We start from the raw sequence: 288,358 nt of genomic DNA, 5'->3' as shown, positions 1-288,358 counted from the left end.
GAGAAACAGGTCAAATGACTCCTCTGTTGGGTAAGTGGATCAGGCTGAGCTCACAGGAAGTGAGAATGGCTCCTCCTTAGCCATAGTTGCACAAACCAGTGCCCATTTGAGTCACAGACAAGATCCTCTCAGGGAGATGTGCCCTGAAGGCCCCAGCTCTGCACAGAACTCCAATAGCCCCAGGGGACAGAGCTCAGCAGGGTGGAGACTCTGGGAGTTAGAGGAACAGATCAAATGAGTCTCCCACTGGGTCAGTGGCATGGGTTGAGCTCACAGGGGTACGTGCCCCTCCAGCAGCCTTAATCACAGAACCCAGTATGAGTCTGAGTCTCAGACAAGAGCCTCCCAGGGAGATGAGCTCCTAAGGTCCCAGCTCTACATAGCACTCTTATCTTCCTGTGGGACTGAGCTTAGCAGGGCAAGGCCACTGAGTTGAAGAATAGGCCAAGTTAATCAACAGGTTCTTTGGGAAAGCACTGGCTGTGCACATAAGAGTGGAAAAGAGTGGCCCCTCTTCCAAAGCTACATGGCTCAATTATTGTCTGAGTCTCTGCCAAGAGCTTCTCCAGATAAAGAGTGCACCAGTGCTTCCTGTTGGGTGCAGTCTGCCGACCTTTCTGTGGTACAGTGCCAACAGTGTTGACATATAATTCACATGCCATATGAGTCAACCTTTTAAAGTGTACAATTCAATGGTTTTTGTGAAATCACAGATATATGTGCAACCATTACCAAAATCAATTTTAGAACATTTTCATCACCTCAAAAAAAAACCAAAACCAACTCATTGCTGAGTTATCACCCCCCTAACCATTCATATCCCCATCCCTAAGCCACCACTAATCTACTTCCAGTGTCTATAGATTTTCCTGTTTTGAAATTTTATATAAATGGCATCATGTAACGTGCAGTCTATCACAAAGGCTGTCTTCTTTCCTTTAGCTTGATGTGTTTTCAAGGGTCATTCATGTTGTAGCTTATATAGGTACTTCATTCTTTTTTTGAGTAAATAATATCTCATTGTGCACTATGAATATCACATTTTATTTTTCCATTCTTCAGTTGATAGACATTTGGGTTGTTTCCACCTTTTTTATTATAAATAATGCTGATGTAAGCATTTGTGTAAAAGTTTTTATACACATTGTTTTCATTTCTCTTGGATAGACACCACCGAGTGGGATTTCTGAGTTATATTCTAAATCTGTGTTTAACTAATTAAAGAACTGACCATACTGTTTTCCAAAGTAGCTGCTCCATTTTACATTTGCATCAACCATTTAGGGAGTTTCTGATTTCTCCACATCTTTATTAGTACTTGTTATTATCTGAATTTTTGTGATTCTTGTGGGTGCGATGTAGTGTCTCCTTGGGGTTTTGATTTACATTTCCCTGATGACCAGTGGCATTCAGCATCTTTACATGTGTTTATGGCCATTTGTATATTTTCTTTGGAGAAATGCCTATTCACATACTTTGCCCATTTTTTAATTGGATTGTCTTCTTATTATTATTGAGTTACAAGAGTTTCTAAAAATATATTCTAGGTACTAGTCCCTTATTAAATATGTGATTTGAAAATATTTTCCCCCATCGTGTGTGTCAAATTTCCACCTTCTTTTTTAAATATATTTTATTGATTATACCATTACAGTTGTTCTATCCCCCCCTTCATTCCCCTCCACCCGCACCCTCCCTCCCCCACCATTCTCCCCCCCCTTAGTTTATAACCACGTGTCTCAAGTTCTTTGGATTCTATATTTCCCCCACTATTCTCGCCCTCCCCCCTATCTATTTTCTACCTACCATCTATGCTATTTTCTGTGCCTTCTCCCCCCTTCTCCCCCTCCCACCCCCCTGTTTCTAACCCTCCATGTGTTCTTCATTTCTATGGTTCCACTCCTGATCTAGCTGTCCTCTTGGTTTGCTTTTGTTTTAGGTGTGGTTGTTAATAACTGTGTGTTTGCTGTCCTTTCACTGTTCATATTTTTCATCTTCTTTTTCTTATATAAGTCCCTTTAGCATTTCATATAATAAGGGCTTGGTGATGATGAACTCCTTGAACTTGACCTTATCTGAGAAGCACTTTATCTGTCCTTCCATTCTAAATGAAAGTTTTGCTGGATAAAGCAATCTTGGCTGTAGGTCTTTGGATTTCATGACTTGGAATACTTCTTTCCAGCCCCTTCTTGCCTGTAAGGTCTCTTTTGAGAAATCCGCTGACAGTCTGATGGGTACTCCTTTGTAGGTGACTGTCCCCTTATCCCTTGCTGCTTCTAGGATTCTCTCCTTCATTTTGGTCTTGGCTAATGTAATTATGATGTGCCTTGGTGTGTTCCTTCTTGGGTCCAACTTCTTTGGCACTCTCTGAGCTTCCTGGATTTCCTGGAAGTCTATTTCCTTTGCCAGACTGGGGAAGTTCTCCTTTATTATTTGTTCAAATAAGTTTTCCACTCGTGGCTGTTTCTTTCCCCCTTCTGGTACCCCTATAATCCGGATGTTGGAACGTTTAAAGATGTCCTGGAGGTTCCTAAGCCTCTCCTCATTTTTTTGAATTCTCATTTCTTCATTCCTTTCTGGTGGGATGTTTTGTTCTTCCTTCTGGTCCATTCCATTGATTTGAGTCCCAGTTTCCTTTCCATCACTATTGGTTTCCTGTGCATCTCCCTTCATTTCAATTAGTTTAGCCTTCATATGTTCCTCTAATTTGTGACTATATTCCTCTAATTTGTGACTATAATCTACCAGTTCTGTGAGCATCCTGATAAATAGTGTCTTGAATTGTGCTTCTGAGAGGCTGGCAGTTTCTCGGTCGCTTAGAGTTATTGGCTCTGGGACTTTGAGTTCTTCTTGCACCATCTTTTGGGCTGTTCGTGCCTGTTCTGTAGCAGGATCAGAGCCCTAAAGTGTTCACTAGAACAGGGCAACTCAGTCGCTGGGTTGTGACATTGTATGTGGGGGTAGGGTCAAAGAGAGACAATGACTCTCGCTGTCGCCTGCCGCCGTGTTCCCCACCGGTGCTGCAGCCACCACCGTCACCAGGCCCACTCGTGCAGTGTGCCACCACCGTCAGCCCTCCACCACTGGGCTCGCCCCCTGGGGCCTGTGTGGTCCATCTCACTGTGCGTGAATGTGCAACCGCAGTCAGTCTGCCCCACAGCTGCCTGTGTGCCTGGGTCGGGGGATCTGTCCTGCCCGACCCAGCTCCGCTGCTGGCTCCACCTCTCTTACTGTCCCGGTTGAACGGTTCATAGTTGTCGGACTTCTGTATAATTCCGTTTTCTGGTCTTTGGGTGTGTCCTAGTTCTCCAAACCTTTGTTGTGTTCAAACTTGGTTGTGGGAGAAGGCACAGTGTTTCCACCTATGCCTCCATCTTGGCGGAAGTCCTCCACCTTCTTGATGATGTCTTCTGAAGTGTCTGATTTTGATGAAGTCCTGTTCGCCTTTTTTTTTCTTTTGTTGCTTGTGATCTTGGTGCCTACCTAAGAACAATTGCCTAATTCAAGGTCATGAATATTGATGCTTATGCTTTCCTCTAAGAGTTTTATAGTTTTAGTTCCGATTGTACATTTAGGTCTTTGATTCATTTCGAGTTAGTATTTTTATGTAGTGTGAGGTAAGGGTCCAACCTCATTCTTTTGCATGTGGAAATCCAGATGTCCTGGTACAATTTGTTGAAAAAACTAGGGTTTTTTTTGTTTTTTATTTTTTTTTTGTATTGAATTGTCTTGGAATGCTTTTCAAAATCAACTAACCTTAAGTATAAGGGGTTATTTCTGGACTCTATTCCGTTCAATAGATCTCTATATATGATCTTATGCCAGTACTACAGACTTGATTTCTGCAGCTTTTTAATAATTTTTGGAATCAGGAAATATTAGTCTTTCAACTTTCTTATTCTTTTCAAGCTTGCTTGACTCTTTTGGGTCCCACAAAATTCCATGTGAACTTTAGGACCAGTCTGTCTATTTTTGCAGAAAACTCAGCTGTAATTTTAATAAGATTGCATTCAATCTGTAAATAATTTGAGGAGTATTTCTATTTTACCAATATTACATTTTCCAATTCTTGAACACAGGTGTTTTTCCATGAGTTTAGGTCTTTTTAATTTTTTTCAACAATGTTTTGTACTTTTTAGTGTACAAGTATTGTACTTCTTTTTTTAAAGTTTCTATTTTTTATTCTTAGAGATAGGGGAAGGGGGGAACAAAGAGAGGGAGTGAAACATTGATGTGTGAGAGAAACAACCATCAGTTGCCTCTCCCAAGTGCCCCAACTGGGTACTGGCCTACAACCCAGGCATGTGTCCTGACCAGGAATCAAACAGGCGACCTTTTGCTTTGTGGGACAACACCCTACCAACTGAGTTACACTGGTCAGAGGAAGTTTTATACTTCTTTAGTTAAATTTATTCCTAAGTATTTTATTCTTTGTTATTTAAAAAAATATTTCTTAATTATGCTGTTACAGTTGTCCTGATTTTCCTCCTTTACCTCCTCACTTCCTCAGACAATCTCCATACCATTGTTCATGTCCATGGATCATGTATGTAAGTTCTTTGACTACTCATTTCCTATACTGAACTTTACATCCCCATGGCTATTCTGTAACTACCTACTTGTACTTCTTAATCCCCTCACCTCTTGACCCATTCCCCTATAGGCCCCTCTGATCTGGTAACCATCAAAATGCCCTCCACATCCATGATTCTGTTGTCTGTGTTCATCTTGTTGCTTAGTTTGTTTCTTAGATTCAATTGTTGATAGGTATGTGTTTATTTCCATTTTATTATTCATAGTTTTGATCTTCTTTTTCTTAAATAAGTCTCTTTAACAGTTCATATAATAATAGTTGCTGGTGATGAACTCCTTTAGTTTTGTTTTTTTTTTTCTTCTCTTGGAAGCTCTTTATCTGCCCTTTGATTCTAAATGATACCTTTGCTATGTACAGCAATCAATCTTGGCTGTAGGTCCCTGATTTTGATGACTTCAAATATTTCTTGCCAATCTCTTTTAGCCTGCAAAGGTTCTTTTGAGAAATCAGCTGACAGTTTTATGGGAACTCCCCTGTAGGTAACTAACTGCTTTTCCCTACTGCTTATAAGAGTCTCTTTTTATCTTTAACTTTTGGCATTTTAATTATGATGTGTCTTAGAGTGGGCCTTTTTAAAAAGATTTTATTTATTTATATTTAGAGGGGAAGCAAAGAAGAGAGGGAGAGAAATATCAATGTATGGTTGCTTCTCATGAATCCCCTGCTGGGAACTGGCCTGCAACCCAGGCATGTGCCCTGACTGGGAATCGAACCATGATCCTTTGGTTCACAGGCCCATGCTCAATCTACTGAGCTACACCAGCCAGAGCTTAGAGTGGGCCTTTTTGCATTTATCTTGTTTGGGACTGTCCGTGCTTCCTGGACCTACATGGCTATTTCCTTCACCAAATCAGGGGAGGTTTATTTCATTATTCCTTCAAATAGATTTCCAATGTCTTTCTCTTTCTCTTCTTTTAGCACCCCTATGATGTGAATGTTAGACCACTTGAAACTGTCCCATAAAGTCCTTACACTGTCCTCACTTTTTTAGATTCTTTTTTCTTCTTATTGCTCTGCTTGGTTGTTTTTTGTTTCCTTATGTTCCAAATCATTGATTTAATTTGGGTTTCATCCACTCTACTGTTGATTCCCTGTAAATTGTTCATTTTCATTAGTATATCTCTTTTATGTTGTTGAAATACTCACCGAGTTCGTTGAACATCCTTTTAACCAGTGTTTTGAGTTCTGCATCCAGTAAATTACTTATTTTTATTTTGTTTAGTTCTTTTTCTGGAGTTTGGATCTGTTCTTTCACTGGGCCATGTTTCTTTGTCTCCTCATTTTGATAGCCTCTTCATGTTTGCTTCTGTGTATTAGGTGGAGTTGCTTTGACTCCATTTCTTGGTAGTGTGGCCGAATGTAGTAGGTATCCTGTAGGGTCCACTGGCACAGCTTCCCCTGTCACCCAAGCTGGGTACTCAAGTTTCACCTTCCATGTGAGCTGAGTACACCCACTTCTTGTAGTTGAAACTTATTTACTGTTGGCATGTCTATGGGAGGGATTTACCCAGGCTACTCAGCCTCAAGGACTGGCTGTGACTACTGACCACCAACCTGCACCCTCAGCTGTGCCAAGGCAGGGTGGTGGTGCTCTCACGTAGTCTGTAGCTGTCCACTGGGTATGCAGGCTCTGGGATTTCCTGGGTAGTGTATATCAGGGTCAGTCACTACCTGTGTTCCACCCAGGGCCACCAAACATGAGCTACAAAGCAATTTGCAGATAGCTGCTGCTTGTGTTGGGCTTGGAGGTTCCAAGACAGAGCCAAACTGATCCAAAGATGGCTGCTGCTAGTACCAGGCCTAGAGCCACTTAGCCAGAAATACAGAACTGGGGGCTGGCCCATAAGTTGGGTGTGGCGGAGACTAGGGTAAACTCCAGAGCAGGAAAAATAGTGTAAGCCATGTTGATGGGGTCTCAGTTCTAGGTTCTGCCTGCCCATTCTGTGGCTCTGTGAATGAAGGGCTCAAAAAAGACGTAGTGGTCTGAGCCCACCTTTCTGTCTGTGAGAAAGCTATCCACTGGCTCTTGCTTGATGCCAGACATCTCAGTTCCTACTGATGGAACTGGTGGAACTGTTTGCTACTGGTGCCTTTCAAGCTGATACCTTGGTGGTGCTGGTGCTCAGAAGGAGTGCCTCTGAGTAAGTTTGGCATGGTCACTTTAAGAGGAACTTCCAGGAAGTCCAGTAGTTTGTTGTTGTTTTTTTCACTGACTCTAATTTCACTGGTTTTTGCACCAGAACTTATGGGGGCTTATTTTCCTGGCAGTGGTACCTTGTGTTGGGGAACCTAATGTAGGGCTGGGACCACTCGCTCTTGAAATGTCCCTTCTGAATTTTTATGGGTGAGGGACCCACCTGTTCCTTATCTCTGGGTCTCTGAATCTCCTATGCTTCTGGGTTGATGTGGTTTCTTTAGTTCCATAGTTGTCAGATTTTCATTCAACTCAATTTCTGACAGTTCTGAGTGACCTTGGTCTATAGTTTAGTTATAATTTTGATGTGGTTGTGTGAGGAGGTGACCCGTGTTTACCTATACCTTCATCTTCTAGTTTATTCTTTTAAAATTTTTAAATTTATTTTTAGAGAGAGAGGAAGAGAGGGATAAAAACAGGGGGCCAAATAATGCAAGAGAGAAACATCTGTTGGTTGCCTCTAGTATGCACCCAACTGAGGACTGAACCTGCAACCTAGGCATGTGCCCTGAATGGGAATCAAACCAGAGTTCTTTTGCTTTGCTGAATGACACTCAACCAAGACACACTCATCAGGACCTAAGTATTTTATTCTTTTTATTATATTGTAAATGTAATCATTTACTTAATTTTAGTTTCAATTGTTCTTTGCCAGTGTATGAAAATATGATTCTTTTTTGTATATTGATCATGTATTCTGCAAATTTGCTAAACTTTTTTTTAAATATTTTATTTATTTATCTTTAGAGGGGAAGGGAAGGAGAGAGGAAGAGAAACATCAATGTATGGTTGCTTCTCGTGCATCCCCTGCTGGGAACTGGCTCCTGCCAGGAACTGGCCTGCAACCCAGGCATGTGCCCTAACTGGGAATCGAACCGCGATCATCTGGTTCACAGGCCCGCGCTCAATCCACTGAGCTACACCAGCCAGGGCCAAATTTGCTAGACTTGAATACTAAATTCTTTAGTATTTTCTATGTGCAAGATCATGTAATCTGCAAATAGAGTTAGGTTTACTTTTTCCTTTCTATCTGGATGCCTGTCATTTCTTGTTCTTGCCTAATTGGCCTAGCTAGAACATCTATTTCATTTTGAATACAAATAATAAAAGCAGACATCCTTGTCTTGTTCATAATCTTAAGGGACGGCAGTTCAGTCTTTCACCATTAAGTGGGATGTTTGCTTTGGGTTTTTCATAGATGCCATTTATTGGCTTAGATAAGTTCCCACCTATCTCTAGTTTTTTCAGTGTTACTATGATGAAAAGGTGTTGGAATTTGTCCCATACCTTTTCTGGTACTGTTGTGGTGATCATGTGGGTTATTTGTTCTTTATTCTGTGAATATATTGCACTACACTTATTGATTTTCACATGTTTTGAATCAATCTTTTTTCATTACTGGAATAAATCTCACCTTATCATGGTATATAATCTGATTTTTATGTTGCTGGATTTGGGATGCTAGTATTTTCTTGAGATATTAGTCTGAAGTTTTCTTTTCTTGTGGTATGTTTTTTCTGGTTTTACAATTAGGGTAATACTGGCCTCTTAGAGTGAATTGAGAGCTATTATTTTATCTTCTGTTGTTTGGAAGTGTTTATGAAGAATTGGTGTTACTTATTCTTTAAAGATTTGTCAGAATTCACCTGTGAAGGCATTTCATCCTGAGCTTTCCTTTATGGGTAGTTTTTGATTACTAATTCAGTCTTTTTACTTGCTGTAGGTCTATTCAGATTTTCTATTTTTTTCTTCAGTCAGTTTCAATAGTTTGTGTCTTTCTAGGAATGTGTACATTTCACCTAGACATACAATTGTTGATACCATCCTGTTTTTATTTATGTAAGATCAGTAGTAATGTCTCCTCTTTTATTTCTAATTTAATAATTTGAATCTGGGAACAAAAAGTGGCACCTGGGAGGGCTCAGCCACTGCCCCAGGACCCGCACCACTGCCCTTCGGCCTTGACTGGCGGAGGGTAGCAAGCTGTGTTTTTACCTTTCTTTAAATAATAAAGCATTGGAGATGAAGAAGATGGTGACTAGGTAAGAGGGAGCAGATTCCACTTCCCCCTACACACGGGAGAGAAACCTAGCCCATCTATGGAGGAACAGAGCAGACAGCCAATGGTACCACAGCATATATAAAAATAGGAGATCAAAAATTGTAGCGGACATTGAAAAACCAGATGGTAAGGAGAGTGCTTCAGGACAATGAGGGCCCAGGGATCAGCGCAGGGACCAGGGAGGATGCAGCCCCAGGCCCGGGGCCTACTGGGTCCTCCACAGGGTTCTTGGGAGAGAGATGGGTTGGTGCTCCTCCCAGCCAAGCAGAGTTTGAGCAGCACCAGGAGAGACCTGGTTGCTTTAAGTCTCAGAGAGGGGACTAAGGACTGAGAGGCAAACACAGGGGGCTGTGAGCACCCACATAGAGCCCTAGGAAAAGTGTGCCCCTGAGCCTGTGTGATTGGAGACAGCCTGGCCCCACATGCACACCCAGGGAGACATAGCTTTCTGGAACACCTGGGAACCACACCCAGGGACTGGAGAGAGCATGCATGCCTCAAGAGACCCAGAGACTGGTAAACTCGGAGTGATCAAGCGTGCCTCCAGAGACCCAGAGACTGCACCAGTAAACCCGCCCCTCAGCCTGCTGCAGCCAGCAAGAACAGAAAAACCGGTTTGGCTAGTTTGAAGCCAGCAAGAGGCTTTTCTTGCTTGCTTGTTTGTTTTTCTTGTGTGTGTGTTTTTGTTTTTTATTTGTTTGATTTTTAATTTTTTTATTTTTTAATATTATTTTTATCTCTCAATTCCTTTTACTTCTCCTTCCTTCTTTCTTATTTGATTTCTTCTTCCTTTCTTTCCAATTTTATCTCTTTTACCTTCCTTAGTCTGCTTTTTTTTGAAATATGCACAAATGAGACAAAAAAACCATAACTGTGAAAAGACCAGAATTAGACCCAAAGAGGGGGCATCCAAACAGCTAAGACACTGAGAAAATTTTCACTTTGCTATTACAGAGAACCTGCAAGATATTGCATATTTGTATTACTATTTTTCATTATTCTTACATCTTTTATTTGAATAATATTTTTGTATTCTTCTTCTTTCTGTTTAGTCTTCTTTGCTTGGCTGGTTATACTGTATCATATGACAGGTTTTCCCTGTTCTCTCATTCATAGTGTATTGCTAATTTACTGTCCTTCACTTCACCTGTGTTTCATTAACACACTACTGAAGGTCCAATACTCCCTATTCTTGGTATCTAGATCTCACTGATTCTGTCATATGATTGTTGCTCTAATATTATTATAAACAACAGCTGTTCCATACTATTGTAAATACTAGACATCACCCCTCCCAGATCTTAGCCCACTTCATGACATCTTGAACTCTATTACTGTAGGGGTTAACTCTATTCTCTAACACACTACACCTATTTACTACCCTTTATTCTCACCTTACCTCAGAACCTGACCTCCCAAAACCTCACTGTTTTCTAGATCCAACTCGCAATCCTTCCCTCCCCAACCAAAATTTTATCTTCTTTCCATCCTTTCTAAAAAGTGGCTAGTTGGGCGGAAGATCACGGTTAACACTGTACATAGCCAAAGGATCTCCTATCTCTTCCTTACCAGCTGCTACTGTAAATAACATAGAATACTCTCTTGCTGTCTTAAACCATTTTGCCTTCCCCTCCAACTGATCACAAAAAAGAGTAGGTGGAAGCGGTGAACACCAGGATACCCAAAGGAGACTACACCACTGAATCTCACAGGTATTCTACCACAGAAGCTCACACCACAAACCCACGGAGTCTGAACAGATCAATTTAAGAAGCTGAGGCTAATAAGAAGAGTCTCAAACGCAGTGGGAAGACAAATAAACAACCCCCCCCCAAAAAAAAAAGAAAAAGAGGAAACCTCAGAAAGAATGCTAAATAAAATAGAGGCAACTCAACTATCAGATACTGAGTTCAAAGCAATGGTTATCAGGAAGCTCCATGAGCTCACAGCAAATTATCAGAGACTACAGGGAAGCTACAATGAACTCACTGCAAAGTATATCAACATGAAAAAGAAAATAGAAACTATCAATAAGGGCCAAGAGGAAATGGAGAATACAATACCTGAACTGTAGAACACAGTAGAAGGAATCAAAACCAGGATAGATGAAGCAGAAGATCAGATCAGCAAGCTGGAGGACAAAGTAGAAAAAAACACCCAGAAATAGCAAGAAAATGAAAAGAGGCACAGAAAGAATGAAGAGGGATTAAGAGAAATGCAAGACAATATGAAATGTAATAATATCTGAATAATAGGGATACCAGAAGGACAAGAAGAAGAGCAAGGGATAGAAAAACTATTTTAAAATGTAATGATGAGAAACTTCCCTAATTTGATGAGAGAAAAGTCACAGAATTCCAGGAAACACAGACAGTCACAATTAAGAGGAACCCAAAGAGGCCCACTTCAAGACACATCATCATTAAAATGAAAAAATTCCAAGACAAAGATAGAATCTTAAAGTCAGCAAGCAAAGGAGAAACAGGAAGTAACATACAAGGGAGCCCAATAAGGTTAGCAACTGACTTCTCAATGGAAACACTCCAAGCAAGAAGAGAATGGCAAGAAATATTCTAAGTAATGAGAACCAGAGGGCTACAACCAAGGCTACTTTACCCAGCAAGGCTCTTAATCAAGATAGAAGGCCAAATAAGGAGCTTTCCAGAGGAAAGAAGTCTAAAAGAACACACCTCCACCAAACCAGCTCTGCAAGACATGCTAAAGGGACTGCTTTAAGAAAAAGAAGGAAAAGAGAGAGAGAAAGTGAGAGGAACACAGGTACAAAAATGACTGAATAAGTACCTATCAATAATAACCTTAAACATAAATTGATTAAATGCTTGAATTAAAAGACATAGAATAGCTGAATAGATAAGAAAGCATGACCCACACATATGCTGCCTACAAGAGACCCACCTCAGGACAAAAGACCTATACAGATTGAAAGCAAAGGAATCAAAACTCATTTTCCAAGCAAATGGGCAGGGGAAAAAACCTGAGGTAGCAATACTCATATCAGACAAAATAGACTTCAAAAAAAGCGCCCTAAAGAGAGACCCAGAAGGGTCACTTCATAATACTAAAAGAAAGAACCCACCAAGAAGACATAAACATTGTAAATATATATGCACCTAATGTAGGAGCATGCAAATACATAAAGAATATCTTAGAGGACTTCAAGAAAGATATTGACAGCAACACAATTATAGTAGGGGATTTTAACTAAAAAATGGACAGATCTTCCAAACAAAAAATCAACAAAGATATTGTAGCATTGAACAAAACACTAGATGAAGCATACTTAACTGATATATATAGAGCCCTTCATCCCAAAGAAGGCAAATACACATTCTTTTCAAATGCACATGGAACATTTACAAAAATTGGCCACATAATAGGCCACACAGAATAATTCTTAACAAATTCAAGAACATTGAAATCATACCAAGCATTTTCTCTGACCACAAGGGACTGAAACTAGAAACCAACCCCAAGGGAAAAATCTCCAAACACTCAAAACAATGGAGATCGAATAGCATGGTATTAAACAATGAAGGGGTCAATAATAAAATTAGAGAATAAATCAAAAAAGTTCTGAAAACAAATGAAAATGAACTCACAACAACTCAAAATTTATGGGACACAGCAAACGCAGCCCTGAAAGGAAAGTTTATAGCAATACAGGTCTACCTAAAAAAGATAGAAACATTTCAAACAAACAACCTAACCCTACACCTATGAGAACTCAAGGAACAAAAACAAAGACAGCCCGAAGCAAATAGAGGAAGGAAATAAGCAAGATCAGAGCAGAATTAAATGACATAGACATGAAAAGCACAATTCTAAGGATCAATGAATCCAGGAGCTGGTTCTCTGAAAATATAAACAAAATTGGCAAGCCTTTAAGCAGGCTCATCAAGATAAAAAGACAGAGGACCCAAATAAATACAATCAGAAATGAAAGAGGAGAGATTACAACTGACACCACAAAAATACAAAGGATTGTAAGAAATTACTATGAAGAACTGTATGCCAAGAAATTTGACAAACTAGATGAAACAGACAAATTTCTAGAAAAATATCTTCCAAAACTGAATGAAAAAGAAGCAGAAAGCCTGAACAGACCAATAACAGCAGAAACAATTGAAGCAGTAATCAAAAAACTTCTGACACACAAAAGCCCTGGACCAGATGGTTTCACAGAAGAATTCTACAAAACACTGAAAAAAGAGCTAACCACTATCCTTCACAGGCTGTTCAAAAAAATTCAAAATCATGGAAGACTCCCAAATGCTTTTTATGAAGCCAACATCATCCTAATCCCCAAGCCAGAAAAAGACACAACAAAGAAAGAAAACTTCAGGCCAATATCGCTGATGAACATAGATGCTAAAATCCTCAACAAAATATTGGCAAACTGCATCCAGCAATACATTAAAAAGATCATATGCATGACCAAGTGGGATTCATTCCAGGGATGCAGGGGTGGTTCAACATTCACAAATCAGTAAATGTAATACATCACATAAACAAAAGCAAAGACAAAAAACACATGATCATATCAATAGATGTGGAAAAAGCATTTGATGAGGCACAGCAAAGTGGGAATAGAGGAAATATTATATATCCTCAATATAATAAAGGGCATATATGAGAGACCTAAAGTCAACATCATACTCAATGGGCAAAAACAAATTTTTTCCACTAAGATCAGGAACAAGACAAGGTTGTTCACCACTTCTATTCAATATAGTATTGGAAGTCCTAGCCACAGCAATCAGACAAGAAAAGGAAATAAAAGGCATCTAAATCAGAAAGGAGGAAATAAAACTGTCATTGTTTGCAGATGACCTGATAGTGTACATAGAAAATTCTATAGAGTCCACCGCAAAATGCTCAACCTAATAAATGAATTTGACAAAACAGTGGAATACAAAGTCAATATCCAGAAATCAAAGGCATTTTTGTATACTAACAATAAAACAGCAGAAGCAGAAATCAAGAAAAAATCCCATTCAATATAGAAAAAAGAAAAATATAATACCTAGGAATAAACCTAACCAAAGAGGTAAAAGACCTGTATGCAGAAAACTACACAACACTGAAGAAAGAAATCAAGGAAGACACAAACAAATGGAAACGTATACCATGTTCATGGATCGGAAGAATTAACATCATCAAAATGTCCATACTACCCAAAGCAATTTACAGACTCAATACAATACCTATTAAAGTACTAGTGGCATATTTCACAGACATAGAATAAACACTTCAAAAATTTATATGGAACCATAAATGACCCCGAATAGCTGCTGCAATTTTGAGAAAGAAGAGCAAAGTAGGAGGGATCACAATACCGGATACCAAACTGTATTACAAGGCCACTGTAATCAAAACAGCCTGGTACTGACATAAAAACAGACACATGGACCAATGGAGCAGAACAGAGAGCCAAGTAATAAACCCAAGTCTCTACAGTCAATTAACATTCAACAAAGAAGGCAGCAATATAAAATGGAGTAAAGAGAGCCTCTTCAACAAATGGTGTTGGGAGAACTGGACAGCTACATGCAAAAAAATGAAACTCAAGCACCAACATACACCATACACAAAAATAAATTCAAGGTGGAGAAGACTTAAATATAAGCCGTAACACCATTAAAGTCCTAGAGGAGAACATAGGCAGGAAAATCTCATATATTTCATGCAGCAACATTTTTACTGATATGTCTCCTAGAGCAAGGGACATAAAGGAAATAATAAATAAATGGAATCTCATCAAAATGAAAAGCTTCTACACAGCTAAAGAAAACAGTATTAAAATAAAAAGAGAACCAACCATATGGGAAAACATATTTGCCAATGATACCTCAGGTGAGGAGTTAATCTCCAAGATATATAAAGAACTTACATAACTCCACTCTAAGAAGACAAGCAACCCAATTAAAAAATGGGCAAAGGACTTGAACACACACTTCTCCAAGGAGGACATACAGAAGATCCAGAGACACATGAAAAGATACTCAATATTGCTAACTATCAGAGAGATGCAAATTAAAACCACAATGAGATAACACTTCATGCTGGTCAGAATGGCCATCATAAACAAAGCAACAAGCAACAAGTGTTGGAGAGGTTGTGGAGAAAAGGGATCCCTAGTGCACTGCTGGTGGGATTGCAGACTGGTACAACCACTACAGAAAACAGTATGAAATTTCCTCAGAAAACTAAAAATGAGTGCCTTTTTTTGCCAAATTTTTATTTTTTTTATTTAATTCTTATTCAAGTACAGTTTTCTGTTTTATATTCCTTGCCCTGCCCCCCAGTGCTCCCCACCTCCCTCCCATTTCTGCTCCCCACCTTAGTTATTGTCCATGTGTCCTTTATACTTTTTCATGTGATTCCCTCCCCTTTTCCCCTATGATTCTCTCCCCTCTCCTCTCTGGACCCTTTCAGCCTTTTGACCTGGCAATTCCACTGCTAATATTATATCCTAAGAACCCTGCAACAGCAATCCAAAAGAACCTATGCACCCCAATGTTCATAGCAGCACAATTTACAATAGCCAAGTGCTGGAAGCAACCTAGGTGCCCATCAGTAAATGAATGGATCAAAAAACTATGGTACATATACACAATGGAATTCTATGCAACAGAAAGAAAGAAGGAGCTCCTACCCTTTGCAACGACATGGATGGAACTGGAAAGCATTATGCTAAGTGAAATAAGCCAGGTGGTGAAAGACAAATAACCATATGATCTCACCTTTAACAGGAAGCTAAACAACAAAACAAATAAGCAAAAATATAACCAAAGACACGGAAATAGAGAACAGGCTGACAGTGTCCAGAAGGAGAGGGGAGGGAATTTCAGGGGAAAGGGGGAAGGGTTTACAGGAACAAGTATAAAAGTTCATGGACAAAAACTAGGGGGTAGGGGTGGAAATGGGAGTGAGGGGGAAGGCTAGTTGTGTGGGCTGGGATTGGAGTAAAAGACAGAAAACTACTTGAATAACAATTAAAAAACTCAAATATTTTAAAAAATAAGGATTTGAATCTTCTTGGTTTTGTTGGTCTAGTCTTTTAAAATTTTCTCAACTAAACTAAAAAGTTTAGTTGATCTATATAGTGAACCAACTCTTTGTTTTAGAGGTTTTGTCCTATTGTTTCTCTATTTCATTCATCTCTGCTTTCATTTTTATTATTTGTTTCTTTCTGCTTGCATTGAATCCAGTTTGCTCGTCTTTGGCCAGTAGCTTAATGTGTAAGGTTAAGTTATTAACTTGAGATCTTTTTTATTTGTTAATATAGGCATTTACAAGTATAAATTTTCCTGTAAGCATGGCCATAGCTGCATTTTATAAATTTTTGTATGTCTCCATTTTATATATATAAATCTATCTCCTAATTTTTCTTGTGATTTCTTTGGCCCATTGGTTATTTAGGGTGTGAAGTTTAATTTTTACATATACCAAGTATATTTCTTTCCCAAATTACCTTGTTACTAATCTCTAATTTACTTTCATTGTGGTCAGATAGTGTACTTTTTTTGATTTCAGTCCTTTAAAATTTATTAAGGCTTGTTTTATGACCTAGTGTGTTATTTACCCTGGATAATATTTCATGTGACTTAAGAAGATGTATTTTGTTGTTATTATGTGGAGTGTTCAAATATAATATTAGATCTGGTCAGTTAATAGTGATGTTCAAGTCTTGTTCATTTCCTTGTTGATTTTCTGTCTTGTAATTTTATTATTATTTAAAGTGGGTCGTTGAAGTCTGTAACTATTAATTGTTGATTTTTTTCTTCAGTTCTGTCAGTTTTTGCTTCATGTAGTTTTGGTCTCTGTTATTGGGCTCATACATGTTGATAATTATTATATCTTTTTCATGCTTTACCCTTTTATCTTTATTAAATGTCCTTTGTCTCTGGTCTTAATGCCTATTTTGTGTGATAATAGAATAACCACTTTAGTTCTTTGTGTTCACTATTTGTGCAGTATATCTTTCTCAACCATTTTGCTTTCCACTGATTTATCTTCGAATGTAAAGGATGTCTCTCTTAGCATATAGTTGGGTCATTAAAAAAATTCTTATCCACTCTACCAGGCTCTACATTTTGATCAAAGTGTTTAATCCATTTCGTTTAATATAATTACCAATAAGGTAAAATTTAGGTATGCCATTTTCTATCTTTTTTTATATATTATGTCATTTTTTATTTTTTATTCCTTCATTACTACCTTTTGTGTTAAGTAAATATTTTTATTTGTTATATGTGTATTTAGTCATTTTCTTAGTGGTTTCTCTAGTAATTACAATTAACATCTTAACTTATAACAATCTTGTTTAAACTAATACAAATTGAATTTCTATAGTATTTCTCTGACTGTGGTATTTTTAACAAAACTTTTCTCCTCCATAAATTCATTCCCTGCCTCCTTTGTTTTTTCTTTTTTAAAATATATTTTATTGATTAGAATGTTAACAGTTGACCAATTTTTTTCTCCCCTTTATTCCCCTCCATTGTGTACCCCCACTCCCACAGTAAATCCCCCAACTTAGTTCATGTCCATGGGTTGTACATATAAGTTCTTTATCTTCTCCATTTCCCATACTATTCTTAACCTCTCCCTGTCTATTTTGTACCTATCACTTATGATTTTTATTTCCTGTACTTTTCCCCCATTATTCTCCCTCCCCATCACTGCTGATAATCCTCCTTCTTCTTTCTACTTGTGTGCTTAGTTTTTGTTCTTGTTTTTAGGGTTTTTTTTCTCTTAGGTTTGGTTGTTGATGGTTGTGAGTTTGTTGTCACTGTACTGTTCATATTTTTTATCTTCTTTTTCTTAAATAAGTTCCTTTAACATTTCATATAATAAGAGCTTGGTGATGATGAAGTCTTTTAACTTGATCTTATCTGGGAAGCGCTTATCTGTCCTTCCATTCTAAATGAGAGCTTTGCCGGATAGTGTCTTGGATGTAGTTCCTTGCCTTTCATGACTTGGAATACTTCTTTCCAGTCCCTTCTTGCCTGTAAGGTCTATTTTGAAAAATCAGTTGACAGTCTTATGAGAACTCCTTTGTAGGTAACTGTCTCCTTTTCTTTTGCTGCTTTTTAGAGTCTCTCCTTATCTGTAATCTTGTCTAATGTAACTATGATGTGCCTTGGTGTGTTCCTCCTTGGGTCCAACTTCTTTGGGACTCTCTGAGTTTCTTGGACTTTCTGGAATTCTCTTTCCTTTGCCAGATTGGGGAAGTTCTCCTTCATTATTTGTTCAAATAAGTTTTCAATTTCTTGCTCTTCCTATTCTCCTTCTGGCTCTCTTATGATTCAGATGTTGGAACATTTAAAGTTGTCCCAGATACTCCTAAGCCTCTCCTCATTTTTTTTTTGAATTCTTGTTTCTTCATTCTGTTTTGGTTGAATGTTTCTTTCTTCCTTCTGGTCCAAATCGTTGGTTTGAATCCCTTCCCATCACTATTGGTTCCCTGTGCATTTTCCTTTAATTCACTTTTCATAGCCTTCACTATTTCCTCTATTTTGGGACCATACTCAAACATTTCTGTGAGCTTCCTGATAAGCAGTGTTTTGAACTCTGCATCTGATAGGTTGGCTATTTCTTCATTACTTAGTGGTATTTTTTCTGAAGCTTTGATCTGTTCTTTCATTTGGGCCATATATTTTTTGTCTCAGTGCACCTATTACATAGTAAGGGGTAGAGCTGTAGGTATTTGCTGGGGAGGGTGGCAACCCACTTCACTGTGTTGTTGTGTTGTATGTGGGGGAGAGGTCAGAGAGAGAACAATGCCACTTCCTCAGCTCTCAGCCAGCTTGCAGTCACTTCCTCTGCTACCCACAAGTAAATTGGGCCCTTCTGGTGCTGATTCCCAGGTGGTAGGTTTGTGTACATCCTATGAACCTGTGGGTCTCTCCAGTGAACTCTCCTGTTAGGCTGGAAGTTCCTCCTGCTGCAGCAACCCTCACAGGTTTTTTCAGTCAGAGGATTTGAGGCTTTATTTCCCTGCGCTGGACTCCTGGGTTGTGTGGTCTGTCTCACTCCCCAATTGTTACTCCCAGTTTATCTGCACTCAAATGTAGGAATGCCCACTCCATCAGCCACCACCTTGCCACAAGTTCTCTCCACTCTAGCTGCCCATCTCTGCTCCTCCTAACCAGTCTGGATAAATGTTTCTTCTGGATAAATGGTTGTCAGACCTCCATACAGTTCAATTTTCTGGCAGTTCTGGTTGTTTCTGTTTTTAAATTTGTCGTCATCCTTGTTTTGGTTGTGCAAGGAAGCAAACTGTATCTATGTACACCTCCATTTTGGTTGGAAGTCCTCTCCCTCTTTCCATTATTTTTATATATTTTACATCTTTATACATTGTATGCATATCCACACAGATATATAATTACTGCTTTGTTTAGCTGTCTTTAAAATCAGATAGCAAAAAAGTTACAAAAATACATTTATGTTTTCTTTTACATTTACCAATGTAGTTAACTTTACTGATATGTTTTATTTCTTTATATGGATTCAAGTTACTGTCTATCATCCTTTCAAGTGAAGAACTCTCTAACATATTTATCTAATGCTTTTCTTGCATTTATCTAATGTGTTTCTTATAGAACAGCTCAGCGAGTAACAGTTCTCCCAGTTTTGTTTATCTAGGAGTGTCTTAACTCCATTGTGTGGTATCTTTTTCTCCATTGTGGTTTTACAATCAGGGTAATACTGATTACCCTGATTGTAATAATGTTGAATGATAGTTTCTTTCATAGAATTCTTTATTGGCAATCTTTTTTTTTTCTTTCTTCAGTATGTTGAAATGGCATCCCATTGCCTTCTGGCCTCCATGATTCCTAATGAATGATTAGCTTTTAATCTTATTGAGGATCACTTATATATAATGAGTCACTTCTTCCTTGCTACTTTCAAAAGTCTCTCTTTAGGCTTCTATCAACAGTTTGATTAGGGGGGCCCAGGTATTTCTCCTACTTCAAGTTTGTTGGTTGTGTATATTAATTTTTAATCAAAAATTGGATCAATTTTTTCAATTATTCTTTCTGCCCCTTTCTTTCTCTTCTTGTGTTCTAGGAATCCCATTATGCATATGTTGATGTATTTGATGGTACCCTAAATGGCTCTGGAGCTCTGTTTTTCTTCATTTTTTCCCCTTTTTCTTAGATTAGATAGCCTCAACTGACCTAAATTCAAGTTCACTAATTCTTTCTTCTGCCTTCTCAAATTTCCTCTTGAACTCTTTAGACATTTTTTAAAAATTTTAAGTTTGTTTATTTATTTTTAGAGAGAGAGGAAGGGAAGGAGAGAGAGGGAGAGAAACATCAATGTGTGGTTGCCTCTCATGTACTCCCTGCTGGGGACCTGGCCTGCAACCCAGGCATGTGCCCTGAGTGGGAATCGAACCATGACCCTTTGGTTCCCAGGCCAAACCAAATTCAATCCACTGAGCTATACCAGCCAGGGCCAGAAATTTAAAATTTCTAATGTACTCTTTAGCTTCAGGATTTCTATTTGAAATTATAATATTTTTATAATGTTTATCTCTTTATTGAATCTCCTTCCCTCCCTGAGTTTGCTGCTTTTGTTATTATTTAATGACTTTTCTGAACTAATTCTGTAAAATCTATTTTATTGGTTGTATTTGGTCACTGAAGTCTCTTTTTGGTTAGTTTAGTGGACAACTAATAATTGGACGCATATTTTCTTAAAACACCTCACACTGGTAAGTCTCTCATACTTTGCTGAGAGCCTCCATGTGCATGTGGGGCATGCCTTCAATATTCAGCCAGGCAGTTGACAACTCTGCCTTAGCCTTCACTTCTTGTATGCACAAAGCTTCAAAGTTTTTCAGAAACAACAGCACAGTTCTTTTCTGAGCCTGCACGTGGTCTTCTAGACTCCCAGGAATTTGTTGGAGATTTATATAACCCTCTATGGACATCTCCTTCTCCAGCTTTTCCCTAAGTGTTTGTGTCAACCTGTTGTTTGCCCCAACTGTTATCACCACCTCAGGCAGCTTCAGTATTGAACAACAGCCACTGACTTTTCTTTTCAACAATTGCCCTGGGTTGGGAGCAGGGAGGAAGGAAGCTGTTTATATTTGGCGAGCTCTGAGTCAGATTAAAGGTAGGCACATTCTCTGAGTGAGGTTTTCCAAAGAACTTGCAGACAGGTCAAATAATGACCATTCTCTAGGAATGGGGCTTTGGAGGAGCTTCAGCCCCATCTGCTTACTCCAGTGGCTGCAGGCTTCTGACTCTCACTGTGATTGTGGGTTGTTGGTTTACAAGAAGGCTACTGTAGAGAGGTCTGTAGGGAGGGATGGCTATATGGCAAGTTAAAATAACTCAAAACTTGCTATTGTAACCAAAATGCAAGCTTTCCAAAAAAATGCTCTTCTGATCATTGAAAGCATTTAGTTAATTTCCAAGGTTTGGGAAAATGAATTTGGACAAATTTAGGCTGGTCTCATTGCTTTTATGGAGGGAGATGATTTTCAGAGAATTTTACTTCACCACTCCCACCTATGTCACACCTTTTAAAATTTCTAATCAGATTTTACCACCGCCTCCGTAAAATCTTGCTAACAGCTTCTCATCACAGTTAAAATGCCAATCCCTCAGCAGGGCCTGTCAGGTTCTGCAGGGTTTTGCCCCTGCTACATCTCTCATCTCACACCCTGTTGCTCTCTGTTCTCTCACTACAGGGCCGCTCTGTCCTTTTTCCTATTCCTTGAATGTACCAGTCTCATTCCTTCAGGCCACTCGCCTCTTCATAGAGGCTATGCCTTCCCCAACCCACCCTTACTGTCTTTATTACATCTCTCTGTTTATTTATTACATTTAGCACTATCTGAAAAGCTCTTGTACGTTATTGTATGTTTGCTCTCTACTTCACTAAACTGCGACCCTCATGTGAGCCAAAACGTTGTCTGCTTTCTTCTCTGTCACATCTTGCTCCTTAGAAGACATGAGGGATTTATTGTTGAATGAATTAAAAACTAAATTTACAGTTTACAGACAACAAAAACAGACCTACTGCAGTTCTTACAGGGGATTTAAAATTTGTTTTTATCCCCTAAAATTTCTCAAATCTGTCTTCTGGTTATTAAAATAAAGTTCATAAGCTTTCTCTTTGAAGGCAGTTTTTACAGTTGTTTTATGAAACTAGTTATGGTCTACATTAATCATGCCCGATATAGTTCTTAATCCCTTTTTACTCTACCTTCATATTTTAAGACCTGTGTTTATGTTAGAATTCAACTCCATCTGTTGTATAATCCCAAAGACCATTTTTCCTTCTTTTAACAGTAGAAAATTATCATAGTAGAAAAATTCTGAAGAATTTCAGTCCCTAAAGTGGGAGACCATAAGAGGTGCAAGAAAATTAAACTGTAGTAAGCTATAAAACATATGACCTATGAGTTTGGGTTGTAAATCAAGCTCTTCAGCACATGAATTTATTCTTCACGCTATCACTTAATATACTTAGTGTTAAATTATTCCCACAGAGTAACCAAACCAAAGCTGTATTTAGTGTAAGAAAACTTTCCATGTCATTTTTATGTTTAAGAATTATTTTTCCTCTTATGGAACTCCTTGCAGAAATGAAATGCGTGAAATTATTGCGAGTCCTTTATTGGTGTCTTAGTGGGGAGCACACCGAGGTGTGGCCTGATGACTCACTCTGCGTAACCAACTCTGCTCTGTCCGGGAACTGAGCCGTGTCCGTGAATGTAAGAGATCCAACACCAGATGTCAAAAAGTCAATGTTTATTCAGGAAGAGAAGTATGTCATTGAGTGATTAACTCCTAGCAGCTATGGCTAAGCTTTTGAATCATCTGAATTTATTTTAAAGTGACACATTTCTTCTTTACTTTGTAGGTGGGATTTTACTAGGCATTTGGGTTTTCAATGAGAAAATAACAGGGGTACCTGTTAACATCACGTGTTTCCTTTTTATGGTTAGTCTGTACAACTTAGCCTGGGAAATTCAGCAATTAATCATTTCCTGCTCTGAGAGGAGCTTGGACCTCAGCAGGGTTGTACCTGGGTGGAGTGCACTCAGGTAAGTACTCCTGGAGACAGGGAGTAGCCTGTACACGTGGAAGGATATGGAGACCAGGACCAGATGGCAGTGAATGGTTCAGGCTGCTTATAAGAAAACTTTTATTTAAGGAACATGTGGCCCCCAAATCTTTACTATTTAAAAAGGAGAGTGAAAGGTAGCCCTATTCTTTCACTGTAGATGAGTTGCAAGATATCTCATTGGCTTGGCAAATGGGAGGCTGAGAGACCCTGGGAAATGTGCTTGGTTACAGCGTGATGCTGACAGGACCCAAGGATGCCATCTGATTCCTCTCAGGTCCATTTTGTGGTTCAGGGAACGAGAGTCAAACCCAAGGCCACAAGCATTAGCCTTGACCACTCACCCAAACCATTTAAAATTCTCTGACACAATTATCTTCTTGGTTCCACAGGAGATAATGGAAAACCACTTGTAGAAGTCACTTTCTAAATGCTGTCCTCTTGGTTTATCCAAGTTCCTAGTTTATTTCTAAGAAGAAATATTTTTTAATGTGGATAAAGGTATTTTAAGAACTACATAAACAGAGAATTACACAGATTGTATAAAACATTTAAATATTTGTTAGCCTGTTTATTTAACCAATATAGAGTATGTGTTTGGGGTCAGGTCCTAAAAATACAAAAGTCATTAAAAAATTCCTGCCATCAAAAAACTGCGATGTAATTAATACCAAGTTTTTGTTATTTGGAACATACAACCTACTTGGGAGAAAATATACAAGGTCACATGAAATTCAAATATTCTGAAGTATACTATTTCTACAAGTAAATTTCTCACATGAAATTCAAATATTCTGACTCATTTCTACAAGTAAATTTCTCATTTTTTTCCTATTAAAACTATCAAACCTATTTCTATTGATGTTGCAAAATAATAGTCAATATTTTGAAAGCTTTATTTCTGCCATTTATAGGTGCCCCACACAGATGAACCATGTCTTGTCTTTTATACCATATTTTTTCTGGTACCTTTTCTATGTTTAGATATGTTTTGATACATAAATACTTTCCATTGTGTTACAATTGCCTGCAGTGTTTAGTAAAGTAGCATTCTGTTTGAAGCCCAGGAGTAATAGACTATGTCACATAGCCCAGGTATGTAGTACACTATATCTCTAAGTTTATGTAACTGCACTCTATGGTGTTCCCACAGCGAAAACATCTAATGCACATTTCTCAAAATGTGTCCTCATCATTAAGCAGCACATAACTTTATGCAAATGAGTTCTAGGTACTTTTAGAGAGGAATCTAGAGTTCCAGCCAAGCTGGAGGTGTAGGTAGAAATCCTTCCCTTCCTCACACAACCAAAAGGAGGATAACAACCAATCTAAAAACAATAAACAACCAGAAGCACCAGGAAATCCAGCTGCATGGAACTCTGACAACCAAGGAATTCAAGAAATAGTCAACCAGACCAACCAGACCTGTAGGAACAACACAGACAGGTGGACAGAGAGAAACCGAGGCAAGGCGATGGACCTCACAGGTAGGGCTGGCTGAAAGGACCCTAGGTGAGGTGGTGGACCCCATGGGCAGAGCTGGCTGAACAGGAAATGGAGACTCAGAGCTGACTCTGGACTACAGCAGGGGTTGCCATGGTGGGAACAACTCCTAGTCTCACAGAGAGTTTGTTGCAAAGTGAAGCTAGAACCCAGCAAGTGAGCTGCATTGTTCCCTCTCTGACCCCTCCCCAACAGGCAGTGCCACAATCCAGCAGAGAGACTTGCTCTGACCTGGTGAATACCTATGGTCCCGCCCCCCTACAACTTAACAGGTTGTACAAACATTTATTATTTCTGTAACAATAATTAAAATCTCAGCATATCGCTAAGCCTATCACATGCAGTATCTCAATAAATGGTCTCAGGCTCTGCATGAATTTTGTGGCAGTTTTTAATTGAGTATATTGTATAATACTTTCTTTTCACTAAATATTTTATTAAGGCACAATTTTACATGGCTGCATGGTGTTTTAACCATAGATGTATTTAATTAAATTAAAAAAAAAACCTTTATCCTCACCTGAGGACAATTTTTTTATTGCTTTTTAGAGAGAGAAAAGGGGAGAGAGAGAAACATTGACTAAAGAGAAAAGCATCGATCAGTTGCCTCCAGTATGCACCTGCATCAGGGATGGTAGGTGTGTGGACCAAGGGTTGCACACACCTGCACCTGGACTGGTAATCAAACATGCAACCTAGGTATGTACCCCAACCGGTAATTGAACCCACAACCTTTCAGTCATGGGACAACACTCCAACCAAGTGAGCCACACTGTCCAGGACTCAAACTTTTTAAATTTTTTGAACTTTTTTTGCCATTTTAATAAATGCATGTGATGAGCATGTGTTGTTTATAATTGCAAACAAAACAAAACCCACAGGCAAGAAAGTATTTTGTCACCTCCAAGATTATTTCCTTAGTATAAATTCCTAGAAATAGTTCTGCAAACAAGTGCTTGAGCAATTTTAAGGCTTTTAATAGACTTTGACAAGAGAATATTCCTTTTGCATTCAATATCTGTATTTCCAGAACTCAGTGGACTTGAGTGGATATTTTTCCATAATGTAAACAAGTGTGCACTTAAGGACACAGGATAACCTATGTTACTTCTCTCGGACTGTCCCTGTGAGTTGCCAGGAACTCAGCTGACTGGCAAAACCTCAGGGCACTTTACTGGGTTCCTGGCACCTATTTATAACACTTGTGTGTAGGGGTTGTACAATTGCCTTTATTTCAGCTCAAAAAATGAATTCAAGTAAGTTTTGTAACTTTAAATGTCTGAAGAAGATTTTTTATGTTAAAACCTACACTGCAACTTTTTTATAGCCTCTTCCTATTCTAACATCCAAGTTCTAAGACTGAATAATTATCAAGAAAGATTAGAATGAGAGTTGAGTCTAGCCCAGCAATGTGATTATGTTGGGACATGTAGCTCACTTCTGAGGATGTTACACCCTTTTAGGCCTTGCACATCTTGAGACATACAGCTTGTCCTGTCAGCCCTAGAAAAGTCTCGAGAAGGTTCTGGATGCACTCAACACTGGCACCAAAGAGACTGCTTAGATCCTCTAGTTGTCCTTGTCAATGTCCTACAATAATTGAGAAAAATAAATACAGAGGTCATAGGTATGTGCATTCCAAATAGTGGGGACATTAAGAGGTCAACTCTAAAATACCCTTAACACAAAAGGAGAGTCTGTTCATCTTTTAAGACCAAAGAAAAAGCCAGTCTTGGCTAAGTATTAGAGAACTGTGAAAATTCTACCTAGGAAGACAAAAAGAATAATGGTCAGGCAAATTTGACCTCATATTTCTCCCAACTCACATACTTTCCAGTTCCATCATTGCTTTGGATTTTATTCTGAAACTATCTTGCATCATTTGGTACTATATTGTGACTTAATTTTGTCCCTTAGAGAAAATAGTGTGATGTAATTGGAAACTTAAAAAATATGTATTTTCTCACATAAATACCAAACATATAAGTTAAAAAACAAAACAAAACCTTAATTGTTTGAGTCTCTTCCCCCTACCCAATAAACAGTTAAACTCATGTGCGGTTCTACAAAAAATAAATTGACTGGTAACAGTAGTTTCTTCTTTGCCAAATCAAACTATAAAAACATAGTTATGTATCAGCTGCACACCAGTGGGCTTATCACTAGTTTGAGATATTCCACCATGTTTCTTGTGTTAGTTTAGAAGGTGGGTAAGTAGTTGCATGTTTACTTTGGTCTCCTGTGGGTGCTGAGAGTTTTATTTTGTTCCACATTATATTACCTACAAGTCATTTATTGGGTTAGCCAAAAAGGCTGTTTAGCTTTTTCTGTAAAATAAAAGACACATTTTTCATTTTCACCAATAACTTTATTGGTTTGCATATTTTGAGTGCATCAGCTGTCTTTTGAATGGTAGAACATTAATTTTTCTCAGTTAATATCTGGATTTGATTGCTATGGACTTCAACTGGTCTGTCCAACCATGGGAAATCTCCAGCATGAAACTTCACAAGCCATTTTTGACACTTTTGATCAGTGACAGTACCTTCTCCATACACTGCACAAATCTTTTTCTGCATTTCAGTTGCATCATTACATCTCTTGAAATAATAAGCAAAATGTTGCTTATTTTCTTCTATCTTCAATGTTAAAATAAATTGCTACACAAAAATTCACCAATTTTGATGCTTTTTTAAAAAATGCACACTGACATGACAGCTGTCACAATATTTATCTAACAAAATTGCTTCAAATGAAGTTAAAGACAACTAAGCACTACTAGAGCCATCGTACAGAAAAAAGACAAATGAACATTTTGGCCAACCAAATATAAAGGGCTTGTTGAGTTCATACTCTACTTACACATTCCAAAGAAGCACTTAGAATCAGTACAGAATAGTTTTTTAGGTGACAGCATTTTTAAGGCTGAAAGAACTTCTTGTACCATCAATGGTACATTCAATAAAAGTCATTTGGCAGGTTTGTAATTTAAAAAATGATTTTGTTGCCTTGAAGTAGAAAAAATTATAAATTAAATTTAAAGTAGGACACTTTTTTAGTTTCTGTAGAATTAGCTAGACCCAAGGAAGTATGATTCCTGGTACAATATTTGAAGTCTCAATATTATACATTGAGTTACAAATGTTGCTTTTCAAGCAGGTCTCCATCTAAAATATGACTTTTTCAAATTTGCCTACTCCTTCAGTATGATTTTTTTTGCTTATATCATATGTGGGAATATACCTTCAATTTTATAAGGAAAGTTAATGATGATAAAATGAGCAGAAACTTATTTGCTCACCCACTTTCAAAAAAGAGCTGCATTCCGTAATATGAGATGTGACTTGGCTATTGTAAAAGCCATCAAAATGTAAGGTAGATTAAGTGACTGAATTTAGTATTTAGCGATATCTTTCACTGGATTCAGTGGTCTTTAACTGGTCACTGTTTATGGTATATGTACAGGGGCGGGCAAAAGTAAGTTTACAATTGTGGGTACATGAAACACAGAGTATTATTATTTAATACATAATTACTGTATTATGTATTATTATTAGTCTACTTTTGCCAACCCCTGTATGTGTGTATATGTATATATATGCACATATATGCACACGCATACATATGTATGTATATATACATATGTGTATGTTTATATATGTATATGCACATATATCTGTATATATACACTTAAAATTGGGAGCAGTTTTTAAAAAAATGATTCTTGTATTTCAACAAGAACATTTATTACTCATTTACTAAACATTTGTTATACGTCAAGTCTTTACAAATAATTGTTTTCTGTTGGAAATGTTAGTAACTATGAAAAAGTCTTCATTGTGCCCTTTTCAAGGGCACAAACACTCAACTATAAAATGGCAGTTACAGTTGCTTTAGTTATTGATGGATACTTCCATTTTTAAAGACATCTTTCTAAAAGTTTTCATGATACATGCGAATGCTTAAATAGGATTTCCAAATTCCTTGTCTTGGCTCTGTGTGTGTATGCATGCACATGTCTTGCTATTCCTTCAGTTCCCTAATTTCTCCCACATGGTCCCACTGTGTGCTGGATTATGAGAAATTAGATTGCTTTGAACATACCCAGTGGTATTGCAGAATGCTTCTTCATGACAGTTCTCCCTTCTTTGAAGGTTTTTCTTTGAAAGTCACTCTGTAAAAGATGCCTGTGCTTGGTTATATTAAAACTAGGACTTCCAAGAAACACTTGGGTAATGGAAAGATTAGAACTTGAAAATGAAAGCAGGACTGACCAAGTTCCTGGAACCTGGCTCTCCCTTGAGTATATCTCTTGCCTGTGGTGCCTTCACATGAAAGTGCTCATTCTCCCATGTGACTGTTCATGGGCACAGGAGATGAGGTGTGTGTCCTGCCTGCTCCTCAGTGCTGTTTCTCACAAGAAAAAGGAGAAGAAAACTAGAAGTAGCTTTTCCACTGAGCAAAAGCCCTTCCTCTCTTTTGGAAATGGGAGAAAGAAGACCTGAAAAGACACTTCTCCCAAGAAGACATACAGATGGCAAATAGGAAAAAGATGCTCAGCCTCACTAGCTCTTAGGGAAATGCAAATCAAAACTACAACAGAGATGCCACCTCATATCCATTAGAATGACTGTTATCAACAAATGTAATCACAAGTGTTGCAGAGGTTGGGGGTGGGGGGAAAGTAACACTCACTGCTGGTGGGAATGTAAACTGGTATAGCCACTCTGAAAAACAGTATGGAAGCTCCTCAAAAAATTAAGAATAGAACTACCTATAACCCAGCAACCCCTCTTCTGGGTATTTCCCCAAAATATTTGAAAACACTTATTCACAAAGGTATGAGCACTCCTCTGTTCATTGCATCATTATTCATGTGACCAAGACATGAAAAAAACAAAGTTTTCTTTGATAGATGCCTGGGTAAAGAAGATGTGGTACATGTATACCATGGAATACTACTCAGCCATAAGAAAAGATGAAATACTGCCATCTGCGACAGCATGGATGATCTTGAGAATGTCATGCTAAGTGAAATAAGTCTGATCGAAAAAGTCAAGAACCGTATGATTTCACTCATATGTGTGATACAAAACTAAAAGCAACAAATGAGCAAACAAGAAAAAAACCCTTAGACACAGACAACAGTATGGTGGTTACTAGAAGAAAAGGGCATGGGGAGTAGTAAAGGGTAAAGGGGGTCAAATGTATGATGACAGAAGATTTGACTTTGGGGGCTGGGCACGCAATGCAATATACAAATGATGTATCATAGAAATGCACACTTGAAGTCTATGTAATTGTATTAACCAGTGTCACCTCAATAAATTTAATTTTAAAAAGCCTCAGTTGAGTCTAAAAGAGTAAAGTATACAGTGTATATAAGAACTAAAATAAAAATAAATGGAAGAAATACCACCTTTGTCACAGCTTCACAAATCTCTATAAAGGGTGCCAGAATTGTGGGATGAAGAAAATACAGACTATTACATCTCTGTCTCGGGAGGGAGATAGACAGTCAATAGCTAACAATTGATGAACACCGTCTGAGAGGTGCGAAGAGGTAGAATTAGAGAACAGAGAAGTTTCTGCTTGACTGGAAAGGACAGAAAATCAGAGAATGTTCCTGGAGCGAGTCAACACCTGTGTCGCATTGAAGGAGATGACTATACAAAAATAGGGATAATAGACACAGAACCACCCTGGGCAAAGGTCCGGATGAGAGAGAGAACCCATCTGCCAGCGCTTCAGTGTCGTCTTGGGAGTGAGGGTGTGAGGCTGGGAGTGGTTAAGAAATGAATAAGGCAGATGTTGGCGATTAGGAATTTAGATTTTATCCTGGCAAAGTGGGAAGCTTTGGTCACTTTTTAGCAAGACAGTAATTGTAATGCAATAAAAATTGCATTTAAATTTAAAATATTGGCAGTGAGCAAGACTAAATGGTGGAAAGGGTTGCCAGGAACATATATAAAAGACACTTGGACAAAGCCAAAGGGGCTTGGGATCAAGGGTGGATAGTGGGGGTGGCTGGGGTGGGTGGGGGGAGTGGTGGGGGGGAAAATGGAGACAACTGTACTTGGAAAACAATAAAAAATGTGGAAAAAAAGACTAAATGGTGGGAGCATGATTAGAGGAGACATGCAACCAGCAAAATCAAGCCAAACACGCTGAAGCACCCAATTAAGGTAACGGAGAGGAGAGAGACAGTGATAGGAACGAGTGAGGAGACTGGATGGATGAGCTTTGGTTGGGTGAGACAGAGAGTTCACAGCGTCTCTGCTGGTGGAATACTGGCGACCTCTCCCAGGTCAGAGAGCTCTCTCTCCCTCTCTCGGCTCCATAACGCAGACCTCACAGTCAACTTCTCTTCCCTCTTGCTCTGTCCCCTGCTCTATCTTTCCCATCTCCCAAGGTAAAGCCAACTCTTCTTTCAAAGTGACTTCCAATCTAGATACTTCAGAATTCTGCTTAACTCCCCCCTCTTCCTCAGCCCCCCACTCCCTCCTAGTCACCAAATCTTGATGCTACTGAGAGGTTCCCAAATCTGGCTCCTTTCTCTCAAGCCCCTACTCCTGCTCTGATGCAGACCTTAATTTACTTTTTTATACCTCTCTTTTTTTACCTTCCACCATCAAAATCTTTGCATTGATTAGCACTAAGAATGATTAGAGATAGGAGAAAGTAAAACTCATTCTACCTAGCTAATTTCAATTCTTTGAAGGTGTGATTCAAGCAGGGCACTAATGACATTTAGGGAAATTTTATTTTATTTTTAAATTATAGTTGAAATGGGGAAATACTTTTTTAAAATATATTTTATTTATTTATCTTTAGAGGGGAAGGGAAGGTGAGAGGAAGGAAACATCAATGTTGCTTCTGGTTGCTTCTGGTGCATCCCCTGCAGGGAACTGACCCCTGCCAGAAACTGGCCTGCAACCCAAGCATGTGCCCTGACTGGGAATCGAACCGCGATTGTCTGGTTTACAGGCCCGCGCTCAATCCACTGAGCTACACCAGCCAGGGCCGGGAAATATTTTTAAATAATAATTTAATCTGCTTTTTTTGTTTTAGTAAGAGTTGATTGAATAACAGAATTATAACAACTTTTTCTAGGACATACTGAATTACATAAACAGCAGTTCTTCCTCTAAAATTACCAGGGAAGAAACTACCTGCCCCTCCCTGGCCCCTCTTTTCCTCAAGAAAAAGCTAAAATATGTCAATGAGGAACAAAAAAAATTTTATTTACTTGTATTGTATAGCAAAGTGGTTACACATTCTGGCAAAAAAACAAATAATGGCAAGGGTTTACTCTTGATTATGGCAGATATCTAATTCAAATACGCTATACCATTTCATTTATTCCAAAATATAAAACAACTACTTAAGAACAGTACTCTTCCATTGTTTTTGTCAAGGTAGAACAAGTTGCTTAAGAGCTCATGTCAAATAATTTAGCCTATTTAGAACAGCCACTGATACTAGATGTAGTTAATGAGCACTCCTTGCTATTTAAAGACTGCATTTGATACCTGACTAGTAAAATAAACTCTCATCTTATGATAACCCATTGTTCCTGAAACTTTCTCTACTTGCTTCAAGGATGTTTGAAGATTTTTATTCAGGATCTCTGAAGAAAGCTCATTTGAATGGACAAGACTTACTATATTGCTGAACATATGTGTTTCTAGAATGGACAGGCACAAACTAGACCATAGAAGCCATCCATAGGAGAATTAGAATTTCTATTCCATCTTCTTAGAATACAGCTTGAAGGCAAACAAATAGACAATATATGAAGTTATTTGCACTTTTTGTTGAAAATCGTGATACAAATATGATCACAGGAAAGGAGATTTTAAAGGACCAGAAGTGGTGAGTTGCACACATATATAAGAAAACAATATTTATTTAGAACTATTGAAACAGCCATTATTGAAATGTTGTGGGGATAGGATGGGACATTACTGTAATCTGTAATGTCTCTGTTGAAGTGACACAAAACTCCCAGGAGTTTGTGAAGCTCTCAGGCTACACTGGAGCAGGGGCAGGGGTACAGTGGCGTTCCTAGCAATCTGGGAGACTCAGCCTACTTTGATCTATGAAGACCCCATATTCTGTAAAAACACATCTACCCACCCAAGACCTCTGGTTCTGGAGGGATCTGCACCATGATGCAAACTGTTGTGGTGGCAGAAAACACAGAGGATGTTGAGTCAGACATTTGGGTTCCACACTCACCTTTTCCACTTGCTGGTTCTCTATAACATGCAGCAAAAATCTTTTTTTAAAATATATTTTATTAATTATACCATTACAGTTGTTCTATTCTCCCCCTTCATTCCCCTCCACCCACACACTCCCTCCCCCACCATTCTCCCCCCCCTTAGTTTATAACCACATGTCTCAAGTTCTTTAGATTCTATATTTCCCCCACTATTCTTGCCCTCCCCCATCTATTTTCTACCTACCGTCTATGCTATTTTCTGTACCTTCTCCCCCCTTCTCCTCCTCCCACTCCCCTGTTGCTAACCCTCCATGTGTTCTTCATTTCTATGATTCCACTCCTGATCTAGCTGTCCTCTTAGTTTGCTTTTGTTTTAGGTGTGGTTGTTAATAACTGTGAGTTTGCTGTCCTTTCACTGTTCATATTTTTCATCTTCTTTTTCTTATATAAGTCCCTTTAGCATTTCATATAATAAGGGCTTGGTGATGATGAACTCCTTGAACTTGACCTTATCTGAGAAGCACTTTATCTGTCCTTCCATTCTAAATGAAAGTTTTGCTGGATAAAGCAATCTTGGCTGTAGGTCTTTGGATTTCATGACTTGGAATACTTCTTTCCAGCCCCTTCTTGCCTGTAAGGTCTCTTTTGAGAAATCCGCTGACAGTCTGATGGGTACTCCTTTGTAGGTGACTGTCCCCTTATCCCTTGCTGCTTCTAGGATTCTCTCCTTCATTTTAGTCTTGGCTAATGTAATTATGATGTGCCTTGGTGTGTTCCTTCTTGGGTCCAACTTCTTTGGCACTCTCTGAGCTTCCTGGATTTCCTGGAAGTCTATTTCCTTTGCCAGACTGGGGAAGTTCTCCTTTATTATTTGTTCAAATAAGTTTTCCACTCGTGGCTGTTTCTTTCCCCCTTCTGGTACCCCTATAATCCGGATGTTGGAACGTTTAAAGATGTCCTGGAGGTTCCTAAGCCTCTCCTCATTTTTTTGAATTCTCATTTCTTCATTCCTTTCTGGTGGGATGTTTTGTTCTTCCTTCTGGTCCATTCCATTGATTTGAGTCCCAGTTTCCTTTCCATCACTATTGGTTTCCTGGACATCTCCCTTCATTTCAATTAGTTTAGCCTTCATATATGTTCCTTAACTTTGATTTTTCTCAACTCTACACAGGGTGATTAATATAATTTGCCTTATGTACCTCTAATAGTGTGATAAGGGGGGGGGGTGCGTCAAGGGAGCAGATGGAGATAAGGACACTTTGTGAGATCTTTATAAAGACAGGTGCTGTTCTGTGCTTTGGTGTGTGCCTGTGCAGTTTCTGAAGGCCAGGGAGTCCTGTGTAAAGAAAACTGAGTTGAGAAGGGGAACTGAAAAGTGTACAAATGGGCTATGGTCTTTTTTGAAGGAATGTTTTGTCAGTTATAGAAATTTAATATAGAAGAAGTAACTAATGTGCTTTTCTCTTTGAATACATGTCCATAATCCTTCATTGTTTGGAAATTTAAAAACTATTGAAAACAAAGAGCTTTTTACATAAAATTTCAGAAAATGTATTTGATGGTAAAAATATAACCTGAAATAATGTTAGATTAGTTCTTATTTATTCCTTTACTTATACCTTTTGTACATGTACATGGTGGTAACATGCCACATCATACAAGAACCATTTTAACATTTGAAACTATGAACAAATTCTGATATAACTTAAACCCAGGTAAAGAATATGGTGTACCCGAATATGCTTATTAAATTAATAAATAAACCAAATAGTCTTGTGGCTCTTTATAGAGATTTACTTATTATAAACCCAGGTATCTCAGACCCAGTAAGTTTTTTGAAGGCACAACACAACACAACATATGTTTAATTAATTAGTACTTTGAGGGGAATATCAAGATTAAAAGAGGTGGCTGAAGCCCCTAAGGAACTGGCATTATAACTGGGAATACACATTCACTTAAATTTAATACAATTACATTGCAATGAGTGCTGAGGCAGGGCCACAATCAGACAGCAGAGATGGGTAAGAGTCAGGACCCCCATGGCAGGTGGAGTCTAGACCATTTGGGGGAGGGTGAGATAGAAGACTGTTTAAAGTCCTAGTATATTGGACTTCTGGCCAACGTGGATGCATAGGTAGATACACTTTGCCTTTTCCCACAACCAAAAGAAGGACCACAACAAATTTAAAAAACAAAAATAACCAGAACTGCTAGAAAATCGAACTGTATGGAAGTCTAACAACCAAGGAGTTAAAGAAGAAACATTCATCCAGACCAATAGAAGGAGTGGAGACAGGCAGCAGGGGTGGGGAAAACAGGTGGCAAGGTGGCAGCTGGCAGATTGGGGTGGGCAACATGGCAGCTGGGGGGCGGGGCAGTCCCGTATTTGTATGTGGATAAACCAGGAGGAAAAACTAGGGAGAGAGACTGCACAACCCAGAGTTCCAATGTGGAGAAATAAAGCCTCAAAACCTATGGTGGCAAAAACTTGTGAGGGTTGCAGCTGTGGGAGAAACTCCTAGCCTCACAGGAGAGTTTGTTGGAGAGACCCACAGGGTCCTAGACTGTACATAAATCCACCCACCCAGGAATCACCACCAGAAGGGCCCAATTTACTTGTGATGAGGGGGGGAGTGACTGAAAGCTGGCTGAGAGCTGAGCAAGTGGCATTGTTTCCTCTTGGACCCCTCCCCCAAATACAGTGCTACAGTATAGCTAAATGGGTTGTCCTGCACTGGTGAATACCCAAGGCTCTGTCCCTTACTATGTAACAGGTGTGTGGAGACAATATATATCCCAAATAAAAGAGCAGACCAAAGCTCCAAAAACAGAACTAAATGGTGAAGAGATACCCAGCCTCTCAGATTCACAGTTCAAAACACTGTAATCAGGATACTCATAGAAATGGTTGAATATTACTGCAAAAATAGAGGAAGAAGTGAAGGCTATGAAAAGTGAAATAATGAAAAATATACAGGGAACAACACTGAGGGGAAGGAAACCAGGACTCAAATCAATGATTTGGAGCAGAAGGAAAAAATGAACATTCAACCAGAGCAGAATGAAGAAACAAGATTTCAAAAACATTAGGAGAGGCTTAGAAACCTCCAGGACTACTTTAACTATTCCAACATCCAAATTATAGGGGTACCAGAAGGAGAAAAGGAAGAGCAACAAGTGGAAAAGTTATTTGAAAAAATAATGAAAGAGAACTTCCCTAATCTGGCAAAGAAAATAGACTTTTAAGAAGTCCAGGAAGCTCAGAGAGTCCCTTGGTGTGGACTCAAGGAAGCACACACCAAGACACATCGTAATTACATTACCCAAGATGAAAGAGAAGGAGAGAATCTTAAAGTACCAAAAGAAATGGAGATAGTTACCTACAAAGGAGTTTCCATAAGACTATCAGCTGACTTCTCAAAAGAAAGCTTATAGGCAAGAAGGAGCAGGAAAGAAGCATTCAAAGTCATGAAAGGCGAGGACCTATGTCCAAGATTACTCCATCTAGCAAAGCTAGCATTTAGAATGTAAGGACAGATAAAGTGCTTCCCAATAAGGTCAAGTTCAAGGAGTTCATCATCACCAAGCCCTTATTATATGAAATGTTAAAAAGGATTTATCTAACGAAAAGAAGAGAAAAAATACGAACAGTAAAATGACAACAAACTCACCACTATCAACAACTGAACCTAAAAGCAAACAAACAATTTAAAAAAACTAAGTAAATAACTACATTAGGAGCAGATTCACAGAAATGGAGATCACATGGAGGGTTATCAGTGGGAAGGGGGAGGGAAGAGAATTGGGGAAAAGGTATAGGGAATAAGAAGCATAAATGGTATGTACAAAATAGGGTGAGGTTAAGAATAGTATAGAAATGGAGAAGCCAAAGAACTTATATGTATGACCCATGGACATGAATTAAGGGGCAGGGGTCATGGGGGATACAGATGTGAGAGGGCATGCAGGGCAGAAGAAAATAAAGGGGGAGAAATGGGACAACTATAATAGCATAATCAATAAAGTATATATTTTTAATTCCTAATATAAAAGCCCCAAACCAGGAAAAATAAATTAAATTAAGTCCTAATATTGTAACTCCTTTTAAAAAAAGTAATCAATAATACCTTGTGTTGTTAACCCTTTCTGTGAGACCTGAGATGCTCTATGGAGTCGGCATCCCAAAACATTCCCCAGGGTTGCGAGACACACTGGAAGTGGGAACACTATGGAATGCAAACCCAGCAGTCATTTAGAATGATGAGAGTTATTGTCAAGTCTTCCTAACCAGAGGTCGCACTGTTGCAGAGTGGCAGCCTCACCCAGATCTGGGGTCCAGGAATTACTTTTGTCCCTGAAAGGATAATGTTAGAGCCTCCCTTTCTTGGCGGTTGATATTGTAACACATCAATTCTAAAGCCCCTGAAAGAGTAGTGGGTGGTGAAAAAAAACAAACTTATTATTAAAACGTGACTAAAACATCATTAAAACCATGTTTTCCACTAAATCCTAAAAGTGCTAGATATGCCAGCTAGACCAGGCCCTAACAGTGAGTAAACAAAAGACATAGGGATTCCCCAGCTCCACCCAAAGCCTCATTTGTATCAAGGGTGCCTTATGGCTTTGGTGCCATTTGTTACCTTGAAGTTGACCCCTATTCTTTCAGTCCCACCTTTAAAATTAGCAGCATACAGTTCCATAATATGGACATAATATCATATCTAGAGGGGTGGTGATGCTAGAGCTGCAGGCAGAAGCAGCTCCCGGGAATGTAATGAAGGCATGTCCCCTTTCATGGGACAAAATCTGTGCGTAGGAAAATGTCCAGCATTCCCTCAAACACATGAGAGCAGCTCTACAAGTAGCAAGGAGGTAACACTCTCTTTTTAGCCTGTGACAACTTCAGCATCTATGTGGCATGTATGAGCTCTGGTGGCCTGAGTGAAAAGTGACAGTGAGGAGCACCATAGCAGGGAAAAGTGCACAATGATGAAGAGTACAATAACCTATGTAGTCATTTAAATCTCAGCCTCCAGAGACCCAAGCTGTGAAAGATCTCATGGGAAAGGGCTTTAAAGTGTACCTAATTCCACACAGAGGGAGCTGTTACTCATGGCTCTGGGGAAAGCAAATGGCTTGTTGTCATAATTTCATTACAGTGGCAGTTGCCAAACCAAAAGAGAAAATGGAGAACAGAATAATTTTTATGGAAATATTTCCTCTCAAACACACAAAACCTGTCAACTTGCTTGGCGTTGTGTTCCTCCCAGCATATGCCATCTACTTAGCTGTCAAACACATAAGATTTGTGGGTGGCTAGATGATGTCATCTGTAGTCAGCAGCTTGTAGTAATTTCCACTCCCAGCCCTGCTCAAAAGTTGAGATTATTGCAATAAATGGGATGTGAGCTTACAAATGAAAGCCTCACTTTTCTTTTCCATTGAGATCACAATACTCTCCTCTTTAGCAGGATGACAATTGTGGTGTCACCAACATTACATCATGCTATCTATCTCCCTTGAAGTGGCGTCATCGAAGCCTGTGAGCACAGCTGTGAAAACAAAACATAAAACATATTTTGCTGTGAGTTTTGTAAATCCTCAAGGCATACATTAATTAGTGTTTTCAAAGTAGAGTAATATCACCAATGCAATGTAAGAGGTGTGTCTGCAGGGAGCGAGTCATAAGCAAGATTCAGGAGCTCAGAAGGCACAGAGCCGGGGTCTGCTGATGGGGCTCCTGTCGTGGGCCTTGCTCATGTGTGGAAGCATGTGTTCCACTGCGAATTTGAGAAACATGCTGCTGAACAGCCCAATGAGAAACCATCTATCGGCCACGCTAATGCACTGCTAGACCACAGAAAGAGGAACCACTTATGTCACCAAATGGTAAACAAAAGGGGGACCAAGAAACTTTTTCATATTCTGAAAACATTTACAATACAGCTATCAAGATCAGGAGGGTTCAGTACCTTTTTCAACTAGTGATCCCGAATCTGGAGAAGCACCAACAAACTGAACAAGTATACGATGATTGGATGTTGTCAGGCAGGCCTGCAAAGTGAAAACGGTGTCTGGTGTTGGAAGTAAACGTCAGCTGACAAGATGTCATGCTGATGGATGGGAGAGGATTAGAAATGACTGCATGTGGATTGAAATGTGAACCCAAGAAAGGTTCACTTCCTTTATTCCAGAAATGGCAAAAACTGTTTAACACGGAGAGAATGCCTATCTTGTGTGTGCCAGCAATGACTTCAGCCACACTTTCTGTAAGAAGTGCTCCTCCGGACACACACCTATACAGTCACAGCTGGCACGGGTTGTGAACAGTGTGGGGGTGCAGGGGTCTCCACTCACAGGTACCGGGGGCTGTGGCAGGAGCTCTCACGGTAACTTTATCTCTTGATCATCAGTTGTATCATCTTTTGCTGTGCCGAAAACTACAGAGAGGAACATAAGAAAAGGAAGTTCACCATGGTGGCAGAGCAGGGTGCCTCCTTCAATGACCTGTGTAAGAACAGGCAGAGCCCTCTAGTCAGCAGTCCTCATTCCTGGGATGCACATCTCCTTCCATAATGGAAGGGTATTAGGAGGCCCAGCCCCATCGAGCGAGGGAAACTTAGATGATGTTTTACATAGCTAGAGTTACTGTAACAAAATACCACAGGCAGGGGGCTTACACAACAGAAATTTATATTCTGACACTTTTGAGACTGGAAGTTTGAGATGAAGGTGTTGGCAGGTTAGTTCCTTCTGAGGCCTCTCTCTTGGGCTTGCAGATAGCCATCTCTTCCCTGTGTCTTCACAGAGTCATCTCTCTGGGTGTGTCTGTGTCCTCTTATGATGAAGACACCAATCTTGTTGGATTAGAGCCCACCAAATGACCTCATTTTAACTTAATTACCTCTTTAAAGTTCTTATTAACTTAAACAGTCACCTTCTGAGGTACTGGGGTTAGGACTTGGACATGAGTTTGTAGGGGGTACACCATTCAGTTCATACCTAACAGAAAGCACTCTCAGAGTCTGCATCTCCCACCAGCTAACCTCGAGCATGATTACTGGCCTGACTGGGCAGCACTGCAGTGGTGTAATGAGGAGGGACCACTCAAGAACCTCAAAGCTGGGGCTATTTGGATTTGGTGTTATCGCTCAGGTATGAAGTTCTATTACTAGCCTTTTTTTTTTTTTCATTTAAAAAACAGCACTTATTGTCTTACAGAAGGGACAAAGTTTAGATCTGCTGTGGAAACTTTTTTTTTTTAGGAAGAGAGTAGATTTCTTCCTTCACTACTTCCAAAAGCAGTTTCCAGGGTATAGAGCATTTCTTAAAATCCATATGAGGTCCTCACTGTCATGTCTGTTCTACAGACTAAACATTTTACCAACAAGTCTTTTACAGAGACAGTTTCATACAGACTCCTCAAGCCTTGGTGACACAGATGGAAGCAGCTGCCACTGCAACACACGCTGCCTGACTGCACACAGCAACACAACACCTAAGGATGCCCTGGTTTTCTGCATTTGATAGGAGAGGAGGATGCCACTCTGTGTGTGTGTGTGTGTTGAGACTTGGCTGGGACAACAGGAACAACATCCACTCTGTTTAAAAAGAATGCAAAGAGATTTTTAATCAACCAGAAAAGTTAGTTATATCACTGGGCTTTGCCCATCATTAAATGCATTTGGTTTATTTTATATTATGTCTGACCCACATGTATGATGCTGTCGATTCTTCCATGTTTAGTAAAACACTGAACAAAGAGGCACAACTGACTAAATACTAGATATTGAAGACCTAATTTTTAACATTGGTCAAAAGGTACATGCCTTTACTGTTCTCCCTTTATTTGTGAGCATAAAGGGTGAAGGCCTAATCCCCGAAGATGGTGGCAGAATAGGTGGAAGGTGGAAGGTGGAAGAAAGGTGGAAGCTATATTTACCTTCTTCTAGAGCCAAACTGGAATTGCAACTAAATTACAAACAATCAACTTGAACAGCCAACTGAAGACTAGCTGCAGAGAAGTCTTATGACCAAGGATTTACAGAAGAAGCCATGTCAAAACTGGTAGGAAGGGAAGTGATGTGAAAAGGGCTAGCTCTGTTCCCAGGAGAGGCAGCTGAGCTTCCAGAGGGGTATCTGAGCTACTGGGAGGTCCCCTGAGAAATATGGGGTCTCATCCCAAAGCCAGCCTCCCCAGCTTAGAACATCAGAGTAGTGAGAGGTACCCACATAACATTTGGATGTGAAAAGCAGTGGGGTTTCTATCAATCAGGGAGAGATTTGAGTTTGCCAGACACACAGGTGTCTTCTTAAAGGGCCAGTGCATAAATCTCATTCACAGCCACTCACTCTGGGCTCCAGAGGAGGGAAGGTGTTGCGGACTAGAGTTGGGTGAGGAGAGTCTGGGGTTTGTGGCTCTGGAGAGACAGCTAAGGGCATCACCACCAAGATCCCTGGGCTGAGTCTCTCTCATACTACAGATGTCATCTTTCTTAGATAGAGCACTACCCTCTGTGTGACATCAGCCCTGGGGGAAGCTATAGCCCCAACTTCTGGACCCCTTTTGCCCTACTTTGTGGTGTTTATGCCCTGTTAGCTCAGTTACATGGCCAGGGTTTAGAGGTCTGGAAAGGCTCAGGAAGTGTTAGTGACCAAGTTGTGTGGCTTAGGGGAGGGGGCCATTCCTCACACTTTCCTGTGAACCTGACTGGCACTTCTCCCCCTCGGAAGATCCACTAGAACCACCCTCTGAGCTTCTGGTGGAACAACACTCTGGGCTCCGGCAGCCTGGCCTGCTAGACTCCCAGTGGCTCTCCCCAGCCAAGGTCAGGGTATATTTCAAGACAAACTAAATGGTGTGATTCTGGGGTGTGGGTCACACCACCACCTTACCAGAAGGCTGAGCAGCACCTCCCTCCCACAGGAGACCCACTAGCCCCATCCTCTCAACTCCTGGCAGCCCTGCCCTGCTGAGCTCTATTTCCTCTTGCCAAAATCTGGGACAGACTGAATTGTGTGGCTCTAGGACAACGGCCGTTATTTCCTCACACACCGAACTGGAGCAGTGCCCTCCCTCCCCATGGACAAATCTTGGTCTGTTTGGGCCTAACAAACTCTCAGGCCTCACCTGGATGACCCCTGGAGGCCCCCTCCAAACCCAAAGGTGTGCGAGCATCCAGTGGGTGGCAGCTGGACTTGGTAAACCCAGGAACACTTGCTGAGTGGCCTCAGACCCAGCACTGATGCTGCATTTGAACCTGTGTCAATATGGTGAATACAACTTGCCCCTATCCGATGACTCACTGAGAACTACCTCACAAAACTTGAGTACTGCCAAAGGCTCTTTCAGTGACTAAGCATATCAGGCAGCCAGCAGGCAGAGGCAGGTAACTGCAGATCTCAGTATGCCTTGGGACTTCTGCTGGCATGTCCCAAATCCCAGTGCTGGTAAAAGCCAGCCTTGGTGTCCAGCTTGGTCCTTCCCACATGTACCCATGCCCAGTAGAGGCAGCCACAAATTGTTAATCATTTGTGGCTCCAAATAGATTGCCCAGGGCCAGTCTCAGGCAGCATCTGACCACAGCCTACACTAGAGTCCCTTCTAAGAGGCCTGGAAACAATCCACCCAGTTGCCATCTTCAGACAACATCAGAGGAAGAAGCTTTACAAGCAACACAACCACAGGGAGATCTCAGTGAGCACCAGATCCTGCTGAGGTGAATTCCACTTTGTGTTGGTAGAACCTACAAAGCAGCTCACATGCCACGGTTGGGATTAGACTCACAGTCAACCAGTCTGGAGGTCAATCCCATGCACACATGGGCCAATAGCAAGCAAGACTGTTACAACAGGAGGCCTCACACAGCCCACACAAGGGATATTCCTGGAGCACCCAGATAAGGTGATCAACGAGACTGTACCACTGGACCCCACAGGACACCTACTACATAAGGCCATCCCACCAACACTGGCAGTCATAGAAGATCTATCTAATACATAAGAACAAATACAAAAAGGGGCCAAAATGGGGAGACAAAGAAATACACCCCAAATGAAAGAACAAGAGAAAACTCCCCAAAAAGAGCTAAATGGAATAGAGGCAAGCAATTTATCATCTATAAAGTTTTAAAATAATTACAATAATGCTCAACAGCATAAAAAAGGACATAGAAAAAATTAAAAGGGACCAATCACAAATGAATAATACAATATGAAAAATGAAGAATACACTGGAAGGAATACACAGTAGGTTGGATGGAACAGAGGACTGAATCAGCAATTTGGAAGACAAGGTAGGATAAATCACAGGGTCAGAGCAGCAAAAAGAAAAAATAATTTTAAAAAATCGAGGATATGTACTTGAACAACAATTAAAATAAATAAATTTTAAAATTGAGGATAGTTTAAGGGATCTATGAGACAATATGAAGCATAACAATATCTGCATCATAGGAGTACCAGAATGAGAAAAGAGAAGAAAAAACGTGAGAACCTATTTGAAGAAATAATGACCAAAAATTTTTCTAACTTGGTGAAGGAAAAAGACACACAGGTCCAAGAAGTGCAGAGAGTCCCAAAAAAGATTAACCTGAAATGTCCCACATCAAGACACATCATAAGTAAAATGCTAAAGGTTACAGGCAAAAAGAAAATCTTAAAAGCAGTAAGAGAAACACAGTTACCTACAATGGAGTTTCCATAATACTGTCAGTTAATTTCTCAACAGAAAGATTTTAGTGCAGCCAGGATTGCCATGAAATATTCAAAGTGCTAAAAAGCAAGGTCCTACAACTAATACTACTTTACCTAGGAAGGCTATCATTTAAAATTGAAGGGGAAATAAAGAGCTTCCCAGACCAGAAAAAGTACAAGAGTTTGTAACCACCCAACCAGTATCACAAGAAATGTTAAAGGGCCTTGAAAAAGGAGAAGAAGAAGAAGGAAGAGGAAGAGGAGGAAGAAGAGGAGAAGAAGAACTAAAAGAATGAAATGGCAATAAATATGTACCTATCAAAAATCACTTTGAATGTAAATGGCTTAAATGCTCCAATCAAAAGACATAAGGTAGCAGAATGGTTAAGAAAACTAGACCCATATGTATACTGTCTCTAAAAGACCCATGTCAGAATGAAAGATACTCACAGCCTAGAGGAAAGGGTTGGAAAAAATATTTCATGCAAATGGAAAGGAAAGAAAAGGTGGGGTAGCAACACTTATTGGACAAAATAGACTTTTAACAAAGGCTATAGTAACAGACAAAGAAGAACACTACATAATGATAACAAGAGCCATGCAACAGGAATATGTAACCCTTGTAAACATTTATGCACCAAACATAAGAGTACCTTAATATTTAAAGCAAATCTCAATGGACATAAAGGGATAGATTGACAGTAATAAAGCCATAGTAGGGTATATTAACACTCTATTGACATTAATGGATAGATCTACCAGACATAACAAGGAAATGGCAACCTTAAATGATATACTAGATCAGACAGATTTAATGTATATATTCAGAGCATTTCATCTCAAAGCAACAGAATATGCATTCTTTCTAAGTCCACATGGAACATTTTCTAGGACAGAATACATGTTAGGACACAATACAAGTTTCAAAAATTTAAAAAGATTGAAACTGTCAAGCATCTTCTCTGTCCATAGCGGTATGAAACTAGAAATCAATCACAAGAAAAAAAATTGAAACACACACAAAGACGTGGAAGTGAAATAACTTGTTACTAAACAATGAATGGGTTAAAAATAGGTCACAGAAGAAAGCAAAAGATACCTTAAAAAATGAAAATGAAAACACAAAAATAAAAAATCCATAGGACACAGGGAAAGCAGTCCTAAGAGGGATATTCATAGCACCACAGTCCCACCTCATGAAACAAGAAAGATGTCAAATACACAATCTAACTTTATATTTAAGTTTACTTATTAAATGAACTCAATAAAGAACAACAAACAAAGTCCAAAGTGCGTAGAGGATGGGAATAATGAAGATCAGAGCAGAAAAAAATGAAACAGATTCTTTAAAAAGTATGAAAGAACAATAAAATCAAGAGCTGATTCTTTGAAATGATAAACAAGATTGACACACCTTTAACCACACTTATTAAGAAAAAGACACAGAGAGGACACAAATAAAATCAGAAACCAAAAAAAAAAGAGAAGTAATAAGGAAAACCTCAGAAATACAAGAGATTTTAAGAAAATGTTAATAACAAGTATATGCCAACAAATGGGACAATGTGGACAAAATGGAGAAAATCCTAGAGACATACAACCTTCCAAAACTAAATCAGGAATAATCAGAGAATCTGAATAGACAGATTAGAGCTAGTGAAATTGAGACAGTGATCAAAAGCTCCCAACAACAAAAAAAAAGTTCTGCATTTTATTGCTTCTCAGGAGAATTTAATGAAACATTCTAAGAAAAATGAACATCTAGCCTTCTCAAACTATTCCAAAAATTCAAGAGGAGGGAAGACTTCCAAGCTCATTTTACAAAACTAGCATTGTCTTAATCCCCTGCAAAACAAACAGATTGAGACACTGCAAAGAAAGAAAATTATAGACCAATATCCCTGATGAACACAGATGCTAAAATCCTCAGCAAAATATTAGCAAACCAGATCCAGGATTACGTTATAAAAAGCACAACACCATGATCAACTGGGGTTATTCTGAGAATGTAAGGTTGGCACAATATCTGCAAATCAATAAATATGATTCACCACATAAACAAAATGAAGGATAAAAACCACATGATCATATCAATAGATGCACAAAGTCATTTGATAAACTCCACCCCCATTTATGATAAAAACACTCAGTGAAGTGGGAACAAAGGGAACATACCTCAGTGAAATTGAAGCCATATGTAACAAAACCACAGCCAACATACTCAATGGGCAAAAGCTAAAAGCTTTCCCCTTAACACTGGGAACAAGACAGAGATGTCTGCTTTTACCACTCTAATTAAAATAGTACAGGAAGTCTTAGCCACTGCAAACAGACAAGAAGAAGAAATACAAGGTATCAAAATTGGAAAGAAAGAAGTAAAACTGTCACTTTTTGCAGATGACATGATATTATATATAAAGAACCCTAAAAAGTCCACCAAAAACTACTGGAACTTATATATAAATTAGTAAAGTAGTAGGATACAAAATAAATATCTAGAAATTAGTTGCATTTTTATATGCCAATAATGAACAATCAGAAAGGGAAATTACGAAAACAGTCCATTCACAAGGCTGGGAAGATGGTGGCAGAGTAGGACAAAGGATTTCACTTCTCTCCACGCACCAGAGAACGACCTGGCTGATCTGTGGAAGAGCACAGCAGATGCCAAACTGGGACCCAGCATATAGGAAGGCAGGACTCCAGAGAGTGTAGTGGACACTGAATGACCAGAGGTTGAGGAGAGGAGATGACCACAGATCAACAAGGTACGAGGGAGCAGCCCAGAGGCCGTGGCGGGCCCTCTGCCAGGCCACGCCAGGGCGCCCCGGTCTCTGAGAGCCGAGGGTGGGCAACACCGTCCCTGGGAGAGAACTGGGCACCGGCACCACCCCCATCTGGCAGGGCACAGATTGGAAGACACCATAAGAGATCGGTCTGCCAGTAGTGGCAGAGAGAGGAGTGAGCATTCAGAAGCAAACCAGAAAGCTCTGATAACCCGTGGAGTCAGGTTGCTGGCTTGGGAGAACTGAGAGTTGCCAGAGCATTCCCTGCTTCAAGGGCCCTGTGCCAGCCCTTGAGCAGTCCCAGGGAGTCTCGGGCTGCTGGCAGGGCCTCCAGAAGTGGGTCAGTTGCGAGCTCCATCCCTACTGAGCCAGCACAGACCAGCTCCATCCCTGCTCCCCCGGCGGCGAGGCGGTGTAGACCAACTCCATTCCTGCTCAGCTGGCGCAGACTGGGAGACACTGGGAGTCAAGCATTGATCTTCGGCTTGATGGCTGCAGGTCGTGTGTGCCTTCCCAGCCCCCGAGGGGCCCATGCTAGCCCCGGCTTGACCGGCCGCCGGTCGTACGTACCTTCCCGGTCCCCGGCTCCATCAACCGCCGGTCGCATGCACCTTCCCAGCCCCGAGGGGCCCTGCGCAGGCTCTCTACTTGGGGAACCACCAGTCACCTGTGCTTTTCCGGCGGGGCGGGGTCTGCGCCGACCCTCGGCTTGGGGAATTGAGAGTCGCCCAGGCGATCCCTGTGGCGTGGGACCTGCACCGGCTGGCAAACAGTCTTAGGGAGTCTCCGGCTGCTGGCTGGGCCCCTGGAAGAGAGCCAGTCGCCAGTTCCATCCCTACTCAGCCAGTGCAGACAGGGAAACAGGGAGTCAGGCTGTTGCTGTTGGTTTGGGAGAATTATGAGTTGCCCTGTGTGTTCAGCCACAACACAGGGAAAGGTCCACACCCAAGCCTATGAGAACAGGAAAGCCTGGCTGGGAGCCTGCACCCTCATGTCAGACCAGGGCTGGGAAGCCTGGGAGAAAATCCGCTCTCAGTAGAGCGGGGGAGAGCGGCACCAGTCTGGATCTTGGGGGGTACTGGCAAGACCAGTTGAGTGTACCAAGGCACAAGAAGAGCCACAATAACAGCCCCTCAGGCTGCTGCAGCTAGTGAGACCAGAAGAAAAGGTTTGACTCGCTGGACACGAACCAGAGGAGAAGTGGGAGCAGAGAACACCAAGATACCTACAGGAGACTGCACCACTGAATTTCACAGGTATCCTACCACAGAAGTTCACGCCATAAATTCAGGGTACCAGAAGAGATCAATCTAAGAAGCTGAGACCAACAAGAAGAGCATCCCAAACAATGAGAAGACAAAGAAACAATCCCCAAATGAAAGAAAAGGAGGAAGTTTCAGAAAGAATGTTAGATGAAATAGAGGCAAGTCAACTATCAGATATTGAATTCAAAGCACTGTTTATCAGGAAATTCAAAGAGCTTACAACGAGGTACCAGAAACTACAGGGGAGCTACAATGAACTCTCCGCAAACTATACCAGCATGAAAAAGGAAATAGAAACCATCAGCAAAGGCCAACAGGAAATGAAAAATACAATTTCTGAACTGAAGAACACAGTAGAAGGTATGAAGAGTTAGGATTGATGAGGCGGAGGACTGCATAAGTGAGCTCGAAGACAGGGTGGAAAGAATCTCCCAGATGGATGAGGTAATGGAAAAGAGAATCAGAAAAAATGAGGAGAGTCTAAGAGAAATGCCAGACAATATGAAATGTAATAATATCCAAATAATAGGAATACCAGAAGGGGAAGAAGAAGAACAAGGGATAGAAAACCTACTTGAAAGAGTAATAACGGAAAATTTTCCTAAGATGAGGAGAAAGTCACACGAATCCAGGAATCGCAGAGAGTCCCCAGCAGGTGGAACCCAAAGAGGCCTACTGCAAGACACATCATCATTAAAATGGCAAAACTCCAGGACAAAGAGAGAACCCTAAAGGCAGCAAGGGAGAAAAAAGAAGTAACATACAAGGGGGTCCCAACAAGGTTGGCTGCTGACTTCTCAATGGAAACATTCCAAGCAAGAAGAGAATGGCAGGAAATATTCCAAGTAATGAGAAACAGAGGCCTACAACCAAAACTACTTTATCCAGCAAGGCTCTCAATCAAGATAGAAGGCCAAATAAAGAGCTTCCAAGACAAAAGAAGTCTAAAAGAATACCCCTCCACAAAACCGGCTCTACAAGAATTACTAGAAGGGCTGCTTTAAGGAAAGGAAGGAAAAGAGAGAGACAGAGAGGAACACAGGTACATAAATGGCAATGAATAAGTACCTTTCAATAATAACCTTAAATGTAAATGGATTAAATGCACCAGTTAAGAGACATAGAATAGCTGAATGGTTAAGAAAGCATGATCCACACATATGCTGCCTACAAGAGACCCATCTCAGGTCAAAAGACCACCACAGACTGAAAGTGAAAGGATGGAAACAAATTTTCCAAGCAAATGGACAAGAAAAAAAAGCCGGAGTAGCAATCCTCATATCAGACAGAATAGACTTCAAAAAAAAGGCTATAAAGAGAGACCCAGAAGGTCACTTCATAATACTCAAGGGAAGAACCCACCAAGAAGACATTAACATCATAAATATATATGCACCCAACACAGGAGCACCCAAATATATAAAGAAAATCCTAGAGGACATCAAGAAAGATATTGACAGCAACACAATTATAGTAGGGGATTTTAACACCCCACTGTCAAAAATGGACAGATCTTCCAAACAAAATATCAACAAAGATATAGCAGCATTAAACGACACTCTAGAAGAAATGGACCTAATTGATATATATAGAGCCATCCATCCCAAAGAAACTAAATACACTTTCTTTTCAAACGCACATGGAACATTTTCAAAGATAGATCACATGATAGGACACAAAACCAGTCTCAACAACTTCAGGAAAATAGAAATCATACCAAGCATCTTCTCTGATCACAAGGGACTGAAATTGGAAACCAACCCCACAGGAAAAAACCCAAAACACCCAAAATCATGGAGACTGAATGGTAGGCTATTGAACAATGAATGGGTCAAGATTGAAATTAGGGAGGAAATCAAAAAACTCCTTGAAACAAATGAAAATGAACTCACCACAACCCAAAATTTATGGGACACAGTGAAGGCAGTCCTGAGAGGGAAGTTCATAGCAATACAGGCTCACCTAAAGAGGATAGAAACATTTCAAACAAACAACCTAACCCAACGCCTGCAAGAACTCGAGGAACAACAACAAAGACAGCCCAGAACAAGTAGAAGGAAGGAAATAACCAAGATCAGAGCAGAATTAAATGACATAGAGAGTAAAAGCACAATTCTAAAGATCAATGAATCCAGGAGTTGGTTTTTTGAAAAGATAAACAAAATAGACAAACCTTTAAGTAGGCTCGTCAAGAAAAGAAGAGAGAGGACCCAAAGAAACACAATCAGAAATGAAAGAGGAGAGATTACAACTGATACCACGGAAATAGAAAGGATTGTAGGAAATTACTATGCGGAACTGTATGCCAAGAAATTTGAAAACCTAGGTGAAATGGACAAATTTCTAGAAAAATATAATCTTCCAAAACTCAATGAAAAAGAAGCAGAAAACCTGAACAGGCCAATAACAGCAAATGAAATCGAAGAAGTAATCAAACAACTCCCATCACACAAAAGCCCTGGACCAGATGGTTTCACAGGAGAATTCTACAAAGCTTTTAAGGAAGAGCTAACCCCTATTCTTCACAGACTATTCCAACAAAATACAAAAGGAGGGAAAACTCCCCAACTGTTTTTATGAAGACAGCATCACCCTAATTCCAAAGCCAGATAGAGACACAACAAAGAAAGAAAATTACAGGCCAATATCATTGATGAACATAGATGCTAAAATCCTCAATAAAATATTGGCAAATCACATCCAACAATACATCAAAAAGATCATACTCCACGACCAAGTGGGGTTCATCCCAGGGATGCAAGGATGGTTCAATATTTGTAAATCAATAAATGTAATACACCACATAAACAAAAGCAAAGACGAAAACCACATGGTCATATCAATAGACGTGGAAAAAGCTTTTGATAAGGTTCAACACCCATTTATGATAAAGGTACTCAGAAAAATGGGAATAGAGGGAGCATTCCTCAACATAATAAAGGCCATATATGAAAGACCTAAAGTCAACATCATACTCAATGGACAAAAACTAAAAGCTTTTCCACTAAGATCAGGAACAAGACAAGGTTGCCCACTTTCACCACTTCTATTCAATATAGTATTAGAAGTTCTAGCCACAGCGATCAGACAAGAAAAGGAAGTAAAAGGCATCCAAATTGGAAAGGAGAAAACAAAACTGGCATTGTTTGCAGATGACATGATAGTGTACATGGAAAACCCTATAGCCTCTACCAAAAAACTGCTGGAACTAATAAATGAATTTGGCAAAACAGCGGGATACAAAGTCAATATCCAGAAATCAAAGGTATTTCTGTATACCAACAATGAAGCAGCAGAAGCAGAAATCAGGAAAAATGTCCCATTTGATATAGCAAAAACAAAAATAAAATATCTGGGAATAAACCTAACCAAGGAGGTAAAAGACTGTATGCAGAAAACTACACAACACTGAAGAAAGAAATCAAGGAAGACACAAACAAATGGAAACATATACCATGTTCATGGATCAGAAGAATTAACATCATCAAAATGTCCATACTACCCAAAGCAATTTACAGATTCAATGCAATACCTATTAAAGTACCAATGGCATATTTCACAGACATAGAACAAACACTTCAAAAATTTATATGGAACCATAAAAGACCCTGAATAGCAGCTGCAATTTTGAGAAAGAAGAGCAAAGTAGGAGGGATCACAATACCTGATATCAAACTGTATTACAAGACCACTGTAATCAAAACAGACTGGTACTGGCACAAAAACAGGCACATAGAATAGAACAGGCACAGTGGAATAGAACAGAGAGCTCAGAAATAAACCCAACTCTCTAGAGTCAATTAATATTTGACAAAGAGGGCAATAACAGAAAATGGAGTAAAGACAGCCTTTTCAACAAATGGTGTTGGGAGAACTGGACAGCTACATGCAAAAAAATGAAACTGGAGCACCAACTTACACCATACACCAAAATTAATTCAAGGTGGATAAAAGACTTAAATATAAGCCTTGAAACCATTAAAGCCCTAGAGGCGAACATTAGCAGGAAAATCTCAGATATTCCACACAACAATATTTTTACTGTTATGTCCCCTAGAGCAAGGGATATAAAGGAAAGAATAAACAAATGGGATCTCATCAAAATTAAAAGCTTCTGCATGGCTAAGGAAAACAGTATCAAGATAAAAAGAGAAGCAACAGCTTGGGAAAACATATTTGCCAATGATACCTCAGATAAGGGTTTAATCCCCAAAATATACAAAGAACTCACTCGACTCCACTCACAGAAGACGAGCAACCCGATTAAAAAATGGGCAGAGGACTTGAACAGACATTTCTCCAAGGAGGACATACAGAGGATCCTGAGACACATGAAAAGATGCTCGATATCACTAGCCATCAGAGAGATGCAAATTAAAACCACAATGAGATACCACTTAACACCAGTCAGAATGGCTATGATAAACAAAGAAACAAACAACAAGTGCTGGAGAGGTTGTGGGGAAAAGGGGACCCTGGTTCACTGTTGGTGGGATTGCAGACTGGTAGAACCACTATGGAAAATAGTATGGAATTTTCTAAGAAAACTAAAAATGAACGTGCCTTTTGACCCAGGAATTCCACTCTTAGGAGTACATCCTAAGAACCCTGAAACACCAATCCAAAAGAACCTATGCACCCTGATGTTCATAGCAGCACAATTCACAGTAGCCAAGAGTTGGAAGCAACCTAGATGCCCATCGGTAAATGACTGGATCAAAAAGCTATGGTACATTTACACAATGGAATTCTATGCTGCAGAAAGGAAGAAGGAACTACTACCCTTTGCAACATCATGGATGGAACTGGAAAGCATTATGCTGAGTGAAATAAGCCAGGCGGTGAAAGACAAATACCATATGATCTCACCTTTAACAGGAATCTAAACAACAAAACGGACAAGCAAGCAAAATATGACCAATGACATTCAAATACGGAACAGGTTGACAGGATCCAGAGAAGAGAGGGGAGAGAATCATAGGGGAAAAGAGAATGGACTCACATGAACAAGTATAAAGGACACATGGACAATAACTAAGGGTGGGGGGCAGAAATGGGACGGAGGCAGGGAGCATGGGGCGGGGGGTGGGGAGCATGGGGCGGGGGGCGGGCATGTTTGGGAATATAAGACAGAAAGCTGTACTTGAACAAGAATTAAATTAAAAAATTATAAAAAATAAATAAATTTTAAAAAAGAGAAAACAATCCATTCACAATTGAACCAAAATAGTACCTAGAAATAAATTTAACCAAGGAGGTAAAAAACCTCTTCTCAGAAAGTTATAAGAGACTGAAGAAAGAAACTGAAGAAGACACAAATGAGTGGAAGCACCTACTATGTTCATGGATAGAAAGAATTAACATGATTAAAATGTCCACACTACCGAAAACAATCTATAGATTAAATGCAATTTCTATCAATATACCAATGGCATATTTCATAGAACTAGAACAAATCTTTAAAAAATTTATATTCAACCACAAAAGAACCAAAACAGCCACAGCAATCTTGAAAAAGAACAAAGTTGGAGGAATCACACTACCTGATAACAAACTATAATATAAAACCATAGTAATCAAAACAGCATGGGACAGCCATAAAAACAGACATATTGATCAACGGAACAAAATAGAAAGCCCAGAAATAAACCCATGCCTTTATGGTCAATAAATATTTGACAGAGGAAGCAAGCACATACAATGGGCTAAAGATAGTTTATTCAATAAATGATGTTCAGAAAATTGGAAGATATGTCCAGAAAAAAATGAAACTAGACCACTTTATTATGCTACACCCAAGAATAAATTCAAAATGGATTAAAGACTTAAATATTAGATCCAAAACCATAAAAAATCCTAGAAGAAAATGTAGTAAAATCTTGGACATTGATGATAGTAATATTTTTTCTGATATATTTCTTAGAGCAAGGGAAACAAAAAAAATAAACAAATGAGACTACAGATCAACATTAAAAGTTTTTGCACAGCAAAGGAAACCACCAAAAAAATAAGAAGACAACCCATTGAATGGGAGAACATATTCACTGTTACATCTGATAAGGGGTTAATATACAAAATTTATTTTAAAACTTAGAAAACTCAACACTAAAAAAATCCAATTGAAAAATGGGCAAAGGACCTGAATAGATATTTTTCCAAGGAGGACACACAGATGGCCAATAGACATATGAAAAGATGCTCAACTTCCCTGATCATCAGAGAAATGCAAATTAAAACCAAAATGAGGTACCACCTCACATCTGTCAGAATGGCTAACATCAAAAATCAACAAACAGCTGTTGGCAAGGATGTGGAGAAAAGGGAACCCTTGTTCACTGTTAATGGGAATGCAAACTGTTGCAGCCACTGTGAAAAACGGAATGTTCAAAAAATTAAAAATGGAACTGCCTTATGACCTAATGATTCCACTTCCGGGGATATGTCCAAAGAAACCCAAAACATTAATTGAAAGAATATATGCATCCCTTTGTTTACTGTGGCATTATTTACAATATCCAAGATTTGGAAGCAAAGTGCCCATCAGTAGATGAGAGGATAAAAAAAGCTGTGGTACAGTTACACAGTGGAATACTACTTGTCTGTAAAAAAGAAGGAACTCTTACTCTTTGCCACACATGGATGGACAGCCTAATGCTAAGTGAAGTAAGCCAATCAGAGGAGGAAAATACTGTATGATCTCATTTATTTGGAATCTAATGAACAGAATAAACTAATAAATTAGAAGAAAAAAACTGACAGCCTGATTTTTTGGCCTTAATGCAGTCAGTTAGTAAAGTATCTTAAACATTGATCTTCTTTACACATATAGATTAAAAAAGGGGGAAGAAAATAGAAGATGATGACATCTCCTGAAGAAATAAAATTTGGATAAGAATTATTTAAAAAGAGATTTTATTTCTATGGGAAGTGTAAGTTTACTAAAAATTGAAAAAGAGAAGTAGATGAAACTTTACATGTGTACCTTTAAGAAACATCTCTCAAAGTTTTTCATAAAGATCTCTCTTTACAAACAATTTTAAAATCAATTGTATTGCCTTAGGTGCCAGAAATTTTGACTAAAAAAAAGCAAATTTGGGTATGTTCATTAAATAAAGTAGATATATTGAATGAGCCATTATTCTTAGGAAGAGGAATAAAATGAAGCTTCTTTACACATAAATGTACCATTGCTGAGGTCTTTATTTTATAGATGGGTGCCAATTCACTCTGAATTGATGTACATATACATGTTAACATGTTACTAAATCAGCTGTGTATAAAATTAACAAGGGCCGAGGAATCTTTCGTTAGAGAGTGAAGGCATTAACTTTCACTTCAACTTCTCAATTCAAAGCAAACAAAGTCATAAATAGACTCTCTTTAATCATGAAGGCAAGGTCTAATTTACAGTCTATTTAGTCTACAATTCAAAAAGTGAGTATCAGTTCTAACTTTTCAACTTTAGGAAGGGTCATGTTGTTTAACAGCAAAGGTGGGGAAGAAAACCTGCTTTAATCACTATGCCTAAAATAATTATGATTTCATGTTTAAAAAATATTCTAGAATTGCTATAGACTAAATATTCATACCCCTCCCCCCCAAATTTTATTTGTTGAAATCCTAACTTCCAGTGTGATGATGTTAGGAGGTGGGGCCTTTGGAAGATAATTGGGTTATGAGCTTGGAGCCCTCACCAATGGGATTAGTGTCCTAATGAAAGAGACCCCAGAGACCTCCCTTGGCCCTTTCACAAGTGAGGACACAGTCAACCAGGAAGCAGGCTCCCTCCGGACACCAAATCTTCCAGCACCTTCGTTCTGGACTTCCTGGCACCCAGAACTAGGAGAAATTAATTTTAGTTGTTTCCAAGCCACCAAGTCTACGGTGTTCTGTCACAGTGGCCTGAATACAGGAGCTTTCAGGAAAAGAGGCTTGGCTGTTGCATGCAATTCTAAGTGCTCATCCCCAACCAATTCCTAAATACCATATTTTTTGGACTATAAGACACACTCCCCCCAAATTTGGGCGGAAAGGGGGAGTGCATCTTGTAGTTGGAATGTAGCCTTACATTTACATTGGTGAAATATTGTGTTATTTGTGTTATTAAATATTTTACCACATCTTTTGCTTCAACACTTTTTTTTCTATTTTCCTCCTATAAAGCCTAGGTGCATCTTATGGTCTGAAAAATATGGTAATAATACAAGAATTTTATAAAATTGGGAAAATCATCCATTTACACAGAAAACAAAAAGCAACTCATCAAAATGGCAGAAATTAATCGCTCCTCAAAGGCATGGTGTAGCCTCCTAGAAAGTAAATAGCTAAAGTCCTGGCCCCCATGGAGTCTCTGGGCTTGGGAGGCTGAGTTCTGGAGAAAAGGCTGGTGGGTTGTGGGCTAATCTGGAAGGTGTCCTGTGATGTCCAGCTAGGTGTGTAGCCTGCTGAGATCCCTGTTAACAGTCAGTGCAGGACTCAGAGATCCAGGCTGCTGTAATACCTGTTACCAGTGAAGAACTGATTTCCAGATCTGGAGGGGAAGTTTCCCAAAGTGTAGAGGTGGCTGTAATTGTGATGAAAAGCAGCCTGGTGAAATTGGGCTGCTGGATACACAAAAGAAGGAACACTAAACAAGAGGCTGCTGCTAGTGGTAAAACTAGCATTCCTGGATGGCGGATACAGTAACAACCAAATACAAAAACCGGGCTGAAAAGACAGATATTCATGTGGCAGATGGAAGGCCTAGCCATAAGCCTAATGCGAAGAAGAGTGGCTTTGACATAAATAGTAGATAAATGACAGAGACCAAACTCCCCAGTCAGCACAGCCTGTGACTCAGATGCTCTCTTTGCTATCTGCACACTAAATCACTGGATTAACAACAATCACTAAGAAAGAATAAAACTAATATAGTGTCTATAAAAAGATTCTTTATCATGAAATCCTACTAGTAAGATTCAGACTAAGTACAGATTTTTAAAAAAGATTTGTGGCCAAAATAATTTGCCAAAAATTTCCAACAATGAATTTCCAACAATGAATGCTCAATAATATTCAAGAAAACATGTTCTTTATTTCTTTTTTCTATTTGGCATTATTTTTTTTACATTATGGAATATATGTGTGTATATCATATATATGCACACATATATTTACATATATATGTATATATCCTTGTAGAGAGAGAAAGGCTAGAATATATATATATATATATATATATATATATATATATATATATGTTTTGAAACTTGGTATTATTTGCTGAATTCTAAAACATTTCTCCAACATCTTATTATTTCTCTTATTGTTCTGCTTCTATCTGAATGTCACATTATTGTCACCTCATCTTCTAGTTCATCTAATTTGACAGAGAGCTGAGCATTGATGGCTTTGTCTCTTCACTGGTTGTTTTCGTTTATCATGTTTGTGTGTGTGTCTTGTAATTTGTTATTGAATGTTGGACATCACGTATAGAACAATCAATGCTGAGTTAAATAGTATTTGTACCTGTAAATGAGCACACCTTTACTGTTAGGCCATTCGTATTGGAGGTTGAATAAAGCTATTCAGGAGTTCAAGTGGATTTGAGTTTTGTTGTTGTTATGGTTACCTTCAGTGCATCACTGACTTCAATTCCTGTAGTATTACCTCATGTTTAGGGCAGGGGCTTGGGTTCCAAAGTGTTTTCCTCAATACTCCTCCTCTGCCCTCAACTTTCAGTCCTTTCTGTGTGCCGAGGAAGAGGTTTCTTTCCATGCTCTTGCCCCCTCCCCACTGTTCTTGCTTATTATTTGGTACTTGCTAGCCTGGTGGGGTGGAAAGGGTGGTTCTCTGTTGTCCCCATTCAGCTTTAGTCTTAGGCAGGTCCCCTCTAATCCCACTCATTTCCCTGTACCAACCACTATCACAGTTTAGTATGCACAGCAGATTGAATTCAGAAAAGGAGGAAAGCATGGCATGAGCAAAGGAGGAAAAGAGTTGAAAATGAACACATCTAGCAGAAGCAGTAAGGAAACCAGCCTATCAAGCAGAATTACACAATGTAGGGATAAGTTTGCAAAAGCAGAGGGAGCTACAAAAGCCAGGCAGAGGATTTGTGAATGTGATGTAAAAGGTAATGTAGGCCTAGTCCTTTGGGGGAGTGACATGATAGACCTGTTGTGTCGAGATAATTTTGGACAAAATAATTTGCCATTGCTTGAATGGGAACATACGGAATCAGGAGGAATAGCCAAGACACTATGAGCTAATGCAGGCAGGAAATGATGAAGGCCTGAGCTAAACAGGGTATTAGAAATAGAGGGGAAGGTATGGAATATGAATTCTCAATGAACTAATTGACAAGTGACACTGGAAATTATTATTAACATATCAAACTATAATGAACTTACCTATTGTATGTATACATGGCTGAGTATTATATTTTTTTCATTTTAAATCATTTTTTATTTTTCAGTTACAGTCGACATACATTATTGTATTACTTTCAGGAGTATGCCCCAGTGGTTAGATATTACATAATTCACTAAGTGATCATCTGATAAATCTTGCACCCATTTGATACCATGCGGTTATTAGAATAGTATTGCCTATATCCCTATGCCATACTTTACAACACAAGTTCTTAAACTAATTTACCCAGCTTAAATTCCCTGATCAAGTGTAACCATTTCTCCCCTACATGCACTCTGACTCTGTGGCCTCTCTCAGCCTTTTCTACTTCAGATGGATAAATCCAACTCTTTTTCTACTCTGGCTACACCACACAATGGAACAAACCTGGAGAAAACCCCAGTGTGTCACAGTGATTTCAGGAAGGCCCTCAAGCCACCAGGTAATCATAACAAAATAACTTCTGCATTCCCTCTCTCCTTTTCTAGACTGCTATCGCAAACCTTTTTTTCCCTCCCCAAGCCTCAACACTTCTTCCTCCACCTTCGGTCTCAGGCTATTATTGTTCCCATCACAGTGCCAAAATGGAAGCAACCTGATGTAACCCCCTACTCCCAATCACATCTACCTGCCCCCCTGGATCTGTGCTCACCCACTCTGCCTGCCCTTCTCTTATTATGGACAACTGTCCATGCTCCTTGGGCCAGCCTACCTCTCCTCCCAAGCACCTGGTGACATCTCCCCCACTCTCACCGAGGGACACAGCCACAGAAATTCTCTCTCCCCTCTCTTTGCCACATCAATGTTTTCTTCTTTTCTGGATCAGCCTCATCAGCCTAGGAATGTGCTTATTTTTCATATTAAAAATAAATAAAACTCTCTTGGCCGTACTCTCCCCTCTAATTACTAGTACATTCCTTGCCTTTTCTTTACCAGAGGTTCTTGAACATGTTACTGATACTCATTGTTTCTGATTCCTCTCTTCCTGATCTTCACCACTTCAACCAGATTTTTCCTGTTGCCTCTGCACCCAAACTACCATGACCAGGGTCGCTGGTGACCTACACATTGCCATATCCAGAGGTAAACACTAGTGCTCATCACACCTGACCTATTGGTAGGATAATAGGTCCAATGTGGCCAAACATTTGAGAATAAACAAGGTGCTAGTAATAATTAAACCAGGACATAGGTGTAAACCGGTACTGCTCAAGCCAAACCAAGACAGTATCAACCAACACCTTTGAAACATTTCTGTTCTTGGCCTTCAGGGCAGCAATGATCAAGTTGTCCTCTCACCTTCCCGACTGTTCCTTGTTAGCCTCTTTTTTCTGTTCCTTCTCATCTGCTAGTCTTTTAAACAGTGAGGGGCCTCAGGGAGCTCAGCCCTTGTATCTCTTCTCTTCTCTACACTCGTGCAAACAGTAATATTTTATCTCATGGCTTTGAGTACCAGCTACATGCTAATGACTCTCAAATTTATCTCTGGCCCACATTTCTGCCCTGATCTCAAATATCCAACTGCCTACTCTGTGTATCTGCAGACATCTCCAATTCAATATGTTCAATATTGTGAGACTATTTCCCCCACATTCTGTTTCCCATCAAAGTTAATGACATTTCAATCTTCCTCATTGCTCTGGCTAAAAACCTCAAAGTCATACTTGACACCTATCTTTCTCTCACAGCCCTCATCTGCTCAACCAGCAAGCCCTGCTGGCACTGGCGTCAAAATGGATCTGGAATTTGACTACTTCTCATCACCCTGCTGCTTCCACCCTGGTGTGAGTCATCAGCATCTCCACCTGGGACACGGTAATAGCTTCCTAACTGGTCTCTGGACTTCTTTCCTGCCCCCTTCATGCTCTTCAGTAGCGCTTCAGAGCGATGCTGTGGAACTGGAAGTCAGAACATGTCACATTCCTGCTAAAACAACCCGCCCTCATGACTTCCCCTCACTTATAAAAGGCAATATTCTCGCTCTGAATTGCCTCCCTCTGTGCCCACTACCTCTCTGACCACTTTTTTTTTTTACTAATACTCACTCTTTCATCCATTCCATTGAGTCATTTGCAGTTGCTGTTCCTTCAGCCAAGAACCTTTCCTCCAAATATTCACATCTGTTGCTCCTTCACGTCCCTTAACGTCTTTACTCAGAAACCACCTCCCTAATGAGTCCTTCTGAAATTCCAGTCCACCTGGGACCCTGTCACTTAGTATCTTCTTCCTTCCCTTTTGTTTTCTCCTCCACACTCACCACTGAGCAACACAGTCTAGATCTTCTGTATCTTGTTTATTGGCTCTTGCTCCAGAGAGAATCAAAGCTCCTTTATGGAAGTGTTTATTTTTTTGTCTATTCCCATTGTTGCTGAATATCTGGCATCTAGAATTTTGCCTGACACAACAGACACTGATACAAACTTGAGTGAATTCCCTGGCAACTAAGAACATGAAGTGGAGGAGGGGGTGTTGCAGCTACAGCAAGTGAAACCAGACATCTATCTTTCCACGCTTAACATTACTTAACGGTAATAAACCCTTTCACAAAGAGTTCTTCCAAGCATTAATGACACAAGATATACCTTGAACAAAAACGAGTCCAAGATCTGATAAGTTTAGAAAACACCGCACATGAGATACTTTTAGAGATTCCTAGGGTGCATTCACGTACTAAAGTCTCTGATAAATCTCTTGGCAAATAAACCTAGTTTTTTCTTTCTTGCCCCATTCCCATTTTATCTGGCTGTTCTTCTAGTCTAGCCAGCTTCTTTGAACACTTTTCCTGTGTTTGGGGGCTAGAACTAGAGTGCAGACCACTCAGCCCTAACATGGTGAAACTGGTTTTGCGAAGCAAGTGTCATGCAAAATCCATTCCTGCAAGGGTGGTGGCAGGGCAGAGGTTGTAGGCGTCACATCCAGTGTCCTGTGGAAGCGGTGGGATAGGCTGTTTGCACCCAAAGGTGGTAGCAATGGCACCTTGATCTGAGCAGTCTCATGGTATAATTTCGTCATATTCCTGGCTGTTTTGTCTTTGTTGTAACCTAGTGTTCTGCAAACATGTTTGAATCTTAAGGGTCTCTTAAGAAAATACCTATGAACTTCCAGGGAACACAAGCATTCCTTTTGGGGCGTTACTCTATGTTTGCGCCCTAAGGGCCCTACCACCCACCTCTCCAGGAACCCCAGAAGCAGAGATCCTCACAGTGCACCCTGTACTCCCAGTGCTTCTCAACTCTGGAGCCAGGCCAGGGCCTCAGCACTGTTCTCAAGACCCAGCTAACCGCACCATGCAGCCAGAGTTGAGAACCACTCAGTTAGGTAAACCATTATCCTGGATTCTGAATTTGGAATAGTGTTCCGGCATTCAGGCAGCCATTAAGAGCTGGCCTCTAAGCACCATGAGAGAAATATATCCCCATGATCAGAGACCAAGGCCAAGGCCATAAACACCAGCTAGCATGGCCAAGAGAAGAGTGGCACTGCTTAGTGAGGGGCCTCCATGCTCAGTGGGAAGACTGCTCTTCTGTTCTGAAACCCGAGTACTGACAGGCAAGCTTCTGCCTTCACATGTTGGCCCTACACCACAGGGGCCTGTGGGACAAGGCAGGAGGGCTGCCATGAGAGGATCCAGCACACGAAGCCTGGGAAACAGAACTCACAGCTGAGGAGCTTAAGAGCCAGTATAAGCCACAGTGGAAAGCTAGGACCAGTATCTGTGGACTTTGAGAAGTGACACAGTTCCGTGGTCATAATACATGCAACAGAGAAACTCTTAATTCTTTCCTTGGTATACAGCTCACATGGATTTTGAAGGATTTACCTCCCTCAACTGAATCTAGTATGTTGTAATGTGCTTTCTTGTGCTTACTGCTTGGGAGAATGTGGGCAGTGTTGTCCAAGGAAGTTTTGTGTGCAGTGAGTAAATATCCAATTTCCATTAAGCATTTTTAAAACACTAAGAATAGTTCTACTGTTTTGGGTGACTCCAGGCTGGAAAATCACTTCAGTCTGTTTCTTTACATGTTCTCTGATGACAGCAATCCTCAACAGTCACGTTTTACATTATAAAAGGTCATTGAGAAAAACATGGTCCCAAACATGGTCCCTCTTTTTCTTCATATATACCTTCCAGAATGTTCTGACCAACAGAATAACAGGATGTGAATACTTTCAGTGCCTGCCTAAAAGTAGCACTGTTAGCCCCAATAATAACCCCAGGATGCACCTGGGAAAGTGGTTTAAGTGGTGGCATCTCAGTTTCTGTACCGACAATGTTCTGTAGGGTTCTCTTCCCCAAATGACAGCACACTGGGGGGGTCATTTTGCCTTCAGGAGGTGAAATTCAAAAGCTGTAGTTTTCTGAGTCAGTAGCAATTTGTCCCATTTTAGTTATCATTACACTCACTGGGATGAGGACAGCTTTACAGACAAGAGGCTTTGCCTGCTACCTCACGCTGCTCTTGGGGATGAGGGTACAGTTCTTTGAAGGCAACAGGTTTGCAATAAGGGGGCAAAGTAGCACTGCTGTTTGTTACTGGTGGTGATGCCACTCTCCATGCCTGTTGCCTTATTTGCCGCAGACAGGACGGTGATTGTCAGGGTTGTTTCTCAAGGAAGCCATTAGCTGACAGTATATAAATGTGACTTTTCATTCATTCCCTCATGTATTCATTCAGCAACGAGGCATCATGCTTACACTGCTCACTCCATGGAGCCCAGAGAGGGAAGCCTGACACCAAACAAAAATTACACAAACAAATAATGCCTGTTTTGTTCAGGGCTGTGGAGGGAAAGTACATATATAACAGCCTCATGGAGAGTCTAACTCCTGCTGGAAGTCAGAAAAGCCTTTCCTGAGAGAGTGGCATTTACTTCATTGATGTAAAATTTAATTTCTCGGGGGTTTTTATTATATTTTATTGATTATGCTATTACAGTTTTCCCAACTTCCCCCTTTATCCCCCCTCCCCACTGCACCCCCCAACTCTCCAGCATCCTCCCCCTTAGTTAATGTCTATGGGTTGTACATATAAGCTCTTTGAGTCCTCTGTTTCCTATGCCATTTTTTTACCTCTCCCTGTCTATTTAATGCCTACCAATTATACTTCTTCCCTGTACCTTTTCCCCACTATTCCTCCCTTCCCCTTCCCCACTGAAATCTTTCCATGTGATGTCCACTTCTCTGATTCTCTTCCTGTTCAGTTTTTTGCTTAGTTTTTGTTTTCATTTATTTTTTAGGGTCATTTGTTGATAGTTGTGAGTTTGTTGTCATTTTACTGTTTGTATTTTTGATCTTCCTTTTCTTAGACAAGTCCCTTTAACGGTTTGTATAATAAGGGCTTGGTGATGATGAACTCCTTTAACTTGACCTTATCTGAGAAGCATTTTATCTGTCTTTCCATTCTAAATGAAATCTTTGCTGGATAGAGTAATCTTGGATGTAGATCCTTGTTTTTCATGAATTCCAATTCTTTCCAGAACACTTATTTCCGGTCCCTTCTTACCTGTTGTGGACCACTCTGCTTGGTTCCAGGAATTGTAACTCTACCCCCTGTGGCTAAGGATGAGCTAGTGACAACCTCTGGAATGCAAGTCGCAGGAGACAAAGCTTGTCTCTGGTAGCAAATGCTGCCTCAGTTTCTTCCCTGCCCCCAAAACATGGTCAGAAGTCCTTGACGGATAAGATCCCTCAGAGGAGGGGCAACCTAGGCCAGACACGATCACTTGGGAGGCCTTCATGGAAGGACTCTTGCCCGCCCGCGCCCCCCCCCCCCGCCCCCACCGGCTTTGAGATAGCCCAAGTCCCCATGCATTCTGGGAGAAGTGCTTCCTGGCTCTAATCCCCCTAAGCCTGAATACCTGATGGGGAGGGGTGCAGCTCCTTGCCTTGCTAGAGCCTGTTGTGGGGGAAAATCTGGCATCACAAAGACTTCCTGATAAACCTGTGAAATCTGCTCTGCTAAGAGTGCTTTCATTCATATGATAAGGGTCCGGGCAGAAAATGAGTATTTCTCCCAAAGTTTCTGCAACCCGCTTTCCTGACAGACTCTGACTCAGACTAAGCCCTCAGATTTCTTTGAAATGTTATCTACTGTTTGATCCTTGCTGCCCTGTATTCCTGTGTATTAAAACCCAATAAAAGCCCTTGGAAGAGGGGACTCAACACCTTTCCCCCCTGAGAAACTGGCCACGGCTCAAGGCCTTTTTCCTCTGGGAAACTGGCCACTTCTCCTCCCCAAGCAGATCATGTCTCAGTCAATGTTTACTCTCATCTGTGGCACACAGGGGGACTTGCGAGGAAAGTCGCCCCCACACTTACCTGTAAGGTTTCTTTTGAGAAGTCAGCTGATATCCTTATGGGCACTCCTTTGTAGGTACCTCTTTCCTTTCCACTTGTTGCTTTTAAGATTCTCTTTTTGTCTTTAATCTTAGGTAACTTAATGATGATATGTCTTGGTGTGTTCTTCTTTGGGTTCAACTTCTTTGGGACTCTCTGGGCTTCCTGAAAGTCTATTTCCTTCACCAGATTGGGGAAGTTTTCTTTCATTAATTGTTCAAATAAGTTTTTGATTTCTTGCTGTGTTCTCCTTCTGGCACCCCTATAACTCGAATATTGGAATGTTTCAGGATGCCCCAGAGGTTTCTAAGACTCTCTTTACTTTTTTGAATTCTTGTTTCTTCATTCTGTTCTGGTTGGGTGTTAATTTCTTTCTGTTGTTCCAAATCGTTGCTTTGACTTCAGGTTTCCTTCCTGCTGTCACTGTTGGTTCCCTGGATATCTTGCTTTATTTCATTTTGGGTATCTTTCATTTTTTTTTTCATTTTTTGACCAAGTTTGATCAGATCTGTGAGCATTTTAATTACCAGGGCTTTAAATTTCCATCAGCTAGGTTGGCTTATCCTCATCACTTAGCTCTCTCTCTGAGATTTTGCTCTGTTCTTTCATTTTGGCCCTATTTCTATTTTGGGGGCCCCTGTTAAGTTATAAGGGAGTAGGGCCTTAGGTATTCACTTAGGCAGGGCAAACCTCCTTGCTGGGTTGTGGTGCTGCCTATGGGGGAGGGGCCAGAGAGGGAATAATGCAGCCTTCCTGCGGATCTCTAGAGCACTTTTCAAGGAACTCTCCTGTGAGACTGGGAGTTTTTCTCGCCTTGGCCACCCCCATAGTCCACAGCTATCAGAGTGTCAGTTTCCCCTTAAGCCAGCCCATCCCCCGCAGCCTGCTGTCTCGCCGCGGCCAGCCCCATGGTCCCCCGCCTCACGGCACCTCACTGCAGTTTCTCTCTGTCCACCACCTTACCGGTCTGGTTATTCTGTTTCTATAATTCTTTGGTTGTCGGAGTTCCATGCAGTTTGAATTTCTGGCGCTTCTGGTTGCTTATTGATTTTAGATTGGTCGTTATCCTCCTCTCGGTTGTGCATGCGAGGAAGCAAAGGGTTTCTACCTGTGCCTCCATCTTGGCTAAAACTTAATTTCTCTGTTTACGGGCTTTGGTGACATGAAGTCAGGATGCTCAGGCTGGAAATCTAAGCAGGGGTCCTTGTGGCTGCTGTCATACCCAGCCCCATACATGTCCTGTGGGAGGGCCGGGAGGTGAGAGGAAGGGCACACGCAGCCACCACGCCAGGTGCTCCACGCTGCGGAGCTTTGGGGAACTTTTGCTGATGGCTCATCCAGGAAAGGTAGAATTAGAATTGGCCCAGAGAAGGAGAATGTCATTCCTGGCCAAGGGAACAGCTTGAAGTATGTTCGGCGAAGACTAAGTCATTTAGTCTTGTGGAACCTGAGAAAGAGATTTGGGGAGAAAGATGGGTCTTTCCCCTAACACTTGTTGAGCATGTACTATGTGCCAGGAATTTGGGTTCCAGGGAGAGAGTGGTGAATATGACAGGTAGATCTGGCCTTTGCAGGGCTTCCTGGTGGAGAAGAAGGCTCGCTAACTAACCTAACACATAAATCTGCAACAAAACAGCATCAGGCTGTGAAACAGGCCATGAGGAAACTACACCGTGCAGTGATGGAGCCAGTGAGCAGAATAGGCTGCTCCAGAGAGGTGCTTGGGAAAGGTGTCCCCGAGGAGGTGATGTGTGGGCAGGAGACTGAGGGTGCAAGGGGACCAGTCACAGGGGAAGACAAGAGAGAGAACAAGCATGGGGTACTGCAAGGGCAAAGGAGGAAAACATGCGGAGGGCACTCAAAATCGTCCCAAGTGGGCAGACCTAGGGCAGCGGAGGCGCAGTGGTACGGAAGAGGACTGCGTCTTTCCTGAAGACCCCTGAGAGCCAAGGCAAAGAGCTGGGGTTTTATTAAAAGTGAAAAGGAAGCCACTGAAGGAAGTCAAGGAGTAGAGGGAGATGATCCAATTCCAGCTGCTATGTGAAGAACAGACTGGCGACTCAAGGGTGGTAACACAGCAATCGGGAGACGACTGTAGGTGACAAGATGAGTTGGCATTTGGCAGTAGTGGAAAGAAGTAAGGTGACTGGAGCTGGGTTTCAGAAATGGAAATGACTGAGCTTGCTGATGTGAGGTGGGGGCTGGAGTTGGGGTTGAGACACACACTAAGGAAAAGGGAAACAAAGGATGGAACCTGTGTTTCTGGTTTGAGCAAACAGCAGGGGAAGGCCACTTAGGGAGGTGGAGAAACTAAAGGACCAGCGGATTGCTTTGGGAAATCACAGGGTTGGTTCTGGCTATGCCTGTAAAATAAACAAGTGGTGATACCAAGTAGAGAGCGAGTGTTCAGAGAAAGATCTCAGTTGGTAATACAAATTTTGCAGTGATCACATACAGACACCGTCTAAAGCCATGGCTACGAATGAGATCACCTAGGGAGTGAGTATAGAGAGAGGAAAAGTGGGTCAGAGACTAAGCCCTGAGAAACTAACACCTAGAGGTCGGGTTGAGGAGTGAGGAGGAAAGCAGAAGGCAAACCAGACAGGCTGAGGCCAGTGTTGCTTCAAATGTGGGTCCAGAAGTGGCCAGTATCCACGGTACGGACACTGCCAGGAAACCTAGAAGAACGGGAGAGCAGAGCCTTCCTCTGACTTGCCACTGCAGACACCTCCCGTGACGTGGGTGTATGATGAACATGGCAGCCAGAATGGCACATGCTAAAGCATCAATGAAAAGTGAAATGCAGATAATTCTTGAAAGATTATTATAAAGGAAAGGTAAAGAATTGGGATAATAGCTGGGGGGGGAGGTGTCATGAGCTCAAGGGGCTTTAAAATTGTTTTAAGTTAGGAGATACTAAAATATGTTTGTACACAGATGGAAATGCTCCACTAGAGAGTGGCTGGAAATAACACAGGAGAAAGAAGACAGCTGAGAGAGAAGAGCCTTTAGGTTGGGATGGAATGCCAGTTTCCCACGCCTGCTCTAATAAACTACCACAAACTTTGGGACTTATGAGTTTATTCTCTACGGTTCTGGAGGTCAGACGTTCAAAATCAGTTTCACTGGACTAAAGTAAAATTGTCAGTAGGACCAAAGGCCCCTCTGGAGGTTCTTAGGGAGAATCTGTTCCCATGCTTCTGGCAGCTTCTAAGAGTTGCATTCCCTGGGTCACTGTCCCTGCCTTCATCTTCAATGTCAGCAGCGAGGCATCTTCAAATCTCTCCCTGCTCTGGTCACATTGTCTATTCATCTACAGTTACATTTCCCTCGGCTTCTTAGAAGGACATTTGAGGTTACATTTAGGGCCTATCCAGATACTCCAGGCTAATCTCAAAATCCTTTAATCCGTAATCACATCCACAAAGTCTCCTTTGTCCTGCAAAGTCACACTCAGAGGTTCCAGGAGTTAGGTCCTGGAACAGCTCTAAAGCGCCAGTGGAAGACAAGTCTTTGCTAGGCGGGGATTCTTTCTACTCCTTTTAACCCAAAGAAGGGGAACAGTGTCATGCAGGGCTGCACAGATTTAGTGGTAAAAAGCTGAGGGAGTTCAGGCTTTTGGCTTCAATCTTCTGAGAGAAGTATAAAGTCAAGTTGACTGCTGAGAAGGATGATGACGGAAGGAGGGTGGAGAGGGAATTGTGTAAGCAGGGAAACAAACTAATTTTTAGGCTTTTCAGCATCACTGCAGAGGAGCATGGCAAAATAGCAAGTATAAGGCTGAGAATCCATGGGGTGTAATTTGGTCAAGAGGCAAGGGAAAGCCCAGCAGTCTGGTGGATTGTGAGGAGGCTGTGGGATGGTGGGATTGGGAACTCAGAGGTCACAACAAGGGAACATTGAACAAGTGAAAACTGTTAAGTACAAGAGGCGCTGGGCAGAGTGGGAAGCCTTTAATTTAGACTTTGGAGACACTGCATTTCCGGTTATGCTAAGTTCTAGGGTTTCCTTTTGGGAGGGAATCACTGATAAATGATTGTGGGGACGACTTTCCTCACAAGTCCCCCCTGCCGCCACGGATGAGAGTAAATATGACTGAGAGACACGATGTGATCTGCTTAGGGAGAAGTGGCCATTTTCCCAGAGGAAAAGGCTGTGACTAGTGGCTAGTTTCTCCAAGGAGAAAAAAGCCTCGAGTCCCCTCCTCCAGAACCTTTTATTGAGTTCTAATACACAGGAATACAGGGCGGTAAGGATCAAACAGTAGATAACAATTCAAAGAAATCTGAGGGTTTAGTCTGAGTCAGAGTCTGTCAGGAACAGAGTTTTAGGGTTTCTTGCTCAAACCCTTAACCTATGAATGAAAGCACTCTTAGCAGAGCAGATTTCACAGGTTTATCAGGAAGTCTTTGTGATGTCAGATTTTTCCCCAGGACAGGCTCTAGCAAGGCAAGGAGCTGCACCCCTCCCCATCAGGTATTCAGGTTTAGGGGGATTAGAGCCAGGAAGCACTTCCACCAGAGAACATGGGGACTTGGGCTATGTCAAAGGTGGGGCGGGCAGGGGGCGAGAGTCCATTGCTCTTTGTTGCAGTCCCCCCGCCCCCGCAACCAAGTCCTTCCATGATGGCCTCCCAAGTGATGGAGTCTGGCTTAGGTTGCCCCTCCTCTGAGGGGTCTTACCTGTCATTGACTTCCGACCAAGCTTTGGGGGCAGGGAGGAAACTCAGGCAGCATTTGCTACCAGAGACAAGCTTTGTCTCCTGTGGCTAGGCCCTCGTCCTTAGCCACAAAGGGTTGAGATACAATTCCTAGAACCAGGCAGAGCGGTCTACAACAGATGATCATTCACCTAGACACTGAAGATACCAGGAGTGAAGATAGGAAAGGGAAGCAAAGTCTTCAGTGAATGAGGTGCTGGTGGGGGGAGAGAACTGGAAAGAAGTTAGATGAGGGAAGTAGGTGGATGACAGGAACTGCAAGAGCAGTAGGTACCATACCCAAAGGCATCGATTAAATGGGAGCTGGAGGTTTTGCTGGAGAAAGGGGGAGAAATGGTTTGGAAGGAGCAATGGGGTGCAAGGAAGCTACCTGCTTTATTTCCTGGCTCTAAGGGACTCAGGTGTGTAGGAGGGCTACTATGTTCCTATATTTGTACTAAGAAGCTGATGCAATAATAATGTGTGCTAATCCTGCATTGGAATTTCCCAATATCACAGTAGAAGTGTTTGGGAAATATGAGGATCTGAGGAGCATAGGGATGAGAGTCTGGCAACAGGTTATTGGAGAGGTTCCCTGAATGTCTCATGGTGAATTTCACAAGGACACAAACCACATCACAGAGGGCCTTGATAAGAAATCTGTTTTACCTTAAGGCTGGGGGCAGGATGGGATATTGAGCGGCAAATATTATGATCAAAGGCAGGCTTTAGGAAAATTAATTTTGAACTACAGAGGTCCTTAGAAAGCTACTGCAACTGGCCAGGATTAAAGTCTACCAAGGATTCAGGGTGTGAAAACTAAAAATGGTGAAAAGCAATGACAGTTCCAAGAAATGCACTTGGTTTGAGTTATAGTACATACGGGGAATCAGGGAGCCAGTGGGGAATGATTCCCATGTTTCCAGCTTAAGTGATTGGGAGGATTGGTTTTGAATGGAAATTGATGGTTTTGGTATTTATTTGGCAAACTGTGATTGAAAGTTCAGCAGTGGCTGAACCCAGGACTGGAGCCCCGTCATGACATGTGAATCACTGGGCTTCGCCCCTTTTGCCAGGTCAGGAGTAACTGCCCTGCCCTGTTTCCCAGATTGAGGATAAACCAGAATCAGGCCTGATCTTGGGAAGCAACCAGTCATTGCCCCTAATTTAGCTTCAGATCCCCAGGGCAGGGTCTGAACCATCACTTACCATATGTGATAAGGTATGTGTGCAGGTTTGAATGGTGAGGTGCCCAAGCCCAGGGGATACCTTTCAGCCATTCCACAAGCCCAGCCAGAATAGGGGTGTTGCCATTCATGTTTATAAACCTAACGCACCATGGCTTAGGGCACAGTAAGACACATCAGCTAGTCTTTCCAAGCAGGAGCCCTGCACAAATTGCTTAAGAGGAGGCTTTTACGTTTTCTCCTACTCATCCTCCAGTTAGGGCAGGGCAGGAATAGCAGACAAGGCTTCCATCATACCTCTGAGCTCAGGCTCAGTCACAGTTGAAGTCTGGCCAACAGTTTGACTCATTCGGGTGCAAACCCCACCCCCTTTTGCTCAATTTCCCACTTTCTGCTGACAGCAGCTCTTTTCTCCCCTACATCCAAAGGCCGGGTCTTTGTGTATGCCAATGCTAACCGTGTATACCGATGCTAACATCACGCTATGTGGCATTCCTGCCTGGCTAACCCAACCTTCAATATTTACCCTCGCTCCAGGAACTGTCTGGGTTTGGGGAAGCACCGGGGCCCTGCGGGAGTAACCGGAAACGACTGAAGGTCCAGCAGGTGAAACTCTCTCTAGGGCTAGGACCCTCTCCTCCTTTCCCCTCCCCTGCCTCGAGCTCCTGACGCGCGCGCGCACTCAGTCTCGGCCCGGAGCAGCCACACGCCGGCCCGGGAGGGGCGAGGGAGGGGCGAGGAAGGGGCGTGGCCTCCGTGGGGCGGTGCGTGGGGCGGTGCGCGCGGCGGGCTGGCGCCGGGGAGCGGACCGGCCGCCACGGCGAGAACGCGCCAGCCCCGCCGTGATGCCCGCGTGCCCCGGACGCCTCCTCCCAACGCTGCCCCGGCTGCTGGCCCCGGCCGCAGTGCTGCTGCTGCTGCTAGGCCATGGCGGCGGAGGGAGCTGGGGCGCCAGAGCCCAGGAGCCGGGCGCGGCGGCGGACGAGCCCCCCGCGGCCGACGGCGGGGACGGGGAGGACCCTCACGCCAAGCACCTGTACACCGCCGACATGTTCACGCACGGAATCCAGAGTGCCGCGCACTTCGTCATGTTCTTCGCGCCCTGGTAACTGGCCGCGCCGCCTCATCGGCCCCGGCCGGCGCGGGCCGAGTCCTCCAAGTCCTACTCTGCGCTTCCAAAGCGGCCCTGGGCCTGGGGGCGCCGGGAAGCTGCGGCGAGCCGGGAGCTCAGGGACTGGGGCTGCGCGGCTGGGGCGCTCGCGGCTGACGTGGCGCTGGGCGTCCCAGGCGGTGCTGGAGGGGGCGGTCCCCAATGGGAGCCCGGGATGCGACCGCCCCTCCCCCATCAAATGCCCCCTTCTGGGGACGGGGCGAAGGGAACGGGGTCAGTCGCCCTCTATGGCTGCTGGGAATCTAGAAGTTACCCCTCAAGTCCCTGCCCCAAACTTGCTGCGCCGGCCGAAGGCAGCGGCCTGTCCGAGCTGCCGGACCCTACGGGCCACGTGCAGCAGCCGCTGGCAACCGGAGGTCCCGCCGCAGACACGTACAAACGTCAGATTCGGTTCACGCGCTGCAGGGCTAATTGTAGGAGAGTTTAATTAGAAAACAGGAATTCACAACGGTGTGATTTCCTACTTTGTGTGCTCATGAGGTCGGAAGGGTTGGCTGGCCCAGGCAGAAGAGGGTCCCTGTGGGGAGTAGTGCGAATTCTGAGGACGCCTCCACAGCCTGGAGTGCGTGGGGAGCTGTGCTCTTGGCTCTCATTTCAAGGCTGACTTATGGCACCTCCTCCCCGCTGCTCTCTTGGGGTCTGCTCCTCTAGAAAGTGTAGCAAAGCTCACCAGGTTGAACGGACGATGTACCTCTTGCCCTGGTTCTGGGGTAGGGACGTTGGCCTCCAGCCCAACCCCAGAGACCCCTACTTTGAGAATTGTCCTAGCAAAAGACAACAGGTAGTGCTCTTCTTCCACAGCACAGATGCCTCAAGGAAGGGAAGTTTACTTGGGGCAGAGCAGAAAGCTGGAGTTTGGGCGCAAGGCATTTTACAGGCTTATTGCAGAATTTGGCGTTCTTCCCTACCATGGGGGAGAAGCTCATTGAGATGTGGGAAAGGGATGTGGGAAGGAATAGAGAGAAGATGCCTGATGAAAAACGGCCTATTCAGAAAATGTACTGGCGGAAGTTTTTCCCCTTTCTCCTCATATTCAGGCTACAAACTGTATTTCATTTCATTTGGAGTTAAATCGACTTTGGGGGGCGGGTCTGAGTCACAGCTATTGTGTATCAACAGTGTTTAAAGTTCCCAAGAACGAACTGGCTCGAATTTTCAGAACTACTTTTTGTGTAGAAAATACATTGTACATGAAAATAATTATTCATAGTTACTCTGGGAATGAGTATTTGCAGAGTAACTATTGCAATTATGTACACTACTTAATTGGAATTTGTACCAGTGGATAAATGTCTGTGATTTTTTTTTGTTTTTAAAAGAAAAAATGACACACAGATATAGTTAGTCCATGCAGTGCCAGTGGAGGTTATCTTCAAAATCTCTGTAATACCAGCTGGTCCTGGACTGAATGAGGGAGAAGACTGGCAAATTTGAGCCCTTGGTATTAACTAAATTTGTTTTCATTGTATGTGGAATATGGACTTTTAGGTGGATGCCCCTAGAAAAAGTAACTTAAAGTTTTTGTTTTGAAAAAAGGAAGTTTTTAATTTGCTTCTGAATAGTCTTACTACAAAATATTTAAACAGAGCTGTATGAGGTTTTCTGTGACAGCATTTAAAAGTTCGGCTTTAACAGCAGATTGGAAATCATACAGAATATGTTGTGGGGTCCCCCCCCCATCTCTTACTAGTTTCAGCATCTCTGGAATATTGGAAGCCGCCTTGTGCTTTGGGATCAGGGGCAACATGTAATGAAAACATTGATCTATGTATTTTTACTCTGAACTTGACAGATGTAGGGTAGTCCCACTGCTGTAGATTTTGTGCCAACATCTCTTGGGCTAGTTTGCAGGTCACACTGAACCTGAAGATGACGAAGAGGTCAAGGTTGGGGCCACCTCCTTGGGAGGATGAGGTAGCTTTGCTCTATTACATGGCCACAGGCCACCTTCTGAATGCAGCTGCTGTCTCAGGTTCCTGCTGTAGCCAGAAGGGTCCCAAACCTGAAGGGCCAACTACATGACACCTATGGATCTGTCACTGAGAAACTGCCGGACACTTAATACATGCCAAGCACGTGCTAGACACTGGGAACACAGTGGTAAAAAGGATAATGCTGTTTCCCAGGCCTTTATACCACATATACTTACATTAACACTGGTTTTTCCTCACAAGTATCTTCCAGAAAAGAGGGAACTATATTGTATTTGAGTCTTATAAAGCAGGGATTCTCTTGGCTCGCCAAGGAAGTGCTGCTTAGGGAAGACACATTTGCTCGAAGCAAACTTTTTTTTGTGCTACTTTCAGATGCGTATTATAGAGATCATCTGTCAAAGAAGAAAAGACAGATTTTATTGAGAAATTATTTTGAGGGTAAGCAGGCGTGTTAAAAATCACTTTAAAGAGCAGTACCTCAAGTAGCTCTATTGTAAGCGTTGTAACTATGCATTAGCAGGTGAGTGGGGGAAGCCCCACGTGCCACAGTGATGTGCAACTCTGCTTGAAGCTTGAGGTAAAGTTTCTCATGTTGGGTCGTACAGAATTCAAATACGGCACTGCAGAGAGCTGACAGTGAAAGAAGACAATCAGCGATATGACTCAGTAGATTTAGTTGATAAGAATCGGATTCTGTCAAGAAATGTGAAGAATAGCAAGGAGCAATAATTCTAAGTAAATAATTCTAAGTAAATTCTATCACCTATCATTAAATGATAGGTGATGTAAAAATATCCACATAGTTAAATTCATACAATGAATATTACAAGCATACATTTGATTATATCAAACTTAGGAGTTTGAGTGGACACAAATGCTTTTAAAGCTTCTCATTGGAGAACATGCAGGATTGATTTAAATTTGGATGTTGCCTTGCATTAGTAGACACTTGGTGGTATTGTAGAAGAGACCTGACTGAATAATAATGGGTCAGGTATAGCAAGAAGTGCTAAGCTGCAGTAGTAGAGGGAGAGTAAGGTTGCTTTCCAGAAGAGGAGGAGAAGAAAATGGGTACCAAATAGCCTGGAAAGTCAGGCTGACTTCTTGAAGGAAGTAACACCCAAACTAAACCTCTGGGCAAATAGGAATTAGCCAGGTGGGTTTAGGAAGGAAGTGTCACGGAGTGTATTTTGTGATTCCTGGGGCAAGCCAGGCTCTGGCCCTTTCAGAAAACCGCAAACATTGCAACGTGGCTGGGGGATAGACTGACTGCAAGGGAAGGTGGTAGCTAGGGCATCAAGGTGAAGTGGGAGGCCAGCAATTCGGATTTCGTGCTGAGAACAGTACGGGGACGTCCTGGTGGGTCATAAGCAGGGGAATGAGGTGTTTTCTTTTTTTTGTCTATATTTTTAGAATATTTTTATTGATTATTCTATTACAGTTGTCCCATTTCCCCCCTTCACTCCCTTCCGCCCTGCACACCCCCCGCCACCCACATTGCCCCCCTTTAGTTCATGTCCATGGGTCATACATATAAGTTCTTTGGCTTCTACGTTTCCCATACTATTGCCCTCCCCCTGTGTATTTTCTCCCTACCATTTATGCTACTTATTCTCTGTACCTTTTCCCCTCTCTCCTCCTCCCACTCCCCTATTGATAACCCTCCGTGTGTTCTCCATTTCTGTGGTTCTGTTCCTGTTCCAGTTGTTTGCTTAGTTTGTTTTTGTTTTAGGTGTGGTTGTTAATTATTGTGAGTTTGCTGTCATTTTATGGTACATATTTTTTATCTTCTTTTCCTTAGATAAATCCCTTTAAGATTTCATGTAATAAGGGCTTGGTGTTGATGAACTCCTTGAACTTGACCTTATCTGAGAAGCACTTCATCTGCCTTTCCATTTTAATGAAAGCTTTGCTGGATAGAGCAATCTTGGATGTAGGTCTTTGGATTTCATGACTTGGAATACTTCTTTCCAGCCCCTTCTTGCCTGTAAGGTCTCTTATGAGAAATCAGCTGACAGTCTATGGGAATTCCTTTGTAGGTAACTGCTTCCTTTTCTCTTACTGCTTCTAGGATTCGCTCCTCATCTTTAATCTTTTTAAAAATATATTTTATTGATTATGTCATTACAGTTGTCCCATTTCCCCCTTCATTCCCCTCCACCCTGCACACCCCGTGCCCCCATTCTCTAGTTCATGTCTATGTGTCACAAGTTCTTTAGATTCTATATTTCCCATTCTATTCTTGTTCTCCACCCTATTTTCTACCTGCTGTCTATGCTACTTATTCTCTGCACCTTCTCCCTGCTTCTCCTCCTCCCACTCCCCTGTTGCTAACCCTCCTTGTGATCTCCATTTCTATAGTTCCATTCCTGATCTAGCTGTCCACTTAGTTTGCTTTTGTTTTAGGTGTGGTTGTTAATAACTGAGTTTGCTGTCCTTTCACTGTTTATATTTTTATCTTCTTTTTCTTAGATAAGTCCCTTTAACATTTCATATAATAAGGGCTTGGTGATGATGAACTCCTTGAACTTGACCTTATCTGAGACGCTCTTTATCTGCCCTTCCATTCTAAATGAAAGCTTTGCTGGATAGAGCAATCTTGGATGTGGGTCCTTGCCTTTCATGACTTAGAATACTTCTTTCTAGCCCCTTCTTGCCTCTAAGGTCTCTTTTGAGAAATCAGCTGACAGTCTGATGGGCACTCCTTTGTAGGTGACCGTCCCCTTATCTCTTGCTGGTTCTAGGACTCTCTCCTTCATTTTAATCTTGGCTAATGTAATTATGATGTTCCTTGGGGTGTTCCTTTTTGGGTCCAACTCTTTGTGACTCTGAGCTTCCTGGACTTCTTGGAAGTCTATTTCCTTTGCTAGATTGGGGAAGTTCTCCTTTATTATTTGTTCAAATAACTTTTCCCACTTGTTGCTGTTCTTCTTCCCCTTCTGGTACCACTGTAATTCGGATGTTGAAACGTGTAAAGATGTCCTGGGGGTTCCTAAGCCTCTCCTCATTTTTTTGAATTCTTGTTTTTTCCTTCTTTTCTGTTTGGTTGTTTCTTTCTTCCTTCTGGTTCACTCCATTGATTTGAGTCCCAGATTTGTTTCCATCACTATTGGTTCCCTGTGCATTTTGCTTCATTTCACTTAGTGTAGCCTTCATTTTTTCATCTAATTTGTGACTAAAATCAACCAGTTAGTGAGCATCCTGATCACCAGTATTTTGAACTGTGCATCCGATAGGTTGGCTATCTTTTGGTTGCTTAAAAGTATTGGCTCTGGGGCTTTGAGCTGTTCTGCTAACCACAATGTTTTGGACTGTTTGTGCCTGTTATGTATGAGGGGCAAAAGCTTAGGTGTTCACCGGGGTGGTTCACCAGTTATTGGGTTGTGAAGCTGTATATGTGGACAGGGTCAGAGAGGGAGCAGTGGCATTTGTTCTGCTCTGTCTCAGATTTCAGTCCCCTCTGATGCTTCCCACAAGCACATTGGGCCCTTTTGGTGCTGGTTCCTGGGTGGGGTGGCTTGTGATCATTCTAGGACTCTGTGGGTCTCCCCAATGAACACTCCCATGAGGCTAGGAGCCTCTCCTTGAACCTCAAGCCCCGGAAGTTTTTCCAATCAGTGCTTTTAGGCTTTATTTCCCATCACAGGGTCCCTGGGTTGTGTAGTCTGTCTCACTGACCGTTTTTAAACCTGCCAGGTTTATCTGCACACAAATGTGTGCTGCCTTGCGATCCTTCCTGGGTTTTCATCCCTCACCCGCCCAGGTCGCCAATCACCACCTTCTCCTGCTGGGGACCCCTCTCCACCGGCCACCAACTCCGCCCCTCTTACCGATATGGATGAATGGTTCGTTGTTGTCAGACTTCAGTACAGTTCAGTTTTCTGTCTCATTTGGTTGTATTTTTGTTTCTAAGTCTTTGTTGTCCTTAAATTTGGTTGTGCGAGGAGGTACTATATTTCCACCGACTCCTCCATCTTGGCCGGAAGTCCTCATCTTTAAGCGTGGCTAGTGTAATTATGATGTGCCTTGGTGTGTTCCTTCTTTGGTCCAACTTCTTTGGGACTCTCTGAGCTTCCTAGACTTCCTGGAAGTCTATTTCCTTTGCTAGATTGGGGAAGTTCTCCTTTATTATTTGTTCAAGTAACTTTCCCACTTATTGCTGTTCCTCTTCCCCTTCTGGTACCCCTATAGTTTGGATGTTGGAACATTTAAAGATGTCCTGGAGGTTCCTAAGCCTCTCCTCATTTTTTTGAATTCCTGTTTATTCATTCTTTTCTGTTTGGTTGTTTCTTTCTTCCTTCTGGTCCCCTCCATTGATTTGAGTCCCAGATTTGTTTCCATCACTATTGGTTCCCTGTGCACTTTTCTTTATTTCACTTAGCATTGCCTTCACTTTTTCATCTAATTTGTAACCAAATTCAACCAATCCTGTGAGCATCCTGATTACCAGTGTTTTGCACTGTGCATCTGATAGGTTGGCTACCTCTTCATCGCTTAGTTGTATTTTTCCTGGAGCTTTGATCTGTTCTTTTGTTTGGGCCATGTTTATTTTTAGTCTCAACTTGCCTGTTACATAGTGAGGGGCGAAGCCTTGGGTGTTCACGGGGCGGGGCAACCCAATGGCTGGGTTGTGACACTGTGTGTGTATGCGGGGGGGTCAGATAGGGAATAATGGTGCCTGCTCCGCTCTCTGCCAGCTCTCAGTCACTTCCCCTGCTTCCTACAGGCAAATTGGTCCCTTCTGGTGCTGATTCCGGGATGGGCGGGCTTGTGTACAATCTAGGACCCTGTGAGTCTCTCCAACAAACTCTCCTGTGAGGCTGGGGGCTTCTCCCACTGCTGCCTCAAGCCCCACAGGTGTTTTCAGTCGGTGGTTTGAAGCTTTATTTCCCCGCGCTGGATCATGTGGTCATGCAGTCAATCCCACTCCCCCTTTGTTTCACCTGGTTTATCTGTGTATGGATGTGGGACTGCCTGGTCCACCGCTGCCTTGAGGGCCAGCTGCAGCCTTGCACTCCCAGCTCCACAATCCGCCCCCTCTTGGTCTGCCAGCCACTGCCTTGCCATGGGTCCTCTCCACCTCAGCTGCCCGTCTCTGCTTCTCCTACTGGTCTGGATGAATGTTTCTTATTTAACTTCTTGGTTGTCGGGCTTCCATGCAGTTAGATTTTCAGTTCTGGCTGTTTTTTTTGTTTTTAAATTGTTGTCCTTCTTTTGGTTGTGCAAGGAGGCACAGTGTGTCTACCTACGCCTCCATCTTGGCTGGAGGTCCGGGAGTGAGGTTTTGTAGTAGCTAATTGTGAGCTAACACTTCTCTGCTATGGTGTGAAGAAAGGGGAGGAGAGCCCTGTTGCCCTGTGGAAATGGCTGAAGAGGTGGGTTGGGCATCCTCTGACCCTGCACTCAGGATGCGTGTTACTCATCTTGTTACAGGTGCGGGCACTGCCAACGGCTGCAGCCCACTTGGAATGATCTGGGAGACAAGTACAACAGCATGGAAGATGCCAAAGTTTACATAGCAAAGGTGGACTGCACAGCCGACTCAGACGTGTGCTCTGCTCAGGGGGTGCGAGGGTACCCCACGTAAGTGAGAAGGGCTTCCCGTACCTTCCAGGTTTTCCACATGTTAAAACCAGCTGCCTTTAGCCATAGAAAGCCCACGTTACATTTTTGGTATCTTTCTTTGTAGGCGAAGGGGGAGGACATGCTAAATTTAAGCAGGCAGTCCCTGCTGTTAGGGAAAGGTAGTATTAACCACTGGGTTTGTGTTAGGTGGCTTTTTGTGCCTTGTTTGGAAAAAGCTGTTTATTAATCAGAATGGGTTTGCCTGCTTATAAGAGCATATGTTTGCGAGACAAAAATGGTCATCTCCATGAAGTCCTGTCATGTTTGATGGTCACAGGTACATTTACACAATGAGTACAGATTTTGTCATCAAATTAGTATGAATTTTTGGTCATTCTATTATTCCTAGACATCCTTCCTACAGTAATTTCCCAGGTGACAGGCAGAGGCTATTTCTGTTGGACAGAAGGTAACAAGATGGAATACAGCAGTTCTGACAAGTGGTGCTACTTACTCCCTTGACAGTTAAAAGGGTTTTTTGGTTTTAAGAAACAGAAATTGAGACTGACTGAATAAACAAAAGAGGGGAGTAATTAGTAGGCTATGGGGGAAGCTCTGTGAGATTCAGCTCCAAAGATTTGGGAGCCTGTTTTTACTGTGTCTCCTCCCATCAAGTGACACAGTAAAACCCTGGCTCATTTCTGGCTCTGCATCTCCCTGTTGCCATGGTGTTCTTGGGCCCACCACTAACTGGCCTGGCTTGGATGGGATGTTCATTCCGAGAATAGCCCTTGTGGCCAGAGGAGCAGAATCTTGTGCAAAGACTTCAGCCCTGTTGAGACCACATGGCGACTGTTGGAGTGAAGAGCCCTTCTCCAAAAAAAGGGAAGATGCTGTTTCCAGAAAGATGGGGGTGGGTTGGTATTGCAACACCTGAAATAGTTGTTCAAATTGATGAATTAAGTAAAGTCTATATTAAACCTGACCTCTATCTTCAAACCTGAGAGTCACCCTGGAAAAGTGGAAGGAACTCTGGGCTGGAACCCAGAAGCTGGTGTTTGAACCCCAGCTCTGCCATCCACTTATGCAGCTCTGGCCGCACTATTGACCCTGGGAGTCCAAAGTAGGTTGCCAGTACTCACTGCAGCCCCCTAAACGTCCTTATGAAATAAAATGTGTACAAAAACCAATCTGAACATTCCCAGCAAATGTTAGGTTTCCCCTAACATTTGGAAATTTGGCATTTCCATATAGGACTCAGAATTCTTGGTCTTTGGTGAATGCTTGCTAATCTAAGTGCCATAATTCAAGTCTACATCAAGTCAGGTCAGATAGAGAGAAAATATTCCACTCTATGTACCTGCCTAAAAGGCATCATTGTGCTGTGCTTCACAGCATTGCCTTTGAAGTAAACTCTGCTTGGATGGAGAGCATCCCACAGAAGCGGTCGGTCAGGAGTAGTGGGAGCAGGTGAGGAGGTAGGTGCTTACCTGTTGAGAGCCTGTTACTTCAAGGTACAGGGGCAGTAGAAATGGTTGGATGGTTGGCTGTGGTGTTCTCTCTTTTTTAAGAAAATTTATTTATTTATTTTTAGAGAGAGGGGAAGGGAGGAGGAAAGAGAGGGAGAGAAATATCAGTTCTTTGCCTCTCATGTGCCCCCAACTGGAGATCTGGCCTGCAACCCAGGCCTGTGTCCTACCTGGGAATTGCACCAGCATCCTTTTAGTTTGTGAAACAATGCCCAAGCCACTGAGCCACACCAGTCAGGGCATGGTGTCCACTCTTAAGCAGCTGGCCATGTGGCTGCGTACACCACAAAGCATGCCAGAGGGAAGGTGAAACAATAGAAGCTGCAATAGGGCTGAGAGAGCATGTGTTAGGGGGCAACAGAGAGCGGAGTAGAGGGTTCCACCTGGCCCTGGTTATACGAGCTCTCTGGTGCAACTCCATAGATGCTCTTCATGGATTTTGAAAGGTCCATCTTGGATCATGTGTCCTGGTTTTTATTTAGGAGACATGTTCTCCCCCACCCCCCCAAAAAAGAACATGCAAAAAAAAGTAAAGTGAGCTTACGCTCTGCTGAACGAGGTTTGGGAGGGACCTCTGTGACCTGGACACACAGGAGGCAGCAGGAGCTGCCTTTTACTGAAGGCAGGAGGCGGAATGTGCTGCACAAAACACAGTCGCATTAGGGCATTCAGAGTTACCTGTTGAGCTTGTCCTTTCTCCAAAAGGTACTCATCTCAGACGTGGCAGGGCCTGAATTGGACAGTGAATGTAAGTTCCTGAACTTCCGTGGCATTCTCCCTGTTCACTCGGAACTGGAGGGAAAGATGGGAAAGGGAGGGCGTTTGAGTTCCCGTACCTGTACGGGTGGCTCACTGCTCAGGAAGATGTTTTGAGGTCTTTCTGTTGAGCCAGAAAACAATCTTTATCATCTTGGAAGATGTGAGCGTGGCTAGGGCTGCATGAAGGAGGTTTCCTGGAGCTGCCGTAACAAAGTACCACAAACTGCCTGGCTGAAAGAACAGAAATTTATTCTCACAGTTCTGGAGGCAGAAGCCGGAAACCAAGGCATCAGAGGGCCCTGCTCCCTCTGAAACTTGTCAGGGAATCCTTGACTTCTCCCAGCTTCTGGGGGTTTGCTGGCGTCTTTGGTGTGCCTTGGCTTGTAACTGCCTCACTGTAATCCTCTGTCTTCACGTGGCTTCACATGGCTTCACAGGGCTTCACGTGTGCAGGCCTCTTTGTGGGCCCACATTTCCCTTTTTTTATAAAGACAGGACACAGTCTTAGTAAGTGAGGGCCCACCTATCAACCTCAGTTTAATTTTCCTCTATAAAGACCCTATTCCTACATAAGGTCACATTTTCAGGTGCTATTTGTTAGGACTTCAACAGATCTGTTTTGGGGGGCATAGTTCAACCCATAAGACCACATCATCACTTGTAGCAGAACTGTCATCACCCTTTGCCAGAGCGACCCACACATGGCTGTTTTCTCCCCTGTAGTCTCCTTAAAAAAGAAATAGGTCACTAGAACAACAGACACAAACTAGAGGAGTTTGGGACTGCACATTGGTCTTCTGTGCCAGATCTCTCTCCCCGTCACCTCCTTCGTCCCCGTCTACAATGAGAATTGAAGTCAGACTGCAAAGTCTGTAAAGAAGCTCTAATTTTATCCCTGGAACCTATAAACATTAGGAAGGATCTCAAACTTGGGTAGACAGATTTTCAATCCAACAAGAAGAGGTTTATTTTTTTAATTATTTTGTTTTGCTTAAAGCACACCAAATTAGAAAAATGTCACAGGTTAGGTTTTACTGATTTTTAAAGTTAGCAAAGAAATGGGGAATGAGTGTGACAATGCGTGATGTTTTGAGGTTCCTGAAGCTCTTTGGTGGAGGGAGATGCTTGGAAGGTAGAAGGGAGGTAGAGAACAGTAAGCATCTTCCAATTGTCCGGGCAAAGCATATACTTCCAGAGTTTCATGCAGTCCCAGGGGTGCACGTGGGCATTCATCATTGTGAGATCATACTTTGGAGTTGCTTAAAATGTTAAACTTCTGGAAGTCCCAGGCACACTGGCCAAATCTAGCTAGGTTTTAGCCTTTTGTTATGCTTATAAAACTATAAGCTACTGAGGAAGCAGCACATAGGAGCTCTGTCTAGAAAAAGTCCAGCTATTGTTAATATAACAAGAACAGTTTGTGTGGCATCGATGTAACCTGGCAGCAAAGGCAACTAGACTGGAATGCACATGCATGAACAATGACACCTTCACTGTACTAGTCAGGGGGGGCGGTAGATGCCATTGAGTGAGCATGTGTACTGTGTGGCCGTTGCATTCAAAATGAGCAAGTAGAGCAATGAATCTGCATCAGATTTTGCATAAAGCTTGAACATTCCTCCATGGAAGCTATTCATATGATTCAGAAGGTTGAAGCTGTGGCAACTGGTGATTGGAAGCTTCATCACAACAAGGCACCAATTCACTGCCCATTCAGAGTTTTTTGGTGAAACATCAAATCACCCAGGTGACTTAGCACCCCCTACAGTCCAGATTTGGTGCCCTGTGACTTCTGGCTTTTCCCAAAACTAAAACCACCTTTGAAAGGGAAGAGATTTCAAACTGTCAATGAGATGCAGGAAAATACAGTGGGGCAGCTGATGGAGATTGGGAAAACTGTATGAGTTCCCAGGGTGTCTACTTTAAAGGGGACTGAGGCATCATAATCCAGTGTACAGTATTTCTTGTATCTTGTATCATCTGTAATGTCTTTTTCATATTACATGGCTGGATACCTTCTGGACAGACCCAGTATATTCTTTATCAGAGGCACATTAGTAAAGTCAGCTAAACCCATCATGGGATCTTAGCTTCTGGATGAGGCCAGGAAGCTCGTTTTAATTTAGATACCTACTCCAGCCAATGTGTTGGGTTTTTTTATATAGCTGTGAAACTTCACTGTAAGATATCTGGGGAGTTAGCTAATCAAACCCACAGTTCTGATTTCTGCACATCTGACTTTCTACCTTTTGACTACATATTGGGCATTTGCTAGCAAACCACGCATGTGCTTGTACAAGTGTTAGGGGTGTTTTAGATGAACAGGCTTGCCAAAAATAAAGCTAGTCTGTTTTTTGTGTCAGTAGCCATATTCCTCCATCCTTGACACCTTCTCTTAATTCTGTCAGTGGAAGAATTAATCCCTACCACCCCCATTCCTTGACACTTTCTGCTAAATTTTATTGGGAGCGTGTTTTTCCATTACTTGTGGCATGAAACGTGATTTGGATGTATTGCTCACCTCTAAAGAAATGCTTCGTATTCTATCTGCAGATTTTGTTGGAGGCTAATATGTGTAGAAAAAAGGAAAAGATTCCTTCTCTGTGGAGAAGTGAATAGACTGTATCAGCCAATGTCAAGGTTGTTCTTACAGTTGGAAACTTGAATTCTCACAATACCTGGATATCTGTGCTTTGTAGTAGAGTAGCTGACATGGTAGCCTGGAAATACATTTATTGCGAAACAATGCTATTTCTATTACAGTTCTAATTTTTAAAATGGAAAAAAAAGAGCAGGATATAAAAACTACTAGAGCCTGGAAGGATGTCGGATACAGAGCAGGGGAAAGCTTGAGAGTTCTGCACAACCGAGCGCTTGCCACTTGGCATTCAGTTCACGGCATCAGGCTTGATGTGTTCGTCTCAGCTTTATTTTTCTTGAATAAAATGTAAAACGTTTAAAAGTTTAGGATTAAGTGAATGTATTATCTTTTCCTTTGGCAAGTTTTATCAGAGAGTGGCAGATGCATGCCTGGCTGCAGTCCATTGATAGCTCATTTTCTGATTGCTTCACTGAAGGAGTTTGCTCCCTGATAAGGCAGGGCTCTTTGCTCAGAGCAGTTCGGAGTGCTTTAAAAATCTGCTCCATCTAATCATTTTTTACCCTTTCAGCTTGAAGTTTTTCAAGCCTGGCCAAGAAGCTGTGAAGTACCAAGGTCCCCGGGACTTCCAGGCACTGGAAAACTGGATGCTGCAGACGCTGAATGGCGAGCCTGCTGTGAGTGAACAGGAAGCCCCTCCCTCTCTTCCTTCCTACGTTTTTGGGTAATAAAGAGGCCAGTTTAGGTGAAAAATTAGGGGTACCATTTTAAGGCTAGTTTTACTTTTTAAGAACTCATTGGTATAATAAGTAAACTTTTTTCCTTCTCAATTTTTTATTATGGTAAAATTTACCATCTTTACTATGGTTAAGTGCACAGTTCATTGGCATTAAGTACGCTCATAATGTTGTACAGCCATCACCACCGTCCATGTCCAGAACTCTCTTCATCTTTGAAATTGAAACTTAGTGTAATTAAACAGTAACTCCTCATCCTCCCCCAGCCCTGGGCAACCACCATCTACTTTTTTTGTCTATTATTTTAACTCTTAAGTAGTTGTGTAAGTGAAAAATAATATTTCATATTATTATGAAATATTCAAACATGACCAATAGTAGAAAGAAGAGACTAGTGTCTCTTCTACCAGCGTGCTTCAAGAATTTTAAAAACAGGCAATACCTGACTGTGTAGTCAGGGGCACTGACCTCTTTTCCCTTAGACTGTCAAATAAAAAAAGTGACCACAGCCAACACAATAGTCTCTGTTGTAAATGAATCAAAATTATACCTAACTTTTTGTCAGATTGGCAAACTGTATTTTTTGGTATGCCACAAAACTTTTGTAATTAGTTTGCATGTGCCATGAGATGAGGAAGGTTGAAAATCGCTGGTCTGGTGAATGCTAAGTGTGTGATGAGGGCTGTGATGAGGATGGTCCCATGTGCTCATCCCCTAGCTTCAGTAACTATCCCTTTTTTGTCAACCTTGTTTTGTCTTATCTGCCTCCCTATCTCCTGTTTGGCTGCAGAGTTAGCCCATATGGAGTGTCATTTGTAAGTATTTGAGTATGTATCCGACAGTTCCCCTAGTACTTTGTGACATGGCCTCGTGACTGCCACCTTTAATACAATTAACAGTAATTCCTCAGCATCAGAGGTTGACTCTTGCCCACCTGGGGTCAGGGCCAGGCCTCGGGCAGGGTATCCTGTGCAGGCCAGCTTTGGGCCTCCCGTTCACCTCCCACAGCTACCAGCTGGCTGGTATTCCCACTCCCTGTACCCAGACTGTGGATCTTTCCTTTTCCTCTCCACCCTTAGTCTGTAAGAACCTAACCAACTTTGCTGATAATGTAATTTAATACTCTTAAAACTTTTAGTGTCCTAATGTTTTTTCCTCCATTAAGGATAGTATCAGAAAATTGGTGGAAAATATGATTTCTGAGATATTTTTTAAAGACATTACTATGTGTAAAATGTTACTAAGAAAAATGTATAATCCTCTCCTTCTCCATTGGACATCGGGAGTCTTAGTTTTTTAAAAACACTGTGAATATAAACAATGCGTCATGTTCCTGTGTGTGGTACCTCCAGATTAGTGCTGAGTGCCCGGGCCCATGAGGCTCAGCTGGACTTAGATGGTCTGTGGCATTGCATCGGTGAGGGACTTAGAAGGAGTCCAAGTGTTCCCATGCTGTGTGTTTCTGATGAAAAATTTCAGCAGCCGAAGGCTTTGAATGTGATTTCAATTGAAAACTTCACTTAGACTGCTTTATTGTGTCAGGTAGGTATTCACAGATGTGGAGGTTCTTTTGCTCATATGCGATTCCAGCATCTTTGTGGGGCTCGGGGGTCTTTGTGGTGCGTCAGCTCTCCCGAGTGTCACAGCTGCTTAGGAGCTGGCTGCTTCCTGAGTGCAGCTACACCTCACATGTTAAAGTCTGTAAGGATATGATGAAGAATGTTGGAATGTAGTGCCGAATAAGTTGGCCAGAGTCTTGTGTAATTTTAGGTAATGGGAAAACCACAGACCTCTCAGAGAGTAAATTTGCATCTCAGTTATGGCAAGAAAGCTGGATGAGCCAGGTGTATGAAAGCCAGGTGTGACTTTCATACAGATTTAAACTTCATATTGTTTCCTTTGTGAAAATGTTCTCTGATGGGGGAAACTAATTTTAAAGAGGAGTTAATAGCTCAAAAAAAACCTTTTAAAATAAACATTTTACAAAAAACCCCCAAACCAATCTCCTATGCTGACTTTATTTAAGAAACCAGCAGCCAGTATCAGGATGGCAGAGAGACTTCCCTTAAGTGGGTTGACAGCCTGGAGTGCAGGCTGGAAGGATGGGGAGGCCGGGTCAGGCACAGCTTAGATGTTTTGAGAAGCCATGTCCTGTCTCCTCTGCTGGGTGCCCGCTGGCCATATCCCAGTCACTCAGAGCAATAGGGAGCTCACACAATTGCAGAAACAATGGTAGCGCGCCTTACTGTAGGAACAAACTTTATATTGTGAATGGAGAATCCTTTCCAGTTTGCACTTTGCTGTTTATTATAAGCATATCTGCTTTAGAAGTTTTTCTCATCTGCATGTATACCTAAGTAACTTGATATATACATTTTTATGTTTATACAGGATAAATTTAGAGTCCCCTCTAGTTATAGCAATAATAAACTTATAAAAACAACCTACCATTTCTTATAGTCTACTCCAATTTTTATATTTCCATGTTTGCTTCTATGTATTTTCTTAAACAGTTATATAAACAGTTTATTTTATTATCTTTTTATATAGGTATGTTGTCTTTATACCGATCATATATTATGTGGATTTGCCGTAATTCAGCTCTTTTCTGTCAATGACTATTTAGTATTTATATTTCTTCTGTCACTAGAAATGCTATAAAGAACATGTTTATGTTTGTAAAAGACATTTTTCCCACTATTCAGTGATGTTTTTAGAATATATTCCCAGACATAAAATATCAAGACAGGGAAGAAAAAAGCAAGACCACTTTTACTTTTATGCCATTGCTCAGTATTGGAAGGGTGCTTTCGTAGGGATCTAGCCTGAGAGCTTCAGGTCAACATGGTGACATAGGCAGACATGGCTCACCTCCTCGCACAACCACATCAAAACTACAATTAAAATACAGAACAACCATCATTCAGAGCCATCAAATATCAAGTTGAATGGAAGTCTGACAACTACAGAACTGAAGAAACCACATCCATCCAGACTGGTAGGAGGGGTGTGGACATAGAATGGGCTGGCGCCACACCCAGATGAATAGAAACTCCAGAGGGATATCTCACAGGCGAGGAGTCCCAGACCCACACCAGGGCCCCCAGCCCAGGCTCCAGTGCCAGGAACACAAGTCCCCACTACCTCTGGCTGTGAAAACCAGTGGGGATTGAGTCAGTGGAGGAGGCTGCTGGAGCCCCAAGCAGTTCCTCTTGAGGAAGCCACACACAGACTCACACACTCCGACTCTCTCCCTCTGAGCTCTAGCACCAGGGTGGCAGCTTGAAAAGGCACCAGGGGCATACACGGAGAGACTCAAGTATCTGGAATTGCAATGAGCAAAGACCATTGTCCTTTGCTGAGCCCTCCCCTCACAGAGCCGGTAGACTGGTACCATGTCTGAGACTCCATCAACCTGGCTAACTCTGTGTGACCACCTTGGAGACACATAGAGGCTCTACCCCACCAACTTACAGGCCCACCCAAGCTGCTTTTTCATAAAAACGGCTGGTCTTAGCTCCTAAATCCTGTCAAACAAGCAACAGCTGGCTTTAGTGATCCTTAGTAGAAGCCAGATTAAAGTCATAGTTTGGCTTCACCTAGAAATCTCCAAGCCTAGCACAAGTACCAGCCATCTCAGATTGTTTTACAGCTCAGGCAGGGTGGCCCCAGGCAAAACATAGGTCAGGGCTGATCTTGACCTGTAACACCCAGGAAACCCCAAAGCCAGCACAATTGGTGGGCAGCTACAGACCATGTGGGAGCACCACCACCCTTTCCCTGCATGACTGATCTTCCATGGAGGGTGGAGGTTGGTGGTCAGTGGTCACAGCCAGTCCTTCCAGCTGACTGGCCTGGGTAAGTACCTCCCATTGGCCTGCCAACAGCAATGAAGTTTCCACTACAAGAGGAGGGTGTACTCAGCCCACATAAAGGATGCACCTTGAAAACCCAGCTTGGGTGATAGGGGAGGCTGTGCCAATGGACCTTATAGGACATCTACTGTATTAGGCCACACTACAAACATATGGAGTCAAAGAAGCTCTACCTAATACATAGAAACAAATGCATGGAGGCTGCCAAAGTGAGGAGACAAAGAAACATGGCCCAGATGAAAGAATAAATCAAAACTACAGGAAAAGAACGAAGCAAAATGGAGATAAGCAATCCATCAGCTGCAGAGCTCAAAACTGATTATAAGGATGCTCAAGGAACTTAAGGAACTTAAGACCCAGTCAGAAACGAAGGATACAATAATTGAAATAAAGAACAATTTACAGGTAAATAACAGTAGAGTGGATGAGGCCAAGAACCAAATCAATGATTTGAACATAAGGAAGCAAAAAACAACCAATCAGAACAATAGGAATAAAAAAAATCCCCAGAAAATGAGGATAGTATAAACAGCTTCTGGGACAGCTTTAAGAGATCCAGCATTCACCTCATAGGGGCGCCAGAAGAAGAGAAGGAGCAAGAAATTGGAAATCTATATGAAAAAATGGTGAAAGGAAACTCCCCTAAGTTAGTGAAGGAAATAGACATGCAAGTCCAGAAAGAGTAGAGAGTTGGAGAGTCCCAATTGTGTATGCAAAGAGGGCCCAGACATATTATTATTAAAAGGCCAAAGGTTAAAGGTAAAGGGAGACTCTTAAAAGCAAGAGAAAAGAAGTTTGTTACTGGAAGGTTGCCTGATGGAGGGAGGAGGGAGATAATGGTTGAAAAGGTGAGGGGATTAAGAAGTACAAATAGGTAGTTACAGAACAGCCACGGGGGTGTAAAGTACAGTATAGGAAAGGGAGTAGCCAAAGAAATTATACACGTGACCCATGGACATGAACAGTGTGGGGGATTGCTTGAGGAAGTGGGGGATGCTGAGTGGAGGGGAGCCAAAGGGGAAAAATCAGGACAACTGTACTAGCAAAATCAGTAAGATCTAATTTAAAATATATAATTACTCTATTTAAAGAAAAGAATCTAGAGTGTACTCCTTTCTGTGATGTGCTGTGTTGTTCCCGTGAGGGCGGGCACCTCTCTGGTGTCTGCCCCAGAGCACAGGAAGTGAAAGTGTCCCCTAAGTGCCATACAGAACGTCTGAGTGCAAAAGCCCTTTGAACACCTTGTAACACACAGAGTGTTCTGTTTCACCATTTTGGAACTCTTAGCCATCATTCCCTTGAGCATCCTTTTGTGTGGGTGCTTAGCACTTTGGAAGTTTGACAAGCCAGCCACAGAAAGGGAAACTTCATGGGCTTTGTGATTTCAACCCTGTACACCTTTGAGCTGTCAGCACGTTCAAAGCTTTTAACGACATAACATGAGTATCCTTTTTAATAGAAATATGAACTGCCACAGAGCAATTGAGTAATAACCATGTGTCTACGGCAAAATGGGAATTCAGAGATCTCTTCTTTACGCCATCTGTGCTGGCCTCAAAAACTGAGGAATTTAGAACTGTAGTAAGTACTATAGGTAACTGTGCAGTGGTGCACGCTGGTGTTTGCTCTGGTGCTGGGAGAAGTGTCTTTCTTAAAAACAATTTGGTGCACCTTCGTTGTCTGTTTCTATCCCAGACTTAGTCGTGTGAGCCATATTTCTTAAAATTACAGCTCATATTTGCCTGTGGTTTTCTCTTTGTTGCCCTGATTCATCTAAATTTGCCTTCTTATCACTTACCTATCTCTTTTATCATATCCTTCAGTTTTCCTTCACAGTTTTTTGTTGTTATTTTCTCTTTTTTACCATTTGTGTGACTAAATGATAGCTAGGGTGTTCTCTTCTCTGGTGGTTTTTCATTCTCAGTTTTGTCTACTTTGGTACCTTTGTGTATTCAGGTACTTCTTCCTTCAGAGCAAGTCGATCAGGAATTTCATTTTGTAGCCTAGGTGAAATCTCAGATTATGTTTCAAACAGCAGGAGAGAGTGCTGGGTAGGGGAGGGCCTGTCCTTCAGTTTTTCTGCTCTGTTTGGTTGTATTTGGGGCAGCAAAGGACAGGCTGAGGTGGAGATGGCTGCCACCTACTTCCCTCGGCTGTCAGTGCTAGGACATTGCTGGGGAAGGAGGAGGTGGTTGGCAAGGGGCTTCTTACTGAAGCATCCGAAGACCTGACAGGCCAGTCCTGCCCTGGCCTCGCCTCCCTCAACATAGCAGCATCCCATATAGCTGCAAGGTAGCCAGGTGAGGAAGATCTGCAGAAGGCTGTGGACACAGATCACCTCTCTAATGGGTTTCACTAAGTTTTCTCTGACAAATTCAGTGACTGTGTTTTTGTTTCCTCCTGTTAGACACCAGAGCCAGAAGTAGAACCACCCAGAGCCCCTGAGCTCAAGCAGGGGCTGTATGAACTCTCTGCAAGCAACTTTGAGCTGCACATCGCACAAGGTATGGCAAGAGCGCTTGTGGCCATTCCCAGTGGGGTACATACCTCTGAGAGCCACTGACCATCTGTCACTCCCTGGCTTGCCAGGCTTGTCCTTCTTGCCACTTGAGGACTCGTAGGAAGCAGCATCTGTGGCACTAAGTCAGGATCTCTCTTCAGGACTCATTAACATCACTCACTAATATCACTTTAATGCTCTTCCTCTCAGGAATTATTCCTCCTTTTTTCTCTGTTCTTATGGAAATGAAAAAAATTTTTAAATCTTTAATTTATTTATGTTTAGACAGAGGAGAGAGAGGAAGAGAAACATCAATGTGTGGTTGCCTTTTGCACACCCCCTACAGGGGACCTGGCCTGTAACCCAGGCATGTGCCCTGACTGGGAATCAAACTGGAGATCCTTTGCTTCACAGGCCAGCAGTCAGCAGTCATTCCACTGACTCTCACCAGCCAGGGTGAGAATTTTAATGCTAAGCTAAAGCCATGGGTGTGGATATTTGGAGTTCATAAATCATGAGTGACATATTCAATTTGCACACTAGCTGGACAGTGCATCCTTAGGTTAGAAAGTGTTTATATTCATGTTAATCATGTGCTTATTGATCTGAGGCAGAAACAGCACTTTCTCCCATCTCTTTAAACTACAATTTTTTTTGTTTGCTGGGATTAGAATACATTCTCTTACACATGTAGAATCTTTTTTAGACTACATCTCATCTTTGAAAATGGGCTCCTAGATATTAAAATGCTCTGTGTACAACTTCTAATGTCATTAAGTCCTCCTGTCCTCACATGTTTCAGAAGAGTTGGCTCAGCAGTGAATGACTTGCAAATAGATTCAGTTTTCTTGCTGACTCCATTCTCAAATGCTACCATGGTGAGAAATCCTCCCATAAGACTAGGTTGGAAATGCATGGCATCAAGCACAAGTGAAGGCGCTTAAAATCATATCTGGCCTTTTATGGGGCTTAAAATCATATCTGGCCTTGTAACTTCATGCCTGCTGAGAGTCAGCCCCACCCCAGCCCACTCAAGGTCTAAATAAATTTTCCCCCACCACATTTAAGGTAAGAAATAATTGTGATGCCTTCAACTGCTTTCCATTTTCCTTACAGGTGGCTGTTTAATTGGTACCAGTGCTCTGACTGAGGAACGTTAAGGGGCTCCCCCCGCAGGGAGGCACTTTAATTTGAGACTGGCCTGGGCTCCCCGCAGCTGTGCCACCAAAATCACCTTGTCAGAGGCCGTTTCTGCAAACCCCTTCCAGTCACTCCCCGAGCAGGTCATCGCTGAAGAGCAGTGTTTAGAGATGCCACCTCTGCTGAGTGCGGGAAGCCGCAGCCGCATTTCAGTTTGGTCTCAGCCTGACATCTTCTAGGCTCTAAGATGGTCAAGGTAGAACAGCCTAGGAAAAAGTCTCCAACCTCCAAATAATGACATTTGAGGATTTGGTTTTTTTATTCCTAGCCAAGGGAGTAATACTGTTTTTTTATTTTAATTTTTATTTATGGATTTTAGAGAGAGAGAGAGAAACATCGATTGGTTGCCCCACTTGTTTATGCATTCGTTGGTTGACTCTTGTAAGTGCCCTGATAGGAGATTGAACCCACAACCTTGGTATACGAGGGTGCTCCTGAGCCAGGGCATAATACTTAAGCCTTCTGTTTCATTGTGAAATAAAACACAAATATAGGAAACAGAGGTGGGGCTTGGTGAAGTGTTATAAATTGGCCACCCTGTAACCATTGTTCAGTTGGAGAAGTAGACCAGCCAGCCTCCCCGTCACAGCCCCCCTGAGGAGGCACCGTCCTGACCTCTACAGCAGCCACTGCTTGCTCTTCTTTATGGTTTCATCACGCAAGTGTATGCTCCTAAACACTGTTGTTTAGCGTGGTCTTTTAAAAATTTATCTCACGCAAGCCTGTTTAATCTTCGTGTAACCCCTACATCTCCCCCACATTCTGTTTGCTCACCACCTAGGTTGTTTGACTTGCAGAGTTCCCCAGAGTGTGACGCCTGCTGACCGTCTCCCCACACTGTGGTTTAACCTGTGCCCCTGATTTCTCTAGTCCCTGTGAACTGCTCGCTGCCTGGATCGAGAGACAATACCAGTGTCCATTTGATGTTTTGGGGGTGGTTTGGGCGGGACTCCACGACTGCTGAAGTCTCTGTGATGTCAGTGCCTAGATTCGTTTGTTCATTCTGGACGCCAAATGCTGCTGTTTTAATTCAAGCATCTCACCTTTTTTTTAGCAAGAGAAACTTGTCCTGACTTAACTATTTGGTTATCTGAGACTGGGTAAATGCCTGATTCTTTCCTTTTATTTCTAGTTTTCCAAATAATAAGTTGGTTCCCTGTTGTCTTCCAAAGATGACAAATTAATTTTTGTTTTGAGAATTGGTAACAAACTCATGGATAAAGACATTTTTGATGGAGAGTCACTTTTTATCAGTTAAAGATTTCACACTGAACTGAACTTTGCAAGAGGACAAAGATCAGGTGCCTCCATCAGTTTCTAGTTAGGTGTCTTGTAAGCTACACTCACTTTCCCCGTTCTCTGCCCTGGCTCCCCACGGAAGGCGACCACTTTATCAAGTTCTTCGCTCCATGGTGTGGTCACTGCAAAGCTCTGGCTCCAACCTGGGAGCAGCTGGCTCTGGGCCTTGAACATTCTGAAACTGTCAAGATTGGCAAGGTAAGTGAAAGCCCTTATTAAACTGAAAATAGACTGCCTTTGGCTGGATTAATTAGCAGAGTAGCCCATTATTCATTGTGTGTGCAAAGTCACAGACTTGATTTATTATTTCCATTTAGTGCGCCACTTGATAATTCATTTCACCTTCCCAGATGGCAGCCTGGTTTCGCATGTGCTGGCTTTTCCACAGCCTAGAGATAAATTATGGCTTGGGCTCCTCTGTTCATTTTGAAGCAATGGCCAAATCTAAATTGGCAGCCCCAAAACCCTTTCTGCAGAGATAGGGGGCAAAGCCTTAGAGAAAGTTCACTGGACGCACTTGGAGACTGTCCACATTTGATCTCACCCAAGAGCTCCTTCCTGAAGGATGCTCGGCTCTGTGCTCACGCAGACACACAGAAGCCCCTCCCTGTGGTGAGCCCCAGCTTGCTCTGCTGCCTGGAATTCTTTCCAGCTTTTTGCACTTTATGCAAAGAAGCCAGAAGTGATGTCTAACAACTTCTGTACCATTAAATACTTTTAATCTTATGCATCCTCTGGCACCCACAGGCATCCCTGCCTAGCTTTCCTTTCATAACAGTCTCATTTTCTACATTGCTGGGGGGCTGACCTCTATACAGAAACTGTACTGTGTGTCCAGGAACTCTGTCTAGTTAACAAGATAGCTCAGCATGGCAAGATGGGCAAAAGCATAAATCTGGGAGTCAGATGGGCCTGGCTAGCCAGCCTAGGGAACCTCGCCATACCTCATTCTTCCTCCTAGTGAAACTGAGATGAGACCTAACCCTGGTGGTCACAAGGATGAAAGTAAAAAGCTTAGGATGCTTGGCATGCAACCAATGGCTAGTAAACTGTAATAGTTGTTGTTAAGTGGATTTTTCCAGGGTTGCCTGCAACTTTCCATAACATGTTCTACTATATATATGTATGATTAAGATTATATATTTATTGAACATTTCATGGAAGTAATCATAAAATAACTTTCTTCTGTCTTCCCTATTTCTTGTATCCTTACTTTAAATTATTTTTTGAACTTCGATGGGAGATTGTTTTCAGTTTACATCAGAGTGGACACCATCTCAGTAACTGGTCTGTCTGTGGTCCTTCATCTCTGGACAGACATGTGCCTGGGGTAGACTGGACCCAAAAATGCATCCCCCCTCAGTTTTCGTTTGAGGCTTCCTGTGCTTTAGTTTTACACTGTTAACTGCTCTCTCTGATTTTAGTCTTATCTGTTAAAGTAACATTTTTCATCCTACTCTCTTGACATACTTAAAAACAATGTAGTCCCACGTAGTTGATTTTAATGCCAGTAGAAAAAGAAAGAAGTGACTTTGGATAAAATGTTTCTTGAAAATGTTGAGCAAGCAGAATCTTAATAAAGATGTAAAAGAAATAAAATACCTGAAGAGCTGTGTTAGTTGGTAGATTGGGTTTATAGAACTAAGGACATGGTATGATCTTAATTTGACATCTTTTCGGTTTTGTTTTTATCATATACCAAGTACTTCTATTTAAAACTGACTACTTACTCCTCCTTGATTTTAAAACTCCACAAGTTTGGATGTGAAAATACATTTCCAAGCTAGCACTGTGGTTGGTGTGTATGCCTGTCACCCACGGTCAGGCCCGCCCCACCCGGGTGTCGGGCAGGCTCCCCTCTCCTCCTTGATAACCTGCTTAAGGTGAAGTGTTGCTTCCTAAAGATGAGCGTGATAAGTGAGAGAAATAAATCATGCCTCTGAATCCCGCTCTCTTAGCTGAAGAGTGTTTCGAGGCAGCTTTAGAAGAAACTGCAGCTTGTTGGCAGAGATCCTCCAGATCGGGGGCTCCAGAATTTTTCTTTAAAAAAAAAAAAAGGCCTAGAGAGTGCCCAACAGGCCATTTGTATCAGAAAGGCTTACGAAAAGACCAACTGGAGACCTGATCTCTATTTATAGGTTGACTGCACACAGCACTATGAACTCTGTTCAGGAAACCAAGTTCGTGGCTACCCTACTCTTCTCTGGTTCCGAGATGGTATAAAGGTATGTCTTGGTATTGGGACCAAGTGTTTCTCTTAACCACAGTGGGCTGAGGCGTCAAGTGGCTGAACAGCCGTGGCAAGTTGCCAGCGTGGACTGTTTGGGCACTGGTTTAAAGGAGTAAAGGTGCCTTCTCTTAATAAGATTTGGGTTGTTGAGAAAAACTGTCAGTTGTTATGCCATTTTGAAACCTTTCATGTGGCTCAGGTCATCACTAGAATAACCCAAATCTACTGTCCTAGGGTAACTGAGCTGTGATTGTGACCTCTGAGCAGGGTTAACGTTCGCTCTTGGTAAGGTTCTCATGCCCCACCTCTGTCTCTGGCTGATGGTCAGCTTCTCAGAGCATCTGAGTCAGCACCCAGGCTTCTGTGACTCATAGCTCTGCAGAAGGACAAAGCTGTAGAGTTCTCTCACCAAAGCCAAATCCTCAGTTCATAATCTGTGCTCTCCCATTTCAGTTTGAGCACAGAAGCTCCGCACAGCCACGGGAAGGCTGCTGGTGGGAGAGGGGCTCACATGGGCCCGTGGGGTTGCGGGAGGTGGGAGTGGTTCAAGCACTGGAGCACACTAACTCGGTCATGTCGCTGTGTGGCCTTATCTGGACAGCTTGACCAGTACAAGGGAAAGCGGGATCTGGACTCCCTGAGAGAGTACGTGGAATCACAGCTCCAGAGTGTGGCCAGTGGTACCCCAGAGACCGCCCAGCCCTCTGAGGCCCCGGCACTGCCTGCAGAGCCTGAGGACAAGGTGGGTATGCACCCAGCACTGCCCACAGGGCCCTCTCCATTCTCCTCTGATGCTTGGGACAGAAGGACAATTTAAGGATAGTCCAGCCATTCAGATGGTGGTTGTCATTGACTTTTCAACACAAAGCATTTTCTTTGACTACTTTTGCATGCTTGCAGTATGCAAACATACAAGGGTACAAGGAAACAAGAGCTTCCCCAGAAATGAAGTGGGGAAAATCCTGAGTGCAGGCAGAATCCCAGAGAAGTTCTTCCCTGTGATTCAGTCATCACTGTACTTGAGGATATTTGCTGTGAAGGCTTGTCTGCTGCCTCTTGGGGCTGCATGTCTGTTCATTTCCACAATGCGCTGCAGTCATTGTACTCTGACCTGTGCTTTATGAAGACCCTGAGAGACCCACAGAAGAGCTGTGCGCGCTGGCAGTGGAGGCACATGGCTGTACAACACAAGTTGGGCGGTCCGACTCACCAAGGGGCAGCTTCATTCATTCCAACAGTGTGAGGTTTCTTTCGGATTCACTTGTTCCGTGATTGCCAAGCCCTTGTATGTTTCAGGCACTGTCCTTGGCCACCAGGAAACAAAAACAAAGCCATTTTCCTGCCTGTGCAGTGGTGGGCCTGGCGGGGCGACATGAGGTCACATACATGCAGGTGTCATGGGGGCTGTGATAAGAGTGGGTGCGGAGCCAATCGCTTGTTTGAGAGGTGGGGGCAGAGAGGCAGGAAGGTGTGCCTGATGAAGAGCGTGAGCAGTAGCCTTGTGGTGAGAACTAGCCATGCATTTCGGGGTGGGCAGGTGGTTGGCTGGAGGTGGGGGCAGAGAGAAAGGGGTCTGGGCAAGATGCTGGAGAGGAGCCGTAGGAGCTGGTTACAGGGGACTCTTGTCTGCTGGCCAAGGATTTTGAGCATTGTTTATAGGGATCCAGTAGAGGGTTTGAGTTTTAGAAAGAGGACTGGCAACAGCATGCATAAAAGAGATGGAAAAGTGGTGTATTAGGTCGTAAAAGATGTTGAGACCCCAAACAGGCCGTGACAGTGGGAATGGAGGGAAGGGGTAGATCCAGCGTTAGGGAGTCAGCCCCGTGAGGATGGTTAGTGAGCACAGGCAGGGTTGGAGCTGACTCAGATTCCTGGCATAGCCGGTGCACCACAGCACCAAGCACAGGCAAAGGCCAGCATGGAGCAAGGTGATGCATTTAGTTTTCAAGATGTTGATTTTCAGGGCTGTGGTGGATACTTGGGCAGCAGTGTCCAATGGACAGGTAAGTGTTATCAGTCTGGAGCTAAAGCAGGTTTTCTGTGCTAGGTTTATGTGTAGGAAGCTTAGGGAGAAGCTGACACTAAAGCCATGGGTGCAAAAGATTATTTAAGGGGAGTCAGAATAACGTTTTTGCAGGAAATTGGTGCTTGGATTTCCTAAGAACCTTAAGGCCTATTTGTCAACATATTTCCAAACCAGAATATTTTATGTTGCTACTTCAGTTGACACAGCTACACTTCATAAGATGCCAGGTCCGGTCCGTACCTGGGACACTGGGGCACTGGGGGCAGAGGAGGGGGCAGGGTGAGAGGACAGCAGCTCAGCAGCCTGAGCACCTCCCCAGTCACTGCAGCCCTCAGCACTTACAGGAGCGGTCACGACTCACCGGAGCCCCCTCTCCCAGAGCCCCCGTTGTTTGAATTGAAAAACCAGTGAAGCCACCTACCCGTTCTCCCAGGGGGTTTGGGGGTGGGGGAGTAGTGGGCCTCCTCACCCCACAGCCCATCTCTTAGCTGGACTCTCGCAGGTCGGGGACTGCCCGGGTGCCAGCTAAAAGTTGAAGTTTTGGTTTAAGAGGTAAACAAATGATTCTGTAGCTGTTATGACCACACATGGTAAAAGAGTGTGTTTGTCATGGTGGTTATGAAGGTCATCCCAAATTGAGTATAATTACATACTCTGGATGTTTTCATCCAACACAGAACAGTTTCTATTTATAATAGCTTTCCAGCATTAAGTGGGTCTTTCAGTCAGTGTGGCGTCGTATTTCTGAACATAAAGAAAGATGGTAGTGTTCCACAGTGGCCCCGGCACACTCTGCCTCCCAACCACTGACATGCATGCTCGGCCCCAGACCAGAGTGGAGCAGCCTGGTACATTTAGAGAGCAGGAACGTGATAAATCATCCATGTTCCTGCTCTCACGAGAAAATGGCGGATGTGTTTTTGGAGAAACATAAGACGTGATTCTCTAAAGAACTATTGGGATAGAGTCACTATAGAGCAGACTGCTGTGCGGCACCTTTCTCCTGATTTATTCAGCCAGAACTTAGATGAACAGTTTTTACATTTACTTTGAATTTAAAAATGGAAAAAAGTCTTTTATGTAGAACACATTGCCTGCCCATAGAGTCCTTCTATGACACAGAGAAGGTCAATTTTATGAATCCATATAACAACAGCATTTGAGTCAGGAGGAGAAGCCACATGCGTACCGACTTCAGGAGGGCCAGCAAGTGGGTGTTTGGACTCGGGTTGGCGTTGCAGTCTCCACGCCTGGCCGGATCCAAGCCCTGTCCACCCAGAACTGCTTGGTCCACACTGCAGATCCCTGGAGGACTGCAGCTGCACCCGAACTCCCCTGGGCAGGTGGGGAGCAGAGCCCTGGGCTGTGACCTGCCGCCTCCTCAAGGCGTCTGTCTCCTGGGCTGAGGGCCCGCGGGACCCGTGATGGATCTCTGCCCTTCGGAGGCCACTGCTCTTCTCTGGTGTAGTTTGTGAAGTGCGAGTTGTATGGATATTTTTGTGTGACCTTGGAGTATGCATAACGGTATTTAAAATGCTGGTTCATATTTCTGCAATCCCAAAGCATGATCCCACTGTGCTCTAAGTGATGTATTTGAATTGTGGCTTTTCCACCCCCTGAAGGGCACTGTGTTGGCACTCACAGAAAATAACTTCGATGACACCATCGCAGAAGGAATAACCTTCATCAAGTTTTATGCTCCATGGTAAGTGTCTCTGTAATTAGAATCTACTTTTTCCTGCCCCACTTCAATCCCATCCTATTTTTCAGCTCAGTAGCCAGCCCTCCAGGCTCACTGTTGGGTGGGTATGACACTGACACCCAGGTTGTGTTGTAGGAAATAAGGAGGTGTGATCGTTATGCTGTTGTGGTCATGTATGTTCAAGTTTGGTGGTATTCATAAATAGTTATCTGTGGTGAATGACATTATTTTAAAGTTCAGTCTGCTTTGGAGAAAACATAGTAATGGAGGAGAATTATGGTGGCCACATAAAACTTAAGTTTTGTGGTATCTGTGTGCTTTTCCAAATAGATGGCTTTTTTTGTTAAATAAACCATGGACATCATGTTGTAGCTTTGTTCCTTAGTCTTTCTACATGTTATAGAGAAATCCAGTGGAGCTCAGCTTTCTGGTAGTGCCATTCAGTATGTTACCCGATCACCTGCCAGCTTCCTGCCACACGGTTCAGGGGCCAGAGCAGAGAAGGCCTGTGTGCGCGCGGTCTGAGAATAAGGCAACCCAAAGGGGTGGGGAGACGAGAGGTCCCAGACCTCCCATGAGCTACTATAACTTGACATGTCCTTTAATTTCTTGAAACCTCAGTTTCCTCAGCTATAAAATTGAAGAAGGTTTTATCTTCACAAATGAAGTATTCCCTTTGGGAAAACAGACTGCTAAGGAAAGTATTAGATTCTGTATTTCACAGTGAACAAGTAAGTAAGGTCACCAGATGTCACGTTTGTTCTTCAGTCTGTTTCATTTTGGATATTTTTGTGAGAAACCACAATAGTAGAGATAAAAAGTTAATGAGCACATGACTCATATAAGTGGTGCAATTTTAGTTCTTAAAAAATAAGAAACACTAGTAAATAATGCCTTTAAAACTGTTTTCTAGTTTTTAAAAAACCTAAAGCTGTAGATCAAGTTTGAAGACAGAAGCTCCCCTTTCATGGAAGGGGAGCAGGGCCATGTGGTGCGGGGGAGGGTCAGGAAAGGGCCAGCAGAGGGGAGCATTGAACGGAACTTGGTTGTAGCCTTGGTGCTCACACCAGATCACTGACGTGGAAGGGGAGCTGAGATGTTTTGAAATGTTGAGACCATGAACCATCAAACCTAAAATGTTTTTGGCATTCAAGTAATTTAAAAAATAAATGTTTAGAGCCTGTTTTGGTTCCTGTTTATTTCCTTCTGCCCATGGTGCATTCATAAGCCAGTTAGCCTGATTTACCGTATCATGGAAATAGTTTCAGAATCCAACTGTTTTCCAACCAGCTTGCTTCTATCAGGTTATCCAAAAGTCTACTCAGATTGACTTTGACTCCCTTGTTTAGGATGGAGAGCAAGAGAATGGGAGAATGTGGAGTTTTATATGTTCTTAGACAATTGTCGACTGCCTCATAGAAAATCAAAGCTTGACTTTGGCAGTGAAATGGGCCCAGCACTTCAACGAGGCTGTCATTGCTCTGTTTCTAGGTGCGGTCATTGTAAGAATCTGGCTCCTACTTGGGAGGAGCTCTCTAAAAGGGAATTCCCCGGTTTGGCGGAGGTCAAGATTGCTGAAGTGGATTGTACGGCTGAACGGAATATTTGCAGCAGGTTCTCGGTGGGTCCCTGGATGGAAGGAAACACGGGCACGCTGTTATTGGGGGCAGATCCCGGTAGGGCCGGAATTTGGTATTGTGGCTCAACCAAGATCACTCATGCTGCCCTCATTCCTCAACAAAGCGCTTTTTGTGTCCTTTTTAGGTGTTTTGTTTTTTTCATTTTGAAAAGCAAGAGATGCTCACTAAAAGACAGGCTTTCTCCCTTTGCTAGTACACACATTTCAGTGGGGTTGGGAGACCTTGTGGGTGTGAGGCTGGGCAGTGACTGAGGCTCCACGCTGGGGCGGTGGGCTGCCACCCAAATGCACGTTCTTAGCGGCACAACAGTCATACTTTGCAGCCTTCATTGTAAATGCCTAAGTGGCTCACTTTTTGGCATAAGCCAGCATTCCGAAGTACAACGCCTAAACATTTGAATGTAAACTTCCACCTGAGAGGGCCATACCAACAAGCCAGTCTTGTGTTTGGATTATTTAACAGCTGCCTTTTTTCTGAGCTCTTTGCACCATCTAGCCTGTAAGATTTGTCATTTGTATTTTTCTTTTGTGTTTTTTTTTTAAACACTGGGGGCTTCTAATGTTTATTACCTCAGTAGATTGACATAGATGTAGCAGAGACATTTTTTAGTTATTAGAAGATGCCAGTTATTTTTTATGTGTGCTTTACAATTCTCAAAAGAGAAAAGAAGTGAGTTGCAGCTGAAAAATATATCTCCTTAGGGCTCTCGCTACTATACTCCTCAGTATGGCCCACTGAGCAGCCTGGGTATCACCAGGAGGCTTATCAGAAATGCAGAGTTCCAGGCCCCACACCGACCTGCTGGACAGAAGGCGCACCCTCGCCCATCCCCAGGGCAGTGTGTGCATGAGAAGGATTGAGGTTTCCACTTTCGGGGAAAGGCAGCCCTTTCACTCTGATCTCAAATGTAGTGTCGATTGGAAAGTGAATAAATAGCCCCAAGGCTTTGATTTCTGAACTAATACTTTTTAAATAGTCTGTTCACTTAAAAAATGTAACCATAGACTTTCCTGACCACCACAATAGGTGTGGGTTTTTTTGGTTTTATTTAAGAAATAATTTGTGTATGATTCAGACCACTGATTTTCAAACTGAATCTTCTCTTTAAAGGTACGAGGCTATCCCACATTGTTGCTTTTCCGTGGAGGGAAAAAAGTCAGTGAGCACAGTGGAGGCAGAGACCTTGAATCATTGCACCACTTTGTTCTGCGCCAGGCAAGAGACGAACTATAAAAGCGCAGGTGGAAGTCACCTGTCCTGCCTGGCTGCCTGGACCCAGTGTGGAGGAGCCAAGTCATGTGGATGTCGCGGACTTTCAAGTGGCGGTTGTTCAGAAAGCTGAATGTACTGAACTTGTGGTATCTTCTTCGTGTGTATGTTTTTAAGTCAACACACTCTACAGATTCTTTAGTAAGTTTCTCTAAGTAAATAATATAACTCATGACCCCTTTGCAAATGAAATATTTTCAGTGGCAATCTTTCATCCCCCGTAACGTTCTCTTGATGGAATCTAAATGGTTTCCTTTGAGACTAAAGTAGAGTTGAGGAAAATCAAATTGCTGGATTGTTTTTGGTGCCTGAGTGACTTTGGTGAAAGAAAGCATCATCCAAAGCCTAGTGGTTTTTTTGTTTTTGGTTTTTTTGTTTTTTATCAAAGCCTAGTTTTGAACTGCCCATGAGCCTGCGAAGGAGGCCGTGTGGCGGTATTGATGAGCCTCTGATGTGAAGGTCACAATTGACTTAACTTATGAAACGGTTGGTCTGTAGCTTGGAGCAGATTTAAAAACAAAACCCCACACCTCTAGAAGATACCTTCACGCCACTCCCGGATTTTGTTTCCATTAGTGCTCCTCTCATCTCGAGAGGTTTGCCATAATGAAAGCAGTGGTACTTCAGCCATGTGCCTGAGTAAGATAACGCTGATGCCATAATCTTACATGTGTGTTGGTATTTGTCAAGTCAGTCGTTACTGTTCAAGGGATACAATTCTGTTTGCTTCTCACAGGTGAAAGATTTTATTCGTTATGTTAACATTAAGTCAGGGTCCATGTGAAGGTATTTAAGTTGAAGTCCATGTTGAAGATTTGATATCTCCCATGGAAAATGTGGGCATGGGAAGTTCCACAAGGCTGGTCCTGACTGTTCTATTAAATCATATGAAGATTCTGGTTGTATTTGTCACCTGAGGCAAGAGGACTAGGTGAGCTTTTCTGGTCCCGGAATTAGGGACCAGGGGAAGCCCGCGGCCTCCCTGCAGGGCCCTCCTGGAAGCAGTTCCTGCTCCCAGAAAGTCCTTTCGGGGCTGCACGGTGCATCATCCGCCTTCACGGAGGTCAGCCCTCTGCTCTGGGGAGAGTGGGGTTAACTTGACCTAAAGACCAAAGAATGAAGTAGGCAGCGCAGAGGCACAGCTAAAGGAGGCTGTGCTACCATCCTTGCTAGCCTAGCGTCCTTATAATTCAAGCCATCCTGGTTATTGAGCATTTTTACCATCACCCTTAGAAATAAGTAACCACAGGACTAGGCTTCCTTAAAATAGGCGCCTGTATGTCCTTTGCTGTCAGTTTACTTCTCATAACACCCCTGTGTGTCCATCACTGTTCACCCTGCCCGCTCTGCTTGGGGCATCTAGTCACTTGGCACAAAGGAACTGATGGTACGAATCTTAGAAACAAGACCACGTCTGCTGTCTGTGGCAGATGACAACGGAGCAGCATCTCGACCAGCCTCTGCCTTAAAGGGAATCTTTATTAATCATGTATGATTCACAGATGTTCTTTTAAAAAACCCAACTTTCTGGAGAAGCACAATCCTCATGAGTGGCTTCAGCTCTGCATCACGAGTCTTGTATTGAAAAAAAAATCAAAGTGGTACAATTTGTTTACACTATGATACTTTCTAAATAAACTCTTTTTTTAAAAAAAGTCTGGTCTTAAATGTTACAGCGAAACAGATATAAAATAGACAATAAATTACAGTTTATATTTACAAAAAAGCTGTAAGTGCAAGTAGTTATAGATCATAAATGTATTATTTAATCAGTTTAGTATGAAATTGATTTCCTAGTACATGAAAAAAGACACTTAAAAGATATTCTAAGACTTAATCTGAGTCTTGCTTTCTACAAGAGAAAACTGATTTTGGTTCATAAACAGCACGGCCACCCAATCCTATTCCTAAAGGCTCGGAGCCCCTTTCTCAGTGCATTTCCTTGACTGGGTCTCACCTGTGACGTGGTGGGCTGTGTGGTAGAAGGGGAAGGACTGTTACTGAGATAGATGAGATAGTAGAGCCAGCGTTGCTGAAGGTAGTGTGCTGTTCAGAGAGCCATTCCAAAAGAGAAGAGCTGCAGCACTGCCTTCCGTGTGGCGTGGTGACAGTGATGGCTGTCAGAGATGCTCCGCAGCCCTGGCGGCCTCTCCTCCAAGTGGGAGCGGAGCACTTCTGGTACTAGCAGGGAAAACGGCAGACGGGACAGCTGAGGGGTGGAAGTCACGTGGCTCTCACACCAACAGAATGCCAGCACAAACATGGAACAGCAATTACTGAGACAAAAGGCACTTCCACATGGCCCTGGGTATGGCTCAGGCTGTTGATCCTATATGAAATTGACCTTCCTGGGAAAGAAATCAATGAACAGAGGCATTGCGCCCCCCAATTTCTGTTAACTGTAAAATCTATTTTTGAGAAGCATCATTAAACTGGCTGATACTTTAGCCAAGAATACGTTTACTCCTTTAATATTATTTTCCTTTACTCAGTAACACCACAAACAGCTTGATTTAAAGCTAAAACTAATTTTGGTGGACATTTATGGGGGAAGAAGAACCCTTCAGAGTTACATTTCTGCAGTTACCAAACGTTATACTATGGACATTCAAACAGCTTCCAGCAAACCAACTACTCACGTTATTTTCTATGTGAGCAAATCATTACTGAAGCCCTTTAAAATCTTCCTTGGGCAGTAAGGCACCAACTGGCATGAGGTGGTTCAAAGTCATCATCCCACTGTGCTTCTGTGAGCTTTTTAAGGCAAAGATGTAATCTAGGAATCCAAGGCAGTATTTGTGTCCCCAGCAACCAGTTTCAAGTTAGTGGCACCCACAAGCTCTTACAACCATATTCCTGTATTTTTTCAAGATGACATTGGAGTTGTCATCAAAGTAAAGAACCGAGATGGCATTTAGTTTAGTTGGCGCACAGCATGGTTTGGGGACATACTCAGGATTCATAAGGTGAACCTGTTCCAAAACAGAAGGAGGAAAAGTTTCCATTAGAAAGTGTACCTGGCCTTGGCTTACACCTTCCTATAAAGTGGCAAAGATCTCTGAGAGCTCACCAGTGTCTGTACAATCGCGTGGTTCGTCGCGTTCATGTGTGCGTTGAGAGGGAAGGAGCATTCTCCATCACAGTAGTTGGCAGCATAGCCCTTGGGTGCGATGATCCAGTCCTTAATTGAAAGCAAAAGGAAGCACCAAAAAGGTGGTTAACACACAATACTCATGTCACCTGTGCTCTCATAATCCTGTGGGAAAAATTACATGGTCATGAAAGGAGACATGAAGGAAGGTCAGTTTCACATCAAGTGGCAAAGCTGGGGTGTGAACTGGTCTGTCTGACTCCAGAGTCCTTGCTCCTCCCACAGGCCCACATGGCATTTAGGCTACCTGCCTGCATGGCTTGGGAGCACAGAGGTGACTGGTTTGAGTGAGCCAATTTATAGCCGTCACAGAAATTAACTATTGGTCCATTTTACCAACTCTTTCTCAGTATGATTAAAATTTGTTTAAATGCCCAAATGTAAATACATACCCTGTGGACTTTGAAAGAATGAAGAAAGAGTATTGGGAAAGGTGACTGTCAATTCTGTGGTACACACAGCTGGGGAACCCTGGGCTTCCTGGAAAGGTGCCAGGAAGGGCCACGTGCACCCGTAGGCCAAGCCTTCCCCCACCTCATGCCGAGAGCCTGGGCATTTGGAAGGGCCCCCACGTTCCTTCATGGGATACACCATCTCACTCATAAGGCTTAAGGTCATTGATGATGGCTTCTGCCATGAAGGTGAGAAGAGACTGCTGAGAGAGGAACTTTGTCTCTCCTGTTGTTCTGAGAACTCACCTGCCATCCCAGGTCTTGGAAGCTCACATAAAGCTCATGCTTCCTGCACGCTGTTTTTAATTCACTGCTGTTATAATCTGTTGGAGGAGATCAAAAGACGCACCCATTAACTCATTCATTCCCTCACCAGGTACTTCACTAGACTCAGGAGAGCAGCGAACCAGGCCCCCGCTAGACACAAAGTCACCAAACAGCTCCGTCAGGTTCCTGATTGCTTGGGGGGTTCATACTCTCTGTCTTGTCTACTGTGGGCTTAGTGCCGGGCCCACTTGCAAATGATACATAATATGGACTTGAATGGACTCCCTTAAGCAACAGATGTTTCTTGTGGGCCTCTCTTACGTGCAAGCTCCACGGAGGAGATGTGCCCAAAACACTCCAGGCTCCTGACTTGGAGGACATCATATTACAGTAAAAGTTTATTATCTTGGGCAGGGACAGTGTTGAAGCTGCACAGGGGCCTTAAAGATAGCTGGTGGGCCAGGAAAGTGTCCTGGAGGAAGAATAATGGAGTGGGCTCTGAGTGGGAGGCCCAGGAGTGAGGGATTGAGGGAGACTGCACAGCAGGGGCCGGTCTCCCCTGCACTGTCCTCCAGTCTCACTGCCCGGGGTGAGCCCTGTGCCCTGCACTTAAGCAACAACTCCTAAGCCAGCAGTGCCCCGTGAGAATCTGCCGAACTGCATATACTGCTGTGTGCGATTCAGGAGCCACTGGCCTGGCTTAACCTAATCACTGGCAAGAGGGCTCTGGCAGTGCCCTGGTTTGTTTAGGCCAAAGGGAGCTGCTCTTGTGTGACATGCCTTCTGCTAGGCACCACAGTAAAAAAGGAAGATAAGTTAGAGAATGCTTCCATCCTCCGGGAACTTAGGGAATCAGAAGGGTCATGTGAGACATGTACTCACTTAACTCAAATACAAAACAATATGAATGCTACAGGAAAGGCCAGAGGGAAGTCCCACTGCGAGTTCAGGGGGGGGAGCAGGAGGAAAAGAGAGCAATTCTGTGCAAATGCATTTAAGGATATGAAGAGGAGTCAGTGGATATAGAGCTGGAGAAACTTTATCTTGATTGGCGGAGAGCACTAACCAAAATTATTTGGACTTTCTACCACAGGCATTAAATGAGCCTTTGTAGGTTTCTGAGTCAGGGAGTGAAAGGTTCTGAGATTCTAAAGCATTGGGATTCTAAAGCATTGATCTGATGCTAGTGGTGCTCTAGAGTCCTAGACAGGGGAGAGAGATGCGAGGTAAGAAGCATTTGGAGAAAGGTTCTTAATCTAAAATGGATTTTGATGGTTGTGAGAGCCTAAGTCCATTTGCATGGGACCTCTGTCCTTTTTAGTCACATGAGCCAGTAAGGGGCCTGACTGCTGCTTACAGCCTATTTGAGCTGGGTCTTCTGTTTCTTGCACTCCTGGACCCCTGGCCCTGAGGCAGGGCCCAACACACAGCTCTCTCCATTTTGTAAGGGAAGGAGACAGGCGGTACCTGCTCAGCTCCGCGACCTATCCTGGAGGAGAGAGGCTACTTTTCTGAGGTGCTGTCTAATTCTAAACTTATATGCATTCTCCCCACCTGCTTTCTTCAACATCACAGAGACCCCCTTGCTATAATTTAAAGGATCTGGTAAGAAGTGAATGCAAAACCACACCGCAGGGACATTTTCACAAGGCAGCATACCACAGACCCTCTCAGCAAAAACAAACGGGTACCCACCAATACCACAAAACAAGACAAATCCCTCCTGTTGAAAATAATCCTTCAACAAAAAGAACCAACCACACAAAGAAAGAAGTATCCTGAGAGAAGATTTGTAGTGTCAGACAGAGAAAATATAGGACCACGGGGACTACAGACAAGAGTAGTCTCTGAATGGGGTTACAAAAAATAATATATAATGAAAGATAAAATAAGAAATAGAACCCTAAAGCAAGAACAATGTGGACAAAGAACATAAAGAATGGGTGATTTAGAAACAAAACCAAATAAAACTTTATAAAAACCATAATAATTGAAAATAACAACAAAATGGGTGGGTTAAACATCAGGTTAGATACAACTGAAGAGAGAATTAAAGAACTGAATAATAGCCTTGGCTAGAGTGGCTTAGTGGATTGAGCACTGACCTATGAACCAAAGGGTCACTGGTTCGATTCCCAGTCGGGGCACATGCATGGGTTGTGGGTCAGGACCCCAGCATGGGGCACACAAGAGGCAACTACACATTGATATTTTTCACCCTCCCTTGCCCTCTCTCTAGAAAATAAATAAAATTTAAAAATCTTTTAAGAAGTCTTCCAGCCAAGATGAAGGCGTAGGTAGACACACTGTACCTCCTCACACAACCAAAATAAGGACAACAATTTAAAAACACAAAAACAACCTGTACTGACAGAAAATTAAACTGTATGGAAGTCCAACAGCCAAGGAGTTAAAGAAGACACACTCCTCCAGACAGGTAGGAGGAGCAGAGTTGCGGAGCTGGGTGGAGAGGACTCAAGGCAGGGCGGCTGGTAGACCCTGGGCACCCAAAGCGGCAGTTGGCGGACCCCAGGTGCACAAAGCAGCAGCTGGCAGACCCAACGAGGCAGCGGATTGTGGAGGGGCTTGGCGCACAAGGTGGCTGGTGGCCGGGCGGCCCCACATTGATGCACAGATAAACCAGGAGAAACTGGGGAGCACGACAGACCATGCCACTCAGGATCCCAGCATAGGGAAATAAAGCCTCAAAATGCTGATTGAAAACGCCTGTGGGGGTTGAGGTGCTGGGAGAAACTCCAATCCCACAGGAGAGTTCATTGGAGGGACCCACAGGGTCCCAGGATGTACACAAACCCACCCCCATGGGAATCAGCACCAGAAAGGCCCAATTTGCCTGCAGAAAGCCGGGGAAGTGACTGAAAGCCAGCTGAGAGGGAAGCAAGCACCACTGTTCCCTCTCTGACCCTTCCCCCACATACAGTGTTACAACCCAGCCACTAAGTTGCCCTGCCCTGGTGAGCACCTAAAGCTCCACCCCTCACTATGTAACAGGCACATCAAGACTAAAAACAGAAATGGCCCAAATGAAAGAACACATCAAAGCTCCAGAAAAAATACAACTAAGTGATGAAAAGGTAGCCAACCTATCAGATGCACAGTTCAAAGCACTGGTGATCAGGATGCTCACAGAATTGGTTGAATTTGGTTGCAAATTAGATGAAAAAATGAAGGCTACCCTAGGTGAAATAAAGGAAAATGTACAGGGAACCAACAGTGATGGGAAGGAAATGGGGACTCAAAGCAATGGAGTGGACAAGAAGGAAGAAAGAAACATCCAATCAGCAAAGAATGATGAAGCAAAAACTCAAAAAAAAAAAAAAAGGAGAGGCTTAGGAACCTCCAGGACAACTTTAAACATTCCAACACTCAAATTGTAGGGGTACCAGAAGGAGAAGAGGAAGAGCAACAAGTGGAAAGCTTATTTGAACAAATAATGAAGGAGAACTTCCCCAATCTGGCAAAGAAAATAGACTGCCAGGAAGTCCAGGAAGCTCAGAGAGTCCCAAAGAAGCTGGACCCAAGAAGGAACACACCAAGAAACATCATAATTACATTACCCAAGATTTAAGATAAGGAGAGAATCTTAAAAGCAGCAAGACAAAAGGAGAGAGGTCCCTACAAAGGAGTTCCCACCAGACTGTCAGCAGATTTCTCAAGAGACCTTACAGGCAAGAAGGGTCTGTAAGGAAGTATTCCAAGTCATGAAATCCAAAGACCTACATCCAAGACTGCTCTATCCAGCAAAGCTTTCATTTAGAATGGAAGGGCAGATAAAGTGCTTCTCAGATAAGGTCAAGTTCAAGGAGTTCATCATCACCAAGCCCTTACTATATGAAATGGTAAAGGAACTTATCTAGGAAAAAGAAGATAAAAAACATGTATAGTAAAATGACAGCAAACTCACAGTTATTAACAACCACACCAAAAACAAATTAAGCAAACAACTAGAACAGGAACAGAATCACAGAAATGGAGAACACATGGGGGGTTATCAACAGGGGAGTGGGAGGGGGAGAAAGAGGTAAAAGGTACAGAGAATAGGTAGCATAGATGTTAGGTAGAAAATAGACAGGGGGGAGGTAAGAATAGTATGGGAAATGTAGAAGTCAAGAACTTATAAGTATGACACATGGACATGAACTAAAGGGGGGAAGAAGGTGTGTAGGGTGGAGGGTTGTGAAGGGGGAAAATGGCACAACTGTAATAGCATACTCAATAAAATATATTTTTAAAATTTTTTAAAAATAACTGAACAATATAGAAGAAACTTCCAGCAATATAGCCCAGGGTCAAATGGACAAAAAATATGGCTATCTGTAAAGAGACATGGAATACAGAGTAAAGGCTCCAATGTTATTTCTGACAGGAATCTCTGAAGAAACTAATGGGGAGAATAATAGTTGGAGACATAAATGTGAATTTTCCAGAACTGAAGAAAGGCAAGTTTCTTCAAATTGAGAAGGCATAATGAGTCCTGAACAGAGTAAATAAACTCCTGTCTAGCCACATCGAATGAAACTGTAGTATATCAACACATATAGACAATTCTTACAAGCAAACCTGAGATGAACAGAAAATCACCTACAAAAGAACACAAAGTAGACGAATAGCAAATTTCTCAACAGAAATACAGAACATTAAAAAAATCAAAAACTATGCCATCAACCTATGATTCCATACACAGCTGCAGCAGACATCGATTGTTTCACCTACACAGCGTCCAGGAAACTCCTCATTCGGGGGAATTCCTAGATCCGTGGGAACCAAGGTCCCATTTCCCACAGCGGATAGCTACTGTCAATGCCCCCTGGCAGAGTACAGGCTCCTGACCTCATTAAAGCCCATCCAATGCACCCACTTCTGAGTGGCTCAAGGGAAAGCTGAGAACGGCTGGCACGGCAGCAGGCGTCCAGGGTGATGGCCCCGCGGCAGCATTCAAACTCCACTGTCCCCATGAGCAGGTTCAAGCTAGAATCTGATTCTGAGGTTTGCTTTCCAGCCTCATGGGTTGGGTTGATATATTTAAATTATTTTTCACTTTAAGTAAGTTAGAGTTTGTTTCTATTCTGTGTAATCAAGAGCCCTGACTAGCTAAATTATTATTTGTGGTTAGAGAATAGGGAGCACAGGGCACAGTGGGCTCATTCTCTCCTACAGGGTTGGTGAGCCCATCTTTCTGTTGAAGTGTCTTCTAAGCAGAGACCTGAAGGAACTTTGGGAGTGAGACAGGAGTCTATCTGAGGGAAGAATAACGAACATGAAGACCTTAAGGAAGTAGCCTGCTTGGTATAGTCCAGGAGCAGTGTGATGGAGGCTGCTATGTGTTTATCGAGAATCCACATCCTCTGTCTACCCCAAAGCACACAGCTATCTGACATTCCGCACTGCATTCAGGCCACGTGCCGAGTTCTGCCCGTGAACTCGGGGAGAGGGGAGGTGGGCCCCTCCCAGGCCCAGCCTCCCAAGCTCACCTGCAGCACTCCACCTGCTCCCTCCTCTCCTGACAGCTGCACACAAGGGCCAGGCTTCTGAAGACACCAAGGCCCTGGTTCCCCTTCCCCTGAAGGTGTCCTAGGTTATATAAGTTATATGATCCCCCTGCTTATAGTTTCAGTCTGGAATGTTCCATTTCCAACCACGTTGGGGCTCTGTCCCCTAAAATGAACTTCCTTTAAAAGGCCTTCTCTGTGCTGGAGACCAAGATCTCACCAAAATCAAACTGGGAATTGTTGGCAACGTGAAAGACAGATTTCTGGGATGTGTTTCCTCCCAGGTCAGTGAACGTGGGCAGTGTAATAAAATAAAGAATATATCCAGTCTTTTTCCTGGGTCCTGGCACAAAACTACAAAAACCATGAAATTTCCTAATTGATAATTCTGACATGTGGTGGGGCCCTGATAGCTTCAGGTTGGGGGCTGGTCACCAGAAAGACCAACCACATGATTAGAGAGTTGGAATTTTGGGCCAGCCTGGCTACCGTGAGGGGAGATTGAGTTCAATCATGTGGCCAATGATTTAATCAACCATGTACAGTAATGAGACCTGTATGCAAACCCTGGATACTGAGGTTTTGTGTAACTTTGGAGTTGGCAAACACATTGGGAGAGCGAACTGCCCGGATTCCATGAGGAAAGGGCCTGGAAACTCCCTGTCCACCCCTGGCCTCACACTCCCACCCCCGCAGAGCTTGCCTTGTGTATCTCTGCATGTGGTACTTTCTCCTCTGCATCCTTTACAATAAAACTGTGATCCTAAGTATAGTGCTTCAGTGAGTTCTATGAGTTGCCCTAGTGAATTATCAAACCTAAAGGGGGTCATGGGAACCCCTCAGTGTGTAGCAAAGTCAGACATAACTGGTGGACTGGGGACCCCATCTGCAGCTGGCATCCAAAGTGAAAACAGTCTTGCTGGGGACCTCGCCCTTGAACTCACGGTGTCTGTGTTAACTCCAGGTGGTTAGTGTTAGGACTGAATTGGATTGCAGGTCACCTAGAGGTGTCAGAACGAAGACTGAGACAACTTCTGCATGTCTGGATTTCCAGTTTCTTCTGCTGGATGGGATCAAGATGACACAGTGAAGAACTTCACTTCTGCCTTCAGCACAGTTCTTGTCAAAACCTACTGCTAATTTGACCCTCTCGACACTCAATGAAGAGAACTTTCTGGGCAAAAACAGCTATTTCTTATAGAGCTACATATCAGCATTTTTGTTGTTAAGTAAAAACTGTGGCCAGAGAGAGGAAGGGAGGAATTTGGCTTTCTTGTTTTTCTTCTTACAGACACTTCCAGAGCACACTTCAGTTTCCTTATAACTCCATGTTAAATGCTGGTAAAGAATGTATAAATATTTGTGAAAGTCAATGCTCCTCAAGACACTTAATGTCTGCTGCTCAGGGGACAGGATCCTATCCTGAGGTTGGCAGTAGAATTACACTGCCACACATTGTTTCATTTTGTTTTGAGGGATTCCCAGATTGCAGAAAAGCATTCTCTCCTCCCTCAGGCCCACCTCCCCTTGATATTTGGTTAGATGAATGATCTGGGTGGAGCCAGTGAATATTTATGTAGTTAAAATTTAACAGGCACACAGCCACTCCCGTGGGATAAAGGAAGGCAACACAGCTTTGTCCAAATGGTTCCCCAGTGGAGGCGAGGGCAGAGAAAAGAAGCCATAGAGCTGAGGAGATGCAAACAAACTAACAGACCAGAGCAGTGCACCAGGCTGGCAAAACCACCTCCAGGGGCAGCAGTCCTTGGTCCGACTCACGGGCTGCCTGTTTCTGAATCATGAGAACCATCAGGGAGCTTGAGCCTCCTTCCAGACCTGCAAGTCAGATGGTCAGGAACAAGTCCTCTGCTGCCCAGGCGAGCCTGTGGACGCTAGCCCTTGATACAGGCACAGCTCTCTAGGTGAGAGGCTCACATGTAAGTGGTGGCATCACCCCATCCCCACACAGTCTGTCTTCAGACACCAGCTCTCCTTGCACTTCCCTGGCACATGGCTATGGGGAAGGCCGGTCTTGGTTCCAGGAGAAATTTTCAAGGTATCTGGCTTTTCTAGTGTTGAATATAATAAGTGAAATCTGGTTCTCAAATCATTCCATGTGATTCTTTGGCCTAAGAGTGGAGGGCAGGGCAAGCGCCAGTAACCCCATGAGATTCTGGCCCATCCAGACCAGGCGGAAGACCGTCATCTCGAGTAACCTGGACAGGTAGGACCCAGCCATAGGTGGGTTTGGTTTGGGCAAAAACTGTTAAGTGATTAGGCAACAAAATATAACAGTCATGACCTCCTTCCTGCCGAGGACGCTATTCTCCATAACCAGAAGCAGGCAGCCGGTGCTCCTGAACAGGAGGAAGCCAGCTCCCCAGCAGACTCTCAAGCTCCCAGCTCTCAGAAGCGGACTGATAACCCTTAGTGGCGCTGCTTCACTAGTTCACTTTCATCAACTGCTTCAGTAGGGAGAGCTGCAGATGTGATTGGCTTAAAAAGCCCCAGTCCTCCCTCTCATCTCCAAATGAATACCACAGACATTTAAACAGGGGTTTCAAATGGAAATTTCTATTGGTTTCATCTCACCGTGTGAGACAGGTACAGACCATCCCAGAGGGAGTTTCAGAGGCTCCACCCGGGGAGAAGGGGAGAAACTTCACAGTTCCAAGGCAGACCTGCCTGGGGGCCCCTTCGTGAAGATCCAATCTGTCAGCAGCACATGTGTGCTCTGTCATGGGAAAGCTACAGTGACTGCCTCGCAGACAGGCACAGGTCTTCTCAGAAAGAAGGTCAAGTAGAAGGGAGTTGGGGCAGAGGGCCAGGCTGCAGTGCCCACGGTGTGTCTTATTAAGTCTTTATTCTTCCAGTACTTTGCCAAGGGAAGTTTGCATCTCATCCAGGCCTTCCAAATGACTACACCAGTGGTACAGAAACACACCAGAGTATCATGTCCATTGCTAATGGTCAAACTGGTAACTGGTATCCTACATTTTGCACCATGGCTGGTGACAAGACGGCTTGGGGTAATCCAGTCAATTGTTCATCTTTGCATGAAGCACCTGCTCCATCAGTGGCTGTCACCTCATGTTCCCAAGCCTCAGGTATGTTTTCATTATTTGTGATTCTGGGTTACCTGGGAGCTAGGAACACCTAGGAGGTGCTGGGAGGCTGCTGCAACATGAACTGGAGGAAGATACGTTTTCCCGAAGTCCAGCTGATAGCAGGAGAGTATAGTGATCAGGGATCTTGTCCTTAAACTTCAGGTACAACTGAATTCCCACAACTGAGAGTCCTGCTTGGAGGGTGGAGTGGGGGGCTCAGTCAAATCTGGGTGGGCCACCCGGGGCCAATGCTACAGCTCTACCACACAGAGCTCTTCAGTAATCCCTGTGTTCATCCTCATTCCCATCTTCCTGTCCCCACTACGCCACCTGGTCCCCCTTCTGTTTCATTTCTACATTCCACACAGGCTGGGCTGAACTACAGTCTGCTTTCTTGGTGCTGGCTGGGAGCTTTCTTCTCAGCTTCAGGGCCATGGTCTGATACCCACTCCCACTGCTGACAGCTGCTGCTCTCTAACCTTCTGTTCGGTCGTCCCTGTGAGGGCTGAGGGGTGTATCACCTACAAAAAAAAAACCTGATGGGGGCTCTGGTTGGGCCCATGTGAGAATGCAAACCACCCCATGAGCCCCGCTCAGCTCATGGCAAGCAGAACACCGCAGGGGAGCATTTCTCTCATTCAGATGCTGGGGAGATATGCTGGCCTCCCAGCTTCCCTGTCTGCAGGGAGTGGCCATGCACACTGTATGTTTGCTCTGCCCCAAATCTGAGCATCACCTCCTGCAGCCCTAAGGAGGGCATCTGGGTTAATTTCACCCAGCATCCCTTGTATCTGGTCCCCCTGAAAAGCTATGCTTACATCAACATGCAGAGGAGCTGTGTGCTAAGAGAGCCAGGCTCTCACTGCTGGCTTATTTCTGAAGCTGCATCATTAAGTGCAGTGGAAGGCCAGGAGAGTCTCAGGAGACTGGGCCATGGATGTGAAAGGAAGGGCACTGCAATGACCCAGACCTGCAGGGCAGGTGGCGTGCATTTAGGGAGGCTGCACGGTCAACTTCAGGGGCACTATCGTGGGAGAGGTGGGGTTGCACAACTAAAACCTGGGAGCCCCAGGGACCCCCTGGGCACCTGAGTCACAGCGGCCCAAGCCAGCTCAGGTCCCAGGGGTCTGGGTTGCCTGCCCACTTTCCTTTCCAACCCCAACAGAGGAGGAGGAGGGAGAAACAACAAGGAAGGCATAGAGAAGAGAAAAGGCAGAAAACCAAGTCAGGGCAACTCACCCAAAACCAAATGAGAAGGATCAAGAGACAGGAGCAGCCAGGGGGCACCCCTCATGCTGGGGCCTCTGCATAAGGGCTCCTCAGCCTGGTGAGCTGACCTCTGCAGGCCAGACCAGCTGCAGGCTGGTGTCCCTGCTCAGCAGGACGCACACTCAGCCTGGAAAATGCTGGCACAGCAGGAGCTGGGGACCGAGTGGCATGGTGTATCTCCTGGCACTTCTGAGCTAAGGCTACTAAGTTTTCCCAGAGAAAACTGTCTTTTAGAGTGAGCCATTCACTACTCTTATTTCCCTTCTCTCCTAGAATGACAAGGGAAGGATAACACGAAGCTGTTAAAAGAGCACCTCTGTCTTCAGTGGCCTGGCTGCTCTCTCCGTATCCCTGGGCCTTATCAGCCATCTTATCCAAAGCAAGTACCTGGCTGCCATGCACTCCACGGAATCAGCACAGCCATCGAAAGCAGGCTGCAAGATGCCCCGCTCCGGTGCCGCGGGCACTACAGGCCTCAGGGACCACGCGGGGATCTTGATTTCTAGCGTCAAAAATCTTCTCATAAGGTATAGGAGGGGACAACAGACTGATTTTCAGAGTGTAGGTTTTGTTTACAATCTGTACAGTTAGCACAAGAGGCAAGAGAAATCTCTTATCCCACTGTTGCTCCAGGATTTCAAGATCTCATAAGATTCCACTTAATTTGGTGGGACTTCGGCCTTTTCTCAGGCTTGGCCTTGATTCTATAAGAAAGTGGAGCTAAAGATCTTTTTTTAAAAAATATTTTTTTAAAATTTATTTTTAGAAAGAGGGGAAGGGAAGGAGAAAGAATGGGAGAGAAACATCAATGTATGGTTGCCTCTCGTGGGTCCCCTGCTGGGAACTGGCCTGCAACCCAAACATGGGCCCTGACTGGGAATCGAATCAGCGATCCTTTGCTTCACAGGCCTGTGCTCAATCCACTGAGCTACACCAGCCAGGGCTTGGAGCTAAATGTCTTGAAAACAGACAAATGCTTCCCTTGAACATTAGGCTTTAAGACCCCCTGTGCTCCCAGCACCTCTGCTCCCCATCAGTCCCAAGACTGAGCCTCCCAGGCCCAGGACCCCTGCGGGAGCTGGTGGCAATTGCTGAGTTACTCAGCAGTGCCTCTTCATACCTTGTTATAATTACTGCCTTTTAGCACTGTTACCATTACCACCTTCACAAGGATGGACCAGGGATCGGACAGGAGGTAACTTTCCAGTCGGGCTCACCCTTGGTAACTATTATCGTAAAGACACTTAGTGGAAAACGAGAGTCAAGTATTATAAATGTGGCACCTGAAATGATTCTAACTTTCAAATCACTAATGCCATACCTGTCCTCCATAGAGGTGGAAATTAAGATTTTATTTCATTTAGAAAGATCTGAACTAACCTCTACTTCTTGACTGAGACACCTAGAAGCCAAGCTGTGGGACATAAAATTTTAATTTAAGGTCAAAATGGCAAATTTTAACTCCCCACCCCTTTGAAGAACTGCACACAGTCCGTTTCCCAAAGCTGTGGCCCACCATCCCATGGAAGCAGTGGGGACACCTGCCAGGAACATTGATCTGTAAGAATGATACCTCTTAGCCTGTGGACTGGAGTCCCATGAAATCTAAAGCAAAAGATTTCATAGTCATAATAAAATATCCAAACCACAGGTTTGCAAGCAATGAATTGTGGTTACCTTTACTATCTGGAAACATACTGAATGTCTCAACTGAGAAGTTCAAGGAATAGAAGATATGAACGGTCAACAACGTCAAAAAGTATATCTAAATGCACCAGATCCACAGTCCCCCCCAGATTCTTAAAGACACATGTTGGACTGTGCTGAAAAGAGAACTGACTGCAGGAAGTACTAACAGGTAGCATTTGAAGGACTCACTCCAAAGGACAGACAGGGCTTTGAGAAGTCGACTGCTCACAGATGGCTGGCAGAGCTGGGTGGTGGCAACATAAACATCAAGGACTAAATTTCAAGACCTAAAGGTCATCTCATCCAATTCTACATGAATTGTTAAAAGTGGCAGAAAATGTTTCCAAAACACCATCTGCCAAAAAAAAGACCGAGTCTAAGTCACACTGTTGGCAACCAGTGGGTTAACATGGCAAAAACCTCACACTCACCAGCTGAGTTGAAGTCGCATTAACTATGCCCTCCCCAAAGATGTCTTGGCAAAATCCTGGAAAATTAGCTATATCAGTATCTAGGATCCCCACACGGGACAATGCCTCAAGGCCATTTCTTCACAGCCCTCATAATGGATGGGCCAGGTGGTGTCACAGTCCCCCAGAAGACAAAAGAATGAACCCCAAGAGAAACATACCATAAAAGATGGTATACAAAAGCAAGTAGAAGAGACTACTAAATGAGAGCCAAGGAATGCGAGGGCACCCAAGACCCATAGGCTGGTAGACTTGGAAACTGAAAAAGAAATTGCAAGATTGACTGGAATCCCCAGTGGGCTGCACAGCATGTCTTGGACCTGGACTCATAAAACATGTGCAAAAATGATAGATGATACTGTCCAGATGATATTCAAGCCCACCGGAGAAGTGCGACACAGCCAACATCCATCACTCATTCGGAGCAGACAGCTGCAGAGAAGCAAGGGCAGGTGAAAACCATGCAGGGGGCCTTCAGCCCACACCCACTGTTTGGTGCACGTGTTTGGAAAGTCCAGCTTAAAGGCCAAGGACAGATGTGAGAGCAGATTTTGGTGGGCGACAGGGAGGACATGGATGGGGCTCTTGGTCTTTCCCTTGTTGTGGACTGGTCTTGCTGTCTCAAGCATCTGCAGCTCAATTCCAAAAATAACTACATATTCCCTGGCCATGCTTCCCCTGATGACAGGTACTTTGATGAATTTTGTTAACTTCTTCACCCAGATGCAGAGCACTCTCGAGTAGGCCTCTTCTGGTGGCAGTTGTTTCAGTGGAGAGATATTAATTCCCTGGGAGCACACTGTGGAAGAAGGGGGGCAGCAGAGGAAAAGCAATCTCTTCCTTCAACCTTCTGAAAGATTTACAAGGGGCGAGGCCTGCGTGGAGTCACCCCAGAGGCTGCAACTTTTCGTCTCTGGAGCATCTGTCCAGTTCATGAATGCCCAGGAACACCTGGCTCCACCGCAGCCTGGAAGGAAAGCACACGCTGGACAGCCCATTTCTCAGGACGGCAGGCCATCTTTCTGTAATCCTTCTCCAAGAGCAATCTCCTCCTCTGCAGGTCCACTCCCATTAACGGCACGGACAAATAAGGAAGAAAGAGCCAAATATGTAATGCAGCACTTCAGTGGGCCTCACAAGAGCAATTCCTCAGAGAAGCTTGAGAGGGTCTTTGAAGATAGTGAGAGGCAAGGAGGATCCTCTGTAGTAACACTTTCTTGTGGGTCTGGGCCGTTACACATCTGAGGGCAGAGGTATTTGTGATGAACTCTTGCCTTCGTACTGCCGAAAGGAGCAAAGCGAATTGGAAAGTACTGGGTTGGGAGGTGGGCGGTGGGAAGACCAAGTAAAAACAGATACACTTACAGCTTATTGTGAAATAGATAAACTTTGATATTCATATTTAATTAATTTATTTTTTAATTTTAATTGTTGTTCAAGTACAGTTTTTTATTTAATTTAAACTCATCAAATAATAAAAGAGTTTAACTTCAAAAAAATAATTGGATGACATTGCTAAAACCCAAATCAGAGTCAACATGTTTTCTCAATTAAAAAATTCCTGTGTGTATTAGGGAGGGGAGGAGATGTTAAATAAATCAAGTGAAATTTTAATTTTAAAAGCAATCAACATTTCAAGAGCTGTCTTCATGTCTGTGGTCAGAGGACCCAGTACCAAACTGACCACAGTTCACTAGGGAGGTGAAGCCCACCACTGGCAGAACTGCCCCACCTCACGCCCAAGAAGTGCTCTGAGATTATTAACTCTGTTCAGCAGGCTTCTTCTAAAGCGAATAAAGGAAAGCAACCATTTCTTCTTTTCTTTTAAACCCCAACTCTGACTGTTTCCAGTGGTAAACACAGGAACACTCATGCTGTGTGATGCATCCAAGAAACACCAGGATGACAAGAAGCAAAATGTCACATCACACTGGGTGGTAGATCCTCATGTTCCACATCCAAGTTACTGGTAAAAGAAGTGTCTTACTAAGTCAGAATGTAAACTGAAGACACTTCTTCCCAAAGAAAAACTGGGGACTTTGAGGAGTTGCATGAACTCTTTTCAGCCACTGAAGATGACAGTCATATTTAAACAGTCACCTGGAAGAATGAATGCGTCTTCTGAAAGTATTTCACTGCTTTCCAAGGACCCTAACATATGCCCTGACAAACCTACTTCCTCCGATTGGAAGCAACTCATCTTTGAGTGCTATTATGAGCCAGATCAAATGTTTCTCATTTAATCTTAGCAAATCTACCAAGTATTAACCACTGTGTAGATGAGTGAATGAAGCTGAAATGGATTAGGTTGGTTCAAAGTCACAGAGTAGTAACAAAAGAAGCAAGTTCTTTGACTGAAAATCCCACATCAAATCTTCAACTTCATGCTAGATTCCCAGACTATTAAACAGCCAAACAAAGTCCAGAACGTGCAAGCACCAGCTTTAGAGTAAGATGCATCTGGGTTGGAATTGCATAGTTACTAGCTCTACGAGGTGCACATCCATTCCCACGGGAGGGAACATTTCTGAAGAACCTGTGAACTGACACTCAAGCAGTGGGAGCTGTTCCCTCTCTCTTGCCCTTTGAACCTCCCTGTTCAGGGCAGGATGGGTTGATGCCATTACCTCACTTCAGGAATGGGCACATAGCCCCAGCCTGGCTTTCTACTGAAGCTTCTGTGAAAAAGAAGCTTCTGGAACTCTTGATCGCCTTCCTTACCTCTGCATGGAGATAGTCTTTCTGAGAGTGCCCGCCAACAAAGGAAAATAGAAAAAGAGAGAGGTTTCTCATATCATCTCAGCCCATGGAGGCAGCCATGTCTAAAGCTAGAACCCCTAAACTTCCAAGTTAAATGACCCAACCAGAGCTGTCATACAGGGCTGTTTGAACTGACTTTCCACCACTGCCAGCTAAGGGCACTGAAAAATGCAAGTCCATCTAATACAAGTATATGAATTTTATTTCTGTACCACAACCTCCCAGGCCTAATGAAACTAGAAGACTAGATCCTCTCAGGATCTTTATGGTGGTGAAAAAAGAGTTGGAGGACTCTTACCAAATAGAAGGGTGCTTTTCTGGAAAAAGAGACACTGAGGATGTCTGCAGCCTGCAGACTCCATCTTTGGGTAATAAGATGGCCCTAGGAACTCATCCAGGTCATGGGTGACAATAATGAGGCAGCTGCAGGCCTTTGTATCTGCCACGCAGAAGCTGCGCAGCATATGAAACTATCCACATGTCCTTCATCCTCACTGAGGCCTGAGAACCAACAAGGAATAATGGGCTTCACTAGACCTACCTGAAGCACTGGACACCCGGGACACATCCTGGGACTGGGTGGAGCGATTGCGACTCTGCTGTCTGCGCCGACCAGTGGCCGACCTTGTGGTGCGAACATGGACCTCACTCACTTTGAAGAAGGCCACCATGAAAGGCTGCTTGTCATAAGGGCCATCTCTGCCCACCAGGCCTGCAGCTCGGGGGTTGATGTTGAGTCCTTGAATGCAAACCAAAGCACACCCCTCTTTATTCCACAGAAACTTAGTCCAGCAGCTGCACAACTGATCCTCCCCAGCCTCCCAGAGTCTTGTCATAAAGGATGAATGCAAGGGGCAAGGATGTGCATCCTCTGATCTCTGATGGCTTCCTCTGGGTGGACAAAACCCAAACACTCCTTCCAAAGGTCCATGAATCAAAGCAAGGAGTGGGAATGCCCAGGCTTTCCCATTTCTGCTAGTCTTTTTTCTCCCTATTCAACCTTTCTTTCTGATTATATTCACCCCAACCAGTGAGGTGACTTCACAGGCAGAGCATATTCAGTGTGAGGACCCATGAGGGGACCTCGATCAATTGAGCTTTGATGCTGCAGGTTGGGGGTGCTGAAAGGCCCACTCACAAACCTACTGAACAGTCAGGATTAGGCTGTGCTCCCACCTTTCTCTTCATCTTACCATCATCTACTTGCCTCTGCTTCTGAGTGCTGTCCTCCCCCTGTTCCTCTCAGAACCATGACCACCTAACCAGGTCCTAGTCCTTCCCAGGAAAGGTTTTGCTTTTCAATAGCAATTGCAAGGGAACAGTAAATAAAGTCATCCTGAGCCCAGGACTTGACTGTAAACCTCTGCTCTCCCGGAACTGTTGTAAAGGAAATGAATGACAGCCACTGTTTGCTTGATTTTGGCAAACTTACCATCCCGAGTCACCACACTCAGCTGGAGCCCCATGTTGTGCTGTGGGGTCACGACCCACAGATTGCTGGTGGCCGTGATGTCAAATTCCAGCCAGCCTTCTTCTGAGGCCCACACTATGCGGGTGTCCAACAGAAATAGGTCAGAGTCTCTGAAAGAAAAAAAAAGATGGTGCTGTGAGTAGCATGCTCCCCCCCTGGCTCATTCTCACTTGGTCCTGCCTTGCTGCCACAACAAAAGAATTCAAAGTCAGATCAGGTCCACCACCAAGCACTGTGTACAGTGACCTGCAGCAGCTCTGGTGGGCATGACACCATATAGGTCATGTGCATAACACGACCTGGAGAGAAATGAATACGTGCTACGGCCCTTCAGAGAAATCCCTCAGCTTCAACGAAAGCCTTGCTGTAATGCTTATACCAGATCTTCTTTGGAATTGGGGTAAATGATACATAGACAGGTAGGCAGATGGACAGACAGAGTCATACCGTTGCTTACTTTATGGCTAATGAACTCTAAAAAGAGAGAAAGTGTGGGGGCAGTAGGAAAAGAATTAAGAAAATACTAAAATCAGGATCAATATGAGCACTGACAAAGTTGTGCTTTGCTCATTTTTGTTTTTAAAATTAGGGCCTGACAATCTTCACATGTTAATTCCCATGAAATTAGGAGAAACAAGAAGCTATATCATATTTCCAAGTGATCATCAGTTTTTTTAATTTTAATTAAGACATTTGAATGGTCTATGGTGAGTGTCAAGTCCTTTCTCGTCTGGACTGTGTAATGTGGTGGGTGTATGTTGAGTGATGTTAAAGTTCATCCCACACAGCTGTTGAGGTTCTTTGAGGCAAACTAGTTAAGTCTATTCCTTCCATTGGGCTCCACAGGGAATATTTTTATATTTTTTATGATTTTCAACTAACATAACCCTAAGGGTTATGGGAAGATGGAGTGAGGGTTTCTTCCTGATCACCCAAATGTCACAGCAGAGCAGTGTTAGGGGACGGTCACCTTCATGTGTTGCAAGGACACTCTGAATCTGAACTGACGTCCCAGGGTCAGTGGCATGAAACGGCCTGGAATGCCCATGACAGGGAAGGGTGTGCTTTGGCCATGGAAAGATTCAAATTCCTGGTGCTGGAAATATTTCACTGAAATATTTTACTGGATAGATAAACTTAGTGGAACTAAATACAAAATTTAAGATGAGCTTCTTGATACAAATGAAGTACATTTAAACAAGTTATAAAACCCTTCCATATACTTTGCTTTCTCCAGTCCTCAGAACAATCCTGAAAGCTTGATAGAACATCATTATCCCCATTTTATAGTTGGGGAAACTGAGACTCAAATGTGAGGTTAAGGTCATGTGGCCAAGATCAAATACGTAGAGAAAAGAAAGTGGATTCAGAGTTTTCCATAATGACATGCTGCCTCTTGAGATAATTATGAAAGACAATATGTGACAAATAAATGCAATTTATCTTTATTCTTTTGAATTTGTGAGGATAGTGAAACATCTGAGTTAAGAATTTTAGATTTCTCAGAAGGGAAACAATTTTTCCTGTTTACATGGCTTAAAGTCAGAAGAAAACTCTATTGTCATTTTTTCCAAGCTTAAAACAGTAGGAACAGCTAAAAGAAGTTTACTCAGCTGCTGAGCAGAGTCTGCAGGGGGCACATTCAGACCTGCCATCTTTAAAGCATGCTCCAACATGCATGTGTCACACCCCCTGATGACAAATCAGCCCTCCCTGTCACTTAGGTAACTGTGAGCAGGGAGACGGGGTGTCCATGAAAAACAGCAAGAGGGGAGTGCAAGTCCAAGGCTTTGAAGTTAAGATGCAAGAAGACATAAATTCTCTTCTGGAAGGTCAGAGAAGACCCTTATCCAGCAATAACACAGACATCATGCACAGCACTGTGGGAAATGTAGCCCTGGCTCTGAAGGAAGTGCAAGAAATATTCACATCAGAGCAGCACCCTCTAGAATGAAGGCACACTGAGAAACCAGGGAGTGAGGCTGGCCCTGAGACAAAGAGGATCAGCATAGGGCTCTAGGGCCATGGGTCACTTGTTGCTATTTATAGAACTTTGATGACACTCATAATTTTTAAGGTCTTGTAAAGACCCTAAAGATGGAGAAAAATACAGTCCAACATATGAGTGGGGTATATTTGGGAGAAAGAGCCAGAACAAAGATTTTGTTGTTATTTTTTAAAATTATATTTGATTGAATATGCTATTACAGTTGTCTCAATTTTTTCTCTTCTTTATTCCCCTCTGATCTGCATTCCCCATCCCACTAGCATTCCCCCCACCCTTAGTTCATGTCCATGGGTCATACATATAAGTTCTTTGGCTTCTCCATTTCTTATACTATTCTTAACCTCCCCCCTACATATTTGTACCTACCATTTATGCTTGTTACTCCCTGCACCTTTTCCCCCATCTCCTCCCTCCTCCTCCCCACTGATAACCCTCCATGTGATCTCTATTTATGTGATTCTGTTCCTGTTCTAGTTGTTTTCTTAGTTTTTGTCTTTTAGTTCAGTTTTTTGTTTGTTTTTAAATAATTTTTTTATTTAATTCTTGTTCAAGTACAGCTTTCTGTCTTATATTCCCGATCCTGCCCGCCCCCTGCCCCATGCTCCCCGCCTCCCTCCCATTTCCGCTAGTTCAGCTTTTAATAGTTGTAAGTTTGTTGTCATTTTACTGTTCATAGATTTGATCATCTTTTTCTTAGATAAGTCCCTTTAACATTTCATATAATAAGGGCTGGGTGATGATGAACTCCTTTAATTTGACCTTACCTGGGAAGCACTGTATCTGCCCTTACATTCTAAATAATAAGTTTGCTGGATAGAGTCATCTTGGATGTAGGTCCTTGCCTTTCATGAATTTGAATACTTCTTTCCTGCCCCTTCTTGCCTGTAAGGTTCCTTTTCAGAAATCAGCTGATAGTCTTATGGGAACTCCTTTGTAGGTAACTGCCTCCTTTTCTCTTGGTGCTTTTAAGATTCTCTCCATATCTTTAATCTTGGGTAATGTAATTATGATGTGCCTTGGTGTGTGCTTCCTTGGGTCCAGCTTCTTAGTTGGAGGTAGTTAGATGCTTAGGGACTCTCTGAGCATCCCGGACTTCCTGAAAGTCTATTTCCTTTGCCACATTAGGAAAGTTCTCCTTCATTATTTGTTTAAACAAGTTTTTAAGTTCTTGCTCCTCCTCTTCTCCTTCTGGCACCCCTATGTTTTGGACGTTGGAACATTTAAAGTTGTCCCAGAGATTCCTAAGTCCCTTCATTTTTTTGAACTCTTGTTTCTTCATTCTGTTCTGGTTGAATGTTTATTTCTTCCTTCTGCTCCAAATCATTGATTTGAGCCCCAGGTTCCTCCCCTTCACTATTGTTCCTTGCATATTTTTCTCCATTTCACTTTGCATAACCTTCACTTTTTCCTCTGTTTTGCAACCATACTCCATCATTTCTGTGAGCATTCTGATTAAGAGTGTTTTGAATTCTTCATCTGATAGGTTGGCTATCTCTTCATTGCTTAGTCCTATTTTTGGAGTGTTGATCTGTTCTTTCACTTGGGCCATAGTTCTTTGTCTTGGTGTGCCTGTTACATTGTAAGAGATGGAGCCTTAGGTATTCACCAGGGTAGGGCAAAGTGTGTTGCTGAGTTGTGGCACTGTATGTGGGGGAGCAGTCAGAAAGGGAACAATGCTGCTTTCTCAGCTCTTGGCCAGCTTTCAGTCACTTCCCCTGCTACTCACAAGTAAATTGGACCCTTCTAGTGCTGATTCCTAGGTGGGTGGGATAGTGTGTGTTCTAGTACCCTGTGGGTCTCTCCAACAAACTCTCTTGTGAGACTGGGAGTTTTTCTCGCTGCTGCAACACCACAGGTTTTTACAGCCAGAGACTTTAAGGCTTTCTTTCCCCATGCTGGAACCCTGGTATGTGTCGTCTCTCTCTCTCTCTCCAGTTGTTCCTCCCAGTTTATCTGCATGCAAATATGGGGACTGCCAACTACCACTTTGCCCACTCAGTCTTTCAGCTGCTACCTTGCCACATGTCCTTTCTGCCCCTCCTACCAGTGGTAGAATATTTCTTCCTTAACTCCTTGGTTGTCAGACTTCCAGACATTTTGATTTTCTGGCAGTTCTGGTGGGGAGGGGGGTGTTGTTGTTTGTTTTTAAATTTGTTATTATCCTTCTTTTGGTTGTGCAAGGAGGCAAAGTGTATATACCGATGCCACCATCTTGGCCAGAAGTCCATGTGCCAGAAGAGTGTTGATAAGAAGGATTAATAATCATGATGTGGAAGAAATGAAATCTTCAGTGTTAGTGGGGACCAGTGGACATGGGGAGCCCATGTTTCTATCTTGACTCTGCTCCTAAGTCAGGCTGGGTCCCCAGGAATTCCTTTCTCTGCCCCACTTCCCTGTATAATAAGGAAAATGCCAGGCCTCACTGCTCAAACAGCCTGCAGGCTACATGAACACAGTCTAGTGGTGAGTATACAAAGATTAAAAACTTGGGCTCCTGGAAGTGAGGCAGTCTCAAATTTAGAAGTTTAATTCTAGGACTCTCAGGTTCTGTGGAAGGAAAGTGAGGTAGAGAATGGACTTTAAATAACTTCACTAAATGGAAAGAGAAATGACAAATATTTACTGTGTGCTTTCAATACACGGGCACATGTCCAGAGCCTCTTTTTTACCCCTTGGGAAGCCTAGAGAGGCAAGTCCTACAGCTGATAACATGGAGCCTGGAGAGGATAAATGTATTACAGTCCCAGGTATTAAATGGGCTGACTAGAACTCAAAATCATAGCCTGGACTCTTAGCCACCACCTATCTGAAAAAACAGAGTCAAGAAAAGTCTAGATCACAGGCTGAAAGGCTGAGCAAGAGCTCAGAGTAAGGTAAGGGATCAAAATCTACTGCACATAAATGCCAATGTCAGGTGGCTACAGAAAACGGATGAAGATACCTGGGGCTGGCACAGGACCCAAAATCAGGAGCAGGTGCTCATATCAGCGCCTGGAGAGGAAGGGGTGATAGGTGCATGCAGAGATGGGCTGCCCACTCCTGCATTATCCCTCATCCTAGTCAGAGCGGTCTGTCTAGACTGAGACCACCATGGGCATGCAGTCACACATCCAGGGTGAAGAACTTGAAGAATTACAGTTTTGAGGAACAGCTTTACTCACTCACCCTCAATGCCTCCAATAAATCAAGTATTTGAGAGACACAATTTATGGCAAGTCATTGAAATGGCTCCAGTCTGAACCATATCTGTTTACTTTTCTTCAATGATACATGGTCTTCTTAGTCTATTGACTCTCTCAAAGTAGAGCCTCAAATAAGATGCACTTCATTTCATCATATGAAAAAACAAGGGTTCCCTTCTGACCCTCACTGCAGCAGGGCTGAGGTCTGTTATTACCATCTACAATATGAGTCACTGCCCAATAACAAATTCCAGGGGCTGGCCAAAATAACTACCATGACTGGATTACTTGGACCCTCCTATTGAGATGACAAACACTCAAGTAGGCATGCTATAAAAGAAAATCCTGAAACAAGAGAGAGATAACATTTTGAATCAATTTATTGCCTATTTTGTTCTCATCCAACACATAGATCCATGTTACATAATGTGTTCCATCTTCAAGGGTATGATAGTGTTATTCTCAATGCTATCCTAACTCGAGAGTATGAGTTTCCTTGTATTGTTACCATCCAGGGAAAATGAAGTTCTTTACAATTAATAAGCCTAATAAGATATTTCTAGACATTTTCAAATATTCACCCTGTGCTAGAGTTGCCTGACCAGCACATCACTGAAAAGACTTGTATGTAGAGTTAGTGTTTATAGGCAAGGTCACCCCTGTGTGGTCCATCCCATCACACAGCCTCCAAGGCACCACCGCTTGTCAGGGGTACTCCATCAGGCTGAGAAGCAGGCAGCCCTTCAATCCAAGGGCAAACACAGTGGGTCTTTCTCTCCTTTTTCCCTGAAGAAGGTCTGGAGGCATCTGAGCTCCTAGTTTTGACCTTTCCTGACAAATGCTACCCATTCAAGTCACACTGCCTGGGATAAAGTACAGTTGTGCTTATTGCTAACCATTTAACTAGAAAAATGTTCTTCATAAAATGAAATTTATAAGTTTGAAGCAAGCAGATTTGTGAAATATTTGATAAGGTGAGTTTGTGGTTTGTTTCTTTATTTCTTCATAACACATTTCTCTGCCATTTATGTGTCTGGACTTAATGATAAACTAAGATACAAAACAATATTCATACACTGATGAACCAACTTTATGAGATAAAAAATTTAATTTTCAAATGGAATGAAAGTAAAAAAATTAATCATTTTAGAAAATTAGATAGTAAGGCAAAGATTTAGATTTTTCCTTATGTACTGTATCACCTATTAAGGATTATGTCTAAAATTTCACCACTAAAAAGAGAAAAGAAATAGGATTTGAAAAGATAGCACTACAGTTCAGGGTGAAGTGCTACACACACAGATTTGAGTAATATGAATGAATGGACATTAGTATTATAATAATTACCTAAGTTCTCATTGATTATATACCACTCAATATTACCCAAATTTTACCCCAAGGGTGAACATAGTATGAAGGGAGGTTTCAAGTATCAGTCACCTTAACTCTGAAGGGACATTTAATCATCAACACACCAACACAAACCACTTTGCTGTCTGAATAGTAACATGACAAGCCCTTACATGGTGTTTACTACCTGACTGTACTAACTGCTCTTACATGTGTTTTCCTCGCAATCACCATAAAGAGCATTAACACCATCACACGTTGGCAGATAAGGACACTGAGGAACAGTGAAGTCAAGCAGTTTGCTCGCAGTCACACAGCCAGTGAGTGCAGAGCTGGAATTATTTTTTATTGTTGTCCAAGTACAGTTGTCTCCATCCCCCCTCCACCATGTCCCCCTGCCCCACCCATCCCCACCTCCCACTCTCAAACCTACCCTCTTTGTCCACGTGTCCTTTATATGTGTTCCTTGATTACCCTACTCCTATTTCCCCCCCATTATCCCTCTCTCCCCTTCCCTCTGGTTACTGTCAGTTTGCTCTTTACGTCAATGTTTCTGGTTATATTTTGCTTGCTTGTTTGTTTTGTCGATTAGGTTCCACTTATAGGTGAGATCATATAGTATTTGTCTTTCACAGTTCAAGTATTATATATGCTCTTAGCCATCAGAGCAGTGATTCTCCAGTTCAGTCTGCACTCAGGTTCCCCAGAGTTCCTGGGGTGGGACCTGAGAAGTCACTTCTAACAGGTTCACAGTTGATGCTGTTGCTGCTAGTCTGAGGACTGAACTTTGAGAGCCATTGACCTACAACATATTCCCTCTCTCTTCTTTTCTTTTCTTTTTTTTTGTTGAATTTATTGGGGTGACATTGGTTAATAAAATTATATAGGTTTCAGGTATACAATTCTATAATCTGTGTATTGTGTTTTGTATGGCTTTGTGTGTTCACCACCCCAAGTCAAGGCTCCTTCCATCACCATGTATACCCCTTTACCTTCTTCTACCTCCCCTCCCCTGCTTTCCCTCTGGTAATTGCCATACTGTTGTCTGTGTCTATGAGTTTTCTCCCCTTAACCCCTTCACCTTTGCCACCCATCCCTGCAACCCCTCTCCCCCTGAGAGCTGTCAGTCTGTTCTCTATGAGTCTATTTCTATCATATTAATTAATTTTGTTCATCAGATTCCACATATAAGTGAAATCATATGGTACCTGTTTTTCTCTGACTGGCTTACTTTACTTAGCATAATGCTCTCCAGGTCCACCCATGCTATTGCAAAAGGTAACATTTCCTTCCTTGTTGATGGCCAAGTAATATTCCATTGTGTAGATGTACCATGGGTGTTTTATCCACTCATCTACTGATGGACACTTAAACTGCTTCCAAATTTTGGCTATTGTAAATAATACTGCAGTGAATATAGGGGTGCACATATTCTTCCAAATTAGTGTTTTGGGTTTCTTCAGATATATTCCCAGAAGTGGAATAATTGGGTCATAATCCCTCTCTCTTAAATTTGGGTGGTATTAACTTCACCTGCTTTGTAGACCTAAGGTTCAAAGCTATCTGCTCTCAGTACGTATTGTTCCTCTCCCTAAACAGTATGAAGCAAGAACGGGCTGCTCCACAAGTAAATGTTGGATTGTCTTACCCTCAGGGGGTTATCAACCCAGCCTAATAATTGGAATCACAGGTAAGACCAAGTCCAAAGTAGTATGAGAAGGATTGCTTCTCTGTGTCTAAGACAGAGAGAGAGAGGAAGGTAGAAGATTGTTTTATAAATTCATGGCTTCCTAACCTGTTCTCTTTGGCCACATAGACAAAATAATGTTCCCAAACACTGGGGTGCACTCTAACATGCCATAGTGACCGAGCACAGATTGAACAAGGGGTACGGCCACTTTTGACACATGCATGGAAATCTCACATGTTTTAGTTCTCATCACCAATCCTACATTTACATACCTCTGTCCAATATGGATAAATAAAGCAGCAAAAATACTGTTAATTTGTGATTTATTTTTTTAAAAAAATATGTTTCACAAAATAAGTTTAACTGCTACCATGGCCTGCCTTCCACAGAGCTGGCCATGCTGGTAAGGAGGTGCCTGCACCAAAGCAATCCATTTCTGGGAGCAAAAAATACAGAAAGCATAGTTTCCAGAAATAAAAATCTACCTCCGTTCACTTTCATGTTTACCAAGTGAATAAACAGTTCCCAGACAAGAGTTTCCTCTGCCTGCCACACCCAACTTCTCCGCTCCCTCAAACTTAGCATTCTTTTGAGTGTACGCAATTCTTTATTAAAACTTTGATTCCTCTCTGAAACATTCTTTTCTACTGTGTGCCTTTGCAAAGAACAGAACATACACAGGCTGAGGAATAAGCCTCTGCATGCAGCCTATGAGGTAGCTTTTTGAGCCTTTACTTTTTAAATTTCAGGTAGGTCATTCTAAGTATAAATAATATGCACTGCACTAAAAAGATAAAACTAACTAGTTACATAACCTGAGCTGTGCGTTAGTTGTATTATCTACCCCCTTTTCAGCGGCAAAGGAACAAATACTGAAAAGTTCAATGCTTGCCCGAGGCCCACACTGAGTATGCCAGAGATTATCAAGTTAGCGGTAAATTTCAGGAGTCCCTGAGGATCATACCTGTGAAAGCCAGATACAGAAAGAGAAACAGGTGTGGCTGCACTTGGTGATTAAAGGCTTTGATTTTCTTCTACCAAGCTACAATAGTGTTCTCCTATCCTGGCTTTCTCAAATTTGCCCTTCTCTTCAAAGCAGAAGAGTCTCAGATATCGCCCTTTTATCTCAGTGATGATAAAGTTCACTCTCCAGTTCAGCAGGCAGCCCTGAAAATGCAACAGAATTCACAGAGCAATCAGTCTGTAAAAAATGCTTTTCCAAGGAAATTATCCTCTCAGATCCTGGAACTGGATCAACTACTGGGTTCACGTCTTGTTTTCAGAACTACACTATTTGGTTAATGAATCAAGTATCAACATTTGTGGGAATTTGTTATAAAGATTTCCAAATTAAAATATGATACTTCAGAGATATATGCTTCTGGATATAATGTATCAAACTAACACTCCTGCTCTGAGCAAGTTTAAAAAAAAACTGTTTGAAGTTATCTCACAGCAAAAAACCACAGTTAATACATGATGATTCAAGATCTCAGAAATAAGGGAAATGCATTACGGTAAGCCCTGTATTTGCTGTTGGCTTTTCGTCTCAAGGCATTTGTTAATTCCTTGTATGAGGCATAGATGCCAAACAGAAAGGAGCAGCAGTCTAGAGACTGGAGCAATGGCACTGGCTGGGGATCACTGGAGTTTAAGGTAGCTAGGACTTCAAGGTCTAAGTCCCCAAAGAAAAGGGGCTGCACAGAAGTGAACTCATAAGAGTGATTTCATAGAAGTCTGGGTTCACTTCCTCCAGGATCTTGGCTCTTCGAGTTCTGGCTGCCTTGAACTCCAATATTTTGCCAAATATCAGGCTATATATGCATGGAGTAAGAAGCTGAGAAAACAAGCAGAAAGAAACTGCTTAGAGGATAAAAAGCGAAGCAGACTTTTGGGCAGACTTACAACAGTAGGGAATTAAAAAGAGAGTTTAGAGCCCACTAAGGAAGATGGGCTCTGCTAAACCTCCTAGACCTTCAGCTGAGACGCCTAAAGGGCTGACCTCTAGGAGAAAGGAAAAACCAGGGAGAGATGGGCCTTAACACATCCCGAAACCCATCTGCATCTGGAACAAAAAGAACAAGGTAATCTGTTTGCATTTTGTCTGCTTTCTTGAAGAAAATAAAATCCAGTTTGGGAGAAGATAACAGTATTTAGAACTTTTTAAAATAAATAATGCCAAGAATTTAATTTAAAAAATTATCAGACATTCCAGGAAAAAAAGTAAGGAAAAATCAAGGGAACAAACAGATGATGGAAATAGATCTATAGGTGATCCAAATAATACAGTTATCAGATATGATTTTTTTCACCTACTCTTATATAAAGAGGATTACAAATCACAAGTTGGGCCTGTTCCAGGGATGTGAAGTTGGTTTAACATCTGAAAATCTTTAATGTAGTATATCACATTAACACTATAAAGGAGAAAAATCATATTATCTTCAAAAATTCAGCAAAATATTTTGATAAAATTTTACACCAATTTCTAATTTTAAAAAACTCTTAGCAAACTAGGAATAGAGAGAGTTTCCTTAATCAAATAAAGAATATTTACAAGAACATTTAGTGGGTTTGGAGGAGGTGGGGGGAGGGGAGGGGAGAAAATATGAACAAATGTAATTGAACAACAATAAAATAATTTTAAAAAGGAACATTTAGGGCATCCATCATCCTTAATGGTAAATTATTAATTCTTTCCTCCTTCATTAATTCAGAAATATGACAGGGATTTCCAATCTGAGATTAGAAATCTAAGTGGGATTCAGCATTGTACCAGAGGTCCAGCTAGCACAACAAAACAAGAAAGAAATAAAAACAAAAAATATAAGAATTACAAAGGAAGAAATAAAATTGATGTTTATAGATGGTGTGATTATATTTATAAAATTTCCAAACTAGTACACAGAAAAAATATTAGAATTTATATGTGAATTTGCAAGGTTGCTAGATAAAATAACAATATACAAATTCAACTGTATTTCTATATGTAAGCAATAAACAATTAGGCACTGAAATATTTAAAAGCTAATAATACCATTTACAGTATCATAAACCTAAATATCTGAAGTAATTCTAATGAAAATATTCAAGACACAAAAAATGACAAAATATTATTCAGAGAAATTAAAGAAAACCTAAGTAAATACCATGTTCTTGGATTGGAATGCTCAATATTGATAAAAGTCAATTGATAATTTCTCCCAAATTAATTTCTAGATTTAGTGCAATTCCAATCAGAAGCCCATCAGTTTTCCTTTGTGGACATTGAAATGTCTACTTTATAATTATATGGGAATGCAAAGGTCAATATATAGCCAAGAAAATCTCAAGGAATAGAGTTGGAAAACTTACATATAGACATCAAGCCTTCTTTAAAAACTCAAAGAATTAAGGGTATAGTGTTGGTGGAAGAAGAGAAAATTTAACAAATAGAAAAAAATAAAGATCCTAGAAACAGACCCATACATATGTTATCACCTGATTTAGGACAAAGATGCCACAGAAGTATAATGAAAATGAAAACTATTTTCAATAAACTGTACTGGGTCAATTAGGTTTTTCTATATTACGCAGCTGGGATAGCTAATCAACTTCAATATCTCACATAGGACTTCAAACATCTACTACTATAGTTTAGTTCATTCTGCTGAGCTAAGCACTGCCGTATCCCATTGCCTTGTGGGCATCCCCTCCATGACTCAACCATGACCCAACCAGAACCCATTTCCATTCCTTTTCCTCACTTAGTCCTGTGGTTCCTATCTGTGAGTGGTTCAGAGTATTATATCAAACTTAACGTTTTGGGGAAATGTATATTTGCCCATTAACAGTTATTTTCTCTTGTGGAACAATTATATTCTATCTGTAAAATAGGTGATAGTTGGTGAATTTTGTCTAAAATTTAGTTTAAGTCATAGTTCAGTCTGGGATTTTTCCTGGGACTCCACAGCATGGCTTTGGGGCTATCTGAGGGAAACCTTTCACTTTTAAAGACCAGCTCTACAGCAGCATTGCCCTGTTTCCTTGATTCACAGATGTACTTATTGACATCCTAAGGATTCTGAAGTTAGGATAAGACATACAGACCAGGGCAAATAAATGTAGGTTTACAATTGCTCACATGGGAAATAATACAATAGTTAATAAATAATGATACAAGAATAAACTGTGTTTTTGCACACCTAAACTATAAACCTACTTTTTCCCTGCCTGTAGTAACCAAACTCAAAAAAATATATGCAATTAAAAATAAATAAATTTGCCCATTTGCAAACAAAGAATAAGCTGTGGTACTGCTCATAACAGGAATAATGAATTTTAAATTTGATAATCATTTCTTATTTTAAATGCACCATGAGAGAACATGAGAAAGTCATCGTATACACAGAAGGTAGACTTTAACTACCAAGCAATGCAATCACCAAAACATATGGAAGAGCACATGGCATTTCAAAACTAGCAGAATCAAGTGGGGTCAATTCATGTACCAAACAGGGCCATTTTTCAGATGCTAAATGTGTTCCCCTGTTAAAATTTCTGTCTGGCTTTCAGGAGATGCTCTTTGACTTCTAAGTATACAAAACCAATTAAAACCAGGAAAAATATGCCTTTAGCCAAATAAGAAATATAGATGGACATGATATTCTTCAAAGGCCTCAGAATTGCACTAGTAACCTAAAGGTGCCATAGAAGTAAAGGTCACGAGTATATGTTATGATAAGCAACATGCTACCATGATACTGACATACATGAATAGAGAAGGTCAAAAGTTATTGAGAGCAGCCTTTACACTCCAGATGGGAAGACAGCTTACTGTGTATGAGATGCAGGAGAAAACAGTGAAGTAAATGGACAAATATAATACTGTGAATAAGTACAAATTCTTCTGTATAAATTTATTCTAGTCTTTCTTCTCCTACAAACCTCTCCTCTACAAAAGCTGCTAATAAATCAATGTGTGATCAATAAATCAACATTTGATCAATAGAACAACAAATGTTTTCCACAGGAAGGCCTTGAGAGTCAATGTACCAGGGACTGATAGACACATTTTCACCCCCAAGAGAACTGTCTCACTTGCCATCCAAATCAAAGCATCCTTGGGATGTTCCCATCAAGGCTAAGGAGATGGAGATGTGGAGCATGCCAGTAGGAACTGTCCCAATGTCACTGGGATGACTTTGGGGAAGCATAGCAGACAAAAGTTTAGGCATAATTTAAACTTGGCAAAATTCACCTGTGACACATTTCATTCTCTAATAGGTAATACGCTTGACCTGCTTATCTGATGGGATCACAGTTAACTTCTAATGAGGGAATATATGAGAAGGTTTTTTCCAAACTCTAAGTACAATATAAATGCTAATTTTTTACCAGCATTATCATAAAAACATGATTGATAACACCAGATGTTAACACCAAACTCATCTTAAAGTATACACACCACACCACAGCATAGAGTACGCTCACAAATCAAGTGCAAAGGCATCTGTGCTCCTCTGGTTTAACTATGCACACTGCTGCTGGCTGGTCCCACTCTCCTCAGGCCTTTTCAAGACTTAGATTCCATCTCAGGACTTATTCTCAGGTTTTGAATAAAGTATCAAATGTTTTCCTGTTCTTATTTACTCAAAGCACCATCTATACAAGTAGTCACTTTTTGAACTTACCTGGTCCAGTGATTTCTTATCAGTCTGAGGAATATGTTTCTGTAGAGATCACAGCAATGGCCTATCTTCCAAGAATCTTTTCTGGCTGTTCCTTTATAACAGGAGACCCAGTGCATAACTTATTCTGCCTCAGCTGAGTATATGAGGGCATTGAAAAACCTGCCTTTTTTTTCCTTTTGCAAGGAGGCCAACTCTTTTGCAACACAAACATTTGTTAAGTTAAGTTAATCCATCACATACTACAAATTTCACTGGAACACAGATTAGAGAAATAAGTTTCTTTACAAGACTGGAGAATTGTTTTCGGCCAAGACACCCCAAGACGGTACAGATGGAGAGATCAAACCACCCCCAGGAGTCTTGCAGTTAACTGGAGCCTCTGGAAGGACACGAGGAGACAGCAGGAGGCCTGGGCTCCTGGCCCACCGATAAGAAAAAAAATCTGTTCCTGGCCAACCTGGAACCCTTCAAAAGGGTTCATGAAATTCTCCCAATCCTCCCAGTATTTTCCCTTTCCTGTGCATAAAATTAAACACATCCAATCGCCAAACATCCCCATCCTAGAAGGCAGAGAAATTACAACTCTGCTTTGACAGAGAGCCATCAAAGGTTGGGACAGTTTGAGATTTTGTTTTCCAAGCTCACTGCTGGCCTCAAGGAAGTATGACACCACCGTTTGAAGCACAAGACAGCTGTTCATTTTTGGCCGAAGTTCAATATAAACCTCACAAATGGTCTGCTAGCTCTCCTTTTAAAAATAATAATTAAAAAAATTTATAGTCACAAAACCCACAATCTAGTGTTTTCACTATAAAGCTTTTCCTGCAGGACAGAGAAAACCATGTATTCTGAACAAAGTTCTGAGCCAAAAGAGTACCAGGAGGTTATTTCCATCAGAAATGTATAATGGGACAAATACTTAGGCAGATTGAAAGTCGATGGCTAAATCAGTTCCAAAAAAATCACTGAACACCAATTCTCTCTGAAGTATTGAAAGATGAAAATCTAGCAACAGATAATTTACTTTTCAAAAGAGATCCTTAATGGTTAAGTCACTGAATATACTTTTATTAAGGAGTGAAAATAAGACATCAGAACACTTCCCATTCATTCTGAAATTTTGGCCTGTTTTAAAGCTAACCCAATGACTATATTCTACTTATAATGTTACTATTCCAGCCAGAATTCACATAAACATCAGTGCATATGTTCAACACCATGATGTGTCCCTAAAACCTGGCAAGTGTCCTTCCTTCTCTTTTATTTCCCTCCTTCGAGATGTGAATATGTGAATAAGGGCCAAATGTTGATGGTGCTCTCAAAAGTAAAATAAACCTTTCATGGAGCAAGTTAACATTTGTTATTATTCTAGTGTGCATATTTATGACAGACCCATACACAGATTTATAATTTCAGGATAAACTAAAGTCATTCCTAAACCTTTGGACACTCTTGGGAAGTTAATAGACTTCCAAGACCAAAAGCAAGAATGTGGACTTGATTTATAAAGCAAACCTGGCAAATCCCTCACCAGGTCTGCAAGCGTGGGCTTCCCTCCCTGTCTGTATTCTCTCTCTTTAGCGTCTATCTCCACACCTACCATCTGACAGCCAGGCTCTCGTACCACGTGCTGAGCTTCCACCTCATGCCCAGTGAGCGTGCGCAATGCTAACCTACTGTTACCACTAAACCACTAAACTGACCTCTAAATAGTAAACAAAATTCAGAGTCATTGGCTTGTTTTCTGTGTGCTATAGGTTTGAACTAACTGCTGTTATCCTTCATCCTCAGTCCTTCCTCCAAATTTCACTCCACGGAAGTTTGTTTTTTTGTTTGTGGAGCAAGCCCCATAAACGTACTTCATTGCAGTTCTTTTATAAAATGATTTGGATTTATTTCAGGAAATAAGAATAATGCAGACATAGAAAAAATATCTATCATTCCCTTGAATTCAACTGATAAAAATACATTTGATGCACACACTCATTTACTACAAGACATATCAGACATATAATATGTATAATATATGTATATATAATATGCACAAATATATAGCCTTCTAGTCACTTGAATTAGTATCATTTGTAAGCATCCTTACATAATTTTCATTTTAGCCTCACTGACCCATCATTCAAAGTAGGGACTAAACAAGAGCAAGAAACATTTTATCCCCAGTAAGTCATAGGTTATCTGATCACAAAGGATGCTTAGTAAATACGGTCTACTGGCTTGCTTAAGAAAAGAAAACCATTTGGAAAGTCTTCAACTTATGGGCAAAAAATCTTCCTACTGGCTAAGCACTGCCATTCGGAACACAGCCTTCATCCTGCTCATGTGCAAGCCCTGAACTCCACATCACCATCCACAGACATACTCAGGGTCATGTGATGACAGGACGAGAAATGGGGACCAGCCCCACCCTTTGGGCTTCCTTGAGCCTTCATACCTGTGCTGATGCTCCTGTAAGACTTGATAAATGCTGATAAGAAAAGTTTGGTTTTTAAAACTCCCCACAACACAGTCCTTGTAGATTCGGAATTCTGCAGCCGTCACCGCCTCACCCTCAGGAATCTGGGATAAGTTGAACTTGAACTCTTTGTGGTGTCGCTGGCGAGGGGAGAACTCCTTGTCGTACTCCACTATAAGATTAAACAAGAGAGAGTGACAACTATTGTTACTTGACTAAGTGCCACAGGCTCACCTCAAAAGAAAGTCTCTCAATTTAATTCATAAGTGGATTACAGGTTACCAATGGTTTATTAGAGGCATTGGGGTGGTGAAAAGAAAATTGGCTAGGCTGTCAAGCAGGCTTGGACTAAAATCCTTTATTTTACCCAAGGATTAAATAAAATTCTTAGATTTTATTTCATTTAAATACCTTCAATACTCTAGTTTAACTAAGCTGCATGAACACAAGTTATTTAAATTCTTTGCTTCAGGTTTCTTGGTCTGCAAAAAATGGGAACAGTATGGCTTCAAAGGGGAGTTGTAAGAACTAAGAAAACAGTGACTAAGGATGTATCTGGTCATCCTGGTCACTATCCTCTCCCAGCCCCGTTTCCTCCCTGCTGCTTTGCCCCCTCCCCTCAGGTCAGTCCATCTCACCCCACCAGCAGTGGATGTGACCAAGGGCAGCCTTGAGTCCACCTGGTAGGCATCATGCTGGAGGGAAGGGCAATGAGCAGTGCATTTTGCAAGGGCCTGAAACTCCAAGTGCCTTCAAATTGTATCTGCTGCTGTTTAGTGGAACTTATTGTTAAAGGGTTGAGGGTAAAGCTTCATAGATAAGTTGCCCTAACTAAAGTACACTGCCCACCCCCAACCCCCACTGGTGGGACCTGATGGCTGAAGGACCAGGGTGAGGGTGGCAAAACAGAGGGACCTACAGTGCTGTGAAGCTGCTGGAGTCTCCATTTAATCTGTGCACAGAACCCAAGCATGAAAATGGAGATATGGAAGCAAATCGCTAATGGGGCATCCTGCTATTTTCTGATGCTTTTCTTAAAGCTAGGAAAGGATTGAGTACAAAATCTGTTTTTTTTAAATGAAATCTTTTCCCTGCTTGAAGAGAAGACAAATCATGAAAAACTACAAGTACTTATTAACATTTTTCAGTCAGCTATCAGATGTCTATACGGAGTCTGTGTGAGAGACATGGTATCAGCCTCACAAGCTTAACTCATAATCGTTGTAGAGAAAAGAGTGCTTCCCACCATCAACCCTCGACTCTGTTCCTCAGACTTCTAAAATGCTTCTGCCCTGCTGTCCCTGTTAGGTTTTTTTTTTAAAGCAACTGCAGTGAAATTTCATGAGCAAATTAATCCTTTATGGCAATGTTTTCCCAGGGCTTGTGGGTAAAAAAAAAGTCAAATTATTTGCCATCTCCAACTGTCCATTTTTGTCAACATGTATTGTTCTTCATGATCACCAGAGAAAAGCTTTGAGGATTAAGCTTCTTTACGGAAAAAAAAAAAAAAGCCAATAGCTCTTTACAAGAACCTAAGACCTCAATGACATTTGCAGAAGCTAGGGAAAGTTAAGCCATCTGTAGGTATGTGGCTTTAAATAAAGAATTTCTGAAATTGCCATGTGACCATGCAACAAATCTTTTAGATTCAAGTTATTTCTTTCACTTTTTTTTTCAATTTGGAGGGTTACAAAAGGACAAGTTTGGGCTTATGTAAGAGCTTGAATATAAGTAAAAAAAGATCTAACCAGAAAGTAAACCATGGTTCAGTCCCAACAAGAGAGCAGGTTTTCTAATTAGTGGCTAAGTATGAAAAGCAATATTGTTAGGGAGTTCACCCAAGGCCACCCACACATGATGGTGTATCACTTTTCCCTAAAACTGATCTGCCTTTTAAGTTTGATATGTTATCACCGGTGTTTAAAAGTGAATCAAATCTGATTTCCCATGAAGACTTTCTACAAAATACTCTCAAAGCTTTTCTATAGGGCCTTTTAGGTGCTTAAATTTTTAATATCACTAAATGAAAATACATTCTTTTTAAAAGATTTTATTTATTTATCTTTAGAAGGGAAGGGAAGGAGAAAGGGAGAGAAATATCAATGTATGGTTGCTTCTCATGAGTCCCCTGCTGGAAACTGGCCTGCAACCCGGGGATATGCCCTGACTGGGAATCAAACCGTGATCCTCTGCTTCGCAGGCCCGAGCTCAATCCACTGAGCTACACCAGCCAGGGCTAAAAATATATTCTTAAGATTTGCTTGAGAGAATGCTTAAGAACTCCTCAAAGAAATTTTTCAATTGCTCTTAACAATTGGAAAGAAAAATATATAAACGTGAAGCAATGTATAAGATAGTAACAAGATATTTTAGTTAAAAGGAGCACAGATGTCTATAAATGAGAAAGGTGATAATTAGTCTTTGGAGAGGTGGACCAACCCCAATAACTCATACCTTCCTGTATCTACACCCCTGGGTGGTCTCCTTCCGTTAGTATAGTTCTGGGCTGGCCCCATGACCTTCTTTTGACCAAGAAAATGCAGCAACGGTGATGCAGAGTGACTGTCTAGGTGAGATCATAAGTTTTAAACTTCCTTCCACTCATGTTTCTTGGAATGCTTGTGTGGGGAAAGATGTCTACAGTCTTTAGAGTAGTTGGACTAAGAAGTCCAGCTGTGTGGAACTTCCATGCTGTGAGGAACGGAGCTCCGTGTTGTGAGGAAGCCCAAGCTAATGGGGTGGAGAGGCTGTGTGGTGCATGGAGAGGCACAGGGATGAAGAGGAAGGAGGGAGGAAGGGAAGAGTCCCGTCGGTCCCCAGCCATGTCAGCTGGGGCACCGGACGGGTTACAAAGATGCCATTTTAGACGTTCAATCCAGTGGAACCTTCGGATAACTCATGCCCCAGCCACCTCTCACTACAATTGCATGGGACGCCTAGTGAGAGACCTGCCCAGTTGAACAGTCCTTTCACAAGACTGTGAGAGATAATAATACTTTATTGTTTTAAGTTACTTCATTTTGGGTGACTTGTTATATATTAATGAGCAACTAACACAAGTAGAGGAGGGAGAACAGGAGAGAATAACAGAGGGAGATAAAGAGGAAAGGGAAGTTTGACCTTGTTAGGGAGGGGGGAAAATGCATGAAATTCTTTTTTTAAAAAATTTTTTAAAGATTTTATTTATTTATCTTAGAGGGGAAGGGAAGGAGAGAGAGAGAGAGAGAAATATCAATGTATGGTTGCCTCTCGTGCATCCTCTGCTGGGAACCAGGAACTGGCCTGCAACCCAGGCATGTGCCCTGACTGGGAATCAAACCGCGATCATGTGGTTCGCAGGCCCACGCTCAATCCACTGAGCTACACCAGCCAGGGCTGAGAAATTCTTAAGGGTAAATATTTTGAAATGCTGGGAGGCAAAATGTATGGATAAGAAAGAATCCTGGCAAATGGTCACAGACAGATGTGAAGAGAGAGATAAAGAATCTATAAATGATAAAAAAAAGACTTGTTCAAAGCCTTCATTTTATTACAGTATGAATTAGTACACATTGCCTTATATGTGCATCTTCTCATTTCTCCTCTACCCTGACATTATCTTGAAGTACTCCTAACTTTCTTCTGCTTTCTCTTTATCCTTCTCTGAGGAATCTCATGTGTTGCTGATTGCTACTCACTTGCCTTTAAGTTCTTTTACCAAAATCCTTTGCTCTCTTCTGGTGCCTCTGCTCTCTCTTCTCATGCCTTCTTTCTGGAAGCTAAACTACCTTCTTTGCTGTCCCCATGACACCGCTGTTCCCATGACACCACAGCTACCAGTCACTGGAGTTTGCTTGGAAATCCTTTCTTCCCCAATCTTTTCCTCCAGTTGAATTTACACACTATGTTTTGCTAATGTCTCATTAACAAAAAAATAAGCACCATTAGGTCACTGCCTACACATGCACTTGGAGACCACAATGGTGAAACAGTAATATTTACAATGAGCTTATCATTTCCCATTCAAGCTGTGTGATTCTCCTTAAATTTCAGAAAGTTCAAGTATGCCAGGGGGTTGAGTTCTGAATTCAGCACTCAGTGTGTATTTTGCAGCCCCTAGCATTGGGCTTTTCAAGTGATGCCATGTGTGGCAGACAATTACATGTGCTGATGAAGTGTGAAACTGCCAAACTGGTTTTGGATTCCAACTCCCTTTCTTCTTACTTATATGATGCTGAGCAAGATATTAGTCAAATTTCCAGTTATAAGTTAAGTGGGAATAATAACATTTCTGAAGATTAAATACAACAATCTATACGAAATACTCAGTGGCAGAGTAAGTGCTCAATAATTGTCCATTGTAGTTATCATTAGCTGATATTTGACAATCTGGCTCCTCTGAGCTTAGAGTATGTCAATACTGAGTAATTCAAATGTATTCATGAGTCTGTAGTTAGGGCTGATTAATACTTCTGCTAAATTAGTTCTTCAAATTAGAGATACATTCTGTGAAAAGGGCAGCAACTGAAATCACCGTTTTGATATCATCAGCCTTGGTATTGGCTACCAGATATAGTGCTGTGTTCTCCGAGGCAATAATTTCTAGAATTTTTCATTTCAAGGACTAGTGAAAATATTTTTAATGGCAATGACCTTGCACAAGGTCACCTACTTTTTCTGTTTGCCATTTGTAAGTACAATAAAACAAGACAACAACAAACTGTGTTCCTTTAACTCTATCATTTGATTTCTAATGGTCCTTCTAACACCAAATTTAAAAAGAACATTGTAATTAAAGAACGTTGAGCGCGGGCCTGCGAACCACAGGATTGCGGTCGATTCCCAGTCAGGGCACATGCCTGGGTTGCAGGCCGGTTCCCTGCAGGCCAACTCCCAGCAGGGGACGCACGAAAGGCAACCATACATTGATGTTTCTCTCCCTCTCTCCTTCCCCTCTAAAGATAAATAAATAAATAAAATCTTAAAAAAAAACCAAGTTTATAAAAAAAAAGAACATATACAATCCTTGAAATTGAATAAATTTAGTTTTATAAAACTTTCTCTATTTTTTTTTTGTGCCCCAGACAATACCATTTGAAATTTCAGACCAGGTCCACACCTTTAGCCAACATGTACAGCCATAATACTAAGGAATAAAAGTTACTGGTTTAAGATTTAAAATGTAAATTATATAATATGTACAAAAGAATATATGTAATTTATGAAGGTAACAAAGCACCAAGGAAACCAGCACCCAACTTAAAAACTGGAACATGATCAATACCATGGTATTCCTCTCTGATACCAGCCCCCTGCCCAGCCCACATGGTACCTAGCATCAGGAATAGTGTCTAACATTCCCTCGCCTTATATGCATGTATTCTTATTTCTCCTCTACCCTTTACTATATATGCATATATCACTAAATCACAGAGTGTTTTGTTTTTCTTTTTTCCCTTAAAGTCAATGTTCAGATGATGGAAGTTTTATGTGGAGACTATAGGCGTGGTCACAGCTAAGAGTGAAGGCTGCACAGGTAGACAACCCCACTACCTGTCAACTGGTGGGGCGCTGAGCTTCTGCAGGTGAAACGTGGCCACTCTGCAGGCAATGGGTGACTAGTAAGTCTTCTCTTTCAGCTCTGCCTCATGTAGCTCTATGAAAAACATGGGCATTTTCTCAACAAGTTCTGGCGAGGATGTGAAAAAAGTGTATTGTTGGTGGGAATGAACAATGGTGCAGCTGCTGTGGAAAACAGTGTGGAGAGTCTTCACAAAATTAAACATAGAATTATCATATGATTCAGCAATTCCACTTCTGGGTATTAACCCCCCCAAATTAAATGTAGCAACTCAAACAGATATTTTATATCCATATTCATAGTAGCATTATTTACAAAGCCAAAAGGTGGAGGTAACCCAAGCATCCATTGACAGATGAATGAATAAATAACATGTGGCATATACATACCATGGAATAATATTCAGACTTAAAAAGGAAGGAAATACTGACACATGCTACAACATGCATATACCTTAAAGACATTATGCTGAGTGAAATAAGCCACAGAGACAGAATGTAAAACGATGATTATCAGGGGCTGGAGGAAGGAAATAGGGAGTATTTGTTGAATGAGTACAGAGTTTCAGTTTGCGGAGATGGAAAACATTCTGGAGATGGATAGTAGGGACTATTTCACAACAGTGCAAATACACATAATGCTGTAGAACTTACACACTTAAAAATTGTTAAAGTGGTAAATTTTGTTATGCATATTTTGCCACAATAAAAAACTAATTTAAAATGGACATTTTATTACATGATCACAATGCATGATCAGTTGTTGTCCATGGTGGAAATGGGAGGGAGGGGGGAACACAGAGGTGGGATGGGATGGGAGTAATAGAAAACTGTACTTGAAAAATAATTAAATTAAAAAAAATAAAAATTAAAAAAACAAACAAAAAAATGCATGATCGTATTTAAGTCAACATAATTCTTCACTGTCTCTATTACTCAAAATAATCAAATTTAAAAGATTAAATAATAGAAAAGAAAGAGACACATTGCAAATTGTTGAATCTCGTGAGGAACTTAACTGACTGCCTCCTTGACTGTCTCACTGAGTTCAGGATGCTATAACAAAAATACCACAGACTGGGTGCCTTAAACAACAAACATTTATTTCTCACAGTTCTGGAGGCCAGTTCTGTGAGATCAGGGTGCCAGCACAATCAAGTTCTTGTTGAGGCCCCTCTTCCTTGCTACATTTTTACATGGCCTTCCTTGGAGCATGAGCTCTAGTCCACAGGTGGCAAACAGAAGGCCCAAGGGCCAAATCCAACCCTCCACCTTGTTATATCCAGCCTGGCATCTTGTTTCTACCCCGCAGTAGTGCCAAGCTCCTTGCCCCTAGTTAAGGAGTAGTTACATTATACCGTCCTAAAATTACATTTGGCCCTTTGAAAGTAACTGCAAGGCTGACGTGGCTCCCAGTGAAAATGAGTTTGACGCCCCTGCTCTAGTTCCTATAAGGACACTGATTCCATCGTGGACTCCTTCCTCATTACGTCATCTAGACCTAACCCCCTCCCAAAGACCGTACCTCCAAATATTATCTCATTGGGGATTAAAGTTCCAAAACTATGAATTATGGGGGGACACAAACATACAGTCCACAACATTGACCTTAATGTGTCATATCATTTGTTCTGCTTCCTACCTTTTGAATTTATGGTTTGGCATTTTTGTGTTTGTGTTTGTAAGTGTCACTGGTGATGGTCTCATTTCATACAGTTTAATTTGGTTTTAAGTTATACTTGCTTTTGGAATAAGTCCCTTTGGTGAATATTTTTGATTACTCACTCATTTTCCTTTAAATATATAAAGATATTCAAGCTATCTAGTTCTTTTTAAGTAAGTGTGCTTTTTCTAGAGGTTTATCAATTGGGGTTAGATTTTTCAAATTTATCATCATAAGTTTTTTTTAGCGTATTCCATTTTAAAATATTTGCTCTACCTATAATCCTTTATTCTAATACCATTTATTTGTGAATTTCTTTTCTCTTGATTCATCTTAGTGGAGGTCATTTTCTACTTTTTCCTCACTACAGCTTAATTTGGTTGCAATATAGATATTTTAAGGGGCATATTCTGAATATCATCCCAAAAAGTCTGCATTATTTCAGTTAAAGTTGTCTAGAGAAAGATAAAGATACCATCTATTTCAACTTCAAATATAAAAGCGAAAAGAAAAAGGAGAGGGAAGAAAATAATAGAATAATCTCAAATACATTTGAGAGTAGTCACATATTTATTATTTACTACCTGGACTTACTTGATAGTTAATTCAAATTCTACATTTTCCAAATGCTTCATGCTTTATACATCAAAGCTGAAAAACTTGAAACTTTTAAAATTGCCATTCCATTGATTACTGTAAACAAGTTTTCATGCCATGGCACGAGTTTATTTAATTTGATGCAACAAGCACAGTCTGGCTCATGTCCCAAGGGCTGAAACAATGGCAGCCTACTGACTTCTATGTGGCAAGCATGCAACCTCAAATATTTATATGAGTACTGAACTCAACTGCCCACCTCACTTGTTAACCACAGTGAGACAACAGACTTTACCCTCCAGTATTAACCAAATATTTAAAAATATTTGTATTAATGTTCTATGAGAATCACAAATATCAAGAAGAATCTACTTTCCTGGTTGCCATGCTCCAAGTGACTTTTCTCCCTAAATTTTACTTTTCATTTAAAATAATTACAGACCCAGAAGTAGTTGCAAAAATAGTAGGATGGATTTTTAAAAAAACAGAGAGCCCACGTAACATCTTACATAACTGAAGAATAGCAAAACCAGGAAATTGACATTGGCATTATACTTTAAATACATTCTTTAAAAGATTTTATTTATTTTTAGAGAAGGGGAAGGAAGGCAGAAAAAAAGGGAGAGAAACATCAGTGTGAGAGAGAAACATCCATCTCGGCCGCCCCGCGCATGCGCCCTGAACCCGCAACCCAGGCACGTGTCCCAGTCACTGGCGATACTCCTGCTCTGTGGGGCGGTGCCCAACCACACTGGTCAGGCTGGCATTAAAAGTTAGACTGCACACGTGGTATGCTTTCACCACTTTTTACATGCCTTTATGACATGCATGTATATAATTCTATGACGTTTTATAACACATATAGATTCCTAGAACCACCACTCAATCCAGATACAGAACTATTCTGTCACTACAGAAAAAGAACTTCTTGGGACTATCCTTTTATTCCAAATGGTTTTTTGAGGCTAGCCCTAGTACATGTATTATAAAGAGACTACATGCCAACAACACATGCCTACATATTATCATTTTTAATAAGGGTTAATCAAGTCCTTTTTGAAAAACTTTTAAAAACGCATTTTAGAACCAGTTTCACACCCAAATGCAGGTGTTAAGAGCACTTAGGCTGGGAAGAAGCTCAAAGGTTTCTTACAATGGAAATAAGTCAGTAGACCTCAGCCAACATGAGAGAATACGCTTAGGCACTTAAATCAATAAATGTGTCATTTCTCATTCTTTGTTTAAATTAATTTTTATTGTTGACACTATTACAGATATCCCTCGATTTACCACCCCCCAAGCTAGCCCCTGCGCTTCCCTCTGGCCTTCACCACATTGTCATCTATGTCCATGGGCAATGTATATAAACATATATGTTCTTTGGCTAATCTCTTCCAGTCCGAACGCCATCCCAGTTCCCTCTGAGATCTGTCCGTCTGTTCCATGCATCCATGCCTCCGGTTTTATTCTGTTTGTCAGTTTATTTTGTTCATTAGATTCCAAATATGAGTGAGCCAGGTATTTTAGCAATAATGATGACGTACCTCTTCCAAGCCTTATAACCAAAAGTAACTTCATTATTTTTTAATAGTTGATTTTATTGTATTTTTTCCATTACCATTTAGCCCCTTAATACCTTCTTCCACCTCCACCTCCCTCCCTCCCTGACCACAGTCAACAACACACTGTTGTCCATGTTCATGAGTCCTTTTTCTTTTTGCTCAATCCCTCCACTCTTCAAGCGCCAGCCCTGAGAGCAGTCAGCTTGCTCTCTATAAATCTGTCTCTATTTTGCTTGTAGTTCAGTTTGTTCAGTAGATTCCACATGTGAAATCATATGGCATTTGTCTTTCTCTGACTGGCTTATTTTACTTAGCATAATGTTCTCCAGGTCCATCCATGCTATCACAAAGGATAAACTTTTCTTTTTTATTGCCACATAGTATTCCATTGTATAAATATCCTATAGCTATTTTATACACTCATCTACTGAAGAACACTGGGGCTGCTTCTGAACCTTGATTATTGTAAGTAACACTGCAGTGAACTGAGGGTGTTTATATTCTTTCAAATTAGTGTTTGGGGCTCCTTTGTAGATATTCCCAGAAGTGGGATCACTGGATCAGAAGGCAGTTCCATTTTTAATTTTTTGAGGTATTTCCATACTGTTTTCCACAGTGGCTGCACCAGGCTTCATTCCCACCAACAGTGCAGAAAGGTTCCCTTTTCTCCACAGCCTCAGTAGCTCTTGTTGTTTGTTGATTTATTGAAATAGCCACTCTGACAGATGTAAAATGATATCTCATTGTGGTTTTAATTTGCATCTCTAATGATTAGTGACATTGAACATCTTTTCATGTCTATTGGCTGTTTGTACGTTCTCTTTGGAAACGTGTCTATTCAGGTCCTTTACTTGTTTTTCAGTTGGATTATTTGTTTTTTTGGTGTTGAGTTTAGTAAGTTTTTTATAAACTTTGGATATTAACCCCTTATCAAATATATTGGCAAATATGTTCTCCCATTCAGTGGGCTACTTTTTCATTTTGTTGATGGACTCCTTTGCTGTGCAAAAAATGTTTAGTTTGATGTAGTCCCATTTGTTTATTTTTCCCTCGCCTGAGGAGATATACCAGAAAAAATATTGCTATGAGCAATGTCCAAGATTTTACTGCCTACGCTTACTTCTGGGATTTTTATGGTTTTGAATCTAACATTCATATGGTTTTGAATCTAACATTTAAGTCTTTAATCCCTTTTGAATTTATTCTTGTGTGTGGTGTAAGAAGGTGGTCTGGTTTCATTTTTCTGTGCACATCTGTCCAATTTTCCCATCACCATTTACTGGATAAACTTTCTTTAGCCCATTGTGTGTGCTTGCTTCCTCTGTCAAATATTAATTGACTACAAAGGCATGGATTTATTTCTGGGCTCTCTGTTCTGTTCCATTGGTCTATGGGTCTTTTTATAGCAGTACCAGGCTGTTTTGATCACTATGGCCTTGTAGTACAGTTTGATATTAAGTAGCATGATTCCTCCAATTTTATTATTTCTCAAGATCACTGTTGCTATTCGGGATCTTTTTAAAACAAGTTATTTTAAATGGTCATTTACCATACATGTTTTCATTGGCTTTAATATGTCCCTTTCAATCAGTCTTTGGTTATGGACAGCACAGGTGCAGTTTTAAAAATTTCAAAAATTTGATGTTCATGACGTCTGCCCTCTTGTGGCTAGGGAGACCTCATACTGTGCCCCAGCTTCAGCCCTCAAGGTGGGAAAATTGTTCTATGTGGGGAAACCAGAGCCATGATCCCCAAGGCTGTGGTGATGGTTGGTTGATCAAAGTTCCTAGACCACTAATCAGCATGCTGTGGTGGAGCGAAGCTTGTTTTCTCAAATGGGAATTTATTTAGTTGGAATTTACTCAAGTAATACAAGTAAATCTCATGTACATTTAACAATAAATAAATAAATAAGTGTGCATGATGAGGAAAAACAAATTGAAAAACTGCAGCCCTGATAGAGTTCCATTAACAACAAATAATTACATTTGTGCCTATTTAAAAGGCCTGTTATAATGAAGCAATCAGGCCACATATAGTACAAATCAATTTATACAACATGTATTTTTCATAATTAAGAAAAAGTTTATCATCTTCAGTCAAAACTCAAAGATAGGATGGCTCAAAGAGAAAAATAAAGACTCCCCCACACTCTTGTTCCAGCTGCAGAGCAATAATGGGCAGAATATCCTCACTAACGGAGAGAATACATTTCGGTCTGTCTTCATTATATCAGATGACCAGTTCTTTTTAGTTGACCTTGTTTCTTGTGTTGCTTTTATTATGCCCTCATCCTTGGTGTGCTGGAGATCACAGCAATATCCCTAACTGTGTGTTTCTTTTTGTTCAGTCTGCTCAGATCACACTGTACTTCGCAAACCTGTGGATTCCTATCTCTCATCAGTTCTGTAAAATTCTCAGTCATGAGCTCATCACTTAGGGCCTCTCCTCCATTCTCTTTAGTGTCTCTTTAAGAATGACAATTAGGTGTGTATTAGATTTTCCCACTCTAATTTCTGTGTCTCTTAACTGCTTTTTAAAAAGATTTCATTCATTTATTTTTAGAAAGAGGGGAGGGAGAGAGAAAGAGAGGGAGAGAAACATCAATGTGTGGTTGCCTGTTGCATGCCCCCTACTGGGGACCCGGCCCACAACCCAGGCATGTGCCCTGAGTGAGAATGGAACCAGCAACCCTTTGGTTTGCAGGCCTGTGCTCAATCCACTGAGCTACACCAGTCAGGTCTGCTTTTTTTTTTTTTTTTTTTCAATCCTTGGTCTCCTTGTCTCTTGGCTGGAAAATTTCTTTCATCTTGTATTGATGAGTTCACCAATTCCCTCTTCAGCCAACTGAATGTACATATATTTAAAGACCAACTGATTAATTTGTCATTTCAGTGACTTTTAAAAAATGCTAACAGCTCTATTTGTTGTTGTTTCTGCTGTGTAGTCTGCTAGGTCACTTACGATTGTCTATTGTCCTTCACTACTATAATATGTTATACTATTCTTTATTCTTTGTTTATTTCCTGTATAGTTGTCTTACATTTTCTCTCCAGCTTAGTGTTCGTTTCCTAATATGTGACATCCTTGGGGAACCCAATCTGCGCTGCCATCCTATCCCTCTGATGTTTTTCATTTCAGTGGTTTATTTCCTTATGGGTTTAGAGATTTTTTTAGGTAACTTGTGATTGAAAATAACCCTGGATGTTTAAACTGGTGTTGCTTTTTTCAGCCCACAAAAATTGTACATTTGCTTTTGTGAGGAACACTGCCAACCTGGAGCCGCCTCTCTCCCTCTGAGGACCCTGGCTTCAGCCGGAGCCTCTGGAGCTGCTCTCCCGTGCTCCTGGACCCCGAGCTTGTCTCATGGTCTGCAGCAGCACTGGTACTTGCACTCACAGAAAGCTGGCTTCGTGTGTGTTTGCTCACAGCAACACACTCCAGCAAGAGCTCAAAGATGTCTCTGAGTCCCTGACATTCATGCTGTGGACATATTTGCTCTTGTTTATCCGGGATCTAGTCATATCCTACCAGGAGGGCCTTACAGATTATCTAGTGTACAATCCTTCCAGAATTTGAAGACTTTATTGTATCTTGTCTGTTTAGAAAATAACATTTGGGGCACATTCCTCTCAACTCTTAAAGATATAATAAAACCTGCCTAATGATTGAAGAGTTTATAAACATTCTTAAACATATTATCTCATCTCTTTCTTAGAATAGTCCCAGAAGATAGGCAAAGCAAATAGTATCGCTATCATATCAATAGGAATCTGAGGCCAAAAGCAGTTAAGAAGCTTCCCTATGCCACCCACTTTTATGATTTTAACTATTATTTTTATGTGTCAGCCTTTCCCAATTCCATCTTCAGTTCATTGCTCTCCCCTAAAGGATGTGTTTCTCTTATTGCTGGGCATATATGTCTTCATCCAGATGCTGCTGTGTTCTTGAAGCCAACATGCACAAAATCAGACTTGCCACCTCCCCCTTAACTAACTTGTCCCTGTAGCTATATCTCTGTCCATCTGGTCACTCCAAACTGGAAAATTAACCACCAACTCCTGTTGATTTTACCTTCTAGAACTGTGCTGCCCAACACAATAGCCAGTAGCCACATTCAATGATTTAAATGTAAATTGATTAAATACTAAAAATTTTCTTCCTCAGTCACACTAACCACATTACAAGTACTCGGTAGCCCCGTTTGACTGGTGGGTTACTATACATTCATATAGATACATCACCATAAACTTCCATCATTAGAGAAAGTTCTATTACATAGCACTGTGCTCAAAACTTCCCTAGCCCGCCCGGTCCTGCACCTCCATGATCACCGCCCTTGTGCAGAGCCTCGTCCTGCCGCCTCTCGTTTTGCCTCTCATCCTTCCCTTCTTCATACTGCAGCACAGCCACAAACCTGATCTTAAAACTTGCCTGAGTAGAGCCTTCAATCTGTTCCCCAGTTGCCTTCCAGCCTCATCGCTTACCTTTGTGGCCTTGAATGATACTCTTGGTAGACATTAAACTGCTGTTTTTCCAACCACATTTCCCAGGACTTCATGTTTTGGTCTTACTTATATAATCTCTTAAACTTTAAATGACATTTCCCTCCTTCCCCCACAAGATAGAGAATTTTTACTGACCCAGATTTTGAAGCAGCAGCACTATTGGCCCAGGATACCAATTTGTGTATGGCTTTGCACTCTGAGTTCAGGGTGCAAACTCCAAGCATGTTAAATTTTAAAAAGAAAAGGAAAGAAATTAATCCACTGAAATTACTTCAATTATACGCAAGCCATTTCACAAGGTCATCATGCACAAGAAAGATGGAATGGATTTTTAAATCACATCCTTCGTTCAGAGAAACAGCCCTCTGACTCCTTCTCTTTTATTTTTTTAAGGTGAGGTAAAATTTATATATTAAAATTAACTGTTTCAAAGACTTCCGCCAAGATGGAGGCATAGGTGGAAACACTGTGCCTTCTCCCACAACCAAGTTTGAATACAACAAAGGTTTGGAGAACAAAGACACAGCCAAAAAATAGAAAATTGAATTATATGGAAGTGCGACTACATCTAATCGTTCCACAGGGACGGTAAGAGGGGAAGAGCCAGCAGCGGAGCAGGGTCGAGCAGGAAAGATCCCCAGACCTAGTCGCGCAAGTGGCCCGGACCCAGGGTGTGGGGCAGACTGACCGCCATCGCACATTCACGCACAGTGAGACAGACCACGCAGGCCCCAGGGGTGAACCCGGTGGTGGAGGGCTGATGGCGGTGGCACACCCGTGTGCAGTGGGACGAAACGCGTGGGCCTGGTGATGGTGGCAGCTGCCGCACCTGTGGGGGCCGCGGCAGGAGACGGCAGACGGGACGCCATTGCTCTTCTAAGACCCTGCCCCCACATACAGTGTCACAACCCAGCAACTGAGTTGCCCTGCTCAGGTGAAGACCTAGGGCTCTGATCCTGCTGCGTAACGGGCACAAACAGCCCAAAAGATGGCGCAAGAAGAATTCAAAGTCCCAGAGCCGGTAACTCTCAGTGACCGAGAAATTGCCAGCCTCTCAGAAGCACAATTCAAGACACTGTTTATCAGGATGCTCACAGAACTGGTTGATTATAGTCACAAATTAGAGGAACATATGAAGGCTAAACTAATTGAAATGAAGGGAGATGTCCAGGAAACCAATAGCGATGGAAAGGAAACTGCGACTCAAATCAATGGAATGGACCAGAAGGAAGAACAAAACATCCCACCAGAAAGGAATGAAGAAATGAGAATTCAAAAAAATGAGGAGAGGCTTAGGAACCTCCAGGACATCTTTAAATGTTCCAACATCCGGATTATAGGGGTNATGGAGGGTTAGCAACAGGGGAGAAGGAGGAGGAGAAGGGGGGAGAAGGTACAGAAAATAGCATAGATAGTAGGTAGAAAATAGATAGGGGGGAGGGCAAGAATAGTGGGGGAAATATAGAATCTAAAGAACTTGAGGCACATGGTTATAAACTAAGGGGGGGGGAGAATGGTGGGGGAGGGAGTGTGCAGGTGGAGGGGAATGAAGCGGGGAATAAAACAACTGTAATGGTATAATCAATAAAATATATTTTAAAAAAACCAAGTTAAAAAATAAAAAATAAAAAAAATAAAATTAACTCTTTCAAAGTCAACCATTTAGTGGCATTTAGGACATATACAATATTGTAAAAATACAACCTCTACCTGGTTGCAAAGTATTTCAATCGCCCCAGAAGAAAACCCCATACTCATTAAGCACCGGCTCCCCATTCTCTCCTCCTCACAGATCCTATAAACCACCAGTATATGCTCTGTCTCTATGGATTTGTACACTGTGGATATTTCATATAAATGGAATCTTATAATCCTCTGTAACTTCCTTCTTTCACTTAGCAAAATGTTTTCAAGCTTCATCAATAGTGTTAGCATGGATTAGTGCATTTTTATGGCTGTACAATATTCCATTTTTGTGTATATATTACATTCTTTTTTTTTAAAAAATTTATTTATTTATTTATCTTTAGAGGGGAAGGAGAGAGGGAGAGAGACATCAATGTATGGTTGCCTTTCGTGCGTCCCCTGCTGGGAGTTGGCCTGCAGGGAACTGGCCTGCAACCCAAGCATGTGCCCTGACTGGGAATCGAACCGCGATCCTCTGGTTCGCAGGCCTTATATTACATTCTTTTAATCCATTCAGCCATTGTCAGACATTTAGGTTGTTTCTACCTTTTGGATATTGTGAATAGTGCTTCTAGCAACATGCATGTATATGTATTCAAATGCCTGTTTTCAATTTGTTTGTGTATAGAAGGTGGAGCAAAGGTAGGTTTACAGTTGTTTGTATGGAAAATAATGGAATAATTAATGAACAATAATACAAGAATAAACTTTCACATACAACTGTAAACTTACTTTTGACACACCCTGTATATCTCTTTCATTCTCTTTTGTTCTTTTTTCTTTCTCCTCAGCCATTGATTCCCCAGTTAATGAAGGAGGAGTTGATAATTATCCATCAGAGTTTAATCATAGCCTATCCTAAACACAAGGGCAATTAGCTAAGCACCTTCCTCAGGGCCAGGATATGCAAGACATCTGAGCAGAAAGAGGCTGGAGAATGAATGAGTGTAGAGGGAATGTGCCCAGGACAGTCTCCGGCACAGAGTAGGTTTGCAAGAAGCATTTGCTGAGTCTCATTATAAACAAGGTTAATCCAGAGGAGTTGCAGAAGAGTCTTCTAGAAGGAGAAATAGACAGATGCTGGAGACCAAAAGTCAGAAGGAAAGGACACCTCAGAGAATGGAAATGAAGCACCAGTGAGAGACAGCTTCTTACCAGAAGAAGCCCTAAGAACATCAAAAAGAGAGGAACCCTAATCAAATGGTTATTGTTTCCTTTTTTTGAAAGTCAAGAGTCTATCATGCAGGAAAGAACATGGGACCCACAGGCTGAAGATGCGAGGCCATGCTGCAGTAATGCCTCTCTTCAGCCCTGTCAAGTTACTTAGCTGTTTTCAGTTTCTTAAAGCATCTGCAGGGGGGCCATAAAACATGGAAACAAAGGTAATATTATTTCATCACATAGCAGAATGTGATGTCAATAACCCATTTGTTGTGAGTTATTTTGTCTGTGTTTGCTGATTTGATGACCGCGCTCTATAATATGTGGGGTAGGAGCATGCACCTATAGGCTAGGGTGAGAAGCACACAAGACCCTGTGTACCCAAATGCTCTGTGACCACCCAGCAGAGCGGCCAAGTTCCAGGTGATGCATTCTTTTACTAAGAGTATGACTTATCAAGATCACTTCCAGTGGAGTTTTCCTTCATATACACCCTTACCTGGCCAGTAAATTCTACTGCTTCTACAAAACTTCTGCAGAGACACAGAAAGAATGAGAGCAAAAGCGTGAAAAAATCCACACACTGAAAAATCAGCCCTTAAATAATTGAGAATTGAACTATGTTAGGCAACAATTTCTCTCATTGGGTGGCAGCTTAAATTTAAAAACACTAAATCCTGCCTTTCTCCACAGTGGACTTTTGACCATGACAATGGATCTATTTGGTTTAATGAAACATTCAAGTTTTAAAAGTGAAACGTAATGACAGGCCAGTTCCTTGCTTCAGTTCCCAGGGTTACCAGAGTTTCATATTCCCATCGAGTTGCACTGCATCAGATGACCTGTTATTATTCACGGCACTGAGGTGAAGGTGCCAAGTGTAGGGACATGAGGAGGGCTCTTTCTCATGATCCCTTCCAACCTCTCCTCCACGTGACTGGTCCAGGGTGACCTGACTGCAGGGGAGTGGGGGCCAGCACACACCCATACTCAGGGACATCTACACAGGGCCCTCCTCTCTGCCTCAACAACACGCCGGTGGCCACAGAAAAAGCAAACACAGGCATGTTGTTTCTGGTGTCTCGAACCGCCCTCGCGTGTGCACCCTACCAGGGCAGGAAATTCATATTGTTCCCTTATGTGTCACTAGTGCTTAAAACAGTACCTGGCACACAGTAAGGCACTGTACTTGTTTGCTAAATGAGTGAATGATGGAGCCATGCTTTTCAAGCTGTGACTGGCTGGCCTAGCATCAACAAGAGACATTTTACCCTTTCTTGGTCAAACAAAGATCTGCGGTGCTAACCCAAGATGTGATCCTGACTGTGGAGGCATGGGTGGGACACGAGCTTGTGCCCAGTGGTCTCAACAGGAGAATGGAAAAACACCACCATGAGGGGCGAGACCGTCTTGCGGCACAGCCATGTGCCATGAACACACAGACATAGAAAAGGGCCAGGCCTTTCTTTTAACAGGCAACACTGGGGTCACTACGTCCTTGCACAAGCACAACAACATGCTTGTCTCACGACTGTTCTTTGAGAATATCTCCCCTTTTCTGGTGCAACAGCCCTCACGGTCTCTTTTGAGCAATGGCTACACAAGTGTGAGGTATATTTAGATCTGTCTGATTTGAAGTCCTTACACATAGTGATTCCTAAGTTAAACAACAACAACACTCATCAAAATTAAGCATTTGAACGTATAAATTGAAAAACAGAAAAGAATAACAACAAATACCAAAAACCTAACAAGAAACTTAAAAGAATGGGAAACATACTGCCTTATCATTCCCATCTCCCTGTCCCCAAAATTGAGTGAATAAACAAATACACAAACAAACAAATCACCTAACATCCGAGTTAGCCAAATAAGCTTATGGTAACCAGGTAACTTCCTGGGCAGTTTTATTCAGAAGACTAAACTGGACTCCAGTCTATCACGGCACTTGGGCACTTGCTCTCCCAGAGGATGATGATGAAGGATTGTACAGAGTGAAAAAGACAGAAATAAGCTGGGAAACACCCAAGGGCGACAGATTCATGGTATGTACTTACTCGCATTTTTCATTTGGTTCTGACTTACTAATTAACAAATGCGGCAAGAAAAACACATTTGGGTTGAGCTGGAACCTTACGCTCTCACAACTCATCTCCACTTCCTGGAGCCTCCAGTGGGATATTGATCTTGGACTTGTTGCTCTGCAGTAATTTCCTTGTCAGATATGGCCTTGCCATTTCGCTGCAGGATTGAGTTCAGGAAAAACCAGGCTGGAGAAGAAAATTCTTACCCAAGCCTATATCTGAGGGAAGGAAGGGAGAGACAAAGGAGCAACAAAGTGACCAGCCAGAGGTTCCTCAGTTACTCTCTCTCACTCTTCTAATTCAAAACATTAGACTTTATTATTGGTGTAGCACCAGAGAGTACATTCCTCCAGTGATCCACTTCGTTTTTCTGAGAACACAATGAAGAGAGTATCTCAGTGTAAAGTTACTGATTTGTCTCCAGATTAAGTCCAAGCTAAACCGCTCACATTAACATTTTGTTTTCCCTGAAGCGCAGCAGGTCCACATGGTGGTTGAGTCCACAGGGCGGATGGCTCTCCCTGCCAAGTCACAAGATCTTGGTTCTTTCAGAATCTGAAATCACACATTGATGAAACCAGCAAATAGGCTTGGCAAAAACAGGCTTGGGAAAGAAGCAAGGAGAGCTGTAAAGTTGATGGGAAGCCACCAAGGACATTGGCCCTTGCTTTCGAGATTGACACAGGGCTGTGATTCATCGGGACCAATATTTCAGCCTCATGAAAGCACTGAAATTAACAAAAGTCATGTTTCGCAGAACAAGAAAAGACAGGTAAGAGGAAAATGAAAGGAGGCTGCCTGGGGAATCCCAGGGAACACCCCACACAAGTCAGGAAGCACAGTATTAGCAAAGGAATGGACCATGTGGCCTCAAGGAGACACATCTAGTTCCCCCTTAATGGGCAACTGTCCCATCTCTCACTGTACTCTCAACACAGGTGGCCGTATGGCCCATGCATGTTTGGTACAAGCATTTGCCATATCTTGGTTCATCCACATCAGGCCTTGACTTTTCTCTTCCTGTCTAGTATTGGCAATAATCAGACTAAAGCAAGTCAAAAGGAGAGTAAAAATGAGAAAAATCAGGGGTAATTATTCAAACAACCCTTGATCATTAGTGCCTTACCCGCAAAACTTTCCACTAAAGCAATTAGCAATCAGTGCAATTAATGGTCTGAATTTTAATCCTTTTTTATAGCCTTCAAATGCCCAGAAGTTGGTAATAGGCAGCCCAGTGAGAAATAAACCATGAATATAATAACTAGCCCTCAGGTGTTTCAAACCCAGGCTGACAAAAGGCATTTCCATAAGCCCCTCCAGGTGTGGAATCATTCTAGCCTCCTGAATTCTACTGCATCCTGAAGATTAGAAAGCCACTCCTGAGACAAATACATCAAGGGAGAGTGAGGAGAACAAGTGAAAGTGAATGTGAAAGCTAAGACAGAAAGGATGTCACTTAGCTGGAAGTGACCTGCTACTTAAGAGAAAAAGAACCTGTTGCCTTATAGCCCTTTTGAACCAAGACGGAAGTCCATGCAACATGACTTGGAAATAGAGAGAGAGATCAACATATAATACCGCATAGTCCCCACCAAGCGGCCCCAAGCCTCCCTGAGTAGTCCAGAAGGATCCACAGCCACTCTGATGTAGTCTCAACTCACAGGAGTAAACTCCATGTCTGAGATCCTCCTCAGTCCTGCTCCCGACTGGAGACCAGGACCAGGCAGAGCCAAGATGGGCAGGGGAACGTGAACCATCCCTACAGAGTGTGCGAGCTATATGAGAGCAGAGAACAGCTTTTCTTTTTTGTGATCCTGACACAAACAGAATGCTGAGAGGGGAAAAGAAGACGGCGGGGTGTTGTTTGGTACAGGTGGCCACTGGATTATGGTAGGTGGAACCTGTGCTACCCTCGTAGTTAGAAGCAGTGCTTGGGAAAACACTTTATCTCCTAAAGCCACTTACATTTTAAAAGTCACCAGTTACCAGATTTGGCCAGATCTTACCGTCAACTGACAATGCCAACACTGTCAGGACTGTGGGTTGAAGTTCACACATTCTCAATGGTGCAACAGAGGTGTGGGTCCCAAGACCAAATGCCTGGGATTCGTCTGGAAGAGTCTCCTGCATGTCCCAGAGCCACTGATGAGGAGCTAACAGTGTCATGTAGGTGAGCACCTCTATTTTCCACCTTTTCCCATCTCAGTTTCTTCATTGGCAAAGTACTGGAAATACCAACACTAACCCCACCCGAGAGTAAGGTGTGACTCTAATCACCAACATTGGCAAGATTGAAACATACATGCTTCAGAAGAAGCCAATGCTCAAGGATCAACTGAGGAACATCACTGAGTTCAATGAATACTGAACACCTACTACCTACAAAACAGGCTAGGCTAGCAAACCTTTAAGATTACCAGATCATCGTCTGTACAGCTCACATTTGCATGTAAAATAATTTTAAAGGTTATTAATGGGCTGTTAAAGATATTATAAGTACACTAAATGGCGTCCTGCTGTTTAATTGGATATTCAGTTAAGGCTCCTTCCCCACTCCCACATCCTTGAAGTAAACTAAATGACTACAAAACAAAAATTTACTAACTTCTCTCCTCTCTTGTTTACCAGTCATAAAGGATCAAATATTGTGGGCTTGACCGAGGCAGGAGGGAGTCTTGTAGCAGCTACATCACTTGTCAGAAGACTCCCATGGCCACAGGGAGAAGGCGACTGTTACTCCCTGACTCTTGCTCAAAGGGTTCTGGAAAGAGCACCAGAAGATCCAGTCAATCCAGAGGCTGGGACCAGCCTTTAGCTGGCAATAACATCGTTGTTATAGCATTTCTTGAATTCTTCCTCTGAGCTCAGAGTCCTTCTTGACTCCTCCCTTTCACACCCACCTCCACGATACCAGCAAATCCTGCCTGCTCTGTCTGCAATATCAAGCAGATGGGTCGGCTCCCCACCTCCACAGCCGCAATCTGCTATCTGAACTAGTGCGGTAGCCACCTCGTGTGTTTCTGATTCTACTTTGCCCCTACAGCTTCTTCTCTACACAGTGGCCACGATGATTCTTTAAAATATAAGTCAAATGATGTCACCTCCAGTATATAACTTTTTTCATGCCCTCTCAAGCAGAAAAAAATTCTGAATATAACTCAAAATCCTTAGGCTGATACACAAAGGCCTGATTCACTCCCTGACTTGCTCTCTGACCTCACTTTATGCCACTGAATAAGTTTTTCAGTAGGGTGATTCTGTGAATCCTCTAAGCACTTTCTGGCCACAGGAACTTTGCACTCGCTGCTTCCTCAGCAGAGACAATCTGACCCTGACAGCCATGTAGCTCACTCTCTCACTTCTTGTATCACCCTGTTCAAATGCCTCAGGAAGCCTTCCCTGACCACCTAACTAGCAGCACAAGTGGTCACTTTCTGTCCCCTTAAAATGCGTTTTATTGACGTCTGCATTTGTCACCACCTGACGTTATACTGAATTAATTAACTTGTTTTCTGCCTCCTTCTCTAGAATGCCTGTTCCATCACTGCAACAAGTTTATATCCTGCATGCCTGGAGCTGTGCACAGCACATGGCGGAAGGTCAGTAATTCCTTTGAATAAGTGAGTAGCCACCTTGATCTTATTTTCTTCTTTGGCTTTAGGGAGGTAATGATAACTCCTCTGCCTCACAGAGCTGTTCAGTGCCTAAATGAGATGATATATTGAAATGAGATGAAGCATTTTGAAAAGGTTAAAGTGCAATACTGTAAGTGAAAGAAAGGTATTACACATTTCATCTAGCCTGCCTGCCTTGGAACAGGGCAGGGTCAAGAACTCAATCAGCATCACTTCCTACTAGTGAGCTGCCCATCTGCAGGGAAGCACCTGGCAACACATCATGGTGGTACCTGAAACTTAAATTTTTTTCTGTGGGAAAAAAAATTGGGAAAACATAAAATAAAAAGGATTAAAGTATGAAATGTCCTAGAGAATGCTGAGCAGGCCTGCAATCATATGCAGATTCCACACTCAGAAATGTTAAAATGAATCAAAGCAGAACAAAGGAGGAATCGGGAAGCGGGAAGCAGCTTCACAATCCCAGCACTGATCCGACTGCAGTGCTGAGGGCCGCTGAGGCTTCCAGAACTAAATGGCCTGGAGGAGCTAGTGGTTTAAGATTCCAGCACATCAAAAACTTTCTGAAGGCTGGCACTGACGACTTCTGGAACTCAGCTTTTGAATGTCACAGCAGTCCTTTGGTAATTTGTCCCATTTCACTTCATTTTGTTTGGCTACTCCCAGAGGAGAGGCAACAATTAGGAGGGAGAATCTAAAGGTGGTGAAAAAAAGGAGTGCACAGGGGCTGGTAGCACAGGGAGGAGGAGGAGGGGTGAACCCATGACCTCAGAATGGGGTGGGCCTGAGGGAGGGGAGGAGGGTGTTTCCACACAAGCTCCCAGGATGGAAATCAACTCCACAGAAATAGGCCAGCAACCAGTAGAGCTCCAGGCCATGTGGCCTGGTGTGCAACCAGGCTGCAGGTCCTGGGCTGCAGGTCCTGGGCTGCAGGTATTAGAAGATAACAGGGGCCCTAATTGACATGCCCAGTAAACACTTCACAAAGCAGCCCACCTGTCTCTGCAGACTGCCCCAGGTCCAGTGCCAGGACCTGTTAAAGAGTCCTTTCCACAGTCAGGAAAAGGTGCAATCAGGCCTGGTGGCACAGGGTGGAGGGAGTGTGGAGTGTTGAAATGTATAACTTTAAGCCCTGTTTTAGGTTAAATCTCCTTCCCAGAAACTCTTCCTCCTCGGGACCTGTGGAGGATCCTCAGATCCCAAACAACCAGTCCCTTTCCAGATTCCTCTTCAGTGTACCTACTATAGAATATTCTCAGAAAGTAGAGAACAACCTGCTTAAACAAGAATATGTTGAACACTGGCTGGGCCAGATAGCATGCAGAGTGATGTACACATACTACCTTGCTTAATCTTCATACTGCCTGCATGTGGTAGTCACCATTACTATAGCCATTGCATGTTTGGGGAAACAGACTCTCAAAGAGGAAAGTACCCTGCTCAAGATCACATGATTGACTGGTCAGAATTGGAACTTGACTCCAAAACCCAAGCAGTAATCATTAAACCACAGTGCCTGCAGGTAGCCGGCTGGGGAAGGGCTGAGAACACACAGGTGGCAGCAGAGTTTACCCAAGGCTCACAGTCTCGACAGGCACAATGCAAGAACCCTAGACCCAACCTTGAGCTCTCCCACTCAGACTAGAAGATGGCCCTCAGGTGGGGCTTGGGAAGTCAGGGCACAGGGTCCAAACCTCACAGACTGTGGCTCCAACAGCCAGCCATGTATGGCAGAGCAAAGCAGAGAGTTCAGAAAGCCTGGCTGTCCTATTCAGCTCACAAATGTTAAGGTTGCCCTGGGAGAAAGGAACCCCTGGAGAAACATCCCACAGCAGGCAGGACTATGTCCAACGGGACAAAGGTCTGGGGGGTAATTAAAGACAAAGAATGAGCAGTTTAAGGACCAGAGAAATGGGGTTCTGTTTTCTCCACCTCAGGAGTGAGCAGATGACTCAGATCCCGCTGACCATCCTCCACCTGATTTCCTTAAAAAATTCAGGTGCTACCAACTGTCACAGTGACCAGGCCACATAGCAACCGCACAGCCGGAAAAGTTCCTAGATACAGCTTCTCGTGGCAGGGAGAGCAGAAGGGACCACATGAAGCAAAGAGAGCCAAAGCCGTCAGTCATTGCAAGGTCCTCGGACCCAAATGAAACACTTTTCTGAGAGCTTCTGAGCTTGCACATCCTCTGGAAACCCACCTGGGTTTGAATTTACCATCTGTAGGTAAGAGCTTTCGTCCTGTGTCAGCGAGCGTTGCAGCACCCAAAACAACCTTTTTTTAAAATAAAATTCACTGGGGTGAAAAAAGAACAAATCTACATTACATGTTTGGAAGTTGCTAAGAGCATAGATCTTAAAAGTTCTCATCCCAAGATAGAGAAACTGTAACTATGTGTGGTGACGAATGTTACGTAGGTCAACTGTGGTGCTCATTCTGCAGTGTATACAAATATCAAATTATCATGCTGTGCATTAGACACTAATGTAATACTGTATGTCAATTATATCTCAATTTAAAATAATGTTTTTAAATAACAAACCTTTAAAAGGCATCTTTTGATTTATTTATTTATTTAGATTTATTAATTTATTTATATATCTTTAGAGGGGAAGGAGAGAGGGAGAGAAACATCAATGTATGGTTGCCTTTTGTGTGTCCCCTGCTGGTAGTTAGCCTGCAAGGAACCGGCCTGCAACCCAGGCATGTGCCCTGGCTGGGAACTGAACCTCGATTGTCTGGTTCACAGGCCCGTGCTCAATCCACTGAGCTATGCCAGCCAGGGCTAAAACGCATCTCTTTATAAAACTATATGTGCAGGATGAGCCATTTGTATGTACAAACATATATTAAAATGTACATATGATACTTTTAGAAGACTGAAAAGATATGCGACAACATTCTAGTTAGCTGAGATGATGAAAGAAATGTGGATACTTCCTATTTCCTTATTTCTGCCTATCTCTATTTTATAAATTATTCATAATAAATATATTCTTTTATAATAAAAACACACTACTTAAAATAAAAAATTTAAAAGTACATCACTTAAGCAAACCATAGATGTCCCCAATTTCACCAATTTTTAACTTTATTTCTCAAAGAAGGTGCTCAATGCTCTCAGTTAACTAGAAACATAGTTGAAATGCCTATTTCCATCCTGGCTGGTATGGCTCAGTGGATGAGCACTGGCATACAAACCTAAAGGTCACAGGTTCTATTCCTGGTCAGGGCACATGCCTGGGTTGCAGGCCAGGTCCCCAGTTGGGAGCGTGCAAGATGCAACTGATCGATGTTTCTCTTGCACGTTGGTGTTTTTCTCCCTCTCTTTCTTCCTCCCTTCCCTTCTCTCTAAAAATAAATAAAGTTTTACAAAAAAAGAAATGCCTATTTCCATCTGGTAAAAATATTACTCTCTGTAGTCTAATTAATGATAACTCTGCTACTGAAAAAAAAATGCAACTTCTGTTTCTGTTTGAAAATCACAATATTACCTCAACTCCAGCTGGAAGATGGAAAAACAACAGCTAGGGTTATATGCTGAGTTGTGGAAGAATATTATAATTAGAAAAAAACACAACTAAAAAGTATTTCTGGAACAGACTCTTGTTTCGTTCCCATGGTCGGGTTCATTCTGATGTGACATTCCTGAGACCCTCTCAACAGGGCCTAAGTAAGGACCTAAGCCCCTGCTCTGGTCCTTCTTTTCCTGCCTTTTTCTCACCTACTGTCCCTTTTTCACTTCTTTCTCTGCCTACTTATTTGTTTGTTTGCCAAATTCAAATTTAAAAACTGCTTAATCTCTACATCTGATGTAAAAAAATACTGTTGTTAGGCATGCAATCTCTAAAGCATTAACACGTGAATTTACCTGGGAATTCCAGCCAGGTAACTGTGAGCAATGAGACAGACAATGACATAGATATGCAATCACACTAGGTCTGAAGTTCATCTGGATCATTTTCATCAGCAGACCTTAAAGATGAATCTTTAAACAAGATGTACAGCGACTCTTCATGCTGGTTTGTACAAAGTGAGGGATTTCCCAGAACGCAGGCCTTTCAGCACTAAAACCGGATAGCCCTGGACAAACCAGGACAACTTGATCACCCTATTGCTATAGAAGAGCTACTTCAGTAACACCTCAGACTCTAGAAGACACCCAAATTAGAGACCACACATGTATACAAGTGCATGCATGCACGCACGTACACCCAAGAGTAATACATAGTCACTAAACACTCACATACACACACATGCCTACATAAGTTCTTGATCCCATTCTTCTGCAGCCAATTCTGACACGCCATTTTGTCATTACAAATGATGTTTCTCCCTCTAATTATTCACATTCTTATGTCTTTTAGCTGTTGCACATGGACCTGGAATATCCCTCTCTGAAATCTGAGACCATCTTGTCAATTTCACATGTTAATGTTTTTATAAAATGAAATCCTCAGCTCATTAAAAGGTTCTCTTTCCACAGATCATGATGGCCCTTTCCTCTTTTTTGATATTAACACATCTACAAATGACCTCCGACCCAGGTAGGCCCTGACAGTTGCCTGTGACATGGTTCTGAAGATCACAAGCAGCGGCTTCCCTGTTCGCCCTAGGAACCCGCCTTTGGAGCAGGGCTGCGGGACCCCAGCCCTGGGGGAGGCGTCCTCTGGCTCTGTGTGATGGCAACCCAGCCAGCGGGAGCACTTCCCGGGGAGGCTGGCTGTGATTAGCGTTCAGTCATAGACAGTGTTTGTCTACATGAAAGGACTCCTCTTAAAGCACCAGCAACAGTAAAGAACCGCTCCACTGTGTATGTTGACAATGTGCAACTTACATAAAGATGTCAGTTATTGCCTACAACTGCTAGTGACGTTGGGAAGATCACAAGTGCTGAAACACCCCACAGGGGGTGGACAGAGTTAAATAACATGATTCTACAGAGAGTATTCAAGATTCCAAAATTTCTTCAATTTTTCCCCCAATTGCCTTCAGCAAAAGATAAAATGTCCCAAAAGTATAAAGTGAACACGATGTTGCCACCCCTGTCTTACATAAAAAAGAAGCATTTAGGAATGCTATTTTATTCTTCTATGGCAGTGAGATTAGGGAATCTGAGAAGCCTTTCTGGCCCCAATTTGTACGTATTTGCTTGTATTTGCTGGTTTTTGATCTACTGCAATTCTTTATATTTTGGAAATTCTGAGAAAAATCAGCAGAACAAAAACAGTCTAAGCCATGGATTTGGTCTAGTTAATGCTTTTTGAAAATTTTCCAAGGAAACAGTCCAATTATAAATGTGCTTAAAAAGAAAAACAATGTGTGGGCAAGGCGACATGATCTGAATGTATTCACCTGTCAGAGCCATACGTGATTACCCACCACAGTCGGAGCCTGGCCGGTTGAGTGATGGGAGGCAAAAGGCCTGGCACTCTGGACCTGCAATGCCTCACTTGGCCACTTGAGGTGCCTGCACATGATTCCCAAGGCCCATTCACCCCAGCAGACCTCACTATCATTACAGGAGGTATTTGGGGTAATCTGATATTCTAGTCAGTTGAAGGTCACATAAAATTTGAACACACTTTTAATTCAGCTTTTAAAACATGAAGCAGTTTTCTGCTTTAATAAATATACTATAATACATCATTCCTTAATGACTGAGCCTCCTGTAGAATGTCAATAGTAGTGTCCACTGAGAAAGGAAGGTAAGAAGGAAACTGTCTTCTAGTTGAAAGAACCTTAACGACAAGATGACCTGAGGATCACAGCGTGTACCTACCTCCCTCACACACACACAAAATCCCCCCTCACCACCACCACCCCCCCCCTGACAAAAACAGAATTAAACGAAGTTATTAACACATATAAAAGCACTTCACAAAGTTCAAAGGCAAGGCATTACTTTTCCACAGTGAAAAGTTGGTTTCTCCAGACTGAAATTGGGATGGTGCTGTGGGGGCCTTGTTTCTGAGTTTGGCTTCTTCTCCAAATACAGTTCAAAATAACAGGCAATCCTGATTAACTGAAGGCGCTGATTTTGTTAATTGAAGCATTACTGTAATAAAAAGGCCAATCAGCTAATAACTGGAATTAGACATATTGGAACAATAACTTTTTGCTTATATAGCATTCTTTAGTATTTTCCCTTAATGTTATAGTGGATTTCCCTATTTTTAACTTAATCTATGACCTCTGTAGTCAAACTTGACACTAATAGAAAAATGTGAAACCAAAAACAACCACCACCAAAACAAATGAACTATATACTCTGATGTGATAATAATGCAATTTAATCAAGTTGACCTAGTGCTCCAGGTTTAATCATTCTAAAATAAGGGTCAACATGCACACAAAATATAATCATGGATGGGACTTTAACTGAGAGACAGCCCACTGGGATGGATTCCTTTAAACTTTGTTTTAACCTCATCTCCCCCTCCAGAGTTACCATGGCTGCATGTAGTGACACTTTCCTAATTATGAATTTTACTTTGGGTTAGAATCCAAAGTCATACCAGTGGGAAAACACATGGATTTTGTGGTCAGGCAGATCTGGGTTGAAACTCAGCTTTATCACTTATCAGTTGATATCAGTTGCTTACTTTTAATATGAGGGAAGATCTATGCTGTGGACTGTTTAGAAAGGATTAAAGGTGAAAGGACCCAGGTGTTATATCAATGTAAACACCATTCTCTTCTGCCAACTCTTCAACTTATTTCTCTCCTCTCCTACTCATTCCTCTTCCTTTCTTAGAATTTGTCAGGAAAACATGCACACAAGCCTTCCTAGCAATTTTCTATCCTACTAACGGCTGGCTTTGCAGCCTAGAGGGCAGGGCTTCCTTAGATCCTCACTGTGGGGGACGCTCTAACATACAAGCACAACCACACCCTGAGGAGTCACAAAGCCGCACTGTAACCATTTTGCCAGCAAGCACAGCTTAGGCCATATCAATACACAAATGATTAGCAAAATACTCTTGCCAAGTACTTGGTTTCCAGCCAGAATGACTATTTCTATGCTACTGTATTCTATTTTCTCTTGTTCTATTTTTGTATTAGGAAGTCCAGCAAGCAGAGACAAAGGAAACTGTTAATACTAAGCACATCTTTGCTCATTGTTAATTATAACAGCAATGAAGTAAGCCCTTTTCCACCATTCTTAAAGACCCTATTATAGTGTGTAATCTCAACTTTTGGAAAGTAAGTATTAATTTATGATTCAATTATATGATTCTTCTATGGCCATTTTAACCTCTAAAGTGTTTTCATTATAATGTATTTTTAACCAACACTATTGTTATTGCCACCATTAATTCTTAGCAGCAAAAGTAAAAAAAAAGCTATTATTTATTGAACATTTATTATGTGCCAAGCAGTGACAGGCTCTTTACAGACAACTAATTCTTCTTTTTTTTTCACAATGTCCAATATTATCCAAATTTACTGATGAGAAACATGCCCCGATTCCTAAAGCTCATCAGTGTCAGAGCTAGGATGCCAGTGCAGATATTTTTATTGCAAAGTAAGTGCCCTTACACACTCTGTTATTCTGCATGCATGCAGGTGGCTTGCCACACAATCAAAAATGTCTCCACATTCACCAGTGTTTTGGTGCCACAGGACTTGGTGGAGATCTGCAGTGCACAGCTTCCATCTAGGAAGTATTTTGGGTCAAGGTTCTAATTGCTTGGCGAGAGAAAACCAAGACTGATCCCTTGATTAAATCCCAGGAGTTCTTGGGCTTATCGTGAGAGACAGTACCTTAGAATCCTAAGAACAATCTTACAACAGGTGACTTGGGAGCTTGGCATCACATCATTTAAATATTTAAAATTTTTTGATAAGCTCATTATATACCCCAAACAGGTTACCAGAGGCTTGCTTGTTGCCAGCTGAGGAAACCAAGGCACTAAGTGATCAGGCCACATTCTTCCTTCAGGGACAGACTGGGTCTCCTGAGCTTCAAACCACTACGTATCTCCTCCCATGGCCCAAAGAAAAAGTGAAGTACAGTGAGAGGGAGAGAAAGGCAAAGAGAGAGACTCCCCATGGTGGCTAGTAAAGAATTCAGACATGGTGACAAAGGATAAGGTTAGGGGATGTGTGTACGTTTTGTGTGAAAGAATAAAAATAATCCTGAAATAAAACTGAAGAACACCAGTAGCTAGTAAACAATAGAAAGACAGAAATGGGGAATAAAATATATACCATCTTAAGGATGAAAAGAAGTTAAGAGTTTTTGACATTTGGCTGTGGTAGGCAAATTCCTAAAACGATCCCTAAGATGTTGTGCCCTGATCCCTAGGACTATAAGTAGGATGAGATTTCATGCCCTGAACATGTTATATTAGGTGGTAAAGGATGTTCTGCAGGTGTAATTAAGGTTACTAAAGGGTTGACTTTTGAGTTCATCAATGAGGAGATTATCCATGTGGACCTGATATAATTCCAGGAGCCCCCGAATAGCAGAGTTTTCCCTGGCTGGTGGCAGAAAAGGAAATCAAAAAGATTCCAGGTGGGAGGTGCCATTGCTGCTCTGAAGATGGAGGAGAACCACCTGTTGAGGAGTATGGATGGGTTCTAAAATCTGAGGGAAGCCCTGGCTAACAGCCAGCAAAAAATGGGAACATCAGTCCTACAACCACAAGGAACTGAATTCTTGCAAAACCCTAAATGAGCTTCAAGGAGTTTTTTTTTTTCTCCAGAGCTTTCAGATAAGAGGCCAGTTTGGCTTCTGCTATCTTGATTTCAACCTCATGGGACCCTGAGCAGAGTGCCCAGCCAAACCCCTCACGCTTCTAATCTATAATACAATGAGCTTACAAATGGACATTGTTTAAAGCCCTTAGTTTTGTGATAATTTGGTACATAGCAGTAGAAAATTAATATACCGACTGACTTGGATTCAAATCTTAGCTTTGTCCAGTCATCAGTTTGTGATCTTGGGCAAGTGACTTATGTCTTCTCATTGTAAATGGAGACGATAATACTAAGCTCAGAAAGTGGGAGGACTGAATTAGTGTCCTGGTCCTGGCACCTAGAAGAGGTTGCTTGTGAGGAAGAATCAAAATAGCTGGAGTCCCTCAAACTGGCCACCAGGTGGTGCCACCAAACAAAAACAGGTGGGTTTTCATTCTGAACCTGGGTGGAGGAGAAAAAAGGACGCAACAGAGGGGCAGCAGCAGTGAAGAATCATTGTCTAGCCAGCTGTTATACAACCACTGTTCATAACACACGTGTTCAGAATCAAGGAAATTCCAAAGATAAATCACAGAAAGACGCAATAAAATATCTGTAGGCATCCTAGAATATATTTTTATGTAACAGTTTAGTTAAAGCCCATGTCATTCCAAAATGCATTTGAGGTAGTTTACAAGATCAAATCAGGATGAAAGTGAGAAACTTGGTTACAGCAAACAAACCCAGGGATATATAAACTGCATAGCATTAACATTTTCTGGCCATGCTAAGGGTGATTTCTGATCTTTCCAGCAACCACTAAAAGCAAAGACACATGGCCAGTTACACCACTCACTGACAGCAGTTGCTCAGAAGAAGCCCAGACCTGAGAGGGAGGCCTCATGAGGGGCGTCACAGATGGGACGTGGCGTTCTATTGTGAAAGATGAGTTGTTGAAAATACACCACAGACATTTATATTTCTTTCTCAATGTTTTCCCATCTTTTGCATATTTTAAATTTTATTTTCTTCATGATGTAGATGGGCTCATTGTACAATAAGAATCACTTTCCATCATATTTGTTGTCTGTCATATATGCAACAGTTATACCAACAGGGTTAACATCATGAATATATTTACTTGCTTTTTGTTTATATTTTGTTTGCTTAATTTTGTTTATATTTTGACATAAGTGGGTTTAACATTTGTATGTCATGTATAGGTATGTACTTTCTTGCATATATGTGTAAGGAAGATATATATGCACACACACACATACAATTTTCTGTTACTTTATAGCTATAATGCATTTCTCTATCTAGATACCAGTTGAATAATCACCTATATTTTCTTCTAGTTTGTAATGGCTTATTTTGTAAATTTCTCCGTTGCCTAAACACTACTGAATTTTAAAATGCATCTGAGGTCCAGGCCATTGTCCATAGGAACGGGAATGAATAGAGTTCTTTAGGGAAATAAAAGGAAACTTTTTCTTAGATTGGAAGTTTAAAATGGATACTTGCTATCTGGAATGAATTCACTATCAGTCCTGAGAACAAGCAAACAGATTCACTTATTTTCTTTCCCTAAAATCCTTCCAGATTCTCAATCCAATTATAACACATCTCTATCAAAGTATATGAAATGTACCAGGACGTGCTCTAACTCAACCTTAACCCAGAACAACTAAATCAATGTTGAATTTGGAACCGCAGTCCTTGGTTCGCTACCCCCACCGTGTTTGCTCCATTTGAACACCTGCCTGTGTTGACACAAAGCTCAGATCAGAGGCACTGCCCAGTTCTTATAACCATTTGCAGAGCAGTCATTTTCATGTATACATTTTTAATTTAGTTCAGAATCCCGATGTTAAAACAAAAACATAAATATTTTCATTACTAGGGGATTTTACTGCCCAAAGAGAAAATTAGGTGCTTCCATTACAGAAGTTATCTGTAGAAAGGGTCTCACCTCTGCAAGAGTTTCAGTGGAAAAGTTTCACTGAGGGAAAAGAGAACCCATGTGAATTTAATAAAGGGGTGGGGGGGAACGATGTTAGTGAGACAATGATGAGGCCTGGAATCAATTAGGTCAAATTATACCCTGTGTTGCATGTGCAAAACTCCTCCTGTTACAGTCAAATGAAATAGCAGAAAAGAATAGTACCCTGAACTAAGACCCTATTTCAGAACACAGAGTGCTTTATAAACAAAGTCTTCTTAATCAAGTTGTTTCAGTTAGACAGTGGGTCAGCAACGCCAGCTGAAAAAGCTTCTCTCAAGGGGATATACATTTGCCCTGACAGGGGGCCCATCCCCATGGCAACGAGTTACCAAGCCAACAGTTATTCCTACAAATCAGACCTTCCTCCCAAATACTCTTTCCCCATTTCCTCTTCAACCATTGATTTCTTCCTCCTGTCATTTTGTCCCTCAAGCCAACATTTCCCCTCCACAACCTGGCAAATGCCCTTATCTTGGACCCTGTGAATCAACCCTCAGGACCCCCAGTTCATGTCCCTGTAGGAGGTGGGAATGCTGAGCATCTGAGCACCGGGAGGGCATGTCCTGGATTTCTAGGGACAAGAGCAAGTGGGGTGGACATGGGGGTAGGTCTGCTTACTCAGGAGTCATTGCTACAGTAACTGAGGATGGTGGTCTTGGAAGGTGTCAAGAGTCTGTGACACAGTGGGAGGTGGGTGCCTTCTCGAGGAGATAGCAGTCATGCTTACACATTGACCTTTGGCCCCGTTTAGGATGAGCCTGTGAGTTGCTAAACGTGACTCTTTAGTTAGCAAGTGTGAGCTGCACTGAAGTCGACAGAGCACTTTTCAGGCTCTGGACATGGTGTTTACCAATCGGGGGGAAAGATAAAATAAAGGGGACTACAGTGCAGCATGGGTTAAAATTCTAGTCCCAGTATATGTTGTACGTTGCCATCCCCTCAGGAACACATAGGAAAAACCTCTCATTTCAAAACCCCTGACCCCAAGAATCAGTGTTGGCCTCCATAGCGGAGAGTTAAGGATACAGCCACATCTGACATATATTTTGAGATTTCCTTTCACTCAAGAATACATATATTTTCATAACTTATAAACACTTTCAGTAAAATATAATGAGTGCAACTACTAAGTTTTATTTTATTTTAATTTTTTATTTTAATTGTTGTTCAAGTACACTTTTCTATCTTTTACTCCCATCCCAGCCCACCCACCCAGCCCTCCCCAACCCTCCCATTTCCATGCCCCCTAGTTTTTCTCCATGTGTCTCTTATACTTGTTCCTGTAAACCCTTCCCCTTTTCCCCTGAAATTCCCTCCCCTCTGGACACTGTCAGCCTGTTCTCTATTTCAATGTCTTTGGTTATATTGTGCTTGTTTGATTGTTTTGTTGTTTAGGTTCCTATTAAAGGTGAGATTATGTGGTATTTGTCTTTCACCACCTGGCTTATTTCACTTAGCATAATGCTTTCCAGTTCCATCCATGATGTTGCAAAGGGTAGGAGCTCCTTCCTTCTTTCTGCTGCATTGAATTCCATTGGGTAAATGTACCATAGTTTTTGGATCCATTCATTTACTGATGGGCACCTAGGTTGCTTCCAACTCTTGGCTATTGTAAATTGTGCTGCTATGAACACTGGGGTGCATAGGTTCTTTTGGATTGGTGTTTCAGGGTTCTTAGGATATAATCCTAGTAGTGGAATTGCCGGGTCAAAAGGCATGTTCATTTTTAGTTTTCTGAGAATACTCCACACTGTTTTCCATAGTGGTTGTACCAGTCCGCAATCCCACCAACAGTGCACTAGGGATCCCTTTTCTCCAAAACCTCTTCAACACTTGCTGTTTGTTGCTTTGTTTATGATGGCCATTCTGACCAGTGTGAAGTGGTATCTCATTGTGGTTTTAATTTGCATTTCTCTGATAGCTAGTGATATTGAGCATCTTTTCATGTGTCTCTGGATCCTCTGTATGTCCTGCATAGAGAAGTGTCTATTCAAGTCCTTTACCCATTTTTTAAATGGGTTGCTTGTCTTCTTAGAGTAGAGTTGTGTAAGTTCTTTGTATATTTTGGAGATTAAACCCTTGTCTGAGGTATTATTGGCAATTATGTTTTCCCATATGGTTGGTTCTCTTTTTATTTTAATACTGTTTTCTTTAGCCACACAGGAGCTTTTTGTTTTGATGAGATCCCATTTGTTTATTATTTCCTTTATGTCCCTTGCTCTAGGAGACATATCAGTAAAAATGTTTCTGGGTGAAATATCTGAGATTTTACTGCCTATGTTCTCCTGTAGGACTTTAATGGTGTTATGGCTTATATTTAATTTTTGTGTATGGTGTAAGTTGGTGCTCAAGTTTTTATTTCTTTGCAGGTAGCTGTCCAGGTCTCTCAACACCATTTGTTGAAGAGGCTATCTTTATTCCATTTTAAGTTACTGCCCCCTTTGTCGAATATTAATTGCTATAGAGATTTGGCTTTATTTCTTGGCTCTCTGTTTTGTTCCGCTGGTCCATGTATCTGTTTTCATGCCACTACCAGGCTGTTTTGATTACAGTGGCCTTGTAATACAGTTTGGTATCAGGTATTGTGACCCCTCCTACTATGTTCTTCTTTCTCAAAATTGCAGCTCATATTTGGGGTCGTTTATGGTTCCATATAAATTTTTGAAGTGTTTGTTCTATGTCTGTGAAATATGCCATTGGCACTTTAATGGGTATTGCACTGAACTGTAAATTGCTTTGGGTAGTATGGACATTTTGGTGATGTTAATTCTTCTGATCCAGAACACTGTATATGTTTCCATTTGTTTGTGTCTTCCTTGATTTCTTTCTTCAGTGTTGTGTAGTTTTCTGCATATAGATCTTTTACCTCCTTGGTTAGGTTTATTCCCAGGTGTTTTATTTTTCTTTTTGCTATATTGAATGGGATTTTTTTCTTGATTTCTGCTTCCACTGATTCATTGTTGGTATACAAAAAATGCCTTTGATTTCAGAATATTAACTTTGTATCCCGCTGTTTTGCCAAATCCATTTATTAGGTCGAGCAGGTTTTGAATGGAGTCTATAGGATTTTCTATGTATACTATCATGTCATCTGCAAACAATGACAGTTTTGTTTTCTCCTTTCCGATTTGGATGCCTTTTATTTCCTTTTATTCTCTGATTGCTGTGGCTAGGACTTCCAATACTGTATTGAAAAGAAGTGGTGAAAGTGGACAACCTTGTCTTGTTCCTGATCTTAGTGAAAAAGCTTTTAGTTTTTGCCCATTGAGTATGATGTTAGCTGTAGGTGTCTCATATATGACCTTTACTATATTGAGGAATGCTCCCTCTATTCCCACTTTGCTGAGTGTTATCATAAATGAGTGCCATACCTTATCAAGTGCTTTTTCTGAATCTATTGATATGATCATGTGATTTTTGTGATTGCTTTTGCTTATGTGGTGTATTACATTTACTGATTTGTGAATGCTGAACCGTTCTTGCATCCCTGGGATGAATCCCACTTGGTCATGGTGTATGATCTTTTTAATGTATTGCTGGATGCAGTTTGCCAATATTTTGTTGAGAATTTTAGCGTTTATGTTCATCAGTGATATTGGCCTGAAGTTTTCTTTCTTTGTTGTGTTTTTATCTGGTTTTGGGATTAGGATGATGTTGGCTTCATAAAAAGTGTTTGGGAGTCTTCCATCATTCTGAATTTTTTCAAATAGTCTGAAGGATAGAAGTTAGCCCTTCCTTAAATGTTTTGTAGTATTCTCCTGTGAAACCATCTGATCCAGGGCTGTTGTGTGTCGGGAGTTTTTTGATTACTGCTTCAATTTCTTCTGTTGTTATTGGTCTGTTCAGGCGTTCTGCTTCTTCTTCATGAGTTTTGGAAGATTATATTTTTCTAGAAATTTGTCCATTTCACCTAGGTTTTCAAATTTCTTGGCATACAGTTCTTCATAGTAATTTCTTACAATCCTTTGTATTTCTGTGGAAAGGAGAAGAGTTGTAATCTTTCCTCTTTCATTTCTGATTGTGTTTATTTGGGTCCTCTCTCTTCTTTTCTTGATGAGTCTACTTAAAGGCTTGTCTATTTTGTTTATCTTTTAAAAAAACCAGCTCCTGGATTCATTGATCCTTAGAATTCTGCATTTAGTCTCTATATCATTTAATTCTGCTCTGATCTTGGTTATTTCCTTCCTTCTACTTGCTCTGGGCTGTCTTTGTTGTTGTTCCTCGAGTTCTTGCAGGTGTAGGGTTAGGTTGTTTGTTTGAAATGTTTCTATCTTCTTTAGGTAAGCCTGTATTGCTCTGAACTTCCCTCTCAGGACTGCCTTAGCTGTGTCCCATAAGGTTTGGGTTGTTGTGAGTTCAGTTTCATTTGTTTCCAAAAACTTTTTGATTTCTTCCCTAATTTCAATCTTGACCCATTCATTGTTTGATAGCATGCCATTCAATCTCCATGATTTTGAGTGGTTGGGTTTTTTTCCTTTGGGGTTGGTTTCCAGTTTCAGTCCCTTGTGGTCAGAGAAAATGCTTGGTATGATTTCAATTTTCTTGAATTTTTTGAGGCTCGTTTTGTGTCCTATCATGTGGTCTATCTTTGAAAATGTTCCATGTGTGTTTGAAAAGAATGTGTATTTAGCTTCTTTGGGATGAAGGGCATTATATATATAGGTTAAGTCCATTTCATCTAGGGCATTGTTCAATGCCACAGTATCTTTGTTGATATTTTGTTTGGAAGATCTGTCCATTTTTAAGAGTGGGGTATTAAAATCCCCTACTATAATTGTGTTACTGTCAATATCTTTCTTGAAGACCTCTAAGATTTTCCTTATGTATTTGGGTGCTCCTACATTGGGTGCATATATATTTACAATGTTAATGTCTTCTTGGTGGGTTCTTCCCTTGATTATTATGAAGTGATGTTCTGGGTCTCTCTTTAGGGCCCCTTTTTTGAAATCTATTTTGTCTGATATGAGTATTGCTACCCTGGCTTTTTTTTTCTTGTTCATTTGCTTGTAAAATTTGTTTCCAGCCCTTTACTTTCAGTCTGTGTAGGTCTTTTGTCCTGAGGTGGGTCTGTTGTAGGCAGCATATGTGTGGGTCATGTTTTCTTATCCATTCAGCTATTCTACATTTTTTTTGTTTTTTTAAAAGATTTTATTTATTTATTTATCTTTAGAGGGGAAGGAGAAGGAGAGAAACATCAATGTATGGTTGCCTTTCGTGGGTCCCCTGCTGGGAGTTGGCCTGCAGGGAACCGGCCTGCAACTCAGGCATGTGCCCTGACTGGGAGCCAAACCGTGATCCTCTGGTTCACAGGCCTGCGCTCAATCCACTGAGCTACACCAGCCAGGGCTTATTCTACGTTTTTTGATTGGAGCATTTAATCCACTTACGTTTAAGGTCATTATTGATAGGTAGTTATTCATTGTCATTTTTGTACCTGTGTTCCTCTCTCTCTCTCTTTCTCTTTTCCTTCCTTTTCTTAAAGCAGTCCCTTTAGCATGTCTTGAAGAACTGGTTTGGGGGAGGTGTCATAAGTTCTTTAGCTTCTACATTTCCCAAATTATTCTGCACTCCCCCTGTCTATTTTCTACCTACCATCTATGCTACTTATTTTCTGTAACTTTTTCCCCTCTCTTCTTCTCCCACTCCCCTGTTGCTAACCCTCTATGTAATCTCCATTTCTGTGGTTCTGTTCCTGTTCTAGTTGTTTGCTTAGTTTGCTTCTGTTTTAGGTGTGGTTGTTAATAACTGTGAGTTTGGTTGTCATTTTTACCGTTCATATTTTTATCTTCTTTTTGTTAAATAAACCCCTTTAACATTTCATATAATAAAGGCTTGGTGACGATGAACTCTTTTAACTTGACCTTATCTGAAAAGTGCTTTATCGGCCCTTCCATTCTAAATGAAAGCTTTGCTGGATAGAGAAATCTTGGATGTAGGTCCTTGCCTTTCATAACTTGGAATACTTCTTTCCAGCTCCTTCTTGCCTGTAAGTTCTCTTTTGAGAAATCAGCTGACGGTCTCATGGGAACTCCACTGTAGGTGACTGTCCCCTTACCTCTTGCTGCTTCTCGAATTCTCTCCATCTTAATTTTGGGTAATGTATTTATGATGTGCCTTGGTGTATTCCTCTTTGGGTCCAACTTCTTTGGGACTCTCTGAGCTTCCTGGACTTCCTGGAAGTCTATTTCCTTTGCTAGGTTGGGGAAGTTCTTCTTTATTATTTGTTCAAATAAGTTTTCCACTTGTTGCTGTTCCTCTTCCCTTCTGGTACCCCTATAATTCCGATGTTGGAATGTGTAAAGATGTCCTGGAGGTTCCAAAGCCTCTCCTCATTTTTTTGAATTCTTGTTTTTTCCTTCTTTTCTGTTTGGTTGTTTCTTTCTTCCTTTTCATCCACTCCATTGATTCGAGTCCCAGTTTCTTTCCCATCACTATTGGTTTCCTGTGCATTTTCCTTCATTTCACTTAGTGTTGTCTTCATTTTTTCATCTAATTTGTGACCAAATTCAACCAATTCTGTGAGCATCCTGATCACTAGTGCTTTGAACTATGCATCTAATAGGTTGGCTATCTCTTGGTCGCTTAAAAGTATTAGCTCTGGGGCTTTGATCTGTTCTTTCATTTGAGCTATTTTTTAGGTCTGGTCACACCTGTTACATTGTGAGGGTCAGAGCCGTAGGTGTTCACCAGGGCGGAGCAACCAAGTCACTGGGTTGTGATGCTGTATATGGGGGCGGGGTCTGAGAGGGAACAAGGGCACTTGTTCCTCTCTCTCTCTCAGGTTTCAGTCCCCTCTGCTGCTTCCCACAAGCAAATTGGGCCCTTTTGGTGCTGATTCCCAGGTGGGTGGGTCTGTGCACATTCTAGAACCCTGTGGGTCTCTCCAACAAACTCTCCTGTGTGGCTGGCAGTCTCTCCTGGCACCTCAACCCCCCAAAAGTGTTTTCAATCAGTGCTTTTAGTCTTTATTTCCTGGTGCTGGGGACCTGGGTTGTGCGGTCTATCTCGCTGCCCATTTTTTGCCTAGTTTATCTGTACAAGAATGCATAACCATGGTCAGCCAGCCACCTTGCCACCTCACTGGGTCTGCTCATTGCCATCCCATGCCTGGGGTCTGCACACCCAGGCCCACCAGCCACCACTTTTCCCTGCCATGACCCCTCTCTGCCGGCTGCCTACTCCACCCCTCTTACCAGTCTGGACGAATGGTTGTTGAACTTTCATACAGTTCAATTTTCTGTCAGTTCTGGGTGCTTTTTTGTTTCTAAATTTTTGTTGTCCTTAATTTTGGTTGTGCGAGGAGGCACAGTGTGTCTACCTATGCCTCCATCTTGATCAGAAGTCACTTCCTACTGCAACTTCTAAGTTTAATGAATCCTTCAGAAGATAATCTTTCTGACAGACCCTCTGGGTAATTTTCACACTTCATATGCTTCCAGTTTGTAGCATTAGAGGAAGAAAGATCTAAGACAAATATAAATAGCGAGCTACTCAAGGACAGGGACTTTCAATTTCTTTTATTTATTGTTTTAATCATTAAATCCAGCTCCAGAGCCTGGAACCAAGTCAGTGCCCTCAGAAGAGTGGTGCAGGTGGAGCATTTATCTGGAGGGAAGCGTGTGGCCCTGTGCTGGGCTAGTCCACCCGCTTCCCTGCAGCCTCAGGACAGCCACTTGTGTGGAGCTTACTGGGCTTCAGTGTGCTCACCTGTGAGCTAAGGGTATTCTCAAATAACCCTTGAAGCTTTAAGAATTCCACTACACTACATAGCTGTTTTCTTAAGTTTTGGGTGTAACATAGCTTGAGTGGAAACATTTTGCTACTTATGGATAAGATGAACTACTTGGCACAAAGAAAATGTTTAATTTGTCTTCTTCAGTGAGCCAAAGAAATATACAGGGTGGGGCAAGAGTAAGTTTACAGTTGTTTATATGGAAAATAATACAATTAATTAATAAATAATACAATAAACTCTGTTTCACTTATTTACACCTGTAAACCTACTTTTACCCAACCCTATATATCTGTTTCTATCAATACATACAATTAACCAAGAAAGTAAGATCAAACTTGGGGAATTTTTAGAGATAGATACATAAATGTACATATATATGTACATACACATATATATACATGCACACACATATAAATGATGAAAACTTTGGGCTAAACCTTTTAGCTCTACATGAAGTAAGTGGGCAACAAATACATGAATGAGTGATCTTACTGTGTAAAAGCCTTTGGAGAAGTAATACTATAGACTTTCATGATCAGATTCAGTTTTTCTACCTTGGATAATATTTTATTTCCCTACAAGTCTTGTTGAGTGTAGTATAAGTTCCAACACAGTCACACACTGTTCACCATTGGGCTTTAAACCCTAAAAAAATATATCAGTAATAACCATGTCAGTCTATTCACAGAGTCTGAATATTTCCACTGAATGGTGGTGGGTGGAATGAGGTTTATGGTCGGGAGTATCTCCTGGATTAAATGTTTTCTGGCATTTCTCAGAAAAGGAGAGCAGTTAGTCTGCATTTAATTTTTAAACCGCATTTCATCCCTTTCTGCCTCTACATAGCCACACACGAGAAAAAAAAAAAAACCCTGTTGCTCATGCTACGCATTCTTTCTCCAATTTTTCAGGGCTGTTCTCCCATTTCTGTTTAGAACAACTAATCTTTCACAAACCTGGATTGAGTACAAGAGGCACATCCTCACATCCCTAATCACACAAACATAAATAAGGTTTGGATACCATTAACCCCTTGAATAACAGCGCTTTTCTGGCCAGGAGCCCAAGGAAGGCTCCAGAAACATGTGATAGCTATTTCCTACTCATTCCAATGAGTTTATTACAGGTTGCAAAAAGCTACCAGAGTTCCACTTAAACACACTCATGCCAAAAGTTTTTAAAGGATGGTTAAGCCATCGCTATTAAATCTTTATCAACACAGACGTTAAAAGGGATACATTTCTGTACTACACACCCAATAAAAGAAGCAGGACCCTTGCCAAAGCACCGGAAAAAAATAGCTCAAAATTCTCCTATGATCACAAGTTCTCAGGAATCTCGAGGCTCAGAAGTGCTAACAGGAAGCGGAGGCTTCTGATCACAGTAGTTGAACATTTGCCTGGTTTGCTCTTTCAAAGTAAATAAAATCTGACAACTCTGGTACCTGTTTGCAAAGGAAGAGAGAAGGGTATTCAGGGACCATCTAAATCTTCTTAAGACCTTCCAAGTCCCAAGAATAAATGCAAAGTTTAAAATGGACAACTCAGAACTTAGAGTTTTGAGAAGTTAACTACAGCACAGAAATTACAGGCAATCAGTTTTGGTAAGTTTGCAATGTCTCCCCCACCCCCACCCAAGAGGCACTGAGCAGTTTCTGATCAATGAATTGTGGGTGGCTAATAGGTCTATTTCAGAAATGCTTCTCCATCCACCTATCAGCAAATGTTCAGATTTTACAAAAGTTTGTCTTCTACCAACCAAAAGTACAAGCTGACTTTAATTATAAGTGCAATCAATCCTGTATATGCATATTTATTTTCTTCTGTTTTAACTAACCCAAAGTTTCACAGAGTTTCAGTTAGTAACGCAGAAAAAGAACTGGGGGATCATACACAGGCCTGGGGGCTTAGCAGGGCTGCATTTTGTGGTTGTCTCAAGATGCTTCTGCATTGTAATGGAGGAAGGAGGCACTTTGCTCTCTTAAGGTGGTTTGACGGGTCCTCTCCCTTTTGTGACTGCCTCTCCTCAGCTTTCTCCATAGCGAGGGTTCTCAGTCTTAGCATGCATCAGAGTCGCCTGGAGGGCCAGTTAAAATACAAATTACTAGGCCCTACCCCTAGAGTTTCTGATTTAGTAGGTCTGTAGCGGGGTCCAAAATGTGCATGTCTAACACATTTCCAAGAGACACTGATCTGCTGATTTGTTGAGCACATGCTGAGAAACACTGCTAATGTGCATCAAAGGGTGGGAATGGGACAGGAGATAGAAAGTCCTCGTCCTGCATCATTCTCTCCCCTAACGAGAATCACTGGGAGAACATTGCATAAGAGATTGAACATCATTTTCTATTTGTAAGAGTAAATGGAGAATTAACTAACTGAAGCAAGAGATGTTATGATAAGTTCCTTAGAGAGTTGTTAAATATTCAAAGGGGATGGCAGAGAGACAGGGGAATCTTCTCATCAGGAATTTATTAAGATTAAGGGCAACTTTTAATTCAATAGTGTGATTTAAACTGAAGAGGGGAGTGTTAACCAATCCATTCCCATCCTGTGATACGTGAAGTTTTTTCTTTCCTACCTGCCTAGCCACACTAGATTTATCAGCCTCTTGATAAAACATGAAACTTTAATTCTAAGTGTATTTTTTAAAAATTATTTAGTAATTCAATCATGGTTTCATAAGATGGACTAAGTGGAAAATATTAATTTTATCAATATATTATAATTAAGAAAAATAAGTCCTAAAGATTCTCTGACTACTACAGAGTATGACTACTCTGACATACTCCCTTTATTTAAGTCACTTTCTTTTTCACTAGGCTGGACCAGTAAAAATATATGTTTCTTAGAATCAGAGAAAAATATCAAGAGCCAATGGAATGTATTTGTGCAACCACAAAAACCATACATTTACAACTCAAAAATCTGGCTAGAGGAAGGAAAAGTTACAATTTACACATGAGAAAAGCTACATAACTTTTCACAGTGAGAACATGTGGGATTATAAAGATATTTGTACTCAAGGAAATCACTAGATTAGCAATTCTAGACGTGAGGCATAGGGAATGTAATTTATGGATTGCCTGCCCAGGCTAAGAAGCGATCACTATGATGGAAATCAATTTCATCAAACTGGCAATGCATGTGTCACTCTCATTTGAAGACCCTGCTCCCCCACGTGAGAGGGAGAAGGGGAGTCCTCAGGGTGCTGGAGACCCAGAGCAGCACTTGCCTCATGTTCCCTGCGCCTCTGGAAGGCTGGCACCAAGTGGTTAACTTGGTGTGTTAAGTAGGTTTTGTAGAAAACATCTTAGATATTAATCTCCTAAAAAGCATCCGACCACATTTCTGACCCCACATCCCAGAAAGCAGTGACCCTATGTGTGGAAGACTGCATTCTTTCCAAGTCAACACTTCGTACTTTAACAGCAATGAGACTAAATGTGACTGTAGTCATGTGCCATTCCAACCAGAGATAAACAGACTCAAATGTGCCTTCCATGACGACCTCACTCAGTGTGGGAAGACTCCTTGGGACATTTTTCACACTGGGGAGTATTTAAGAATTTAATGGCCTTGTGACTTCTGTGCTAGAATACTTTATGATCTCTACTGACCCTCAAAATGCTTTTTGTGGGGTTTATTTTGCTTTACATTGTCTTACAAGTGCTCCCTAAATCTGAAAAGTTCTTGAACTGAATATTGACACTGTTTGTTTTCCCCAGTCATAATGAAATACGTGCTCATTGATTCACATCCATTCCTGTAACTTGAAACCTCTACAAAACTCTAATGGGGATAGATCTGGTTTCCTTCCAGGGTATCTGATGCGTGTATACAATTAAAATTCCATCCATCCTAAACCATTAAAATAAGACAGCAAGTCAGACTTGGTTCTTTAAATGAACCTGACCATGTCTCGAATTAAAAAGACACAAATTTCATTCTACATTCTAAAATGACTGTAACCAAGATAAAAATCTTGTATGTGTTGAATAGGCACAGTTCACTTCACATTCCTGTGTGTTAGGCTGTAGCTTTGTAATCCAAAAAGTAATATATATGAATTTCACATCATGTAAGGTACTGCCAGTGGGCTTGGCAATGACTCCGGCCCCACCAGAGGGATGACAGATGATCTAGATGCCCAGCAAAGGTCTTTTACATGGGAAAGACTCTGGTGGGAGTCCTGAGTCTCTACCTTGTTCTTTGTCTATTGGATCTAATTTACTCTATTAGACCAGCAACTTTCAACTGGTGTGCCACAATAATTTTTAAAACATGCAATATCTGGCTACTTAGTCAGGGGCACTGACCTCTTTTCTTTTAGATTAGCAAATTAAAAAAATGACAACAGTTAACACAACAATAGCCACTCAGTGTGAACAAATCAAAATTATACCTATTTTTTGTGAGATTGGCAAAAAAATACATTTTTTGGTGTGTAACAAAACTTTAGTCAATAGTTTATGTGTGACACCAGATGAAAAAGCTTGAAAACTGTTGCTCTAGACCAAAGACAAAGAATTAAAACAAAAAAATTTACAGCATATCAATAACAGTATTATAATTTGATAGTGTTATAATTTGAACAATGAAAGTGCTTTGAAATTAATAAAAATTTGCTTTCTATGGAAGATTTTATCCCTCTGGTGTGACCCGAAAGTGAGTTTACAAGTACTAAGTAGGCAGAGATGGGCAACAATATTTCTGGGAATGGCTAGTGTTTACACACTAAAAATCAGTCATAGAAAAAATGAAAAATATATTTTAAGTCACCTAGTCAAGTCTAAGTGATTTAAATGGAAAGTACCTAATTTAAATGAACCCAGTATAAAGAGTTGTCCATACATGTCTAAGAATAAGTATTGACTATGCTTTTTCTGTCACTATGTAAGTAACCTCATAACCAACTCTCTTTGTGTTTAGAATAGAAACTGCTAGAAGGAAAGGTGCACATCTTTATTTGTGTATTTTCTGAACACAGCATAGTAACTGGCATACAGAAAGCACCGACTGCCAAATGAATGAATGAATAAATTTTTCAATAATGTGGAAAGAGAAGAAGAGACTTCCAGCATTACCCGTGTCTCTTTGGATTCTAAAATCCTTACCTCCATTCATGTTCTGGTTGAATGTGAAATTAATAACTTAAATAAAGAACTAGGGTCACTGGTCCTGATCATCACAGAGCTGCCTCAAAATTCTGTCCTGGCATTCACTATGTATAAGAGTAGGACGTCTACTGAACAACAAAGACAAAAGCAAAGAAAAAAAGGAAGGGCATGTTGAAAACTAAGTTTTATGGTGAGATAACTAGTGGCAAAAGGAGGTAGGTTTTCTAAAAATCTGCAGTGTTATAAGTGGGAAAAATCATGAAAAAATTAACATAAAGTGAGGGTTAAAAACCAAAAGAAAGTTATTAATATCCTCCTCCTCCTTAGTTTTTCACTTCTTACTTATACTCCTGCTTTAATTTTCTTCCTCTGCGGCTGTTTTGATTTGGGCTGCCATTACAAGAACTCCATAGACTGGATGGTCTACAAACAACAGAAATTTATTTCTCACCATTCTGGAGGGCTATCCAAGGTCAGGACACCAGGTACCTGGTGAGAGCCCACTTCCTGGTTCATGTGAAGCCATCTTTTCAAAGTGTCCTCACTTAGCAGAAAGGGGAAGCAAGCTCTTCAGTGCCATTTATAAGGGCACTAATCCCATCATGAGAGCTCCACCCACATGACCTCATCCAATCCAATTACATCCCAAAGATCCCACCTGCCAATACTATCATATTAGGGTATAAGATTTCAAAATATGAATTTTGTGAGGACACAGCAGTCAGCCCGTAACAATGACTTTGATAACTTGTAGTCTGAAATCATCCTAAAGAGGAGATGCCAGTTCTAGCCTGGCATTTGGGCTCTCTACTAAACTGGTCACCCACCCCATTCTAGATATTTATATATCTTAAAATACCCTGATTTACTCAGATTTAGCAAGGATAAATACCCTACTGTTTCCTGCATATTTTTCTCTCATTTATCATTTCAGATTCATTGTGGAGCACCAAGTGAGTTTACCTTGGAATATGAAAAGGGCTGCCATGTGGTTCCTCTCAGCTCAGAGCTCTCATTTCAGGAGGGGAAAATGCAATTATATTGATTACAATAGTATTGGTGGACTGATTACTACATTTCATCCCATCTAAGATGCCGCTGATTGTAAGACACGGTATTCATTTATACATCTGCTAAGAAAGTTAAAAGCACTCCCAACTATGCTATGATATACCATCAACTGTTAGGCACAACCTAACTTCAGAAATTGAATGTGGGGAGGAAAAGTGCATCTTGAAATTGATGAATATAGTGGTATTCATAAGTTACAAAGGGCTGGTGGAGAAAGGAGATCAATCTGGGCTGGGAAACTGTGGAAGAAAGGCAGCATAAATGGGATACCATGGGAACTGAGTCTTGAAGTGGGGTGAGTTTTCTGGAGATGGAGATAATGGCATGGACAAAGGTTTGAGGTAGGTGAGTGCAGGGAGTAAAGGCTGACGCTAGGCTGGGCCTTAATTTGCATGAAGGAAAGAAATAAAAGACAAGACAATCTGAAGGACACATTCAATGCTGGTTGGAAGGCAGTGGGGAGTCCCTGAGGATTTTTTGTGTGGTGTAGCAACCCACAGAGATCATTAATCTCATAGTAGCATCTAGAATTATGTCACAACTATACTCAAACACTTTAATGGATACCAGTTAGAACAAATCCAAACTGTTTTTCAAGAAATCCAAAGCCCTAAATGATCTGGTCACTGCCTTTTTCTACAGCCTAACCCACCTCCCCTCCTGAACCACTGATCTCACCATGCTTGAACCAGCCAGGGTTCTACACATCTTCTCAGATGAAGGGACTTGTCCAGGATGACCCCCTCCAAAGTCTGTTGTTTTTCCTTTCAACCCTCTATATTCCTCTTTCCTACTACCCATGAGAGCTTGAAGTGATTTCATTCAATCGGTTTTAGTTTGTCTCCCTCTTTAGAATAAAAAGTTCATCAGTGTAGAGACCATGTCTCTCTTATCTTCTGTTGCATCCCAGCACCTGGCAGTGTCTAGCATGAAGCAGGCACTCAATGAGTATCTGGTGAATGAATAATCTGAAAGCCTAGTCTACTCCTCCCCTAGAGTATATGTGCTCTAAGCCAGAATCCCAGGTCAGCCCCAGGTCTATGCAGTGTCACCATCTGGAAAGATGAAAAAACACAGTGATGCTTTTTTTGTCAGATGACGATCCAAAAGAGAAGTCTCAGTCTATTCAAGGCCATTTTCCTTTTAACAACTCACTCAGAAGAGGCACTTGTTATCAATGGCTGCACCTTCTCTGCTGATCAAGTTATGGCCCTGTCTTTTCCCCTCCTCAATGGGAGGTCTAACCTAAGCTTCTCAAACAGTATTCTTCTAACTCAGCCAAGCCATAAATCCAGGTTTGTGCAGAATATTGTGCCTATTCCATTCATCCTGACCACCATGTGAAAAGCATCTTGCTTGTAAATATTACAACCCCTGGAAACCAGGGTTCGACAAAGATTAACTATCAAGACTATCCTTGTATTCTTAGTCTCTGAATGACACTCAAACATATGAATCAAACAGACTGCAGGAGGACAGGACATATTTGTTTAATTCACCACTGTATAGCTAGTGCCAAGAGCACAGAGCTGCTCAATATTTATTGCTTTAGTGAATGAAAACTTTGAATAAGACATTCCTTACATTGGGCTTAATAAATCACAATTTTCTTTTAAATCCACAGTATTTGTAACCTGGCTGGGTAGCTCAGTTGATCAGAGCATCTCCCCCCCCTCCTCCCCCCAACATGCCAAGGTTGCAGGTTTAATCCCCAATCAGGGCACATACAAGAATCAACCAATGAATACATAAATAAATAGAACAACAAATCATCTCTCTCTCTCTCCCTATCTCTCTCAAAATCAATAAATAAAATTAAAAAACAAGTATCTGTAAATAATACAGCTTTTCTTTAATAATAATAATAATAATAATAATAAATAACAATAAAATAAGATGAATTAGAAGTAAATTAACAAGCTCACATAAGGTTTTCATTCAAGCTGAAGATCTTTTGAGCATTCTACCAAATGCCTTCTAAATGGTCTCTTGGCAGGTGCTCTGTGTTCAGGAAGCTGTTGGGAATCTAACCTCTGGATGTCTGTCTGGTTAAGGGCACTCCCAATCTCTCTGAGAGAAAGGTCCGTCTACAGACTTCTGGGCAATGTATCTGTCTCACTGACCTTATTAATTCTACTATATAACCATCTGCATCACGTCTTGCTAGATATCAGTCAGATTGCTGCTTATGCCAACAGAGCCACATCTGCTATGTGTGTTGTGGCTCCAGGGCCCACTAATTCGTGAAAGTCATCCTTTCATGAATGGTATCAGGTAATGCCAAAAAGAAGAGGACCAATCTTCAAGAAAACAAAAAAACAAAGCAGTTTGAAAATTCTGCAACAAAGTTTTTCAGAGGATACTGTTTGATTTAGTAAATACTCTATTTAAAAGTTAATGCTAAGCCACAAGAATGAATACTATTTATATGTGTGGGAGGAATCATCAATTTTGAAATATTGTGCTTCATCATCTTTGCCTTCATTACTACATTCCCAAACAGAGACACATTTCTACTTTCAAATTAAGTAGCCAAATGAGAACAGTCTTGATTCTGAACAGCTTATGTATAGCTCCTTCCAAACTGAGGCAAGCTGACCCTTTTCTCTGAAACTGAAATAGACATGGTTGGGATTGATTAGTTCAACTGATTAGAGTCAAGGCAAAGGTCAAGAATGTGTGGCCCACCTTTGGTTTTCTTTATTTTATGGCCACAACCAGAACACCTAACCTGACCAGTTCAGGTAAAAAATCACTGGAACTAGCCCTGACTGGCATGGCTTCGTTGGTTGGGCACCATCCAACAAAACAAAAGGTCACCCAGGTTCAATTCCAGGTCAGGGCACATGCCTGGGTTGCAGGTTTGGTCAGGGCATGCACAAAAGGCAAACCGATCAATGTTTCTCTCCCACATTGATGTTTCTCTCCTCTTTCTCCCTCCCTTCCTTCTCTCTAAAAATAGATAATAAGTAAATAAATAAAATATTTAAAAAAGAATCACTGGCACTAGCAAATGTGGACTGAATACAATTTTTTAAATTAATGAAGTTTTATTGACTCAGTTTGGTAACTTATTTATAAAATAAAGTCATTCCATTAAATACATCCACTATACTGCTGAATGTAGAAACAAAATGGAACAATAGAGATACCAAAAATAAGTAAATAAATGTATAAATTTACCCCTGATCCCTACAGTAAAAGAAAACTTACGTAGTTAGTAGGGGGAGCTACTACTGAACCCCCAGAGCCTAGCAAGAGCCAAGAGATTCCTCCATTCAGATGTGGTTAGACTGGGCTTCCCAGAACTGGGGTCAAGGGAGAAGGGCAGGAGCAGAGCTTTTTCAAGATATACATGTTAGAGATTCTGTGAGACATTTGAGCTATGAAGGCAAAGGCCAATATATGGCGAAATGTGAGAGCAAATGAAATATTTTATGGATACTGTTATCTACAAAGTTTTCCACTGAAATTATTTGATGGTAAGATACTTTTTTAAGTCTGTATTTAAAAGCTCTCTTCTTGAGTTCAAAGAATGTTCATATTTATTGTCTCACTTGTCTCTACTACTTGTGAGGTAGGAAAGATAAGGATTATCCCATGTTATAGCCTTCGTCTGAGATAAAGAATAGCAATCAATGTGACATGTTTGGAGGTGGTCAGACGGTAAGGTGGCTACTTTTAGATTACACACAAACACACACTCCCCTACCTTCACTGTAATAGCACTCAGTTCTTGTGGCATAGCACTCAGTTAGGATAAGACATACTGATAAAGATTATATAAACAACAGAAAAACTCAAAAAGCATCATGTATTAGAACCTCATCAATTCAAGACTTCATTAATTTGGAATGTCTGCATACTTGTTGGCACCTGACCCTTCTCCATTCACACTTATCAATCGATAAGCAATGGGTTCCTGGAGCAAATGGAAATGACACCTATGTAAGAAAACAAGCCCTACAATTAATAGGAGTAGGAATTAAAATCAATGCTCCTCTCAAGTTTTTCTTAAATTATATTTTACTGATTATGCTATTAGAGTTGTCCTGACTTTTCTTCCTTTGTCTCCCTCCACACAGCACCCCCCAGTCCCCCAGGCAATCCCCACACCATTGTTCATGTCCCTGGGTCATGCGTATAAGTTCTCTGGCTACTCCATTTCCTGTGCTGTACTTTACATCCCCGTGGCTGTTCTGTAACTACCTATTTGCACTTCTTAATTTCCTCGTCTCTTCACCCATTCTCCCCCACCTACCTCCCATCTGGCAACTATCAAAACGCTCTCCTATATCCATGATTCTGTCTCTGTTCATCTTGTTGCTTAGTTTGTTTTTTAGATTCAATTGTTGATAGGTATGTGTTTATTGCCACTTTACTGTTCATAGTTTTGATCATCTTCTTTTTCTTAAATAAGTCCCTTTAACATTTCATATACTGTATTTTGCCATGTATAATGTGAACTGTTTTGCCCAAATTTTTGAGGGAAAAATAGAGTGCACATTATATATGAGTAGTACTAATTCAGCATCTGTATAAATGTTTTTAATTGTTGTATTTATGCTTATGCATTAAAATATAACTCTAGAAAGCAATAATGTATGCAAAATAATACCCTAAAATACAATCATCAGTTTTGTTTCTAAATATAAATTTTAAAAAATCAATTAAAAAATTAAAATAAAAGGGTTTTTTTTTCCTGAAAATTTTGACCAAAAACATGGGTGTGCATTAGACACAGGAGTGCATCACACTCAGCAAAATATGGTAATGATGGTTTGGTGATGATGAACTCCTTTAGATTTTTCTTGTCTGGGAAGCATTTTATCTGCCCTTCAATTCTAAATAATACCTTTGCTGGGTAGAGTAATCTTGGGTAGACCTTATCTATAGGTCCCTGCTTTTTATGACTTTGAATATTTCTTGCCAATTCCTTCCAGCCTGCAAAGTTTCTCCTGAAAAGTCAGATGACAGTCTAATGGAAACTCCCCTGTAGGCAACTAACTTCTTGTCTTGCTGCTTTAAAAAAAAAACAAGCAAGCAAAATAAAACCAGAGACATTGAAATAAAGAACAAACTGACAGTAACCAGAGAAGAGTGGTGAGAGGGATAATGGAGAAAAATGGGGAAAGGGCCATCAAGGAACATATATAAAGGATACATGGACAAAGCCAAAGGGGGTAGGTTCAAGGGTGGGTATGGGGATAGGTTTGGTGGAGGGGTGAGGGGGGTGTAAATGGACACAACCATACTTAAACAAAATAAAATTTTAAAACATTCTCTCTTTATTTTTAACCTTTGGCATTTTGATTATGATAAGTCTTGGAGTGGGTCTCTTTGCAACCATCTTGTTTGAGAGTCTCTGTGCTTCCTGGACTTTCATGTCTATTTCCTTCACCAAATTAGGGAAGTTTTCTTTCATTATTTTTTCAAATAGATTTTCAATTTCTTGCTCTTTCTCTTCTCCTTCTGGCTCCCCTATGATGTGAATGTGGATCACTTAAGCTATCTTGGAGGCTGCTTATACTATCATCCTTTGAGGGGATTATTTTTTCTTCTTTTTTTCTGATTGGTTGGTCTTGGGACTTTTTTTTTTTTTGCTTCTTTATGTTCCAAATCATTGATTTGACTCTTGACTTCATCCACTCCGCTGCTGTTCCCTGTAAATTGTTCTTTATTTCAATTAGTGTATCCTTTGTTTCTGACTAAGGATATCCTTTTTTATGCTGTTGAGGTCTTCACTAAGTTCCCTGAGCATCCTTATAACCAGTGCTTTGAACTCTGCATATGATATGTTGCTCATCTCCATTTTGTTTAGCTCTTTGTCTGGAGTTTTGATCTGTTCTTTCATTTGGGCCATGTTTCCTTGTCTGCTCATTTTATTAGTCTCCTTGTGTTTGTTTCCATGTACTAGGTAGAGCTATTACAACTCCGTGTCTTGGTAGTGCGGCCTAATGTATCAGGAGTCCTGTAAGGTCCAGTGATACAGCTTCCCTATCACCCAAGCTGGGTACTTGAGGTGCGCTCTTCATGTGGGCTTAGTACCCCTCTTGTAGTTGAGCCTTGGTTGCTGTTGACAGGTGTATGGGAGGGATTTACCCAGGCCAACCAGCTGCAAGGACCTAATATCACCACTGACCACCAACCTCCACCCTCCATGGAGGATCAGATGAGCAGGGCAGCGTGGTGGTGCTCTAACATGGTGTGCAGCTATCCACTGGGTGTGCTGGCCCTGGGGTTTCTCAGGTGGTGCAGGTCAGGTTAAACTCCCACCTCTGTTTAGCTTTGGGCACCCTGCCTGAGTTATATGGCAATCTGAGATGGCTGCTACTTGTGCTGGGCTTGGAGATTCTTGGGCAAAGCAAAGCTGTGAATCTAGTCTGGCTGCTGCTAGTGCCCAGCCTAGGGATAACTGAAGCCAGCCAGATATTGCTTGTTTGATATGATTTAGGAAGTTGTGAAGCATGAGCCAAGGCCAGCCCTTCATATGGAAAAGCAGCTTTGGTTGTGTGGGGCAGAAGTCTCATGGGACTTCCAAGATGGATCAAACAGTAGTAGCCAGAATGGACTCTCAAATATGGCACCAGCTGGGGAGGATTTAGAAAAGGGACAATGGTTCCTGCTCACCTTGATGCCAGGCACTTCAGTTCCTCCCTGTGTACCACTGGTGCCTTTCAAGCTGCTACCCTGGTGCTGGAGCTCAAGGGGAGTGAGTCTGAGTAGGTGAGTCCATGTGGCTGTTCTTCAAGTGGAAATGCCTGGGGCTCCAGCAGCCTCCTCCACGGACTCAATCCCTGCTAGCTTCTGCAGACAGATGTTGTGGGGACTTATCTTTCTAGCATTAGAACTCTGGGCTGGGGGTCCCTGGTGTAGGGCTGGGACTTCCGGCTCCTGAAATATTCCTCCCAACTTCCCATCCACCACACATGGGTATGGGACCAGCCTGCTCTGCGTCTGTGCCCCTCTCATTAGTGTGATGGATGTAGTTTCTCCAACTCCATAGTTGTCAGACTTCTGTTCAATTTGATTTCTGACAACTCTGAGTGATGGCTGTTCTATATTTTAGTTGTAATTTTGATGTGGTTGCGCAAAGAGGTGAGCCACATCTGCCTATGCTGCCCTCTTGACCAGCAGTCCCTATAAAGTTTTAAACATTATAAGATTATATGCTTTTAAACCCTATATTTATTGTTTTAAACACAAACACTGTTACTATAATTCAGGAAAGGTGGGTGTGGGCTGGTGCTGTTTTCAACTATAAATCACAACAAAAGCTGATTGGTTGGAATGATTACTAACTTATTACCAATTATTGCAGGCATTTTAAAGTAGTAGTCTTATGCTTATGAGGTGTTGGCACTGGAAGGGACTTTAAAATTTGTCTTGGTACATCCTCATTTACAGGGAAAACCTGAGGCCCAGAAGAATTAAGTAATTTGCACAACGATATACAGATAGAATCAAGTAGCCCTCTTTGGAAAGAATACAGCAACAATATAACTTTAATCTCTCCAATAACTTCAACAGGCCTTCCCTGAATCAATCCGTGTTACTGGCAGTTTTCTGAATTCTCTTTATATACAATTATTGATTTAGCATCTGACCCTGACTTCCTGCTTTGACTGGGTGAGACTTGGTGACCATTGAAAATCCACAATGTAAATAATCCTCGAAATGGATAATTGAGGACTGAGTGTAGTAATTTGAACAAATTAGCTTGGCACTCTGGCCTTAAAATGAGTTTATTCTGTTGGATAAGCTGCTCTCTCCTTTCTGCCTCCTTTGGAGTCCTTGCCAGATTTCACCATGCAAAACCTTGGAATTCACAGTAGCCGAAGTTTTCATGCTCTATGTTGGAAAGTTCGAGTAAGCTTGTCACTCTTAGGCTACTGACCAATTAAAATCAGTACATGATGTGGTGAGAGAAAGTGAGCGAGTGAGGTCAAGAGGTAATAATTAAAAATGATGTAATGAGATGATCCAATCTCCCCAGGCCTGCCAGAAAACCCATCGGTGACCACGTTCCCAGTTTCTCTATATCACTCTGGCGTCTAGCCATGTAATCTGTGAAATAAAGGGCACTTCTAACTCTGCCAGGGGTTTCTCTGGTTTCTGAGCTGAGGCTAGTTATTTTAATGTCTGAATCTAAGGGAATTACCCTATAGATCATCTTCCCTAGGCTACAGGTGGCAGGAGGAGGTGACACCAGGGACCATTTAGACATATTTTGTAGTAACATGTGTGCAATGTGTCCTTGCACTCCTACCCCAACCATCAGTGTGTGACACACAGCAGTGCTCAGTGCATGAGTGTGGGAGGAATATCTGTGTCCTCACTCTCAAGATGAGTGGGACTGAAAGCATAGACTGTTGAGAACATAAAGCAAAGAACACGTGGACTACAAAACACTAAACTGGAGTTTTTGCTTTCTTCCAACAATGATAAGGGATATTAGCTGAGACATCTGTACACAATGGACGAGGAAAGAAAAGGACTGGAAGGTGGTCCTCCAGTACCAGCTCTAAGAGGCTGTGTGATTGTGAACAGGGACTTGACCTCAGGTCTTCATCTATAAAGTAAAAAAAAAAAAAAATGATGTAGATAACCTCCGAATGCTCATGTTCCCCCAAATTCATGTTCAAATCCTAAATCCCAGTGTGATGGTATTAGGAGGTAGGCTGCTAGGAGATGAGTGGGTCATGAGGATGGAGCCCTCCTGAATGGGATCAGTGCCCATGTAAAAGAGACCCTAGAGTGATCCCTTGCCCCTCCTGCCATATGAAGGCACCATGAAAAGATGGCTGTCTATGAAATAGGAAGCAAACTCTCACCAAATTTCAAATCTGCCAGTGACTTGATCTTGAACTCCCTAGCCTCCAGAATTGCAAGAAATAAATTTCTGTTGGTTATAAGCCACTAGGTCTATGGTATTTTGTTATCACAGCCCCCAAACACCAAAACTATGTCTGTGGTTCCTGCTGAGCCCAGTGTCCTCAGTTGTCTGGTCTTATACCTAGTTCTATTTCATGGCTCATGGTAAGGACTTGGCTGACTTGGACTAAAGGTATAGTTTGTGCCCTTAATTATAAGAAAGCTAATTGACTCTACAGAGATAAATGCACTCTGTAACATAGGGTGATTTTTGTCATAGTAAATCCAAGACTTGGTCTCCTTAGTACTTGAGTGAGTACTCTCTCAACCCAACAAGGCAACTAATTTAAGAGACAGAGATTAGACTGCTGGAGAGTTTTTAGAGCACATTTAGCTTAAACAAAAGAATGATAGAGAAGCACAAGTCCCACAGTATAACAGCAAGCAGAAGTCACCCTGCTCCAGGGGAAGGATGGAACAACTGGCATAACTGATTTCTTCAAGTGCTAGTTTTGACATTTCTCAAAGCATCATGAAGGAATGAATTATCAGAGAAGTTCATTTAGCAAGAAAGAAATACACATAAAACAAAAAAGCAGAGACTAAAATAATTTTTTACACTTTGGGTTTCTCTAAGGCTTGCATCAATCCACGTTTTTGTTGCTGTTATTAATAAACTTGAAGTCTAAGAGATGAACCAAGCACTCCCCTGGCACATGGAACTTACTACTCATGCAGTTTGTACTCCAAGAGAGAGATTTACAGACCCAGTGAGAAAAATAAATCAAAGGTGCACTTGTGAATAATGTCCAATGAGTACAGTGGTGTGATGACATGTCACCATTTGAAGTTTGATGGTTTATTACTCCCTCTCAACACCCACTCTTGTTTCTCACCTAAAACACAATTTCACATTGAAATAATTTATAAACATCAATTTGCTGAGGTCGATTGCTAACCTTAACTTTTCACTCAATGAATTCTTAAGTGCATATTAGAATTAAAATACATCACCTCTTAGAATATTAGTTCCTTAGCTTTATATGCCAAGACAAAGTTGAAACAACTATATACTTCATTGCTTGGGATTTGTAACAGCCTGCATTTCGTACGATGGATGAAAGAGGGGTGCTGCCTGTGCTAGATTTATTGTGGAGACTGAGAACTTAGGGACACATTAAATAGAGCATACATTTAAAAATAAGCACCACCTGCAATTTCCAGTGTGTCATCTCCACAAAGAGTATGATGATGTATATTTGTTGTAGTTACTGAAGTTTCCTATTGCTTCACCAAACTGTCCTCATTATTGGATTTGTTAGTCTACATTGAAGCGTATTATGAATAGGTGATACTTAAGAAAGTATTCTTTGAAGAGGACACTTAGGCTCAGCTTTTTATAATTTAAAATGATAAATAATAAAAATAAACCCCAACTCACATGACAAAAAAAAAACCCACTTGGGATTCTGTTTATGACTTAAGACTGTGCTGTTATCTGGAAAACAGAACCAATTATCCAGAAAGATCTGGGTAGTTATGAATTGGGAATAAGAAGATTTATTCACTGAATTATTTCATTAACTTACAAAACATAAAAATTAGATTCAATTGTGAATCCAGCAATCTTCTTTTATTAAAAAAAAAGTCTGCTATTAATTTGCATACAGAGTAAATTTTGCTTAAAGTGGAAATAAATTCCACTCTACTGATTATACTAAAAGTAAAACAGCAAAAGAAAACAATATTATTTTGAAAGTATTAGTTTTTCTGGCAAAATAAAAACTTCTTTACTGTGAATTCTAGACCTCATAAAAGTGAAGACATTTGACACACACAAATCTTTTTTCTCTAGAGAAACTGTCTAGAATATAACTAAAAATTTAGGAAAAATTAGCTAAGCTGTTCTGGCATCAAGACGAAGCCCAGAGCTAATATTCCTACATCTGAAAAAAGGAGAAATGTTATTTAACATGCCTTCATGCAACAATGTTGGGAACCAGGTGAAAATAACATTCTTTTTCCACCAGACACAGAAGAAACTTCCTTGCAACAGAACCAAAGCCTCCCTAGCTCCAGTGGCTGCAGTTGGGCTCCATCGTCAGTAATTCTGTCAAAACATTCCTCCTACCAGTCACCGGTGAGCTCCCCATTGGCAACCCAGGTGCCACTCTTCCATTTTCTTCTTTAAAGAGTGCCACAGAAGCAACATTTTCACTGATATGTCCCCTAGAGCAACGGGCATAAAGAAAAGAACAAACAAATGGGACCTCATCAAAATAAAAATCTTCCACATAGCTAAAGAAAGCCAGCAAAATGAAAACAAAAACAACCATATGGGAAAATATATTTGCAAATGATACCCTGGACAAGAGTTTCATCTCCAAAAGACATAAAGAATGCACATGGCTTCACTCCAGGAAGACAAACAACTCAATTAAAAAATGGGCAAAAGACCTGAACAGACACTGCTCCAAGGAGGACATACAGAGAGCCCAGAGATATATGAAAGGATGCTCAATATCACTAGCCATCATAGATATGCAAATTAAAACCACAATGAGATACCACTTCACACCAGTGAGAACAACCATCATAACCAAATCAACAAACAACATGCGCTGGCAAGGTTGTGGAGAAAAGGGAACCCTAATACATACTGTTGGTGGGAATGCAGACTGAAGCAGCCACTATGGAAAACAGTACGGAATTGTCTCAAAAAACTAAAAATGGATCTGCCTTTTGACCCAGCAATTTCACTTCTGAGATTATACCCTAAAAATCCTGGAACACCAGTTCAAAAGAATTTATGCACGCCAATGATCATAGTAGCACAGTTTACAATAGCCAAGTGTTGGAAGCAACCTAAGTGCCCATCAGTAAATGAGCGGATCAAAAAACTATGGTACATTTACACAATGGAATACTATATAGCAGAAAGAAAGGAGTTCCTACCCTTTGTACAGCATGGATGGATCTGGAGAGTATTATGATAAGTGAAATAAACCAGGCAGTGAAAGACAAATCGCATATGATCTCACTTATAAGTGGACCCTAATCAACAAAACAAACAAGTAAGCAAAATATAACCAGAAACATTGAAATAAATAATAAACTGACAGTAACAAGAGGGGAGGGGATAACAGGGGGTAAGGGAGTAGCATCATCAAGGAACATGTATAAAGGACACATGGACAAAACCAAAGGGGGGTAGTATTGAGGGTAGGAAGTAGGAATGGCTGGGGTTGGGGGAACTGGTAGGAGGGGAATGGAGATAACTATACTTGAACAATAATAAAGAAAGAAAGAAATATGAAAAAAGAAGAAGAAATGAATGGTAGACATTGTTGTAATAAAGCTTGAATTAGTATAAACATAAAAAAAATAAAGACCACTGCAGTATGTGACCTTATGATCCCATGGTCCTCTTCCATCAATGCTTGCCTCCTTTATTTTGGGGATCCCATGCATATCTGATTCTGTTTATCATCCTTCTCAGGATCCTCTTCTTCTATTTACATCCTAGTCTATCCCAGAAACAACTGCATCTTCATCCTAAGTACTCTCCTTGAGCAATCACACACATTCTATTGTGGTAACTATCCCTCCATGCTGTAGGCTCCAAATCCAACCCCTCTGGTCTTGACTTTGCTTACAAATCACATACCTGATTCCAACTGCCTTTCTGATATTTTCCAAAGGTACCTCAACAGTTGAAACAGTTGATTTTTCCTTTTCAATTAGTGCTAAGTCCCAACAATCTGACTTCCTTCTGTCCTTTGAATTCATCTCCTGCTCCCCATCTGCACTGTTACTACTTCAGCCTAGACCCTCATCTCTCTGCTAGACAATTGGATAGCTTCCCATCTTCAAGTTTTACCCCACCCACCCTCCTCGCTGCCATCCAGAGTGCACTTGAAAACACATCTGGTCACATAACTCCCGATTTAATTCCTTCCATGGCTCATCGTCACCTACAGGTCACCTACAGGGTTGAATCTAAGTGGCATCATGACCAATTATGATGACTAATTAGCTCTTTGTGGCAGAACCTGTGGGGGCGACTTTCCTCACAAACCCCCCTGTGTGCCATGGATGAGAGTAATCATGACTGAGATATGATGTGATCTGCTTAGGGAGGAGAAGTGGCCATTTTCCCAGAGGAAAAAGGCTGTGAGCAGTGGCCAGTTTCTCAGGGGAAAAGGCCAGCATTGGCCACTTTCTCCAAGAAGAAAAAGGCCTCAAGCCCCCTTCTCCAGAGCTTTTTATTGGGTTGTAATACACAGGAATACAGGGCGGCAAGGATCAAACAGTAGATAACATTTCAAAGAAATCTGAGGGCTTACTATGAGTCAGAGTCTATCAGGAAGAGAGTTTTAGGGTTTTCTCCTTGAACCCTTAACATATGAAGCACTCTTAGCAGAGCAGATTTCACAGGTTTATCAGGAAGTCTTTGTGATGCCAGATTTTTCCCCAGGACACACTCTAGCAAGGCAGGGAGCTGCACCTCTCCCCAACAGGTATTGAGGCTTAAGGGGATTAGAGCCAGGAAGCGCTTCCCCCAGAGAATGTGGGTACTTGGGCTTTGTCAAAGCTGGGGGTGGGGGGTTGGGGGTGAGAGTCCATTGCTCCCTGTCGCAGCACCCCCGAGTCCTTCCATGAAGGCCTCCCAAATGATCAAGTCTGGCTTAGGTTGCCCCCCGCCATGTGGGGTCTTACCCATCATTGACTTCTGACCAAGCTTTGGGGGCAGGGTGAGGAAACTGAGGCAGCATTTGCTACCACAGACAAGCTTTGTCTCCTGTGGCTCAAATTCCAGAGGTCGTCCCTCACCCTTAACCACAAGGGGTAGAGATACAATTCCTAAAACCAGGCAGAGCAGTCTGCAACAAGGACCTCACCTCCCTGTCCACTTGTATAGCTCTGTGTTGGAGACCCCTGAACTAACAGGGCTGTTTTGTAACCCAATAACCTTGCTCCCCACCTTATCAGCCTGGAATACCCACCACGACTACCACCACCACCACCATCACATCCTCCAGATCATCTTCCTGGGCCAACTCCTCCTTCCTTAAGACTTGATCCCATTCTCGAGAAACCTGTACCAACCACTTCAGACTGGGTCAAGGGCCTTCCTTCTGCTTCTGCTTACCCTTGTACAAGCCTCTTTAAAAATCCCAGGCTGTGTATAAATTAAAATTTCCTACCTTTGTGTTTTTTCCTATGAAAGATTGTCAATCCCATTGTAGCCACAAACCCCAACACACAGAAGGTGCTTTACCTTCTGTGCCTAGCAAAGAAATTTTTAATATGCTTTTTTCCCTTTCACTTGGAAGCTTCTATGTCATTTTTGAATTCAATAAACAATGAGAAAACATTGTTTCCTAAAAAGGACTCGGTGTTTCCCTGGATAATACTGGCATTCTGAGGTCTAGAAACTTTCCTGTATGAGCAGAAAGAAACTATGACAGGTGTCCTCTGGAAAACAATGATTCCTCCATGTTTTTTTCTTACAAACTGTATGGCAAAGTGAGACGAACACGTGTCCAAACTATTGCCCTACCATTTATGACCTTGGGCACGTGACAGTTCCTCAACTCTCTATACCTCATTTTCTCATCTGTAACCTGGGGTGAGAATCTTAGCTTCTGGATAGATGTAAATGTGGCAGAGTTTATGGTAAGGTTTCAACTAATGTATTTTTTTCCCATGCCCCTTCCCATTCTTCAGCCCTTTCCCACTTGGGAGACCAGATTTTGTTTGATATAAGTCAACCCATTATTTCCCTGAGAAATCATTAGAACAGCACAAGAGAGCAAAATAGTGCAACTTTTGGTGTTTCAGTTTCAAAAATCCAGATCACTCCATAAACAGTCATTTCAACAGAACATGTGCTGAACCAGGTGCACCTCCTCTACCCCTTCCCAGACATCTGAAAGGAAGTCTCCAGGTCACGGGAGAGTAAAGAGCAAGAGATAAGAGCAACAAGAGAGACATGGACATGGGCTTCTGGGGACGAGCCTCCCACTTTGGCACAGCTCTGTGTTGAGAATGACAGAACTTCAGATAGGTCTGGAGATCCAGATCTTTGTTTCCCTCTGGAGCCCTGGATTACTACCCCCATGGAGTCCCCATAGCCCAGGGGACAGAGGCAGCAGACTAGAAATGGCTGTGTGGGTAACTGGGAGAGTCACAAAAAAATTTCTGCAGATCCCAGAGGGAGTGCCAGAACAGTAAAAATTTCCCCATGCACTTCAGAATGGAATTAGCCAAGATATAGCTGACAGCTCTGAAAAGGCCTTGCAGTGTGAGAGCAGCAGGTGCTGGCCTAGGCTGGATGGCTGGCATTCAGGTGGAACCACAGACCTATCCTCAGACATCAAGGTGGACTGAGGACAGTGCAGGCATGAGATGAGAAAACATACATTCTAGGGGACATTGCTGGAAAGGTGACAACTGAGGACAGATGTCCTCTCATGTCTACGTACACCCCACAAATGAGATGCAATCCCACAGAGGAGGACTAGTAAGATTTAACTGAGAAAACTTTGAGTTGATTGAGTTTTTCTGCTGTTAACTCTATTCAGTTTCTGCCATAAGGCCTAAATGGGGAAAGAAAGACAAACCAATTTGTAGAAAAATAAAGAAATTATACTTTTTGAAACCTCAAAGTACGTGACATAAAATGTATAATTGCCACATAATGAAAAATCATGTAACCATTTAAAGCACCTGTTATATGATAGGTAATAATTAGTAGTTATTATTATATGTATCTTAAGTATGAGAATATTTAGCTGCAAAGTACCTAATCTTTTCTTAATTTTTCTCTTTTGCAGCTTTGTTGGCTATTGTTGGATCTAGAACTAGGCTCTGGTAAATCTTGGAATATTGTCAGTATGGCATATTGAAATGTTCATTTCCTGGCAACAATCTACTGCCACCAAATGTCATTTGTTACTAGTAGTACATTGTTGGGATGTTGCTTCCCATAGACCTTCCATGGAAACAAAGAGACTGAGAAAATAAACATTCATTCCTTCATTCACTCCTAGGTATGTATGTATGTATGAACGTGTCTGTCTCTGTGTATGAGTGTGTACATATGTGTGTGGTGTGTGTGTGTAGTATTCCCACTTTATGAAAGCCTTAGGTTAGGTGGACAATATACAGTGCCTTCCCATAGTCCAGCAGCAGCACAGATCAGTACCCAGCCCATTTTAATATAGTGGAATCTATACTCATAGTTGTGGGCTTATGGAAACATCCACCCAAAAGGAGAACTGTGATGGTTACTTTTATGTATCAACTCAGCTAAGCTACAGTACACAGTTATTTAATCAAATAGTAACCTAGGTGTTGCTATGAAGGTGTTTTGTAGATGTGGTCAAAATCCACAATCAACTGAGTTTAAGTAAAGTCGATTGTCCTGAGAATGTGGAGGAGGGGATTTATCCAATCAGTTGAAGGCCTTACGAGCAAAAATTGAGGCTTCCCAGGAAAGAAGAAATTCTGCCTCAAGACTGCACATCAACTCCTGCCTGAGTACACGACCTGATGACCTGCTGCATGGATTTGGAACTGTCAGCCCCCCACAAGGGCATGAGGCAATCCCTTAAAATATATTTCCATCCATCCATTCATCCTACTGGTGCTGCTTCTCTGACTGATAGAGAACCTCACCTGTTATGGTGGGGTTGAGAAGTCTTCCAGGGTGCTGGAATCTAGGTAAGAGATGATGGATAAAAATAAGCAAATAGATATGAAAATAAATAGGTGCATGTGAAACATATTAAGGATGTAGAGTTGTTATGGTTTGGCGATTGAAATGGGTCAGTGGAGGACAAGAGAAAAGAAAAAATCTGAGATAATATCCTTTCTGTCGGCTTAGGAAGCTGAGTATATGGTGATGCCCATCACTGGGCAGAGGGCATGGAAAGAGTGGTAGGTTTGGAGGACATGACAAAACCAGTTTCCTTTACGTTGAATTTGAAAGGTCCTTGGGACTTTCAAGTAGTGACTTTCAGAGAACAGTTACAGAGGGGTCTGGAGAGAGAGAGGGAGAGGGAGAAAGAGTTAACTGAAGTCCCAAGAGAAGGTACAGTTGCCACAGGAGAGAAGAGAGGCACAGAGGACAGAGAGCCAAGAGCAGAGCCTGAGGAACTTGAACATTGAAGTGGTCTGTGAAGATGACAGAGAGGCCAGGAGCCAGGGATTGCAGAGGAAAACTAAGAGTAGAGCAGCACAGAAGCCAGGGAAGATGATGATTCCCAGAGGAGGGGAGATGAAGCAAAGAGGACACCACAGAAGTGTCTCACTGACGTGGTGGGAGTGACGTAAACACACAGGGGAGATACTGTGTCTACTGCAGAATGGTCCAAGGCCAGTGAAGTCAGTCAAATAATTTGTGGAACAAGACATGATTCTATTTGTGCTGGGATATTGTAAAACCCACAACATTGTAATACAGAATATCACACTTTGCCACCTGCTTGTACAAATAACCACTCCCCCTCCACCCTTGGATGGGGGAAGGCAGGCCATAGTGGTAGGCAAGGGAAGGAGGTATGGAGGGAAGTGTTAGTGTTGACAACACTTTCAGGAAATTTTTCTGGGCAGGGGAGGAGGGAGACAGAGTTTGTGACTGAGGAGGAGGAGGTCAAGAGAGGCTTCCTGTAGCAGACAGACAGATGTAAGCATGTTTAAGTGTTCAGGGCAGGAGCCTGCAGAAAGGGTGAATTTGAAGCTGTGAAAAGGAAGATGAGTGGATTTGAGGAGGTGGGAAGAGCTGAAAGTGGCATGACAGAAGGGGTTAGAGCTCTTCCACGTGACGAGAAGGGAATAACAGATGCTCTTTTTGAGATGCTTAGACATGTGATGGTGGGAAAACCTACAGGAAGACGTGTTTAGAAATGAAGTGACCTCTCGCATGCATTAAGAGAGAAACTCGGTGGGTTTTGTTTAATTACATCTTCTTTTTACTACAAAGGCCTTGAGAACTGTGAGGAACAATGACAAATACTGCCAACACTGTCAACTTACACTCTGCCAGATGCTAGAAAAATTTTCACAAAGTCAAAGGGGCAGAAGAAAGGGAACCTTGTGAAGAAAACACTTGAAAACAAACTTGAATAAACACACATGCACAGATGCACACACCCCAGTAAAAACAGCTGTGTGTGTGCACATTCCTGAGCCAACCTCAAAACAAGTGGCACAGGTTCAGAAACCTGGCTTGCATCGATTGGTAAGACACAGAGGCTTCTGGAACACATGATATTACTCAGGAGAACTGATGGGGGGCATGGCCTGAGTGACAACTTGACAATCACTGAAGGATGCTTACTGGTACTGGCAACCCTGAGAAAGTCAGGGACAGGCCAGTGGCTCAGGATGCAGGACCAGGGCCAGCCCAGCAGACCCTCACTCCTGAGACAGAGGGTGTGAAAAGCAGTGGCCTCCAGGCCAGCCAGGCCCACCGTAGACTGGCCAGGGTCATCAGAGGCCATAAAGAGCCTGCTTAATCTTGAAGAGATAGAAGTGTCATTTTGAAAAGGCCAGCCAGGGAGAGTCTCCGAAGCAATCCTACCAGCTGGGAAATAATTACCAGCCCAGAACACTTCCAGAAAGGAAGTTGTTGGGACACTTTGGAACTGGCCTCTTAGGAGCATGTTACCCATTCCCCCTCAGTTTCATGGAGCATTTGCCAGCCTCTGTCTGCCTCCCCCTCCGACATTTATCTACACATTCAATTCAAGGATTCATATGAATGATGGTCCCATGGGTCACATTCTTCCTTGTATGTTTCTACCTATTTTTAAACTTCCATCTGCTGTTCAGATACTTTAATTTTATTTTTCACAGTTTCTTTGGAGATGCTCTTCCTTGACCTTTCCCTCTACAATATGCCTGCTAGGAGTCATGCACTCAAAATCAGGAATCTCCCAACTGGGGTCCACTAATCCCTGGGGAATGACAAGGATTTTTCTGGAGGGGGCATGAACACAGATGGTTTTTTTAAGTAGATTATATTTCCAGAACCTCTGTTTCCATATGACTTCTCTCCTAAATCTCATCAGCCTAAGATTATGCTGGTTCTCCTCTTCCACCTCTTTTTACTTCCCTCCCCTCCTGAATCTCAAAGCACATTGACAAGAGTGTAAAAACCTCCAGGTGCCAAATAAAAGGAGTAATTCAAGAATGCATTCCTGAGGGAGAGCCCAGGAGAGCATAGCACAGGGAACTTCTCTTTAAAACAAACAGCTACATAATATAATAAGTAGGGGGCAAGAGGACAAGGAAGGGTACAAGGGTCTTATTTCTACAAGGTGACAAATTCACTGCAAGGCCCTTGCCTTTCTGATCTACATATCTTAGAGTTTCAATTCAGAAGTCAGATGGTTGATTGAAGTTATATGTTAACATGTTTATTTAAAATGAAAAAACACAGCAACCACTTCTGATTTACTTGATTTGTTTTATAATGAGTACTGGCTCTGCCACCATTCCTTTCAATACTGTGGGTATTTTTAAAATACAAAAATCTATAAATGCCTGTTCCCTTTCAAAGGTGATTTTAGTTTGGGGGAAAGCCAGAAGTTGCAGAGCACCAAATCTGGGCTCTAGGGAGGTTGAATCACCTGGGTGATTTGATGTTTTGCCAAAAAACTCTGCATGACATATGATGCATGAGTGAACATATTGTAGGGATGAAGCTGCCAATCACCAGTTGCCCACAGCTGTGGTGATTTCCATTGCATTGCATCTCTCAACCCATGTAGACCATTGTTACCTGTTTGGCCTAGAGGGACATACTTTTGGACCATACCTTCCCAATAAAAAAACACAGTTAACAAGGTCTTAATCTTGAAGCAACTTTGCCGCACCTTCTTCAGGTGTGGAGAACCAAGTGACTTCCATTGGGATGCCAGGGCCTTCATTTCTGAATCATAGCCATAGCCCACAACTCGCCTCTGGTTATGACCTTCTTGAGGAAATCTGGGTCATCAATAGCAGTTTGAATCAAGTCATTAGCAACTGCAGCACGATGGTCCGTCTGCTCTGGTAGCAGAATCTAGTGAGTGAATTTTGCCACAACATGTTTCATACCAAGATCCTGCATCAAAATATCAGACACAGTAGATTTTGGAATCCCCAGATCAGCTTCCAGTTCTCACACTGTCAGTCGCTGGATTGTTGATTGCTGCCCATACACATTCAACATTCTCATATGTTCTGCTTGTTGTAGGCTTTCCAAAACATAGATCACTTTCAACAAATTCTCGACCATCTTTGAAGCATTTGTGCCCCACTTTTAATTTCACTGCACTCATTATATCCTCCCTGAAAGTGCTCCAAATCATGCAAATAGTTTCCATGGGAGAATGCTCAAGTTTGACATGAAATTTGATGCAGATTCATTGCTCTACTCATTCAGTCATTTTGAATGCAACACAGTACATATGTTCACTCAATGGCGTCTACCACCATCACTGTCTAGTACAGTGAAGTCATCATTGTTCATGAATTTGCATTCCAGTTCACTCTCCTTGGCTGCCTGATCACATTGATGTCATGTAAGCCATTCTCATCATATTAACGATGGCTGTAATCTTTCTGGACAGATGTGTGTGTGGGTGTGTGTGTGTGTGTGTGTGTGTATGAATGGTTGTACCTTTAAAAATATTCAAATTTATTTTTAAAAAATTTTTGTTGGCTTAAAAATATGTGAAGAGGTCAATACTTTTTTAGTATATATATGGAAGACAGTACTTGGGGCACATGACTAATCATTTCCCCGTTTTGTACCACTATACAATAGTATACCCTTGTGTGTCTTCTCTGAGGGTGAAGTCACTCATAGTATATATGGAGTCTAGCTGTAAAGACTGATGTATGATCTCCTGTTCTTTCCATACTGGATGCAAACTATGCCTCTTTTTTTCTCTAGTGCCCTCAACTAATTGCTACTGACCCTCTGCCTAAAAATACTTAGAGGTCTAAATTTAATTGATTGAGCTCTGTCAAAATGCTGCCTAAGACTCCACCGTATTCCACTGATTCAAGAAACATACTCCAAACTTATGTAGGGACTGCCCTCAAGCATGGGGCTGAACCATTCTTATAACTAAAAGTTAATAATCAGTTTTTATTACTTCTAACCAATCACATGTATCACATGTAGTGTGAAGCTATATTTGAAACAGGCACTCTAGCCTGATATAATTTTATCAAAATGACTTTTGATTTTAAAAAATATTTGACCATAGTCAATAGTCCAAATGATGGATAAATCATGCCCAATATAAATGTGAGCCCACCAATCAGTAATAAGGAGAATGCTAGAAGAGAAATGTCAAGCTCAAGTAATTTATAGGATTCTGAATAAGGAATCTTGTTATTACTATAATGAAAGCAATAAGCATTCCATAGGAGCTGAGAAATACGAATTCCAGAAAGTTCTACAAGTGTTGAATATTTACTAAATGGAGAGTCTTCATTCCAAACTAACACACAAATATGCCACAGCCAAATGTGGCCTTGACCCTTTCAAACAGAGCGGCCACAGCTAAGAAACAGCGATGTGGGGGCACACCAGGCAACGTAAATGGTCGGTTGGTTTGCTAACAGGATTGCAAGCAACTAAGTCCCTGCTCCGAGTGAGGAGTCTAACAGATTCCTCTTAGAGCTCTTTCGCAGCCTGAAACAATTCATCTGTCAAAAAAGTGCATGAATGGGAAAAATCCAATGCCTGAGCCAAGGACTGTGTTGCAAGTGTCTAAAATTTTTGAGAGCTAGCCAAACACGCCTTTACGGATTGTTTTCACTCTCTGGCTCTGCAGCACCTCATCCCTAACTACTTGATAACTGTTTTAGAAGTGTTAGTCTGTTTCAGACAGACTTGCTTAGGCTCTTCCAGAAAATCATGTACGTTTTTCAGTACAGATGGTGCATTTGCATATGTACAACTGGCAAAAGGACAAATAAACACTCTTCCCTTTTTCTAAGAGCTGATTCACACTTAGCTATTCAAGGACTGTTTCCCAAACTCCTTACTTCCGCTTCCTCCTTGATGCCGCCTGCTTCTTTTGGACGTCGGCTTCTATCCAATATCTTTATCAGAGGATCAGTAGAAAGGAGAGAAAAGCTGACTGAACTCAAAATAGTCAAAATAGCTCCATATGGCAGCTCTCAGGAAAAGGATTATGGTGAAGGCTGTGAAAACCATGACCAGGATTTGGGATGATTTGTGGATCCTAATGATTCCTGTTCTCCCCACTCCAAAAGGTTGGGTATGATTAACAAGCCAGCTGTTGGTGAAGTCCGAAGTGAGACAGACTATCAAATTAGGGGAACCTCAAGAAAATCTTTCCCTTTGACCCCTGAACTGGTCATCTACACAGGGCTTTTCTACCTGATGCTCTGAGTGCACATTATCAATGATAAATCACTGCTTTTCTTTCTACTTTCTGGGTTGTCTCATCGAAGTCTAGGTATGACTTGCTTGTCCCTGTGGGTTGTCTTTTCTAGGCTGACTGACGCTACAGAGTTTTGACACCCATACATAAAATTAACTTCTAATTCATGGAACAGCAACCCACTGTCAATGGCCTGCTTATAGCAACAGGTGCTGGTTGGGAGCATGGCATAGTATGTGAAGGCTTCCACTAAGGAAGCATTGCCAAGGATGTGAGCTGAAAGGTTTCTGGAGGAACTTTATTTAAAAAAAAAAAAGAAAAACAAAGTAAAGAAGGGAAAAGCAGCTGTTTGGAAATAAACTGTAAAACATCTGTAGCACACGACCAGAAATGTCTAAGTAAGAGCATGAAATTTTAAAGGGACCTCATTTTTCTGGAACAGTCCTCCCACTATGCAGCAGACACCAAAGTCAATTGAACCTTTTAACTGTTCCTAACAGGAATGAGAAAAGGTGTGCCCAGATGTGCTATTATGGAGAAAAGTTCAGTTTGCCTGGCAGCCACTGAACACAATTGACCCCTACCACACCAAGCCACAAAGAAGGGAATATTCAGAGGAAACTTTAGGAAGTTATAAAAACTTAACTTAGGGAGTTTAAAGAACCAAATGCATGCGGACTTGCTCTTTGTCTCTACTGGGAAGTCTGGGCTGTTTCACTTGGTGTATTTTCTGGACTCTGGGTACAGTAGTTACTAGGAGGGCAAAGAAACTTTCTGCAGTTTCTCTGGCTTAATTTGCATCACTGCAACAGAATTCAGAAATCTTTTTTTAAATCAAGGTTCAAGGGTCTAAGTAGCTCAATTTATTTTTCAGTAACTAAGTTACCAGAAACTTGTAGCTTGGCTGTATTTATTTTCTGAAGGAGGCTCCAAGTTGGCAAAGGGGTCCTTGGAAGGACAGATTTCTTCACGTTCTCTTCATCTCAGTGTATGGAGATTCTCTTAACAGCTGTCTTACGTACAAGCGTTTTTTTCAGCCATGTCTTCTCTCTCCATAAACAGACTTTTTTGAGGCAAAAGAGGTTTATAAGACACAACAAAATATGAGGCTGCACCTCACACTTCTTCCAGTGGCAGACACAATGTGAATTTAAGATTATCAAGGTGCATGCCCCATTTGTCCCTCTAATGGCCTAATGTGAAATTGGAGGTGAAAGCAAAATATGCTCTCTCTCCTATTGTGTCAGCTAATAAGACCCTTCCCCAGTTTACTGCTTCTCAAAAGGACAATCTTGATGGAAAATCATAATAAACATACCATTTTTACTAAGAATCTGACAGTTCTGAATTTCAAACACCAAAGAACCCATTTCACAAAAAGCAAAGTCATGACACATAAAAAGAAATGAAGAGAAACCAGAAAATTATCATTCTTTTAGTTATATTTATTAATTTATGTATTAATTCCTTTTTTAAAAAAATATTTTATTTGTATTTTAGTTCTGATAGAAGGTTTGATTATCACATATGCTTCTGTTTTATTGATAATAGTTTTGAGGCAATCAATGTAAATAATACAGCATCATTGCTTGGTACAATTGACATATTCACCAATAATTGCATATTTTTCTTACTAAAATCATATCTTTTTTATTTTTATTTTTATTTAATTTTTGTTCAAGTACAGTTTTCTGTCTTATATTCCCAGCCCTGCCCCCCCACAGTGCTCCCCACCTCCCTCCTATTTCCACCCCCCACCTTAGTTATTGTCCATGTGTCCTTTATACTTGTTCATGTGAGTCTATCCTCTTTTCCCCTATGATTCTCTCCCCTCTCCCCTCTAGACCCTGTCAGCCTGTTCCGTATTTGAGTGTCATTGGTTACATTTTGCTTGCTTGTTTGTTTTGTTGTTTAGATTCCTGTTAACAGTGATATCATATGGTATTTGTCTTTCACCGCCTGGCTTATTTTGCTCAGCATTATGCTTTCCAGTTCCATCCATGATGTTGCTCCTTCTTCCTTTCTGCAGCATAGAATTCCATTGTGTAAATGTACCATAGCTTTTTGATCCAGTCATTTACCGATGGGCACCTAGGTTGCTTCCAACTCTTGGCTATCATAAAATGTGCTGCTATGAACATCGGGGTGCATAGGTTCTTTTGGATTGGTGTTTCAGGGTTCTTAGGATATAATCCTAATAGTGGAATTGCTGGGTCAAAAGGCACATTCATTTTTAGTTTTCTTAGAAAATTCCATACTGTTCTCCATAATGGTTGTACCAGTCTGCAATCCCACCAACAGTGAACTAGAGGCCCCTTTTCCCTACAACCTCTCCAGCACTTGTTGTTTGTTTCTTTGTTTATGATAGCCATTCTGACTGGTGTTAAGTGGTATCTCATTGTGGTTTTAATTTGCATCTCTCTGATAGCTAGTGATATCGAGCATCTTTTCATGTGTCTCTGGATCCTCTGTATGTCCTCCTTGGAGAAATGTCTGTTCAAGTCCTTTGCCCGTTTTTTAATTGGGTTGCTCATCTTCTTTGAGTGGAGTTGAGTGAGTTCTTTGTATATTTTGGAGATTAAACCTTTGTCTGAGGTATCATTGGCAAATATGTTTTCCCAAGCTGTTGCTTCTCTTTTTATCTGGATACTATTTTCCTTAGACATGCAGAAGCTTTTAATTTTGATGAGATCCCATTTGTTTATTCTTTCCTTTATGCCCCTTGCTCTAGGGGATGTATCAGTAAAAATCTTGCTGCGTGGAATATCTGAGATTTTCCTGCCAATGCTCTCCTCTAGGGCTTTAATGGTTTCACCACTTATATTTAAGTCTTTTATCCACCTTGAATTTATTTTGGTGTATGGTATAAGTTGGTGCTGGAGTTTCATTTTTTTGCATGCAGCTGTCCAGTTCTCCCAACACCATTTGTTGAAGAGGCTATCTTTAAAACATTTTATGATACTGCCCCCTTTGTCGAATATTAATTGACTATAGAGAGTTGGGTTTATTTCTGAGCTCTCTGTTCTATTCCATTGGTCTATGTGCCTGTTTTTATGCCAGTACCAGGCTGTTTTGTTTACAGTGGCCTTGTAATACAGTTTGATATCAGGAATTGTGATCCCTCCTACTTTGTTCTTCTTTCTCAAAATTGCAGCTGCTATTCAGGGTCTTTTATGATTCCATATAAATTTTTGAAGTGTTTGTTCTATGTCTGTGAAATATGCCATTGGTACTTTAATGGTATTGCATTGAATCTGTAAATTGCTTTGGGTAGTATGGACATTTTGATGATATTAAGTCTTCCAATCCATGAACATGGTATATGTTTCCATTTGTTTGTGTCTTCCTTGATTTCTTTCTTCAGTGTTGTGTAGTTTTCTCCATACAGGTCTTTTACCTCCTTGGTTAGGTTTATTCCTAGGTATTATATTTTTCTTTTTGCTATATCGAATGGGATTTATTTCTTGATTTCTGCTTCTGCTGTTTCATTGTTGGTATACAAAATACCTTTGATTTCTGGATATTAACTTTGATTTCTGGATATTGACTCTGTATCCTGCTGTTTTGCCAAATTCATTTATTAGTTTGAGTAGTTTTTTGATAGAGTCTATAGGATTTTCCATGTACACTATCATGTCCTTTCGAAACAGTGACAGTTTTGTTTTCTCCTTTATGATTTGGATGCCTTTTATTTCCTTTTCTTGTCTGATCGCTGTGGCTAGAACTTCCAATACTATATTGAATAGAAGTGGTGAAAGTGGGCAACCTTGTCTTGTTCCTGATCTTAGTGGAAAAGATTTTAGCTTTTGTCCACTGAGTATGATGTTGGCTGTAGGTCTTTCATATATGGCCTTTATTATATTGAGGAATGCTCCCTCTATTCCCATTTTTCTGAGTACCTTTATCATAAATGGGTGTTGTACCTTATCAAAAGCTTTTTCCGCATCTATTGATATGATCATGTGGTTTTTGTCTTTGCTTTTGTTTATGCGATGTATTACATTTACTGATTTAAGAATATTGAATCATTCTTGCATCCCTGGGATGAATCCCACTTGGTCGTGGAGTATGATCTTTTTGATGTATTGTTGGATGCGATTTGCCAATATTTTATTGAGGATTTTAGCGTCTATGTTCATCAGCGATATTGGCCTGTTGTTTTCTTTCTTTGTTGTGTCTCTATCTGGCTTTGGAATTAGGATGATGCTGGCTTCATAAAAAGAGTTGGGGAGTTTTCCCTCCTTTTGGATTCTTTGGAATAGTCTGTGAAGAATAGGGGTTAATTCTTCCTTAAAAGCTTTGTAGAATTCTCCTGTGAAACCATCTGGTCCAGGGCTTTTGTGTGATGGGAGTTTTTTGATTACTTCTTCAATTTCATCTGCTCTTATTGGCCTGTTCAGGTTTTCTGCTTCTTTGTCACTGAGTTTTGGAAGATTATATTTTTCTAGAAATTTGTCCATTTCACCTAGGTTTTCAAATTCCTTGGCATATAGTTCTGCATAGTAATTTCTTACAATCCCTTCTATTTCTGTGTTATCAGTTGTAATCTCTCCTCTTTCATTTCTGATTGCGTTTATTTGGGTCCTCTCTCTTCATTTCTTGACGAGCCTACTTAAAGGTTTGTCTATTTTGTTTTTGTTTATCTTTTCAAAAACCCAACTCCTGGATTCATTTATCCTTAGAATTGTGCTTTTAGACTCTATGTCATTTAATTCTGCTCTGATTTTGCTTATTTCCTTCCTTCTACTTGCTTTGGGCTGTCTTTTTTTGTTGTTTCTCAAGTTCTTGCAGACATTGGGTTAGTTTGTTTGTTTGAAATGTTTCTGTCTTCTTTAAGTAGGCCTGTATCTCTATGAACTTCCCTCTCAGGACTGCCTTAGCTGTGTCCCATGAGTTTTGGGTTGTCGTGAGTTCATTTTCATTTGTTTCCAGAAACTTTTTGATTTCTTCCCTAATTTCAATCTTGACCCATTTATTGTTTAATAGCATATCATTCAGTCTCCATGATTTTGGGTGTTGTGGGTTTTTTCCTGTGGGGTTAGTTTCCAATTTCAGTCCCTTGTGATCAGAGAAAATGCTTGGAATGATTTCTATTTTTCTGAATTTGTTGAGGCTCATTTTGTGTCCTATCATGTGGTCTATCTTTGAAAATGTTCCATGTGCACTTGAAAAGAATGTGTATTTATCTTCTTTGGGATGGAGGGCTCTATATATATCAATCACGTCCATTTCATCTAGGGTGTCATTTAATGCTGCAATATCTTTGTTGATATTTTGTTTGGAAGATTTGTCCATTTTTGACAGTGGGGTGTTAAAATCCCCTACTATAATTGTGTTGCTGTCAATTTCTTTCTTGAGGTCCTCCAGAATTTTCTTTATATATTTGGGTTCTCCTATGTTGGGTGCATATATATTTACGATGTTAATGTCTTCTTGGTGGATTCTTCCCATGAGTGATATGAAGTGACCTTCTGGGTCTCTCTTTATGGCCCTTTTTTTGAAGTCTATTTTGTCTGATATGAGAATTGCTACCCTGGCTTTTTTTTCTTGTCCATTTGCTTGGAAAATTTGTTTCCATCCTTTCACTTTTAGTCTGTAATGGTATTTTGACCTGAGGTGGGTCTCTTATAGGCAGCATATGTGTGGGTCATGCTTTCTTAACCACTCAGCTATTCTATGTCTTTTAATTGGTGCATTTAATCCATTTACCTTTAAGGTTATTGAAAGGTACTTATTCATTGCCATTTGTGTACCTGCATTCCTCTCCATCTCTCTCTTTTCCTTCCTTTCCTTTAAGAAGCCCTTTTAGTAATTCTTGTAGAGCTGGTTTAGTGGAGGCATATTCTTTTAGACTTCTTTTGTCTTGGAAGCTCTTTATTTGGCCTTGTATCTTGATTGAGAGCCTTGCTGGGTACAGTAGCCTTGGTTGTAGGCCTCTGTTTCTCATTACTTGGAATATTTCCTGCCATTCTCTTCTTGCTTGGAATGTTTCCATTGAGAAGTCAGCAGCCAACCTTATTGGGACCCCCTTGTATGTTACTTCCTTTTTCTCCCTGGCTGCCTTTAGGATTCTCTCTTTGCCTTGGAGTTTTGCCATTTTAATGATGATGTGTCTTGCAGTAGGCCTCTTTGGGTTCCACCTGATTGGGACTCTCTGCGATTCCTGGATTCGTGGGACTTTATCTCTCCTCAACTTAGGAAAGTTTTCCGTTATTACTCTTTCAAGTAGGTTTTCTATCCCTTGTTCTTCTTCTTCTCCTTCTGGTATTCCTATTATTTGGATATCATTACATTTCATATTGTCTTGCATTTCTCTTAAACCCTCCTCATTCTTTCTGATTCTCTTTTCCATTACTTGCTTCGTCTGGGAGATTCTTTCTACCCTGTCTTTGATCTCACTTATGGGGTCTTCCACCTCATCGATCCTACTCTTCATACCTTCTACTGTGTTCTTCAGTTCAGAAATTCTATTCTTCATTTCCTCTTGGCCTTTGCTGATGGTTTCTATTTCCTTTTTCATGTTGGTATAGTTTGCAGAGAGTTCATTGTAGCTCCCCTGTAGTTTCTGGTAGCTCGTAGTAAGCTCTTTGAATTTCCTGATAACCAGTGCTTTGAATTCAATATCTGATCGTTGACTTACCTCTATTTCATCTAACATTCTTTCTGAGACTTCCTCCTTTTCTTTCATTTGGAGATCGTTTCTTTGTCTTCCCATTGTTTGTGTTGCTCTTCTTGTTGGCCTCAGCTTCTTAAATTGATCTGTTCTGGTTCCCTGGGTTTATGATGTGAGCTTCTGTGGTAGGATACCTGTGAAATTCAGTAGTGCAGTCTCCTGCAGGTATCTTGGTGTTCTCCACTTCCACCTACTCCTCTGGTTGGTTTTCAGTTGGTCAAACCTTTTCTTCTGTTCTCACTAGCTGCAGCAGCCTGAGGGGCTATTCGTATGGCCTTTCTCACATCTTGGTGAACTCGACTGGTCTCGCCAGTGCCCTCCCAAGATCCAGACTGGTGCCGCTCTCCAACGCCCCACTGAGAGCAGATTTTTTCCCAGGCTTCCCAGCCCTGGCCTGGCGTGAGGGTGCGCACTCCCAGCCAGGCTTTCCTGGTCTTGCAGGCTTGGGCGTGGACCTTTCCCAGTGCTGTGGCTGAACACACAGGGCAACTCACAATTCTTCCAAGCTGGCAACCACGGCCTGACTCCCGGGTTTTTCAGTCTGCACCAGGCTTGGTAGGGAGGGGGCTGATGGCTGGCTCTCTTCCAGGGGCCTTGCTAGCATCCTGAGGCTCTCTGAGACTGTGGGAGAGCCAGCTCAGGCCCGGCGCCACAGGGAATGCACAGGTGACTCTCAATTCTCCCAAACCAGCAACCACAGCCTGACTCCATGGGTTATCAGAGCTTTCTGGTTTGTTTCCCAATGCCCACTCCTCTCTCTGCCACTACAGGCAAACCAGTCTCTCCTGGTGTTTTCCAGTCTGTGCCCTGCTGGATAGGGAGGGTGCCGGTGACTAGTTCTCTCCCAAAAGCATTGTTGTTGCCCACCCCCGGCTCTCAGAGACCATGGTGACCCAGTCAGGGCCCTGGCACAGCCCGGCAGAGGGCCTGGAGTCTCTGCACTGTTCCCTCGTACCTTGTTGATCTGCAGTTGTCTCCTCTCCTCAACCTCTGGTCATTCAGTATCTGCTACACTTTCTGGAGTCCTGCCTTCTTATATGCTGGGACCCTTTTGGGCATCTGCTGTGCTCCTCCACAGGTCAGCCCAGTCTTTCTCCGGAGCATGGAGGGAAGCAAAATCCTTTGTCCTACTCTGCTGCCATCTTCTTGATCTCCCTAATTTATGCATTAATTCCTTACATTTTTAGCATCATTTATTTGAAGAATGCCAAACCCAATAAGACTGGTATCCCTTTCCCTCTACAGCACTGATGGCCTGGAGACAAGAATTGTTTTTATAGATACTAAAAGTGGATCATCACTAAAAGCTAGAAGGTATAACATCACAGTCCTCCTCTAGCTGCCTGAACAGGTGTCTAGGGAAGAATATATTTTGCCCAGAATTCATCTAAATGTTTCATCTCCATGATATTCTTGGTTTGCCAGTAAAGTTATCCCTTGCTAAGTAGGTGGTAAATGATTCTAGGGACTTCCTTTTCCTGGACTGAAAAGTCTTCCTCAGGCTGTAATAAACACAGAAGCCTCCTTCACTTCCTCAGCACACCTGGGAGCCCCAGAAGGAGGTACTGGCTCTGTGATTGGCAACCCCCAGGTAGAAGATAGCCAACTTCTGTAGGGACAGTTGGTCCCTCTGTCCCTCAGCAACCCCTATAAGCTTAGGGTTAGTTCAATGAGAAGATGACTTCTTACACTTCTTCCAAGATCAACCTATTACACATCCTTCTCTGTTGTGTTTGATCTGCTCCCACGGTTGTATCAAGTACTACCATCTAAGTTTCAAAGAATTTTCTAAGAAAAATTAAATTTTGCCAAATGTGTTAATTTAAAAAATAAAGAAACTCTGGAAAATATTTGAGTTGATGTGTGAATTTTGAAAAATTTATCCTGGAAGAGAAAATTTATTTTGTAATAACACTTGTGATAACACTCTGAACACTTGCTATCATGTGATTTGAACATACACTCAGTCAAATACACACAGACCATTAAGCTATACTTGAAGATGGTCAGTTCATTTTAAAAGAAACTGGCTCTAATGATTACTAAGTTTTGTATTTCTTTTTAAAAATTAGATCAATTTAAATAAGCAAATGGAAGAGCAAGAAGATGGGTCCAAAAATGATGATAAAATGCAAAAAATGTCAACAACCACACAAGGAAACTGGGAAGAAGAAGACATTTTAGGTTTCCATGAGCATTACACAGTAGGACAATTAGAAATAAAGGTATCTGAAATTCTATGTAATATACAAGATAATTTCCTCAAATTGCGCATGGATATATATATCCACTTACCAGACAATAAAAAATATTGAGCTTTAAAAAATTGATGAGAGAGAATGAAAATTGAAAGAAATAATTTTTCTGTGTAAAGGCAATAAATGGCAGAGAAATCAAATAAAAATAATTAAGGTTTTTCCAACCAGAAAAATGGAACATTAGGAAGAATCCAATAAAAATATACAACATCATAGAGGATAGGAACATCAACTGCTTTGAGAATTGTACATGTTATCTCAATTTTCATAATAGTATTCTGAAAAAGATATTTGTATATGATATTCTCAATCATTTAGTCTCTGTCTTAGAGTCAACCACTCCCTTCAACTAGATCAATCCCAGGATTTTATGCTGAAATCTCTTCCAGTGAAACCACACAAGTTCCTCTTTGCCCTTCCATCATCTCCAGTGCACACCTTTGCTCTCTCCTCCTCTTTACAACCAGAGTTCCTGAAAGTTGTCTAGATTCTGTCTGTATTTCATTATCTCTTATTCTTACTGTCACCCCTCCCAATGAGACTTTTGCCTACATATCACCAAATGAATCTCAGTAATCAATGACTTTCATGTTGTGAAACTCAAAGGACAATTTTCAGTTCTCATATTACTCACTTTACTGATTTCTCTGCAGTGTTTGAAATTGTTAATCACATCCTCCTTTTGACACATCCTCTCTCCAGTGCTCACAGTTTTTTTCTCACCTCCCCAGGCTTTTCCTTCTCAGGTTTTTGTTTGTTTGTTTGTTTTCTTGCAGGCTTTGTCCTGAGCCCTTTTTTCTCTCACCCTATCCTCTGTCCTTGGGTAAGTTCCTCTATGCCTGTCACTACAGTTACCTTGCACACACCAATGGCTCCAAAATGGCTGCAAGTTCTGTCTACCCCACCCCTGTTCTTCAGACTCCAGAACTCTATAAACCAATACCTACTCAACAAGCCCTCCAGCACAGCTCAAAGACACCTCAAACTCAACACAATCATGACCAAAATTATAACCTATCCCCAACAAATTTCAGAGTTCCCTATCTTAATGGGTGACACTCCATCTACCCAGGTCTGCAAGCCAAAAACTGCATCATTCTCAATACCCGCTACTCGCTCCTTCATGTCTCATCCATCACCAGGTCCTGTCCATTTATCTCCCTCAAATTCATCCACTTCTTTTCATCTCCTCAGCCACTTAAGTCACCAGTTCTTAACCCAGCTACTAAAAAAGTTTCCTAAATGGGCTCCCCACCCACTCCAAACTTTCTGTTCTGTCTGTTCTCTATACCAACCACAGTGATTTTTTTTCAAATTCATATTTGATCAAGTCAGTCACTAAAAACCTTTAATGACTTCCCATTGCTTTTGGCAGAAAATCCCAACTGTACCCTACAAAACCTTGCACTTACCACCCCATCTTTCAGTGCTCAAAAGTTCCACATTTCCTGACACCATGGCCTTTGACCAAGCAACATTTATTCTAGGATATATTTCCAGACCTCTCAGTCTTGATTAATAGCTTTTGCTCCTTCAGAGTGCTTGCCTCAGTTTATCATTATATTCAGTACTATAATCCTTGATTGTAGAAATGTATCAATCCTTGATTGATATTCATTTTTTTATTTAATTGTATCCCATGTATAGTCCCTAGCACTTGATAGGTAGACTATAGACATTTGTTAGATGAATGAAAGAGACACTCAGTTAAATAATGTGCTAAGGCAGTGGATGATAGAACGTGGATTTGGAGCCAGGCCTCTCAAACACCAAAGGTTGTGTTCTTCCCGCTATACCACACTGCCTTCTACAGAAAATGTTCTCAGGATGCTTATTGAGTCTTATTCTGTACAGAGTTGACAGCAAACTAACTCATGAAGTCATGGTCTACATCACTGAGGAGCATGACTCGAAGCTGCCAGAGATGGTGTGTGAAGGAGCATGGGTTTTGCCACTTCAGTACATTATTTAATCTTTCTATGACCCAGTTTCCCCATATGTAAAGTGGTATTAAGAGTACAATGATACTTATTTTATAGAAATTTGGTGTGGAAGGCCCTGGCTGGTGTAGCTCAGTGGATTGAGCACGGGCCTATGGACCAAACAACCATGGTTGATTCCCAGTCAGGGCACACACCTGGGTTGCAGGCCAGTTCCCAACAGGGGACTCACAAGAGGCAACCATACATTGATGTTTCTCTCCCTTTCTCCTTTCCTTCTCCTCTAAAGATAAATAAATAAAACCTTTTTTAAAAAGTTAGAAAAAAAATTTTGTGTGGAGAAAAGGGAACCCTAGTGCACTGTTGGTGAGATTGCACACTGGTACAACCACTATGGAAAACAGTATGGAATTTCCTCAGAAAATTAAAAATGGATCTGCCTTTTGACCCAGCAATTCCACTGCTAGGATTATATCCTAAGAACCCTGAATCACCAAAAGGACCTATGCACCTCAATGTTCATAGCAGCACAATTTACAATAGCCAAGTGCTGGAAGCAACCTAGGTGCCCATCAGTAAATGAATGGATTCAAAAACTATGGCACATTTACATAATGGAATTCAACGCAGCAGAAAGAAAGAAGGAGCTCCTACCCTTTGCAACAGCATGGATGGAACTGGAAAGTATTATGCTAAGCGAAATAAGCTTACCACCTTAGCGAAATAAGGTGGTAAAAGACAAATACCATGTGATCTTACCTTTAACAGGAACCTAATCAACAAAACAAACAAACAAGCAAAATATAACCAAAGACACTGAAATAGAAATCAGGCTGACAGTGTCCAGAGAAGAGAGGGGAGGGAATTTCAGGGGAAAAGGAGAAGGGTTTGCAGGAACAAGTATAAAAGACACATAGACAAAAACTAATGGGGGGGTTGGAAATGGGAAGGAGGTGGAAAGGGCTGGGTGGGTGGGCTGGGATGAGAGTAAAAGACAAAAAACTGTACTTGAACAACAATTAAAATAAAGTAAAATATTTAAGAAATTTGGTGAGAATTACATAGAATGCAAATAGTCATTACTAAGCCTTGGATTACGTGGGCTAGAAGTGGGAGTAGCTTTAAGGATAGTGTCAGGGCAAGGAAAACCTGTATTATTACATAACACATTATACTATTTGGATTAGAAAGTTGCTAGGAGATGCAGGTTAAAAACATAATTGTCTCACTCATATTTAACCAATATTTATTGATCACTTACTCAGTAGAAGCTGTTTGGAACATAAAAGAATGATCTACATTAATCCAAGAATTAAGGAAGACTAAGAAAGTGTGAAGGGTCTTTCTTACTTTTTAAAAAAGAAATGGAAATGCTCTTGTGGTAGGTGGACAGTCTGACACCAGCAACACGCACCAGGGGATGTAGAATTAAACTGGTCACAGAAACACACAAAAAGGAGAGAACACCTTGGCTCTCCAGAGTAAGACGTGACGAATTAGCACTGCAGCCCAGGAGAAGCAGAAGCACACAAATTACAGGGTGTATGTACCCTCTGCATGCTACCAATTCAAAGCCCCACTCAACCCCATACAGCCTATGGAGTGGGGTAGAATGAGGTGAAACAGGGCTACAGATTGGTTTCCCAAAGGCGGCCTGTGGTTTCAGGGAGGAAAAAGACCTTCCACGCCCAGACACTCTCACCAGAGACCACAAAAAGACACAGCGAGCACCAAGGAGAGACCAGTAAAAGGCTGTTTCTTACCCAATCTCTCTTTGACCTCGGATGGCACCTCTTTGCTATTTAGGTATTCTCCCTGCTTTAGTGTCCTTATCTCTAAAATAGGAATAATGGCCTCACAAGAACACATTGCAGATGATGTAACATCCTGTCCCTGAGAACACTGTGGAAAATACAAAGCTCTATCTATGCAGGAGTAATAAAATTTTTACCATCATTCTTCATAAGTGTGCTATTTGCAATTCAAAAGCTCATTAGAGATTAAGTGCAACCAGGTGAGGGGAGAAGTAATAACTTGAGCATTCCCCCCATCCATGGGGGCACCATGGCCAGTAGACACTCTGGACACCACACTTGAAGGCAGGGTCTGGTTACATGGGCACCCACCACACACACCTGCTCAGCTAGAACCTGGGTTGTAGGGCAGGCACCTGGGTCCTCTTGCTCTGCTCCTCAGTGAGACTCACGGGGACCCAAGGTAATACATCCACCAGCACCAGAGTCAGGAAATACTTATTCCCTAGAAGCACAGTTGTGTGGGTGCCTAACATCACTTTCAAATCACAAACATTTATATAGCTACATGTTTGAGGTACTGGGCTATGAACTTGGGGAATAACAAAGAAGTTGAACAGTACCTTCCCTCAGAATGTTTTCATTTCATTGGAGAAATAAGATATGAATAGAGAAAAAAATAATCAGTGAGGCAAGATGACTAAATACAAAATGGACCATAGGAGGAATAAAAACAACAGGTAGGGTCCTCCTTGTGTGGTCAGGATCAAGGCCAAATGGCATAAGAAGGAAGAGTCTGACATCCCAGCCTCAAGGCCAGCTCTGCCACTGACTCACTCAGTGAATCTGGGAAGTCACTTCATAGAACCAGACTTCAGGGAAACAGTAATGCGTTAAGGCAAGATCATCTTTCACTCTTTTCCAGGTCTGATGTTATCAAGACTGTAACATAAGTTCCAATTTCTTTACTCCTTTCAAGTTTTCCCCATCCCTCATTTTAAGAAACTTGCAAATGTACAGCCACAGGAACAACGTCTAGGAAACTACTCCACACAGGCTTATTTATGGAGAGGAAGAATCCCTCAGGGCCCAAGGGACGGGATCTGGAGTCAGGCACGCCTGCCCTCCGCTGTAGCTGCCTGTGCCACCATGCGCAAGGCGCTGAGCTTCCTGAAAACCTGTCTCCTCATCTCTAAAATGGAGATAATGTGAACTATCACAGTGTTGTGGAAATTAAATCAGCACATTTGGTGCATAGCCAGTACTCAGTACATGTTGGCTGTTAGTAATGTTTCAGGTTACACACACACACATACATACATACACACACCTGTTTCCTTCTAGCACACTTATCCTCTCCAGACTCCCTGCTTCCAGATGAGAGGGCCTGAGAAACATGTCACATCTTCTATAACACATTTTCCCCACAAGGCTTCCTACTGTGCTCTAAAGAACAACTGGCAGTCAGTAAACAGTTATTTGAGACAATTTCCAAATGGCACACTTGCCCATTCTGAGGAGATGTAGCCCTGACTAAGGGCATGTAACCAGACTTCTGAACTAACAGGTAATGTTCCTTATATAACAGTTATTAGCACTCATTTTGGGAAATGAGGGAAGACAGAAAGGCAATGCTATCATTATTTAATGTTTCAGAGGCCAAAGAAAACACTAACCTATACAGCCCTGCCTCAGGTGGGGCCTAAGCCAGCCACCTCGAGCAAGGTCACTCCCGGAGTGGTTCCAGCTCTAAATAGAAAGGTGTGTTTGCATAGAGAACTAATTTGGTATTTACTAGGGTTTTATGATTTACTTTCAGCTTTTTCTGCTCTGTTTATTAAAAAAATAATGATGCCAGAAAGATACAGGTCTTCATTAGATGTGTGTGTGTGTGTGTGGTTTTTTATTTTAATAGTGACCTAAGTTCCCCCCCCACCTCAGATTTTCTCTCTCCCACCTCCCTTCCCAAACCTGCACAGACCAGAAGTCCTCTGAGAATCAAAGCACTTCCTGCTTCTACAACTGGCCTCCCAGGGAGCTGAGTTTCCTCTGTACATCTCCTCTTTTCCAGTGAGGGCATTGCAGCTAGACAGGGCTTTCTTTTTAATGCAGAGCCACTCTCAGGAACTTCAGAATGCCTTAAAGAATAGTCAGTCTCTCAGAAAGCAAGTATTCATGCATTATGCATATAATTTTTCTTTAAACCACAATGTGTGAAAATGTATCCAGTCCACTCTCTCTTGAAATGATGGCTACCTATTTGAAGAGTGTGTACACACCCAGTAAAAGTGTTAATGAGATGGTTGAAGTGCACTCAGGGACCACCTGCCAGCACCCAGGGCTGACGGGGCCAACTCAGCAAGCTTCTTGGGTCTCTTTCACTTCACCATGTACGCTGACACAGAAGATGCTGGCCAGTTTGGAGGACGACTTTCTCAAGTAGAAGACACCCTTCCTTGGTCAGGGACATGGGAAATGCTCCCCTTCCCTGCTGGCACCCTCAGGTGAGGTTGCCCATTTACAAAGCTCGGAGCTATTCCTACCTGGCTTTATGGCACAAACAGTTTCTGATTATGACCTCTTCACATTGTGATAATGTGGGTGCTTGACCTCCTAAAAAAATTTGACACTAGATATTCCAGTGATAACCAAATTGTATCCCTAAGGACTGAGTCTCATCTTCTCCCCTTTTCTTCACTCCTACTAATAAGGTAGACTAAGGGACAGTCCTGAGGGGACTTCCATATTGATAAAGTGGTACTAAATATGTTGTGCTAATACTCTTTTAATTTCCCCACCAAGAGTAAACCCATAGTAAAGTAAAGTTGGGAAATGAAACATAATAACACATTTTGGGGAGCAGGCCACTCTGAGGAAACAACCCTGATGATGAAGCGCTTGACAGACACTGTGAAGGAGGTCCTTTCTCCTGAAAGACTGGAAATGGGCAGAGGACTCACAGACTAAACAGAAGGAGAGATTCCTTGGGCACCATGCTTTTTCTTAAGGACCCAAGAAAGCAAGATATAATAAGCAGCCCTTCATTTCTCAAAATCTCTTACCAAGGTCATCCTTGGAAAAGAAGAGAAAGAAGTTTAATGATCCAGATGTCTCTAGTTTAGCCACAGGTCCACCATTTCTGTGACATTCATGACTTACTTTAAACATTATATTCGTGTTTTAATAAATAATGTCTGAAGGTCTTTATCACTGGAGAAAACCGAGGATCCAGGATGACGTCTTGTATTAATCCTTTATACCTTAGGAAGCCATCAGAGATATGTGCTCCTATAAAGCAGCAGGTGGAAAGAATCCTAGAGGAGAATTGGAAGATCAGGACTATATTCCAGATCTGGACGCGAGGCAGCTATGCCTAGACCAGCTGTGAGCCCCTAGGCCAGTCACTACCTCTTTGGACTAGATAACCTCTGTAACAGTTGATTTGATGTGGGTGATTTGATGTTTTCACTGGATGGAGCCATGGGGTGCCCAGATAGTCAGTCAAACATTCTTCTGGGTGTTTCTGAAAGGGTGTCTTTAGATGAGATTAGCACTTAAATCAGTACTCTGAATAAAGCACATTGTCCTCCCTAATGTGGGTGGGCCTCATCCAACCACTTAAAGGCCTGAATAGAATAAAGGCTGACTCTCCTCCAAGTCAGGGAGAACTCTCCTGAGGACTTCCGCCAAGATGGAGTCATAGGTGGAAACACTGTGCCTTCTCCCACAACCAAGTTTGGATACAACAAAAGTTTTGGAGAACTAAGACACACCCAGAGACCAGAAAACCGAATTACATGGAAGTCCGACAGCTACGAACTGTTCAACGGGGACGGTAAGAGAGGCAGAGCCAGCAGCGGAGCAGGGTCGGGAAGGACAGACCTAGGAGTGCAGGCAGCCCAGACCTAGTCGCGGTGCGGGGCAGACTGACCACGGTCGCACATTTGCGCACAGTGAGATGGACCACGCAGGCCCCGGGGGGGGCGAACCCAGTGGTGGAGGGCTGACAGCGGTGGCACACTCGCGTGCAGTGGAGCGGGGCGCGTGGCCCTGGTGACGGTGGTGGCTGCGGTGCTGGTGGGGGTCGCGGAGGCGGGCGCCGGAGGGAAGCCATTGTCCCTCTTTGACCCCACCCCCACATACAACGTCACAACCCAGCGACTGAGTTGCCCTGCTCTGGTGAAAACCTAGGGCTCCGTTCCTGCTACTTAACAGACACGAACAGCCCAAAAGATGGTGCAAGAACTCAAAGTCCCAGAGCCAATAACTCTAAGCGACCAACAGATTGCCAGCCTCTCAGAAGCCCAATTTAAAACACTGTTTATCAGGATGCTCACAGAATTGGTAGAGTACAGTCACAAATTAGAGGAACTTAGTCACAAATTAGAGGAACATATGAAGGCTAAACTAATTGAAATGAAGGGAGATGTCCAGGAAACCAATAGCGATGGAAAGGAAAATGGGACTCAAATCAAGGGAGTGGACCAGAAGGAAGAACGAAACATCCAACCAGAAAATAGTAAAGAAACAAGAATTCAAAAAAATGAGGAGAGGCTTAGGAACCTCCAGGACATCTTTAAACGTTCCAACATCCGGATTATAGGGGTACCAGAAGGGGGAAAGAAACAGCCACGAGTGGAAAATGTATTTGAACAAATAATAAAGGAGAACTTCCCCAGTCTGGCAAAGGAAATAGACTTCCAGGAAATCCAGGAAGCTCAGAGAGTGCCAAAGAAGTTGGACCCAAGAAGGAACACACCAAGGCACATCATAATTACATTAGCCAAGACTAAAATGAAGGAGAGAATCCTAGAAGCAGCAAGGGATAAGGGGACAGTCACCTACAAAGGAGTACCCATCAGACTGTCAGCGGATTTCTCAAAAGAGACCTTACAGGCAAGAAGGGGCTGGAAAGAAGTATTCCAAGTCATGAAATCCAAAGACCTACAGCCAAGATTGCTTTATCCAGCAAAACTTTCATTTAGAATGGAAGGACAGATAAAGTGCTTCTCAGATAAGGTCAAGTTCAAGGAGTTCATCATCACCAAGCCCTTATTATATGAAATGCTAAAGGGACTTATATAAGAAAAAGATGATGAAAAATATGAACAGTGAAAGGACAGCAAACACACAGTTATTAACAACCACACCTAAAACAAAAGCAAACCAAGAGGACAGCTAGATCAGGAGTGGAACCATAGAAATGAAGAACACATGGAGGGTTAGAAACAGGGGGGTGGGAGGAGGAGAAGGGGGGAGAAGGCACAGAAAATAGCATAGATGGTAGGTAGAAAATAGGGGGGAGGGCGAGAATAGCGGGGAAAACATAGAATCTAAAGAAGTTGAGACACGTGGTTATAAACTAAGGGGGGAGAAGGGTGGGGGAGGGAGTGTGCGGGTGGAAGGGAATGAAGGGGGGAATAGAACAACTGTAATGGTATAATCAATAAACTATATTTTAAAAAAAAAGAACTCTCCTGCCTGACATCTTCAAACTGAACATCAGTTCTTCCTGCTTGATGGGCTGGGACACACTGGCTCCTCCTGGTTCTACAGCAGCTTCCAGCCTCTGAACTTGAATTGGGACATTGTTTCTGCAGACTTTGGACTTGCCAGCCTTAGTAATCACATGAGCCAATTTCTTATAATAAATCTCTTTTTCTACATATGCACATCATATTGGGGCTATTTCTTTGGTGAACCCTGACTAATACAAGCTCTAAATTTCATTATAATTGGAATTATAAAGCATTTAATGTTTTCCACTGCCTCTGTCCCCCTGCCCAAATTCTAGTAGAATTTGCACTTACTTGTTGGATATGCTTTGCTTGTATCTACTGGTTTATATATTCCTAGAGTTATTATTAGTGGGGTGGGAAAAAACTCCATTATTTAAAAATGTACACTATTTTTTAGAATTTCACAATGCAGCTTGATGTGAAAAGATGAAGTCTTGCAATAAGTAAAATTTTTAAACTACTTGGAATCCCTTTTGTAAGAAAGTATACTTCTTAATATTCCCACAATAGTTCAGCCATTCTGGAAAATGGCAGATCAGAATAACTGTTCCAGTCCCATACACTGGCATCTCTCTCCTCACCTGCCACCCTAGTGATGCAGACACTAGATAAATAAGCAGTCATTCACCCAGGTGGCCATACAGAGGGAGGCAGGTGGCTCAGCTCCCACTGAGAAAGTGTTATGATCTTCCCATTCTATAATTATCCCTGGCACCTCTCTCTCCTTGTCCCCAAGGCAGTGATGGGTAGAAGTATTTCTCCTCACTTCAATACCCCCCAGCTGCCCTTGGTTTTTAGCTGAATCTAAACTCACCCACTAAATCCAGGATGATTTATTCTTGACCCACACCCCACTAGATGTGCCTGCTGGTCAGAGCTTATATGTATCCTCTATCTTGTCCTCTGGCCTAGGGACCAAGAGCTTTGTTCATTGTGTATCCCCCCAGCATAGTACCTAGCACATAAGAAATACCCAATAAATACCTGTAGAATATGTCAATGAATGAATAAAAGTACAGAACCACACTTCAAATAGTGGAACTTTCCATAGTATTAACTGAATTCTCACAGTCTTCTGGCAATTGCAGTGAGAAGCCATTACACAGCACTTCCCTCCACGGATCTCAAACCCTTAGTTTATGACAATAAAAAGGAACAAATAACCCCCTAGGATGCAGAGAATTCATGAAGGATACACTATACAGTATCCTGTTAGGGCAACAGTGAATGGGGTGAATCAACACTCATAAGCTATAGCTTGACTCAAACAAGTGAGGACTCTTCTTGTCATCAGATCGGAGTTGGAGGAGTCATCAGACTCTCAATCTGAACTCAACAGGGCAGATCCCACCTAGTGTTTGCAATAGATCTGCTCCTCAATTTCCCAAGGATAAATCAGGAAACCAATGCTGTCAGGGTGGCAGCCATGGTTGATAAATTACAGATTGAGAGAGACATTTAAAGCCAGAAAAACCATCAGAATGATCTATTTAATTCCTATCATTCCATAAACAAGAAAATAAGGCCAAGAGTTGCTAAATAACTCAACCAAAGTTTAAGATTTCAGAGCTAGGATTTAAACCTAGCTCTTCTGGTTTCCAGTCCAGTATATTTCCTATGACACCACTCTGCTTGGGCCTTGCTCAAGCCTTAGACCTGTCACTGAAGCTTTTAACACAAATGTTTTGAAATTGTTTTAAGAAACTCTTGGAAACATCTGCTTACATTCTTTCAAGTTGTCAGAGGATCCAGAACAGAACAACAGCAGAACCCATGTGCAATCCAACTGACCACACGCAGAAGGTTCTGATTTTTTGTGTCCTCTTGCAATTACTCATCTATATCAGGATACCAGATCTACTAATGCTAAATGATAACATCAGGTTGCGGGTTCAATTCCTGGTCAGGGCACATATGGGAGGCAACCAATTGATGTTTCTCTCTCACAGAAGTGTTTCTCTCTCTCTCTCTCTCTCTCTCTCTCTTTCATCAACAAGCATATTCTCGGGTGAGGAGATATATATATATATATAGTCATATATATATATAAAACAGTTACTAAAAACAGTTTCACTTTGGAATCTGGGGGAGGTGAGGTAGAGGCATGTAATGCAAGAAGCACATCCCTGCTTCTTCTATGCTCGTCACACAGCATATGTATTAACTAAGCAAGATGCCAGCACAAGGTTTTCTTAAGTAGATTTTATTTCTTGCCCTCATACTTTGGAAATGCTTTTATTTTGGTGAGAAATATGGAAAGGAAGATGTAGTTTTGGGGTTTGTTGTTACAAACATGTATGTTGTTGTAAATAATTCCATCCAATTTGTTCAAACCATTTAACAGACATGACTTCACAGCTTTCAACAAGTCTAAACTTATTTCAAAGTGAGAAGTCAAAAAACTATTTGAAAAAGGAATGGAAGAAGGCAGGAAGAAAGGAGGGGAGAAAAGGAGGAGGGAAGTGGAGACAGTCTCAGGGGCATGGTCTCGGGAGATGGTCTCAGGGGCACAAAGCAAGGTCTTGCTTGCTTTGCCATCTGAGCAGGGTAAGTACTTAGGTCCCACCATGCAGTGACTCAACCAAATAGATAGAGTGCTGTTGCAGATAACAAAAACCTGCAGGAAGGAACTTGAAGCAGAAGGATGTTAATTCAGGCCCTCAGGTGTTTATAAAATGGAAGGACAAGCTGGAGTCACAGGGTCTGGGCTGGGTCTCCAAGAATGACAACATTCTAGAACAGGACAACACTCAAGAACCAGCTGCCAGAATTGCCGTCAGTGGTCAGTCAGGAAGCCACTGCCCCATGCTGGCCCCAGGACCACACACCATCTCAGCCACCACCAGGAAAGCAGGAAGCTGCTACTGACCGCTGGCTCTGCAGGCACAGCGGGCTGGCAAGACCAGCACTGACCAACAAATGGGCACCTCAGCACCTGCCTCCCACCCCCTCAAGTTGGTTCCAACTTCAGTTCCTGCAGGGTATATCTGACTGGGAGAACGTAAGTCACATCTGGAACTGGGTCTGAATGGCCTTAGGTCAGGAAAATGGCACTTTCAGCTTCTGCAGGACAGCGAGGTACACCAGGTGGAGGGTGCAGCAGATGCTGGCCACACCAACGTGCTGTATGTCCTACATCTACCTACCAGCCAGAGAAAGCCCTCCTTCCATGGAGCAAATGCCTTAGTGGGCTGAAGAGCTGGGGGAGTCTCCTCACTCTGCATCATCCCCTTTCTAGAAGATCCAGCCCAAGCCCAAGCCCTCTTTCAAGTTAACCAAACTCCGACAAGAACAATACATAGGCTACAAAGAATAAGTTCCGAAGAATACATCCAGGTGGCCAACAGGTGAATGAAAAGTGCTCAGTGCCACTAATCATCAAGAAAATGCAAATCAAAACCACAATGAGATATCTCCTCACATCTTTTAGAATGACTTGTAATATTATTTTTACAAGGATGTGGAGAAAGGGGAACATTTTTTCAAGGTTGTGCAGCCACTGTGGAAAACAATATGGATGTTCCTTAAAATTAACAACATAACTACCTCATGACCTAGCAATTCTATTTTTGAATACATATTGAAAGAAGCAAAACACTCTTGAAAAGATGTTTGCATGCCATGTCCATCACAATATTATTTACAATAGCCAAGCCATGGAAACAACCTAAGTGTGCATCAATGCACAAATGGATATAGAAAATGTGGTGTGTGTACATACATTCATGAATCTGATACAGCCATAAAAAAAAGGACAGCCTGCCACTTGTGACACTGATGGACCTTGAGGGCATTATGATAAGTGAAATAAGTCAGAGAAAGAAAGACAAATACTGCATGACTTCACTTACATGTGGAATCTAGAAAACAAACAAACAACAACAACAAAAAAACAAATCCTCATAGACACAGAGAGCAGATTGGTGGTTGCCAGAGGTATGCAGAGGTGTGGGGGCATGGGGAATAAGTGAAGGAGGCCAAAGGCACAAACATCCAGTTTTCTAATATAAATAAATCTTGGGGCTGTGATGTACAGCATTGTGACAAAAATAAAAAAACAGACATGTGAGCCCTGGCTGGTGTAGCTCAGTGGATTGAGCGCGGGCCTGCGAACCAGAGGATCGCGGTTCGATTCCCAGTCAGGGCACATGCCTGGGTTGCAGGCCGGTTCCCTGCAGGCCAACTCCTAGCAGGGGACGCACTAAAGGCAACCATACATTGATGTTTCTTTCCCTCTCTCCTTCCCCTCTAAAGATAAATCAATTTAAATAAATAAATAAATAAAACAGACATGTGGCATCCTTGCTGGAATCAACTGGGGACCAAATCTCTGAATGCCCATCCACTCGAGCCTAAGCCACTTTCTGCCTAGGAGAAACTGAGGACCACATACTGGCATTTGTCCTTGATTAGGCCCTCTGTCCACCCCCAGCTCCCTCCTAGATACTGAGGCATCTCTATATAGCTTTTGAAACTGGATTCCTTATCCACTCCCTGATTCCAGAATTCCTGCACTACTATTCTTCCCTGACCCTATTCACTTTAGTTATATTTCTGCTACCTTCCACCAAGTAAGCAGGTAGCTCTGAAGTGATGGAAAGAACAGAAGAAATGGGTTTAAATCCTGGGTCTGTCTCTGAAAGCTTAGTGAACCTAAATGAGGTAGGTACTACAACTCTCTGAGCTTGAGTTTTCTAAAATGTAAAATGATGAGTCTAGTACTACCCAGGCACAGAAAAGGATGAAATGAGACAAGACTTTATATTAAAGTGCCACAAGACTTTATATTAAAGTGCCTCAAATCATCCTTCATTCTTTGATGTTTTTTTTCACTGCCTATAGATTTTCCCACCTTTCTTGCCCCCAAGTGCTTGAGGATGACCAGTATGCACCTGACATCACCTGCCCACCTCTCTGGACTCACTCTGATGGCCTGCTGCTGCACAGCATCCCGATCTGCAGCCTCTCGTGGTTGTTTTTAACCACACTGAGTCACAGAGAGGCATAACAAAATACTGGAGTCTGCAAAAGATTCACATTTTTAAAATGACATGAATTCACCCCTGGCTGGTGTGGCTCAGTGGATTGAGTGCTGGCCTGCAAACCAAGGAGTCACCAGTTCCCTTCCCAGTCAGGGCACGTGCCTGGGTGGCAGGCCCAGTCCCCAGATGGGGGTGCACAAGAGGCAACCACATATTGATGCTTCTCTCCCTCTCTTTCTCCCTCCCTTCCCCTCTAAGAAAAAATAAAATCTTTTAAAAAATAAAATAAAAAATAAGATGAATTCGGGTATATCCCAGTCTCACTTACCTAGCTGCATTTTGATATGTTTTTCTGGGTGGAAAGGAGTCAGAATGGGAGCTCCCACACAGAGAACTATCTTTGTCACAGTCCTGATGGGGCCATCCAGACCCTTGATGCATTGTGTGCCATTTGTGTATCTCTTCATTTAAAGAATTATTTAGGGAGCCTTATTCTAGTTGGTAGGACCCTTTGGTGAAATCCAGGTTCTACCACTAATTGTCACCCACTCCTCAAACTTGGCTCAGGACCAGCCCTCCCTGGGGCCGGCAAGGCTGGACTAACACAGGATCCTCTGGAAATGACAGAGGTGATGGTCACATTCAGGGCTCCTGGCCATCTCATACATTCCCAAGAAATCATTACAAACTGGTTAATATGCCATTACCCAAATTTCCACATAGGCTCAAGAAAAGGGTGTCTTCTAGGAGAAAGAACAACGGAGGGAGGGAATCTGTCCCATTAACTTTAGCCCAAATATAAAGACCAAAAGTAGGATAGTCAACACATGGAAACTGATAGTCAATACATGGAAATTCCAAAAGATCTACTCAGCCACCTCAGAAAAAGTCACCTACACGTGGATTAATGTAACTAGGAGGCTCACTTTAGAATTATCTAATATTTAAAATTTTAAGTCCTATGCTTAAGTTTGCTCATTGTTCATACTTCTCTTTAACCCTATTCTTTTTAGAACTTTTGGCTTTAGGATGATGCACATGCATATTAATGAAATAGAACTATGATACATGTTCTTGGGTCATTTGAATAATTTACATATTCATAAGAAGCTATGTTTATGCATGCTTCAGGCCTGTAGCAAAATTTGGATTACCTATCTTTTCCCTATTTCTGATTTTGTCTGCAGGATACCCTCCACAGTGATTTCTCTGCTTTCTTGTTACTCCTTAGAGTAACCACATTCTGCTCAACCACAGTCACCAGGAAAACGCACTGTGATGAATGAACACAATTAATAGCAGATGCTCTGTTCTCCCGTTCCTTCCATAATTCCCATTGGAATATGGGAACTCATCTGGCTTTCCCCAAAATGCCATAAGCAACAGTAAAACTGGGTCTACTAGGCTGCATACATGTGTGTAAATGGAGATGAAGGGCAGAGGGAGGTTACCCTGGGTTTTCTGTGCACCACTTGAGAGCACAAGCAAGTGGAAACTACAGAAACAGTATCAGGCATCAGGTGAGCACGTTCTATGAAAACAGAGAATTTTGGTTCTTCTAAGTATCTTCCATCATTCTCCTGACTGGAAACATCATATAAGTCTATAGGGAGGCATCCCCTCTAAGAATCTGAAAATAAGAAAAAAATGTCCTTGAAAAATAAAATTTTAAAGTCAATCTGTAATGAATCCAATTAAGCCACCATAAACAGAAAGACTGACTCACAAACTTGCAAGGCATAAGAGTAATCAAATCAAATGTTCTATAAAATATCTAAAGAAAGGATGTAAAAATGTGCTTGTCTACAATAGGCACGGGGGGAGTGTGCTGTCACTGCTGGTCACTGAACCTTAGAAAAAAAGGAGTTCACAAATGATGGCAGACAGGTTTACCCAAGCACTGTCCAGAGTTAGGGTGTCCTTAGCTTCAGAGATTTGGAACAGAATCCTGATTTTAGAAGTCTAATTCACTCTTGCATTCTACTTTCAGTTTGACTCTGGTTATAACTGACTCTGGTTATAATTGGACTCTGCCGCATTAGTTCTCCAGGAAAGAACGTCCTGCCACAGGGGCCTGGGCCCATTGGCAGTTACCATTCTTGATGTAAATCAGTAAACTGGCCTCATCTTTGCCATGTGGCTTGCTTACAGCCCGCTCCTATAGACAGAACATTCTACTATTTGACACATTTGTTTGGTTCCCTCAGAAGTTATGGTCTCATCATAAGTCAATAAATTCATTACTGACACAATGGACTGTGGATCTTTGCAACTATGGCACAGGATCTAAGCTCACCATGGAAAAGAATCCCCAACAGGTATGATTCTGCATGTGAGGAAAATGGCACATGGGAACATGTCTATGCAATGAATAATGACAATAAAATGGAGGGAGTCTCCATGACCTGGATGTCTCTCTGTGGGCTTAGGACCTGGCTGAATGTGGCTAAGCCAGGTGAGAGTGGAAGTGCTCTGTAAACTAGAGGAAGAAGAATGCTCCCAGGGGTGATCCTGAGAGGGGGGTATTGGGGGTGACATGCTGGCACTGTCAGGGATGCAGACCAAGTGACTTCTAGTGAAAGGAATGACTGATGTGGTTTCAGGCTTCTGCTGTGTAGTCTGCTAAGACACCACTCCCTGCGACATTCTTCAGCACCTCCGTCCAAAGTCTTCAGTCAAATTCACCACGGAAAGGCAAGATTGCCCGACTATAAAAAGCATCAAAAGAGACTCTAGGGCTAGGCTTCCTGGGCTCAGTGTTTGGCTCCACCACCTAACCTACTGCAGAATCCCATGGAATGTCTTCTAATCTCTCTGCCTCAGCTTCCTCATTTAAAAAATGGGGAGAATAACAGCAATTACATTACTTAAGTGCTATGTATGTACAGCATTATTATGAGTGAGGAATGATTTCATAGCTGGGACAACTCAGTGTAGAACAAAACCTCTAGGCACAGCAGTAGACACCCAGAACCTACGGCCAACAGAACCACACAGACACCAGGACAGCAGAGGGCTTAAAGGGGACAGCAGAGACTCCATGCAATCAAATCGAGACCTTAAGGAGTTGGATAAGCTCAGCTGACATCTGGATTACACCTACAGCGGTCAATATTAATTGAACATATACCATGTGTCAGATACTCATTTGTTTTTCTGCAGAGGTTTCATTTGGTTGACCAGTATGACTTTATAAAGAATTAAATCAAAGAGAAAGGGCGGGAGAAACCACAACAGAAGAGGGCCTCAGTCTCATAGTTTTCACGCAAAGACATGGATCCTACTCAGTTATCTCGTCTTGATTTTCGAACAAGGCAAGCAATCAATAATTATCTCAAAGAATTCCACTCAGTTCTCCAGAGCATGGTGAAGGTCAATGACTATCAGCGCCAGTGCTGCACATTTAGAAAATACTGATGCCCAGGCCTCAGTCCCAGAGATGAAATCCCTTGGTAGGCGAGTCCTGGGCATCAGGATTCCTAAAGCTTCCCATTTTTTTCTAATGTGTAGTCCCAGCTGAGAACCACTGCTATAATGAACTTAAATTTATTCCCACATAGATTGTTCCCCAAACTTTCCTGATAATAGAGATCATCTGGGATAATTGTTGACCGTACAGAGTCCCCAGGTCTCTTTCCTATGATTTCTGAGTGAGTAAATCTGGAGTGGGGCCCAGGAATCAGCATGTTTGCAAGCACCCCAGGTGCTGTATATCATCAGGGAGGTTCAGGAAACAGGGTGCACTTTTAGGAAAAGATGTGTGTGGTATTGTCAAATCAACAGAGATGATTAGGTCAAGAATAACAACTCTAAATATATATATTTATATCCATGAATTCAGAATCTCTCCCTTTGGGGTTTTGTTCCAATCTCTTTCTATATCCAGGACTTAGCCAACAGATAATACATGAAAAAGAATTCCCTGTTCTGCAGATACTTGATCTTTATTTAGCAGGTCATTGGCCCAGAAGAGGAGGAACAATTGATACAGGTGGTTTCTGTTGTTCCTTTTCTTTCACCATTATTCAAACCAAATTACTGGGACCTAGTATTTAACAATGATGTAAGCCATATACACGTCATTAAATAAGCACTTAGAAATCAATTCTCTTGAAAGTATGTTCTGCTGCTTAAAACACACAGAATGTGGCTTTTTAAATTGTGTTTTATGCTGTATTATTTAAACTTTTCCACACATTTTTTTAAAAAGGCAGAAAACTTTCAAGTTCACTCTTTGAGTTCACACTATAAGTGCCTATATACCCATTTATAAGTGGACAAAAATAGAAAAAATGGTAATGTATAGCAACGTCATTTGATCATGTCTGAAGATCTTAAAATAGTCTATTATAATCATTGTATTTAATAAGGATTTATTCCAGAATGAAAAAATTATTCAACATTAGAAAATCTGTTTACAAAGTCACTACTTTGAAGGATACCTATTGTTAAAACTATTAAATATTTTTAATAATAAAATATTAGTTTCAGGACCTCTCAGAGGTCCTAGATAGTGAAAGATGAGAAAAAGACAGGAATATTGGAAGAAAAATACAAATCTATCCTTATATGCAGATAGTTTGATGGTCTACCTTAAAAAGCACAAGAAAATCAACCTCTTTACATTTTTTCTGTTTCAGTTTAAAAAATTGCAATATAAATTAAAATTTACAAACACATAAACTGTAATATATAATTTTACAAAATTATAATATAAATTCTAATAATTTCCAAATATGTTTTCCCCTAGCATTACAAAAATTTTTTTAAAGATATTCATTTATTTATTTGTAAAGACAAAGAAAGAGAAACAGAGGGAGAGAAACATCAATGTGTGGTTGCCTTTCATGCACCCCCTACTGGGGTCCTGGTCCGCAATCCAGGCATGTGCCCTCACTGAGAATTGAACCAGACCCTACAGTTCACAAGCCTGAGCTCAATCCACTCAGCTACACCGAACCAGGCCATCCCAAAATTTTATGGCCTTAAAAATATCCTTAAAAAAACTGGAATATCAACCTCTTTACATTTTTTTCCTGTCTGAGTTTTAAAAATTGTAATATAAATTAAAATTTGCATACCTGTAAATTATAATATACAATTTTACAAAATTGTCATATAAATTATAATAATTTCCAGATATGTTTTTCCCCTAACACTCCAAAATTTTATGGCAACTACCTTACATATTTCCTCATACTTAATTTCCCTGTGACCCTACCAGATAAGTCTTTCAAGTTTTAAAATCAAAGTCCAGAAAAATGCAGAAAAACAAAACCCCTCCAGAGGTCAAGTTAAAAAGTCTGTCAAGTTCATGAACACCTGTGCTGAACATGACCCCCCTCAACACACATGATGCATAAGGCCGTGGTTCTCAAACTCTGCTGCACACTGGAATCAGCTGGGGTATTTCTCAAAGAGTCCAAGGACCAACTCCTACCCCCAGACACAGTGACTGAATTAGTATTGGATACAACCTGGGCATCAAATTTGTACAAACCCTCCAGTGGATCTGAATGCAGAAAAAAGCCTGGGAACCTTTGCTTGAGTAGTTTTCAGATTGGTTATCATTTTGGCAAGTCTGGTTTAGGAAGAGCTGGTTTGCAGAGTTTACTTTGTCCTTTCCAACAGCTAGCTCACTTCCCTTAACCTGCAACCAGTATCTTTTCTTTTTCATTAAAAAATATATTTTATTGTTTATGCTATTACAGTTGTCCCAATTTTTCCCCCTTTGTCCCCCCTCTACCTAGTACCCCCATGCCATCAATCTACCACTTTACTTCAATCTCCCACCTAGGGTCATGCATATAAGTTTTTTGGCTACTCCATTTCCTATATTGTTCTTATGTCTATTTTGTACCTAACAGTCTATTTTGTACCTAACAATTTATACTTCTTAATTCCTATACCTTTAAATGATCTCCATATCTATGATTCTGTTCCTGTTCTGCTTGTTTGCTTAGTTTGTTTTTTAGATTCAGTAGTTGATAGTTGTGAATTTGTTGTCATTTTAATGTTTATAGTTTTCATCTTTTTCTTATATAGTTTCCTTTAACATTTCATATAATAATGATTGGTGATGATGAACTCCTTTAGTTTCACCTTGTCCAGGAAGCACTTTATCTGCCCTTCCATTAGCTTTGCTGGATAATCTCGGTTGTAAGTCCTTGTTTTTCATCACTTTGAATACTTCATGTCAGTCCCTTCTAGCTTACAAAGGTTCTTTTGAGAAATCAGCTGACCGTCATATGGGAACTCCTTTATAGGTAACTATCTGTTCTCTTGCTGCTTTTAAGATTCTCTCTTCATCTTTAACCATTGGCATTTTAATTATGATGTGTCTTGGGGTGGTTTTTTTGGGGTACAACTTGTTTGGAACTCTCTGTGCTTCCTGGACTTGCATAGCTATTTCCTTCACCAAATTAGGGAACTTTTCTTTCATTATTTTTCAAATAAGTTTTCAATTTCTTGCTCTTCCTCTTCTTTTTCTGGCACCCTATCATTTGGATGTTGGTATATTTGGAGATGTCCCAGAGGCTCCTTAGTCTATCCTTATTTTTTTTAATTCTTTTTTTCTTCTTGCTGTTCTGACTGAATGCTTTTTTCATCCTTACATTCCAAATTACTGATTTGATTCTCAGCTTCATCTCCTCCACTGTTGGTTCCTATAGATTTTTCTTTATTTCACTTAATGCAACCTTCATTTTTGCCTGGGTCTTTTTTGTTGAAGTATCCAATGAGTTCTTTAGCATCTTGATCACCAGAATTTTGAACTCTGAATCTGATAAGTTCCTTTTCTCCATTTCATCTAGTTATTTTTCTGGAGTTTGTTCTGTTCTTTCATTTGGGCCATTTTTTGTCTGCCAATTTTGGCAGGATCCCTGTGTTTGTTTCTATGTATCAGGTAGAGCCAGTTTTACTCTCTTAGTAAGAGAGTTGGACTGTTATAGAAAAGGTACCTGTTTGGAGAGGAACCTTAGTTAATTACCAGGGCAGGGCAACTTGTTTCACCACTCTGTGGCTCTGTGTGGGGGAGGGCTCAGAGAGCCAACAATGCCACTGCCTGGCCTCTGGAGTTTTGCCCAACAGGAAGCTGTCTGTTGGCACTCACCCTGCTGCCAGTCACTTCACTTTCTCCCTGAATGCCATTTGTGCCCTTCCAGCTGTTGCCCTGTGACTCAATCCCAGAGGAAGTAGGTCTGTGTAAGTCCTGAGACTTTTGCAGGCTTTTTAAGGGGAGTCTCCTGAGAATTCTGCAGTTTCTTCTGCCAACACAACCTCCAGTGGTTTTTAAAGCCAGAAGTTATAGGGACTTATCTTCTTGGTGCTAGAACCCTGGGCTGGGTGGTGTGGTGTAGGGCTAGGATCCCTTGCTCCCAAGGTATCCTCCTGATTTTTATCCACCGCTTGTGAATGTGAGACCACGGGTTCTGTTGCCTCTTCAGGCCATTCTGCATCTCTGCACCTCTCCACATCTCTACCTCTCCTACCTGTCTGGATGAATGTGGCTTCTTTAAATCCTTGGTTGTTGGACTTCCATACAGCTTGATTTTCTGACAAATTTGGGTGATATTTGCTTTGTAGTCTAGTTGTAATTTTTGCTGCAGTTGTGTGAGATGGGGAAGCCTGTTTACCTATGCCTCCATCTAAACCAGGGGTGTCAAACTCATTTTCACTGGGGTCCACATCAGCCTTGCGGTTGCCTTCAAAGGGCCAAATGTAATTTTAGGACTGGAAAAATGTAACTACTCCTTAACTAGGGACAAGGAGCTTGGTGCTGCTGCCACATAGAAACAAGGTGCTGTGCCAGATAAAACAAGGTGGAGGGTCGGATTCAGCCCATGGGCTTGTGTTTGCCACCTATGATCTAGACCAGAACTCCCAGTCTCTTTCTTAACTCAGAAATTACCTGCAACTTTTGAGTACCTTGTGTGCCTTGGTTCTGTTTTCCCTATCTGCATCATAGTATGAACGCATTGTACTTACTAATAAGCTTAGTTTCAGGGAAAGTATGTAAACTTTTAGAACTGTTTTACCCAGTCAGCACATTAATGCTTTCATTGTATTTATTGACCACCTACTGTACAGGCAAAAGGGCACTTTGAAGGTAACAGCAATGATGCGGCCTCTTCCTTGGGTGGTAATGGTTTACAATGAGCTAGAAAAGAACATCAATCACTATAACACATCACAGGTCATAATGAGCAGTGATAAGTACAAAAAAGAAGGCACTGAAAAGTGTTATGGAGTTCAAGAGAGAGAGGAATATTCCTTCACTCCACAAAATAATAAGACAGGAAAAAGTAATGACTCTGACAGGGCTGAAATAAGAAAGTGGAAACCTCAGGCACCTGAGCAAGATGAAAGGGTGTGGCAAGGTGATGCCAGACTACTTTTCAGAAGAACCACAACAGTCAGCAAAAACAGGAGGGAAAAATGGGAATAGTGAGCACATTTCTCAAGGAAGTAGAAGTAAGGACTCCCAGGGGCCAGAGACATAGGTTCAGATGTAGGTGGTCAATAGCAGAAGACAGTCTGCATAAGTGTGTGCAAAGAGAACAGAGCCCATAGCCGGGATCGGGGTGTCTGGAAACAGCCACGGGACCCAGCTCTGACAAAGGTAGGGCACCAAATCCAAGTGCAACAAGTAATTTTCACTTCTGGTTTTGGTTTGGCATGTAAGGATCTTGGAAGTCACCAGTTAATCCACACAACAAGTGAAAAGCTAAGCAAATTGAAAATCAACAAATCTTGGAACCACAAGAGAACTGAGATAACAGGACAAGCTACCACCCTACAAATTGTAGAGGCAGACCAGCAGATAATAAGAATCACTATTCACCAGGGCAGAAACCCATGAGCAAAAACCTCTATGAAAACCAGTAGGGAAGAAAGAAAACTTGACCTGTAATTGACAATTTGCTGGAGGCTCACTGTGGACAAGTCTTAGAATTAAAAACTCCAGTGGGAAACTTCCGGTCAATATGGCAGGCAGGTAAACACGGCTTACCTCCTTGCACAACCACATCAAAATTACAACTAAGCTATAGAACAAAACTGTCAGAAATTGAATTGAATGGAAGTCCTACAACTATGAAATTAAAGAAGAAACCAACTACAGAATTAAAGAAGAAACCACACTGAAACTGGTAGGAGGAGCAGAGACATAGAATATGCTGGTCCCACATCCATGTGTGGTGGATAAAAAATCACAAGGGACATCTAAGGAGCAAGAGATCCCAGACCCAACCAGGCCCCTCAGTCCATGGCTCCATTGCCAGGAAGAGAAGTCCCCATAACTTCTGGCTGTCAAACTCAATGGGAATAGAGGCTGTGGACACAGAAACTGCTGGAGTCTCAAGCAGTTCCTCTTAAAGAGCCCCCACACAGACTTACTTCAACTCACTCCCTCTGAGCTCCAGCAGATTGAAAGGCACCAGAGACATATAGGGAGGAACTGAGTTGTTCAGCAACAGGGTGAGAGCTAAGGAGCAGCTTTCTCCCAGACAGAAATGCTGGCAGAGGCCATTGTTCCTTTTCTGAGTCCTCTCCCAACAGAGTCACAGAGCCAGCAGGCAGGTGCCATATCTGAGACTCCATCAATCTAGTTTACACAGTTTGTCCCACCCTGGTGATTCCTGAGGCCCTACCTTTCAACTTTCAGGCCCATCCAAGCTGTTTCCAGTGGCTTTTCCATATGAATGGCTTGTCCTGGCTCATGCTTCAGATTTTCCTATATTGTCTTAAACAAGCAGCATCTGGCTTCAGTAAAGCCCATAGCTCTTGCTAAGTTGCCCCAGACCTAGCATTAGCAGCAGCTGGCCTTGGTCCACAGCTTGGCCTTGCCTGGGCACCTCCAAGCCCAACACAAGTAGCAGCCATCTACATATCATTTTACAGCTTATGTTGTGTGACCCTGAACAGAAAACAGTCTGTGGTTGACACTGGATGTGCCAATAGCAATCCAGGCTCAACTACAACAGGATGGTGTACACAGCCCACATGGTGGGTATACCCTGAGTAGCAAGCTTGAATAATAGAGGATGCTGTGTCAGTGGACTCTATAGGGCACCTACTACATTAGGCCACTCTACAAAGCCTGAGAGATGCAGAAGCTCTACATAATACATAGAAACAAACATGGAGAGCCTTCCAAAATCAGGAGACAAAGAAACATGGACCAAATGAAAGAACAGAACAAAACTCCAGAAAAATAACTAAACAAAATGGAGATAAGCAACCTACCAGATGCAGAGTTCAAAACACTGGTTATCAGGATGCTCGTGGAACTTAGTGAGGATTTCAACAGTATAAAAAAAAATCCAGTCAGAAGTGAGGGACACAGTAAATGAAATAAAGAATAATTCACAGGGAATCAACAGTAGAGTGGATGAAGCCAAGAATCAAATCAGCAATTTGGAATATTAGGAAGAAAAAAAATCAGACAAATGAGAAGAAAAAGAATCCATAAAAATCAGGATAGTATAAGGAGCCTCTGGGACAACTTCAAGCATACCAACATTCACATCATGGGGATACTGGAAGGATCAGAGAGAGGGCAAGAAACTGGAAACCTATTTGAAAAAATAGTGACAGAAAACTTCCCAAACTTCGTGAAGGAAATAGACTTACAAGTCTAGGAAGTGCAGAGAGTCCCAAACAAGATGAATGCAAAGAGGCCCACAGAAAGACATCATAACTATTAAAATGTGATAGGTCAAAGGTAAAGAGAAAAATATTAAAAGCAGCAAAATAAAATCAGTTAGTTACCTACAAGGGAGCTCCCATAAAACTTTCAACTGAAATCTCCAAAAAAACTTTGTAGCCTAGAAGGGATTGGCAGGAAATATTCAGAATTATGAAAACAAAGAACCTACAACCAAGATTACTCTACCCAGTAAAACTATCATTTAGAGTTGAAGGACCAGGAGTTCCAGCCAAAGATGGAGGCATAGGTAGAAACCCTTCACTTTCTCACATAATCAAAAGGAGAATAACAACAAATCTAAAATCAATAAACAACCAAAAGTGCCAGAAAATCAAACTACATGGAACTGTGACAACCAAGGAATTTTTAAAAAATCAACCAGAACAACCAGACCAGTAGGGTGGCAAACCACGTGGGCCGACTCAGGAAAACATCAGGGAGGCAGCCAGCTGTGTAGGTGGGGCTGACTGAAGGTGAAACTGAGACTCAGAGTTGACTGTGGACTACCACGGTAGCCGCAGTGGGAAAAACTCCCAGTCTCACATAAGAGTCCATTGGAAAGTGCACTAGAGCCAAACGGGCAAGCTGCACTGTTCCCTCTCTAGCCCCTCCCACACAGGCAGCACCTCAGCACAGCAAAGAGGGTTGCCCTGCCCAGGTGAATATCTCATTTGACTGGCTTCAGAATTTTGTGCTCAAAGACACAAAAATATGGCCCATGAAAGAACAGAGCAAAACCTCAGAAAGAGAACTAAGTGATGAGGAGAGAGCCAACCTATATGATGGAGAATTTAAAGCCCTAGTCATCAAAATGCTCACAGAACTGATTGAGCTTGGTCAAAAAATGAAAACAAACAAGCAAACAAAACAAACAAATGAAGGATATCCAGAGTGAAATAAAGCAAGATATTCAGGGAACCAAGAGTGACAGGAAGGAAACTAGGACTCAAACCAATGATCTGGGACAAAAGAAAAAAATAAACATCCAACCAGAACAAAATGAAAAAACAAGAATTCAGAAAAGTGATGAAAGTCTTACAAACCTCCAGGACAACCTGAAATGTTCCAATAGCCAAAGTATAGGGGCGCCAGAAGAACAGCAAGAAATTGAAAACTGATTTGAACAAATAATGAAGAAAAACTTTCCCAGTCTGGTGAAGGAAATAGACTTCCAGGAAGTCCAGGAAGCTCAGAGAGTCCCAAAGAAGTTGGACCCAAGAAGGAACACACCAAGACACATCATAATTACATTAGCCAAGGTTAAAATGAAGGAGAGAATCCTAGAAGAAGCAAGAGATAAGGGGACAGTCACCTACAAAGGAGTTCCCATCAGACTGTCAGCGGATTTCTCAAAAGAGACCTTACAGTCAAGAAGGGGCTGGAAAGAAGTATTTCAAGTCATGAAATCCAAAGACCTACATCCAAGATTGCTCTATCCAGCAAAGCTTTCATTTAGAATGGAAGGGCAGATAAAGTGCTTCTCAGATAAGGTAAAATTCAAGGAGTTCATCATCACCAAGCGTTTATTATATGAAATGTTAAAGGGACTTATCTAAGAAAAAGAAGATCAAAACTATGAACATTAAAATGACAACAAACTCACAACTATCAACAAATGATCCTAAAAGAAAAAAAAACAATAAAAATAAAAACTAAGCAAACAAGCAGAACAGGAACAGAATCAGAGAAATGGACATCACATGGAGGAATTTCAGTGGGGAGGGGGAAAGGAGAAATAGGAGGGAAAAGGTAAAGGGAAGAAGCATAATTTGTAGGCATAAAGTAGATGGGGAGAGATAAAAATGGCATAGGAAACAGAGTACTCAAAGAACTTATATGTACAACCCATGGACATGAAGTAGTGGGGAGGGAATGCTGGGGGGTTGAGGGGGCAGGGCATAGGGGGGATAAAGGGAGAAAAATTGGGAAAACTGTGATAGCATAATCAATTTAAAAACTTTTAAAAATACACAATTTTTAATAATAAAAAAATAATTGAAGGACCAATAAACAGCTTTCCAGAGAAGGAAAAAAATAAGGGAGCCCATCACCACCAAACCAGTATTTAATACTCACTCAGTACTGAGTATTATATGGAATGTTAAAGGGTCTTCTTCAAGGAGAAGAATAAGATAAAAAATATGAACAATAAAATGGCAATAAATACATATCTATCAACAACTGATTCTAAAAAACAAAATAAATAAACAGGCAGAAACAGAGTCATAGATACAGAGAATGTTTTAATGGTTGCCAGATGGGAAGGGGAATCAGAAGAATGGGTGAAAAAGATGAAGGGATTAATATGTACAAATGGGTAGTTACAGAATTGTCATGGGATGTAAAATACAGCATAGGGAATAGAGTAACCAAAGAACACATATGCAAGACTCGTGGACATGGACAAAGGCGTGGGGATTGCCTGAGGAAGTGGAGGGGGATTGGGTAGATGGGGCCAAGGAGGAGAAACAGGAACAACTTGTAACAGCATAAACAATAAAATGTAATTAAAAATAAAAATAAAAACTCCAGGGGGGCCCATACTCTTGTGAGTTTTACTGTCTTCAGGAGCTCAATTAGGTTCTCAAAATGAAGATCGGAGAAAAACCCTCATATGTTACAGAAGGAGGAGAAAAGTAGCCATTTTGAAATATACCACAGCACTCTGTTCTTAACAAGATCCGACTCATGAGAAATTATTTCACTAGAGTCTAAAGAACCTAAGAAAAAGAAAACACTCACTCATATCCCCTCTAGCCATTCTGTCCCACCTAAGTTGGGGTGGGGAGTGGGAAAACACTGAAAAGCACTGGTGAGGTACGCAACCCAGGGCCACAGGCTCACCAGAAGCCTGGGACCTAATCATAGCATCTAGATGGCTCCCTCCCACACACACCTGACCACCGAATTACTAAGGGCTGAGTAACTGAAGTTCCTTTTACACAGAACACCATGTCTTAATAATGATTGTTTTAATAGTTGCCAGATGGAAGGGGGATCAGAAAGATGGGTGTCTTTCAACAACAACAACAAATTACAAGGCATACTAAAAGACAAAAAAAAAAAAGTTTTCAGGGACAGAGCAACCAAGCATCAGAACCAGACTCAGATATGGCAGGGATGTGGGAATTACGAAATCAGGAAACTAAAATAACTGTAACTGTCAAGTGAAAAAGATTTTCCAGCTAGTACCTAAATAAGAATTATCTCTGGCCTAAATACGCTAACAGTATTAAATTTGCACCTAAGATAACAAATAGCCTTGTATCTGGGAGAATAACAGTGAAAACTGAGTTTCCTGAGCACTGTCCCCCAATTTATTGAATCAAATCTCCAGGGAGGGACTGAGAAATCTACACTTACTAAGGGACCTTAGCACCCTGGTGATCAGGCAGTTTGGGAAGAACTACTCTGTGCCAAGAGGAAGCAACACAGGGGCATGCTCTAAAACTCCCCAAACAGAACTGAATGACTTCATTGGAAGTTTACTATCTTCTATAATGAGCACATGAAGTATAAAAACATCTTCAATATTACATTATTTCTATTCCCTCTTGGTTTGTTCTTTACTGGGGGATTTCTGATTGTTTTTTTTTTTTGTCTTGTTTTACTTTTTAACAAAATAATCTTCAAATGGGGCTGTAAGCTTACCAATAGGATAAAAATGGTATCTACATCACTCTGCAAAGTCTCCTGCACAGAAGACACGCCTTCAAATATATATACTGATTTTACTTAATTGTGTACATTATTCTAAAGAAAAAAATCTACATTAAGGCACAAGGATATGGTCTACCATTACATACCTTCTAATTAGTGATTTCTAATAATTGATTTTATTGCTTTAGCTCATTATTAGAGGTAGATTGCAAAGCCACTCAGAAAATTTTCAGATGAAAATACAATCCTCAAAATTCTTCACAGGATCTTCCTTTTTTCTGGGAAAAAAAAAAAAAAAAGCCCAGCTTGAAGTACACACGAAATGCAGGAAAAAAAATCTCCAACTTAAAAATTGTGAAGTTCTTGTAAAGGTATCAAACTCACCATGGCAGGCAAAATAGTGGCCCCTCAATGGTGCCCATGTCCTAACCCTGGACCATGTCCTAACCTGGACACTACCTTATATGGCTGTAGGGATTTTGTGGGCGTGGTCAAATTAAGGATTTTGAGATGGGGAGCTTATCCTGAATTATCCATCTGGGCCCAATGTAACCACAAGTGTTTTTATAAGGGAAAGAGGGAGGATGGAGAGTCAAAGGCAAATGTAATAAAACACGGCGAGAGTTAGAGAGAGACTTGAAGATGCTATGTGGCTGGATGTGAATGTGGAGGAAGGGCCACAAACCAAGGAAAACAAGTGGCCTCTGGCCCTGGCTGGTGTAGCTCAGTGGATTGAGCGCGGGCCTGTGAACCAGACGATCTCGGTTCGATTCCCAGTCAGGGCACATGCCTGGGTTGCACGCCAGTTCCCGGCAGGGGCCAGTTCCCAGCAGGGGATGCACGATAAGCAACCATACATTGATGTTTCTCTTCCTCCCTCCTTCCCTTCCCCTCTAAAGACAAATAAATAAAATATTAAAAAAAAGAAAAAAAACAAGTGGCCTCTAGAAGCTGGAAAAGGGAAGGAAATACATTTTCCTCCAGGGTTTCTTGAAGAAACATCACCTGTCTAACACCTTAAAGTTAGCCTAGTGAGACCCCTGTCAGACCTCTCATGCGCAGAACTGTCAGAAAATAAGCGTGTGTTGTTTTAAGCCACCAGTGTTGTGGTCATTTGTTACAGCAGCAACGGGAAACACTCTCGGTGTCTACCAGTCCATGCTGAAGGGGGTTGGGTCAGTGGGTTAACTGGAGTGAGAAGAGCAGGAATCGGTACCTTGGGAGATATTGATGTAGACAAGTTGAGGAATGTATTTTAGTTACCATGTGTTTTGAATCACTTAGACATTCTTGTTGAGGTAAGGTGGGATCATGGAACAAAGTTAACCTAAATGAACCAAACAAGGATTGACCAATCAAGTTGTTTACTTTGGGGGAGGAGAAAGGGACTCTTTCTCTGAATCTGTAATGGTGAGAGTTGAAGCAATTAACCCCTGTCCTTCCTACAATCCTTGAAGCAGGTAACAATAAATATCGTTGAATGAATTGGGGTTTCCCCTCTGGGAAACTAGGTTGGCCTTTTTTGAGAAATAAACTCCCAACCCCAGACATCCCAGCCAACTAACTTAACCAATTGGGAGGGAGGTGCATAAATCAATCATGAGGAAAGTCAAGCTTCTGAAGTCTCAAAACTGATCCATTCCAGGACCATTTCATATGCCACCATTTGTTAGAACACTGTGTTATCATGACAGAACGAGCTGCATCCCAGTGAAAGTGAAAGCAGGGCACTGTGTGTGTGTTTGACTAAAACCTCAGAAAGATGGAGCCCACAGCACTTCACAGTGTGCAGGCAACATCAGTTTCCACAAATCCAGTCTTGTAACACCAAGTGATAAGTCTTAATTCCCATCAAACATTTCAAGTCAAACATGTTAAAAGTTCAATCTGTGATCTCTCTTTAAAATCAAAAGCAAGGACAGTGACTCATTGAAAATATTATTCCAAATAGGAAAGGGAGATGAAGAAATCGGAAATGAGACAAAATTCAAACTTATCACAAGTCTCCCACTACTGAGAGAAGACTTGGTCTTAAAGTCCCCTAAATTCCTGCATACCATAAGTGTTTAATAAATGTCTATTAAATAAATGAAGGCATGAATAGAACCCCTCAAACTGTCAACTGCCAATGTGGCAAGATCTCCATGCACAAAATTAATCTCTTGTTGGCTTCACTCTCTAGTCCCCTTGGGCCTCCCTACTGCTGAGGACCTTGCAGTTTCAGCAATGAGAATGTGGTGGGCAACTAGACCTCGAGGCAAGGAAAAATCTGACCTCCACTTAACATCTCAGAACAGACAACTGACTCACCAAGGGCTGTCCCATAATAGCATGCTGTCTATACATTACGGATACCATACTGTAAACCTATGTTTTGGCAGAAAACAGGAAAGAAACAGGATTGTGGCCCAAGACTTATTCTTAGTGAGAAGAATTAGCTATAAATACAGGCTACTGGGCCTATGAATTTCTAATGTCTTTTCTCAAAGTTGCACATTATTTCAAAACAAGAATAAGTGGAGACAGATAAAATTTCCTTCCATCACTTCCAGAAAAAAAAAAAAAACGAAAGCAGCTAAATGCTTGTATATTAATTTGAGGAAAGAAGAGGTTTAATTTGAGGAAAGAAGATGACATTTCAGACTCTCCCCCAAAGCCTTCTGAAACTAATCATTCAAAATACTTTAACTGCCTCAGCTGAAAATGCAGAATTGCCTCTCCTCACAGCCAGCTTATCCTGGAATACACAGCATATACCCCATCCCAGCCCTGCTGAGGGCCGCCTGCTCCTCCGAAGCCTGGTCACATAACTTCTCTCCCCTGCTGTGGTCTCTCTGGCAGGGCACAGGGCACAGCTGTTTTGTTTTTTTTTCATTCCCCCACCATTTCTGAGGACAGATCTTTCACTCAACAGCTGTGTTTGTTTACAGGACTAGAAATGAACGCAGAACACACACCCTTGATCCAGCAGAGTTTTTCTCTTGGCAACTCCTCCTCCAGACTACACAATATATTCAACCTCTTAGTCCAATTACAACCGGCCATCAGTGGGAGCCAAGAGCTGGGTAGAAAAAGTCACCATGTAGGGGAACCTTGCAGTTATCATCGCTCCATGTTCTATACACAGGGAGACATAGATCTTTCCTTTAAACAGGCAGAGTCCACCCCTGCACATCCACCTGAACCTGCCATTTCCCTACAACAGGACAGGGTCCCCACCTCTCAGACACAGGAGGATAGGCAGCCTAGTCAGTGGCCCTGTGAGGCCATCAAAGGCTCTGCCTGGGCATGACAGAGCCAACCTGGCTGTCATGATCACAAACCACACTTTCATATCTGGCCAATTGTCCCCTGCAGCAAATAGCTTTTTGGAAGAAACCCGCTAGCCTCTGTCTTTTTAAGTTGTGTTTTAAAGGGGTGAGTGTAAAAGTCTGGAACATAAAAGAAAATGCAGATGTTTTCTTGAAACTTTTTCTGTTCATAAAAATACTTTTTGTTTGGGGTGGGGTTTTTTAATTCCCATAAGAGTGCTCCCCAACCTTTTTAAAATAAAATAATCTAGAAGATGGTCATTATTTTCTGCAAAAATATAGACCTTAATCATTACTATTTTTGAAATGAATACTTACAACCCTCTTGTTTCAAAAAAAAGGGGTGTCCTGTGCTTTCACTTCTTTGAGATCTCTTTTATATTATTCCTCCCCTGGGGTTGGCCACAGAGAGTGAAAGCTGAAAACATTGGCAAACTTTTTCCAAGTGTTAAATTTGCTTCTCAGATGTATGCTTCGTACTTTAAAACACTGATTTTTAAAGGCTAACCTATTCCTCCAAGACTTCCAGAATCCACAGGAGTACCTGTAAAGCAGAGTGAGGCACAAACTTGCACAGGAGTTGAGGGGTCAGGAGGGAAGCCCGGCCACATTTTACGGGCTGTGGCTTTGCCTCACAGTTGTTAAAAGGCCTCTCTTCTAGATCCCCAGTATATCTTAACAGCAAAACAGATTTCAGCTGGCTCCACATTTGTGTCACCAGCCAGCTTAAACAACATGCCAACCGTCAGAATTCCCTCTATCATCTTACTATTTATCCCCTAAAGAAGAAATGTGAAAATACAAATGCACAGTCAGTGTTTTGATAGGTCCACAGAAAAAAGCATTTACAATGTGTGGACACACACTCAGACATACACACCAAGTTGTATCTTTTTATTAAATCAGAACATAAGTTTTTTATAGATGCTGTTTATGTTTAGAGCTGGAAAGAATATTTAGTAAAACATGGATTAAGATTATGCTAACATTTCTATAGTATTTATTGACTCTTCTGCTCAGTCAGCATGTAAAACATACTTATGTCGTGTCTTTTTGTTACATATTTATCTTAACTCCCCTGATATGCTGTAAACTTGAAGAGGGTAAGGACCACTGCATAAAGACTACTGTTTGAATCCCCCACACAGCCCCTTGGCAAGAGTAGATGCCCAATAATACTAAGATAACTGGTTATTAAAGCAAACTTTAATGTCTGAAGGAAATGTAAACCCAGGAAGTCCCTGGCGAGGCCTGGACATACATGTCCTTTGGAAAATAACACATAACATTTCATTGGCACGTGGCTACTCACATCTTAATAAAGACTCAACTTCTTTTCTATAACAAATCCAAAGTAAGACACTGTCCATGTCATCAAAGAGGTTACAGACATCGAGGGGCAGTAAAAAGTCAATGAATGACAACTGATCCATGAGGAAGTGCAAACAAAATGCTATGAAGAGGTCAAGGAGAGGGAATTGAGCCTATTCAGAAGAGCTCAGGAAAGACGTTAAAGAAGGGGCTGCAACTTCAGATGGGTCTTAAAGCTTGGCTGAGAGCAAATCAAGTGGAGCCATCATCAGCACGTACCTACCTAAGGTGGTGAGGGCAGAGGGCAGAGACACAGTGGCAGGGCTCCTGGCTCACCACGCCCATGCCTGTGTCTGTGTCTGGTCCCCGACCCAACCCATTCTTCCCCCGCTGTCGCCCCACTAAACTGCAACCCTGGATGGGCTTGCTTATCCTCTCAGCTGCACTAGAATTTTCTATGCTATTAACTGATCACACTGAGTTCATTACAGAATATCATATGTCTTTCTTAATCTTATGAAAAGAGAAATGCACTTGGAATTCTATGTTAAAATAATATACTGTGCTCCTTATGTCTACTGCCCAATTATATTATGTTGGAACACTCTACTGGAAAACTTACTATAATGACCAGCCAAGTGCTGAAGGGCATAATGTTTTGATTGTCAAACAGGTTGTACATGATGCAAATATATGACTTCAGAAGTGATTTCACAAACATTTTGGTAACAGTAATCTGACTCATAAGCTCCAACGCAGTCTCATAAACCAGCTGTGTGTGTAAGTAATCCAAAGATGGTCCTTCAGAAATGTTACAGAGGAAAGCATAAAATAAGAGGAGAAAGTTTGAATCTTGAAGAGACTATCAGTTTGCCTTGTAACTTTAATGTTCAGCATAAAGCATGGGCCAAATCAACTGCAAACAAAATGTGCCATTTGCATTCAGGGTTCCTGGCATTGCTGATTTAGGGAGAAAAATATATGTCTAGGCTCATATCATCTTACAAAATTAACAAATGATAGCACCAGACAAAGAAAACTCACTTAGGAGGCCCCATAAGATAACGCTGATTTCATAGAGAACTCTTTGATCCATTCGAGACTCCTACTTTGATTTGTACATTTTATTCACCAGACATCTCCTTGTACGTGTTAAAACATGGATCCAGGAGAGGTAAGTGATTTGCCCAAAGTCACCCAGTGGCAAGGTCAGGGTGGGGATACAATGCTCTTCACTGAGATTCATTTCCTTTAAGACACAGGCTGACAAAGATACTTAGAAAAAGGGCCAAGGGCTAAAAAAAATTTATAATTCTGCATTTTCTGTTTCAATTTCACTAGTCTCAGTTTATCACACCAGCTCAAAAAATGTTTGAAATTTTAGTTTCTTAAAAATAAGAATGGAACCAGGTGTTTAAAATTTACTTTGTTTTGTTACTTCTCTCAAGATCTTAAAATGTGATTAAATCCTATATAATGAGTCCTTTGTTTAAATTCAAAGCAAGTTCAAAGCAAGAGTTGAGAGTAAAAGAGCATGTGTTTTACTGACTAAGCCACTGGGGTGCAGAAAGGATAAGTGACTCCTTGGTCACCAGCTGGTTAGTGGCAAAAGCAAGACTAGAACAAAATGTTCTGAATTTCAGCACGCTCAGTGGTGGCTGAGGGCTAACTGCATAGAGCTTGCATTTTTTTCACCCATGCTCTGATATGTCCACTCTACCTTGAGCTGCCCAAGGAACCATCTGGCAAAATTCACACCTGATGGAATTATTCTGTGGCGATATATGACCTTCCTAGGGACATAGGTTCCTAGTAAGACTGATGTTATTACTAGTGTTGAGGACACTTACATGGTCATGAACATCTAACTTCTAACTTCAAGGACACCTCCAGAGTTCCAAAACCAGCAATGAGAATGATATTCTGAAAAAAGAAGAGCCTTCCTGGTAACATTTAGCCATTCAAAAGCTAAGTCAGTGGTTATTGTGTGCCAGGCTCTGCTTAAAGACACAGAAATAAGACAGTCCCTGCTCTTAGACTGGTCTAGGGGAAGCACTGATAAGTGAATAGACCACTCATATTGTGGCAACATGAGACACCTCTACTCCACCAGTGCTACCGGCCTCCCTTCAAACCACATACGCACGTGTGCACACAGTGAGCAAACCGAGAAGGGAACATGGGCTCCACCTCCTGTTGCACACATGAGCTTGTGGAAGGTGGGTGGGGAGAGGGTGAGGTGGATTTGTGGTTAGGCCAAAGAAAAGGCTGGACACCCAAATTACTAGGCACAGCCTGACCCAAAGGCTGCATTCTTCTAACATGTCATGTTTGGCAACTAGCCTCTGGTGCCCAGTCCCTTTAAAGCACCCTAACACTTCACCTTTTAGCCACTACTGCCACAGCTATTCCAAAAAGTCAAAATTAACACACAAAGACCACAAAGCACTGGAGAGAAGACAGAACAGAGCTTTTGTTCCTCTTGTTTTGAGTAGGTGTGGTTGCAAACCATAGTTGTCAGTAGGGTCGTTTTCCAAACACAAATCTGGTATGGTCCTGCAGCAACCCACTAGAAGCCCAGATGAATTTCTCAGTCTTTAGAAAATGCCTGGTGGTGAGTATCTAGCCAAAATTCACTAAATCTATTCCTGATTCTGCCAGCAATTTCTAACTTTGAGTGAGAACCTTTGTTTCTTTATTCAGCTCCCTGCCTACATGGTGAAAGTATCACTTAACTAAGTGTGGCGGCTACTCAACTTGCATTCACAATTTCAATGTGAATTCAGAAAGATGCTGGCAACTGCACAGATTATCACCTTTCCAGAAAGAAGCTGAGCAATAATGCTGTAAGGCAATATGAGAAGTGTTTGTGAAAACCATTATCTATTTGGTTTGTGTTTTCCCCATGCGTGAACGTTTTTCTCTGACCAGAAAGAATAACTTGCCATGATTCTGTTTCTCATCTGTAGAACTTTGATTTATACAAGGAGCCACAAGGGGGAAATGTGTCACAAAAGAAACTTGTGAAGATAATATGAGACAGAATTCTAAAATATATGAACTTTCAGAGAATGGCCATTTTAGCAGGGTAGGGAGTGGGGACCAGCTGTTATGACGAAGGGCTGTGGAAAGAATGAAGAGGAATGCTAAATGGGATTTCCTCCCTGCTTCACAGTGCGGTGAGCTTTCTTCAAAGGGAGAAAATACAAAATATCTACAAAGATGAAGCTTTGGGTGTATTGTGTGACATTAAAAGAACACTAATGGATTGCTGGGTAGGATGGGGAGACATAAGGGAAGAAGTCTGGAAATACAGGCAGAATCTCTAAAACTAGTCTTGTTTCAGTGTAAAAAATTCCTTATCAACAGTAATAATATACATTCCTTTTTCCCTGAGAGAAAGTGAAGGAATCGAAGATATTTCATAGCTTCGAGGGATACAAGGAACCTAGGGGCTTCGGAGTTGCCATACATATTGGGTTGGATAGTCTCTCCCCAAAATTCAGACCTCAGAATGTGGCCTTACTTGAACATAGGGTCCTTGCAGACATAACTAGTTAAGATGAGGTCATACTAGATTAGGGTGGGCCCTTAATCAAATATGATTAGTGTCCTTATAAGAAGATGTAAAGAGACCCAGAAACAGACATAATGAGAGCACTGTGTGATGACAGAGGCAGAGATGGCAATGGTGCTCCTACAAATCAAGGAATGCTGAAAACTGGCAGCGACACAAAAAGCTAAGGGAAAAGCATGGAACAGATTCTTTCCTAGAGCCTTCAAAGAAAGCACAACCCTGCTGATGCTTTGGTCTCAGACTTTTAGCTTCCTAAACCATGAAAGAATAAATTTCTGCTATTTAAAGCCACCAGTTTGTGATAGCTTGTTATGGAAAACCTAGGATATTAGTATACCATATTATGCATTTTGCAAATAAAACAATATAACTCATGTAGTTTTTAATTTTACTTTTTTATACCACACAATGGAACTCTCCCTTCTGCCCAAAAAGGATGAACTGTTATGGAGTTGCCCTCCCATCATAAAACACTTAGAAAACTGGATAAAAGTCACGGGAAAAAAACCCATGTAAACCTTACAGTGGCCCCCGATCACTGCCTGGAGAGTTCAAGAATGGGAGACCAAATAAAGCCCAATATTAAGATTCTCACTGAGTTCAGGAGGCAAAAACAGGAGTGTGTGGAGGCCAAGGCAGCTAAATTTGTAGGGAAGAACACCAGAAAACAAAGAGCTGCACAGAAGAAAGAGAACTCCAAAGATCTGCAAAGGAGTCTTCTCTAGTCTTTAGTTGAGTTGTAAACTCACATCTGAGAAAAACCTCCAAGGCAGGGAAAACCATATGGGAAAGCAGCAAGGGAAAAAAAACCCCACACATCTGACCAGTGCTGACACAAGGCTGGGAAGAGTTGTATGCCCAAGAACCAGAGTGTAGAGATTTAATGATTTATGGAGTATTGGGTAGAATCCTCAAAGAAAAATGTGCTTTAGTGGTGGGATAAATCATTTCTAAAATCAAGGCACATCCAGATCCATCAAAACAGGATTTAAAAGCAAACCTTAAAAAAATTCTCAAACAGATCTGAAATTACTTAACTGCACAACAAGATCCAGTACACAGCACCAAATCAAAAATTAGGGTGAATGAAAAGACATGTCACTTATAACCAAAAGAAAAGTCAATCAATAGAAGCAGACTCAGAAATGAAAGAGATAATAGAGTCAGTAGATATTATAAATGGCTATTATAGGTCTTCAAAATTGCTCAAGAATCCAAAGAAAAACATAAGTATGAAAAACATCAGGAAATAAATGGAAGCAATAAAATAAATAAATTAAACTTTTAAAAATCAAATAAAAATACATTCAATGAGGTTAACAGTATCTTAGATACTGAACAAGAAAATATCAGTGAAGTTGAAGTCAGAGCAACAGAAACTATGCCAAATGTGATAGCACAGAGAGAAAAAAAAAGACCAAAAATAAATGAACAAGATTTGATGAACTGTGAGATAATATAAAGCAGTCTAGCATTTCCATTACTTGGGTCTCATAAGGAGGGAAAGAAAGGGGAAGAATGAGAAGTGATTTGAAGAAGTCATGGCCAACTTTTTCTGAATTTGGAAGAAAAACTATAAATCCACAGATCCAAGAAACTCAAAGAACTCCAAATAAAAGAAACATAAAATAACATCAAAACACATAATAATAAAATTTCTGAAAAACAGTGATAACATAAAAATCTTAAAAATCATCCAGATAAACGAAGACACATTATGAACAGAGGAACAAAAATTAAAATGATAGCAGACTTCTCATCAGGCCATTCAGGATAGTAGTGAATAGAAGAATATCTTTAAAATGCAGAAAGAAAAATATGTTGTCAATCTAGAATTATAATTTGAAAAAATTAAAAATTGGAAGTGAATATCTTTTGAAAGTGGAGATAGGGATGGTTTTAGATAAATAAAAGCTGAGGGAATTTATCATCATTAAAGCTGTATTACAGGGAAGATTTTAAAAAGTTCTTCAAGCAGAATGAAAATGATTCTAGATGGAAATTTAGATCTACACAAAGGAAAAACAACATAAGAAGTGATAAATAGGTAGATAAATATAAAAGACTTTTCTCATTTTTAATTTCTTTAAAACAGAATTAACTGCTCAAAACAAACAAAAATTAATAAGAGACAATTATGGGGTTTGTAACACATTAAAAAAATAAAATGTATGACAATACTAGTACAAAGGATGGAAGGGGAAAATTAAAGTATGCTTTGTAAAATTCTTATACTATATGTGAAGTCGTAAAACAATGTTTAAAGGTACACTGATAAATATGTAAACCCTAAAACATACAGCAACTACTACTAATAAAATATAATGGTTTAACCCATAATGCAGATAAAATAAAAGCATAAGAAACACATAATCCAAAAGAAGGCGAAGAGAGTAGGAAGCAGAGCAAAAACAGACAGGACAAAAAGAATACAAATAGAAAGATGGTAGATTTAAACTCAACAATGTCAATAATCATGTTAAATATAAATGGTCTAAACACTGCCATGAATAGGCAGAGATTGCCAGATCATTAAAAATTACATTTAGGAATTACATTTACATTTAGAAATATCTTAAATATTTCTATATCACATACAAATCTATATGATATTCATAAGAAATCCAATTTACATATAAAGACACAGGTATGTTAAAAAGTTAAAAAATCTACACATTAATCTAATTTAATGTTTATTTAGAAAATAAGAAAGTTCCATATACCGAAGTGATTAGAGTACTTACTTATCATTTTGGCACTCAGAGTTTTACTTTTTAAATTTATGAGCAAAGTCTGGATGCCACTGGAAGCATGGTTTCGCTCCCCTATCTCATCTCCCCCCCAAAACTCAAGTTCTTTGTGAATATGTGCATTTCTGAAACGAAGACAGCCCTGCTTTGTTACCTCTGAAAAAGGAGGGCTGTGAACTAGATCAGTGCCTCTCAAAATCTGAATGTGTGTGTAAACCATCTAGGAGTGTTTTAAAGAGATTCTGAATCAAAAGATAAAGGATTGGGCCTGAGAGAATACATTTCTATCCAGCTCCATAGTCAGGCAGGCTACACTTTTAGTAGCAAGGAATGAGAACCCTCTTCCCCAAATAATGCATACACTTCATTTTAACCAGGAACAATTTCTCCCACCAAATCTGATTTATTTTTAATTCTGCTTGTGCCTTCTGTCCTCTCTGGAGAAAATGCCAAGAAAAGGCCAATGTACGATTGGGGCAAAGTTACTTTATATGAAAGAGACAGAGCTTGCTTGCCAATGGCCATTTGACCAATTAAGTAGCAGGTATTTAATTGAGGTGAGGACTGGCTTTAAAAACTATTACTTACTTAAAATGCTTTTTTTTAATGCCTAATACTCAAACTTTTTTTTAATGCCTAAAATTACTTTGGACACAGACCAATGTTTTTTAACAATAACAGTGTGCCTACCATATATAATGTGAAATCTTAAAAATGAAGCTGGTTCTGTGCTTAGTATTACCTGCTGCTGCAGTGTGGTAGACTATGACTCCTGGCTGACCCTGTTTCTTGATCCCCTGAGCTATGTGTAGGCGTTTAGTATGTCCAGTGGATAATATGTTGGCACTACCATGGTCCTACAGAGGAAGCTAAGCAGTAAAGACAAAAATATGAAGGGCAAAGGGGCATCGCTTCTCAGCCTTTTGGCTAAGATCAAGTGAAGGGCAAAAGGGAAGGGGGAAAAACATGTGAGCAATGCTTCATGCAGCTATTTTGTGCATCATTTCAATTACAACCCATATCTCTGAAAGGATGATTGTGTTCAGAACCAAAAGAATATTCTTCACTTAAGGGTAAAGATTTTTATTCACCTGCATCTTCCTCATCCCCAAATGGCCATTTTCCATCCAATAAATCTCAATGATGAAACACTAAAAGCACTTTCTGGAAGTTATTGCTTCATGACATGAAAATTATATAATACGAAAACTTTACTCTTTGAAAAAGGAGGGAAAACTATCTTGAACTTCGTAATACTATAATATCCACTCTTAAAACAACAGATAATTCCAATTACAAATTTATTTCTATTAGGACTTAAAGACTCTTGTTAGATTTATAGAATGACTTTAGATGGACTTTCCTAATTAATTCATCAAGCAGGAAAGGTAGAGTAAAGGCCCTTATATTTGTCAGGAAACCAGCCTGAAATTAAGTTTGGGTAATTCATATTCAGGACCTAGATTATATGGCTCTAGAACAGAAGCCAGAAAACTACAGCCCATGCACCAGCTACCTAGTTTAACTTAAATACAGTGACTCCCGTTTGTTTTAGTATTGCTTCTGTACAACTGCAGCAGAGTGGATGTGACAAAGACCATACCCGCAAAGCCAAAAATATTTACTACGTGGCTCTTTAAGAAAAAGTTTTTCAACCCCTGCTCTAGAAGAATGCTCAAGGATCAAGGTGTTTTAAGGAGGTAGAAAATTATTTTACTAAGAAGTGAAGTGTCCTTGTGAAGTAGTGAGTTCCCGTAACTGGAAGGGTTTAAGCAGCTTGTAGATGGCCACCATCTTAAAACTGTGGTCTTGGGGATGTATGTACTACTCAAAGGGTTGCTTTCTTAAAATGCTTCTGAGATTCTGCATTTAATGTAGAGGCCCATATTAGACTTCTTGAAAATCAGTCTCACTTGACTCATAAATAAAAATATCTTACATTATAGCTAAGAAAATCTAAAGAGAGCATGCATCTTGAAAAGGAGGGACCCTAGGGGAGGGGGATTGCAGAGCTGGGTGAAAAAGGTGAAGGCATTAAGCAAAAAACGACAACAACAAATACCTCATAGACACAGATAGCATTATAGCAATCACCAGTGGGAAAGGATGGGGGAGATGGAGGAGAGTATGAGGGATAAATGGTGGTGAAAGGAGTCTTGGTTTGGAGTGGCGAACACACAATAAAATATACAGATGATGTATTATAGAATTATACACCTGAAACCTATGTAATTTTATTAACCAATAAATTCAATTAAAAATAAACAAAAAAAGGAAAGGAAAAGAAAAGGAAGGCCCTGTACACCTTCTGGTGGCCAATTTGTCTTAATTGGTCCACAGAAGTGACTCCACTGGACAAAAGCCATGTTTCATTCTGTAGCCATTGTAGCTCTTAACATGCTGTGATTGCTCCACAGAGATTTGTAAATATAACTTAATGATGTCTCTGTGTAATCCATATTGCCAAATCCTTCTGCAATCTTGCTCTTGGGCACAGAATATATGTGTTGCTTTAATTATATACTCTGAAATATCTGCTCTACTCTTGGGCTCTTTTAGCACAACACTAAATATTGTTTTCTAGAAACCCAGATGGGCGGGCTAATAGAGAAATAAGGTAAGCCTTAAAAAAACCAAAGATTCATCACTATTGTTCATTTCTTACTCAATTTGCATTTATAATACAGCAAAGTAAAATGTTTTTTTAAATGTCCCCAATTAAAGGGCTTGACAGGTCTACTACATCTGAATTAGGGAGCCTCGTGAGACTGCGCTGGGCTTCACTCCTCTGCGAGCAAAACACACTTTGCAATTCTCAAGCCAATTTTTTCTTTGACCAATTTGGCAGTGTGATTGGCTGGGCTTGCAGGTAGCAGAGCAAGCACTCTCAGTAAAATGTTCATTTTTATGGCATTGGCTTTCACCTAAATATCAGCAGGAGGCAATACACTTGGTCAAGTCTGCCTTTAAGCTACATCAAAGGCCTGAGCTTAATGTGGCTGAGAACAGCAGAATCCAACAACATTCGAAGCCTTGGGTTACAGCCAAAGACAAGTAGGTTAAGAATTTTAGCTCTGGCTCTAGATTAAGAGTGACTTAAGCAGAATCCTGAGATGGCCCTTCCCCCATCACAGCTAATACACTTGAAGAAGAGACTCAAGGTGGAGAGATTTAGAGCTCAGACATCACAGAATTGGGGTAGAAGTTAGTTGACTAAGGAGGTTACCTGACATTTAACCTCAAAGTGTTTGAAACCATGGAAACCAGGCTTAAAAAGAAATAAATAGTAGCCAAGTTATTAAAAATCTTACCATCTATTAAGTCTCTCTTTCAAGTAAAGAATGTTCACTTTGTTTTTGAAGAATAGAGAATTTAAAAATCAAAGAGGTTTTAATTTTTTTCAAATTTTAAATTCCATAACCAGCTAGAAAAACCTCAAGATACACCTAGTGGATGTCCCTGTATTTATATAGTTTGTTTAATTAAGCATCAAAAAACAGGTAAAACACAAGCAAACCATCCAATAAAAAATCATGTTCTCATAAAAGTCACTGTGAAAAACTTCAAGCTAACTCACTGCACTGAACAGTTTCAGAAACTCAAAAGAAAACTGCTCACCTTTCAGTTTCAGAGCCCCTCTGTCCCCTTGTCCTACCCTCATCACTGCCTAATTGGTATACCCCGAATGTATTTCTATCATAGCACCTGCTACACTCCAGAAGTCCTGTGTATCTACACTCCTGCCTCTCCCCTCCGAAAACCTTCTGTTGGCAGAATGGCCTTTATATTTTAGTACCCTGCACACCCAGCAAAGCAGCTGGCACATAATAGGCACTCTGGTGTTTAAGTGGATGGATATACAAACTGTACTGATAGTAGGAAGAGTGTCTTCAACACACGTGATATCTACCCATTAGCCTCCTGGTGTGTCACTCATTCCTGCCCATTATCATAACTTGTGCCTTTGCTCCTGCTGGTCCTATCTGGAATGCACTACCCCTTGCCTCTTTAAATCCCAGCTACCCGGTAAGAAAGTGATTCTCCAAGTCTGGTCCACGAACCACTTGATTAAAAACCATTTAGGATGCTTCCTAAAATGTGTATTCTTTGGTCCCATTGCAGGCAAATTGAAACAGAACCTCTGGAAGGGCGGCCAAGATTATGAATTTTAAATAAGCTCCTCAAGTGTCCATTATTCACAAACCACACTCTCAGTTTAGTGTCCAGTCAAACCTGCCTTCAGGGTTAATCGACCAGGCGACGTCACATGGTCCCATCTGCACTGGGAACTCTGTATGACATGTAGCCACTTGGCAAAAGATCCTAGTCCTGCACGCACGGTGGCCTAACACAGGGTATGGGCCATTTCTTTAGAGAAGGGTCCCAGAGGTGTGGCATAGAGGTAGGTGTGGGACCTATTGGCTCCCGTGACGGCAGGCAGTCGTTCCCCTGACAATTTATTATTGTTCTTGACTGGTCATTTGCTTCTCCCCTGCCACCTTCTGAAAATAGATCTGGAGACAATTCACAGACATATAATTTTACAGGATAAACATTAAACAGATGTGAAAACAAGGATGGAAGAAAATAGGGCAAAAAAGGTAAGGTTAATATAGAAAAATAAATAACATACAATAAATTAGAAATAATTCTGAATTTCCTAGTGACCAACAAAAGTGGAAACATGATTATTTATAATATTCATAGCATAAAACAAAAGTTGGTCAGAAAAAAAATCCTGAATTTCCCTGATACAGGCAATTTGAGCTAAGCACTGCTTCATGTTCTGAAAAACATATCAAGAATGTGGAATGACCTATTCCCACCCCTCCCCATTGGAGATACAATGGTTCATCAGGGGTTGCCTTCTGTAGATGAAACATAATAGACAATGAATATCCACAGGAAAGTTCTAAGCACTTAATATTGAAGGAGAGAAAAACAGTGGCCTCAATATGGAGTCTAAAATGGCAGTACTAGAGATTTTTTTCCTATTTTATTAGAATACCTCATTTGGCTAAATGATGTGGTAGTTTCCTAAAATTTTTTGCCGGGTTCATCCTCTACCATTTCCAGAAATAGGACATCATCGTGACACAGCAGCACGCTTGCTATCCTAGAAAGTAGGACCATCACAGAATGCAGGAAAATTATAGAACTATGGAAATTATGACACCATGGAATTCCACAATCAGAGGCCGATAGAACTGGGAAGTTTCTCAGCCCATGATGATTATTTGGACATTAACAATGCATCGTGGTCGTTCAGCTTGGTTAGGTTGCAAACGTCTCCACCTAATCGGAAGCTGACTGTGGACACTGAGCTTATCCACAGGGTATTTGTGGTTCCTACAACTGGCATAGCCCCCAAACATCCTACTTTATTGTACCTTATGCTGACATAGTGCTTTAGCTTTACAAATTTCTCTCATAAACATCATCTCCTTAAGTTCCAGGGAGCATGGGAAGCATAAGTGCATTCAAATTCAACTTCATAAATATGTACTGCTCTAAATTTCCCAGTTTTCTTTTTTGGTGGCTTTCTATCCCCAGAATAAGATGATGATGTGTTAAATAGTATGACAGGCCAAAAACACGTAGATTTTTTTAAATGGCCCCTTATTGCAAACAAAGCCAATAATAGCTCATAATGGTTGCACTTAAGATGTGCCAAACACCATGCTAAGCTCATTACATGTCGTACCTTCATCCTCACAATCACCCTAATAACTAAGTGCAATCATCGTTTCCTACATTTCCGGTGTAGAGCTGGAGCACAGAGGACAACTGACCCAGGGCCCACATGCAGACACAGGCAGTCCAACACCCGCAGGCTTGGCCTTCCGGAAGGTCACCCTCCAGACTGCTCTGATTCAAGGGATGGCAAGGGGTTCTGGGGGAACAAGAATAGTATCGAAGACCTGTATAAATAACATTGATTCATTTTTTATTGCTGCCCTAACAAATTAACACTAATTTAGTGGCTTAAAACAACACTGATTTATTATCTCACAGTTCTGTAGGTCAAAAGTACAACATGGGTCTCCCTGGAGCTCAAATCAAAGTGTCAGCAGAACTGCCTTCCTTTCTGGAGCCTCTAGGGGAGAATCTGTTTCTCTGCTCACACGAACTGGCAGAATTCAGTTCCTCGAAGTTAAAGAACTGGAGTCTCTGTTTCCTCGCTGCTGTCAGCTGAGGGCTGTCCCCGGCTTCTTGAGACCACTGTAAGTCATGGGCTTAAGGCTCCTTCCTCCATGTTCAAAGAAAGCAGGTTGAGTTTCTCTCCCCTTAGAATTGCCCTGCCCCTTCTTCCATCCCAACTGTCTGGCTCTTCTGCCTTCCTCTTCTGCTTTTGAGAGCCCATGTAAATAATCACCCAGGATAATCTCCCTATTCAGCTGCTTAGCAATCTTAATTCCCTCTTGCCACATAAGGTAACATATCCACAGGCTAACACCAGAGGGCAAACACCATGGGGGCCAGAATTCTACCTCCTACAAATACTAACAGGAAGGTATACACATCTAAACTGGATCTCTTGTACATCGTTGTCCTGGTTTTTGTGGAGCAAAGTAATGACATTTGTGAACTGCACACTGTAAATAAAACTTTCTTAGGAGTGGATCTTTATGTGATTAATTGGGGAGACACGAAGGAGAAGAGTATGTTACCTGCTTGAATTGGCATTGGCTAATTCCAGCCCCAGGAGATGACACCCCTCTCTCACTCTATCTGTTATAGGTGTGGGTTGGCCAACAGAGTGGAGACAAACCATGTGGAAAATGCAGCTGAACTTCAATCTGATCAGTCCATTTAGGCTGAGTCACCTGTGAATGAGGGAGGCTTAGTTCACCACTGAAGTCTCCTCATAAGCCAAGTAGTTTCAAAAATGGAAACATTCTCCACACCTTCACCACAATTCTAAGCTCACAAATGAGTGTTTTTAATTGCAAGGAGAAATGAGAGGGAGTTCCAGGAAGACCAGGTTAAGTCTATTTAATGTCTATTTAAATCATAACCTTTCAGATTTGAGTTACTGGAAGTAGCATTTTTCCCACAAATTATAATCTCTTAGGTGTTATTCATGAGATTGTCACCTAATTTCCCCTCTTTATTAAACATTTTAAACTTAACTGAAGGAAAGGGAAAATGCAAAGTGCTTTTAAAATTTCAAAAAGACCCTCAAATGCTGCAAAGACTGATTAAATGGGGGTTTTACCTGGAGAAATGCAGAAATGTTCTAGCTGGTCTTCCCACATCCAGCCTCTCCCGGACCCTTCCACCCTGCTTCCAAATACATCTTCCTAAAGCAGACAGTAGTCATTCCATGGCCCTACTAAAAAAACTGTAAGGAGGTCCACCCTGACCAAAAAATAAAATTTGAATTGTTTAGAATCACTTCAATATCCCTCACAATCTGGTCTTAGCCTATTTTCTCAACCCCCTCCTGGCTGAGAATCCCACTACCACTGGAACAGCCTCAGCCTTGCATCCTGCGCCTCGGGCCTCTCCCCATGCCCAGAGCCCCATTGCCATTTCCCTCATGTGTTCCTCAGCCAGGGATGCCTCTGCCTTCCACATCCACCAGCAGAAATCCAACTCTTCTTTCTACATTCAGCTTGAATGCCATGTCTGTACATCTCCCCAGGTAAACTAATCACATCCTCCTTGGTGCTCCCATAATCTGTTTTTACCTCTATCATGGAGACCACAACACTCTATTTGGGGTCAGGGTTAGGTATTCCTACATTGGAATCAGCAACTACACCTCTCCTCTGCCTACTGTAGCGAGCACTTCACCTTGTAAAGCCTCTATAAACACTGGACAAGCAAATTACACCTGGTACTTCTAATACCGAAGATACTCCCAAGTTTAAGGAACCTTCTTCTCAGGGTGTTACCTGTTGCCTTGGTTTCCATTTGATTAAAGGTGCATTGCCACCATATCTTCCAGATGTAAAATGAGGCAACAAACAAAACCTATATACTTTTGTCTTCATATGCTACATGTAACCCCTTTATACATAGATCTTTTTTGCATTCTGTGGAGGGTATACAAATATTCACTGTAAAACCTTTCAATTTTTGTTTATGTTTAAAAAATTTCACAATAAATAGTGGCAAAAATTAAGACATGAATCACAACTTGGAATTTGTTTCCTCAAAAAGGTGAAAGTAAATCATGATATTTGCAGGAATCAACATGGAGGAAACCAAGAATTCATTGTGGAATTGTAAATGAAAAGCACTTAGGTAAGAGTTTGGTAAAACATGTTTGCTGCCCAGTAGGAAAAAGCATGTACCACAGCTGACCTTAGGGAATCATGGAAATAAATTCCTCATTCCAGGGAAATGTTCTGGTGACACATTTTATTTTTGTAGTGTTAACCGGGCTATCCCAGTTGTCTCTGTGGTTTTAGTGATGTAAGGTGCACTCAGAGGTTTTGATTCTGAGCTCAGCTTCCTATGAGCCAGGCCCCGAGCACCAGAAGGACTGTGAAAATACGACAACCTATGAGAGAGACAGAGGGAGATTATGAGCTGAAGAATGAGCAAGCATTTCTACTCCCCTGAAAACAAAGGATGATCCATTTGCTTCAGAGAAGAGTACCATCGAACACTGAGATGGGTAAAACGCTGTGGTTAGAAGAAAATGTTTTATCCTAAAAAGATTCAGCCAAATGGAAACAAAATACTACTATGGAAGAGAAAGATATTACAATAGCCAAAACATCTTAACCATTATTTAAGATACCTTGAACAATGCAACATTACACACTATTACTTGTTCCTAAATATGGCCAAAAAAGTAAAAAAACAAAACAGTGAATTAGTCAAGAGGTGAAAGCAACCTAAGCGTCCTCCCTTGATGAATGAATGGATAAAAAAAAACATGGTATACACACAATGGGATATTATTCAGCCATAGAAAGAAGGAAATTCTGTGACAACATGGATGGACCTGAAGGGCACTATACTAAGTGAGATAAGCTAGCCCACAGGTGGCAAACACAAGGCCCATGGGCTGAATCTGGCCCTCCACCTTGTTTTATCTGGCCCAGCACCTTGTTTCTATGTGGCAGTAGCACCATGCTCCTTGTCCTTAGTTAAGGAGTAGTTACATTTTTCCAGTCCTAAAATTACATTTGACCCTTTGAAGGCAACCAAAAGGCTGATGTGGCCCCTGGTTAAAATGAGTTTGACACCCCTGAGCTAGACAAAGAAAGATAAATAATGTACGATTGTTATCACTTATATGTGAATCTAAAATTAGGCAAATTTGATATCTGGTAAAGGTGGTGGCCTAGGTAAACATGGCCTGCCTCCTCACACAACAACATCAAAATTACAACTAAACTGTAGAAAAACCATCACTCAGAACATCAGAAATCAAGCTGAATGGAAGTCTGACAACTATGAAACTAAAAAAAAAAACACATCCACCCAGACGGGTGGGAGGGGTGCAGATGCAGAATGGGCTGGTCCCTCACCCACGTGTGGTGGATAAAAATTCAGGAGGAATATCTTGGGAGTGAGGAGTCCCAGACCCACACCAGGCCTCCCAGCCCAGAATTCCAGTGCCAGGAAGATAAGTCCCCATAACTTCTGGCTGCAAAAACCAGCAGGGATTGAGTCAGTGGAAGAAACTTCTAGAATCCCAAGCAGTTCCTCTTAAAGAACCCACACAAAGACCCACCTACTTTCACTAACTCCCTCTGAGCTCCAGTGCAGGGGTGGCAGCTTGAAAGGCACCTGTGGTATACAGAGAGAGAGTGAAGTGTCTGGCATCAAGGCAAGCAGAGGCCACTGTCCCTTTTCTAAGCTCTCCCCCCACAGAGCTGGCAAGCAGGTGCCATATCTGAGACTCCATCAACCTGGCTAATACTGTTTGACCCACCTTGGAGATCCCTAGAAATTCTGCCCTAACTAGCTGTAAGGCCCACCCAAGCTGCTTTTCCATATGAAGGGATGGTCTTGGCTCATGCTTCACAACTTCCTAACTTCTATCAAACAAGTAACAGCTGGCCTCAGCGAGCTCCAGGCCCAGCACCTGCAGAAGCCAGCCTAGATCCACAGCTTGGCTTCACCTGGGAATCTCCAAGCTCACCACAAGTAGCAGCAACCTCAGACTGCTTTATAGTTCAGGCAGAATGGCCCAGGCTAAACATAGGTGGAGGCTAACCTTGGCCTACACAACCCAGGAAAATCCCAGTGCCAATGCATCCAGTGGACAGCTACAGACCACATTGGAGCAACACTACCCTGCCCCTGCACAGCTGATCCTCCACAGAGGGTAGAGGCTGGGGTTAAGTGGTCCTAGCCAGTCCATGCAGCTGACTGGCCTGAGTAAATCCCTCCCATTGATCTGCTACAAGAGGAGGGTGTACTCAGCCCACACAAAGGGCATACCTTAAATACCCAGCTTGGGTGATAGGGGAGGCTGTGCCACTGTACCCTAGAGCACACCTACTACATTGGGCCATGCTACCAAGACAGGGAGTCATGGCAGCTCTATCTAATATACAAAAACAAGCACAGGGAGGCTCATAAAAAGAGCAGAGAAACATGACACAAATGAAAGAACAAACCAAAACTCCAGAAAAAGACCTAAACGAAATGGAGATAAGCAATCTATTTCCAGATGCAGGTTCAAAACACTTGTTATCAGGATGCTCAAGGAACTTAGTGAGGACCTCAACAGTGTAAAAAAGATCTAATCGGAAACCAAGGATTCACTAATTGAAATAAAGAAAAACTTACCAGAAAACAACAGTGGAGTGGATGAAGCCAAGGATCAAATCAATGATTTGGAACTTAAGGAAGCAAAAAGCAACCTATCAGAAGAAGAAGAAAAAAGAATGAAAAACTCCAAGAATAGTGTTAGCAGCTTTGGGACAACTTTAAGCAGTCCAACATTCACATCATAGGGGTGCCAGAAAAGGAAGAGAAAGACCAAGAAATTGGAAATCTATCTGAAAAAATAATTAAAGAAAAGTTCTCTAATTTGGTAAAAGAAATAGACATGCAAGTCCAGGAAGCACAGAGAGTCCTAAATAAGATGAATGCAAAGAAGCCCACTCTAAGACACACAATATTTAAAATGCCAAAGGTTAAAGATAGAGAGAGAACCTTAAAAGCAGGGAAAGAAAAGCAGTTACTTACAGGGGAATTCCCATAAGACTGTCAGCTGGTTTCTCAAAAGAAACTTTGCAGGCTAGAAGGGATTGGCAAGAAATATTCAAAATCATGAAAAGCAGGTATCTACAGCCAAGATTGCTCTACCCAGGAAAGCTATCATTTAGAATTAAAAGGCAGATAAGGAGCTTGCCTACAAGAAAAATCTAAAGGAGTTTATCCTCACCAAACCATTATTATATGAAATGTTAGAGGGATTTATTGAAGAAAAAGAAGGCAATCAAAAGTATGAACAATAAAATGGCAATAAATAGATGCCTATCAACAACTGAATCTAAAAAACAAACTAGGAAAACAAGAAGAACAGAGACAGGATCATGGATATGGAAAGCATTTTGGTGATTGCCAGATGGGAGGGGTGAGGGCAAGAATTGGTGAAGAAGTGAGGGGATTAAGAAATACAAATAGGTAGTTACAGAACAGCGATGGGGATGTACAGTGCAGTGTAGGAAATGGAGCAGCCAGAGAACTTACATGCCTGACCCATGGACAGGATCAGTGGTGTGGGGACTGCCTGAGGGGGTGGGGGTGCTGAGTGCAGGGAGTCAAAGCGGGAAAAATTGGGACAACTGTAAAAGCATGATCAGTAAAATATAACAAAAAACAAAAGTAAATAAAAAATAAAATTCAGCAGATTCATAGAAGAAAGAATAGATGGCCTTGGTAGGGAGAGGGAGGGAAAAATAGGGAAAATATTGGTCAGTGGGTATAAAGTTTTAGTTATGTAAGATGAGTGGGTTCTGGAGATCCAATGTACAACAAGGTGAATATAATTAACAATACTGTATTATGTACTTAAAATTTGCTAACAGGGTAGGTCTAAAGTGTTCTCACTACACAAAAAAGGAAAGAAAATGGCAACAATGTGAGATGATGGATATGTTAATTAGCTTGATTGTAGTGACATTTCACAATATATCAAATCATGATGTACAACTTAAATATATACAATTTCTATTTGTCAATGACACCTGGATAAAGCTGAAAAAAACACAAAAAACTATTTACTTGGGGTTAGGGTTATAAAAGTCATATATGCTGTAAATATACCTTCCTCTACAACTACATATATTTAAAAAGTATAAAATACAAAAGATTATCACTTGATGATACTTAAAAATACGAGTCCCAAATTATTTTCATATTTCCCTTGGCTACAGCTTTTCAGTTCATCAAATAAAAGGTGAATGAGAACTAGATTTGGTACTTCTGTGGCCTGTATCAATCAACTCCATCTCTCCCCTTCCTCCATGCTAAAGCTAATATATCCTGGAAATGAAAGTGTTTATATCTTGCATACTCTGGTAGGGAGAGCAAAATTTAAATGGGATAAGGAAAAAGGGAAAAAACGCTCTCTGTTTCAGGACCTACCTGTCTCATTACACATAATTTAAGTACTGAAGAGTTGTTTAATTTTAAACAACTTTTCTAACAGTCTATAAAAAGAGAAACATCACATCTTGTATGTGCATACTCTCAGTTGACATTTTTTCCAACCTATTTGGACATGTTTGCCCCCACTTGAGGAGTCTCTCTGGATTGGCTGCACAGAGTTTAATTCTGCCTGATTCATTTCACCAGTGGTCTGGAAGTACAGTGAGGCAATAATGCACGTATGTTCCGGGCAACCAACCAAGAGACCACCCCCTCCCTGGCCAGACTGCTCTGCTCCTGGGTAGGGGTATCTCAACCCTGCCCATTACTTTGATCTGTTTTTGGTTTTTAAATGCTCCCTGTTGCCTAGTGGGGAGCTAAGTGACTTTGCTTCAATAGACATTATGTCACCCCCTCAGCCCTTATGTAAACAGAATGTCTAACACCTTCGAGATGTAAGCCAAGCCAGCCAGCCTAATGTAGAAGCTGACAAGATAGGTATTTTGGATCGGCACCTGCAGGAGAAGTCGTGCCTCCTCGCATGCAAGCTTTTCTGCACAGCACAACCAGGACATTTAAATTTAGACTCAGCAGCACTCCTTTCTGACTCCTATTAATACTTATTAAAGTCATCATGACATCAGATAGATGGAAAATAATATTTCTTCTTCCTGAAGCCTTTTTTTCCTAACCCATCTAGAGAATAACAGAACATAAACCCTGTAAGGTGAAGGCGATGACTCTTTTTATAACTACCACTGTGAATGGAGGTGCATTCCTCACATTAGCACAGTGTTTCACAGTTTATAATTCCCTCATCGAAATGCTTGATGGCACTTGTCATGAGAGAAAGAAGACAGCACACACCAATTTTACTTTATTTTAGAGAAACTGGGTATCAATCATTGTAAGACACCCTGCTAGGTACGGGGTGGGGGAGGGGAGGAGGAGGTGGTGTCACAATAAATAAAGCATTAAATAATGAAGAAGCAGAGAAGTTGGTACTGGAGACGATTTGCCCAAATCCACACGGCAGCTGGGTGGCAGAGCCAAAGCTGGAACTCAGGGCTCCCCTCTCCTTCCTCTGAGCCACCCAGAGCTCATCTGCACACATACATCTGAAAGGAGAATGCCACTCTGCGATGCTCTGCTCTAGGGAAAGTCAGTGTTCTTGCAAAGAATCGTGGCATGTGGTGAGTTTCAGAAAGCCTTCCTTGACAAACTGGCATTTGAGCTACCGTTTAAAGAGCAGATAGAACTGAGAACGTGGAAGTGGGCAACTGCATGATTTAAATGGGATAAATTATGATAAGAGGCCAGAAAATTGTGGAGCACAGTCGGTTGGCTGAATGATATGTATACAAAGAGGAGTAGAGGAACTGAAATTGAAAGGGAGTGGAAGTCAGAGGGCATCTTAGCTTTACTCAGTAGGCCAGGGGTATCAAAATCATTTTTACTAGGGACTACATCAGCCTCACGGTTGCCTTCAAAGGGTGGAATGTAATTTTAGGACTGTATGAATGCGATTACCTGTTAACAGTGAAGCGCGAGCTTGGCACTGCTGCAGGGTAGAAACAAGGTGGAGGGCCGGATTCAGCCCTGGGGCCTTGTGTTTGCCACCTGTGCAGTAGGCCATTAAGGTAACAGATAATTAAAAGTAGGATCCAATGAAGGCGATGGACAAGGGTGGATAACAGATCACATCTGTGCTACAGAGAAACCCAGCTGATGTTGATGCAAAGGCAGACTGGCAGTAGAGGAGACTGGTGTAAAGTCAAGGCCAAGACATAAAGCCCTCATTAGGGAAACTGGGGAGAAAATGGAGAAAAGAGATGGGAGAATGGGAGTGATTGACTAGATGTGGAAGTGAGGTAAGAGATTGAAGTTGAACCTGAGTAGTTAGCACCCTGATTCTCAAACCTTAGTCACCACTCTTATCTCCAATTTGTTAAAAATGGAGATCCCCACACAGAATCCAGAGTCAGGGCAGGTCCAAAACTGCATGTGAGTAAATAGGCAAGGTCCGTGCTGATCAACAAACTCTGTAACTAGTCTGCAATAAAATAAGTACAAAAATGGAAACTACCTATACAGTTTGGTAGCAATTTAACTGATAGTGTTATATCAGTGGAATCTAATAATTAAAAATTGAGGCTTGATTTTGTGTGCATTTGGTTTTATTCCATTTCACTTTTCTAGTAATTCTGGGACAGGACCACACTTTGAATACACGAGTTAGCAAAAGAGGGGGAAAACATATGCTCAGAACTGAAGGACTTCCTTGTAGTTGACATTGGCCACCTGAATATACCAGCTGCTGGGTTCTCCATCACCATGATCCATGCCACCCTAACCAGGCCCCTGAGCTTCTCTAGGGGTTCACCCAAAAGCCTGGCATCTGCCCTTCACCATACTTGGTGGCTGTATATTATTTCCTCACTCCTGTGGCTGGACATTCTCCCTCCACTTCAAATCCATGCCTATCTCAGTTCCATGTGTAGGCCTAGTGCCTCATGCCAACCCTCTCAAATTGTTTGCTGTTTTCTAGGAAATAACCCAAAATACAGTAGCGATCTGTGGGATAGAAAAGGAACTGAAAGTAAGCAAGCAGCATTACAGAAGCTAGGGAGAAAATTTCTTAGAAAGATTATACAGCATGGGAGAAAGGAGTGTTAAGGTGATTTGGAGAGTAGAGGGTAAAGACTCAGAACAGTCATTAGCTGCCTCTGATATGAGAATTTCAGCAGAGTGATGGGGACAGAGATCAGATGGCAAGCAGAGAGGATTAAGTGGATGGAAAGGAGAGAGAGCAGCTTCCCTGAATTAACTTCACAAAACTATTATTTAGAGACTTCTTTTTTAAAATAAAATACTTTATTTAATTATTTTTAGAGAGGGGAAGGGAGGGAGAAAGAGAGGGAGAGAAAGGTCAATGTGCAGGTGCCTCTTACTCACCACCCACTGGGGACATGACCTGCAACCCAGGCATGTGCCCTGACCAGGAATCGAACCAGCGAACTTTGGTTTGCAGGCCACTGAATCCACTGAGCCATACCAGCCAGGGCAAAATCTGAGACTTCTATAGCTCAGATTTTTGGATGTTATTTGGAATAGTAATGCTACTATTAGTAGTTATTTGGAATAACTACTAATAGTTATTTGGAAAAGTGTTATTTGGGTGTTATTTGGAATAGTAATGCTACTCTAAATAATAATTTTCTCCACAAGTCTCCAAATTCTCCCCTATCTTACTGTCCACTAATGTTTAACATCAATTTGCAGCTATAGAAGTCTCAGATTTTGCCCTGGCTGGTTCGATTCCTGGTCAGGGCACATGCCTGGGTTGCAAGTCATGTGCCCAGTGGGTGGTGAGTAAGAGGCACCTGCACATTGACCTTTCTCTCCCTTTCTTTCTCCCTCCCTTCCCCTCTCTAAAAATAATTAAATAAAATATTTTCTTAAAAAAAGAAGTCTCTCCTTGGCTGGTGTAACTCAGTGGATTGAGCGCAGGCCTGTGAACCAGATGATCACGGTTCGATTCTCAGTCAGGGCACATGCCTGGATTGCAGGCCAGTTCCCAGCAGGGGATGCACGAGTGGCAACCATATATTGATATTTCTCTCCTGTCTTTCTCTTCCCCTCTAAAGATAAATAAATAAAATCTTTAAAAATTTTTTTAAAAATACAATTTTTTTAAAAAGTCTGTTTTTGCCTTGTTGATAATAGAGAATAAGTGACATCAGTCACTCTTCAAGGTAAAAGGCCACAAAACTACGCAATAATTTTCTTGCAAAAAATGCAGTTTTGACTTAAGCTTACAGAACATTTGGAAAAGGATAAGCATAGGCGAAAAAGTTGAGGGTAAATTGGAATCTACTTTTGTAAATTTTTTGGATTTGTGTCCTACCTACGTTGCCAGAATTTGAAACAAAATCACAGGGAAGCTTCTTTGCAATTTTTCCGAAGGATCAAATCTTTTAAACTTTAATGTCACAAGATCCCAATAGCATCACTAGCAACCCCAAATGCCCAGATGCTTGATCTCAAAATTAGAAAAGATACCTGCCTATTTTGATTATTATTTCCTAAAATAAATATAGGGATGAGATATAGGATAATGGCCAGTCACAAATGCAAAGAGCAGGCTTGAGCCCAGAGTTCTCTGATCCAAGAAAACCATTCACAAACATCTTCACCAAATTCCATTCTTAAGGATATTCAAATTGTGTAAGAAAAGCATAAAGAGCAATGGCATTGATGAAAGACGGGAATTTTCACTGCCCTTCCTGTGTGTTAGGACTGATTATTTCATTTCCTGGCTTAGACAACTGGTTAAAAGAATAACTCTGGATGTACTCAACTGACTTGACTGTGGCAATGGTTTCACAGATACACATATGTGTCAAAGCCTATCATATTCTACACTTTAAATAAGCAGCTTATTGTATGTCAGTTATACCTCAAGAAAGCTGTTTTAAAAATAATCACTCAGAGATATACAACAGGGAACACTCTTAGAACTGATTTCTGAGCATCATACAGTCTGGGGTTTCTCTACTGTGTTGCAGGGAATTAAGAGGCCATAGCAATCAGGGTCCCACCAAGGAAAGAGAACGCCCTGCAAGTGTTCACAGCAGAGGGAATTTAATACAGGGAGCTGGTGGCATAACAGTGGGACAGCCAAGCAGCCAACCAGGTCATGGACTAGCATGACCCACAGTTAACAACGGCAGGAAGCCCCTTCCACCAGCAGGAAGGAGGAGAAAGCCTGGGGCCACAGCGGAAGGTGGAGCAGGGCAGCCCTTCCAGTGAGAGCTGGACCCACAGAAGAGCAGAATCACCTGGAAACACGGCCTTGTGGGGTCTCACCTTGGGGATCAGGAGTGGATGTGGGAGCAGAGGCCTGGGTCTGACACAAGGGTGTTTCAGAAAATAGGGGTTACAGAATAAAAGTAAGTTTAAAAAACTATTAAAACAAGAGAGAAAACTTCTTTACCATTGGGCTTGTGAGGACTTTAAATGCTAATAGACTTGAAAATCTAAAAGAGAAGAACATGGCATAAAGTGCTTTTGTGATCTTCTTTTACAGAGCATGTTGGAAAGGTCATGCTCCGTGAAACACTATTTGGAAAATGCAATACTCACATTTTACAGAAAAGGAAATTTGGTTAAGTGGCTTGAACAAGATATTATAAAAGGAGATAATACTAACACTAGAGGCTAGACTCAAGCTTCCTGAATCTTAAACATGTGTTCTTTCCACAACTCTGTATTGAATAGGCCTTAAGCACTTCCTAGAACCATCAAGAAAACCAGCTACTTAACCATTCCAGTGAGCAATGAGTCACTTTGGTGGTATAAACCAGGCTTCATGAAATGAGTACAACCTTCTCTGTTGGATTAAGAATAACCAAAGCCCCCAACACTACGTCAAAAGAACAAATGTAAAAGAGGAAATAAATGCCACAGAGTTGCCAAATGTATTAATGGTAGAAAACGAAGAGAAGAAGGAAAGGAAATGCAAGAGAGAAAGAAGGAAACTCACCTCTACTGGGGACCACCTACATCCTTGTAGCTATGCTGGTATCCCCATCTTCTGTAGTAACTTCTGTTACTACACATATGCGTGTGTAACAATAGTGTCAAACAACCTCAACTAAGTAGAAGGAATAACCAAGGTGCCACATTTATGGGACTAGTTCCCAAAGCTGGTGTTAAGGGACTCTGCCCTAGATAGACACCATAAAAACGCAAAGGTCTTTTCCACAGTCCTCTGGGAGAAACCACTCTCCTAATACCTTCAGCTGAAGGCACCTATGTGCCTCTCAGTATTAGCCCATTTCACTCTTGGCTCAGGTCAACATCTATCCTGTCAGAGAGGTGGTTAAACCACAGCACATACTAAGGCAGATGTCATGAAACAAAGCTGAGCTTCTCAAGCCTCCCCTGTAACTGACATGGCCCAAGCTCTTCCCTCTTTCTGAGGTGTCACCTTTGCAGAGGGGGAGGGGGAGGGGAGGACATAAGAGGTGAGTAATTTAACTGGAATCATAGTTGACAGGGAGAAGTCATATCTCACCTGTACAGTACTTGTGAAGAAACGCTCACAAGTTCCCCAATATTGCAAATACATTGCTAGCTATATGTTCAATAGTACTCTTTGTAGTTACCATGTTGGTTCCTTACATTATAGCATTTTCCCATCTATTTACCACTAATCTGTGTAGGGCCTTCTCATAGAAAACAGCTCAAAGCAAATGCGCCTAATCTATACATCACTTACAAAGACCTCTGGATTTATGGAGTCTTTATAAATTTAGTTTTAATCTGATCTAAACAGTCTCTCCTGAGGAAACCTCTAAAGTCCTCTGATCCCTCCTTTGGGGCCAGTAAAAGGTATTTTTGTGAGTTTCTCAAGCCAAAACTCACGCTAAGTTTCAATATACATTTCCATAAACAAAGAAGAAATACTTAACCCCTCCCCTGCCAACTCCCCAAATTTCAATAACTTACAAGCACAGAATTTTTATAATTCTTATTCATTCTTCAGGCTTCTTTCTTTCACTCCCCCAAATCCTGCCGAGCACGGATCAAACAGGACACAAGCCAGGGAGAAATTTAATCGCTCATATCTCTCTGCCTGAGGGATTGTCTAGGTACTATGGTGACAGACACCTCACGGAAAGTATGTGGAAGAAAAAAGATTTTTAAACTCCTAGGTGAGAGAGAGAGGGAGATTTCTACTAGATTTGCTGTCTACACACAGAAGCACAAAACAAGGTGCTCATGTTCAAACAAAATTACTCATTTATACACTGATGTGGTAAAATACCAGAAACAAAATATTACTCAACAAAGGCATGTTATTTCTATTTCCCCAAACTCTACATAGTTTGAATTTTAAGATTTTCATTGATTTTTTTTCTAGTTAAAGGTACAGCTTCTCCACAGAGGCTTTTGAGGTCAGTGAAACTACTCTGTCACTGGACGGATGCATGTCGTTACACATTTGTCCAAGCCCATAGAATGTCTCACACCAATAATGAACTGTATTATAAACTGTGGCCTTTGGGTGATAATGACGTATTAATGCAGGCTCATCAATTGTAACAAATGTCCCACTCAGGCTGCGGATGTTACTAGGAAGGGAGACTCCTCTGTTCCTGGTAGGCAGTATATGGGAAATGGCTGTACCCTTCACTTAATTTTTCTGTGGGCCTATAACTGCTCTAAAAAATAAAAAAAATTTAAAGGCATAGCTTCTGTTTTTAACTTATTCTGATATGGGTATTCAAATAAAATATGGAAAAAACAAAGTCAAGAAAAACTTTTAGTGCTTAATTTTATAGCTTACAAAGCTCTGTTTTCAGAATATTTAAACATAATTCACAGATTTCAATGAAGGGAGAGAAAATAACTGGTCTCAGAGATTAAGCCAGGCTGATTATAAAAATCTCCAGGCCGAATCAGCACATAAAATAGCTCACACCAATGATATGGTTAGTTTATGCTCTGCTGATCCACAAATCAGAATTTTTTGCCAGCCTGTGTTCATGTACAGGAAACCCACAAGACTGTAAACACAGGAACAACAATCAACAAACGCAGATGTTTAAGGCTGGAAGTCACATTCTGGAAAAGGTGAAAAGGGTAAGTGGCAGTAGAGTCATAATAAGGATCCGGGCGGATATCAAAGTTTAGCACAGAGAGGGCGCAGGGGCTCTGCATTGGGGCACAGTTTTCTGCCTGCCGTGAGCCACTGCCCTCCCCGGCCCGTGCCCCGTGCCTCCCCCTCCCCCGCCCCTGTCCCCGCCCCACCAGGCTCTCGGATGATGAGAAAACAATCTGAACACAAAACCAGCACTACAGAGCAAGGATGTTTCAGGCCTAGGACAATCCCAATCTATCTAGCAGGATCAGTAATCAAGGGCGTGTGCCCAGGAACCTGAAAGCCAGGAAGACTCTCCCACTCAGAACCAGAATCTCATTCTGCGAAAATGTTTGAAGGAGTGTCTTCGACCCAGTCATTGGGGACTGAGTTAGAGATAACAAAACCACAGGGACCTATCAAGGAATTACCTGATGTAATTTAGATATCATCTCTATTATGGACCCACTCTCTTTAATAATAGGCATGGGAAGGGCAGGAAGAGAATCCGTGCCTTCGGACATCAGAGGAACAATGCCACTCTGGTTTTCAACTCACTTTCAGAGCAGAAAACAATTCTTTGGGGTCAACAATCCTTCCACATACCAGATGTTTATAGATATGCATACTTTTTTCTGTCCTAAAAGCAGAGTTCTAGAAGAGAATGCTATCTACTAACAGAAAACTCACGAAAGTCCAGATTTGGTAATCCTGGCTTTTCCCCAAGGCTGTGCTCTTGTATGCTTTTGTAATTACTCCTCAGTTATCTGCTCAGGCCTGACCAATAACCCCATGGTCCTACTCCCCTGATGCATTAGGATCTCTTTGTGGTCCTCCTGGCTGTCCCTCAGCCTTCCGCTGTAACAGCAGCGAAGAGAAACTGATCCTGAATAAATGTAACATTTAACTGCAAACACAAGAGGCTAGATGACATGCAAGAACCTTTAAAGCTCTAAATTATATGATCTATGAATAATGCAAATTTACCAATAATTTCAAACTTCCTATCAATGATAGAGAAAGCCCAACATAAAAATGGGTTGTCTGTTGCTGGGCACGTTTCCCAGAAAAACAACATTATGGAAGGTAGCTGTGGCCTCAGCCATCTCCAGAGTCTAACTTTATCCATAAGGGTGCTGAAATACTAGGTGTTTACAGTGGAGGAAAAAATGTGGAGAACAATATATTCAAAACACCACTGATCAAACAAAAAAATCCAATCAACTTCAGTGAACTACAACGTCATTTATTTCTAATGCTTGTGGTAGAAGATTAGCAGGTACAACTCTAAAGTTCTGGTAATTTCTGGCATTCTCAAAAACTTTAGAGGTTGATAGCCCTGGTTCTTTAGTAACTCTAATTTTTACTAAAACAGGAATGGTTTTCCTGCTCCTTGATACAAGTGTCACCGGTTCCATGTATTCTGGGTGACACCGGAGCCATTTTCTGGCTCACAAGTTTCCAGGGAGCAAGCTTTGGGAAAGAGATGGGAGCCAGACTGTTGAAGAAGAGGTGAGGGGATTTATGAGAGGAAAACAATGTTTGAATAAAAGCAACTTCACTGTCATGATGAAAACAGAGGACAACAGAATTCACCAGCTTTTGGTGGGGCACACAAAAGAAGACTGCAGCTGTGCCCCATACCAGCCCCTGGGTGACCCAGCTGGTGGCTGGGTTAAGCAAGAGCCTCGGGGAGGATGGGACAGAAAGGTTAACGTGTAATAGCTGTTCACATGCATGGGGACTCTGCAAACTGTTGCTGTCTTAAGGAGTTTCTATATTGACTTCTACTTCTGTTATTCAGATACTTATAGAAGCTTCTCATCAGGAACATAATTATTGAAGTAAAATATTGTCTACTCTCCTTCCACTGATGGAAGCAGTAAAACGATGTGACTAAAATTCAAAGAGGATGGAGGGAGAGAGAGAGAATAAGACGCACAATAGAAAAACTAAGAGAAAACTGTAATGGCTTTAAGTTAAGGAAAAATTAAGCATTACTAATGGACTAATTCATTTCTAAATACAGGATAGGAAGCAGAGAGTGGACAACTGACTTGGAGCAAACTTTCAGAAAGCTGATTAATTATCCCAGAAATGTAACCCTCTTTATTTTCCTTTTCTAACTCAGCATTTTAAACAGGTGAGGTAAGGCAAAGATGACAGAGCTGTGATCTTTAAGAGTCTGCTCTACTACCTTTGATACTAATATTCAGCCACCTACCCACTCCCTCCCCCCACCGTATTCAAGTAGAATATTAATTTGAAACCCAATACTTAGAGTAGCTTAACTCAGAACGCACAGTGATGAAACAGAATTATGACATGCTGACCCTTAGGGGTATTTTTCACTTACTTCGCTGTACCACTGAGAATCCTTTTGTCCATGCAAATCAGAGGTAAGCTCTTCAGAAGAGGAACTGAGCATGATTCAGCATATTTAAAAAGGATTTATACCCATTCTTAGAAGGACAACCAGAGGAAACACCATCTGAGGTCTAAACAATGATATCTGCTTGCCCTTTGATCTGCATTTAAGAACACTTTGTACAACTTTTTTTGTTGAAATACCACTGAATTTCACATTTACTATTTTAAATCTCTTTAGGAAAAAATCTATTCTTCTTTGAACTACTCTCTCCAAACTATTTTTGCTGTGAGTAGCTTGCAGGCATGGGTTCATTTGCTGCTAACAAAAACCTGCCTTCAGCCTGGGCTGGTGTAGCTCAGTGGACTGAGCGTAGGCCTGCAAACCAAAGGATCACAGTTCAATTCCCAGTCAAGGCAGATCCCTGGGTTGCAGGCCAGGTCCAAGCAGGGGACGCATGAGAGGCAACCATACATTGATGTTTCTCTCCCTCTCTCCTTCCCTTCCCTCTAAAGATAAATAAAATCTAAAAAAAAAAAAAAATTAAAAACCCTCTTTCATAAGTACAGGCAGCTTACGTGAAAAATAGTACCACTGATCCTATGTTTATGAGAAAAAGACAATATAGTGTATCTGGTTACACATATAAGTGAGGAATATTTCCATTTTTCTTCTAATTTATGTTTCCCTAGAGTAATTTTGTGGGAAGAGTGCCAGTATTTTCAGTACAAGTTTCTAATTTCTTGTACTAATACATACTGATCTCCTTTTTGAGCATAATTTGAGTTTTTTATTTTATATTATCCTAGCATCTGGAGTTCAACACCTCATTAATTCAAAATAAATAAATGAAGTCTGAAATGCAGAGATTTAAAGAAGCCTTTGCACTGGTCTCAAATGTAGTGCATAATGCAAATTAATATACATATGGGTAACTAATGCCAAAGAAGTTTGTTAATTAAGCATATGATAGACATCAAATACCATGAAACCTCAATATCCTAAATGTCTTCACTTATTTACTTATACGTGTACCATCTCTAAATGATCACCACATTAGTGAAATATAAATTTTAAGTAAGAGATATGCCTATGTTTTCATTAACTCAATTTTTATTAAGCAGCTCTTATGTGCTCAGCATTGTGTTAGGAACTTACCCTACAAGAGTAGATAAGCCTGGTTGCCTTTTGAGGCTGATATCCTAGAGCGGTGACAAATAAATGACTAAGCAAATTTAAAGAGAAAAATATATACCCCTTGTGATAAGTGCAACCAAGGAAATAAACAGGGTGCTGTGATGGTGAAGGAGTTGGGGGCGGGATGGGGGGAGCACTGTAAAGTGGTTAGAGAAAAGTTCTCTCAGAAGGTGAATTTTGAGCTAAGAGCTGAAGGGTATTTCAGGATATTCCTCCAAGGTCACCAAATTGGCAGCCTTGTTTATTAGGCTGCCAAGACATTTTTAGCATTAGAAAACAAGTAGGAAATGGCATCTGTGGCCCTGATTGAATGCAGGTTCATGAGTACACCAGCTTCCCCCAGCACTCTGCACACCAACCAGTTAGCACTCAGGAGGTTACACACCCCCAGCCTGTTCACCCGGAGGGAGTTTAAAACAGTCAGCACAAACAACAGTGACCAGCATTTGGGATATGCAAGAGAAATTAATGCTGTTGATGCATACTTCCTGATAGTCACTCTAGCTGACAAGGATCAGGGTTTTTTCAATGTATTTCTCTTTTTTAAAGATTTTATTCATTTTTGAGGGAGAAAGAAAGGAAGGGAGAAAGTGAAAGAGAGAAACATCCATGTGTGAGAGAAACATGGATCGGTTGCTGGGGACCTGGCCCACAACCCAGGCACATCCCTGACTGGGAATCAAACGGGCCACCTTTAGATTCTCAGGCTGGCACTCAATCCACTGAGTCACACCAGCCAGGACTAAATGTATTTCATCAGTAAATTATTCCTCAGCCCCAGGGAACAATGATTTTTATAGCTATGTTTCCCTTATACTTCCAGTTTATAATCTATCTAACTCAATGGGTGTAAGAGTAGTTTAAAACACAAAACTGTAACATGGATCTTCCTGTAGGCTCTTTAATAGAAAAGTCATGCAATGCATCAGCTAACATGCCATTGACACAGATTAGGAAATCTGTGGAATTCTCCCAACATCCTTATTTAAAGAATCCACATTGCTAAGCAATTACTTTCTTCAAATGAACTATCCTTCTACTCAGAGCCATTTTAGCCTCTTATTATGAATCCCCTTTTCCTACTGAAAAGTGGATTAAGATTGAACAGAATTGCTTGACTAGCAGGTGGCATGGCTTTGTGACTTCAGCTCCACTTATCTGGGAAAGGTTTTCTCCTCCAAGTACCCAGGTGGAGTCCAGGCCTGGATCTACAGATTAGTACTTACAACGTACAGTCAGAAAGCCCAGTGGCTTGACATAGGGGGCTTGGGGCAGAGTTCTCTACCCGTGAATTTCTATCAGTTCCACATCAGCCTGGGAGGGAGGGAAGGATTGAAATTAACACTAGTATTGTTGAATTCTCTTGAAATATGAAAATTTTCAGTGCTATTTTTTGGATCTTTAACAATCCTGTATGAAAAAATGAAAGTATCCCTAGGGAGACACTGTTAAACCATCACTTTAGCAGGATTAGTTGACAGCCAACTTCAAGCAGTGGGACTCAGAAGCCATGTGTACCTGTAGACCAGGGAAGGTCAGAAAAGCAAGGGAGGAGGAGAATTTGGAGGTCACTAAACACAGTACATGTCAGGGTACTTTATAAACTTGCCTCAGGCCATCTCTCACAATTTCAAATACCATCGAAAGCACTAGTTCCCAAACATTAGGATCCCTTGGGGATCTTTAAAAATACCGAGGCCTGGGTTCTACCGCACACTTTCAGATGGAATTGATGTGGATACCACCTGGGCATCTAGATGATTTTTAAGCACCCAGTTAACTCAAATGTGTAGCACCACTTGGGAGCCATTAACATAAGGAAACACTGCTCTTAATCACGTACTGGATGATTTATTGACTTCCTTCAGACACAAGAATCTCCTGTGCCAGTGCTTGTTGATCATGGTGGCACATTAAAAAAGCCTGAGGCACTGAGAAAGAGAGGGAAGGAGAGAAAGGGAGGGGAAGGGAGAGCGACCACCCTCAAAGCCTCTGACTTACTTGCCGCAAGGAGAAGCCCTAGCATCCCTTAGTTCTGTTAAGTGTCCTCAGGTGTGCTAATGGGCAGCCAAGGTGGATGGATGATCACAGTCCAAACTCAGGAACTGTTTTTCCGCAGACTACAACAAGATCCTCTGCTTCCACTTTGTCCAGGTTGGGACTACCCACGAGAGGCAATAAAACATTTCCCCAAGACCTTCAGGAAAATATGGGGTAGGTAGGGGGTGAGGGTGCGGGCAAGAGGTGGAATTTACTAAGCGGAAGAATCAGAGATGTTAGAATAAGGAACAGCGCTTGTCCTCTGTACCCCGCCCCCCAAATTTTATTGACTCTCAGGAGAATTTCCTTAGAATGCTTCCTGGAAGTAGTTCAACCTTAGATACGGTTCCAATAAATTGTGAAAATTCTCGTCCAATCAGAACCCGTGGCACTGCAAGCAGCAGGATTGGCAGGCCTTGTGCCTGTGAGATTCTGATTCATGGATTTCCCAGGAGGACTTCTGCACCACTCGGATGCCAATCATACTGCTGCACATCCTCACCCCCCCGCGCCCCCTTTCTTCCCCTAAAATTCAGCGGAGTTAAGGACCGTCCTACAGATAGATTTGTAAAGAACTCGCCAGAATATTTTTCCTGGTAGTCATTCAAGTAAATAATGTCCTTAAATGACGGACGGAGGCCTTTGACTTGGCGACGTGCGTGCTTCTTTGGGAAGAGTCTGCTAACCCACTTGGGGCTGGGCAGAGCCACGCGTCCCACGGGAAAGGAAGCCCGCGGAGACGCACCTTACAGTGGCGCTGCACCCACCCCGGGCGTGGCTACTGCACCCTAATTTTTTTCCGGTGGAAAGCGCGTCCCCACCATCCCTTTGTGTACGTTAAACTGAACCATCTTATGAACGAAGAAGTGCACAAATCGGCGGCATTGACTGGGGCGGGGGCGGGGGGAGCATTCCTTACCGCCTTCTTATTTACAGATTAGAAAACTTGGGAGTGGGGTGGGGGCAGGCTACGGGGTTTGCCGCAGACACTTGTGGCGGAGCTCGATTTAGCCGCCCTTGAATTTCCATTCTGTTGCCTGGTAACCGGTTCAGACCAGCTCAGCGTCCAGCCGGGCCCCCTAACCCGCACACTTTCTCTGCCCATAAGGCTTGGGCAGCGTTGATCAGAAGTTCAGCCTTTGGGGGCATTGGCCATAGGCATGAGAAACATACTGGATTGGTCACCCCGGAGTTGGGCTAGAGATTCAGTCTCAAACCAGCGCCAGCCCCGCCGGGCCAGAACTGGAGCGCCTTCCGTGGCCCTTGTAGGCACCTTCCTCTGTAACCCTCCGTCCCCAGTTCCGTAGATGCCACTTAACACAACCACATAAAGCTTCCGAAGCTATCAGCTGCTATCGGACAACCTACAAGTCCCGGTGGGGAAACCGGTACTCAGAGCGTTAAGGGTGCAAAAGGAAACAGGAGGGGAAAGAGTGTCGAAGGGCCTTCTGGTTCCCAACTGACTAACTCAGGCCGGACCTTCTCTTACAGTTTAACGTGGCCCAAGCCGCGCACTCTTGGGGAAATCACTCTGAATGTGCTCCGGCCGCCCGCAAAGGCGCACCTGCAGAGCGCACCTCAACCAGTGCGCCGCCTCCCCTGCGGCTACAGGGGCTGAACGAGCCACGCGTCACCTTGCAGGTGGCAGAAGCGTGGCCCGCCCATTCTCCCGTTCCCGCCTCGCCAGCCCCCACTAGAGCGCCAAGGGCTCTTCCACCCTCTCAGCCTGCACAGCCCCAAGCCCGGAACACTGGAAAACGGGGATTGTTCTCGTTGTACGCTACCCCAGATCCTTACCCAGGTTCACAAAGCTCATGACCATATCTGCGTCGTTGAGGAAGGCGCTATCCTGCGTGCTGGTCAGTTGGGACGTGCCGCTGCCACCAGGTCCCGGGGCCAGGAGGCTCTTGTGGTTGTGGGGGTGCGCCACTCCGAGAGGCTGCTGCCGGGGCTGGGACACACTGGCCTCTCTCCGGGGCCCGGGCTGCCGCCTCTCTTCGTCCGACGGCCAGCCCTCATCGTCGTCGTCGTCGTTGGACAGGGCGTTGTAGAGATCCAGCATGAAGAGCGGCGCGGACTTTAGCCGCCCGGGAGGGGGTTCCCCGCGAGGCTGCTGCTGCGGGAGTGCTGCGGGCTGCGGAGGCTGGAGGCCGTGCAAGGGTCGGGGCCGGTGAGGGAGCCCCAGGACCGAGAGGATCTCCTTCTGCATCTCCCGCTTCTCGTGCGTCTTGAGCCGGCGGTAGAGGAAGCCCGAGGAGGAGGAGGAGGACAGCGGCTGCTCCGCATGGCCCGGGCTCCCGCCATCCACAAGCAGCGCCCCTCGGCCGGTGGCGGCGGCGAGCAGGGGCGGCCGCAGCGGAGGGGGCCCGCAGCAACTGCACAGCAACCCCCACCACCAGCACAGCCACTGCGCCCTCTGTCCCAGCCCCAGCATTCCCGCCCGGCTGGGCTGGCCCCGAGGGCCCCGAAAGGCGTGGAGCCGGAGTGCTGCCGCTGTGGCCCTTGGAGAGAACAGCCCCCGCCACCTCTCGGCAGGCTCGCTTCCCCTTCCTGGCCCTCAGTCCTTATCTCTCATGGTCCACTGGGTCGCCCCCAATTGCCCAGGATGCGGGGGGCGGGGGGCGAAGGGGGAGATCTCCAGGAGAACCACACTCCCGCGCAGGTCCCTAGAAGTGCAAGGTACAGGCCAGGTGCGTCAGAGTCCGGGCTGAGCTGTGGCCCGCGCCCTCGTCCTAGGCAGGTCAGGGATCGGCAGCTCTCCGGCCTCGCTCTCTGGTCACGGGCGCTAACTCGCGGCCCGCGCAGTGGGACACCGGGCGGCAGGGGGTGGGACCGCTCACCAGCTCGAGGTGATGCCGGGCAGCATCCCCGCGCGCGTCTTTCCTTGGATCGCCGAGCGGCTGTGAAGTTTACCCGGCCGTAGGGCCAGCCCAGGCTGTGGTGACAAGGAGTCCGGAGATGCCAACCTTCTGCGTGAGGCTTAACTCCCTTCTCACGCCCAAATCCTCGCCCCTCCGCCCTCCGGCAAGGTCGCTGCCCCTCAAAATCTCCGCGTGCTGCTCTATTCCCCAAGCGGAGGCTGCAAGGATCTTCCTTTCCGTTCGGTGCTCTCCCGGCTGCCCTCCAAACTCAGCTCACAGAAAGAATGAGAGAGAAGCGGAGGGGTGTGCGGAGCAGTGACCGCAGCGTCGGCGCCTGGTTCTCAGTCTCCCGCCTCGCCACGCTGGGCTCCGGGCAGCAGCCAACGTGGGCTTTCTGGTGCGCTTCTCGCTCAGGTACCGCACTCCAGCCCACTGGACTCCCCGCCCTCTCGGGTAACGGACAGGCGGGCAGCCAATGGAGAGGCTCGTCTCTCCCGTATTTAAAGAGGTCCGCCCCTCCTTTCACTCCCTGTCTCCCGTGAAGCGTAGCCTGGGCTGCGCGTAGGTTTCAAGTGCACGTAGAATTTTCGGAGGCACCCAAGGAACCACGAGGCAGCAAAGGCGAAGAAGTCATCACCAGTGAAAACGACCTGATCGGCACCTCAGTGTGAACCTTTATTTTTAGGATCACACAAACTGAGGCATTAACTAAATAAGAGGAAAAAACAGCTGTTAAATCAATGCTGCCTGGATTGAGGAAGAACCAAAAAGTGATAGTTTTCCCATTCTTGTCTTAGTTTCTCTTATTGATGTAAAATAGGCTTTTAGTGGACATGTGGCTTTCAAAGGCAGCTGCTGCAAGTTAGGACACACCCTCCTAGAAGCTGCTCACAAACTGGCCATAGAGAGGGCCAAATATAAGCCAGACCCAGTGTCTGGAGGCTTCAGGCATGTGCCAAATATTTTGACTTATCTCTTCATTTGGTCTTTGGTTTGGCTCCTTAAGTTAGCACCCAAAAAAAGAGGCTGTAGTCATGTATATAATTAAAAAGCCCCCCCAAAAAACTTTCCTGAAAATGTTTCAATGCTTTTCTAGTTTGTTAACATTGCATTTTACTGTATTGAAATACAGTAGATGCTGGATACTCTATGCCAGATAAATAAAACTTGAGGCGAGGTGGTAAAGCTAATTCCTGAAAAAGTAGAAACTTGGCATGTTCCTGTTCAGTACGGTAGACAGGGCCCTGAAATTCAGATTGCTGTGAGCATTAGACAAGATCAAGTTTGTAAAACACATATTTTACTTTCATGACAGTCACACTTATCAGTCAAAGACACTGCTCATTCTACCAAACACCACCACCACCACCACCATCGCCTTTCAGGATGCAAATTTTATTTGCTTTATACTAGCCAAGAATGTTCAGCAATCTATGGAGCCTGGGCAAACTCACTTAAAACATTAGGATCTTTTACCTGGTGAAGAGTGTTTGGAATAGGAAACAAAAATCTCGCAACCTTAGTTCAATAGTCCAAGACAACTGAGAGCCAGAATATGGGATTCATGGACTTTATGAGATTGTGGGATTTCTGCCAACTCAAAACTTATTGGTATTTTTATCTTATTTCAAATAATATGTTTTTACATGGCTCAGGGTCTTTACCTCTCACCATCCCATCATCCATCAGATTGCGCTTTCTCCTTCTGTCTTGGCCCATACAGAGTGGACTTTTAAGACACTCCTTAATTGTTCAGATGTCCCATAGCCATTGAGCTCAGGCAAGACAGTTTCAGCAACACTGGAGGCCAGTCTTTAACCATCTGCAGGGATTCTTTCCATCTGAAAAGAGAATACAACACTACTTGGTCTGGGATGCTAGGACACTTGGAATTCAAGAGCCTACATCACCTCTTTCTCTGTGTGGGACTTGTTAGGAGCATAAAATCATTGCAGTGCATAAAATCACAGCAGCCAAGATTTCTAACCAGAGGATCTGAAATCTCAGTAAGTATATGTAGGCTTTCTTCCAAGTTCCTCTTTTCTCAAACTTACTCTCACCTTCTTTTCAAGCTTCCTAGTGATACTTAAGCAGAGTAAAAGCAGTTCCAGTCTATAAGGGCACTGGGGAAAGGACTAGGAAAACCATAAAAAACCTGAGGATAAACAAATGCATCTAGGTAGCGCTAGACCATTTAAAACACAGAAGCAGACTGTTACCCATCTCTATTCACCTTTTGTAAATGCATATATGATCTGGTGGTAACACACACACACACACACACACACACACAGTCACCCCATTTTCTCAGCTACTTGGTAAGAGGTAGATGCACCTATATGACAAAGGTCCAAAATAGCACTTAGCTATTTATTACTGATTAAAAACATCTGAGCAGCAACCCTGATTGAGGTCTGCCATGGGCTCCCCATCCTCGCCCATATGGTCTTTCCATTCTTGTGTAGTTCTAGAAAAGGGGGGGCATTGGTGATGAACAGAAGAGCACAGAACTCTGTGAAGAGCCAGAAAGAAAAACATGTGAAGTGAGTTATGAAAATGATCCTAAGGACAGTGACATTCAACTGAGGGCCACAAAGGAGGATATGCTCGAAACATGTGCTCATGATTGTCAGAAAAACACTCAGAAATGCCCTTGGTTCCATTTTGGACAAAAAAGATGAAGAGATGCAGTTCTAAAACTGTAATAACCTCAAAACTTGGGACCACTGCTTTTCTTAGCCAATCGGAACTCCTGGTGGGCAAGGAACCCCTCACCACCACTTCACCCACTCCCTGTTTCTGTGAGCCATCCCCATCACACTACCTGCACTCCCATGACGTCTCAGGACTGGGAGCTGGACAAAGAACAGACGTGATTCAGGCCAGGTTGCATGAAGGGAGAGGAACAGGTCCTGGCTTGGGAGTTTGCTGGAATGTGAACCGACTGGAGAAAAATCAGAGGTAACTTCTCCCCCTGCAGGACACCAACATATTGCCTCTCCTTCCCCTGCACTGGACCAGCTTCATTAAGTTCTCTGTAACTGTCACCAAAACATCTGGGTGGAAAGAGGAGGAACTGGGTCAAGAAGCCGGATGTGGGAGCCAATCCATACCAAACATCTGGGGACTTGGCTGATATTTCATGCAGATGGCTGTCAGTTTTCTGGAAATAGGTTGCCTGTCTCACTACCTCCCCCTTAATAATGGAGTGAAGAACCTTCACTATAAAGCACAGGTTCATCCCATGCCTCTGGTGA

General features: G+C 41.8%; 2 protein-coding genes across 2 annotated transcripts; one reads left to right on the top strand and one right to left on the bottom strand.

Moving 5' to 3' along the window:
• The first annotated feature begins 70,835 nt into the window (after window positions 1-70,835).
• On the top strand, window positions 70,836-103,669 carry TXNDC5 (thioredoxin domain containing 5). The gene is made up of 10 exons (XM_037045381.1): window positions 70,836-71,164; window positions 78,598-78,747; window positions 84,188-84,293; window positions 90,636-90,732; window positions 93,310-93,425; window positions 95,366-95,452; window positions 96,059-96,199; window positions 99,106-99,188; window positions 100,677-100,806; window positions 101,936-103,669. Exons 1-10 carry the CDS (start codon window positions 70,905-70,907, stop codon window positions 102,056-102,058), a joined length of 1,293 nt encoding a protein of 430 aa, XP_036901276.1. The 5' UTR covers window positions 70,836-70,904; the 3' UTR covers window positions 102,059-103,669.
• BMP6 (bone morphogenetic protein 6) lies at window positions 103,556-285,507 on the bottom strand. Its single transcript, XM_037045380.1, has 7 exons — window positions 284,038-285,507; window positions 138,589-138,781; window positions 122,202-122,350; window positions 121,311-121,508; window positions 105,944-106,020; window positions 105,165-105,275; window positions 103,556-105,066 (listed from the first exon to the last, which is right to left on the bottom strand). Exons 1-7 carry the CDS (start codon window positions 284,672-284,674, stop codon window positions 104,917-104,919), a joined length of 1,515 nt encoding a protein of 504 aa, XP_036901275.1. The 5' UTR covers window positions 284,675-285,507; the 3' UTR covers window positions 103,556-104,916.
• Window positions 285,508-288,358: the final 2,851 nt, after the last annotated feature.

The sequence above is a fragment of the Sturnira hondurensis genome, unplaced genomic scaffold, assembly GCF_014824575.4.
Source record: "Sturnira hondurensis isolate 20B ecotype Veracruz unplaced genomic scaffold, ASM1482457v3 Scaffold0004271, whole genome shotgun sequence".
Classification (NCBI taxonomy): Eukaryota; Metazoa; Chordata; class Mammalia; order Chiroptera; family Phyllostomidae; genus Sturnira; species Sturnira hondurensis.
The sequence above is the reverse complement of the archived record's forward strand: the minus strand, read 5'-3'. Positions and strand labels throughout refer to the sequence as shown.

Coding starts and splice junctions, on each gene's coding strand:
- TXNDC5 (XM_037045381.1), top strand. CDS start 70,905: ATGCCCGCGTGCCCCGGACGCCTCCTCCCAACGCTGCCCCGGCTGCTG. Junction 71,165..78,597: donor GTCATGTTCTTCGCGCCCTG/GTAACTGGCCGC, acceptor ATCTTGTTACAG/GTGCGGGCACTGCCAACGGC. Junction 100,807..101,935: donor ATATTTGCAGCAGGTTCTCG/GTGGGTCCCTGG, acceptor TTCTCTTTAAAG/GTACGAGGCTATCCCACATT.
- BMP6 (XM_037045380.1), bottom strand. CDS start 284,674: ATGCTGGGGCTGGGACAGAGGGCGCAGTGGCTGTGCTGGTGGTGGGGG. Junction 121,509..122,201: donor GAGTGTGGTGACTCGGGATG/GTAAGTTTGCCA, acceptor TTTGCATTCAAG/GACTCAACATCAACCCCCGA. Junction 106,021..121,310: donor CCGGGTGTCCAGTGCTTCAG/GTAGGTCTAGTG, acceptor CTCCTCCAACAG/ATTATAACAGCAGTGAATTA.